At 41.0% G+C, this 261,026-nt stretch overlaps 2 protein-coding genes across 2 annotated transcripts; both read right to left on the bottom strand.

The window, feature by feature from the left end:
- Positions 1-31,276: 31,276 nt before the first annotated feature.
- Positions 31,277-230,639, bottom strand: LOC135699763 (calcitonin gene-related peptide type 1 receptor-like). Its single transcript, XM_065220083.1, has 10 exons — positions 230,441-230,639; positions 141,569-141,763; positions 117,139-117,325; positions 116,898-116,988; positions 89,513-89,604; positions 88,018-88,144; positions 65,567-65,668; positions 50,425-50,543; positions 31,921-32,101; positions 31,277-31,853 (listed from the first exon to the last, which is right to left on the bottom strand). Exons 1-10 carry the CDS (start codon positions 230,493-230,495, stop codon positions 31,584-31,586), a joined length of 1,419 nt encoding a protein of 472 aa, XP_065076155.1. The 5' UTR covers positions 230,496-230,639; the 3' UTR covers positions 31,277-31,583.
- An 8,513-nt stretch (positions 230,640-239,152) lies between these two features.
- On the bottom strand, positions 239,153-240,892 carry LOC135699683 (uncharacterized). The gene has a single exon (XM_065219975.1). The coding sequence runs from the start codon at positions 240,439-240,441 to the stop codon at positions 239,725-239,727; it is 717 nt and encodes a 238-aa protein (XP_065076047.1). The 5' UTR covers positions 240,442-240,892; the 3' UTR covers positions 239,153-239,724.
- Between the last annotated feature and the right edge of the window lie 20,134 nt (positions 240,893-261,026).

Raw genomic sequence — 261,026 nt, 5'->3', positions numbered from 1 at the left:
TATCAGTCAGTCAGTGATTTGAGCTTGTGGTTTTGTTTAAATGTTGTGTTCAACAGTACGAAATACTGATCTACGTGACGAATTTATGTCTGCTTCGCTTGAGACAATTTGTGATGAACTCGCCCTCGGCTTAAAATCACTTAAATCTAGTTACAAACACAAATTGGTGCAATGTGGGATTGAACCTTTGTTGGAACTAGTGTGTATGGCAAACGCAAAGTAGACCTAATTAGAATGGTTATAATTACCTCAGACTGCTCTCCTTAGGTCACTTTTGGAGATTGGAACCTATGACCATAAAAACCTGTTTCGAACCGGTTCGGTCCCGCGTTATCACCTGTCACATCTGCTGTTTACCCACTTGTGTATGGTCCGACAGGTAAGCTGTGATTTGATATTTCATGCCCTAGATAAGCAAGGGCTGAACTGTTAATTTTAACAGGTTCCTAATTGGGTTCATTTCCACATTTGTCTGGCATGGGACTGCATACGGGGCAAACAAACCCTGGACAAAATTCTCAGACCTAGAAAAAGTTTCCTTCAATCAATTTAAAAAGAAAGAGGTTGTATCCAAGAACACTCTAAACAGGCCTGATGGGACAAATTCTAATTAACTAGAGATGAAAAGGCGTTTGTGTCACTTGAGAATTCAAATATGTAAACCGCACAAATACAAGAAATGACCATCATTTAAAGTCCAAGACACGACCGTAGATTTGACGTAGGATTTGTGCTCGGTATCAATATTCGACGACTGTGTTAGGGAGACCACTTTTTGTCATCATGGAAACGCCTCGTTTTCTGATGACAAAATCGCGCATTTTCGTGTGCACGGAATTTTTCGTTTATTCAATAGATAATACAGACAAAATGATTGTATTTGCTAAATTTTTCCATTCGCGATCAATCATATAAATTCGAGCTCATTTAGTCTTTTTTTTTTCTAGCGTCCTGGAGAAACCCTTACCTTAATGCGAAGTGTTTCTGGTTAATTGACAAGGTCATGTGGTATTCAGCCATTGCGGGAATTTGTATGTATGACCACAAACGTTTGGTTGCTGGGTACATTATCAAAGAGCTTTGGGGGTGATGTGGCTGGCAGCAAGGCGACCGAACGTTCAATAAAAACGTAACTCTTAAGCAGCAATAGTTTGTGGTGGTCCTGAAAATAACCGTTTTGTCGTGATGGTTAAGTAATCCTGAGCTATTAGGGTGTTCAACACAGATGAGGCTGGCGAGCTGTATGTTGTTTGGAACGAGGGTGACGCACTTGGCATAGATGGCCCACAGCGACTGACGAAGAGTTACTGAATCCGATCAGCAGCGATGCGGCTTCTTCCTCTTTTTTCGGTGAATGGACGCTCATGTGGGCTGCAGCTCGCTGCTTCGGGCAGCCTTTCGTTGTGTACTGGAGAACAATGTTCAACGCCACGCACCGAATGCGCTGCTCGATTTTGTTTATTGTTTATTCGATTTTGAAATCTGTGTTAGGGAAAGCGCTATTCGCAGGCAATTTTGATCACCATTGCAACAGTTGAACATTTGTGTAAATTTCAATAGTGACCTACTGAAAATTGATAAAGTGTTCATTTTAGCAGATTTGTAGTTACATTTGCAATCGACAAAATCTTTTCACTTTCGTATCGTTGGTTTTTTGATATTGCACTCCCAATATGTTGCCGAAGGACGTAATCCTACGTCAAAACCTAAATGTGAAAGTGGTAGATTCTGGAAACGATGATGACTGGTGAATGCATTTTTTTTTACATATCGAGAGATATTGATATTATTGATAGTGATGTTTAAACAATAACAGTGATTCCAGTTTTCCAAGTTAAACGAACTACTGAGACGGGAATCATTGAAGCAAAAATAGGACCTACGACATAGGTGTCACCGCTAGTGGTGGCAAACAAGGTAAACGGGTCGATTCGATTGTGCGTTGATGTACCTTTTGACTAGGACCTTTTCTAAGAATCAATTCGCTATCTGGTTGGCGAGTCAAGGACCGCCATTGTACGCTACGGTCTACGAGTCTGACCACTATCTCGCTGTAGTCACCGGTAGACTAGTTAGTGGTACCGCCATCTTTCCGAAAAGGTCAACCTTGCATAATCCGCCATTGCCTAAATCGTTCCGGAATCTCAGCGAAGCCATACCGGGTTTAAGCCTAGTACGCAGCTTAAAAGAAAACGGAAAAGTAATTTTTGAGGATTTCTCCCAAAACAAAATTTGACAGCTGGGAGGTGTCTTCTGCTAAATTTTGAGATTATAGCGAGGTTTCGTCAAATTTTAAAATCAACAATTATAAGTGTTAATGTTGTTAATATGCATCCAAAACATCAGTTCTGCAATAAACGCCAACATTACTTAACGGAATAATTGATCAGACTACACGCTATTTCAAAACTACCCAAATTTTGGTAGAATCCACCCAGATCTGTCAAAACTGAACCTACCCAAAAATGGGTAAACTATGTTGGGAGTGACAAGTTGACAAATTAACAACGTCGATCGGATTCATGTCGATGTTGTTCATTTGTCAACTTGTAACTTCCAACACAGTTTACCCATTTTTGAGTAGGTTCAGTTTTGACAGATCTGGGTGGATTCTACCCAAATTTGGGTAGTTTTGAAATAGCGTGTATTATTCCGCAAGGAAAGTGAAAATGCGCCATCCTCATGTCGATCACGTTACTAATGTAATCGATCTTTCCTTTACCGATTTCTTTTGAACTGCGTACTGAGTCAAGAAATGCTAAGGAAAAGTAATTTCTTTAGCATTCCGTGTCCTATCCCGTAGCACGTAAAAACGTCATTATTTTTCAGATGCGTACCAGGCTTAACAAAGGAAATTCGAGACCACATAAGATACCTCCACCGAACAATACACCACAAGCGATCGAAGTCATACCGGAAAAGGAAATGTAAGAGTAGCACACGAAGCATAATTGCAGCAGAAATCCTGGAACAAAACGCTTGCAAATATTCTAGATCAAACTATCTCCACTGAGCCTGCAGCTAACAAAATTCGATCATGGTTCCACAAAAACACAACCGACCGTAATCACTCGAGAACAAAATGAATCCGAAAAACTAATTTAACTAAGCTATCACGCCCAACAGTGTTTCAAGTGGAAATTGTAGCCATACTTGAATGTGTACATGTTTGTCTGAGGATTAAATACAGATGTGCAAATATTTGTGTTTTTTTCTGACAGTCAAGCAGCGCTGAAAGCACTGAGTGCTTACAAATGTACACCAAAGATGGTCTGGGAATGTATTCTCTCTCTTCGGCAACTGTGCCAACGGAGTAAACTTATATTGGGTACCAGGACACTGTGGCATTAAAGGGAATGAAAGGGCAGACGACCTAGGAAAGTTAGGTTCCAATTCACAGTTTTTTGGCCCAGAACCATATTGTTGAATATCATACTGTACGGTGAAAATGGAACTCAGATACTGGGAATAGCAAAGGGTGATGGTCAATTGGATGACTGTCACAAACTGCAATCAGTCGAAAAGATGTATAACTCATAATATAATATATATAACTCTTAGAGCTCAATAAAAGAGCTCTTAGTATATACTATTTACTGGCCTATTAACTGGGCACTGTCCTAGTAGATATCACATGAAGAACATTGGCGGGCTCAGAGTGATATCTGTCGTTTCTGTAATTTAGAACGTGAAACCTCGGCACATCTGCTCTGCAGTTGTGGTGCATTCCACAAGCGTAGATCTAAATTTCTTGGAAGTATTGCTTACAACCTAGTGAAATTTGATCTGCAAATGCTGGAAAGGTAGTTGGTTTTATAAACCATATTATACCGGACTGGGAAAAGATGTGTCCAGGCAATTAGCCGTCCACTCGTTAAATAGTGGTCGGTTTGCATGATACAAACAGCAAATAGGGTTACCACAAAAAAAAAGCTATCACGCGACATGACCGGAGCTAACACAAAACAGAACCGTATCGATTGGCTCTTCGCACAGCACTCTATGGGACTAATATGGGATTCTAGGTAGTGTAGATAAATAATGTTAACTCGGTAATTTTTCGCAAGGAATCATGGAAACAAAGTATTGGTCGAGTTTCGAACGCCTTTGGATACGGTTGTGTTTTAAGTTTGTACTCTGTTTTGTACGTGTATTCGCTTTCAAAGTTGTCGGTTGCATTTGCCGGATTAGCGCTGGCACTCTGCCTCCCGGACGGTTATACGTGTGTGAGTGGTGGTTTTCTCGCTTTCCGAGAACTTATAGAATCGAGAAAGAAAACATTGATCATTGATTGCAAGCAGCAGAAGATTTGACGCTATCTGCGTTGTTTGATTTTTTTCCCGGTGCAGAAATTTGTGGCATCGCGAGTGATAATTTTAATTTTAGTTTATTTACGCGGTAATGATGTTGGTTCACTCGCAACTATTTTTGAAAAAAAATTAAGTGTTTTCGAACGAAAGTGTACCAAAAGTGCTTCTGAACGTGTTTCGCAGTTGGGTGTGGTGAAATTCGTGCATTCCCGGTTGATTGTGGAAATCCGTATCACAAAATTGCCCACCGATTCATTTTTTTTTTGCCGTTCGACGACGACGGGTGTGCTTTCGCGAGAGTGACGTTTATTGGATCCGTTTCTTTGCACAAGTGTGTGTGTGTGTTTTTTTTTGTAACTAGCGTTAGTGTGTCACCGATTTGCATTGACTGCCGGATATTGTGAGTAAGCTGAAGGATGTCTAGCTGAATACGCCCAAGACTGGACGGGCGGTAGCTGGTGGCCGTGAACGGTTGCTGGGGAAAGTACTAGATGCGACCCTCTTCCCAGATGACCATGGCAATACAGGAAGTATTACAACAAAGGTAATTGCTACTAGATATTTCGCAAACAGACAGATAACAGATAGCGGACATGAAGAGTCAGTGGAGGTGCCGGGCAAAGGTGTTTATCCTAGACAAATGGTAAGTTACAAATTCGCTGTTGTCGTTGTCGTAGGCGCCGTCGTAGTCGCTGTCGTAATCGCCGTCGTAGTCGTAGGCAGCACCGTTAATTTATTTAAAATTACCCATCAACCGCTGAAAATATGAATTATCGCGTTTTTCTGTTGTTCATTACATGTCAAGTGAAATTCGAAAACGTAATTTCATTTGAATAGCTTGTTTAACCAGGTCTTAAACAATCATCACGTCGGTCATAGCTTGTTATGATTGCCTGAACCATGCGTAAAGAGAGGATCTTACTGAAGGCCTATGTACTCTTTCGTAGCTTTTAGTTTTAGGATTTCAAAGATCGTCGGTTGCAGTGGCTTGATTACTGAGTACAAAAACGCGGTCCCAGGTCCTTTCATATTAAAAATGTATGGTAAGATCGCTTGTTTATCGTGTATTTTGTAAAACTTTTCGTTGTCGTCGGTGCCGGGTTTGGAAAGCTATAAAAACTTGAGTAACGCTATAATGTGATATGAGGGGCTCGATGGCCTTAAAGCAACCGGATTTGCTTACTGAGCAGAACATCATGTGTCTAATCTCAAGCCCATCCACATTCAAGATTCGTCAATCGTTTTATTTGTTAACATGATTACATGGTAATAACAGCAACTCGATGATTAAAAAGGAGCTCGTCTGCCTAGTGGCAAACGTTTTTGCTTACTGAGCAGAAGACCGTGGGTTCAATCCCAAGCTCCTTCCTGTTATATGATTGTTATTACATCAATTCAGCTTATCGTTTACCAAAACGAACCCTGCTGCAAACCCAACCCTATTACTCAATATTCCAGTGATTCCTCGTGGATGTGCAGAGGTGTTCTCGGCTTCCATCAAGGCGAGTGTCACGTCAACATATTCCTACCCCTTCCTTTCTTGACCTGTGTTCGGGCGCGGCCGGCGCTGGTATTGCCTAGTTTTAGATCACCAGTTTTTACACATTGAGGATGATTGCTAATCCCAAGCATCGTCTATTGGTTCTCTGTGTAATTACAGCTGATTTGGCAATAACAGAGTAGCAACCGTGGGCGGTCAATCATGCTCATGCTCATGCTCAGGATTCATGGAAACAATGTATAACAAGATCAAGCACGAACGGAAGCTTACCCGCATAAACGCGAACCATATCTTGACCTTACCGAAAATGGTTACAAATTGTTTATAATCCCTGCTAAACTTTAACTGAAATGGTTATGGAACTTTACATGAACGTTTGTGTGATAAAGTTTTAATCTTATGTATTATGGTTTTTTGGAAGTGAACCTTACAAATAATGGGTTGTTAAGAACCATTACCATTCAAAATTCTTGTTTTCTCCATACATTTTCTGAAAGAATACTATATAAGAACCTTTTTACTTATGGTTTGAGAATTTTAATGGTAATGGTTATGGTAGTCAGTAAGGTCCATGGATGGTTTTGTATTGTTGGTCAACTTTACGTGGAATATATCGCGAATAGGTTGCCTGTAAATTAATGATGACCAATTCGCGATATATTCCACGTAAAGTTGACCGACAATACAAAACCATCCATGGACCTTACTGACTATCATAACCATTACCATTAAAATTCTCAAACCATAAGTAAAAAGGTTCTTATATAGTATTCTTTCAGAAAATGTATGGAGAAAACAAGAATTTTGAATGGTAATGGTTCTTAACAACCCATTATTTGTAAGGTTCACTTCCAAAAAACCATAATACATAAGGTTAAAACTTTATCACACAAACGTTCATGTAAAGTTCCATAACCATTTCAGTTAAAGTTTAGCAGGGATTATAAACAATTTGTAACCATTTTCGGTAAGGTCAAGGTATGGTTCGCGTTTATGCGGGTAACGTAGGACCGCTAGTGGAAGGAAAATATGTTGAACCTTTAGTTCTTTTAATTGATCGATAATCTATTATCTTGACTCTTTCCGTTTTTGAATAGGTGGCCCTAAAATCACCGGTTTTTTCTTCTGGTGTCCTTTTGATCGTTTGGGACGGCTACCGCGTAGCTGATTTGTTTATTTGTTTATTTGTTTATTTGTTTATTTAATAATTCAACTGACAATTAATGTCTTAATGAATAAAACTTAATCTAAATAGTTATGGTCAACGAAACGAAAACGGTCAAGTAACCGGTGACGAAGCACATTTGCTGATACGTTAAAGTCAAATTCGCAATAAAAATAGTTAAATTGTCGGCTGATTGCACGAATTGGCTCATTCTGCGTATAATTTCTGCCTCGTGGCTCCAAAAACAGAAATTCGCGTTGACGAAGAGGTCTCTCAGGAGCATACATATTTAGCTGGGCCAGCAACGTTGGACAGTCGATGTCACCCGTGAGAAGCTTTCCAGCAAACATAGCTTGAGCAACCGTCCGTCGCACCACTAGCGGTTCGATGCCCAGAAGACGGCAACGCTCCTCGTACGGTGGCAGGTTCGATGAGTCACGCCAGTTCAAGAAACGAAGAGCATATCTCACAAACTTTCGTTGAACAGATTCGATTCTAGCGATCCAAGTGGCTTGGAAAGGGCACCATACAACTGCACTTGATTCTAATATAGACCGCACAAGTGAGCAGTAAAGTGATCTAAGGCATAACGGGTCCCGGAACTCATCGGCAATTTTGAAAATAAAACCCAGTTGGCGATTGGCTCGGGAAATGATGTCGTTATAATGGATTTTGAAGGTGAGCCCGCAGTCCAGAGTAACACCGAGATCCTTTATTTGTTCTACACGGGCAATGCAACGTCCAAAGAGCACATAGTCAAACATAATTGGTTCGTTTTTACGGTGATAGGAGATGACGTTGCATTTTTCGATGCTCAGGCCCATCAAATTTCTCGTGCACCAGTCAGCGAAAATACATAGCATATGCTGGAGATCCCAACAGTCCGAGAGGCTTTTGATAATTTTGTAGATTTTTGCGTCATCTGCGTAGAAAAGACGACATCCAGATGGTAACAACAGAGCGATGTCGTTTAAAAAGATCGAAAACAGCAGAGGTCCCAGGTTGCTGCCTTGCGGGACTCCCGAGTTGTTGGAGAAAACATTTGAATCTGTCGCGCCAATCTTGACTCGTACAGAGCGATTCACTAAGTACGATCTGAACCATTTCACAGCCGTAGACGAGACACCTAGTATCTCCAACTTAGCAAGCAGGATTTCATGATCCACCCTGTCAAAAGCGGCTTTTAAGTCCATGTATGCAGCATCAACTTGCCATCCAGCATCCAAGCTTCGCAGACAGTCAGAGGTAAACTGCACCAGGTTCGTGGAAACCGATCGCTTGGGGTAAAAACCATGTTGGTCCGTATCGATATAATTTTTACAGCACATAAACAGAGCATCATTTACAATAATATCGAAAAGTTTAGAGCAGGCGCACATGGAGGAAATCCCACGATAATTAGCGACATTCCGTTTGTCTCCTTTTTTGTGAATTGGAAACAGATAGGAAAGCTTCCAGCGGGAGGGGAATTCACTTTGCTGTGCCGAGAAATTAAAAAGTCGCGCAAGTGGAAGGCAGAGGTTGACTGCACATCGTTTTAAAACTGACGAGGGAATTCCGTCAGGACCAGCGGCGAATGAGTTCTTCATTTTGCGTGTTGCGGCTATCACCATGTCTTCAGTGATGTGAGATATGTCAAAACTAAAAACATCAAGTGGCATCCCGGAGGTTGCGACCAACACCTGTGTCGGTGAAGCGGAAAAATCGTGGAAGACTTGTTTGAATTGACCAGCAAACAAGCTGCATTTTTCACTTTCGCTGCAGGCCGTATCATCTCCGAGGAACATGGAACAAGGCAGCCCGGATTCTTTCGGTTTTGAATTTACAAACGACCAAAAACCTTTCGGGTTCGACTGAAGGTTCGCTTCCGTGCGTCTCACGTGCCGATTATAGAGGAAGTGGTTGTAGTTTCGATAGCGACGACTTGCGAAATTAAACTGTTGCTTGTAGAACGGTGAGCGAGAGCTGCAGTACCTTCGGAGTGCGGCGGAGCGCTGACGTTTTAGTTTACGTAGGCGTGGGTTCGACCATGGAGGCTCCTGCGGGGGACGTCTTGCTGGGACAGTGCGGAAAATAACTTCTTCCAGCGCAGAGCTGAAACAATCCACAGCATCATTGATGAAAAAATAGTGATTATTAATACCTGTACTTTAAAAAAAAAATTGTTTGTGATATTAAATTCTGAATGATGATATTACCATAGAGGTAACTCTAAGAATAGAAGGTCCCGAAATAACGTGCTCAACTTTTTGGCTCAGCTCTGGTACTCTCTTCGGTCCCAAGCTAATCGATTCACCCCTCGAAACATAGGAAAATCCACTAACCCCTCTTTTATCTGTCAAACTTTCATAGCGAATCAAAACAAACATTGTGTAGTAGTAGAATTTCGGCTAGAATGGGGTACGTTAATCATTTGCTTGGGACCAATAGGCTAGTCAAGTAGTGAGCCAATTTAAAAACGTTAGTTTCGTATTGATTGTTGATATTACTACTTACCTATATCAGTAAGTATAGGCCGATGGTAAGAGAAATAGGTGCTGCCACCAATGTAATTACTGTAATTACTTTACACCATTGCACAGCGGTTGAAATTTTGTAGGTGATCAATGTTGTAGTCAGCCTAACGGAACGACTGCAGTGGAACGTCCGAAAGATGGTGAAGCTACTCAGAGAACGTCTGATGTCCGCGTCCTTCAGGATCCTACCAAGTTTGTGGTAACCATCTCCGTCGCAAATGAAACTTGCCATTTTAAAGACGTAGTCCTACGTCAAAATAATTTCCGAATTTTAACTTGAAAATTGTCGAGGAACAGCGCGGTAAAAGTATGTTGCTCGTGGACAATGCAGAAGTGTGGTTTACAGCTCACTGCAGTCTAAAAAATTGTCGAGAAAATATGTCCAAGAAAAAATTGACTAAGTCCACGTAAACTATAGTCCCTATATTTATAGTCTGGCGGATAGAATTTAGATTCATCAAAAAGCGGAACCAATTCAATATATTGTAGACCACCAATTTAAAAGGTATTATCAAGTTTTATAAACAAAACGTTGATTATTCTTTCCTCGCCAATCGAACGCAAATTACCGGCATCATCGGATAGGGGAAACTTTCTCCAGCCCAAATATGGTGTCAGTTTGCGTAGGTGTGCCTTAAGTCACGAGAAAACGGGTTCCGGAAGTTTTGTTCGCAATAGCTGATGTGCTCTTTTCTGTTGTTGGTATGCTAGCCCCCATTAGCCATTAGTTGGAGTTTAGAACGTGACGACTATACACAAGAATTGATCAAGAATCCGTCCAGTTGTTTATTCCACTCATATTTTATATCTTACATTCTAGTACTTCAGCTACACTTCAAGAGAATGCTTACGCCTAGCTTATCGTACGCTTCTCTTTTTCTCTCTACACATGCTCTGTCATACATTCTTATGTGAGCATGAGTGACCGTCGTAGCTTACGTTCTTATGACCTAGTTGTGGGCTTCTGGTGTGGTGGCATGAGGAAATAAATAAGTTTACTTCTTCTTCTTTCCTTTATTTAACGTCGGTCTCTGTTCCGCAATCTAGTTCCAATCACCGACGGACATCGATTGCCATCCATTGACGGCAATCGAATGTGCAGGAAGGCAGCTTCCACACCTGCGTAGGATATCGCACCCATTCAACACACATATGGGCCGGGACCAACGGCTTTACTTCCCTTCCGAAGGAAGACGTGACCAGAGATTTTTATGCCTCAGAAAAATCCCACCGACCTCGGCTGGGATTGAACCTAGACCCATCGGGGTGTTAGAAAGCAGTCATGCTTACCACTACACCACCGGCGCCGGCCAAAAATAAGTTTACTGGTAAGCACATTGTGTGCTTGGAAGTAGGTTTTGGAAACGATGACCAAACATTGTTGTTTAAAGTTAAGCAGAAAGGAATGTAGGAAATGGAAGTTTAAAGGTACACCACATTGGTCGTGATTTGCTCGATTGGTTCCGCTATTTGACAGCTCAATTGGTTCCCGAGATTCTCTCCGCCAGACTATGAATATAGCAACTATACGTAAACAGTACCACTGAACTGTCACCAGATCGAGGTTATCCCCGACGGTGCAAAACCTTACTGTGTTATGCTGTATGCTGACGAGGGTTCTCCTTCATATGGGAACCAATCAGCGTTCGCTTCGGTATCGGTATCGGTGGTCGTCGGCTGGCCGACGATGATGATGATGACAATGATGCAAACATGCTCCGTCGTGCCCGTACAGTGCGTGCGATGGGAAGGCAAATCAGAGAAGGGATGTTGCAAACCGTTTACCCGCGGTTGACTCAGGCTTGGTAGTAGTAGCAACAATCAATACGAAACTAACGATTTTAAATTGGCTCACCACTTTAGTAGCCTATTGGTCCCAAGCAAACGATTAACGTACCCTATTCTAGTTGAAGTTCTATTACTACACTATGTTTGTTTTGATTCGCTATGAAAGTTAGACAGATAACATCAGGGGTGTGTGCATTCATGCAGAACATGCAGGGGTGAGTGAAATAGCTTGGGACTGCTTGGGACCGTTGTTCTGGTACTGAGTGAGCCAAAAATAATAATGATTTTCTTCGGGACCCAGTGGTCTTAGAGTTACCTCTATAGTAGTAGTGCTACAAACATACATTGCAAAAGGACAGGGAAAGACAGTAATTTCACGTCAAACGGTTATGGCAACAAAAACATGTAGGACTACAATAGCGATTTTTCAGAAAACGTGAATACTCCAGTTGATATCATTTTGGTTGACTTAACGGTTAAAACAGCAAAAATGAGAGCAAAATGTGACACTGTTCCAATCCAACGGAAAACTAATTCTGCTTTAAATGAACTCAATTTAATTACTAATTTTGCATTCATAATGTTTAACTCAATACGGGCCTGGCGAAACTAGTTAGCATCCATGCTTCTCACGCTGAAAGATTTGTGCTCAAATCTCACCCGGGCAAGTCACGAATGACCTGAAATGTGTTTAACAAAACAAATAAACAATAATCGTTAGTTCAACGACAGATGAACTTAAATTAAATTTTAAACAAGACGTTAACAGCAGGACTTTAAGTTAAGTTGCTTTCATTTAAAAAGTCTTGACTGCATAATGAAGGCACAATATGATATCAGACTTCTGTTGCGACAATTGATATCAACATGAGTTTTCATGAGCGCCGTGTAATTGCCATTTTAGCTGTTCAAACTAACGGGGTTCTACGGTACAGCAGAAATTATTTTAGATAATCTGGAAAAATATCTCAATTCCTGTATTTATTTCTTAAATTCTCTGGAGTGAGTCAGCTCTAGGTTTAGGGGGCGCCTCCCCTTCGCCCTACATCCTTATTTACACCAATGGGTAATTACAATTGGCTTCTTTAAGGGTATTGAGGTAAATGCATATTCGAAATCTGCATTAAAAATGGAACCCAAACCCAAAATGTTATCAACTTTGGTACACTGAAACTATTTTAAATAAGTACGATTACATTTGAAAAAATCACCTTATTAGTGCCCCTCGGTGTCACTTTGTATGGGAGAGAACTGTCAGTTTATCAGTTTAGTGTCAAATAGTGAAGTCATTATTTTGCTTTGATTTAAAAATCGAGATGAAAGTGTGTGGGTTCGAAAAAAATATCATTGTGCTCAGAAAACGAAGCTCTTTCAGATGATATATAAAAAGCGATATATTTTTCAAAATTAAAGAACCCAATTGGCACACAAATAAACGTTCCAGCAACTAATAAAGCATGTTTTTAGTAAACATATCTAGATCAACAATTGAAATAGGCGGAACAACCAAAGCAACCAAAAATTTTTTCCAGATCTAAAACTCCTTCGGTATATAAAGCACCATAGCACACTTGCCCCTTGCCTCTAATGTAGGTCATAATTTCAAATAAAGTTTGAACACAGTTACCGATTATAATACATTTACTCAACACCCATTAAACATGGTCATTATCGTATAAAATCCAAAAATTCCGCAAAATCCAAATTCAAAGCACAGTCCAAGTGATAGATGCAGGCTCCAGATCGGTTCCTGGCGTACCCCACCAAACACTGACATCGGTTGATTTGCTTCATCGGGCACTGCTGCCCGTAGGTTCCACATGATTTTCCACAGGGCTTTCCGATCACACGAAAAGTTTCATTGGCAGGACATCTTTGCGCGTATGGAGCTGAATCTAGACGGTTCAAATGAAATCAGTTGCTTCAAAATTAAGTTAAGCAGTTAGCTACCTCTCCTTCGTGGAACCAAGAATTGCAATCCCAGGCTGTACAACCAACTGAATCGATCACAAAGTGCCACATGGAATGCTATAACCATCAGCAGCGTAGAGTACAGGCAAATCCTTTTGTACGATAGCATTTTCCGCTCGGTACTGCCAGGGCAGGTGAGCTACAGCGAGTGATTTAATTTGCAAGCTGAAGTGTTTCTGCTTCATAACAAATTATTTTCCCATTAACAAATTTGGACGGAATGGTGATTTGTGCAATTTGTAGCATGTGCTAAAATTGCTGCGCGCCATTGAAATGTTGCAGCGCATGCGCGCATGTGAAACATTTCATTCAACAACACAGTGCTGCCACCTGACTTCCAATGTGTACAGTTTTTGGTAAGACGCACTGAAAGTAAAAATTGGGTTGATTTGAATGCAGTTATAGCGAATTCGTTTATTATTCAGTTCCAACCTGGATCGGGTATGAAGATTGGGCCTGCTTGTTTTCTGGCAAACGTCAGTTCGATCGTTTGTTTTTAAAACCCAGCTCAGGTTGAGGTTCGCACTGACAAAAAGTTCGGTTTCGCACTGGGTTGGAACTGGTTCCAACCCAAATAATAAACGAATTCGCTATTAGTGACTATTTCTAGATAGAGCTGGAATTAGGGCGTAACAGCTTTTGTAGACAATGACTTCTCTCGACGATTTCTAGGACTTCAAGATACGCCCACGCAAACCAACATAAGCATTAGATAGAGGAAGCCTTCCCATATCGATGGTGACCTTGATTTGTGTGGGCGAGCCTTGTTTTCCTAGAATTCTTCCAAAGAAGTCATTGTTTACAAAAGCTGTTACGCCCTAATTCCAGCTCTATCTAGATTTGTTCTCAAAACTTTCTTCTTACTCGAGCTTTCATCAATATTGCATCGCAAACAAAAAAGTCAGCACAGGTGCAAGATGATCGAACTAGCTAGCGAGAATGGATTTTCCGGATGCGACAATGCAACATTGTATTGGGCTACGTTTGATTCTTCAAAGAGCCCATGGGCACCCACTATGAAAACATTTTTGCACACGTTTCAAAAATAAAAAAATAAAAAACAATAAATATTAAGCTGGTGAAAAGTTCCCTCCCCACCCAGCCAAAGGGTAGGATACACGTTTTTGGATTTTCGCCCGGTGATTGGGAATCAAATTAACGACAGATTAAATTAGACCGTGTCGTGAACATGTTTGTTTTCAATTCCACTGTGTGCCATAACCATTCGTATTTCGGGATAGTATCATATCGAGTGACACAGGCAGGAAAATAAAAAAAAATAGGTCGTTGTTTAATTACTATAGACATAGGAAGGTGTGCAGATGAAATTGAGTTATGTGTCAAATTGTAAATCGGAGCGCCCTGGACTAACGATATTTGCAATCTAGCTTTTGATGAAATGGCTGATTTAATGTAAATTTGATGTAAAGCTAGAGGTGATTTGGAAATTGTTGTCGTTCAATTAAATCAGCAATTGAAATCAATGGTAACATCGTTATACGATTAAATGGATGGAGTATGGTGTATTAAGGGGTTTCCCCGCTAATACTATCGATAAATTTAACCGTTGTACAACACATGTAGGTTTCCGTTACTATTTTGTTGCAAAGCTACCTATCAATGTCAAACCATCGTGTGTTTATCAAGAAACATGTTTTTAAGTAAATAAGCCAACTTTTAATTAGAGTAATCCTCCAAAAAGCGCAGTTAGTAGGGAATTAGAAAATGAACACGCAGGGAATATCTCGTGATCTCAACCACATAGAAGGTTTCTGTCTGTGGACAGTAGGGTTGCAATCTTTGAGGCCACCCTCTAGTTTGATTTATAGCCCCTGTGCAAAAAATGGTAATCACTGATGAGGGCTTCGAGGTCGCGCAAATGGTTTGAAGTTTGTGTCGGAATTACTAAGGAAGAAATTTAAATACAGTACTTTTCCGTTTTTGTCAGCCCTATCTCAAATTTCAGGCTGACAAAAACGGGAAGCTGACTAAATCGGGAAATTTTCCTTTTCAATATTTTAACCATCAAAATAATTTTTAAATCAAGTTTACCCAACAAAAATTGTAAGCTGAATAAGAGCTTCTTCAGGCAAAAATTTGCTTCTTCAGTCGAAAAATGGCTTATTCAGCTTTTACTCAGCTCAATTTGTTTGTCGGGTAACCACTATTTATCCACTACTAATGGCATTACTGATAAATGTTTACTATTCTTACAACAAAGGGTACACCAAACGTCTCGAAAAGTTTGTGTACGGTTTGTTGAGCCGGTACTTACTGTTCGGTTTCCTTAAATTCCGCTTGGTTTTCAGCGCTGCAACCAAGGCTGAACCTCCATATCTCAGTGTCAACGTAAATATACTAGCCAGGAGCCGTCTATTGCTACTGCTTGGTCCCGAGATGTTCGGTATGATTCTGGCTACCGCGTTGATAGCCTTCGCTACCCACGGTCGTCGGCCATCACTCCCAGGCATTTCAACACTCACCATATTACATGACGTGTAAACCAAAACCATTTTAAAATTACTTCGCTTTAAACTATGTTTTAGTTTAATTTTACATTAAAAATCATGCACATAATAAAAACATGATGAAACTCATAAAATTACACGTTTATTCGATTAATTTTCTCTTGCAGTGTAATATCACCACGTGATGTAAAATGTTATCGAAGAACATCGGATTTTCAACGATAAAACCTATAAATTTACATGCTCGTGTAAATTTAAATCAACAAACATTGAGAAAGCTAATATGGCGGACGGATCGGTTATTCGATCAGTTTTTTCTCCGCTCGGTTTGTTTTGTTTTGTGCGATCAGTTTTGGTTATGTGGAACGATTTATCGTGCATACGCGCGTCCACAAATAGAAAATGGATGACATACAAAATATTGATTGAGAGCACTTTTAGTCCGTGCAGAAAATGAAAAATTTGAATATGGAAAAATAGAAAAACATTCGAAAATGCGCTAGTGGTTCCTTTTTTTCTCCTGACTGATCGTTTTGATGCAGCGGTGTAAGTGTACAGTATGTACTGTGCCATAAAGGCGGGTTATTCCACGTGGGTGAATCAGTTCGATTTTATGCAAATTCGTTCAAAAAGCCAAATGCGTGTAATTCTAAATGTCCTGAGCGCATCTAAAGCCATCAATGTAAAATTCAAGTGACGTTTAATTTTACGTGCATGTAAATTTCAAGTCGTGTAAATTAAAAAACCAATTTAATTTTACATGAATATGCATGCTCGTTTTATGTGCATGGAAATTCGTGTAAAATTACAAAATAATTTTAACTGTGTAGTTTATTGCGTGCTCCCCAACGGTAATTTCTGACCGCTGGCTGCAGCGCTTTAAAGTTAACGATCAATACCACCTCGCTTTTGTTGTGGGCTATCTGCAGCTTCGCTCTGTGCATTAGGTTTCCAATCATGTCGACCGCCTCGGTCACCGACATTTCCATCTATTCCAGCGTCTTGCCTGTTACCGAAAAACGACGTCGTCCGCAAAACCAACGATCTCAACTCGTTTGGGTAGCTTCAGCGTTAGACCGCCGTTTTAAAATCACGCTCCAGATGGTTGGACCAAGGATGGAGCCTTGTGGAATTCCCACCGTGATCCTAATCGATCTCTGTCCCATATTTAACTCGTAGATCAGAACCCGGTTCAGGAAGTAGCGTCGGACTCCCAGCTAGAGCTGTTGAACGCTACCGATCTACTTTCCATTTCTTTTTCGACGCCTTCTCGGCTCTCTCGACAACTGTCCGAATTGCATCCACTTTTGCTCTTCCTTTTCGAAATCCGAACTGCCTCTCCGACAATCCTTGCATTTCGTCAGCCGAGTTGTTAGACTGTCTTTTTTTCTAGGGACTACTTTTTTGTCCCTCTCCGGGCTTTTTCCCTGGATTTAGGGTCGTTTAACCTGCTCCAAAAAGGAATTGGGCGGAAATACTTCCCAAAAACTATCCAAGGTGAACAACAAAAGTGTGATAGAGGAAATAGGGAATTGCGTGATTAAATAAAGGGCTAAACGGAGTAGCTTAGTTTAATTTAGTGTATTCATTTTCTTTTTTTAAATTCATGCTTCGTATGAGGAGTTTGTGAGGAGTTCGGGATTAATGCTTCGTTGACGAGGCATCGGACGGCTGGCAGGCATCGGGCATCGCCGTGATCAAAATGGAGGTGACCCGCTGGATACGCAAGCAGCACACTCGATCCGATGGCGTTGACTTGCCTCTTCTTGTGGCGGACACACAGTCTTTCCGGCACTTTCACCAATGGCCTAGATTTGCTTCTTCCGCACCGGACACACTGTCTTCGCGGAACTTTCACCGATGGCCTTGATTTTATTCTTTTGGCGGCGCACCGGACGCACAAACTTTCGTTCACTGGCGGATAAAATTTTGTTACAAAAATGACGTTTCTTGTTGTGGTCAACTGTGATTGCTGGGGGCTGGGGTGGGACGTGCTGTCAAATCAGCCTACTGATCATTCTTGTATGAAATTGGTTCCAAACGTATTCAAACCCTGGGACGGGACCCGACAATCGAGCTTCTTACTCTTCTTAATAATGTTGATGTATGCCCATGGAAACTTTTCGCATGATGCTTGACGGACTCGTCCAGTGATGCCAGGATTACAGAATGTTATTTAAATGTTAATTTTTTTTGTGTTATGTATTTATGTGTTTCATTTCATGACCAAAAGTATAGTTTTTTGTTTTTGTTCACATGCGTGGACAATCCATACCACAACGGCTACACACAAAGAAAAGTCGTTTATAAAAATAAAAAAAACCATTGGTAGATTTAAAAGTTTGCATTGGTTCTTTTTGGTAGAAAGCGGTTAGCTTTCAAAATAAAAGTCAACCAACAGTCAATTCAAAAGTTGTCCGCTCGATACTTTAATAGTTCAAATTTTCAAAATGAATTGTAGAACTGTCAAATGAAATATATATTAGTGTTGAAATTAATGGTGAATTATTTTTGACTTGAAAAAGTGGCATGGTTAAAATTAAATGGGCATTTTGAATTTAAACTAAAATAGTTTCAAAAAATATTTATTTGGCAAAAAAAATATTTTGGTTTTAATTTTAGTGGATAAATATTCAATCTTCTTTATTATTATTTTTACATTGTTATTGTTATCTTCAGGGTGCCTTCCATTCATTTTGACTAAAAAAATGTTTTAAGAAATTATGACATAATAAGATATTATGAAAATATTTTGATTATGTAAACAACAAGAAAAGATTGTTAAGTTTGTGTTTGACACATTGCCACATGAGAGTCGCAATAAGCGATTTTGTAATTTATCTCACCCACTCTTCGCTCTTCACTCTTCGCGAAGAGGCGATCAGAAAAACGCTCATTGTGATTCTGTAAAAGCTAAATTCGCTGGTTTGATGTGTGAAACACAAACTTTACAATCTTTTCTTATTACTTACACATACAAAATATCATCATGATATTCTATTATTCTATAATTTCATAAAACATTTTTTTAGTCAAAATGAATGGAAGGCATCCTGGTTATCTTTGTTGATGTTTACGTTATTGCGTCTTGGAGCTATTCTCGCTTTGAGTAAACCTGCTACAGTAACAGGTACATGGTGATGTCACAGATGCAGGGTTAAGGACAGAAGACAACCTCCAACATTGTCAGCAGTGTCATTGTTTACCGGTGGAGATTTTACGGCAGCGGATAGCGGAAGGAAGGTGTCAAATTAGACCGTTTTCGGTTAGGGTTTCTGTGGAATATTGATTAAATATTGTTATATACCTTTAACATCTACTGTTGTAGTAGTCGTCGAACACTCACTTTCATTCCTAGCCATCTCGTCCACTCGCAGATGACTATTGTTTCGGTTTATCTGAAATTAATAAAATCTCTAATTAAACTCTACTATTGTTCTTAAATTTGATCGCTTACCTGATGCGATTATTATTTTCCATGGAGGAAAATTATTGTCCTTCCCAACTTTTCCTCGCTCTTCGTGACACATCTGACGTCAAGCCAAATTAAGCGGCAAAACGAGGTCCAGTGCTGCCAAAACTTTGCATAGAAAATGTATTTTTGACAGTTGAACAACTTTCATTTAAAAAAAATGCACTTTTAAAATTACAAGTCGAACCTGAAAGAAACACTTTCAAACCAAAAAAATAACTTTTATTTTGAATATTTTCGTTGTTAAAATTACGAAATTTAGGAAACTTTTAATTTGAAATGGCATTATTTTTATTAGAACATTTTTTGTTTTTTGTGTGTATGTGCTACACGATAAAAACCACATACTTAAATATGAGTTTTCCAATACATAACGGACAGAGCGCAGCCCTAATAAACGGGTACCATACACTAACGATATCATAGATAGTACGACCATACCACATAAAGTTGGGATGATATCTGGAAATGGTGGTTAGGCGCTTCTTATGGTTATTGTTTATGCGGGCCATGCTCATAATATGAGTAAACTGCGTGTAAAATCAAATATAAATAAATTTTGACTTTTTATACATTTATTTTACTCATATTTAGATAACTTTTACTAACTGTTGAGGTTTAATCCTGCAAACTCAAAAATAGGTTAACTGACTCTTTAATTCGCGTAAATGATTCGTAGCGTGTTCTGCCTTGTTTACATTCTGCAGAGTTTTCTTGAGCTGCTCCAGCTACGGATCTTGAAGAAGAAAGATCTGTATGTGTCTGCATCGGAGTCCAGGATCCGGAAGCCCATGCAGGTAAGTGTCCATCAGTTCCAACGTCATTTTGTCGTTTCTGGTGCTGATTCTCATATTGCCCTTTTTCTACGTTTGACGTCGAAAAAAAAAAACGAAAATCTGAAATCTTCCTTTTCTTTCGAAACTAAACGTATGAGCATAAGGATATGATGATCAGCATCAGGAACAGCAAAACGATGATAAAGTGCCAACGGTTCCGCCAACAATCAATACGAAACTAACGATTTTAAATTGGCTCACCACTTAAGTAGCCTATTGGTCCCAAGCAAACGATTAACGTACCCTATTCTAGTTGAAATTCTATTACTACACTATGTTTGTTTTGATTCGCTATGAAAGTTTGACAGATAACATCAGGGGTGTGTGGATTCATGCAGAACATGCAGGGGTGAGTGAAATAGCTTGGGACTGCTTGGGACCGTTGTTCTGGTATTGAGTGAGCCAAAAATAATAATGATTTTCTTCGGAACCCAGTGGTCTTAGAGTTACCTCTATGGTTCCGCCACTGAAACTTTTGGACACTTGCCGTAATTTCGTCGCATCAAAAACCGAGAATTCGATTTTTCAGTTCCGTTTTTCCTGTGTAGTCGTCCACTAGTTTGTCGATCCATCATGGATATCCTGGAAAAAATCTCCAATGTCCAGAAGGAAATCGCCAGAACTCAAAGGAATAAAGGTAGGTAACCAAACAGTTTTTGTATTCATTTTGGATGTTTACCGGATGATTTGACTTTCTCCGCAGCCACCGAGTACCATTTGGGATTGCTGAAGGCGAAGTTTGCCAACTACCGGTCGCAACTGCTGGAACCGTCGAAGAAGGGCGAAAAGGATAAAGGGTTCGATGTGCTGAAATCTGGTGATTGCGTTGATCTACTTCAAGATCAAGAAGGGCGGTGGCGTGAGCTTCAATTCAAGGATTTTAGGACGTTTAGGATTTTCAACGCGGATGTGCTGTTCCAGGAGGACTGCACCGAGGATGAGTTGATCGACGGGGTTTCGGGCACCCGGTTCTACTTGCCGTGCATCTACGTGTACAAAAAGATTGACAATATTGTAACTATTTATTAAAGGTTTTTTACGTTTCAGGGCGTCTCAGTGGAGCAAGTTTGCCACACAATCCATCGAACCTTGTCGGATCAGTTCAAGTACGCGTTGGTTTGGGGAACTTCAGCGAAGTATTCTCCGCAGCGAGTCCGAATTCCGCACATCATTTATAAGGAAACCCTTACACTGAACGATATGAAAGGAAAGCGTCGAGGAAAGCAAAGTTCAAATTAATTTTAATATTTATATTATTTATTCTCGCGTCAATCAACAAACCATGCTTCTGCTATCAAACTTTTTTTTGCGTGTTTTTCTTTGATGCCTTGTCTTAATCCTAAACGAAACGAATTTCTTTATAATGCTTGTTTTGAAGGCCGGACAATGAAAAAAATCATTTGGTATAGATTGCAGTTCATGAATTGTACTGGTTTGAAGGTTCATATTTACAGTATCGATCACTTCAAAGCACGCAGTTCATTCCACTTCCGTTTCGCAAATAAAATCTTCAAATATCATCAATATCATTCACGTCAATGTTGATTTCGGCATCACTGCCAGCCAGATTGCTGCGTTCCCTCTGTCTTCATTTTTCTACGATTGCTGCTGTCAAATCGTCCAATCAGCAACTGGCTCGGATTTGACAGAAAATTGGCTCGAAATCGCTACCCGATTGTCGGGTCCCGTCCCAGTTCAAACCCTGTAAGTTTCTTATAGAGATTTTCACGTCCGGTTGTATTGGTGCGATATGTGAGAACGTGTTAGTGAAAATCCGAGGAAAATACATAACAAATCGCTGTCAAACTCATTTTGGAAGATCTAATTTCATACATTTTTTAGGTTAGCCAGAGTAAAATAATAAACAACTTTACACGGCAGTGCACCCGCAAGTGTGCGTGCTTTAAACATCACTAATCTCTATGGCTTGTTTACGTTTGGATCCAGTTATGCGAGGTAGGCGACGATTGTTCGTATTTGACAGCCACTTCTCCCCCTTGGCTGGTGGTAACGCATGATGGAAGTGGAAGATTTATGTAGGGTTGGGTTGAAAAAATCATGAAAAAATCACCAGCATTCACTATGAAATTAGTTTTTCGCCCATAGTGAACTTTGATGAATTTTAGTGATTTTTTCAGCCCATTGTAGGGTAGGGTGGGAATAGGGGAATAGGGATGTTCATAAAGGGAGGTGGATTCTAAAGTTATTCAATTCTGTGTTTTAGATTTCAATTTCAATTTAATAAATCAAACTGAACTAGTAAAAACTCAAATATAACATACAAAATATATAAAAAAAAAAACAAAATGTAACCATTTAGCAGGTTACAGAGTGTATCCAGTAGGCACTGCTACGAGTTGCTCGTTGGTGGCTTCGTCGTTATCTTCCTCTCCGTCTCCGTACGATGTAGATGACTAGATATGATTTCAAATGAATGCTTATTTTGTTTAGCTATTAATCTTCAGTTGCAAAATAAGTTATGATTAGATTAAAGTTAAATTAACTTTACAGAAAAATGTCCATTCAACTATCTGTTGCAATACACCCATCAACCATGTCAAATTTAAAGAAAACCCATTAATGTTCAATAATTGGATCGTATTTAGACGCTTAGTTCTAGATTATTGTCTATAAGTATAACCAAAGATCAAGAAGACCACATACAATAGCGCTGCGTTTGAGTGAAGGTGGAAGCAACGCATAGAAAAAATGAGCAAATACACAAACCTTCCTTCTGAAGATGTAATCTTTGCTATCAAATTCGTTCGAAGCATTTACCTTTGAGCGGCAGATAACGCGATTGTACCTGTCTCATAGCGTTCGTATGGAAGAGTTGCTAGTCTTCTTGATTTGTTGTCTTCGGTATAACGCTTAGTTCTGGATTATTATCTATGAGGGTGTTCTGAGGCATAGGGAAGTAAAGCCGTTGGTTCCCGGTTCATAAGTTGATGGGTCGATAGGTAGGGTCCAGGTGTGGGAGCTGCCTCCCTGACGTTGGTAGCATTGGTGGTGCTCAGCACGGAAAACAAGATCGACGGAAAACAAATCAAGGAAAAAAGTAAAACAGCTACTAAATATAATATCTGATACCGTGAGTACAATATACCTGAATGTTACGTTAATCAGCTGAAGGATTATTCTTGCTGAAGAATTGCATTCTAAGTTGCAGTAAGTCATATTTTATGTGTGTGCACTACTTATATGCAGAGTATGCAATTATTTGAATTTAACAGCAAAAAGTGCCTGCAACAATCGGGCTCTGCGATACATTCAAAAGATTATTTAAATTGCAAATGAACTCTGGAAATATTTCATGAAACGCGATCGAAGTTTTATTAGAAAACATAAATTCTTTAAATATCAAAAGGTGTGTGATTAACAATTGACAAATTACCCTAATTTGATTAAGTTTCTTTAGCGGAATCAGTAGTTAATTATTTTTCAGGCATGCGTTTTGATCTAAAATCTAAAATCTGGAATATTGACTGTTGATTGGATGCTAGTCAACTCCCCTATTCATTTTTTAATAATTCTTAATATTGTGAAAATTTGCTTATCCTCTTACTTCCTCAACCGAAAATTCTCATTGTCTCTGGTGGAGATCTCTGGCAGTGCATACACAGTATATCTACAAAATACTGAATTTCACTAGCCACCTGATGTCAGTATCATTTCACACAGTTAGAATATCAATATCATGCGCCTCAATGTCAGTGCGCAAATGACATTGATATCGTCAAGGGACCACTGATATTCAAATTTCTACCTCACATGTTTCATATGTCCGCCAGCTAATCGAGTACCGATCTTTTGAAAACTCATCAGTAATATTTAAGCAATGCAGCGGTTATACGAAAAAGTTGATTTATTGAGATAAAGGAAAGATTTTCAACTTTTCTTAGTGATATTCACATGGCGCTGACGGCACCGTCGAAAAATTATCTCTTCTAGCAAAGATTGTCAGTTTCTTATGGGAATTTTCCATGGATAGTACAAAGTCCGCCATGTTTCACGTACAGTCTGACGTTTGCTTATAGATTTTCTCATATGAGTCGCCGTCAACGCCAATATCTTACGTCAATTGACATTGTTGACAGCACCCAGCACTGGTCTCTGGTTGATCAAGTTGCACTATACCATGAAGCGGCCATTTTGATAGTTTTGTCCCGTTAAATGGTGCCCTCCAACTAGAATAGGTCTCGTTTCCAATATATTGCAATGCAATTTAACTTCAAAGCACTTGTTGAGTTGGGTTCCTTTAAATTGGCTTCCACGATTTTTCCACCTTCCTCCTCCCCGCGCTGCTTCAGTCCACAAACTGAGCAAATCGCATGATCTGAGAGCATCCGGTGCTGCTCAATGTTCAAACACACAAATGCCACAAATGTAGTGTTAACATACCTACCGTTATACACTCCCGGAAATAAATATAAAGACACATAAAAAAGCATGGCGCCTACCAAATATAAGAATCAGAGGAATTCTAAACCATGTATTTTTGAAAGCCACATTATCATGCTACAATATCACCCATAGAAATAACCAATTGCATCATGTACGCAGGGGAAATAAATGGAAATGTGATTTTCTCCTTCGGAAATAAATATAAAGACACATAAAAAAATGTATGGGAAATTGATCATTTTCGAAACATTACTAAGCATGTCAACAATTCTTGTAGCACCAAAATAACCAAAGAGTTAGTTAAAGTAATAACTAAACTTAATTTCTGAAACGTTTTAAGCAGATCCAATCGCTAGAAGTTATCGAAAATTACAAAAAATCATTGGTTGATCAGCGAAGATTAATTAGGTGATACATACATTTAGGCGTTTTCCGAGTTAGAATGTGTCTTGAGATGTTCAAACAAATTAATATGTTTTTTTTAATTTTTATGTGTCTTTATATTTATTTCCGGGAGTGTATTCATTTTGTTCACCAGTTACACAGATGCGCAAAGTAAAATTAAATGAGTTCCCCACACATTTGTGATCGCTTTGATCATCTCGTATCAGCCTACAAGCGCTGGGTTGCTCGATCGTCGCGTAGCTACCGCGAACGTCGACCCGTTGGAAATCCTTTCAAGATGTGTTGACCTTTCCCTAATTTTCTCTCCCATCCTGGTTTTGGGCCGAAGTTGGTTGGGGGATAGAAATCGTTCTTTGGAAAGAGATGCAAAAATTGCGCGCAATGAAACTAATGGGAGCGTGAGAGAAATTTTCGGTATCACGAATTTTAACTTCGTGATTTCCGGTAGCGAAGATTACAATATCGCGGTTAATCTGAGGATCTTCAAACTTAGTCTCGTTCACTTTGAACTGATCCGTGGAAGAGGCATGAGTGGCCCAAAATAGTTCTCACGCCGTGGTGTTGTCCAAAAAGTGACATGATACCTGTTTAGATTAGTGTAGCTTTATTTAACCAAAATCCTTTCCAATAGTTTTTCGTAGCGTAGAAGTGAGAAGTGTGTGCTATTCTCTCAGGTCGTGTGTTATCGGGTTGTGCTTTGGTGAATAAACAGGTAAAATTGAACATGCAATTTGCTTGGTGTAATTCCGTGCTTACAAGTGCGTGGTGCAATGGTTATTTTCCGAATGTAGATTCGTGGCAGTGTCGATATACGTCCAACACACCACACCGAACCATCCGTGGCCATTTCTGACCCCACCGTCAGCTTCAAAGTTCCCGGAGTACGCCGGAAGAGGGACGCGAACATCAACGACGCACCCTAGGCAAGGCGATCGGCCATTCAACAGCCCAGCAAGTTAGCAACACGTTTTTCCTCCCGTTGGTGACGACCAAAGGGATACCGACGCTCGTACCGCGTCGTGCAAGACCACGAGTCGATGAATCAGACGCACCGGTTCATCCGATGCACGTAGCACGCATCTAGACTTCCGGCGGTCTCCGCTGTCGAACAACGCAGAAGTAGCAGAGTTCACCGCCACCCCGTCCGTTCATTCGTCGAACGCGTGGTGTTCATCACCAGCATCATGAAAAGGTCGTGAGTACATGAGTACAGTACTATATGTTGTGAGTGTCCATGCGCATGTGACTCCAAAACGTAACCATTGCTATGCACGGTTACGAGGTGTACGAGCATAAACCGTACTTGCTCTAATTCGATTTTGCGCCAAATTCTTTCCGGTGCAGAGCAACGAATAAATGAACGTGAATTAGATTCATTAATAAGCACCCAAAGCCAAGCACACACACCCGCACGATAGGAATAGGGATCTATGGAAAGGTAGAATGAGAGTAGATAGGAGACGAGTCTGAAGAACAAATGAGCAACTCTCTAATTGTATACGTATTGGTCCGAGGGAAACGAGACGGTTTACCTGTGATGAGAACCGCCGTGCTAGCCAGACTCGTCGCCGGCCGACAGTTGAATTTGTTGCATGTTTTTGCACTCGAACCATTTCAATCAGCCAACCTTCTTCCCGCCCCAAAATTTGGGAAAATCAGAGCCTTCCCCTGAAAGGTCTCATACGGTCGGGCAACCCTATCCCTGGTAGGTGGTCTCCTTCGGGAGTGGCGCTTAAGCCACTTTTACTTGAAAACGGGAAGACTGCATGGCTGACCGGTTACAAGATTCTACATAAATTCAATAATTCGCATGCCTCTGCCATGGCAGGATGGCCCGATAAACGAACTGTTTTATTTTCACCATCTATAAATCACACAACGTACACTCGAAAAATTTCACACGTTTCATCGAAGTGTTTAAACACTTGATTTTTTAAATGCCCAATCACATTTACTTTAAGTGTATTTCACCTTGGTGCAATGTGTTATACACGTTAATTTCTAGTGTTTCAAACTTTGAAATGTTGAAAATCTTTCACTATCTATTCAAGTGTATTGCACATTGAATCACACTACTGTTCAAAACAGATGGATTTAAATTTTTTTGCATTTCAATGCGATGTGAATTGCTTGCTCAGAAAGGTAAACATCGAAAACAAGAGTTGTGACTTTATCCTATCAACCCGCCTCATATATGAGAACAACCGTGTCACAATGGGGTCGAACGAAGACTCCGACAGCAGCACACCACAACAGTCCATGATCGAATCCCAAATCAGACCCATTAAAAATATATCTGAAAGCTCTGGCCTCTGGCAGTTTTGTTTATATATTTGTCGATTCATTTTTATAGTCGACAAAGTAGAAGTCGATAAAGTAGAATATTGAACTATGATGTGCAAAGCTATGAGGCACATAGAATCCAAGTGTGTCACAATTCAAATCCACAGTGTTCAGGCATGGTTCATAGCATAAGATTCACAAATGAAATGGATGTGTTTCACAATAAGCGCAAAATTAAGTGCGAGACACATGATGATGACGTGTAGAATTTTTTGAGTGTAGGAATGTGTGCAACTTACCTTGTGAAGAGCTGGTCCGAAATAGAGTGGAGAGTTGCCCGTGTATGTTTATGAAGCGTTGCCATAGATACCTCTGTTTACCAGCATTGAACTGCTGCGCTTACAACGGAGGGCTGCACACATGGCTTGCTGACTCGTTAAGCGTCAAGTTAAGACCTGCTTACACTAGCGCTAATATATGCCACACATGTCCCTCTCTCCTCATAAAAAAAAAGAATTTTACCCGGTTTTCCTTTTCAGCCGTGAATGCACCATTGCTCTGACATCATTATCATCATCATGAAGATCAATGGGAGCACTGTTAAGGATGTTAGGAATCTCGTTCAAAAATCGAAATGGATGATTTTTCAATTAATCTCATAGTTGCTCGGAGAAAAACTGACCCGATTGGATTCTGGGGTGCAATGTGGGATGTTTGCCGTATAACAAAATGTTGGTAGACTGTGTACTAGTGAACTGAAGCCGTTGTGTCACGAAAATGAAAAGTGGACGCAGGCCTTGTTTTCTCTGCTGAGATCCCTCTAGTTGGAGCAGCTAGAGTGTGTTTCGTGGTTGATGGGGGTTTACGCTGCTGTGAGGAACGAAAGGCGAGAGTGCTGTTTTTAACACCTGTTGAAGATATAGTGGCAGCATATCTATGGAGCTCTTAGAAATCTTCGTGTTTAACGTGATATCATGGATTTCTTGGTAACATACCGGGTGATATCATTGCTTTATTTTTTCTTAACTTTCATTCCATTGTTATATTAAACATTAAATGTTGTGGACAGGACGGACCAGCAGGGCACCCGATTGACGCGAAATGGATGGGGAGAGTCGAAATGCCAACTCCCTGTCGTTTACATTTCGTGAAAAGAAGGTGGGCTCTTCTCCCCCACTCATTGGGACATCCTCCTGTTGGATGGCCTGTGTTTTGACTGGTTGTATGATCCTGTTGTTGGAAGGAGATTCTCATTTATTCCGTGGATGCAAGTGGGCGATGTTGCGCACGGATTCACCCAAACCGTTTTTGGCCCTTCATACAATGGCAGGTTGAATACAATTAGAAGCTTCGGCATTCTTCAGCTGCTAGATGGACGAAGGCAGTGCAAAGCGGCTGCTTTTCAACTTCGTCAGCTGACCAGCTTCATGGCGGATCTTCTGCGAGGACACCGGTGTGGAGAACATTGAGTTGGCTAGATGGTCGTTCACCAGCATTTTGTCGTTGGATAGCGAACGGACCTTCAAGGCACCCTTGATGGGGGAGGTTGCCTTCCGTTTTTTTTTTAGTGCTACTGTCCATTACGTCGATTTCCTGTGTCAAACGGTCCTGTTGGTGCATCCGTACTGATATGCATTAGATAATGCTGGTAAAATGTAAAGTATGCGTTATTTTTTTGTTTTGTAATAGGGATCGTGGCGTCATTTTCAAGCAATTGAGGCCAATTGATTTTTTTTTTTGCAAAAGCGTCGCTTTGAAACGATTAAGGCTTTTTTATTATTTTATGGCATCGTTTTGAAACGATTGAGGCAGATTTAGCAGTTTATTTATTTGAGTTTTTTTCACGGTGGCATCGTTTTGAAACGATTTGAGCAGATTTTGTGTTTTCTGTAATGGCGTCGTTTTGAAACGATTAAGGCAGGCTTGGTAGTTTTTTTTTTCGCAATGGCGTCGTCTTAAGACGAATAAGGCAGATTTGGCGTCGTTTATAAACGAATCAACCGGATCTAGCAGTTTCCATTATTTTTTTTTGCGGTGCGTGAAGGCTACGGTTATTCTAAACCGATTGATATTAGCGTGGCCTCTTTATGATAGAAAACCAAATGAGCTTATGGAACATTCCATATGGCTTAGTTAAATCTGGCAGGATCGCCAATGTGCAACTTACCTTGTGAAGAGCTGGTCCGAAAGAGAGTGGAGAGTTGCCCGTGTGTGTTTATGAAGCGTTGCCATAGATACCTCTGTTTACCAGCATTGAACTGCTGCGCTTACAACGGAGGGCTGCACACATGGCTTGCTGACTCGTTAAGCGTCAAGTTAAGACCTGCTTACACTAGCGCTAATATATGCCACACAGAATGTTCTACCCGTGCGGGATCACACACACTGTTGCGAGATAGCACTTTCATTTCCAAACAGAAGTGAAAGAGCATTTTTAGATCATAGGCAAAAGAACGTAAGAATTCCATAAGAACCACTTATGAATTTAAGCCACAAGAAATCCGTATGATTTTCATTAATTTGCCTTATGAAAAATAATGTTGACAAAAAAATTATAAAATGGAGCGGACTGGAAACCGAACCATGAACGTTGAGATTACGGGGCCCGTGTGTTGTCCACTCGTCTTTAAACGCTTGGAAAAATGAAATGGTTAAAGGCGTATGAGAGCTATCTAATGTTTGATGAAAATCATTCATAAGTTATACTAATGAAATTCATACACTGAGGCAAATAAACGACTTATTAACGTCACACATGAATTTCATAAGCGTGACCAGGCATGGAAAATCATTTGCATTCATTTCGTGCATTCATTTACATTCATTTGCCCCTACCTTTTTTGATCAACAGAATTCCGCAAAATAGTCTATGGAACTTTAGTAGGTTTTATTACTCGCTACAACTTTTGTTAGCAACTCAAATCCGTATCTCTTATGTATGACGAACCAGAGCGAACAGAAGCCACTACAGTTTTTCAGTGAATGTATTTTACATTCACTGAAAAACAGTAACTACTTCTGCCCGTTCTAATTCGTGATGCATAAGAGATACAGATTTGAGTAATGGGCAAAAGTTGTAGCTAATAACATAACCTACAAAAGCTCTGTACATCATTTTGCGGAATACTGTTGACGAAAAAAGTTAGAGGCAAATGAATGTAAATGATTGCATGAAATGAATGTAAATGATTTTCCATGCCTGAGCGTGACTTATGAATGATTTTCGTTAAACATTAGATAGTTTTTATACAAGATTACAAATCAATGACTTATCTCGATGATGTCTAGAAATTCAAGGCACGCCTACGTAAACCGACATAACCGTCGGGTAGAGGAAGTCTTCCCCGAGTTGGTTTGCGTTGGTGAGACTTGGCTATCTAAAAGTCATCGAAAGTAATCATTGTTTTCAAAATCTGTTATACCCTTATTCAAACTCTATCTAGAATTCTTGGTCGAATTACATATTGCATGACATATTTCTCAATAATGATTTTGAGAAATATGCGATTGAAAACTTACTCATTTTCGTTACAAAGCACATTTTTGATTTCGTAATGTGACCCCCAGTATAGTAAAGAAAGACGTAGTTCTACGTCAAAATGCGCAGGGACAAATCCTAAAAATCATTTAATTTGACCCCTAAAAAATTGTAACTATATTTTAAATAAAACAAAAATTACGCACAACCTTTAAATCTAAAACTAGAAGCCATTCCTGATCAATTGGAATAAAACGCAATATGAACGGAAGTGGAACGGGGACAGCAAGTTGAACAGTTGTCACAAATGGCAGCAAGAGTCTAATGGAAGTAGATTTGGTTCTAACAAGTTTTCTATCCGACAAGCACGCAGCAAAAAGCTCCGAATTTTAACTGTCGCGTAAAATCTCCTCCCGTTTAATATTGAGCTTAATTGCTTACAAGTTTGTATACAAGATTGCTGATTTATGCGATATTGTGCTTAAATTTACATGAAATGTCGTGTGAAATTACACGTGTGTGAAAGCAGAGTAACATATTCGGCCAATTCTAAAGCATAGGTTCTCTTAGGGTTACATGGTGATCTTCTTCATAACTATCGATAGTAATATGCACTTTTTATATTCTTATTTTTTAATTATATTGATTTTTCAGAATTTCTCCACGGAGTTCACATTCATTGGATGGGTTTATCTCTTCAATTTAAATTTGGCACAATTTTCATTCACTACTACAGGTTCAACGATTTCGATAAAATTCACCATTAGCATAAAACCACATCTATCCGATCAACACATCGAAAATATAGGATCTCTTCCTCTCGAATAGGTCTCCCGTTCCACAGATAACACCCACAAAATATTTGGTTTATTTGTTCAGTTTTGTACATTGAATCCCCGCGTCACCGTCTAAACCCCTCCCTCGATGCAATCGCCGATAACCTCGTGACTTCCGGTCGTCTTCGTTCCGCGCCGGAAGCCCAACAGTCATACGACCATATCGCGGCTCTGCGTCGCCGGTTGGCCCCCGTTGTAGCTCTCGCGGAACGGATGGTGCACCAGCTCCGGGAAGCACCGGCTCAGCTGACATTTGATGGCAAAAATCACGTCGTGGTTGGCGAAACAGAACAAACAGGAAACGCACGCACCCTGCAGGCTAATCAGCACCGCCGACACCACCTGATAGTAGCGTTCCAGCTCGCATCCCTTGTCCGGACGGAACGGCAGCAGGATGTGTTGCAGACCAAACAGCGGAATCTGATCGGAGGAAGGGTGTGAAAATGATCATTTATGTCAATACTTATGGGAATAGCACATGGATTACCAAAATCAGTGTCGCTCGAGTGGCTTTCTTCAGACCGAGTGGGGCCGGATTGGGCGAGGTGGAGTTCAGCTTGGTCAGCAGAACTCGGACCACGTTGACGAGGAACACGAGCGAGGTAATGAGTGAGAAGCACACTGGAATCGTCAGCAACCACATCGCGTGACTTTCGTTCATCCAGCAGCTGGTGGGATAAAGGAAAGGAAAAAAAAAATCAGAAACGGATGTGAGTAGTAGGACGTGTGTCAGCTGAGTGTTAATGGTGTATGCTCATTAGGACGACACGATGATGGGTGCGGTGGGCGTCTGCACTACATACGTGTGCTTATGCTTATAATCGGATAAATTTCCATTTCCGTCGAAGAAGCCAGCAGCAGCGGTAGCGAGCGAAGAGAACAATTTCATAATGTTTAATTTTCGCTGTGGAGCGAATGGATTTTTCAAGGGAGAAGGCAGAATACCAATATGCGAAAGGGTTGAAATGGGTGGAGAAGCCAACTTTTAACGATGAGAAGGCGGCAAAACGGAACGTTAATTTTTATATATGTACCTACATACTTTCCACTTTTGCGGTTTATAAGTTAACGTCGTTTAACCTTCTCGAGCTGGTTGTTTAAATATCCCACCTTACCATCGATCCTAAGTGGAACGTGGTACTTATTGGATTACACATCATTAAACCAATCTTATAAGGGTTTGCTGCTGCAGTGTATTAGTTTTCAGACTTCAAATTGAAATTATAATGTAGTTTTACTACAATAGCTTTTATCAAGCTTCACCCACAATGACCAACCGTTTGAAGTCTGTTTACTTTGGGAGCTATTTTCACGTCACTTAAAAGTACTCAAAACTATTGTCAATAACTTTCTTCTTTGGTTTTATTGTGTTCTTTGAGCACTTCCACAGTTGTTAAATGAGAGCTTTCTAAGAATTAGCACAGGGTGAGTGGTAATTCTGGTCAGTAAAGTATATGGTCATACAAATGACTAGCTGGTATGAACTCTTATTTTCAGTGTATTTCCTGTTTTTGTTATACCTAGAATATTTGTCTTGACTTTAGTCCAGTTCAAATCTTTAATCGTTACCTTAATTATCAGCCTCAACTCAAATTTGGGCCGTTCTCATTCGCCGTGCTGGAGCATTTTCAGATGAGAAGTTTTTAGCCATTGATTTTTCATAGCATATTTTCCTATGAGTAGTTTTTTGATGAGTAGTTCTTTTTTTGTTGTTAATTTTTAATAGACCAGTTGAAGGAAAAGCTCAGCCCTTTTGAACTACGCCTATGATATTGAGCAATTGTTAGATACAAGGCGAATGAGAACGACTCAAATTTGAGTTTTGTTCACTCATAATCGCCAAAAGTGCAGGAACTCGGCGATGAGTAAATTTGCCTCATGTTTTCCCAGGTTTTTCCAAGATTTTCCAGGGAAAAATTCCCGAATTTGAGAAAAGTAAAGATTGGATTCACTCAGTCTATTGGTACTACTCCGAGACTGAATAAAATTTTCGTCAATTTTCTGATTCGCGATTATGAGTGAACTAAACTCAAATTTGGGTCGTTCTCATTCGCCGTGTAGAGTTAGTGTGAAATAAAGAATGAGTAGAATCGAGTGAGCGTGAAGCGTGATAGACCGTATCAAGAGCCACATGTGAAAAGGGCATACAAGCGTTTTGTAAAAAAACCTTTCTCCCTTTTTAAACAAACCTTTGTAGGCCATTTTCTTGCCAACCGAGGATCGCCCACGCAAACCAAACAACATCACCGGGAAGGGAAAAGTTTCCCCTATCCGGTGATGTAGATAGTTTGCGTTAGTGTCATATGAGTAGCGAGAAAAGGGCATAAGAAGGTTTGTTTACAAAAACTTCTATGCCCTTTTCACATGTTGTTCTTGGTAGGTAAACGAAATTTCATTGGTTCAAGAATTTTGATAGGTTAATACTCCGAATACGATGCCTCCGAAAAACGTGTAACGGCAAGTTTGCAATGACATAACTTAGCCATTTCTGAATGAATTTCAAAAATTTTGGTGCCTTTAGAATTCCTAGGGTTTGTAGATGATTTTGATTGTAAAAAGATTGAAAATAGAGTCGTCTACTTTTTTAAAAAGCGAAAAGAGTTGTTAAACGTTTTTTTGAAAGGTGTGTTTGTAGGGTTTTGCAAGTGGAGCAAGATCTGTAATTTAGATTAATGGGCACAAATGCTCACAATTAGCCAGAATACAGTCATGGTTCCTAAATATAGATGCTGGAGACAACGGAACGGTCTCCGAAAAATCCGGAACATCCGTAAAAGTGATCAATCCATGAACCTGATCCTAGAGCTCTGCGGTTTTTTTTTTAAACATTAGGAACTGTGATATAAAAAAATATTTGGGGTCGCAACATAAACATGTACATGGATGGCCATGGGACCGTCCTCCGGAAGATCCGGAACATCTGTAAAAGTGGACAATCCATGAAACTGATCATAGAGCTCCGCGTTTTTTTTAACATTAGGATCTGTGATATAAGAATGAATGTGGGTCATGGACCCAGATGGCCATCGGACCGTCCAACGGAAGATCCGGAACATCCGTAAAAGTGGTAAATCCACGATCCTGATCCAAGAGCTACGCGTTTTTTCTTAAACATTAGGAACTGTGATGATAGAAAGAATTAGGGGTTGTGACATAAACATGAACGGAATATCCGCAACATCCGTAAAAGTGGAAAATTCACGAAACTGATCCTAGAGCTCCGTGGTTTTCTTGAAAACGTTAGGAACTGTGATATTAGAATGAATTTGGGATCGTGACATAAACATGGACCCAGATGGCCATCGGACCGTCCTCCGGAAGATCCGAAAAATCCGTAAAAGTGGTCAATGTATGGAACTGATCCTAGAGCTCCACGGTTTTTTCGAATACACTTGGAACTGACATATATAAATTATTTTGCGGTCGTGATATAAACATGTACCTAGAAGGCCATGGGACCGTCCTCCGGAAGGTCTAGAACATCTTTAAAAATGGTCAATCCTCGAAGCAGATCCTAGAGTTCTACGGTTTTTTCGAAAGCATGTGGAACTGCGGTATAAGAAAGAATTTCGGTTATGACATAAACATGGACCTAAATGGCCATGGGGCCATACAGAATATCCGAAGCTTCAAGGATGCTATAATTTTGCTTTGATTAAAGGTTTTCTCAGTCTTATAACACTGCAATGGCTACGATGTAATCTTGAATTTTTTTTTCAAGGGAAAATATTGGTTTATAACACAGAATACCAGTAAAAAGAACAAAACAAGTAGCAAACAAAAACATAAGGTAAGTTTATTTTTGTTTTATTTATTTATTTATTTTTTATTTGATTAAACGAGTTTCTTATATTCATGATACGGATTAGCAAAATGGACAATTTGTACCCTCACAAAGATGAAACCATGCGTTACACTTTGTGCATTTACTCCAATTTTCTCCTTCCATGGACTGACCGAAGATGGATCCACACTTGTCGCATAACAAATCCTCAACCAGCAAGCTCAATTTCCTCTTTTTGGAAAACTTTGCGGTTTTTTAATTTCTTTTATTTCTCTCAGGGCCATTGATGTTTTCAGCATATTTTGATGGGAGTTGGATGTGATAACTGCAGCTTTTTCTTTCCTCATAGAACGGGATTTATTCCTGGACACCATCTTCGGGACTGGCTTCAACTCCGATGGTAATGTTATGAAGGCTTTACCGGTTTCTTGCATTTGGTTTGGCTGAGGTTTAAATCCGGAAGAAATGGGTAGTTCCTTATTTGAATCAACCACTACATTCGAACATGAAATAATTAATTAATTTAGCTTTATTTAGGAGGCTTTCACTTCGAACATGAAGCTAGCTCACTGCTTGGGAGATGATCAACCGAGGTATTTATGCGGTTGAATGACTTTAGCTCCTTCCCAGAGTCATCAAACCCATAAAAGGGAGGCTCATCATCCACAGTTTGAGGAGCATCCGAAACGTTGGATGCAGCAAAATCGTCTTCACCGAAGATAAATTTCTTCAGTGGAACTATTCCTGTTTTCCTGAAGCCATTAATAGCGGTGGAAGGGGTCGCCGATGCCATGAACGCTTTTCCAAAGAGGGAGCTAATCTCATTTACCGTCACGACTTTTCCAGGGTTGGCTTTTAAAAATAACTCCACAGTCTGAGAGAAATGTGACTTCAGAGATGCCATGTAGCTAACATCGAGAGGCTGCATTTTATGAGTGCAGTGTAGTGGGAACGATATAACAGTAACGTTGGCCGATCTGGCCATTTCTACAAAGGCCAAATTTTTCGTGTGCGAGCTATGGCCATCCAGCAATAAGAGGATAGGGCTATCTGGTATTGGTCTGGTATGTTGAATGAAATGTTCGAGCCATTTACAGAAATCTTTACCAGTCATCCAACCACTTGAATTACAACTAAATAGGGTTTCAGGTGGAGCTCCTATTTTGAGCTGCTCCGTCATTCTTACCCTCGGAAAGATCAGCATGGGTGGCACGTAATGTCCCGTTGCACAGGTACAACTAGCTGCTGTTGTTAATTCGCCTCTTTATGCCGATGTAACGCAGCCAATTTGCCGCTTGCCTCAAAGTGCCAGAATCTTACTTTTTTTTCGTTTGAATCTAAAATAAAATAGAAGGCAACAATGTAGATTTAAAATTAAAAAAAGGAAACATCAACTTACCGTAAGAACCGACGTTTCATCCACATTATAGATCCGGGTTGGCGAAAATTTTCCTATTGTGATGGTTTCCTCTAGCATCAAGTAAAACCGCTCAACAGCCACTTTATTGAAACCCTGAGCTCTTGCAACCGATGTAGCTTCCGGAGTTCGCAAAGTTATCTCAGGATGTCGCTTTCGGAATCCAGCCAACCAATCTTGTCCCGCAAGTCCTATGGACTTGTTGAACGGATGAGGAATGTGGTTTTTTTTCCGCAAGATCAAAAGCCAATTGACGAATTTCTTTGGTCGTAAGGCCGTAGAACGATTTGTCCATGTTTAACACATGCAGTACAAGCTCTTTCTTCTGTTGTTCCGTGAAAACGGTGCAGTACCGACCCAACTGACTCACTTTCTCACTACGTTTAAGATTCGGCTTTAGCGTTTGCCGAGGAATGCCATACTCGGATGAAGCTCTTTTAACGGAAAATCTTTCCGAGACAACAGCTTCGACCGCAGCATGAAGATTTGCTGTGGCCAAATTTTTTCTACAGGAAACGCGTTTATAATTTCGGACCATTTTGTAGATTTCAGAATTATTCACCGCACTGTTGTTTTGAAAATTTAACTTTGACAGCTGCTTTTGAGGTTAGGACACTGAGTAGTGATGTGGCGATCTTACCCCGGAGATAGGTGCTCGTTCCACCCCGTTTGGAGAACATTTATTAAAGTGTTTGTTTGGCTAATTAAATTGTTAAATAGTTAAAAATGAATTACACACACACATCAAGTGAAGCGGACTTACCATACTGGTGATTTGTTTGTGGTGCAATAAAACCTAATATAATGACAAATGCTTATTTTCTGATGCTAGTTTCTTATAGCAAATAGAGTATTTTTTTCGGTTTTCACATTTTTACTTATTTTTCAATAACGTGTGTATTTGATATTTATTTTTGAAATGATGTAGGTATCTATGAATTATCTTTGATGGATAAAGGTATGCATTTTTAAGAAAAATACCAATTTGGATGTAAATATCAAGGGTGCTCATCTTGCCCCGTATGGCGAGCTTGCCCCGTCCTACCCTACCTAAGCTCGTTGACGGCATTATTGTAACGAATTATGGAGGAGACGGAAGCAGAAGGAACAGCAGCAGCAGCAGTCGTGGGAGAGCTGCACTATTATTCGTGTAGCCCTGGCCGAGGCTGGAAACCTCGGTCCGGTCACGACAGTTGGTACGATGTATGGTTAATATGAATTACCATGACCTGATGGACGGTAGATAGAATTACCATGACCTGATGGATGGACTGAAGAAATTTTGTAAAATTATTGTCATGACCTGATGGATGATAAAGTATGCAAACAAAATAGTTAGAATTACCATGGATGGAAGATAAGAATTGCCATGACCTGATGGATGGACTGAGGAAATTTTGGAATACTTAGAATTGCCATGACCTGATGGAATTTCCCCCGAGAGGGTAGATGAAGTCCCCCTTACTCAATTAAGGAAAGTTGGAGAGGGGAAGAATGTAGTAGATAGAGCTAGTGTGAAATAAATAGTGAGTAGAATCGATTGAGCGTGAGACGTGATAGATAATAGATGAACCGTATATAAACGGAATATCATTGGTCAAAAATTTTGATAGGTTAAAAGTAGTAATCCTTTGTACAGAGATTCCCGGAAATATTTTCAAACGATTTGGCAACGTGATTTGTTTTGTTTACAAAAGCTGGCAACACTTGCCGCGAAGTAAAATGTTCCAGCTTTGTGCGTGACTTTGTCGTTGCTTACTCTAATGTTAAAATTTAATGTTTGTTCCAGTACCACTTCGAGCACACGCAATTATATTTTGCTAAAAAATTAAGATATAATGCTGAAAAAACAGAAATATTGCGTTCAGTCTTATTGTGCACTTCATACCAAACAGGACAAAAAAGCGCGTTTTCACTTATTAAAAAGGGTGTGTGAATTTAGTTCTGATCATCTTGGTGTCTTCGGTGCACTAATTTCTTATGATACAAGCAATGAGTGCTCCGGAGACACCAAAACGATTTGACGAAATCGTGTACTTTTATCACCCTTTTTGCATTTTTGGGGCTGTCCAGTTACAGATGCAATCAGCAATATAAACCGAACTGAATAATCTATAGAAACTATCCATTCAAAATTTATTATATAATTGTTAATTATGCTTAAAACTCTCGTATCTTAACATACGTATTTTACTGTTATAATTTGTTTTTCTTTTATAAACGTTATGTTTGAATTTATTTCACTCCGATTACAATACTTTTCCACTCAATAGGAAATCCTCTGAATATTTTCTAATTAAAATGTTCGTTTGGCTCACATTTTGACAGTCTCGCTGCTCGAAATGGCCGCTTCCGCGAATCTCTATATATATAGGATTACCACAGGACTGCAACGCCTGTCATCTGCGAACAACTCGAGTGAAGCCAAATTTCTCTGGTGCTCTGATGCTAGCTCCTCCTTTTCCTTATGCTTGGTACATCTTTTTGTCGCATTGCGAAAAAAAAATATAGAGTTTTCTAGATAACGTTACAGGAAATCATGATCCTCGAAAATTGTGCTCGTCAATTCGAAAACAACTAAATCATTTTTCAATTGTGCATGATGGGAAAGTAGGAATGGTTTTGAAGGCATTACATTTGTTGCCACCTTGTCGCATTTAATGTTACATGGTTAGAGCTGAAATATGGTATGGATATGATATTTTCGGCAGTTTCAAGAACTGGATCGCATTGCAAGGGATTGAGGATTACTAGTTTAAAGGTATAAATATTAGGTACCTAAGCTCGTTGACGGCATTCTTGTAAAGAATTTTGGAGGAGACGGAAGCAGAAGAAACAGCAGCAGCAACAGTGGAACCAGCCCCATCCGTGGGAGTGCTGCACCATTGATTCGTGGAGCCGTGGTCAAGGCTGGAAACCTCGGTCCGGTCAAGACATATACCAACTTGACAAGATGAGAAACTCCGAAGCTATTTCAGTTTGAAACTTTGTTTCCATTAATATGAGTGAGGGGGGCGGGAGAGGGTGTAGTTAGCCCCCCTTCCCCTCTCCAACTACGCATATGAGATAGAGTTATTGTATACCAAATCGAAAAGATAAGAAACTATGAAATTATTTTAGTTTGGAATCTGTGACTTCCATTTTCCAGGAAAAGTGACTATAGGCATTTATTTCAAACCATATTTTAACAGTTATAACTTTTTTTTAGGAACATTTTATCACCGTACTTTCTCGGTCAAGGTTGTTAGCCACTTCTTGGACTACATCTACATCTCACATGATTACGACCCCTGCTCGAATGTTATGATCCATTATTTAATGCAAGTTGTGTATCGGGAAGAATTCAATTACTTTTCTTTATTAAAAAAAAAGAAGTTCTTGAAGAAAAAGATTTTTTTTCACACCGGGCCCATGAAACAAGAGTATAGCAACAGTTGTTAAAAATTACATAAGTTGATATAATTATGTAGTAATTTTGTTATTGCTTTAATTCAAACCTCTCGACACTGCTGAATTGCGTCGGTAACAGATCAGTAATTCAGACGACATCAGATCGTCTCCCACCAAGCAGAAAATCGTGGGATGAATCCCAGTCCCGTTTGTAATAAATAATGGCAAGAGGCTCGGTGGCCTTAGAGCAACCATTTTTGCTTACTGACAAGAAGATTGTGATTATACGCACTTGAAACGAAATGGATAGGTACAGTAGGAATGTCAACTTCTTGTCTTGAGCAACTCGTAAATAGAAGATGAACACATGTACAGAAGGGGCTGTTAGATGGCTTGTTTTAGACCGGTTGTACGATTCTGTTGTTGGAAAGAGATTTCCAATTGTCCTGAAAAATGCGCGTCGGCAATTTTGCTAACGGATCTAGCAATCGGTTTTTGGCTCTTCAAACAATAGCTGGTTGAGTTCAATTATAGCTTGATTAAGTTTAACAGTGAGGACAGCCCACATCTTCTGACAGGTGCCTTACTTCAATTAGTGGTAAATAACTGACAGAACCCCAAGCCATCAACACTTCCTCAAAGGCTGTAAATACCGTGTCAATTCATGGTTGACATTGGTTGTTCTCGACAATTCGGTTATCAATCATTATGATTCAGCCACCATTCGAAAGGAATATCTACTTTTAATTGGAAACCCGATTCGCTCTGTGGTTGACCAATCGGACCAGTCATTTGGCTGCCAAATTTTAAGTTTAAGCCACTATTTGAATTAGGTCCATAGTAACATTGTCGACGAAGAGAATCGATCAATGTTACTTAGGACCTAATGCAACGTTCAGCTTGAAATGAGTTCATTATACATCAGTCAATATGCGTTTGATTATCCAACCCATATTGTCAAAATCAGAAGCGATCCTCAAAAGCAAAATAATCAATTTATTTTTGGACAAAATGATTATTTTGAATATTGTCGACCTCAGAGTCTAAAACCTCGATATTATAATCAGTTCAGCATGAGGCAAACCATTTTCCCGGTCATTCCCCACAGGACCGTTTTATGGTCATCCGGTAGCAGAATCGATATCGAGATGCTATGCTCTGCTTTAGAAAAATCACGGATCTGTAGGTCTACTTTCAGGAATTGACAATGTTCCGGTATTTTCGGATATCAACAGGACCGTTATATGACCACTCGGTTGCAGAATCGATATGGTGATGGCATATTTTCTTTGTGCTCATGATTACTGGGAACCAGTTGTTATTCCGTTCCGGTTGGTCAACCACAGGACCTGTGGACCAATCGGGTTTCACAGTGCAAAGATCCCGCGCTGTTTGTTTTACAATATATGTGTAATACCATTACTTGAATAATACCTTATGAAATTTAGGTTAAATAATTATAAATTTCAAAAAGTAACTTGTTTGGATCCCGTACATCTAATAACTTAACCCTTGCCAATCTGAAAAGAATCTCAATCACACCGTTAATCGGAACCACTACCTCAAAAGAGACGAACCAGACAATGGCTGAAAGTCTCTGTAACAATGTCAAAAGAGCCACCACCTCAAACATTGATTTAGTATATATGACCTGAGTGGTTTGGTAGCATCTAAGTACCTAATAAGAAAATAAATATCTATCAGCAATGATAGAAATCTGATACCTACTGTCGTAAAAACCTAAGATCCAATACACCATACCATACCGAATAAAAGTGGCTGGCTTCAGACCAGGGTCGTATTTGGGGGCGAGCAAAGGGGGTTATTGCCCCCAGCCATGGCTAAAGCAAATAATTTTAATCATATCATTCAATCATATAGTTAAGTTCTGAAATTGATCTGCAAATTTATTTGAGCTTGTTGGTCAACAATTGTTGAGTTGAGGTAAAAGATCGTTCATAAAATTGGCATTGATTAATTGAAAATTAAGGTCATTGAAGACATCGACAACTGATAAATGGCTGAGTTCTTTTTGTTTGTTGAACGTCGAAAGTAATGTTCTTATGAAGATTGATTTTGAAGCATTGACGTCAGCTAAATGCTTCATGGATGTTTCCAATTATTTTTACTGATTTGTATTGTCTTTATGTAGCATTGAAATAAAGAGAGTGACTCTAAACTTATTTGAACTCTAAATTGAATACCGTAATTCGAGGCAAATTGATCGCATAAAACGTAAATATGGAAATTCATTCTTACATTAAAAAAAATGACAAACTTCTGGTATTAAAATCAATAGGCTATGATGTTGATGATAAATACTTATTGAATTGAGCTGATGCATGGTCATTATTGGTGTCATTGGTTAATTTTGTTGCCAAGGAATCCAATTTTGGCTGACAAGTTGATTGCAGTAGGCCGCGCTTGAAAGCTGGCGTGTTTTTCTTTTGGTGCGTATTTTTCGTCAGCGAATTAATTTAAATTTTTCGCTTTAAATTTGTTAATTTGTGTGCTAAAATTTTGTTTCAAGTGTTCATAAAGTAATTATTTAGTTATATATCGTGTTTTGCCTGTGTTTGCCTTGAGTGACTCGGTTGACCTTGAATTTAACCTCCAAAATATACGACGCAGCTTTATTGTTCGGTGTCGGTTTTCATTGCCTCCCGGGAGCCCGGTTCTCCGAGTTCGGATGCTACACTTTTGGCGTGTAGTTCTATTGAGAGATCTGTCAGGTTGGTGAATTAGCCCGGGAACGTGTTGATAATATGTCCGTCGCGAGTTTTGGTGGTGATTCGGTGGCCGACGTTGCCGTGAATCAGCCAGTTTTTCGCTTGCAAAAGTGCTCAGCTGCGGGTCTCTCTCCGGTGTCGGAGATTGCTGTTCCTGAGGAAAGCACTAGACGTGAATCTAGACGTAAAGCTTAGAGAAAATCAAAATTACGGAACGCGTGGATTGGAGGATCAAATTAAGATGGTGAGACCAGTTCAAATAGATTTAAAAAAAAAAACAAACTAAATACGTGCCAGGTTTGAAAAGAATATATTCGAACCTGGAAGCGAGTATGTAATACCAATATCCATTTGATAACGGTGATGCAAACATGCGGGGCTTATTGTAAGTGAAAATAACCTCGGAATGGGCCTAACTCTCTAGACATTCTGAAATGGGTTGCTGGATCTACAATAGAGCTATCACTTTCTAACTCCCGGACTAAAGCTGTTTACAATGACCATAAATGCGACATTTTAGAGAGAGTTCTTTCATAATAATACTGCCTGTCAGTGGGGGTTAGAGGGAATACACACACACACATACAAAACAAAAATGACGAAAATAAAAAAACCAAAAAAAAATATGAAGGACGACGGCAAGACGCCAGACAGTGAAAACGGAGGAGCGAACGTGTCCGCAAGGAGCGGGATATTGCAGAGATCAGTGTGCCGAACCTGGGGGCCACTGCGAGTTCCAGCAGCAGCAGTAAGCCCCAAGGTGAGCAGCCAGGCGTTGGGCTAAGCCAGATATTCACACCGATATCCAGCAGTAGCATATCTCAAGAACTGCAGTTTGGGAGAACCAAAATGACGGAGGTCAGGAGGAAGATCGATGAACTTGATGTGTTCATGAAGGATAAAACAACGTACATAAAGAGATCAAGCAACTTGTGACTGGAATCAAATCCGGCATAACAGTGGCAAATCGGGAATTCCAAGAGTGGAGAAAAAGAGCCGAAAATGCCGAAAAGGCTCTCATGGAAGACACGCCAGGAGATGAGAAGGAGCCCAAAAAACGCAAGGACGAGAGGCATCAAGGAGATGGGAGAAAATGGTGGGTGACGTAAAGTCGAGAACCAGAAGGAGAGGAAGAAAAAACAAAAGGAAGATGAAGTTAGGAAGAAGGAAGAGAAAGCGAGGAAGAAGGAAGACAGGAAGAATAAGGAGAAGCCCAGGCCTCGTAGGGAGAAAAGCAAGGGTGACGCTCTGGTTGTTGAGGCGAAGGACAAAACGTCCTACGCAGCACTCCTCCGGAAAGTGAGAGAGGATCTGGAGTTGAAACAACTAGGCGAGAACGTGGTGAAAACCAGGCGAACCCAGAAAGGCGAGATGCTATTCGAGCTGAAAAGGGACCCTACGGTTAAGAGCGCAGCTTTTAAGGAGCTCGTCGAAAAATCTCTTGGCGGGACGGCGAACGTAAGAGCCTTATCCCAGGAGTCAGTGGTCGAGTGCAGGGATCTGGACGAGATCATAACAGAAGACGAGTTGAAAAGTGCGCTGAAGGTGCAATTCAACCTAGGAGACGTACCGATGGCAATTCGGTTGAGGAAGGCGTATGGTGGCACGCAGACAGCGTCGATACGACTTCCTTCGGACGCAGCTAACGAACTGCTGAAGACAGGCCCAATCAAGGTTGGGTGGTCAGTGTGCCCGTTGATAGCTATTCCTCGGGTTTCTAAGAAAATGGAGAGATGCTACTAATGCTGATCTGTGCAGGAAATGCGGAGAGAAGGGAAACGTTGCAAAAGACTGTACAAAGCAACCGAGGTTTATGCTCTGCAAAAAAGGAGGACAGAAACGGCCATGTGACGGGAAGCTTCAGGTGCCCAGCGTTCAAGAAGGCGATGGTGGGCCAGCAATAATGAAGGCAACTCAAATAAATCTCAATCATTGCAACAAAGCACAGCAACTGTTGTGGCAGTCAACAACGGAAACAAAGTGCGACGTTGCAATCATTGCAGAGCCATATCGAGTCCCTCTCGATAATGGTAACTGGGTGGTGGATAGAGCAGGAATGGCGGCCATACAAGTCATGGGCAGGTATCCCATACAACAAGTGGTGGCAAGCTCATATGAAGGTTTCGTGATCGCCAAAATCAATGGAATCTTTGTATGTAGTTGCTATGCACCCCCGAGATGGACAATTGAGCAGTTCCACCAGATGCTAGATGGGCTCACCGGAGAGCTCATTGGACGGAGACCAGTCGTCATCGCAGGAGATTTCAATGCTTGGGCACTGGATTGGGGGAGCAGGTGTATCAACGCAAGAGGGTATAGCCTGCTGGAAGCTCTGGCAAAGTTGAACGTCAGTCTGGCCAACTTAGGAACCATCAGTACCTTCCGTTAAGATGGTAGGGAATCCATTATCGACGTCACTTTCTGCAGTACGTCGCTAATGGCAAATATGAACTGGAGAGTGTGCGAAGAGTACACCCATAGTGACCATCAGGCGATTCGGTACAGTATCGGGAACGGACACCGGTGGAAATGCGGAGGACGAAAGTAAGCGAGCGGAAGTGGAAGACGAAGGCATTCAATAAGGATTTCTTCATCGAAGCTCTAAGGATAGACAGCAGCGTCCTGGGTCTAAGTGCGAACGAGTTCACCGAATCATTAGCAAGGGCATGTGACACAACTATGCCGAGAAAACTGGAGCCAACGAACAGGCGGCGTCCAGCTTACTGGTGGAACGAGGAAATTAGCACCCTCCGTGCTACTTGTCTTCTAGCCAGAAGGCGTGCTCAGAGAGCAAGAACAGAAGCAGACAGAGCTGCACTGAAACGAAAGATAAAGCTGAGCAAATCAAATAGTTTCAAGGAGCTGTGCCGCGACGCCGATGCCAATCCCTGGGGCAACGCATACCGAGTCGCGATGGCGAAGATCAGAGGTCCAACGATGCCGATTGAAATGTGTCCCAACAAGCTGAAAGTCATTGTGGAGGGACTTTTCCCACAGCATGATCCAACGAACTGCCCACCTACACCATATGGTGAGGTAGATGAAGACAACGTTGAACAAGTCTCCAACGAGGAACTCATAGCAGCAGCGAAAGGGTTGAAGGCGAATAAAGCTCCCGACCCGGAAGGAATTCCCAACGTGGAGTTAAAGGCGGCGATCCAGACGTTCCCGGACATGTTCAGGATGGTGCTGCAGAAATGTCTGGACGAGGGTCAGTTCCCTTATAGGTGGAAGGTACAAAAGCTTGTGCTGTTGCCGAAGCCCGGAAAACCGACCGGGGATCCTGCATCGTATAGGCCAATATGCTTGCTGGATACTGTCGGAAAGCTCTTGGAGAGGATCATCCTGTAAAGGCTAACGAAATGCACGGAGAGTGAACACGGATTGTTGGAGAGGCAGTTCGGATTCCGGAAAGGGAGATCGACGGTGGATACAATTCGGATAGTGATTGACAGAGCCGAGAAAGCATTCAAACAGAAGCGGAGAGGAAATCGATCATGCGCCGTGATTACGATTGATGTGAAGAATGCATTCAATTGCTGGGAGGCCATCGTCAAGGCGCTTCATAGAATGAGGGTTCCAGACTACCTCTGCAGGATTCTAAGTAGTTACTTCCAGAACCGGGTCCTGGTCTACGCGACAGACACGGGGCAGAAATCGCTTAGAATCACGGCGGGGGTTCCCCAAGGCTCCATTCTAGGTCCCACGCTGTGGAACGGAATGTATAATGGCGTGCTGACGCTCAAGCTGCCCAAAGGAGTTGAGATCATTGGGTTTGCGGACGATGTCGTCTTGACGGTAACCGGTGAGACGCTGGAAGAAGTGGAAATGCTGGCGGCCGAGGCGATAGATACGATTGGTAACTGGATGCAAGGAGCGAAGCTGCAGATAGCCCACCACAAAACAGAAGTGATGTTGGTCAGTAACTGCAAAGCAATGCAGCGGGCAGAAATTACCGTTGGAGAGCACACCATTGTTTCGAAGCGCGTGCTGAAGTATCTGGGAGTGATGGTCGACGACTGGCTAAACTTTAACAGCCACATCGAATATGCGTGCGAGAAGGCGGCGAAGGCCATCAACGCAATAGCCAGAATCATGCCGAACAATTCTGGTCCAAGCAGCAGCAAGAGGCGTCTTCTGGCTAGTGTGTCCTCATCGATACTAAGGTACGGAGGGCCAACCTGGATTGAAGCGCTGAAAACGAAGCAGAACCAAAGGAAATTCAGCAGTACGTTCCGGCTCATGGTCATGCGAGTCGTGAGTGCGTACAGAACCATTTCGATGTAGGCTGTATGCGTTATCACCAGTATGATCCCAATCAGCATCAGCTTGGAGGAGGACTACGAGTGCTATATGACGAGAGAAACCAGAGGAGTACGAAAAATGGTGAGAACGGAATCGATGGCTAAGTGGCAGTAGGAGTGGGATGCAGCAGAGAACGGTAGATGGACACACAGGCCAATACCGATTCTTTCGACGTGGGTGAACAGGAAGCATGGAGAAGTCAACTTCCACTTGACGCAGTTCCTGTCTGGTCATGGCTGCTTCAGGAAGTACCTGCATCGGTTCGGACACACAACGTCACCCTTCTGTCCGGAGTGTGGGAATGTGGAAGAATCACCAGAGCACGTGGTCTTCGAATGTCCTAGATTTGATGATGTGCGAGAGGATATGCTCGCCCTTAGCACGGAGAATGTCGTCGAAGAAATGTGTCGAGAGGAGGGCACCTTTAATGCCGTCAGCAGAGCAGTAACGCTGATCATGTCAGCGCTGCAGCGAAAATGGCGAGAGGACCAGCTAGAAAGTAGTAATGTGCACAAGTGCGAACTGAAAGCCGAAGCCGGGAGAACTCTCCGTCGGAGTAAGCTGAATCCGCCGCCGGGGATAAGCGAGTAGAGCGTGACGCTGGGAGCTAAATGGCTCACAAATTGGAGAGACGATCAGCGAACTGGAAGCGCCAATTAGCTGAGGTAAAGTGAGGTGCGTAATGCACGGCCCCCTCCGAAGTAATACGACAAGTGGTTCCGGGGGAAAAGGGCAAGGCGTCTAAGGAGGTTTTAGTGCGGTAAGAATCCCACACACCGTGTCACCGTGACTGTGCGCCCAGTCGTCAAACGGTGGCACGATGGCCTTTTTGAAAGTTTCCTACTTGCCCAAAAAAAAAAAAAAAAAAAAAAAACACACACACACACACCCACACCGACACACAGACACACACACACACACACACACACACACACACACACACACACACACACACACACACACACACACACACACACACACACACACACACACACACACACACACACACACACACACACACACACACACACACACACACACACACACACACACACACACACATACACACACACACACACACACACACACACACACACACACACTCACACACACACACACACACACACACACACACACACAAACACCGAGACACACACACACACACACACACACACACACAAACACCGAGACACACACACACACACACACACACACACACACACACACACACACACACACACACACACACATAGCAAAGTGAGGGGGTACGACGCGAACTCTGGCGCGGTAACCATAGCACAGAGATAGAGGAAATGCTTCGTCAACCCGCAGGAGTGCCAACCGGCACATTAGGATCGACGCCAGTAAGATCCTAATTCCGGCATACTGGACGCGGCATGGAATTATGGACACGACACGGCACAATGAATTGGATACCACGCTACAGGGCTGACAGTCGTGCTATTCTGCTCCCTAAGTAAAGAAGGATGACACCTTGAAATGGCGAGTGGGCTAATAGTGCGGCTGCCCCAGTCCCGGTAAAACCTTGGCAGGCCTCCGGAAACGTTCAAAACTCGTCACCATTTGGTGGTTGGTGAGTAGTAGGCTCAGATGTAACATTCCTGACTTACGCCGATCTGGCTCTGAACACGGCCCCCATTAAGGACCGTGTCAACCCTAGCATGGCCTCCCTGCTTGCATAGATAACCATGGGATCACGATAGGCGACCACATACAACGAGTGGAGATAGCGGCCCGGAGGGGGGACCAACAGAATGGAGAAAAGAATAAAAACTAAGAAAACGAGAAAACCCAAAAAAATATGAAAGACGATGGCAAGACGCCAGACAGTGAAAACGGAGGAGCGAACTACTGTTGAACCTGGAGGCCACAGCGAGTTCCAGCAGCAGCAGTAAGCCCCAAGGTGAGCAGCAATAACACCAAGGAGAGCTGGGTCTTATGCTAAACCAGGTGTTCACACAGAAATCCAGCTGCAGCACACCCCAAGAAGGATTGCAGCTTGCGAAGACCAAATTAATGGAGGTCAGAAGGAGGATCAATGAACTCCATGACTTCGTCAAGGATAAGAGCAACGTCCACAAGGCAATAAAGGAAATGGTGACGGGCATCAAATCCGCCATGATTGCTGCCGAACGTGAACAGGATGCGCTGAGGGTGAGATCCGTGACTTCCGAAAGGGCGCTGATCGAGGCCATGGAGAAAGCAGCAGCTGAAATACAGGAGACGCCAACTAAAAAGCTCATCAATCAATTTAGATTTTTCTGCATAATTTTCAATTTTATTTAATTGACGTTGCCTAATATTGTATATAAGTTGTCAATCATACCAATCATAGGGTTGGAACGATTGTTGTCCTTAACTTGAAAGTCACAGTTGTTGTGAACTAAGTGCTTATCAATCTATTTTTTTTTTTTATGTTTTTAAATGTTTCCAATGTTAGAATTTAACGATTTGCATTTTGTATAAAAAATGCCTACATTTAGGCGCGTTTATAATTTTCACCCAATATCTATATTTTGCAATTTGAGAAACGTCCAAAAACAAAACCCTCAATGAAATAACTAATCATACATAACGATAGCATTATCATAGCCTATGATTGTATAATCATGAGTTTGTATATTTTCTCTCATGTTAGAACTAATTTCCATATTTACGTTTTGTGCGATAAATTTGCTCCCGAATAGCGGTATTTAGTTTAGAGTTGCGTTTATTCTCTGCTTCACAAAAACAATACAATTCATAATGAGAGAGAGAAGGATTAGTATTTTCCATTTAATTCCACTACTTTATTTGCTTATCCTTGACAGATACGCGTATTTCGTCTACAATGTGCAGACTTCTTCAGTGTCTTGTACTAATACTCAATTCAGTAAAAATTGAAAAGGGATTGGAAACATCCATGACTCATGCTTACATTTAGCTTCAAAATTGTCAAAACGTCAATGTTTCAAAATCAATCTTCTAAAGAAAAATCCTTTCGATGTTCAGCAAATAAAAAGATTTTTTACCTTAACTCAAAAATTGCTGACCTGAGCATCTGAGCATCTGATTGCTCAGATATATTGGCAGATCGAAACTTTATGGTTGAATGTAAAATCAAATAATTTGCATCAGCAGAAAAAAAAATATGATAAATTAAAAAAAGCACATCAAATATTTGCTCATCCTCCAAGTAAATTGCCCCTTTTGCTCCTCCTCGAATTTGACCCTGCTTCAGACATCGCTGCATTGCTCCGCATCTCATCGCCAGTATCCGCAAATCATAACAGAACATAAATTGATAAGATTTACAACTGCTCCGTCCAGTTCAGTTGGTCTGTCCCTTTTCGATCTGATACTTACTGTTCCGTGTCGAGCGTGTACTTATTCCGCACGGTTGCATAGATTGATATGAGCGCCACCGGAAGAATCCAACCGACGGTGAAAAACCAACGCATTGCTATTGCATCTTTGATGAAAACCTACGACGGGGGAGAGATGCGAAAAGAAAAAGGAAAAAATGTTAGGAATTCGATAGGATATTTCTCCCCGGTTGCCATTATGCCGGGTTCGTTCGTTCACGCAAACATGGGAAAGAGGTAGCTGGCTGTACCTACAGGAAATTGATTGACAATATTTAAACCTCAACATTTACCATTTGACCACATACATATTTGCCATCCTGTGGTTGTGGGTGGTAGGTTGGAGAGATATCGCACATTCTCCGTCTGGAAAGAGGGTGAAGCAGTAAGGCCTCAAAAATGTTGCCTACTTGTTCATAGTTTCTTCATCCGTCACCCACCCACCACCCCACATCCGGGACATGCTAAAGATGCAAAACATTTCGTCCACCACCTACCGGTCGACGACGTCAGCTTCCTTGTCAAACGGCAAACTGATGACGACGCTTCCGACCACAGACCGCCACCGGTCGGTCGATGACTGTCCGCTTTTTTTCCCCCGTTGAGCGAAACTCAATATGAGGAAGTGGCCCTTTTTTTCAATCATCAATATACGAGTGGGTACTGTGCTAACAACAGCAGGAAGGAGAAAGAGAAAGTAGCAACAGTTTCCGCCTGTTAAACTGATCACAGCGCAATGCAATTTTACCAGGGATGATGCACTAGACTGCAGGTGACCATGTACATGCGGACACGGGTTCTCCGTTTGTCAATGCAAACTGAAAGCCAACCTGTCGTCGAGCTACGGGATGAAACCAAATGGCTTGTGTGTGTGAGAGCGAGGCTTATCGTGTCTATTGGAGATGCAGTTGATCATAAAGCTGCATATGTGCGTATTAGACTGGTCTACATTAATATGGGAAAAAATCATGTTTTTCAAGGGCCAACCCCTATATTTGTGCCATTAAATGAAAAAAACTACTCTCTGAAAATTTCAGCTCATTCGGATGTAACACGAGCTGGCGCTTTGATTTAAAATTGATATGGGGATATTGGTTGAAATGCATGGAGAAATCGAGGGGGGCGACTCTATCTACGATGAAGGAAAATTTGTGTTATGCTGTGGTTAGCTGCGCGCACGCTGTGTAGGTAGAAAGAAGATTGATGACGATTATGAAGATTTCCTGCAAAAATATGATGCGTGATGCAAGTAGATGCGAGAAATGAATGAAGATTTTTCGAAGATCGATTCGCTAGTATAAGATTTGTTGAGCATCTAGAAATGAGATTTAGATGTGTCGCCCCCTCGGGAGAAATATCATTCCTTCACTCTTTCGTGCATAGAACTGGTTCAACAAACTCGATTAAGCTCAGAGTTTCAGCACATATAGTTTAAACTAAAAGGAACAAATTTGTTGAATACAGCATCAAGATTCAAGTTAGTATTATGGATATATTATTTGTAACGCTGTGCGGTTTTTGTAAATATTTTATCGATTAAGTTCAACTAAAATTAAAATTAATGTTTTGACGAAGCATTACGTTTTTCGGCAACATATTGGGGGTGCAATTAAAAAAAAAAAACAAAATCAACCGCGTCACGAAAAGTGGTCAGGTTTTGACCACTTATAACTCTGTCAATACCGCATGGATTTTAATTCTAAACAAGACAATCGATTGGGAATTTGTCTACAAATCTGCTAAAATGAACACTTTATCAATTTCCAATAGGTCACTGCAAAAAGCGCTTTCCCTAACACAGATTTCAAAACCGAATTCCATTCGGTCTCGCCGAACAGTGCTTTTTCAATCACCGTGTGTGGTGGTGTCCGGTCGGTTGTCATCATCAGCAGCAGTGTTTTCGGCGCATGGCGTTTAACATTGTTATCGAGTACACAACGAAAGGCTCCCCGCAAGCAGGTAGTTATCAAGGCTGCCGTTAAGAGCCTTCGGTTCATCGAAAGACGAGGAAGAAGCCGCGGATTCAGTTGCTAGTCATCAGCGGCTCACCATCTATGTCAAACGCATCACCCTCCGTGTTGAATGCGCTAATAGCTCAGCATTACTCAACCATCAGGACGAAACGGTTCTTTTCAGGACCGCCATGTATTATTGTTGTTTAAGAGTTAATTTTCATTGAACGTTCGCTTGACTTGCTGCCAGCCATATGCCCCCAAAGCTCTTTGGCAATGAACCCAGCAACGAAACATTTGTGGTAAAATGCGTAACAGTATTGAAGTGGTACAAAAAAAAATCTCGCAATGACTGAATACCACATAACCTTATACATTAACCAGAAACACTTCGAATTAAGGTAAGGTTTTATCCAGTATGCTAGAAAAAGTCAAAAAATCTCGAATGTATATGATTGATCGCGAATATCTAGCGAATGGAAAATGTTAGCAAGAAATTCCTCCAATCAATTTTCGCTTTTTTTTTTGTTATCTATTGAATGAACCAAAAAATTCCGTGCGTTTTATGTACAAAAATGCGTAATTTTGTCATCAGAAAACGAGACGTTTCCATTATAGGAAAAAGTGGTCTCCCTAACACAGTCGCCGAATATTGATACTGAGCACGTAATCCTACGTCAAATCTACGGTCGTGTCTTGGATACAACTTCTTACTTTTTTCATTTAGAATTCATTCAGTAGTGAAATATTTGAGCGTTTCGTGAAGTTCTATGTTGAAGAACGCGTAGTTTATGCTTAGGTGTAAAAAACTTTTGCTATAGTTTTCTATAAAAAGCTCATCTTTGCACATGCTTTCGGATGGCGCTCTGGAACAATGCCATTATATAAGGTCTGGGCCAACAGGCAGCTTGCTGGTGTTAGAAGCAAAAATGTTGTAAACATTGCTGAACAGCTGCGACAGATAGAAATACGTCACTGCCAACAGCTGTTTCGTTTAAAAAGATAACCATTGCAATGAAATACGAACACCACTAAACATTTGCAAATTTCACTAACACCAATAAGCCCTTTGGCCCAGACCTTATATAAACGTCATTGGCCCTGAAATACTTCGCCATTCGTTTAGATTGGCGCAATTTTTAAATAAAGAAATCGATTTAAAAAGGCGACCCTAATTTCAAAAGAAGAATGTCGTTAGAAAATGTCTTCCCTGCGAAAAGTACTCTGACTCGTGCATTTCGCTTTCGAATCGGCTGGTGAACAGAAGTGCGCGAATTAAGTTCTCGTTTAAAATCGTTTGTGCATTTGGCCTTGCCTTAAAAATGTAGCAAAAATATCCATTAAATTTTTTTAGTGGTGCTGGAAAAATATCTTCGATTCGACTGTCGCAAGGCCGGACAAGGGGTTCCGTTTAAGCATCTTTCCCGTCGTCCGTGTGAAACGGATCATCAGACTCGTGCGCCCAAGTGAAGGCCAGCCTATTAAAAGTAGCTTAACGGAGAAGCGTGAAGTTCCTCGGAGCGAAATTTTCCCGACGGTCGCACATTAACCGTTGAAAGGGTTCCCGCTACAAACCCCGTGGACCAATTTGTCCGTGAGCGCGGACCATTTGAGTGCGTAGCCAAGAGTGTCCCACGGTCCGGATTCAACCCAAGGAGAGGGGCGGATTTCATTTCATCCCGGGCGGTCATAGCGGAAGCTTATTACGCGAAGCCGTGCGGTGGTAAGTTGGCCCTCTATTCTCTACGGAGCGGATCTCCCGGGAAGGCACAACTGCGGGCGATGCTCAGCTCTCAACGTAATAAATCGGAAGTCTTCCGTCCAGCCGTCACTCCCTTCGCAACTCTAGTTCGGCCATACTGCGCACGAGTCACCTTCCATCGCTGCTCGCCATACTGCAGCTCTTGTGCGGCGCCATCACACCTCACCGTCATCATCAAGTCGTCGAGTCCCCACCGTCAGCCTTCATGGAGCCGTCGTTCGTTGCATCGAAAAACCTGCGCAGGTATGTTAGAGCATGTTTTTATTCATGGCCATGATTTGCTCATTTCCGTACACTAATCCAGAAGTCCAACCCGAATAAACGAACTCAATAATAGATTTTAATAAAGATTGAATATTAGTTTTAATGCTTTAGAATGTTTTTCCCTGGAATAAAAGACACTCGCTATCTTACGTTCAGTTTTTCCTTCGGTTCTCGCTCAGTTGAGTAAGCATTCCTTCTTTCTCTTTCCGTTTCGTTCATGTTTTGGGTAAGTCAGAGTAATTTTTTCGTTCCGTTAATACTTGCGGTTCTACAGGATGTTACAGTACTCCGGTAACGGTAGAGCCAAAACTTCAAAACTACCAAAGCGGACAAAATCACAAACACTTACAGGCATGTGCACCAACAAAAGTAAACAGGGTTGAATCTCATTTTGACTTATTGTAACGGTTCACGCGTTACGAGGCCAGAATCAGACAACTTTCTCCACTTATGCGCCAAGCAAGCGGTTCTAATCTGCTTGCATGTGGATCAGCAAGTTTTCCCGGCGAGACTCCTCAAGGCGAGTCTTTCTGTTTCTCAAATAATCCCGACAACTCGCTTCGCAATCTACCGTCCCATTCGCAACCTCAAAAGAAACCCACGATGGGAAAGATGTATCGACCGAAAATTAAACAACACGTTGATCAACCTCCGACTTTCTTTCGGTCTGTCGCTTGTGCTATTGAAATCTATTCGATATTACTTGCTTGAACCTCCTGGATTTCATTTTTTTTATTGCTAGTGTTTCTCACCTTCTAGGCCTAATGTTTTTTTCTAGTTTAGCTTGTGCGGTTCCGTTTCTAAACTGCGAACGTTTATTAAAAACTAAATAAAATCTCTGACCTGGTTGATCCTGCGACGGATCGGCGAGTCCTTACTCGGATGTCCTTCTTCGATGGTACTGTTGCATACAGCCAACGGCTGGTCAGTGAGCGAGTCTAGCCACCGACGATGAGTGAGTCGATCGTATTCAGCGGTGTACTAGCTGGGACACTAATGCGAACTGGCAGTGCCACCTACCGGAATCCCGGCCGTGGTGTTGCAATCCTCACTGATTCGTACCGCTGTATCGGCGTTCGATCAAGGCGGTACCAAGTTGAACTATTGGAGAGTGTGTGTCCGTGGAAGCGGCGGCGAATTCGACGGCCAATTAGCCAAGCCACAGTTGGTGGACTGAACCGACACTCGAACGTGGCGGGCAAAAATAGCCGAGCAATCGATGGTGCGTATCCTTGTTGGCGTCAATCGAAATTCGCACCCGGTGTCCTGATGATATACGCGGTCGACTTTTGCACCGAATTCCCTTCGAGCCGAAGAGAGGCTAAATTCGGTAGTTGGCTTCCGAATTCCTCTCGGGAAGGCGTGGATGACCTTCGAATGGCCCTAGAGGGGCGAATGCTGGCACGACGACGAGGACAGGCCTACAAGCCGCCGAACTTCTGATTCGTCCCTAGTGTAGCGTGACAGGTCGCTATTTACTACACCCGGTGGGAACACCTTCACTTGAAGGATGATTGGTGTCCTTCAAGGAGAATTAACAAACGTTCGCATTACAAATATGAAAAAACGTGGCACATAGTTAGGTTGTATTATATAATGCAATATTACCTGCGACTCGAGGGAATAGTACCCGTGCGGCAAAGCACAGCAGCACGGTTTTTTCTAGTCTTTCTATTCAATTAAAAAAACTAATGCACAAGGGCCGTTTAATTTTCTCTTTTTTTTCCACCTTTAACTTTTATATAGTTCCTGATTGGCATTCACTCACTGCTTTAATGCACTAACTGACTTTTTTCTGGTACGTCTGTTCTATTCGCCGATCAGATAAAGAAGAGGTTGATCATCGCCTCATGGTATCTATTCACCCCAAACTTAACCGACGCGGTTTCCCAGGCTTTTGTTCTCTCGGAATGTACATAATCAGTCCGTCCTTGAGCTGGCTATTCGTTATCATTTCTTAGGTAGAGAGATGAGCCAAAAAGGATTACATAACGAGTTGTTTTTTTTTTTAATTTTGTGGTTCAACCTCCCACCACTAGGGGCTCTCAGATCAAACGAAAGTGCAAGAATAACCCTTGCTATTCCCATGCTTCAAATTAAATATTCTGCGGCATGGGCCAAAAAAATAAAGTAAGTTGTACATATTTTTAGCCTGGTATCATTTTGTAACATCGTTACATTATGATTTATTCATCCCTTCATAACGCCCACATTCCTCCTTCCTAGCTCCTGGCTCTTCTTATTCCTTATTGCTCTTTCGCTCCTATCCACTACTCGCTAAACACCCCTAGACCTTCTTCTCTTCGGTGTCGCAAGAGCGTCCGCCCATCACGTAAACAGGAACGTACTCACAGTATATTTCTCCTCTTCATCGTCGATGTTGCCACCGAAAGGTTTACTGCACGGCCTCGCAGCTCCGGTGTACCTCGTCGACGTACGGATGTCACGACGCACCGTGTTGTAGTCGACGTCTGACCGGCGATTCACCGAACGTACACGAACACCCGTCGTTCCGCACTTCCGCTTACGACCGTCGACTTGACGATCGCTGACCGTGCTACTGGCAACTCGCCGAACGTCCCAAACACTTGACGTCTCACGGATCTCCGTTGCTTAGACAACACACCGAACGTAGGATGGTTTACCGTTACACGGACCTCCGTTTCTGGCCGTCGGAAGCTTCCGTCTTCGGCCGCCGTCCTGTCAGAATTCGTCGAATGAATTGCGACCACTTGCGTAGACGACTCAGAAATAGGAACAAAAAAGCGCCCTGAAAGGCCTTCGATTAGTATCAGCAAGGATAATCCTTGTGTGGTGGAACTTATCCTCGAATTGGGACGCTTCTTTCTCGTTCCACTTCTCATATCTTCCAGTTGTCTTCCAAACGGTCCGTGTGGCAGCCGGCTGAACGCTGATGTCAAATCAAGCCGATTTAGAAGCGTGCCTAATCACGCAAAAACACGTTAGCACCATCTTCGCCATCTTTTATTACGTGAATTACCTTCGACTACGTTGCGTTCCTGACGAGGCGTCCGTTTCCCAACCGGTGTGTAAACTTGTCTTCCAGCCGGTTTGTCTTTCGACCGATTCCTAACGTCCGTGTTGCGACCGTCGTATCGCTGATGCCGATCGAACTTGACCAAAGCGTGCTGCCTGAGCGAATTAGTGGAATTAGCGATCCCTCCGCCATCTTGTCATCGTACAAATTACCTTTATTTCTCTCTGGTTTCCTCGACTAAACAAGCCCGATCTGTAACCAATCTTTACGGTCATTTTTCGTCGGTCCGCGGTGTTGGAGATCGATCCTCCGGCTCCGGAATGTGAGGGACTTGTCTCGCCGATTTTCCTACTTCCACCGGGTCTATTTCCACTCGATCTTTGTTGGCACTCGCGGATTTCGGCGAAACTTTTGGCACACGCGATGCGCTCGACGCTGCCACAATGGCGGTTACACTAGCAATAACTTTTTTACTGCCATTTTTTCTTCTCACGACCGCGGCGGTGTCCTCGTATGTGTGCGTGCTTTTTTCCCCTCCTTTCGCGTAGTCTCGAACGGAAAACGGTCTCGCATGTCGGTGTCAAACACGAGCGGTGAGCAAGGCAATTTTCTGTGCGCTTTTGTTTTCAAGCCAAGAAGGGGTTTGGACCACTTGCTATAAATAGCCGTATTACTACACTGAGTGCAGTTATTATCGTATTTTTGCTCAATTATTGTGAAATTCTAAACTGCATCTTACATTAAACGTAACAAGGACTTAGCGTTTTACCTTTAATAAAGCTAGTTGTACCATTAGTAATCGGAAACCGTTCAACAGGTTCTCTGAGATAAGGTCTCATAAATCGGGCTAATTCCAAACACGACCAGTGGTCTCTCCTAATCTAGAGTGGCGCTTAAGCCACTGTGTTTTACGAAAACCTCAACGAAAATTCATGATCGATTACATATTTAATTGTGTGCATTCTGCTCGTATACTGCAGCCAAATACAGGCAACTTATACAACGTATCAACAAGATTACCACCAAAAATAAAAGTTCATATTTTCCACAGGCCAACATCCAGACCCGTGTCTTTTGGTGCGATAACCACTCTCTGAATGTTTCAGCTCTTTTTGACGTTACGCGGGCTGGCACTTTTGGTGGAAATTTTCATAAACAAAATGTTCATATACCTACATTCAAAAGCGAATATATCAATAAAACCAACTCATTAACTGAACTGCAAGTTTTGAAAATCTGAATCAAATCGAGAATAAGGAATCTTTTGACGTAGGATTACGTCTTTCGGCAACATATTGGGGGTGCAATTTCAAAAAAACGAAAATCGACCGCGGGACGAAAATAGGTCAGGTTTTGACCACATATACCTCTGTCAATAGCAGATGAATTTTAATTCTAAACAAACCAAAGAATTGAGAATTTATCTACCAATCTGCTAAATTGAACACTTTATTAATTTTCAATAGGTCACTATTGAAAAATACACAAATGTCCAACTGTTGCAATGGTGATCAAAATTATCACCCATTACCTGCAAACAGCGCATTCCCTAACACAGATTTAAAAATCGAATTCGATCCTGTCTCACTGAATGGTGCTCATTCAATCACCGTGTGTGGTGGTGTCCGGTCGTCAACGTCAGCACCTGCAGCATCAGCAACAGCATTGCTTTCAGCGTGTGGCATTTACATTGTTCTCCAGTACACCACGGGCTGCTCTGCCTGTAAGCTGCAGAGCCCACATGAGCACCCATAGAAGGAGGAAGAAGCCGCTGGATCGAAATCAGTTTCCTCGTGAGTAGCTGTGGGTCATCTATGCCAAGCGTGTCAACCTTGCTCCAAACAATTAACAGCTCCCCAGCCTCACCCTAATAGCTCAGTATTACTCAACCTTCACGACTAAACGGTCCTTTTCAGAACCACCACAAATTTGTTAATGAGTATTTATGTTTTGGATATTGTATATGTCATCAATCGGATGTCAGTTCCCGTAAGCAGCTAACTATCAAAGCTCAACCTGGTCTATAGAAGGTGTGGAATTGTAGGCCTGAATGTATTGGTGCAATTCGTTTTCACTCGGTTTTCATTTCGATTCGCACGATTCGTTTACTCAGTCACCCTTGTAGTGACGTCATAATGTTTGTTTCGATCGGCATAGGAAATTAATATGAATTATATAATTTTTGTATGTTACCAAAATTTTTGAATGGTCTGCCACTAAATGTTGAGATAATTAATTGATTATTGAACATCACACTGTGTATACCATGAAAAAGCAGCCTGTTTGTGAGTTCCATGTAACATACAGCTCGCCAGCCTTATCCGTGTTGAACACCTTAATAGATCAGCATTACTCAACCATCACGACAATCGGTCCTTTTCATGACCATCATAAATTTGGCAAAGAGTATTTTTTTACGTAGGATTACGTCTTTCGGCAACATTTTTGGGGGTGCAATTTCAGATAATAAAATTCGACCGCATTACGAAAAGAGGTCAGGTGTTGATCACATACATATAACTCTGTCAATAGCAGATGGATTTTAATTCTAAACAAGCCAAACGATTGGAAATTTATTTAGCAAATTTCTAAAATAAACACTATTAATTTTCAATAGGTCACTATTAAAAAATAAACAATGTCCAACTTTTGCAATGGTGATGAAAATTATCACCGATTACCTGCAAACAGCGCATTCCCTAAAACAGATTTAAAAATCGAATTCGATTCTATCTCACTAGAAGGTGCTCATTTAATCACCGTGTGTGGTGGTGCCCGGTCGACGGTGTCCGCAGCAGCAGCATCAGTAGCAGCAGTTTCGGCGTCTGGCGTTTACATTGTTCTCCAGTACACCACGAAAGGCAGCCTGAAAGCAGCGAGCATCCATAGAAGGGAAGAAGAAGCCGCGTCGCGATCGATATCAGTTTCCTCGTGAGTAGCTGTGGGTCATCAATGCCTAGCGCGTCAACCTTGCTCCAAACAATTAACAGCTCGCCAGCCTCATCCTTGTTGAACACCCTAATAGCTCAGCATTACTCAACCATCACGACTAAACGGTCCTTTTCAGGACCACCACAAATTTGTTAAAGAGTATGTTTTGGACATTTGTAAAGGTCATTTCTGAATAATTTATTGTATGTTACCGAAATTTATGAATGGTTAGTGGCAGATGTTGAGATAATTAATTGAGATTAATTGATTACTTAATTATCACACTGTATACCATGAAAAGAAGCCTGTTTGTGAGTTTTTGCCTGTTTTCTAGTAAGGAGATATCATAAAAAAAAAAACAAATCACCAGCTGGTATTTCCCGGCGGCTTTACAAAATAATACAATCAAACAAAATCATCATGCAGAGCTAGCTAGGATTTGTTTTACTTTCACAAATCCAGCTAAACATTGAATTTGGTCCTAAGTAACATTGATCGATTCTTTTAGTCGACTTTCTCTTTCTCTTTAATAACTTGAGCATAGAACCGTTTCTTGATGTGTTTGTCGTATAAGATGCTAGATAAAAGCTTCTTTTATCGATCTGTGTGCTGAAAATACCTGGGTATATCTTTACATGGCCGTGGGGATGCAAAGAGAAAGTGGACGAAGAGAATCTGTCAATGTTACTTAGGACCTACTTGAAATAACATACGTCAGGGCTAGATAGATCTCCACAGGATTTACAAAAAAAAACCAAAATCGACCGCATTTCGAAAATTCAGGCATAACATTTGATAACGGCACAAAAGCATTTGTAAACAAATTTTCTAAGGCCCTTTACACGCGAACCAAAGTACGCCCACGCAAACCAATACCACTTTCGGAAAGGTGATAGTTGCCCCTATTCGATGATGTTGTTGGTTTGCGCGGGCATACTTTGGTTTGCGTGTAAAATGCCTTAGAAAGTTTGTTTACAAATGCTTTTGTGCCGTTATCAAATTAATGTAAGGCCTGAATTGGTCAGGTTTCTACCAATAGCAGATGGATTCTAATTCTAAACAAACCAAACGATTGGAAATTTATCTACTTATCTGCTAAAATGAACACTATTAATTTTCAATAGGTCACTATTGAAAAAAATACAAATGCCCGACTGTTGCAATGGTGATCAAAATTATCACCGATTGCCTGAAATCAGCGCATTCCCTAACACAGATTTAAAAATCGAATTCAATCCTGTCTCACTGAATGGTGCTCATTCAATCACCGTGTGTGGTGGTGTCCGGTCGACGGTGTCCACAGCAGCAGCAGCAGCAGCAGCAATGCTTTCGGCGCGTTTTCTCCCGTACGCTACGAAAGGTTGCCTGCAAACAGCGAGCTGCAGAGCCCACATAAGCAACTATAGGAAGAAGAAGACCACCGCTTGGAATCAGAATCAGAATCAGTAGCTCTTCGTGAGTCGCTCTGTGCGGGGGTCGGTCATCTATGCCAAGCGTGTCACCCTCGCTTCAAACAATATACAGCTCGACAGCCTCATCAGTGTTAAACACCCAGCTCAGCATTACTCAACCATCACGACAAAACGGCCCTTCTCAGGACCACCATAAATTTTTTAAAGAGTATTATTTGAACATTTGTCGAGGTATCCCATCTTAGATTCCTACAATCAATTTTCGTATATTTTTCATTTATGGAAAAAGCCAAAAATTCCATGCGTTTTGTGCACGGAAATGCGTAATTACGTCATCATAAAACGAAGCTTTTCCATGATACCGTGATAGCATGCTAGACGGTACCCATCTTTATGCCTTTTGATGCAAATTTGAAGCCCCTCCTATTAAGAAAATTATGCCAAAATCTAATCGTGCCGAATTCTCTTAGCAGGAGGGGCTAAAAATTTGCATCTAAAAGCATAAAGGTACCGTCCGGTATTCAGATTTCATTTTCGAATACCAAAATTGATGGGCAGTTCAATCTATTCAAATTTCTACAATTGTACGAAATCAATTTAATATTTACTATACTTTTGCTATACTACCTTTCGTAATCCTACGTCAAATCTATGGTCGTGTCTTGGATACAACCTCTTACTTTTTTATGATCAATAGAGTGTAGGAGTGTCATTTTTTCATGTATGTCATTCAGAATCCCTATATAAAATTCAAACTAAAAACACCAGCTCATCCAAACTCTTGATTCGGCTCAGAAATGTTCGTAGACGCCAGTTTCAGCGGACTGGGGATCTGCAGCGTAAATACGAAATGGTCGATCTGAATCGGCAGATCGCTTCCAGAATGGTCTCAATCCGGAACGAGAGTTTCGGGCGGCTCGTTCAGAACCTGGACGACCGTTCCAGACCATTCTGGAAGGTTGCCAAGGTGCTGAAGTCTCACCCCAAGCCCATTCCACCACTTAGAGTCAATGACGAACGGCTTATCACCAACGAAGAGAAGGCCAATGCAATTGGGGAGCACATTGCCCAATCGCATTTGCTTGGCTCTACAATCCCAAGTCCACTCGAGAACCAGGTTGTGCAGTGCGTCCAGACGTTAGATACCTCCCCTTGTGCCGTCCCTCCAGAAGAACGGATTACAGAGGAACAAATTTGCTCAGCGCTGAAATATAGCAAAAACATGAAGGCTCCCGGGTTTGACGGAATATTCAACCTAGCGTTGAAAAATCTCAGCCCGAGGGTCCACTCGCTGCTGGCTGCCATCCTCAACAGATGCTTGGAGCTGCACTACTTTCCAAGCATCTGGAAGGTGGCAAAAATCATCCCGATCCGCAAACCTGGGAAAGACCCTTCACTACCGTCAAGCTACAGACCGATTAGCCTGCTCTCAGCGCTGAGCAAGCTGTTCGAAAAATTGATCCTCAGCCGACTAAACAAGTTTGTGGAGGAACATGACATTCTTCTTCCGGAACAGTTCGGGTTCCGCAAGGGGCATTCCACCAATCATCAGCTAGTGCGGGTGATGAATAACATCCGAAGTAACAAAGCTGTATCCAAGTCCACAGCCATGGCCTTGTTAGACGTCGAAAAGGCGTTTGACAATGTCTGGCACGACGGACTTATATACAAGCTTTGTAACTCCAACTTTCCACCATACCTTGTGAAAATCACCCGTAACTATCTCCAGCAAAGGTCGTTCAGGGTGTCGTTGAATAGTTCCCTTTCGGGACAATTTCCGATCCCAGCAGGTGTTCCGCAAGGGAGTCTGCTGGGACCACTGCTTTACAGCATCTACACGTCGGACATCCCTCCTCTAGGAGACGGTTGCGTGTTCTTCCTGTTCGCAGATGACACCGCGATAGCCGTCAAGGGTAGGATGCCTCGTGAAATTACGAACAAGCTCCAACGATGCCTTGACACCTTTACTGATTATGCCACCACGTGGAAAATCAAAATCAACGCCTCGAAAACCCAAGCGATCATGTTCCTTCACAGACAATCACCAAAACTTAAACCGTCTCCCTCCTGTACCGTAATAATGGATGGTACAAGGGTCGAGTGGTCCACTGATGTTACTTATCTCGGGATGTTGTTCGATGAGAAGCTCCTGTTCCGCTCGCACATAGAGAAAACCCTAGTTAAGTGCTCCGCCTTGGTTAGGTGTTTGTATCCGCTCATTTGCCGCAGATCCCGCCTCTCAAGGCAAAACAAACTGACTGTCTACAAACAGATCATAGCCCCCGCGATCTTCTATGCCGCCCCGGTGTGGGAATCGTGCGCTCAGACCCACAGGAACAAAATCCAGGTTGCACAGAATAGAGTGTTGAGGATGATCCTAGATCGTCCATTCGACACAAGAATAGCGGACCTCCATCAAGAGGCAGAAATTCCCAAAGTAGATTCCAAAATTGATGATATGACAACTAAATTTATTCAAAAATGCAATCTTTCTGAACATGCTTTGATAAGCAATTTGTACATAGTAGGTTAAGTGTATATAGTAGAGTAGGTTAGTTTTAAGCTGTAAATAGTAGTATTAAGTAGTTTCTCTTCAAATTCTAAAAACAAAACAAACCAATCCCACCAAGGTGGTCGACCGTGTACTAAGTCTAGGACTAATCCTGTAAAACAAATTTTAAATTTTGCCCATACCTAAAGATGAAGAAAGCAATTAAATCACTTAGTAAAAATTTATATGGTAATCGTCCAAGTTAAACTAAAATAAAGATCATTTAAACAAAAAACACCAGCTCATCCTACAACAAAATGAGCTGAAACTTTCAGAAAATGGTTTTCTCACCTAAAGGCACAAAACCAGAGGTTGGCCCGTGGAAAATTAGAACTTTTATTTTTGTGGGCCAGTCTAGTGCTTATGGATTAGAGTGATGTAAAATTTTGAATTTTCACTTCACAGTGCTCAAAAGTTCAACCAGAGTGATATGGTAAATTGCTAGATAGATACTAACAGAAGATTTTTAAATGACTATGGGAAAAGTAATTTCCATATAAACTAAAAAATGGTTTGTACTAAGTCAGTTTCTTACCAAATGATTCTAAATTTGGAGATGCTATCAGAACCCGATTTAGAATCGTTTCAGTTCTGTAGATCAAAAATTTCAAATTTTGCATCAGTCTAGTATGAACGTAGATTAAAAAGTGGCATCATTGCATGTATTTAGACATTTCCTGCTGAGGCATGGTATCACCTGGACATGTACCTGATTGCACTCCTGCTTGTGGCTAAGGAAATTACGTCTGCCACTCAATGGTTTCCCTTATTTGCGGTGGATCTATTTTCGGAGCACTGCACATCTTGAGCTTTAAGGTGGTGCCTTTTGATTGTAGGCAGGACAAAAACCTACGTGAAAAGTTCTAGAGAATGCAATTCAAGGATGGCCATTCGATAAGGGCAGGCTCATATAGTCCTCATTCGTTCGTCGAAGGTTCTATATGTTGCGAAGGGGACCATCCATAAAAGACGTATCATATGTTTTTCCAACTATAGACCTCCCTCTCCCAACGTAGCGTAGTTCTCGGTCACAACAAATTTAAAAAAATGTGCTGATGGATAACAGTGGAGGACCTCCTATGGCTTCTGAAAGCATATGATTTAGAATGAGTAACATAAGGAAAAACCCTGCTTTTTAAGTGTCCTTATATTAATTTCCATCCGTGTAGTGTGAACACTGCAAAGTTTTTTTAGACTTCATCTGCCATCAACTTTGTTCTCTTTAAATCTTAACGATATCAAGGTTAGCACTGACTATGTTGATGATACTTACAATCACTAACACCAGATGAAGATGGAGTCCCTCGCAGAACATCCAGAAATAGTTTACCAGCATCAGGTAATGCAGCAGGATGTGTAGCGCGATGCACCAGTTCTGAAAATAAACGAAAGCAAAGAACCTCCTTAACTACAAGATAAGCTTTCCCGTCTATCAGGATTTCCAAATGTTTTTTTTTTCTAGGAGAAATTCGCGTTCACTCTTTACCTCGCCGTTAATTGGACCAAAAATAGAGAATATCTAGTTGATCATTTAAATATGTCCTAACCGCAATGATCGATTAGCTTCCAAAACAATCCCTGTTGTGGTTAACGTTTTTGACGCTAGATACTAACGACTTCCATAAAATTGTGTGACGAATATAGCGTGGAACGTAATGGGACCCATTGGAATGTTAACCTAGAAATATAATGCATTAAGTGGGAAATCAACTGTTTCCTCTATCATCGTCCCATCTTCCTCGAATATTCTTAGTTCAGGTAACGACGAAAGTGCAAGTCGACGGCGATAGTGCGTCGTAAGACCACCGAGAAGCACGACCGTCGTTGAAAGACAAGTTGTTTGGAGGAGGAAGTTCATCAGCAGCGCATTTTCGGATTGCACCTGGAGGTGAAATTAAATGCCAGGGGCAAACGAAAAATCCAGAAGACACTCAAAGAACCTGTGGAACTGGCTAGTGGAAGCTTCCATTTACTCGTTTATTAGACAAACGAGTACCGTAAAGCGAGGTGAAGTTGATCAGTAGAGTTATTTAAAAAAAAAAGCTCGTTTATTTGGAAAGCTCAATTGCGTTCATTGTTCATGGTTTGTAACAAAATTCACTCATTTCTATGTGTATCAAACATATGTTTGGAAAAATATTCAGGTTTATCGGTAAACAGTGATCAACTTCTCTCCGTTTAACGGTTCCACTTAATACACCTTCAGGTGATCCTTGGTGATAAAAAAAAAACTTATTTCACTGTACCTCATTGCACATGGCCATTGTATGAGTTGTTTAATTACTGGAACTTTGTCCACTTCAATGAAAGCAGGTGAACTGCTTGCATAACTGATTTCCTTACTTTGTTACCAATTACGTGAAAGCTTTCGAGCAATTACACCGTCTGAAGTTCACTAGCAAAATTATGGTCGTAAAAAGTAAGGTCATTTAAACGGACAATGCAAGAAACTTTAAGATCAAATACAGTTTTGCACATTTCATATTAGTTTTTATTTGCTATTTAACCATACGATACGAAGAAGGAACCAACCTACGTTTCCGAAAAGCACAACCAAAATAAACCTCAACCGTTCGCTGCATGGTAGCTGCAATGCAAGCTCATGACTGTATGAACGAACAGCTCTTCAGCGAAGACCGGACCTCTTTTTTTTTACTTTGTATACTATTATGTAGTGTGCCAGCAGACCAACAAACAATGAGGGCATCCTAAACCAACACGTTTCACGTGCTGAATCTCGGTCGGATGCAACAGCGGCATTGGGCAAATGTGGGACGTTGACACATGGAGTTTGCATGCATATTTTTTTACCTTCGGAGAAAGTCGAGAAATATTTCCCAATCCGAAACATTCCTGTTCCCGAACCGAATCGAAACAACCCCTGTCAGCGCAGCGTGGATTTGATTTAGACCTACCTGCTGCTTTAAACTGACTTTGCTAAGGAAGGCCTCGAAATTCTTCTCGACGAACGGTTTGATGCAGATTCCACACACAATTAAAAAAAAATCGCAGATCTCTCAGGAATTGACTATTTTCCAGGTGAATATGAATTTCTGCAGAGCCACCTCTCACGGGGTCTCCCGTCCCGACTGACACACCACATTTTCCATCGGATCCCTGTCTGCATACCTTTCAAAAAGTGGCTCAATCATAAAATTTGCTAACCAAATTGCCGAGAGTCATGTAAACCATGAATCGACACGCATTTTTCAGCCTTGATACTTAGAAGGAAGTTTCGAGGGCTTGGGGTTGTCAGATAAAAGTGGAAGTTTTGCTAGTGGATTACGGTACATATGATAAAATATGCGCAGATTCATGTACATTTTGCCATAGTGTCGCGAAATAAATAATTTTCTAACATTAATTTTCTGTGGCAAGGAAAAAACACACTCTCATCAGACACAGTAAATCTTGCACTATAAAATGTTTTAAGCTCTTGAGATTTTATGTAGAATTGAAATTTGCATCCGTTCTTCATTCAAACTAATTAGAGTCGTCAGCTAGCCGACGGGTTACAAAATCGCTAAAAGAATGTCTACATCGATCGGCTTTCGCTAAGAGGAAGAGGAGACAATAGGTGAACCAATTTTCTGTCAGCGCCTGTTAGGTCAGGCGAACGTATGGAAACGCGAGAATTTTTACCACAGGGAATCTATTTTCTTGTGTTTTGACAGTCGACTGCGTCGCCCAATAGTTTTTGCACGGTCGTTTCCGCGAGAGAAGAAGAACACGTCACAGACAAAAAGAAGCCAGTTGTCTCCTCTTCCTCTTAGGGCTTTAGCAACCCGACGTTTTTGCTTCACTGAAGAAGGTTCCATTCGCAGCCTGCTTGGTTTACCGCGCACACCAACTATGCCTTAAAAATAAAGTTAATTTTCCGAAACTTTTGGCATTGATTGACACAGTCTTTGGAATTATTTTTCTTTCAACCATTTCTTCTTTCGATCTGAAACCCAAGATTTTGTCCGGAAACACTATTCACTAAAGCTAATAATAAAATCATTTCCGACGAGGGACACACAATAGCTTTCCGACATTTTTCGATTATTAACTTGCTGAAGCACAACTTCCAGTTGACGTCGTATCGATTTTGGAACCTATTGATTGTAAACAAACTCATATGTATGCATGTCAGATTGTTGTTCTGATAATTTCTTTTTACATCAAAAGTGCCGGAAACGAACATCATTTCCATGGACAATAAAAAAGGAAACGAGAAAAATGAACTTTGCACTCCGTTATGCTATCGCAATTTTTGCAGTCACATGCGACGAATGACGAACGTGAATGTTTGTAGATTTAAGGCAGTGGTGTTCAACCGGGGGGGAATTTTGGCCATCCAAGTGGTTGATAAAATATAACATGTTACTTTAAGTTTTTAGTAGGAAATTGTTGACGGTATTTGAGATTCAGCTTCTCTACGATTACGATACTATATTATATTCGCGTAATCAGCCATCTAGTTCTATTGGTCCCAAGCAAATCGATTAACTTACCCCATTCTAGTCGACATTCTAGTACTACACTATGTTTGTTTTGATTCGCTATGAAAGTTTGACAGATAAAATGAGGGGTTATTGGATTTTCCTATGTTTCGAGGGGTGATTCGATTTGCTTGGGACCGAAGATAGTACCAGAGCTGAGCCAAAAAGTTGAGCACGTTTCTTCGGGACCTACTAGTCTTAGAGTTACCTCTATGCTGCTACTGCTGCTACTAATTTTGACGACCGAACACCACCACACAATTGGGAGCGTGTGGTTCTGAGTATGGCGATAAGTGTGTAAAATATTATGCAATTCCATCCTCCCTATTCGCACACGCCCGAGGATCGGAGGCGAATGCCACTTCGACTTGTTTCGTCTACTTACTACTCTCTGACGACTGTGCTGGGGAAGCAGCATATGCATGTAGGTAATTGGTGGATTTGTTAGTTAATTCGACGCTTTTGGACAATGCTGGACATTTACCAGTTTTTCAATAGATTTTTGTTGAAAATCAATATTTGGAAGCATTGTTATCGATGCGTAGCCATATTTCTGATCGATTGGTGTTAAAATTATTGAAATTGGACCAGGGGCAGCTGAGTTATTAACGTTCAAAATCTTTCTTAATTTGTTACATGTTCCATTTTCGGTTTTCACAAAGTGTACCCCCATATAGAAATCAAAGACGTAGTCCTACGTCAAAAAGTATAGAGAAGAGAAAAAAAATTGGGTTCTCAGAAGGAGATTCCCAATCTTGGCTGTGGTATTTTGCTTTATCTTGCTTTAAAGAAAAGGTGTAGAAAACTGCCAAAAGGGCCAACAAACAAGCAACACACAGCCCGAAGGTCCTCCAGCTCCGCGCAGTTCACGAGGATGTGCTCCACGGTGGCTGGCACTCCGCAGGTTTCGCAGGTCCTCCGGAACGGTGTTCCTCCGAAGTTGTGGGAGACTCAGCTGTGCCCGGTGCGCAGCCTTGACACCACCCGTTGTTCTCTTAGGTTTGGTCGATCCTTCCAGGTTCCGGTGGTCGCCTTGATCTTCCATAGGTGGTGTGTCCTGTTGTTCCTCCACTCGGTGTCCCAGGCTCTCCGATCCATTCGGCTTGATCCACTTTTTGACATCTTAGAGCGGTACATTGCCGGTGGACCTGGGTCCAGTGTGGCCTGAGCGGGCGAGGTGGTCGGCTGTTACGTTCCCTTGGATTCCGCAGTGACCGGGTATCCACATAAATACTTTGTTGGGCGGTGCGTGCTTTACCGTTCCTTGGATCCACGGATGCTTCGGTGTTTCTGTTGTTAGGGCCAATATCACGCTGTGTGAGTCAGTTACGACTAATATCGACCGGTAACTTAACCGCGTAGAGAATGGCCTCTGCCTCAGCTGAGAACACCGAGCATTGGGTCGGAAGCGATCTGCTCACAAGCAAACCATCTCCGAAGACCCCCATTCCCACTCCGCTCCTGGAGAGAGAGCCGTCGGTGTATCTAACTTCATAACCTTTGTAGTTCGCCCCGAGAGTTTCGACAACTGTCCGGCGTAAAGCCAGCGAGTTGTCTCCTACCCTGACAACTCGCTGGTTTTACGCCGGACAGTTGTCGAACCTCTCGGGCGCACTACCAGATTCCACGGCCGTGTTTCATATGAAAACCGAAAAAGTTTCAGAACACTTTTGAAGATGGCATGCTGTGCACTTTGCCAACCACAGCCTAAACACTAACTGAAGTGTTCAGGCGCGAGTTGCTCATTGACTTTTTATTTCAAATTTAATAGACGTTTTCACATAGCGTGGTACTTTGACGACAGTATATGAAGATATGTATTGTAACGCCTGTTAGTCTAAGTTGTCTTGTATTTAATTATCTAACCTTTTCGCTGGAGGGAAAACGGTGGTGAGCAATTTTTGAAAAGAGGGGCATGGTACGAAAAAGGTTGAAAACCACTGATTGAAGGAGTACGTAGGTAGAATAATAAAAATATGTTTATTTCTTTAACTGCCGTCGAGTAAAAAGCGGCGAAGCAAACATTATTGCGTTAGAGTATCGTTTCATGGCATATTGAGTATTGATAATGATGTAAATATTTGTATTTTCTGATGTGCCATGATGTTGCAAAAAAAAAACAGTTAACATTAAACATCACAGCATATTAAAGAACTGATACTTCAACATCAACTTATTTTCATTTCTCAGTTGATTGTCACAATTTAGTAACAGAAAACCTCTCGTGTAGCAAAAATGCTCCAACTATGTAAAGAAGCCGTGTGAAGTGCAATTCTATAAAAAGGAAAGCTTAACTCATCACCTAGACAGAAAAAAAAGTGACAAAAACAACTGCCGGTGAATGCAAGACTGTTTCATTCGACTCAGCAACCCTGTTTTATGGCGTTGGTTCAGTGCAGGGCAACAATCCCAGACTCCTTTGTCCTTTCGCGCACCTAGACCTGGTGCCTACCTACCTACCTATTTTGCAGAAAATTCTTCTGAATAATGTAGCAAACATTTACATTCCGTCGGAATCTGCGGCATTTTTGTTTTAGAAAAACAATCCTGTTTGCTCTTTGATCCGACTTCTCAGACTTTGGCCCGGAAATTCAATCCCATAAAAGCGGACAATAACATTATTTCCGTTGAATCCACTACCCATAGAAGTCGATAAGCCTTTCCGGGTGCTACCTTTCTGATGAGAAACGTGCAGACAGCAGAAAAAACATAACGTTTTGCATTCTTCTGGGCAAAAGTCAGGCCGGAATCCGTACGGGTAAGGGTACCAAAAATATGAACATATTTATTTATTCACCAGTTCGGGGCACCGAGAATGAGCAATCAGAAGAGGGTTGCTCATTCGCTACTCGGCGGCGGTGTGGATTTAGGGCGGTTTTACGTTGCAGAATGAGGCCAATTCCGGACGAGAGTTGGGTTCCTTCAAGCATTCACATTAAGACAGCCCTTCTTCTGTGGGCCGAAAAAATGTTCTAGAAGGATTTGTGTTCTTTAGAATTCAGTGAATAATTAAAAACGTTGGATTTGGAAATGTGTAATCGTAGCCAGAAGAAAGCATCGGGTATCTGTTCGTGTTTTAGTATTTCAGAAAGTGCGTCTTCAAGCACTTCCTTCCTGCCTCAAGCTAATGTCATCGAGAATTGTGTTTTTGAGTGATGTAACAGAGCTGGAGCAGCGTCATGTCTTTTTTTCATTTTCACTGCCTTAAAAGAGTCGCAATGTGTAGTGTAATCATATGAGAAAATTTTTAGTAGGAAAGTTCCTTCTCGCATCACACGAAGCATTAGGGCAAAAGTTAAATGAGTTTTTCAATTAGTTGGTCTATGCATCCGAAAAAGTAGCGCAAAACTGCTTTTACGGCCCGGGTAAAACTCGCTATAAAAGACAAATACTACACATGACATAGAGCACATACTGTAGAGGGGTAAGAAGCAAAGGGCACGGATTCTCCAACGACAACGATGTGAAAAGGAAATGCTTGTTCGACACCCAAGTAGGATTTCCCCCTCGTGGGTTTCTAAAAAAGCATCAAGTGTCGCTACTCCGGAACATTGTGTGAATCCCAAATGGCTACTTAGTTTGAGTTGGTTTGTTTCGCCCAAGAAACTAACAGTCAAGAGTAACTTTGGTTGAGTTTGATGACTGGGAAGTACTTCTGCTTCAATTGTAGTTTATGATGAATTCTCCGTTGGAAAGTTTTCCACTTGCACTTTAATTTGAACTATGAAACAATAATGCTTTTCCCGTCCAAGAGATACGTATCCTTTACGTGAAAAAGCTCGTGGTAAGCCGCGCTGCAAAGTTGACGTGTTTTGTAAGGCTGACTAAAAGTAAAATGGTACGCCCCTCGCGCGCCGTTAGCACGCCTCTAGTGTTGGGAATTGAAATTTTTGACAGTGGTTTGTTTACACTTCTATAGAGAACAACTGGTGCAAGGTTGATCAAAGTAGTCGATCGCGTTCAGAAATAACGTCAAATGGAACGCGAAAGAAGAAAAGTAAGAGGTTGTATCCAAGACACGACCATAGATTTGACGTACACAGCAAAAGTATAGTAAATATTAAATTGATTTCTGAACTCGTTGAAATTTGGAAGCAATTTGATAGTTCTGTTTGTGAGGTGGTACATATTACGCATTTTCGTGCACAAAACGCACGGAATTTTGTTTTATTCAATAGATAATAAAAAAAAAAATATTGATTGGAGGAATTTCTTGCTCAAATTTTTCCAATCGCGATCAATCATATAAATTCGAGATTTGTTTTGCTTTTTGTAGCGTTCTGGAGAAAACCTTATGAAGTGTCTGGTTAATTGACACAGTTATGTGGTATTCAGTCATTGCGAGAATTTGTATGTACCACTTCAATACTGTTACACATTTGACACAGCTTATGGGATTTTCATTAATGGGGGCGTTTTTCTTGAACCGATTGTTGCCATCTTGGATTACAAAATGGCGTCTGGCATTGATTTACAGTTTCTACACGTCATCCCCTATCCAGAAATACCCATATTGTAGAGTATTTGACAGTTTTTTTGAACTGGTAGCCCGCATTTTGGATTCCAAAATGCCGTCTGGCATAGATTCCGGACTCTACACGTCGTACCCCTAAAATGGCGTCCGAAATCGAGTCTCTCTACACGTTATTCCTATTCCTTTTCGTTTCCTCGTATTGCACAGCAACATCTTATATGGACAAGCTTTCCAGAAATAACATATTAGGGAGTTTATGTGCACACTAGCGCCGCGTAGTGAGAGAGTTCTTGAATAATATGACCACCATCCGAAAACACTTGGTTGCCTGAACAACTTTGCTCAAGACAGTAACTTTCTATATGGCCAGGATTTTGAGATACAGCTTATATAGGAAGCTCATGTGCACACTAGCGCTGCGTAGTGAGAGAGTTCTGAACTAATATGGCCACCATCCAAAAGGACTTGGTCACTTGAACAACTTTGCTGAAGACAGTAGCTTTCTATATGGCCAGGATCACGAAAAATTCTATGTTGGACCTAAGATCCATATATTTTAACGCCCGTCATAAGTAACATAAAAGTGAAGCGCCTCTAGCGGCGTAGTCCCCAATTAAACCTGAATCCAATGACACATGCTTGTTGGTCTATCTCATTACAACAACTTTGTCGAAGACAGTATTGCTCTTTATATTGTAACAAATGAGATAATCCACCACAGCCCCTATTAGTGAGAATCCCATAAGCTGTGGGACTATTCGCGGAAAACCCGGCAATAAGGATCCGGTAATAAAGGATACCGGCAATAAGGAATCCGGCAATAAGGATTCCTAACTGTATTTTTTTGGAACGAGAGTGACGCGCGGCATAGATGACCCACAGATTGCACCAATACATTTAGGCCTACAATTCCACACATTCTATAGACCAGGTTGAGCCTTGATAGCTAGCTGCTTGCGGGAACTGACATCCGATTGAAATGTCCAAAACATACTCTTTACCAAATTTATGGTGGCCCAGAAAATGACCGTTTTGTCGTGATGGTTGAGTAATGCTGCGCGAATGAGGCTGGCGAGCTGTATGTTGTTTGGAGCAAGGGTGACGCGCTTGGCATAGATGACCCGTAGCGACTCACGAAGAGCTACTGAATCCGATCAGCAGCGATGCGGCTTCTTCCTCCTTTTCTATGAATGCTCGTGTGGGCTCTGCAGCTCAGTGCTTGCAGGCTGCCTTTCGTTGTGTACTGGAGAACAATGTTCAACGCCACACGCCGAAAGCACTGCTGCTGCTGATACTGCTGCTGTTGACAGCGACGACCGGACACCACCACAGACGGTGATTAGTGAGCACCGTTCAGTGAGACAGGAGCGAATTCGATTTTTAAATCTGTGTTAGGGAATGCGCTGCTTGCAGGCAAATGGTAATAATTTTGATCACCATTGCAACAGTTGGACATTTGTGTATTTTTCAATAGTCACCTAATGTTCATTTTAGCAGATTGGTAGATAAATTTTCAATCGTTTGGCTTGTTTAGAATTAAAATCCATCTGCTATTGACAGAGTTATATGCGATCAACACCTGACCTCTTTTCGTAGCGCGGTCGATTTGGTTTTTTGAAATTGCACCCCAATATGTTGCCGAAAGACTTAATCCTACGTCAAAAGATATTGTGCACAAACACCTGGAAAATCCGGAGTGGCTAAAGTGTTGAAGATGCCGTAAACAACAGTTTGTCGAGTGCTCAAAACCTATAAGGAAAACCTGAGTGTGGAAAGGAATCAGCGAACCTACGAAAAAACTGGAACCAGGGATCGTCAGCGTGATGTGCGTTAAAGCCAACCCCGGTCTTTCGATCCGAGAAGTTATGGTAAACAAACGTCTTTTATGGGAGCACTACCGTTTGTACTCCATTTCACCCTATTACTTAGTTCACATGAGGGATGGAACATTTTTGTCTGATTCTGATTCATGTTTTCATCTGACTGGTTTTGATCATTTTACACCCTTTCACTTCTTTCACCAATTTCTCAATTGACCAATCTGAGGTTGAGGTCTTTTGGAATAAACTGAACCCCTTTAACCAAGGGGCAAGACAGCTGTACTCAGAGTAAATACATTTGCTGCGAGTAAATTTGAGTTACTCGTATTTACTCATATTTTTCATCATAAGAAGTTTTGGAAACAACCACCGTCTGACTGAATGTTTTCTTTAAATATTTTCAATTAAGAGAAAATATAGCATTTGGCGTCAGTTTATCAACTTTGCTATATGCATGATGTCCATTTAACGGCAATATTAAGTTTTCATTATTAATAGATCGAAGTTACATTGATTTTGTCCAGGCCCGGGGCCTCTTTTGCTTTCTAGGGATTGATGATCGGCGAAGTTTTTCGAGGTGTGATGGTGTGATTTCAAGACCAAAGAAGTTGGAATTTGACCTAATATTATGAGAAGATTATTTTAGCTCATGAAAATTAATACTCAACCTCTCAAAATCGATCTGAGAGGCTTCTTGTTCTGTGGAATTAGTTTCTGGCATAAGGGAAACTGAACATTACTAATTATTTATAATTGAGGTGTACAGTGACCAGCAAAATTAAATTTACAAGCTTCCATAATCGAAGATCGATTAATCTCCGGAAAAAATTTCGCTAGAAAAAGTCAGAGTAATGGTCAACTGTCACTAGAAACTTCCGATGTTTCCCCTGATACTCTTAGAAAAAGACAGTTGAAAATTGTGATCAGAAACGGGATAAATTTTCATCGCCTGGTATTGTTGTGATGATGATCCACATTTAGCACAAATGGAACATAGACGAATGCGGTCTTTTATGTAGCTGTTCATTCCAAGTCACAATAGATTAGTTTTGGCCAACTTCATAGTTGATTCTATTCCGACACTTACATTAGCGATCATCGGTGGGATGTTGGAATTCCTTCATCTCTTTTTTGTAATGCTGCTTAGAATTGTTCAGAATCCTCCATTTGGGATGACAGTAGTCCTTTCTGAGATTGTCTGGAATCTCCATGGAATTGTACTGAATCCTTTCTGGGATTGTTTGGGATCCTCTCTGAGCTGTCATGAATGCCCCTCAATTTTTACTGAAATCTTCTTTTTTACTATGCAAAATCCCTGTTGGGTTTGCCCGAAGTCCCCTCTGATATTGTCCGGAAGCTGTACTGAAAGTGTATTAAAGCTTTTCTGATAATAGTCTGGAATCACTCCTAGGCTAGTTCAGAGTCCCTCCGTCGTAAATCCCCTTTTCGATTGACTGGAATCCTTCCAGAGATTGTTCGAAGGCTTCTAGGGATTGTCCAGAATCCCTCTGGGACTGTCCTGACTCCTTCTTGTGATTGTTCATCAGAATCCGTATTATGAGGTTGCTAATGTTTCGCAGCGTGCTATACGGAAGTGCAATTGCCTTTCCATTGCCGAAATATGTTCTCGGTTAAGCTTTAGTTTGAAAGGGCGCCGCTTAAAATATTGAAATACGTATTACAAATTTACAAATGCAGCTACGCCCCTTTGAAAAGTTGCCACTGAATTATTTTTGCTTGACAGCATGGATTTCAACAAAACAACCATACATTGGATTTGCGTAGCGAAAAACATGTTATTGTTTTGTGGATAGGTAGATGTCAAAGGCTTCAAATCCGTCCACTAGGGATCACTGTAATAGCCACACATGTTTGTTCCAATTCTAAATGGGCCATGCTTTAGGAAAAAATGAATCATTGGCATCCCTACGTACCTTTTCAATTCCTATAGTATTGTTGACTGAGCCAGAGCCAAACTTGCTGAGTGAATAATGCCACTTACCTTTGCCATGTGATGATTATGACGAATTTATTTTCCCTGGATTGGGATAGGGTCTGCTTGTTTTCTAGCAAACGTCAGGTGGATCGCTTGTTTTTGTAACTTGGCTCGGGTTAAGTTTCGGACTGACGACAAAAAATTCAAGTTCGTACGGGTTGGAACTGAATCAAAAACCAATTAGCTATTAATTATTTTTTTCCTTGGTTTGTATCCCGTCGATCTTTTTTCCGTACTGAGTTCCAATTATCCCATACCTGGACCCTACCTATCGACCCATCAACTCATGGACCGGGGACCAACGGCTTTGCTTCCCTTCCGAAGGAAGGCGAGATCAGAGATTTTATCAAAAAAATCCCGACGACGCCGACTGGGATTGAACCCAGGCCCTTTGAGATGCAATCACGCTTACCACTACACCACCGGCGCTGCTAATTCGCTATTAGCTTGTCAAAACATTGTCACTGAATACGCCCTCCTAATGAGCACTTAGGATCAATCACCAGCCGTGTGCTTCGAAACCGTCTTCCAGTGGCACTGGTATTCAAGTCAAGTCATCGCTCGAAGCGTCAGTCATGAAGCAGGTTATAAACGTTGTATTCAAGTTGACATTTCGTATCTTCATTGCAATTCTGCGGTTGCTTGGATTGTTCCCCTACTGGTATCAGGATTCCAAAAAACAATTCGTCCTATCCATCTTCCTATTTGGCTACTCTGTGATCTTCTTATTGACCTACGCAGTTCTAATTGGACGCTTCTATATAGACCTTTTTCGGTATTTGCATGTGTTATATCCACATTACAATTTCTTTTTGCTGGGTGCCTCCTTCTGCACTGCATACATTGGACCGATTGTAACAATCTCGACAGTGCTCGTATCTGCGACCAGTATTCAAGGCCTACTGAACAGTTGTGTGAGATTGTGGTACACTCTCCGAACAAAATGCACGGAAAATTACGATCGGAAGCTTCTATTAAGTTTGCTCTTCAAAATGGTTGCCGTGGACGGAGTTAGCTTCATTGGTGGTGGCAGTATTCGTATAATCCAGGGATTTCAAGAACAGCAAATGGCTTGGCTGATCGATGGGGTCTACAATTCATTAATTTACTCTGTACAAGCCTCCATGACAAATATGTTCATAGCTGCTGCCTACTTGGGTGCGCATTATTATCGATTAATCAACCGTAGATTTCTACTCGTACACCAGAGGTTGAAAGATTTCGAACACAATGACCACTACTGGAGGTTGAATCCGAAAAAGAAGCATCTGGTTTACGTCAATCTTTTGACCGAGCTACACAATTTGGTGTTTTGGCATGGCAAAGCTAGCGAAATGGTTTTGAACTTTATGAAATTACACGACGTTCCACTGGTGGCCATGGTTGTGAAAGGGTTTACAATCATCATAACCGGTGTATTCATAGCGTACGTTGCTACGGTTACTGAGCTTCGCAAAAACCAACTTCCGTCCTATTCAACGTATGGACCGGTTATGTATTTGGCCATATTTTACTTTTTTCAGTTTAGTTACCTGACGTCGAGTGCGGCGATTTTTACAAAACGGGTATGGAATTTTTCTACGAAATTAATGCAAATGGATTGATGATCGATTTTTATATAATTACAGGGTGAGAAAACTGGCCGCATGGTGGAAGATATGGCGAGTGAAAGATTTTATGTGGAGTTTGATGAAAAAGTAGGCCGTAAAATCTACATCCTGAGGAGTTAAATGGCTTGAAATTTCATGATATTTTCAGGCTGTAGCATTTAGTTTGGAGTTATTGCACCGGAGTAGTAAAATCATCAACAGTGGATTATATGTCATTGACTTTTCGTTGATGTACGCTGTGAGTAAAGGTTTTCATTGAGTTGCAATCAAAATGATCTGAAATATGGTTTACTGGTTTTAGGTGGTAACGACCATTACGTATTATTTAATTGTTTCCGTCCAATTGCAGATAAAAGAAAATAATCCTACGTAAGAAAAATAAATAAATTATAATTATGGAACTTTGTGTGAGTGTCAAGAATTGCATGTTGTTGTGATTGTAGTAGTGAATGATTTATCATAGCCACAATGCTGTATGTTAGATAATGGGTGTTGTTCTGGCAACACGGACCGTTCCGCCTCGCGATCGGCCGATGAGGCGAGAAGAGGTTTGGCCGATGAAACGTGAAGTAGAAGTGACGGGTAAGAAAGAGAAAAAAGATAGTTAGAAGCTGATCTGACCGATGTCATGCAGAGGAGAAGTAAACAAATTGAAAATAAAGGTTGAAGTTTAGTTTCTTTGTCGATTGAGATTTAGAGCGTGTTTTGTCGGAAAAGGTGAAATTCCGGTGAGTTTTTTTTTTTAGGAAGTGAACATAATTAAACGACTGCAGTTTAATACACCAGGTTGGTTCAACATACAAAGATTGAAACACGTTTAGAACGAAATAAATAAATATCAGTTTTTACGACACAGAGAGGAGCCTAGTCGATGATAGACGGATCGGCAGACAGGTAAAACATGCAGAAAACGTTGAAAATAAATAAAATTAATGCGCTTAATTGTGTCAGGCATAGTATTGGAAGCGAGATTGGAAAGACAAGAAAAAATTTAGAGGAGGAAAACAAAATAAAATTGTGAGTAATACTAACACTAAAACTCATGAAAAAAACTGTACTATATGCAAAGACTTTCTCATAAAAATTGCAGTTTGATCTACCTGTAAGAAAAGGTTGATTCAAGAACGGTTTGTTTTATTCGATTCGAACAGGTGCTACGATCAAACTTTGGTCAAAATCAAAATATATTTTTTTCAAGTTCAATTAGTATAAAATACAGAAAAAATATGCAACTAAGCTTCCGTTCACCGTATCCAAATTGTCAGGCCTTTCGTTTAACTCCTGCTATCAGATTCTGTACAGCCATCTCGTCTAGTTTGTTCGCCGCAGAACGCCAGTTTGTCTTAAACTGCTTCTCGCTTCTAACAGTTGTTGGATCTTCTTCAGGTTCCGCTTGACGATGGCCCAATATTTTTCGATTGGGCGGAGCTCTATCGTGTTTAGAGGTTTGTTGTCCTTGGGCACCTCCTGCACGTTGTTGGCGGCATACCACTCCATGGCCTTTTTCCCGTAATTGCAGGATGCCAAATCTAGCTTAAACAGCACGGAACAATCGTGTTGCTTCAGGAAAGGCAGCAGACGTTTTTTTCAGACACTCGTTCAGGTAAATTTCCTGGTTGACGGTTCCGGTTGCAATGAAAATGTCGCTTTTCAAGCCACAATTATTAACAGTCTGCCAAACCATATATTTATTAGCGAACTTCGACAGCCTCTTGCTTGGACGCCATTTTGATAGTTGAAAAGCAAATATCAAACTCAAAATAGAGGCATCTTTCTGCATGCACACTTCATGTTAGACAGCATTTTCAACCAACTCTGAAAGTCGCAAACTTTGCGTATGAAGTAACACAAAAAAAAAATTTGGATGTAACAACTCAAGGCGGGAGTAGCCGTCATGAATGCTGACGATGGTACAGCAACAACCGAAAACCACCCCACTGCTTTCTCTCTAAGATGACTAAGTTGGTCATGACGATAGGACCAACTCAATACCAACTATAGATACTATTCATGGTATAGAAGAATTGCCCTATAACACACCATCGACTGGAAATGCTTTCGTTAACGTGGGGCTTTAGGTAGTGATGAAACGTCGCTAGAACTATTCCACAGCCGCAGACAGCATATGAGCAAGTCAAACGGGCACTTTTTTGCCTGAAGATTTGAAGACATACTTCAAATCTCTTCGTACATCGTACACTTGCGTTTAACTTGTACTGCCGCATTATGACCCTTCGCTCATTTTCTATTCAATTTGCATACTACCGTACTCTAACGGAACTATCTACCTACCCTCTTCTAAGACCATTCTCTAGCTAATAAATTTTCACACTAAAGCTAGCATTTCCAACCAACTCTGAAAATCACAAACTTCGCATATGAAGTAACATAAAATCACTTTGCATGTAGAGATTACTACTAATCCTATTTCTAAAAACGTTTTTAGTCAAGTTAAAATCAAATTCGTCACAAACAACATTGAACACGCAAAGACACGAATCGAAAGGGTCGTTGAAGCCGTTGTTTGTTCTGTGGTATGGGATGGGACTGCTATTAAAGCTGAGCTCCGAAACCGTCGGGGAGGAATGTTTAGCGGAATCTGTGCGAGAAGTCCAGGACAAGTCAAAAGATCCTCCAATGACATCGCTGACAAATAACCGATTCAACGTTACTCGCCGAAACGTCTGACCGAGCTTGCATCGGTCGGAAAAAGGAGAAAGATTGATCGGTTCGTTCCAGGGATGTTGTCTCAGTGCAAAACGTAAGAACCGCTTCTGTACCAGTTTTATCATAAAAACATGAGCTACAAAATAAGGGGACCAAATCGGAGCTGCGTACTTCAGAATGCTACAAACCAACGAGCAGTAGAGCGTTTTTAAAGCGTGGATGTCGGGGAACTCAGAAGCGTCGCGACGGATGAGTCCCAGCACATTGGCAGTCGTAATGCTCACGTGTTCGTTGAATCTGAGCACCAAGTCGATGGTAACTCCGAGATCGCAGATGAAAGACACACGTTCCAATGATGCTGTTTCCATATGGGGTAATTGCAGCGGCCGAAGGTAATAATTTACACACCAGCAGTATCAATATCTTCTTGTTTGGCAGTACATTCCAGAAGAGAAGCTATGCCACGATACATTTTTAGGTCATCACCGAATGAAAGCTTGAACGAGGAAAGTAGCAAACACAGATCTTTGATAAAAATGTTGAATAAAGACTGTACTCGAAAAAAAAAATGCAACAGCCAGAAATGATCACCACAAATTCATTTTAAGTCGGATATTTTTGAAACACTCCGGGATTAAATAAACACATATTAGCTATGTTTTTGCAACATTAATTTATCCAACCTCCTCTCCTAGGCTAAATGCTCGCACCTTGGACTTAATGGTACCCATCAAATCCTATTCAACACTTGCGCCATCTTTCTTACACACTTTCATCCACCTTTTCTTCAAATCCTTATCGTTTTTGAAGACCTTCCCTTTTTTCCGGAGCTTGCCTTTCATAATCACCCAGAATTTTTCTATTGGGCGAAATTCTGGCGAGTTTGGCGGATTTGCCTACTTCGGCACAAAAACAACATCGTTGGCTCATCACCGGTTTTGCGTAATGGCACGATGCCAGATCCGGCCAAAATAGAGTGTCACCTTCGTGGGACCGTGGGAAGGACAGCAGGCGCTTCTGGAGGCATTCTTCTTTATATTTTTGGCCGTTGATGGTGCCGGTCGTTATGTACGGCTTGCTGAATTTGCTGCACCAACAGATCGCCTGCCGCACTAAGTACTTCTTGGGAAATTTGTCGACTTGCCGACAAAAACTCCAGGTCGGGAATCTGCTTGGCGTTCGCTTTAATGTACGTCTCGTCGTCCATTACGATGCATTTCGGCTGCACCAACCACTCGCGGTACAGCTTCCTGGTGCGGGATTTGGCCACCGTATTCTGTTTATCGGCCTTCCTTACCTTGAAGACATGAAATCCGGCCCGCTCATTGTCTGCTGGACGAACCAGACGGAAGAATTGACCTTCTTGGCCACGTCCCGAATCGAAAGGTTCGGATTGCGCTTGAAGTAATCCCTCACCTTCCTTGCCGTTCACGGGGTCGGTCGTCTTCGCTTTTTTTCCGCTGCCAGCTCGCCGCTGGGTCGTCTGGATCTCCTTGGACGATTTTACCACACGGGACACGGTCGAATTGTCGATTCCAAACTGTTTCGCGATCCACCTGTGCGACTGGGAATGGATGCTCCACGACCGCTCCCATGATTTTTTGTCGAAGCTCTTCTTGCTTGGAAGCCATCTCGATAACCACTTGACAGATTGTTAAGAGATTTTGCACATGTAAACATTACACTCTAAAATAGTTTTACTCAAAATTTCATCCATTTTTACGCATGCAATAAAAAGAAAAACGCAAAAGAAAGTATTGCATTTTTTTCGAGTAGAATTGGTGGTTCCAGAACGCTTCCTTGGGGTACACCAGACATGATGTTGATAGTGCCGGATCGAGCCGAGTTGACCGTAACATATGCGGTACGATCACACAAGTACGAATATATCCACTCTGTAATTCAACTTGCCACCTCTCTTCTACTTCGCGGGACACTGCGGTGACGTAACACTTGAGGTTCGTTGTTGTAGAACGATGCTCGATAAAGCCAAGCTGATCATCAAATCAAGAGACACATATGAAAAGGGCATACATGCTTTTTTGTAAACAAACATTTGTAGGCCCTTTTCTCGCCAACCGGGGGTCGCCCACGCAAATCAACAGCATCATCGGGAAGGAGACCCATTGAGCTGGCATCTACAGACAGCGTAACTGGCTCACAAACATCATAAAATGTCAGCACTGGAGGACACATCATCAGCCTCTTTATTTCCATAAAAGCACGTTCCTGTTCACATTCCCAACACCAGGCAACATCTTTGGCTAGGAGTTGTCGTAGTGGAGATGTAATTTCCCATAGGTTTGGGACAAACTTTACTTTTACCACTTCCACTTTTTCTTCAGCCGACATGACTTTTGACTGCATTGTTGTTAACTCATGATTACGGCACAAATCAATCACTTTTTGTAGCGTCAAGTCATCGTTCAACAGTTGTGGTACCTGTGGTAGATAGTGGTATAATTCACCCCGATGATGATTCTGTCCTTCACTAACGAGTCGTGCAACACGCTAAAGGAACACTTCTTGGCCTGCTAACGCACTCGCGTAACAAAACAATCAAATGGTTCTTCATCGTTCTGAACCAATTTGTTGAAGTTGTAGCGTTCGTAGGTTATACACGATTTTGGAGTGAAATACTCCTCAAACTTAGCCCGTAGCACTGCCAAATCATTTTCTTCTTCTGGTCTCAATCCAAACGTATCGAAAATCCGGATGCAGTCATCGCCAATTGCGCTCATCAATGTAGCCGCTTGTACAGCCGCTGGTTTATCTGACAACTGTGTTGCTGTGGAAAACCAATCGAATTGCCGGATCCATCCCTTCCACTGAACCGCCATATTGTCACCCAAGACTAGCGATTTGGGAGGTTTCAGTCCCGCTGCCGCCATTTTCCTCCAGCAAATTCACCTTTTTTTTTTTCGGAAATTCACTTTAGTATCTCGTGCGTGTGGTCCTGCATATTTCACTTTACTGACTGCTCCTGTGTGGTATCTTTTCTGTTTTTTTTCTTCGTATTCTTGCTAAAACTGATCAAATTATTCTGGGACGCGGATACCCTACTTCCACAGACAAACAGACATAACACTCGTAAGTTGTTCATCGAACAAGCATTTAACGGTCAATTTAAAAGTATCGTAGTTGGTACTACCGCCACCTGTGGCGCGCATAGTCAATTCCCTTGCGTTTGACATATACACACTACCGCCATCTGTTCAGCGTACTACCCACCACAGTGTATTCAACAGATGGCGGTAATGTTTTAGCGACGATGTTTTACAGTGAGAAATATTCAATGTGTTATGTCTGTTTATCTGTGCTACTTCTGACACCATGTAAGATACGCGAGAATAATGACGTTTATTCATCAAAGTATATCATATAGAAGGTATGCTCACATAAGGTGTGCATAGGTAGTAGTGTTTGCAGAATAATCATATATGTCACATCGGGACGCTACGTATCATGTCGTATACTGTGTACAGACGCGTTGCCTTCGCGGTCTTCCAGACAATCACCAAGGTTCGGGAGAATGATATCATGTCATTAAGACATGCTTTGCAAAATCGGAGACAAAAAGCATTGTTTCAATTGAGTTCGTAGTTTTAAAGGAATATAGTACTTACATCAGCATTAAATTAAATAAAACTATTAGAGATTCGGCTATGCAGTCTGGCGAGTTCAGACCGTAATTTTTTAACTGACCAACGTTTTGGCTGATTGTTGCATCCTTCCTCGGGGGAAATTAATTCAATCGTTATTAAATTTCCCCTGAGGAAGGCTGCCAAAAACAGTCGAAACGCTGGGCAGTCAAACTATTTGACCAACTGCAAACAAAGGTACAAAGGCGATGAATTTGGAGGATCTTGCCGTTCCTTTCATCGCACCTGCCGTCCGATACAGTATTCTAGCTTTATCTGTCTGGATTTCAACTCTAAAAGCGCAAGCCCTCAATGCAGAAAATTGTTCCAACGGTCTGATGTTTAGGGAGTTTATGGATCAACCAAAAAACTTGACACGTCAGCCAGCAATGCGTACCGGTTTTTGAATGCCACTCTCTACAAATCATACGTATTGCGTGTTCAAACGGGTCTGAGAAGTAATCCACGTGGTTTTGGCGCTTTGTTAACTCCAAACGGAAAAGTGCAGTGATCCCAACGAATGTCTATCTGAACGAATCGACTACAGCGTCAGCTACAGAGTCATGCCAGTTGTTCGCCAAGCATTTTGCATCCGTATTCGAGACGAATCCCACCTCAAACTTGGAAATCGATGAAGCCACCTGTGATACTCCCGCTGGTTTGGTTGAGATTGGGCTATTTGCTGTAAATCCAGAAATGGTCTCATTGGCTGCAAATAAGCTGAAGCGTTCGTTTGTCCCTGGTCCTGACGGTTTACCTGCAGTTATAATATCACAACCGTTAAGTGATATCTTCAATCGCTCACTTCAGCAAGCAAGATTCCTTCGCATTTGGAAGCAATCGTTTATGACACCCATTTTCAAACGTGGTTGTTGTTAACTATAGGGGAATCACGAGTCTCTCAGCTGTCTCGAAATTGTTTGAGATTATAGCGGGTGGAGATATTCCCGATGCCACAAAAAGTGACATAGCCACTGATCAATACGGATTCATGCCCGGACGATCGGTTACCACCAATTTGTTGAATTTTACGTCGAAGTGCATAACGAGTATGGAGGAAAAAGCGCAAGTCGATGTAATTTATACCGACCTGAAGGCGGCGTTCGATAAAATTGATCATAACATACTGCTACACAAGTTATCTCATCTTGAAGTTTCTATGCAATTGGTTTTTTGGTTGGAATCCTACCTTACAGAGCATGTACTTCGAGTGAAGATTGAGGATTGGGTATCTTCGCTGTTTTCAAACTAGTCTGGAGTTCCACAAAGTAGTAATCTCGGACCGTTGCTGTTTATACTGTTCTTCAACGATGCTGCCTTGGTTCTGGGCTAAGGATTCAAACGAGTCAAATTGAGTCAAAAGGATTTAAAGCTGTACATTGTGCTTCTGCAAAATTCGATGACTTTGTTTGCCGATTGGTGCCAGAGAAACAAACTGACTATTAGCGTGGAAAAATGTCAGATAATCACGTTTCACCACATGGTCATTATTACCAGAGTTACCAGTGAAATGACTTTTGATTTACACCGTTCAGCGATCATTGCGAAGGATTTTCCGGACCCACATTGTTGGAAGTCATGGTAATGTGCACTTGTCCGTTCACTTTTGGACAATGCGTCCGTCGTTTGGCATCCTCACCATGTCACGTGATGTCTAAGGATCGAACGGGTTCAGAAACGGTTCATTCGTCCGGCACTGAGAAACTTGCCGTGGAGTGATCCTGACAACTTGCCGCCGTATCCTGATAGATGCCGACTGTTGGGCTTAGACACACTGGATCAACGACGGAAAGTACAGCAATCGTTGCTTATTGCTAAGCTGTTGAATGGTGAAACTGATGCCCCCGAATTGCTTGCAGTGTTGAACTATCGTGTGCCGAGCAGATCTCTTCACCGAACCATGTTTGGGAACAACGAACCAATCTCAGCGTTTATTCGTGCGTTTACGGCTGTCGAAGAGCTTTTCGAGTTCAATGAACCAACTGGACGTTTAGCATTCGGATTAGGTATTAAATTAGCTTTAACTTTATTCACTAAGACTAACTTGTCAGATGAATTATTTTAAATACAAATACAAATACAAAAACTACGGTTTTAACTCGCCAGACAGCATAGCCAAAACTTCAATCAATCAATTACAAACAGTCGGAAAATTATCTACCGACAAACGGTTGTTAACATAATCAAGCACAACAGTTATTATAAATTCATGGTTGCCAAACTCATATATTGACGCCTTGATTGACATATTTCAGCTCATTCGGCACAGTGTAGGCACAGCTTTCGGCACACCAAAAGCACTCGACGCAGATTAAGGTGGCAGAATTGAATACCCCGTGAATATTAAAGATTCAGAGAAAAATTGGCATTTGGCATCAGATTATCAGCTTTAATAGAATACTGTGGCTGTCAGTTGCTTCGAATTATTTTCCCTGAAACGGCACTAAATTATCGTCCTGGTTATCGTTGCATGTACGAAGGCATTTCTTATGATCGCACTTAATTGTATCGCTCCACATTATTGTTGACGAAAAACTCATACTAATGCCAACGGATCCTGAAGAATCAATTCACTTAGGAGGCAACCAGCCTACATTCCCTTCCCTTAAAGTCAATCCGCTATTGGTATCCCATCTACAACATCAACTTGGCGATTCCACCTTCATGGCCATCAGCATTCACATCAGCAACAAAAAATATGAGACGATAACAGTAGCAACAGCTTTTCAACACACACAACTCAGCACATTATCGCCATCAGCAACAGGACCAACACAAATATGAACAGGCACCTTAGAATACAAGAAGAACAGCAGTTTACTGGTCCGTGCGAAATTCACTTCATGTATTATACGAATAAGGCGTAAAATTGACATTTTTCCAGATGACAGGCAATATGAATGTTTCGTAAAATTTACGAAAAATGTGTTTTATCTACGAAACCCATTTTTACGACACGAGCGTAAGAGAATTAACGAATACATATTTTCAGTGTGGCAAGGAATGTTTTGTATTTTGTATGTCGCACTTACCCCACCCTTGTTGGTCACATCCGGATCTTCGACGACGAACTTGTACCAGACGATCCAAAAGAAGCAGCTCAGCGCCAACGAGATGAACAAGTTGATGTGAATGCGTATGCGAGTACATTTCAGAGTCCTGTGGGAAATACACGGAGCAGAAGAAAGTGTAAGAAGTCGAACCGCAGAAAGTTATTCTATTTCATTGCACCATTATCATGGCAATATGGCATGTAAGGGGTGATTGGAGGGAAAAACTCGTTGGCTAGCAACACATCCGAACAAAGTGTTGATGATCGTGGCAGATGGCGTAAAATGACAACGGCAAATAGCATGCTATGAGTGGAATACTTCAAAATCACTCATTGAGTTAGTTTTGCGTCGCTATCCACTGAGAAAAAAACGACGTAATAAATGAGCAAAATGAAGCGTCATATGTGACAGATGACGTTTTTTTTGTTCACCACCTGCTGATGGGATGCGAAATCTTGTACACAACCATTGCTCACACTGGAAGTGAACTTTTGCAAAGAGAAAGTTTGTTAATGTTGTATCCCATGTGGGGATGCTTTGCATGAGCATTCAGAATATGTGTTTACATCGATTCTCGAAGGAAGGAGCACAGTAGCGATCCAAATATTGATAATAACGTGTTTTCAAATCTTCTGAATGTGAATCGAAACATCCATGTGGAAACATCTTTCTTACATAGACGGTATAACGGTACGATAAATTTTCATCGTAATTCGAAATTCAACCTCGACAAATTTGGTGGAGGTACCGTTGGGATTTGTAGCCGTAACTGCATGACTGCCACTAGGTAGATACCACTTCGACCCCCCAACAGGCGATATTCGGGCAGAAGCAATCGAAGCAAGCATTGAAAATTTATGACCGCCTTCTCCGCCTGCTTTGATCCTGGTTTTATGTATACAACATATATTTATATATGCGTAATGCAGGATCTTTCCAAATCTTCGGGGTACTCTAAACCAGCATCTGAAGATGAGCAACAGTTTTTGCCCTGAACGACGCTTTGGGGGCCCATTTACCTTCCCCATGCAAATGCGCCCTGGTTTAACCGTCGCGTCGTAGCGGTTGTAACGTCGGCAGTGATGTAATAAAAGCACATTTAGGGTTCATGTTTAAATGGTCGTTTTTAGTGGGTAGCTAATTTATTGATTGCCGCTAAACGGACCAAAGGATTAATCTGATTATTGTAATCCACCGTAATCATTAGTCAAGGGTAGGCGGTGAAAAAGAATACAACGTTCCCATTTATCCCGGTCGTCGCATTTATAATTGGAAACGACATCCCATTCAAAAGGTTTCCAGGTATCAAATAAAGTAATAACCTCCCCCAATGTTGTTCGACTAATGATCTCAGACAGAAAATCTAGAAAAAAAATACTTTTTCCCGCTTATCAATCCCAAGTCTAATAAGCATGTAACTCACCGTAACGAGATTGAAGTTTTAAAAACGACATTTTTCCACCCACAAACTTACCTAAAGCTAAAGAAGACACACAGCGATACGATGAGCGTTACGAGCGAGATGGTGTAGCCACCGATGTACAGGTCGTTCACCAACCGGCGGAACTGTTTCGTTGGTATTTGGTTTGATAAGGGCGAAATAAAGCAAAATGGAAAACGAATTAGCTATGGAAAGTGACATGATTTAGTGGTGGAAAACATAATGTACCTATATGTATATGAAGCCAAACGCGTACAAAAGCTGCCTCGTCAGAATGAGGGATAAGTGTGTTTGCGGTGTGTCGTGGATCATTTAGAATTTATAATGTAACTGCCATAGAACATTCCCATGGCAACGGTTGGGTGGAGTGACGTTTGAAATTTATAGTTACACATAGTATGAAGTTGAACGAGCGTCACCTAGAGTAGTTATGTTTTACTACATATGTCATGCTGAACAGAGTTTTTTTTTTTAATTTATTTGTATGGTGGATGATCACAAACCCCTGCTCTCCAGTGGTCGTTTTTTCTTGGTAGAGGGGCCTCAATACTATAAGTGTGCTAAATTTTAACGATTTTGGTTACGATCTGAATTTGCGGGACCACTTTAAAGTGCTTAAGAGAAAAAGTATGGGAAACTAATTGTTTTGCAATAAATTATTATAAAACTACTTAACCGGGAAGCGGAGGCCTCCGTAGTGAAGGCCTCCGCGGTGCCGAAGCACCAGCGATGAAAACTAATTCTCTTCGATAGAGGGTGCGTTTTCCTTAATTGGAAGAACGCAGATTTTCGATCCACTCGGTTTGATTGATCCTATAGTGTTCCAAGCTAAAATATTCCTACAAAGGCTATGGAAGGAAAAATGCGACTGGGACGACTGTTACCTTAGGATCTGCAGAGTTTCTGGTTGGAATATCAACGTAATCTAATGGCTTTGGACACACTCACTGTTCGGACCGAATAAAAGAAACCGTTCTTGAATCAACCTTCTCTTGCAGGTAAATCACATTGCAATTTTTATGAGAAAGTCATTGAAATTAGTACAGTGTTTTCATGAATTTTAGTGTTCGTATTACTCACAATTTTAGTTTGTTTTCCACCTCTAAACTTTCCAATCTCGCTTCCAATACTATGCCTGACACAATTAACGCGCATTAATTTGATTTATTTTCAACGTTTTCTGCATGTTGTACCTATCTGCCAATCTATCTTGTCGATTCGTCTATCATCGACTAACCTCCTCTTTGTGTCGTAAAAAACTGTAATTTATTTTTTTCGTTCTAAACGTGTTTCAATCTTTGTATGTTGAACTAACCTGGTGTATTAAACTGCAGTCGTTTAATTATTTTAAATTCCAAAAAAATGCACCAAAATTTTACCCTTTTCCAACAAAACACACTCTAAATCTCAATTGACAAAGAAATTGAACTTCAGCCATTATTTTCAATTTGTTTACTTCTCCTCTGCACGACTTCCGTCAGATCAGCTTCTAACTATCTCATCTCTCTTTCTCACACCCGTTACTTATACTTCGGCCGATCGCGAGGTGGAACGGTCCGTGTTGCCAGAACACTCACTGTACCTCGATGGGTTTCCTTCACTCAAGACCTAGCCACTTTAGAAGTACATGGTTTCTGCGATGCCTCGCAAGTAGCCTATGGAGCATGCTTGTTTTTCCGCTGCGTTGCCACTGACGGATCGATTACTTTTCTGCCAAGTCGAAAGTTGTATCACTCGAAGACTATGGAAAACGAAAGAAAAAGACTCAATCTATACCACGGTTCTTGGTTATGTGCTGGATTTCCGACACCCGGTTGGCGACGTAATTTGCCAGCGAGATGGTGGAGATGCTAACCAATACTTTGCGATTGACGAATCGGTCCAAAAGTACGGTTGTAACGGAATCTGGATGCTGCTGCAGAAGTTCTTCAATATCATCGTGGACTGTGGACTCGATATTCAGGAACAATGACCAAATTTTGGGAACTGGAATCCTGCAACAACAGAAACACGCTATCTGTAGAGGAATCTATGTGCGAAGAAATCTTCGAGCAAACTTCCACACGGGATCAGGATGGTAGATTTGTAGTTACCCTCCCAAAAAAGGAAGCTGTGATTCAGCAGCTTGGAGATTCAAGAACCAGCACTCTAAAACGTTTCTATGGGCTTAAGCGTCGGTTCACGTCGAATAGCACATTGAAGGATCTATATTGTGATTTCACCGACGACTATTTGTCTATGGTTCATATGAAGAAAGTTTCTGTAGCTCATAAGGTTTTCGGCAATGGTGGGGCCAACTTCTTTTGATACTTTTACCAACTGTTTTTTTTTTCAAAGGCTGCTCGGTCTCCAACACCGTAGGTGTTTTACGAAGTGTGCCCTTCATGAGAGCCCAAAACTTCTCAATCGGGCGAGTTCCGTAAGTTGACGTCTTTGGTACAGAGGCATCAGTCTAACAGTGGCATGAAGTCAAATCCGGCCAAAACAGCGTCTCGCCTCCTTGAGACCGCAGAAAGTGTAGAAGGCGCTTCTGGAAGCACTCGTCCCGATAGATTTTCCCGTTGATAGTACCCGTTGTGATGTACGGCTGGCTCATCTTGCCGCACCCACAGGTGGCCTGCCAAACCACACACTTAATCTAGCTCGGTAAAATCTCCAACAGCCGATTACTTCGGCAGTAAATTTTGCTGATATCTCTGCAAAATATCTGTTTGTTAGCTGATATCTCAGCAAAATGTTATTTGTTAGCTGAGTCTCGGCAATTGTTTTACTGAATCTCAGCAAAATAAATTGCAGAACAACTCGGCTGTTGGAATCTCGGCGAAAAAATTTAAGTATGCAAGAACTTTTAGTGAATTTGTCCACCTTCTTTTTACTTAACTCCTCAGGAACGGCCAACCGTTATGTGGCAACGTAAAACTCCTGCTCCGGCAACTGCTCTGTGTCTCGTCGTCCATCACGGCGCACCTCCGTTTCATCAGCTACTCCCGATATAGCTTTCTGGTGCGAGTTGTGGCCACCGTGTTTTGTTTGTCCGGGTCGGTGCCTTCCGGACCCTGTATACGTGGATGCCGGCACGTTTCCTCGTTTTCTGGACAAACCAAATGGAAACATCCGCCTACTTCACCGCATCACGGATCAAAAGATTAGGCCGACGCTTAAACAGACTCAACACCTTCACCGGGTCAGCTGTCTTCAGTTTTCTGGCGCTGGGTCGTCTGGGTCTCCTAGAATGACTTCACCACCGGGGAAATCGTCGGATTCCCAGGTGTTTCCCGATCCATCTGTCGGACGCAGTCGGATTTTCCACGACGGAGCACCAGGCTTGCAATTGCTCATTACAGCTAAAATGCTAGTTTTTGAATCATACACACACTTTAGTTTCTTTTCTTGCATCTTGTAAATAAGAATTATCATTAAAATATCTCATAGCATCATAAATCCGAAAAATAGCATTTTAGCTGTAATGAGCATTTGCAAGCTTGTGGAGCACAAGATTTTTTGGCGGATCTGCTCTTGCTCCGGTGCCATCTCGATAACCACTTGACAGATTGTGATGAAATTCTGCCAGCGTAAACATTACACTCTAAGCTAGTTTCAGTCAAAATTTCATCGATTTTTACCCACACGCTAAAAAGTTACAAACTAATCAATGTGTCTCACTTTTTTCGAATACAGTCTTTATTTTAAGTCCATTAAACTTTTCAGAACATTGAAGTTAAATGAACATTTTTGAAATTTAATAAAAATAAAAAAATTTCTTAAATTAAAAGAAGCTGCCCAAACTTTTATGAGCTTCCCAGATTTATAAGCTTTTCCCTCAATTTCTTCAATTTTCTCTGAATTTATTCTCTACGATGCTTCTTGAAGGCCTTTGAAGTCTATGAATTTGAATGCTTTTAAAAGTTTGGGGAACCTAATTGTAGTTAAGAGAATTTTGTTTAATCTGCAAAACTTCATTAATTATTCAGTTTAATGAACTTGAAATCGATTAGGAAATTCGGTGAAAATTCGGGAATGTTTGAAGAACTTTAAAAAATTCCGCAGAAAATCAACGAAACTGTGACTTTAAATTTTTACCTAGGGATGAGTACTTAAGGGGCTTAGGTTTTTGTTAAGTCTTTAGTGGGAATGACACTGATGAAGACTGCACATTGTAGTCGAAATACGTATCGGTCATGGATATCAACATTATTTAAGTGGAATTAAATGGAAGATAATCTTTTTTGCTGTTTTATTTAAGCATTCCGCTAAGAACCCAATTTCATTACTTCAACGAAACTGTTAGAAGTCCAGAGAGCTTTACAGACGGGGTGAAATTAATAGGAATTCAACGCTCTTTGACATGAGAATTGCATACGTAGCACTCCGGAGAACATCGCAAAACTTCATAGTGCAGCTATTATTGTTTAAGTTCAAGGACCTTTATAGAAATTCTTCCAAATTTGTAGCAATTTATGGAATTTAATTATAACTCAGGTAGTATTTAAGACGTTCAGCATACTTTTTAAAACTTGGGTTTGACTTATGAACTTACTGGAAGCTTTGGGATCATTGTTTCGAAACTCATAGGAAAGGTTCAGGGTCATTTCTGAACGTTGGAGAAGGACATAGATGCTCTACGATCCTGGATGAATGGAGAGAATGTGTAAAAGTAATAATTATGAATCTTGGAAGCAGATGAAGAATCCTCGTAGAAGTTGAGAACATTTTCGATTAAGGTTACTGATATTCGCTTCATTTCTCTTATATTCGTTCATCGTATGCGACGGTATCTCAGCAAAACTCTTGAATTATGTGGATGCCCACATAAAAACAAATCGTAAAGAATGCTCGGTGTGTGGCGAGATGGACCGTGAGCGGTCTTAGCCGTCCAAAATAAGGACAACACAAAGAAAAAAAAAAGAATGCTCGGTGAGTGAGGAGTGTGAGTGCCGATGCACCACTCAAACCTTCGGGCTGCGTGCTCTTCTTCTCTTCGTCGTTCGCATCGCAAGCGGTGGAGAGCGTTCTTCGTATGCTTTAAGGTGTTTTCAGATCTGAGCGATATTTCACACGCGGAGCGAGATTTTGCGAAGTTAAGAGAGGGAGAAGAGTACCAGTTGTCTCTCTCATTTCAACGCAAATTTTGCTCCGCTCCGCTAATGTACGCTTAGATCTGAATACATCTTTAGTCTTCATGGCGATGCGAATGGTTTTTCGCATCAACGCGATGCTCATGCTTTGATCCTCACGAAGAGTATTTGAATATGCTCTAATGATGTCGCACGAAGCGTATTGGCGCTGACAACGTCTCTCCGTCGGCAAGCTATTTTTTTCTCTAACGGTGTTTCTCATTAATGTTTGTGTAAATGAAACAAAAAAATCTTCCTTTTTGCATTAGCTCACGTAAACTCTCTTTTAAAATCAAGACGCTCGTCATCATAAGCAAACAAAAGCCATGAACGATAATAGCAATGATGCTCTTCATGAAGTCAAGAAAAAAATAAGAGGTTGTATCCAATATACGACCGTAGATTTGACGTAGGATTACGTGCTCGGTATCAATATTCGGCGACTGTGTTAGGGAAACCAATTTTTCTCATCACGAAAACGCCTAGTTTTCTGATGACAAAACGCATGGAATTTTCAGTTTATTCAATAGATAATAAAAAAGAGCAAAAATTGATTGGAGGAATTTCTTGCTAAAATTTTCCAATCGCGAGATATTCGTGATCAATCATATAAAATTTATGTTTTTTTCTAATGTCCTGGAGACAATCTTACCTTCGTTCGAAGTGTTTCTGGTATTCGGTCATTGAGAGAATTTTTATGTAGGGGAAATGGCTCCAATGTTGACCTATGGATCTAAGGTTGGGCCTATCGCTAAAAATCAGCTATTTATAAATTTTATCTACAGGGTGCGTGACGAATTTTTGCAGTAAATTTCAAATAGTAATTTCTCATGCTTGTGCATCATGATTTAGATATATTTGGCAGCACTGGATAGCTTATACTGTTAGGTGTAAGATTTAAACAAACAATGTTGAGTAAACGTAAAGATGTCGAAACAAGAGAGCAATCTGTCAGCCGTTGTGTCTTTGTTGCGCGCCGGAGTATGCATGAAAGAAATAATTCGATCGGTAAATGTGTCTGAAAGAACAGTGTATAATATTAAAAAAGGCTTGGGAAAGTGATAAGACGGAGCACTTACTCATACTGCTAATAAAGCACAGAAATGGCTTACGGAAAATATTTCGTAAATTTGGGAGGAAGAAATTTGGCCCCCAAGCAGTCCCGATATCAATCCGTTGGATTATTTTGTAAAGGGCGTCGTCCAACGGGATACCAATAGAACCCCTCACACCACACTTAAGTCGCTAAAAGCTAAAATCAAGGCAGTGATGACATCTATGGATCGAAACATTTTAAAACGTGCATATTGCAGTTTCCGGAAGCGTCTAACTACAGTCGTCGAAAGGGAAGGCAATTTTTTTTTTAATAAATTTACTTACAACTTCCATATGTTGCGAAAGAAAATAAATCGCACAAAATTCATTGCTAGAATAACTAACTGGTGTATTTGGGTGATGTGGTGGGCAGCAAGGCGTGCGAACTTACAATGACAATTATCTCTTAAACAATAATAATTTATGGTGTTCCTCCAGAGCCGTTTTGTCGTGATGGTTGAGTAATGCTGAGCTATTAGGGTGTTCAACACAGATGTGGCTGGTGAGCTGTATGATATTTGGAACGAGGGTGATGCGCTTGGCATAGATGGCCCACAGTGACTCACGAAGAGCTACTGAATGCGATCAGTAGTAACGGTGTGCCTTTCGTTGTGTACTGGAAAACAATGTTCAACGCCACGCGCCGAAAGCACTGCTGCTGCTGCTGATGACGACCGACCGGACCCCACCACACACGGTGATTGAATAAGCATCGTTCGGCGAGACCGGATGAAAGTCGATTTTTAAATCAGTGTTAGGGAAAGCGCTTTTTGCAGGCAATCGGTGCAACAGTTGTAATTAGTGTTATTTTCAATAGTGACCAATTGAAAATTGATAAAGTGTTCATTTTAGCAGATTTGTAGAAAAATTCCCAATCGATTGGCTTGTTTAGAATTAAAATCCATTCGCTATTGACAGAGTTATAATTTGTCAAAACCTGACCACTTTTCGTAGCGCGGTTGGTCGATTTTGGTTTTATTAAATTGCACCCGCAATATGTTGCCGAAAGACGTAATTATACGTCTTAAAACAAAAGTAGTCTCCTTAAAGTACCACTGATCGTACTAGTTAACATGAAAGACGATCGGTTTTTCTAGAAAATTCGCACAAGAGCCTAAGTAGCAAAAAAAATTAAAATATGATGCAAAAATTTACTTTCAAGATTCTACAACATGAACAATTTCTTGATCTTTCAGGCTCTTGATAAATGTTTCAATAACTTGTTTGAGAGTTAGAGTTGGAGGAATTCGTATTCCACTTGTTGGAACTAAAAAACCGCCGTGGATTTAAATTATAATCAAATGCAAGCTTTTGATCCCGCATATTTGGTATATTCTGAACTTTTAGACGCTTGATTGGTAGACCACAGTATTAATGTGTGTGAATTAACCACTTTATTCGAGCACTTAAAATGACGTTTACTACCACTCGAACTTTGAAATAAAACATTATTTTGAGATTTTTTCTTCTAGAACCTCGAGAAAAGTAGCCAACATTTGTGCGTTTCATAAAAAAAATAGAAATTATTTGGTCCAGTTTTGTGAAATCGCTGGTAGAAAGTCACGCCAAAACTGCTTGACAAAGTGGTCAATTAGTGAGTTGTTTCTCGCGTACTCTTTCACAAGCACAGACGTAGGAGTTTGACACAGATTATTGAAGGATTACTTTTCTTTTACCATTTCATTTTTATCTCGGGCTCTCATCTGACGATATACTTAATATAAGAAGTATGAAATGCATCTCAGCAAATCAAGTGAGTTTGTTGGATTTCTCAAAGTAGGTTGCCTTCAGCATAAGTTTGTCAATTGCTGATTTAGAATTTATGCAAAATTTAATCTGATATGCAAATTGCAAGTATTTAATCAATTTATGAAATATGCAATCATCGGGTTGGCATATAAATTGCAATGCTTCAAGTGTTTCCGTCTTCAGAACACTGAAGGAGTTCGCAGTTGACAGGTGAATTCTACCGAAGAAATTACACTTGATTTCATGCAAATTCATGGAAGAGAGCATCGGTATGCATTATTCATGATTCTGAATAACTATCTTCCGCGAAGCATATCAAATGACTTTGTAATATGCTTCGGTACATCCTAAGCTCCTCAAACAAGCAATGAGAAATGCATTATGATGTGGAATATTATTCTGCGTAGCCCATCGAAAGACCACAGACAAACAGACGTAACGCTTTGCATAAGGAATATTAAATAGGATCTCAGTAACGACATCTTTCGAGCTCCTCGCGGAAGCTACGTCGCTAATAGTACGTTCAGACTAAGGTTTCTGTGTTGCAATTAATTGACAACCGTTATAACATGTTATAACTGCTCAGTCTGGCCAACGCTTAGGTCGCAAACATTGTTGCTTGCAAGGTAAACTGAATATATAGCGGTGAGCAGCTTGCGGAAATCATAGTATTTAAATCATTCGTTAAATACATGAAAGATGATCCAAAATGCAAAGTTACGTCTGTTTGTCTGTGGAAAGACCATCATTCTTTGGTTATCAAACATCGATACTGTTCCCATTATGCACTTGTTCGATCCCACTATGTAGAATGTAAAACATTATAAAGCAATTTTCCCACACCGTGGCAAGACTATATATGTACAGACCGAGAAAACTATCTTATCCCCTCGGCACTCCAGATTCTCAGCTTCACAAAGATTCATTACTCAAGCTGTCAATTAAATTTATCGCTGTTTTTCTATCACTGCTCCTTCGATGAGTATGACCAAGTTTGTACGAAAATTTGAAAACAAAAAGTTATCTCAACACTCACCGGCCAGCAGCTATGCGCTTACTGGGGTGTAAAATTGATTGCTTGTCGATCCATCGTCCGGAAGCATAAATTAACTGTCAATTGCAGTAGCTTCATTGGGGATAGTTTTGGTTCTAAAAAGTGATCTTATCTTTCATGATGAATTTATGTTTTGTCGTTATCCTAGCTTTGGTCTTAAACCTGCAGAAAATCATGCTGAACGAAGCATAAAATTATATACAAACCCAGTGAGCCTACAAACTTGCTGGTTACATTTATTTATCAGAAATGTACATATTTTGTCAATACCATTTTCCATACGACTTCCAACGTGACAACTAAGTCCCGCTGTACCACTTTTCCCGATTGCATCAATATTGAAATCATAGCAATCCCCTTCCACTGAAAACCACGTTGCTAGGGGTGATCATTTTCAATCATTATTGGCGGCTGAAATGATTCCGGAGAATGTGCTTCGATTCTTCTCCCGAATGCATTTCACAGCCGAGTTGTTAATTATCACCGACCAGGGTTAATGACGCTGATGTTAACGCCATTAACAACCCTGCTATCGACTAACAAATAATGATCGGCCCCATGTATGCCGCCCAAGGAAATAAATCAATATTCATGAGAATGATTCCCAAATCGGTTCCATCACATTATTTATTCGAAAGAGAGTGAAAAAGCCGCCTGAAAAGGGTTTGTCAATTTCCGTGATGAAGGTGCCACTTCAGATGCGGCAAAACACAAAGCCAACCATGACGGTACGGAGGCATTCGGTCAATTGGGTAAGCCAGCCAGGCACACTTGATCAAAAATTTATGATTCTCGAAATTAAGTGGGACGCGTGGTATATAGTTTAATTGAATGTAAGTGGAAAGCACCACCACACGACACATCGTGAACACTCATGGAAGTCAATTCAATTCTCACTTGTTTCCGCACCGCTGTGACAGACACGCTTTGGTACACGCTATTTCAAAAGTACGCAAACTTGGGTAGAAACCAAACATTGAACCTTAATTACTGTTGAAAAATTAACGACATCATTTCTCGACTTGTCACTCCCAAATTAGTTGATCCAATTTTGGGTAGGTTCAGTTTTAACCGATCTGGATAGATTGCACCCAAGTTTAGGTAGTTTTGAAATAGCGTGTATTTAGTGAACAGCAGGTGCTAAGAATGAGGTGATGAAAACCTCATCGGATGCGTGTCGCGGTGTTTCTTGCCAGTCAGGCGTTCATAATTATAGTCAATGTCAATCATTACTTGTCTAGAACGGGTTTGGGCTATCTACTTCTGATACCAGTAGGAAAAGGTGGGGTAATACGCGCCACGCGGTAATATGACCATCAGCTCATGTGTTTTTCAAAACTAATTTAAAGGTGTCGAACCTCTTAACGGAATCCCTTTAGAGCACCCGCACCAATGCGTTGCTAAAGCTCTTGTTTAATCAACTTGTTCTGACTTGTTGAAACCAGTATGTGCACTCTGGTGGCCACGGAAGGGTCCTCCGGAACATCCGTAAAGATGGTCAATAATTGTAACTGCCCGAAAGATCTCTGAGCTTCCCTTAAGTTCTGTAGACTTCCTTTAAGTTTTTAAACTTCCGGCAATTTTACTGAAAAAAAATTATTGAATTACTTTGAAGTTTTTTGATTTCCCTTAAGGTTCCCACAGTTCATGAAGTTTTGAAAACTTCATTGAAGCTCACGGCACTTCGTCAAAAAACTCTCATTCTAAATGAACTTCTTTGGACATCCCTGAGGGTTTGAATCGTTCCTGAAGTTCAATAATTTTTCTATTGTTTTGGAAATTTTAATGATGTTCATCAAATTTCCTGAAGACCCCGCATTAGTTATGAAGTATCACAAATAATGTGCAATTCTTGAAATATCACACAATTCCTTTGAATTCCTTGAAAGATCCTTCAGTTTTTCTTACATACGTTAATGAAACTGATATGAAAATGTCTGATCATCTGCGAAGTTCCGAGAACTTCCTAAAATATAATGAAACTACCCAAAAAATCTATATACTGAAGGTATCTAGACGTCCTTGAAGATTTCTGAAATTTTTCAAAGATCTCGTGATTTCTTTGAACATAATCTGATCGTCGGTGAATTTCCTGCAACTTTTTTGCAGGTCTTTAAACTGTACTGAAAACCATGGAACTCCCTTAAAATTGTTGTGACTGGACCGAGGTTTCCATCCTCGGTCACGGTTCTACGAATCTGCCGCTCAGCTGGTGGTTCGATCACGCTCACTGTTTTCTAGTCATTTATTTTCCACACTAAATCTATCTACTACATTCTTCCCCTCTCCTACTCTCCTTTATTGAAGGTTGGGGTCATTTTATCAACCCTCTCTGGGAAATTTCACCAACAATCGTGATAGCAATGACCGGTGTGTAAACTAGTTGCTAACTAAAATAACAACGACTAAAGTTGTCAAACTGGTGCGGATGCTCTTAAGAAGAGCTTTTTGAGTACACTCAAAAAGCTCTTATTAACACACGTGTTAATTTATTTCTTTTTAATTCCGTTATAATTGCTTATCTTTTGGCAGATACGCGTATTTCGTCTACTATTTGCAGACTTCATCAGTGCCAAGTACTCAACACACTCACAAAGCTCTTAATAATTTAAAGGTTTTTCACCCAGAATTATTACCTTGAAATCTCACTTATATTTGAGTTCCGTTCACTTAAATTCTCAAAAACGTAGGTCACTCATGGACTGAGTAAAATTTTACTAACGTTTGAGTGATATTTACTCAAACTGCCCATAGAGGCATAATAGCAACCAGTGGAAACTAACGATTTAAAATTGGCCCACATAGCGGCGCCGGTTGTTTAGTGGTAAGCGTGATAACCTCTCACTCCAGCAGGCTTGGGTTCAATCCCAGTCGGCGCCGCTGGGATGTTCTGAGGCATAACATCTCTAATCACGCCTTCCTTCGGAAGGGGAGTAAAGCCGTTGGTCCCCGGTTCATGAGTTGATGGGTCGATAGGTAGAGTCCAGGTGTGGGAGCTGCCTCCCTGGTGTCGGTAGCATTGGTGCTCAGCATGGAAAACAAGATCGACAGAAAACAAAGCCAAGGAAAACAAATTGGCCAACACTGGACTAGCCTATTGATCCCCAGCAAATCGATTAACGTACCCCATTCTAGTAACAATTCTAGTACTACACTATGTTTGTTATGATTCTTTATGAAAGTTTGTCAGATAAAATGAGGGGTTCGTGGATTTTCCTATGTTTCGAGGGGTGCATCGATTAGATTGGGAGCGAAGAGTGCACCAGAGGTGAGCCAAAAAGTTGAGCACGTTTCTTCAGGACCTTCTGGTCTTAGAGTTACCTCTATGATAATAGTCTCATATGGATTTTTGTCAGAAATGAATTGTCCATTAGAATCTATTGTAAGCGGCATTTTACATGCTGTTTTTCCAGATGGGACAAATATGAGTTAGATTCAGTGGCCACGCATATAAATAGCATGGAAATCCATTGCAAAGGGGGCCAGGAATTAAATCAAGAAGAACAACATTAATAACCCTCTGGGATTGTATCCAATTGAGTTGACGTCTTTGGTGAAGTTGGTTTAATTAGGACTACAATTTGTAAGCTAAAATAGTTCATATTTTGGCGGCACAGATGAGGCAGCGGTACAAACTTTTTCATTTCGCAAGATATAGGTTTACTATCTTTGGCAAAGTTGTAGAATGTAGAAATTTATGAAAAAATTATCACGACAAAAAAGTTGTACATCTTCAAACAACTGAGATATGCGAAGTTTTATTAAATTTGCCTGGCTGTAGCCCTTTGTAATCCAAGAAACTTCAATGAAGACGTTAACTCAATTGGATGCAATTCCAGAGCGTTATTATTATTTTTCTAGCTAGATTTAATTCCTGGCTCACTGTGGCATTGGTCATTCAAAAGTACAAGAATAAATGCCGTTGGTCTTCTTATTTACTATATTATTAGCATATTACACCCAGGTCCCCTAGTTCAATCTAGGAAAGCATGTGGGAACACCAGAGTAGTGCCATGCCTTTTGCATTCTCATCTTCGGACGTTGTGGTGATAATTAATCATTTTGGGACCTTTTCAGGTGTAAAATTGGTTACCACCCCCACACCTTCTGTCATCATGTTGGACGCCACCACGATGGATTCAAGGGCTTCATCGATCGAACAAACCTTTAAGGCAATCCATTGTCATGGCACTGGCTATGAAATTGTGCCGAGTTTACAAACTGAGAATCGATTGCGATGGTGTGAGGATTTTCTTCATACGAAAACACCCTCGTGGACGGGCTCGATTTCACCAGTAGTATCGAAAAATTACTCATTGAACTTCCATTAAAATCTCAAAAGTTCCTGAAGTTTTTTAAATATTAAAGAATTTCTCGAATTCCTCCTTTACATTTCCTAATTTTTCAAGTAGTTCTCGGAACTTCTCTAGCGTTCAAAAATTTTTCCAAATACTCATGGAACTTCCCTGAAGACCCCACATATTTACAGAAATTTTCAGATATTTTCAGAATATTCCTGAAATTCTCGGTATATTCCATAATTCTTCGGAATTTCTTGAAAGTTCCTGCAATTAATAAATAGACCTGCTCTGATGATCTCTGATCTTCCTTAAAGTACTATTTAGGAACATATCTGAAAATAATGGTATTGCTTAAAAATCGTTAAACTTCACTAAAGTTCTCTGATCTTCTTTGAAGATGTCGGAACTTTTTTAAAGTTTTCGAAAGGAGGAAAGGAAAGGAAAGGAAAGGAATTTCTTATAGTTTCTCAAAGTTATGCTGACATTCATGGTGCTTTCCTGAATTCATCGAAACCAATGAACAAGTTTTTCAAACTTGCCCGAAAGTCTGAACGTCCCTGAAGTTATTGTGACAGTCTTAAGATCTCTGAGCTACCCTGATAATATCTATGCCTATCTTCCCTGAGGTTCTTGGAATTTCTCTAAAGTTTCTGAACTTCTCTGAAGTTTTCTTGACTTCACTGAAGCAATTTGGATAAGTTCCAATAGCTCCTTAAAAGTTTCTCCAGTTTCCCTAATGCTGATGGAATCACCTTAAAGTTCTCGAAGCTTGCCTGAAGTGACCGAAATTTTTCAGAAGTTCCCTTACTATCAAAACGTGTGTTCATGAAACGTCCTCAAAATTCTCGGTATTTCCATTCAGTCCTCAGAACTTCTTCCAAATTCCTACAATTTATGTTGACCGCCCTGAAGTTTTCACTACTCTTCTGATAATGTTCCAGGAATTTCCCTGAAATTAATAAAACTGCTCTCAAGACCTTCAATCTTCGCGACGTTTTGTAGTACAGTGATTATTTTTTTTTACGTAGGACTACGTCTGTGATTTCTTTATGGGGGTACACTTTGTGAAAACCGAAAATGGAACATGTAACAAATTAATGAAATGTTTTGAACGTTAATAACTCAGCTGCCCCTGGACCAATTTCAATAATTTTACTACCAATCGATCAGAAATATTTCTACGCATCTGTTAAATTTAAGACTTTATCATTTTTTTAAATGTCACTATTGAAAATTGTATGAATGTTCAATTGTTGCTATGATAATAAAATTTATCACCGATTGCTTGTGAAAATCGATTTCCCCTACACAGATTTCAAAGTTGATTTCCATCTGGTCTCACCAAACGGTATTTATTCAATCACCGCGTGTTGAGTAGTGGTGTTCTCCAGAACACAACGCAAGCAGCGAGCGAAGGAGGAAGAAGCCGCACCGCTATTGATCGGAATCAGTAACTGTTCGTGAGTTGCTGTGGGCCATCTACCTATGTCAAGCGCGCCATACTAAAGAGTATAAACAGAGAGAACCCCGCTCGAATTCCTATTTCTACACAAAACACAAGCTCCTGCTGCAGTTAACAAATAAGATTTATTATATAAGACCACGTAGTCCTACGTCATCATTGCGTACAACCCCATAGGACTGTCCATTGTAGTCTTTCTGTGAATTTTCTAAAAAAATTCTTGTTTCTATGCAATGTTCTCTCTAGACTGTCATCAATTTTAAAAACTTCTTGATGGTTCACGCTATTTTCTTGAATGTAGTGGTACTGCCCTATAGTACTTAAAATTCACCTGTATGAAATTTTAAGATCCTCCCGAGGGTTCTGATGTTAATGGAACTAACATAAAGTTTGTACAGTTATTTTGCTTAACGATGTGTTCCGGGAATCATGCAAACCCTTTGTGGAATAGTTCTATCATTAGGATTATCATTCGGGTATGATTCTTTTTTATTAGGGTGGTTCTTGGAACATCTGTAAAGTTCTTGCAATTATTATTAAGTTAATCTAACACATCTGAAGTTTTCAGAATTTTCCTGAAGTTTTTGGACCTTCCCTCAAGTTTTCATGATTTTCCGTGCACTGCCGTGAATTATTAGAACTTTCCCGAAGCTCTCTAAAGTTTCCAAAAGATCTTGAAACTGAAGTTTTAAAGTTTCTTGTTGGTCTTCTAAAATTCTTGGAATTTTCATGAACTTAATGTTCGTGAAGTTATCTTCATCTAAGTTCACGAAAATTTCGTAAAGAACATAGAACTGAACTGAATGTCTCGGAACCATCTTTAATCTTCCCCACAGTTCAGGGCTTTCCTGTAGTTCGTTGAACTTTCCTGACGTTGTTGACACTTCTCGGAACGCTTCGGATATTCTCTCAAGTTTTTGGAACATCATTGAATAACCTTAAAGTTTCAAAGAGGTGTTCAGGGTATCATCCAAATCCTTTGTGGAATAGTTTTGTCCTTCGGGTTATCGTTTGGGTATGGTATTTTTTTTTTTAATTAGGGTGGTTCTCGGAACATCTACAAAGTTCTTGTAATTATTATTAAGTTAATCGAACGTATCTGAAGTTCTCAGAATTTTCCTGAAGTTTTTGGAACTTCTCTCAAGTTTTCACAATTTTCCGGATGTTCATGGCGCTACACTGCCATGACATTATTAGAACTTTACCGAAGCTTTCTGAAGTTTCCAAAAGATCTATGAACTGAAGTGTCTTCATCTAAGATCACGAAAATTTCGTAAAGATCATAGAACTGAACTAAATTTCTCGGAAACAACCCTTGAAAATCTTAATATTTCCCAAAGTTCAGGGCTTTCCTGTAGTTTTTTGAATTTTTCTGAGAGCTACGGATATTCACTCAAGTTCTTGGAACATCACTGACGGATGAATTCGAAATTAATCTAAAGAGCTCGAATCTTTCTCTGAATCATTTGTTATTATCCTGAAACTATTGGAACTGTCCTGAAGTGTTCTGAATTGTGCCACGAAAACAAAATGCATAAAAACCGACCTACGAATCATTATACATTCACACACTTAAATTTTTTCGCCGAGATTCCAACAGCTGAGCAGTTCTGCAATTTATTTTGCTGAGATTCAGTAAAACAATTGCCGAGACTCAGCTAACAAATAACTTTTTGCTGAGATATCAGCTAACAAACAGATATTTTGCAGAGATATCAGCAAAAGTAAATGCCGAGGTAATCGGCTGTTGGAGATTTTACCGAGCTAAATTAAGTGTGCACATACTGAAATATATTTAAATGATTGAATTGGCAAACACACTTTTGAATATAAAAACCAATAAATGATCCATAAAATATTGGAAAACGTTCAATAAAAAGCATCCAAATGATCCATGTAACATCGGAGAAAATCCTTAAAAAAGTGCGAATGATCCATGAAAAATATCAATATGATCCACATTTTATGTAAAATTTAGCAACACAATTGTAAAAATGTACCGCTAACTTTCTAAAGAATGAGCAGTGAAATTGTACAAATTACCCATAAACATATTGCAATTGATCCATAACACATTCAGCAGTGAACTTTAAACTAAAGAAAGTGATCCATAGAAAATCAAGTTTGCGCACTTAAACATATAGCCATGTTCGGATTAATGAAAGGAACTTCCTCAGAGCAGTCTTGTTTTGGATAGCTTGAAGCTGAAATAGGTTTTATTAAACTAATATAAAGTCTAAACCAATCTTAATGCTTATAATAAAACCTGTGTCAGCTTCAAGCTGTCCAAAGCGAGACTGCTCTGAGGAAGTTGCTTTTATTAATCCGAACTGAACTGAAGAACAACATCGGATATAAACTCAAAATGTCAGAGGGATCAACACCACCGTTGAGTGAAGAACAGAACAGCGATCGAAACTTTACGCTTTGTGTAGATGATATGATCCAGTGTGATGTCTGCGATTTCTGGACCTATTATAGTTGTAGTGGTAAGACAACAGCTGTAAAGGAGATTCCGGAGACGTGCTCGAAGTGCACAAATATGCTGAAGGTGTCGAAAGGAGCCAAGAAGTCTGTCCCAAAGAAACCACCTATCAAAAAGAAAAGTGCGAGGAGTGATGCCGGATCCGAATCTGAAAAAGGAAGTACCAAGCCTGGAGGAATCCCTAGACCAGTTGCAGCAGGTGAAAAACGCAAAGGAGAAAACGCTGGAGGAAGAGAAATTCCTCCATGAAAAGTGATAGGAGGCTGAACGGGAGATTTTTCAAGCCGAGAGTTATCTTCCGTCACTCTTTCAACAAAGATTCGGCTAGATTTAGGATTTAGGGATTCAATTATTAATTTAGTTGAGCACGCAAACGATGTAGCGTTTAGGAACAAATTGTAGGTTACCAGATTTTAGGATCTTAGGGTTATTAAATTCAATATGTTCACGAACTCCACCTCTAACTAACCTACTTCGGTAGCTAGTTCACTACAAATCACTACAATTTAATTAAACGATAGGTATGGTAATAGATTTTGGTAACTAACTTAATTTAGCTGTAAAACGTGTTCTAGATGGTTTGGAATTGTACCTTCTTTTCCTCAACTCAAAACCGAGATATAAAGTACCTAAAAATAAGTACTTCGTCATCACAACAGTTTTGGATGAAAATTTGATCTCATTGATGAGTACTTTTAAATTAATCCTGAAGTACAACCAGAACTCTTGCTTTTTGTGAATTGTACTCAACCAGTATTTTTGAGAAGGTTCTTATTTTTGAGTACATTGTATGTAAATTTTGAGTTGTTTTGTCTTCCGTGCTATGAGAGTATCCAAAATCAGATGTTGCGATTGCACTTAGTTTTTGATGAAAATCGTAGCCTGCGCCATGTTTATTTTATTCTGTCTTTGTCGTCTGTTAGAAGCAACTGTTTTGTGAATTTTCCAAGCACTGGATGGGCTCAAGATTCTTGAGGTGATGACTATTGGACCAACCTTGGAACCAACGGACTATTTGATGTGGTAAGTTTGTGTCATCCATGAGAACTTGAAGGCATTGAAACTGAAAGGAACGTTCATTCATTTTAGGCATGATCTATACGGGCCATGAGATTGAGATGTGCAGTTTCAGGGATAGAAGTTTTCCGCTGCGGAAGACCATCCTGAGAGCCAAAAACGGATATCCGCACATGGGGACCAGTAGATGGAAATCAACACGATTCCAACATCCTTTGGGTTGTCTCATCAGTTTGCCGAAAGAAAGGTACTATTCTTATCAGACAATCTGTCGGTGTTGGCCAGCAACATAATTTCACTATCCGTTATGTTTAAAAATGATGTTTTTATACACACTCTGTAAATGTCATCAATTAAAAACTTTTCAGAATCTGAAACATCAAAAAGACGAACGAGCAAGCCAACGAGGCCATGGAAACGAACAGCCAGCATTTAAAGTTCACTTGCGGGTTGGACTGATATCAGAGCTAACAGATTCAGCTGTGATTGGACGTCGTTGCAATACGGCAGTATTCAATAGTAAACATATTGAAGAACAATATTGTTTAATTAGTTGAAAATTGTTAAACTATTTCATATGAATAAAAAACAAATAAATATTTGAAGAATCAAATTTCCAGTATAATTTATTAAAATGAAAACCCGGTTTTGAGTAGATTTTACCAAACATTCACTCTTAATGAAACAGTTGAATTTGACTCAAAACGAAGTCTTAATAAAATACTTAAAATTGAATACTTTGCAAAGAACTCAATTTTGAGTGGTTGCACTTAGCTGTCAAGATGAGTACAAATGACTTAGTTTTGAGTTGTTTCGTCTTTCCGTGTATGTTTTTCATGTTTTGGACCCTTTTTTTAAATTTGATGAATAAACTTTGAAAAATTGCTTCATTACTGTGTAGCTACTCAGGTTTACTGTTCTGGCCGTGTTTTTTTTTTGTCAGGCGAGTGGAACGATAGGCGAGCATCTAGAATAAGCTTCTTAAAGAAGTTTCTAAATGAAGCTTGCATAGGAAGCTTCTTAAAAATATTATTATAGAATTTTCTTATTTTTCAAGGTTTATTGATAAAAAAATAGTGTCACTTTCTTTGGTTTAAGATGCATTGCTGAATGTTTTATGGATCAATTGCAATATGTTTATGGGTAATTCGTACAATTTAAATGCTCATTCTTTTGAACTTTGGCGGTACATTTTTACAATTGTGTTGCTAAATTTCACATAAAATATTGATAATATTGATATTTTTTATGGATCATCACACTTTTTTAGGGATTTTCTCCGATGTTTTATGGATCATTTTGATGTTTTTAATGGAACGTTTTTCTATATTTTATGGATTGTTTTATCAATTCTAAAGGTGCACACTTGTGGCTGAAGATTGAATCATGCTGAATGACAAAAATTAACTTTTTAGGGACCACCGATTATGGAAGACAATCTTTGCTTTGGAATGAAAATGATTCGTATCGTGCACAACCCCCAAGGCATTTGATTTTTAGTCTAAAAAAAAGCCAACTTTTCATATATAAATATCTCAACATATCCAGCGGAATTTTGAGATATCTACTAGGATATCTAATATAATCTAATCTAACACCAACACAGCCAGTTTATGAAAGCATCCTGGAAAATGATAAATATACCACCATCATTTTGTTTGTCTATTTGGTATATGCTGCAGAGATGCGCAAAATATATCAAAACGGCCAGGCCTAATGTGCAGCATTTAAGGGGCAAAATGATTCAGAAACATCGGGCCTGTTTAAGTCAAAGATTTAAACACAATGCTTCAGAATCCAATATATGGATGAAACGTGAACATCTCGTACCGTACGTTCCGTTGTATTGTTATTTATAAATGATTGGTCGTTGGGAGCATCTCGTCTAAAAATGTTAAGGGATGCGCCATCTTCCTTTAGTGGTCCGGACATGAGCACTAACTCTTGTCCTAGCCCTATATGGCCTATGGTTATAGCGCCATTGCTCGCTTTCTGAAAAGAGATGAAGGAAATGAAAAAAGGGAAAAGAAGCTAGTTTTGTGGGCATCTTTAAGAGGAAGTTCACCGAACCGAAAATTAAATTTCTTATTCGGTTCGTTTTAATTTTTCCAAAAATTCCGGGAAAAAACATAAAAATCCAAGAAAATCAGTTCCTTCATCTGATTCCTGAGAAAATTCACATGCAAAAACAAGTTTCCCGTCTCATCATTAAAAAAAAATTAGACGCTCTGCAAAACCGAAAGGTCGCTGTTTCGTGTTATTTTTTTGAGTCCAGCTTTATGCCATGATGACTAGAAAATGTGATATCTTTAGATTTCTGTTATCTCTCTCCAATACCTTTACAAAAATCAATTATATTTTCGGTGCCGTGAACTTCCCCTTAACTGGATATCTGTGTGTGATTCCAAGACAGCGTACAAGGGGTTCACTATAATAACCTGCAAGCCACCGGCCATCCATTCGCCGCCTATTTCTTAGAGCAAGAAAAGGTTGTTCCATTAAACTGTATCATTATCTCCGACGTTCTTGAGCATTCCACAGCTTTCTTCCACAGTTTCCAGAGGCAGTTTATGGCATTCCTGAAATCTCGGCTCTCACATTTGATTAAAATTATATGCTTTTCTGATGGTGCTGGTTCGCAATATAAAAACCGATTCAACGTCATCAACTTCGTCCCAGCCCTGCGTTTGAGTTAGGAGAGGGGGTCTTCCAAACTCCAACTGTAGGCAAGTATAATCAGCAAGCAACAACTGCTCTGTCTGAAAAATTCTTGGTTTCCAGAGTGCCATTGTATATGTCTGCTCCTCGACAATTGTGGTCTGAAGATAACATTAACAGTATACCAGCCCCACCATACCAGAAGCCGAGACGCTCCACAGAAAATTCACCGGAAGAAGCATTCAGATCCTCTGATCTAGTCCTGCCGAAGATTGACGACTTACACTATTATGATGAATCAACTTCTGTTTGTTTACTGGGACGCACTGCCGTTGGCATCATGGAAGCCCCCGAGCCCCCCGCCACAGTCGAGCCATTTCCGCCAGCGACCTGCAGCCGTCCCGGCCCTGTGTGTGGGCCTGGTGAAGGGGTCTTCCAACCACTCGTTTACGGCAAGTATGAACTCGTCCATGTGAATTCAACTGTTGATCCGCCACTTCGTTTCAGTTCATCTTCGCTTATGGCCACCACTTCGAGCCTTTCTACGTCAGGTGATCTTTCGCTGCCTGATAGTTCACCGTTCTCTCGTGCGGATCCTGGACAAGTTATCATTGACACGGCTCGCACCGAACCCTCTAGCGGTTTACGTGTCTACTATCAGAACACCAGGGGGCTCATGACTAAATTGGACGATGTTTATCTGGCTGCGCTTGACGGGGAATATGACGTTTATGTATTCACGGAAACTTGGCTCGATGGGAGGATCAATTCAGTGCAACTGTTTGGTGACTCTTTTACTGTCTACAGATTAGACCGTAATTCATCCAACAGCATTCGTACTCGCGGTGGTGGTGTGCTCATCGCTGTTTCCAACGAATTCGCCTCCTGCGTAATCTCCAACGAACTATTTACTACAATTGAAGCGGTTTGGGTTAAGGTCAGCCTCACTTCGCGGGACATCCTCATTGGAGCGGTGTATATTCCCCCTGAACGTCGACATGACTGCACCACAATGCAGCTTCATCTGGATGCTACAGAATTTGCATCGTCCATGGCTGATATAACGGATGTGCTTCTTCTGCTTGGTGATTTTAATCAGCCTGGGCTTAGCTGGTCACCCTCAGGCCAGGGTTATGCGTTTCCAGATCCGATTGCATCTTCAACTACTCCTGCCAGCCGCTTGCTTGAGGACGGCACGGCTTTTCATGGACTGAGCCAGATAAACCTTGTTCCCAATTTCCAGTCTCGTTTTCTTGACTTGGTTTTTGTTAGCGAAAGTGCACTTCTGGACTGTGTCGTCGTTGAAGCGCCTGATGTCATCGTTCCTCTTGACAATTTCCACCCTGCTTTGGATATATCTATCGCGAACGGATCTCAAATTCGTTTTGATGAAACCATGACTGCCACTCGGCTCAATTTCCGGAAGACCGATTTCCGTTTGCTGAGACGTTCCTTGTCCCGGATCAACTGGAATGTGTTGAATGACCTTGATATCGATACAGCAGCCGCTCGATATAATAGCCTTTTGCGCGACTGTGTTTGTGCTTCAGTACCGAAGTGCCAACCTCCAAGAAAACCGCCTTGGTCTAACGCTACTCTCCGCAACCTGAAACGAGTGCGATCTAGAGCTCTCCGTGCTCTCACTCATCGACGATGTACCCTTACCAAGCGAAATTTTTCAATTGCCAGCAATGATTATCGCCACTACAACAAGCTTCTTTACAAGAGGTATGTAATTCGTACTCAACATAATCTGCAATGCCACCCCAAGGGATTCTGGTCGTTTGTGAATACTAAGAGGAAGGAAACTGGACTGCCGTCAAAAATGTTTCTCGGCAATGACGTAGCATTGACAACTGAGGACAAATGCAGCCTATTTGCTAGGCACTTCTTAAGCGTCTTCTCGAATGACTCCCCATCGCAAGCAGAAATTGAGCGAGCCGTCCGTGATGTGCCAACCGACGTCGTAAACATGGATGTTTTTGCTGTAGATATACAAATGGTTCTCTCTGTGATGAGTAAAACCAAATCATTATTTTCACCAGGTCCGAGTGTTATTCCATCTGCTGTCCTAAAAAAAATGCTCCGATATCTTAGCTGCTCCGTTGTCCTTGCTTTTCAACCTGTCACTTCGTCAACAGAAATTTCCCGCACTATGGAAACGCTCTACTATGTTCCCTGTTTTCAAGAAAGGAGACAAACGCAATGTGGAAAACTACCGTGGGATTACCTCGCTTGGGGTTAAATCTAAGGTGGTTGAGTCGCTGATAAATGAGAGATTGTTTGCTTCCTGCAAGCATTACATAAGTACATGTCAACATGGTTTCTTTCCTGGCCACTCCGGGGAAACGAATCTCGTCAGCTTTACGTCATTCTGTATGGAAAATGTATGCAAGAAACTTCAAGTGGATGCCATCTACACTGATCTTAAAGCTGCGTTTGATATAGTTGTGCACGACGTTCTGCTAGCACAGCTTGAAAAAAATGGATGTTCTGTTTCCTTCTGAACCTGGCTTAGATCGTACCTCGTGCAACGTGAAGTTACTGTATGCATTGGAAACTACTCATCGTACTGTTTCTCGAACAGATCAGGAGTTCCACAGGGTAGCACTTTGGGACCACTGCTCTTCTCTTTATTTGTGAACGATGTAACGTTTATTCTACTACGTGGAGGTAAATTGTTTTTTGCCGATGACTTGAAGATTTATCTAGTCGTTCGAGGCTATGCCGACTGTTTAGAACTACAAAACCTTCTTAAAATCTTTAATGATTGGTGTGAACGTAATTTTATGGTCCTGTGCGTCTCAAAGTGCTGCGTTATTAGTTTCCGTCGAACTAGGACTGCTATTTTGTTTGATTATAACGTTGCTGGAACTGCAGTTCAACGTGTCGATCACGTTAAAGACCTCGGTGTCATGTTGGATGAAAAGCTCACATACACTCGCCACTTCTCAACCACGATCGACAAAGCTAATCGACAGCTTGGATTCATGTTCAAGATATCTAAGGAATTTCGTGATCCTCTGTGTTTTAAAGCCCTTTACTGTTCATTGGTACGCTCACTACTGGAATTCGCGAGTGTAGTCTGGAATCCCTACCAAGCTGTATGGAGTGGACGATTCGAAGCTGTTCAACGCAAATTCGTCAGAAACGCACTGCGCTATCTTCCATGGAGTGACCCGCTGAATTTACCACCGTATGCTGACCACTGTCGTTTACTGGGTTTGGATACTCTTGCTAAGCGACGAAACATATCGCAGGTCGTCTTCGTTGCTAAAGTTTTACTCGCAGAATATGATGTTCCTGAGTTACTGGCCAAAATTAATCTGTATGCTCCTGCCCAAACACTCCGTCCGAGAACCTTGCTACATGAAGTAGTACATGCAACCAACTATGCTGCAAACAGTTCCTTTGTCGCCATGATTCATCAATTCAACGAAGCCTCTGACCTATTTGACTTTGACATCAATGCCTCGATGTTTCGTCATCGTTTGCTGTTGACCAATTTTTAATTTTTAATGAGTGACTACATTTAGATTTAAGTGTTTCATTGAGACTATCAAGTCAGATGGACTATAATAATAATAAATAAATAAAAACTTGCTCTACCATCGAGAAGACTTCGGAGTTCCGGCTGAGTGGCATTACTTTGCCACGGAACACGGAAAAGGCCCTAGTGACGGTTTAGGAGGTACCTTGAAATGATTGCCAACGAGAGCCAGTCGACAGGGTACAACGATACAAACGCCAAAAGAGTTATACGAATGGGCACTGTCAAATTGTAATTTGAATGTACAATTTGTGACATCGGAGCAATGCAAAACGAATAAGCAGGATTTAGAAGCCCGATTCGCTCTAGCACGACCCATTCCTGGAATTCGCGGAATGCATTGTGCCACCCCTACCGGCGAAGATACTGTTCTTATGAAAACGATTTCTTGTTCTTGTTTCAAAAAAGCGTTCAAATTCACTACCCAAATCTAAGGCAAAACGGAAGAAGTAATTACTCATGCTACTCAATGTATTAGATGATATTTGTTCAATAAATGATAGCAATAAGTAGGATAAAAACACGGCTGCTTTAATTTAGAATCAAATTAGTTTTTGAATATTTCGAAAGCTTATTTACAATAATCAGTAAATAAAGAAACACAAAACGAATGGATCTGCCTTAAATACCATGTAATACGGAATACATTTCCGAACGCAAAAAAAAATAAAGTGTTGAAAATAAGAAAAATTATCAATCTAAATTTAAGTTTGCAACGCTGGCAACACTGTCGAAACAAATCTGGTTTAATATTATCTGAGCATTTGATTGTATAAAATGAAAGAAGGATTAGATCCTCATCTAACTTACAGGTTTCATCGTTTCTATCAACTTTCAGGATTGTCCAACGTTTCATATTGAAGGGTTGTACAGTAATGGAACTTTTTTAAAACATTAAATCTTTAAAAATCCATAACTCCCAAACGAAAAAAAGTTGTTTTTGGTGGTTAGATGATTCTTATTTAAAAATGTCTGCCGAAATTCAGCACCAAAATGCTATCAAAATAAGAAAAAAGTGGGGACATTTTGAAATATTTGCATTTTAAGTTTTAAATTGCAAAAATCGACAAGTTGACAACACTGCATAAAAATTCTGAGTACGCCATTTAATTTTACGTTAAAAATCCTTTAAAATAAGTGCCCAATCCTGTCTGTAGCATAGTCCAGAGCTATGTTCAAAAGAAAAATGGTGTTTCTTGAAGATCGGAAAAAAGTGGGGGCAGTCTCCAGAACCGGGGGGTAAGTCGTTGAATTTTTGATTGTTGGCCTAAAATAAGTCATTCCACCAAGTTTGGTTCAAATCGGAGAGGGTCGATGCAACTGACTCGGTCACTTGAGATGGAATGACCCATATATAAATTGAAATTGTTCGCAAACTAATATAAAATATGGAATGACATGGTTTCCAAATCGCAGAGTTTTCGTTTTGTAAGCAGCAGAAACAGAAAAGCAGCAACGCCTCAAGCGATAGATGTACCGCTGGCCGTCTTCGGCCTGCTTCTTTTTCAGCTCGAAAACATAAATACACCGGAACTGCTGCTGGTTTCCGAATCTTCAGCATTCAGCTGCTCCGAAATATCAAAGGTAACCAAAATCGTAAACGCACCATTTAGGTTAGTAAGTCGAGTATTAGTACAAGACACTGAAGAAGCACATTGTAGACGAAATACGCGTATCTGTCAAGGAAAAGCAAATAAAGTAGTGGAATTAAATGGAAAATCCTTCTCTCTCTCATTATACAGGTATTCCGCTAAGACGCCCACATTCATCAGGTAAACGCACCATTACACTTCGCAACCCGTAAATTTTACTCTTGAACCACGCACTAGAAAACAGAAATCTCATGACGGAACCGAAAATAGCGAAAACCCCGAATCACAGCTCACACGACCGGAATTCCGTTAAAAATACTCATGGAAATAGCCTTCAATTTTTATACTCACACACTTTCTAGATACATCTTATCAAGCGTCTTCAACCAAAAATCCTAAAAAACACGACGAAAAACCATAGACGAAAAAATGACAACTGACAAATTTTCGCGTCCGTTTAGAGGCAGAGCACACTTCGATCTCATATTCAGCGGCATTTTGAGATATTGAATTAAATCTAGATAGAGCAGGAATTAGGGCGTAACAGCTTTTGTAAACAATGACTTCTATCGCTGATTTCTAGGAATTCAAGACACGTACACGCAGACCAACATAACCATCGGATAGGGGAAGTCTTTCCCTACCCGATGAGGATGTTGGTTTGCGTGGGCGAGCCTTAAATTTCTAGGAATCATCAAGAGAAGTCATTGTCTACAAAAGCTGTTAGGCCCTAATTCCAGCTCTATATAGACCTACATTGACCATTGCTTTGACTATCCTACCCGGGCATTTTGTTCGTAGAACTGTCCCACTCACTTTTCTAGTAATTTTCCTACTAAATAAATGTCTTAAGAAAATTACATTATTTTTCAAATAGCTACTGCTAATTACAAGGAATTGTATTCGATAAAGTGTACCGCTTTCAAATAAAACATGGGTATGTATGAAAGTATTTCATAGCAAAATTATTGAAAATTTCCAATACCATAATACCATCACCTGCTTTCAGTTTACCGGAAGACGATGATCAAGTAAATATAGAACATCACCCGGGAATAATTAAGTTGCTTTGCTCGTAGCCTTGTATTAGCGCCTGGAAAGATGTTATATTACACATCTTGGAAAAAAAAACAATTTCCTAGCAAACAAAATATCTCATACTAATCCGGTGTAACAACAAGGAAGAATGTTTAAACTGGAGAAATTCCACAGAACAATTAAACACATCTTCCGGCACCGGAACCAACAATATGAATAAGCTTCAAACGTCACTGATAGTCCAACGTTGCACAGGCCAGCTTCATTTGGCATCCGTTTCAGCCCACGGTGGCATGGACTTACCTTCATATCCTCCAGGTCAACGCAGTTGGTGTAGTTGGACCACTCCCGGTTCGAATCCGGATGGATAAACCACGATCCATTGGGATGGCAGCTGTTGTTGGCGCACGAGAACGGGTATGAAGGGGAAAAATCAGCAATCGAATGTCAGATGCATTTTAAACACTTATGTCGACGAGTAATTTCACTATCGCCGTTGTGATAAGGCTTGTTAATGTGTAAATTTTCAATTGGTTTTACTTACATCCGGTAGGCCAAGCGGTTGGCATCGAACCCGCGGACAAAGTTGGGACAATAGTTTTGGGCGACCGTACCGGCTGGTTGGGAATCCCAACAGGTCCACCCATCGAAGCGACGGGGGCAGAACAGTTGCGTCTGTTGCTCTTGTAGCTGATGTTGGGCATTCGGACTGATGCTTTTCAGTTCTGCGGCTGCAAAAATAGATAAATAAGCAGGGAAAAAATTCTGTTGAATGCAAATGAGATCAGGGACACTACACTTCAGTCGGTTCGGTTTGGTGCTGTTGTTGGCAGTCGTCGTCCACGTTGGTTAATGATGTTCCGACAAACATATGTGTTGATTGGGATTCAATGGAATCTCGTGGGTACATTGTCATCTAGGTATCCATTCATGATGAGCAATATGATCTAGTATACAATGTCATCAGGGCAATACTATTTCTAGATAGAGCTGGAATTATGGCCTAACAGCTTCTCTCGATGATTTCTAGCAATTCAAGGCTCGCCCAAGCAAACCAACATCCTCATCGGGTAGGGAAAGACTTCCCCTATCCGATGGCTAGGTTGGTCTGCGTGGACGTGCCTTGAATTCCTAGAAATCATCGATAGAAGTCATTGTTTACAAAAGCTGTTACGCCCTAATTCCAGCTCTATCTAGATTTACATTATTTGACAAATCTCAGATAATCATGACAGCAGTTGGTCATTTTTCAAACAACAGTAGGTCTCTTGATGTTATTGGTTCACGCAAGGGCTACTTCGATCCCATGCATTTCAACATTGCATTTGGTGCATCTGTGCTATTTTCAGAGTTGAACATTGAAAAATATTGCTTACCTTTCGTTACATGATTTCAATTAAATGATATATGTACATAGTATATACTTATTCAATGGTTACGGTTGTCACACTAATTCCCACCGAAACAAGTTTCAATTCTAAGAGTTAAATTAAAATAAACTTAGCATTTGCACTGTTAATTCATTTCCCGCTGCATGTCAGTTGACACAGCGGTTGTCTGACTTTCTGAAACTCTGTTTTACCACGCCATTTACGATTTATCTATATGTTCTAGAGATGAGCAGAGTTGTCTGTGCAGTAAATTGAATTTCCTCTCGACGCTCGTAACTTTGAAAAACGCTCGAAGAATTCCTAATTTCCACCAACGAGTCAATCTTGATTAAGTACCGTACCTACCTAGATGCTCGAATTCAATCAGCACAACTATAGTCGCGCTTCGGGAAAATAAAAGGACCAACCTTTCACTCTCGACATGCAGTTCCATCCACAGCGTGAAATGGAAAGAAAATAACATTCCTTCAACGATATGTGAACTCCCATACGTGTAAGTACCTACACAGATGTAGACATACCTACTCTAGCAAACTTACAATTGAATCAAAACTGAACCTTCCCCGTCCCTCGTCGGAAAAGTCAAAGTCAAACAGAACAGTTCCATTTCCACCCCCCTCCATCCTCTGGGAGCCAAGGAAAACTTATCCGTTTCAACTTGTTCTGATTAAATCAGCAAGAAGCGTTCACTCCCAGTAGGACACGGATGCTGCGCTGCAGAGCTGATCGTCTTCTATCCTGACCTGTCTTAATATGCTCAAGCATGATGCAAGGCAAACTCAGAAATATTCCTCTTTTTTTCAAGCCGTACGATAGATGAGACGCAATGTTAGTGTCAGTCTGCGTCATTCAAGAACAGATGAGGTGTTTGAAAGTTTCAGTCATAAAACTTGGAAACCACGAAACGACCTCTTGGTTGACCGACTGGCCTTCAACTGGAAAGAAACCGCAGACGTACACGTCCCATTTCACCCCCAGTTTTCCCGAAGGAGTAGCAGAATGCTTGACTGGTTGAGAGTTAACAACTGCAAAAATTAGTTTTCCATAGTTGAAATGCCATGCAGCAGCATGTATCGAGGGAGGGGGATGATTCTGGCTCTAATATGATCAACGATATGACATACATTCGTGTGTTGTTGCCATGAAGCACGGTGAACATCCCCGAAAGAAAGAAAGAGTACCTAAATCGTTATGAACTTCTGTGAACAACGATCCAGTTTAGCTAGAAAACGTTATTACCGATAAAGACATAGTTTTACCTAAACGCTTTTGTTAAACCATGCGATTCTTCGTGGAACCATGAAAGTCAAAAGGAGAAGACGATAAGTAGTCGTTCAGGAAAATGGCTAGGGGACCATGCATAAATTACGGTGCATTTTAGGGAAGGAGGGAGAGACCCAAATTGTGACCGACCACGCATTGCGTCGAGTTTAGAAAAATACGGGGGACAAAAATAGGTTACGTCATTTAAGTATGCTCCTCTGCTGCACTTTATCTATTATTTTTCGCTCTTGTAGCATCATCTGTAGTGGGTACAAAACTTGCGAAACTTTGACGTACAAGAAACTTCTGCACTTTGAACCTAATTAGAAACCAAGTTGTATGCTACAAAGAAAATCCGGCAGAATCGTTAGTTCAACAAACGAACTAATGGACGAATTGATTTAATGGCAACGACTTTGCTAAGCTGTCTTGCCCCTTGGTTGCAAGAAAAGAGAAGTGAACAGTGAGATAGGGGAAAAGTTGGCTTCGGCAATACCTTAACCTATTATCGTCAGGGGGTAAACAACGTCCTAGAGAGCTCAATTTTGGCATGTGGATACATTGTGTTTCAGAGCAACTATTCTCCAAATTAGAGTGCTCTAGGACTTTGTTTACCCCCTGACGATAATAGGTTAAGGTATTGCCGAAGCCAACTTTTCCCCTATTATATGTAGCAACTCCTGTTTAAGCGCTGTTATATCATCAGGCATGGTGAGCAGCAAATCTCAATGATCAATTTCCATTTTTTTCGCGGAATTTTGGAAATTTTCCCGATTATGCGATGTACATTTAAATCAATCATAAAACCGAACACGATTGACCTTAATGGATCACTATGGACAGTGATCCATTAAGGTCAATCGTGTTCGGTTTTATGATTGTTTTAAATGTACATCGCATAGTCGGGAAAATTTCCAAAATTCCGCAAAAAAATGGGAAATTGCTGAGATTTGCTGCTCACCATGCCTGACGATATAAAGCCGCTTATACAGCAGTTGCTACATATAATAGCTCACTGTTCACTTCTCTTTTCTAGCAACCAAGGGGAAAGACAGCTTAGCAAATTCGTTGCCATTAAATCAATTCCTCCATTTAGGGTCATTAATAAGACAGCAGAATTTTTCCTGGATCTTGAATTTGTTTCTGTGGCCGGAGTTTTCAATAATTTTTGAATTATTGTTTTAAAAATGGTTTTGATACACCCTTTTATTGTCAACAGGACTTAACTGTCAAAAATTGATAATAACACAAAAAGTTCAGATACACTCATAGTGAAACGTCATTTGCGAAAAAAAAACAAAGCAATCATTTTCAATCAGCAGATACGTCAAGTTGTTTCTAAGTCGATACAAAATGTATTTTTACAGGATTCCAAGGGGTTAGTCACTCAGCACAGTGTGCCCAGTGTGTATTTTACACAGTGCCACCTGGGTACTTTCATTGGCACCCATGGTTAGAAATTTTAATGATATTTAAAGTTACTGGCAACACTGTACAATATCTACGCCTGCTCTGTGCATTTGTCAACATGTTAATCATTGCTGTTGACCCAATCCAATTTTTGGATTCATAACTTCAACCGTGCATTTCCGGCGAAGTTCTGCCATGGATTCCTCATATTTTCAAAACATTAGCTTAAAACCGGTCAAAAGTCAACGCGGTATGCTTGCGGGATTACAGTTGCCAAGTACAACTGCAAGCTGGGAGTAGTACTGGGGTTCTTCCGGATGGTGCTGGAGCCGTTACCGGAAGACTTCGAGATCGGAGAACCTCCACTCAAGACGATCAAGGAGCGGAAGGCTTTGGTGTATCAGAACAGTTTGATCGAAGTTGGGAAGGGGGTGGCATCGTTCCGGAAGCTGATTGAAAATATGACCATGAAGGGACTGCTACGTGCTACTGGTCATAATGCCGATTTGAAATGTGATTAATGAGTTGGTGAGTGGGAGAGCGAGACCCTGAAAGAGGAAGTGAAGGTAACGTTGAAGACGTTGGTAGGTCGATTTGGGGCGCGGAGATTCGTGACGGAGCTGAAATCACAGCCGAAGGAGGTTCAGTAGAATTGTAAGATGTTGATTGGTCAGCTGTTGAGCTTGAATGTGAGCTCCTGAAATCGACACCGGTGAGTTGGTTGAAGGATAGGTTTAGCTCTCGGACACGACCCTGGTAACCCAGCGCTTGAAATAGAATAATTATAGGCTTGGCGGAGAAGAAGTCCCGGTGAAGTGTAAAATGACCGATGTTTTCCATGGTGCCCAGCGATTGGAGCAGTTCGGTAAGCAGTTCAACATCGCGATGTTTGCAATAATCCTCGTAGAACTGATCCGAACGCAGTTTTTCGCTTCTATGAGGTACACATTGATTATAGAATCCGAGCCGCACAGAAGGTCGCAAGGGGATCGGTGTCCATACAAAGGCCACCATCTGGCGGTAGTAGTTTTATCAGTGGTAGTTTACCATGTTTGATTCCGAAACGCTGCACCACTTCGTTGATCAGCCAATGGACATTCAGTTCTATGATTCATTCCTCATCGTAACTGACATCGATGATCACTCGGACCATGTTCGGAGGTAGAATCTTCACCGGTGTTTGCTTTCCTACCATCGACAGCGCCCCAGCTTTTACAGGTGTTCTCTGGCCGGCACTGCTTTTCGCCAGAGACATCATTCTTCTCTCCATTTGTTCGATCGTTGGACCGTGTGTACATATTAAACCAAACCTCCACCAGGGAAGTCTGATTCCGGTTGAAACTCACACTAGACTGAGTCGTTGGCTTTCAGGAGAAACTCATCCCGGAAGCGTTCATCAGAACCTGAAGAGCATCTGGACCAGTTTCCTCTGATGATGCAACTTACTTCTGTAACCTGTAGTTCAACCGAGTCCTCACCATACTCAAATCCAGTAGAAGTTATTGTCCTGTCGGAAATTGAAAGTGCCTTTCCCGGAGAACGTTCTCGCTCGAAGTTTCGATTCGGTGGCCGAGGCCGTTGCTTATTAGGTTCAGTGTAGTCCTTTTCCGAGAGGATTTAGAGCAACTAAACGAGTCGTGATGGCGAAGATCAGAGATACAACGATGCCCGGTGAAATGTGCTAAGAGAAGCTGAAAGTCATCGTGAAAGGACTTTTCGCGAAGCACGACCCAACGACCTAGTCACCTACACCGTACGGAGAAGAAGAGGGAGATAACGTCGAAGTCACCAACGAGGAACTCGCAGCAGTGGCGAGAGGATTGAAGGTGACGAAAGCTCCCTGTCCGGATGGAATCCCCAACGTAGCGTTGAAAGCGGCGATCCAGTCATCCCCGGTCATGTTCAGGATGGTGCTGCAGAAATGCCTGGACGAGGCTCACTTCCCTGACAGGTGGAAGATACATGGACACATAGGAAAACCACCGGGGCCAGCATCGTACAGGCCTATATGCCTGGGGCATGAAGTAGTTCGCCTCCTCGTGGTGTGCCCTGCAAACGTTAATTATCGAACCCAAGGGAGAGATATTGCGGCTAAACGAACTACAGCAGAGTAAGGACACTGGAGCCCCATCCAGGTCATCCCAGGAGGTCGATAAGCCCTGCCCAAACCCTCGTTGTGCAAAGGCAGGAGTGACACAGAGTTCTTAGAGTGTATACGACTCTGACCAAGTCGCAGCACACGCAGCTGGTAAGCGGTCACATCTGTCCTGTCCTGCCGTGGACAATTGGCTGGCTATCACGTCTCCTCTAGAACTCCGGCGAACAATTAACAGTGAACTATAAGAGGAAGGCCCTGCACAGCTGCTCACTGTGCAGTAACGAGTGTCACGTCTGTGACACACCACTAGTGTGATGCGCCATAGCGCAATCGGCCCACTCCCATGATGTAATGCTTTCGGACGGTTCCAGGGAAGGCAAGGGCCAAGAGCACAGGGTAAGGTTTAGTGGGTCGGGAGCGCTACTTCTCCCATCCCCACACCCTGTGTTATCTTCTCAGGTGTCTGGGAGCAGATTCCCCCCTGTATAGAAAAAGGCCTATATGCCTGCTGGATTCACTCGGAAAACTCTTGGAGAGGATCATCCTAAACAGGCTGACGAAATCAACGGAGAGTGAGCACGGATTGTCGGAGAGGCAATTCGGATTCCGGAAAGGGAGATCGACGGTGGAAGCAATTCGGACAGTGGTCGAGAGAGCTGAGAAGGCGTCCAAACAGAAGCGGAGAGAGATCGATATTGCGCCGTGATAACGATCGACGTCAGGAATGCGTTCAACAGCGCCAGCTGGGAGGCCATCGCCGAAGCGCTGCATAGAATGAGAGTCCCTGATTACCTGTGCAGGATCCTGAGGAGTTATTTCCAGAACCGGATTCTGGTACGAGGCAGATATCGGCCAGAGATCGATTAGGATCACAGCGGGAGTTCCACAAGGCTCCATCCTTGGTCCAACGCTCTGCAACGGGATGTAAAACAGCGTGCTAACGCTGAAACTGCCCAAAGGAGCTGAGATCGTTGGCTTTGTGGACGACGTCGTCTTGACGGTAACAGGTGAGACGGTGGAAGTGTTGGCTACCGAGGCGATCGACATGATTGGCAACTGGATGCAAGGAGCGAAGCTGTAGATAGGCCACCACAAAACGGAAGTGCTACTGGTCAGTAACTGTAAAGCGGTACAGCGGGCAGAAATCACCGTCGGGGAGCACGCCATAGCCTCGAAGCGTATGTTGAAATACCTAGGAGTGAAGATCGATGACCGGCTAAACTTCAACTTCAGCCACGTCGAATATGCCTGTGAGAAGGTTTCGAAGGCCATCAACGTGATAGCTAGAATCATGCCGAACAACGCTGGTCCCAGCAGTAGCAAGAGGCGTCTTCTGGCCAGCGTGTCATCATCGATACTGAGATATGGAGGTCCAGCCTGGATTCCAGCGCTGGAAACGAAGCAGAACCAAAAGAAACTGAGCAGTACGTTCCGGCTCATGGCCATGCGAGTCGTGAGTACGTACAGAACCATCTCGTCGGAAGCAGTATGCGTTATCGCCGGTATGATCCCAATCGGCATCACCCTGGCGGAGGACAGCGAGTGCTACAGGCGGAGAGAAGCCGGAAGAGTACGGAAAGTTGTGAGAGTGGAGTCATTGGCTAAGTGGCAACAGGACTGGAACACGACGGAGAACGGTAGATGAACACATAGACTAATACCGATTCTTTCGACCTGGGTGAACAGAAAACACGGAGAAGTCAATTTCCACCTAGCGCAGTTCCTGTCTGGCCACGGCTGCTTCAGGAAATACCTGCATCGGTTCGGACACGCAGCGTCACCCCTCTGTCCGGAGTGTGGCAACGTCGATGAAACGCCGAAGCATGTGGTCTTCGACTGCCCGTCCTTAACGTGGAGAATGTCGTCGATGAAATGTGTCGAGAGGAGGGCAATTGGAATGCCGTCAGCAGGACAGTCATGCAGATTATGTAGGAGCTGCAGCGTGAATGGAGAAAAGAGCAGTGATCAAGCAACGCCAGCTAGCGCTGATAGTAGGACAAGTGCATGAGCACAGCCACCGTCCGAAGTAGTCGCTTCACAGTGGTCCCGGGGGATCCAGGCAGAGAGTAAGGAATGGGTTTTAGTGGAGCTGCACTAGGCAACTAGTGGATACCACACCGTGCCAACTTCACTACGGGCCAGGCTTCTTGAAGCTTTCCTAAACCTTACTATAAAAAAAAAAAACACACACACACGCTCCCAGAAATTGTAAGTAGATTTTGGTAAAACTTAACTAATGAAAGAGTATGTGACCGTGTTTGAACTTGCTGATCAGTGTCTCCTATTTGTCCGGAGCTGACCTTGACAGCTCCGTCTTTCAAGCTCGAGCTAGTCGCCGCAAAAGAGACTGGTCAATAGCCCACCCCGTCTCAGACCCGTGCCTTTAGACCAGGGACCTGGGGCATTGTAGTAATAGAGTGAGAGCACTCAGAGGCTAACAAATATTGACAAAAAACAAATCATTAACTGATTACTAATCAACATAAATCGTAGATCTGTGACACGATAGTAGGTTGACCTGTCCAAACCTATCAATGCGTCATATTTTCACTTTCAAAGACACATGACACAACGATATATTTCGCCACTGTCAATCTTCTTTCGATTCCGGCTGAGGGAGTAGTGATTAATACAATTAGTTTGACTCTACAATCATCCCGTAGTAGACATGACTATCGATCGGAATTTGTTTTGGACTGTACTGTTTAACTTGTTTCGATTATCTGGCCACCTACCGTTCATTTGTGATACTCACAGGAAAATATTTCTACCATCCAAGTGGCTTCTGCTTTGGACAATCACCTTACTAACCTTAGCTATTTGCATTCCACCTTGCGCCTATTACATTTTTTTAACGGAAGAGTTAAATTTTGTAAAGCTCGACGATACACTAGAAATCACGCAAGCAGCACTCACCTACTACAGCGTAACGTCATGCTACCTTTCAATTTGACTGCAGCTGAAGCAATTTGCAGTCAATCTAAACCAATTCTACTTTTTATACTCCGAACTAATCAACGAAAAAACCAGTTTGGATTATAAACTACTTAGAAAATTTCGACGAAAAATACTTTTGGCCGACACTTGTCTTTACCTGCTGTCAAACGGCCTTATGCTAACATTTGCAGTAGTCAATACACCGTTGGTATGGGCACTATATACGGCGGGCGAAATACTGATGATCATTAGCAATTGTTTGTTCGAAAGTTTTGTCATCTTGGGATCAATGCTGTACAGAAACGTGAACCATCGAGTCGCCCATGCCGTTGGGTTGCTGAGTGATTTTGATAAAAACGTAACCTACTGGGATAGACGCAAAGCTAAAAAGTCGCAGGTATGCCGGAATGTGACTCAGGAAGTGAATCATCTCTGCTATCTACACCGACTAACTAGCAAAACTTTAGAACAAATCACGGAGATATTTCAGCTTCCAGTGCTTTTAAAAATGCTGTTCGATTTTTTGATTGTCATCATTGTGGTTAGTTTATATAAGCTCATCAATTTGGAAAATTAAATAACCAAAAACATTCTTTGTAGATCTTCTACACCTTCACGTCTTTCGTACTTGACCTGCGGAATGGCCACGATATCAACTACGGCGCAAACATTGGTTCAGTGATTTTCGTGTCCAGTGTGACATACCGGTTCTACTACACAGCTTCTTTCTGTGAACAATTGAACAGGAGGGTAAGCTTTCATCCCAATTATCATCACAAAAATAAGGTTCTTTTTTTCTAGGCCGAGCGAACGGGCGTTTTACTAAACGAGTTCCTTGAATCCGAAGTTGATGAAGAAGTTGATCTCAGTGTAAGACACGTTGGATGACAAAAGAAAACGATTTCAGCAAGCACTTCTTGTTTCAGATTGAACTATTTTCGCTAGAATTGTTGCATCATCATTTCAAGATTGAAATTTTTGGATTCTTCACCATTGATATGTCGCTCATCTACAATGTATGACACTAGCTGATTAGCTTATTGACTGATGCTACCTGACGTTTATCAACATCTATTTTGCAGGCAGTTGCCACTATGGCGGGATACCTCATCATATTGGTGCAAGTGGAGTTAACGGAATAGGCTGTTTCTATGCACCACCAACGTAGAGTGCGCTAGGCGATTATGAGAGGAAACGTCAACCAAACCGTTTGTTAACATCAAAATTACAATTTTTACATCTCAAATTAACGTATATTGTTATGCGTATCTTGCATATTTCCATCGGTAGGGGTCTTATTTTATTATTTTTCACATATTTGAACGGTTTTACAGCTCAAATAGCACCACATTAAAAATCCGGAAAATCATAACCGCTGGGGTCGTTTTATAAATTTTCACTTTTCTTAACAAAAATATGTGGAAGCACCAGCCGGATCACTCCAAAATCGATACAGAATACAAAATATTCCATGTGCATGATGATTACAAGCACCTGCGATGGATAAATTAATCAGAAAAGGTAAAAACATTTTCCTCGAAAACTTAAGCCCTCATCACTCTTTTGGTGGTTCCCTTATTCACCACCAGAGGCTGAAACGATCGCTTAATTTCTAATGGTTATTTATGAACCAGGGCGGATATTGAATAAATGCTAAAAATTAGAAAATCAGTTCTTTTATTATTCATAATTAGGTTCCAAACATGTTCACCCAACTTTCGGAGCTATACTTACGCCACAGACAAACAGACATAGCACTCGAAAGATGTTCATCGAACAACCATTTTACGGTCAATTTAAAAGTATCCTTGTTGGTAGTACCGGCACCTGTGACACGCATAGTCAATTACCTTGCGTTTGACATTTACACACTACCGCCATCTGTTCAGCGTATTACCCACCACAGTGTACTCAACAGATGGTGGTGATGTTTTAGCGACGATGTTTTACAGTGAGAGATATTTAATGTGTTATGTCTGTTTGTCTGTGCATAGGCTGTGTGCCATTTGGTGAATTTTCACTTAAATTTGACTGTTCGAAAATAAATTGTGATGTTCGAAAATCCCTCTGTTGTTGATCGTCTGATTTTCGAGAAAGTGTTTGTCAAAATGTACTCCTGGTCTGTCAGAAATAAGTCTGGTACAATAGCAGGTTTATTTGAAAATTTTCCATGCGTCAAATTTAAGTGTAGATTCACCAAATGGAACACAGCCTTAGTAGTCGTGTGCATTCTGAATCACTTTGTTCTACTCGGCCAGAAAATAGTACCGAAAACTAAGTTCTTTTCACTCATCTCAGCACTAAATATAGTGCAGCAAACCAAAAGTAGGTGGAGCGCGTCAAAGTAGTTTATATTTACAGTCAAATTTCGCTCGTTGGGCTATCTTTAAGTGGGCTACGTTTTAGGTTGGCTCCTATTAGTTGGGCTGTAGCCCACCACGACATTTCTGACATTGCAGATTTATGTTCGAGGGGCTCATGGATGAACAATTTGAATAGTTACTTACCTTACCAATCAGGCTAAGTCCTATTTGTCCTCTGCTGTCCGAAGAAGTCGTCTCCACTCTACTCGATCCATGACCACAGTTCGCCAGCCTCGTAGTCTGCGAAGGGTCCGCAGGTCACCTTCTACTTGGTCGATCCACCTTGCCCGCTGCGCACCTCTTCTTCTTGTTCCTGTTGGGTCGCTTTCTAGAACCATTTTCACTGGGTCGTCGTGCGGCATTCTTACGACGTGCCCAGCCCACCGTAGTCGCCCAATTTTTGCAATGTAGACGATGGATGGTTCTCCCAGCAGCTGGTGCAATTCGTGGTTCATTCACCTCCTCCACGTTCCATCATCCATCTGCACTTCACCGTAGATGGTGTTGCGACCTTCCGTTTGAAAACACAAAGAGCGCGTTGGTCCTCCACGAGCATAGTCCGTGTCTCGTGGCCGTAAAGGACCACCGGTCTAATCAGCGTCTTCTAGACAGTCAACTTCGTGCGGCGGCGAATTTTATTCGACCGGAGCGTCCTCCGGAGTCCAAAGTAGGCACGATTCCCTGCCATAATGCGTCTTTGAATTTCTCTGCTGGTATCATTTTCGGCGGTCACCAGTGAGCCCAAATACACGAACTCATCGACCACCTCGATTTCGTCACCGTCAATCTGAACTCGGGGTGGGAGGCTAACATTGTCTTCCCTAGAACCTCTTCCTTTCATGTATTTTGTCTTTGATGCGTTGATGGCAAGTCCAATCCGTCTAGCTTCAGCCTTCAGTCTGATGTACGTTCCCGCCATCATGTTAAAGTTCCGTGCCATAATGTCAATGTCACACCTTCTAACGCGATGTTGAACAGCAGACACGAAAGTCCATCACCCTGCCGTAACCCCCTTCGAGATTCAAAGGGACATCAGGACATCGATCCATCGTGGCCTTGACCAATCGCGTCAGTTTATCCGGAAGTCCGTACTCGTGAATAATCTGCCATAGCTGATCTCGATCGATTGTGTGGTATGCGGATTTGAAATCGATAAACAATTTGGATAGTTGCTAAACGATTTTGATGATAATAGACAATCGGTGTATCCGCAAGTAATTTTCAGCTTTGACAGCTCAGCCCAACTAATGAAAGCCTTTCACTAAGTGGGCTATGGGTTTAGCCCAACGAGCGAAAGTTGACTGTACTGCAATCCGTTTGGAATTTCTCGCTTTATACCCAAAAGTAAGTTAGGATGTGTTCCATTTGGTGAATTTTCACTTAAATTTGACAGATGGGAATTTTTCAAATAAACCTGCTATTGTACCAGGCTTATATATGACAGACAAGGAATCAATTTTGACAAACACCTTTTCGAAAATCGGAAGATCAACAACGAAGGGATTTTCGAACAATATAATTTATGTTTTGAAGTGTCAAATTTAAGTGAAAATTCACCAAATGGAACACAGCCTTAGTTGAACCAACAATCAATACGAAAATAACGATTTTGAATTGGCTCACTACTTGACTAGCCTATTGGTCCCAAGAAAACGATTAACGTACCCCATTCTAGTCGAAATTCTAGTACTACACAATGTTTGTTTTGATTCTCTATGAAAGTTTGACAGATAAAATGAGGGGTTAGTGGATTTTCCTATGTTTCGAGGGGTGAATCGATAAGCTTGGGACCGAAGAGAGTACCAGAGCTGAGCCAAAAAGTTGAGCACGTTATTTCGAGACCTTCTAGTCTTAGAGTTACCTCTATGGTTGCACCCAACAGCAAGGTTGCAAGGCAGAATTATGAAATAATTAGATGCTATGATCATATTTTGTGTTGGTAAGATACAAGAAGAGGTTGCAAAGAATATGTTTGACACTTTAAACCTAGTTGGAGATGCTTAACGTCAAATATCAGACTGGTTATTTTATAGAATAGAGAAGGAGATGAAAGTATAGAGTTGATAGATCCGTTAGAGTACAGCAGTGTGAAAATTGTATATAGAAAGTAGATAGCGAGCAAAGGTCAATTTTGAGGGATGCACGAATCAGGTTGATCATCTCCTTTACCAAACTCCCCTGTTGGAGTGGAATAGTAAGGGATATCTCCCCCCGCAACCACGGCAAAAGAGATGATCGCCGATTTGCTCACGTACCTTCGATGTGCGGAAACAGTTATATCGATTGTTTCACACTCAAGTCGTCATATGACGTCAGCATCATGTGTTCCATTTGGGAATTTTTCACTTAAATTTGACGCTTCGAAAATCCCTCCGTTGTTGATTGGCTGATTTTCGAGAAAGTATCTGACCAAGTTGATTCCTTGTCTGTCAGAAATAAGTCTGCTGTAATAGCAGTTTTATTTGAAAATTTTCCATCTGTCAAATTTAAGTGAAATTCACCAAATGGAACACAGCCTGATATTGAATCCCTAGGAATCGGGCAAGAGGTTGTCGACCAGCAAGTAGAAGAGATTGCGGTTGGTCAACCACCGGAGAGAGTGTACAAAAACGAGCAGCAGGCACGCCTTAAGGGAAAGCCTGTTCCCAAGTTTTACGCTAAATCAGCTGTTGAAACTGTAAGAGCTACGGACATCTTGAAAAGTTGTGTCGAAAGACGAAGCGTCTGGAAGGAAGAGAATCAGAAAAACTTGTGCGGGCTGTGGAGGAATTGCCAAGGTTTGAAAAAGAACCAAGGGGGAATCAACTCTGCACACTGTGCCGAAACACAGTATGACACTCTGTTCGGCACGTTAAGGCACACGCTGATACGTATGACACGAACAATATTATATAACACGGCAACGCTGTTGATTGGTGAAGTTTTTCTAATCGATTTACCCGTTGCTAAGGTTTGTTTACTCCAAAAAAATATCCGTCAATACTGTTGTTGCTTCCAGGGCTGGCAAATGTCATTTTCAATGAAAAATCTCATGCGATATTTACAGAGATACTTCTGTCACTATCATTAGATGAGAAAACGATGATAGAGATTTTCGTCAAAATCTCATCGAATTTTTTGTCATGACAGAACGTGACAGTGTTGTAATCATCGCAATTACTAGTTCATTTTATGTTATTAAAGTTACTTGTACCGAGGAAATCTTAATAATATATTCTCTCTACCGATTACATACGGTTGTTTGCTTAAATTCATCTAAATCAGTTAGAAATGTTGATGTAAAAACCGCATAAGACTTATTTTCATGAGTACTTGATCATTGAAAAATGACAAGAAAGCTAATGATGGGTAGTTTCGTCTTGTGATAGTGAGAGGGCCTGTTTTCTCATCGTCACATGACGGCCGTGATATTTACCAGCTCTGGTTTCATCTTAGTTAATCCTAGAATTATAAAAGTTTATTTTTAAAATGGAAGAGACATGGGATGAGGTAAGTATTGTCAAATGTTCTGCTCGATTGAAAAACTATTAAATATAATATACAAACTCAACTTTTTGGCGTACTTTTGGAAACAGTTGGAGCTGGAGTACGGCCAAATAAATCTACACATTAAGCATATTAAGAACACAAACATTAAAGTCTGAATAAGACAGAGCTCTACACCGGGGGAACGGGGAGGGCCCCCATCAGGGCAGAGATGTCCCAACAGCCGAAAGGAATTTAAAAAAGTATGCTATTAGGTAGCCCGTGGAGTTCCCGCAGGTTCTGATACTGAGGGCATACGCATAGAATGTGCTCGATTGAGGCTGGGGTTCTACAACCGATGCAAGTCCTGTGGAACGGCGTTCCACCGAAATTGTGCGAGATCTTGCTGTGATCGGTCCTCAAACGCGACGCTATCTTCTGATCCCACTGGTTCAACGGTTCTGTCCACTTCCTCGTCGTCCCTTTGATCCGTATGATGAAGCAGGAGCGGTTTTGGGCCCACTCTGCGTCCCAAGCTTCCCAAGCTTCATGTAACGGTACTTCGTAGGTATATCGAGGGGCAGATGGTCCTGCTCCAGCCAGAAAGTCAGCTTCAAAGTTGCCTGGTATTCCGCAGTGCCCCGGAACCCAGCAGAATACCGTGTCTGGTGGTGTGGACTTCATCGTCTCCTGAACCCAGGGATGAGCTGAGGCCTCGAATTTCAGGGCTTGTTTGACTCTGTGCGAATCCATGAGGACCAGGATCGGTCGGTCCGAGGGCGTTGTAGCAGCGATAAAGATGGCAGCAGCTTCAGCAGACAAGAGAGAACATTCCGGCGGTAAGCTGCAGCTGGTTGGTGTGATGTTTCCGGCAAGACCGATATCGACTCCGGCCGTCGCAAATGAAGTTTAAAGGAGATATTAATATCATAAACTATAATAATTATAATCTACATCTGTTCCTTTACTATGCCCCGAACACAAAAACCCTAGAGGCATCATGGTTTTGGGCAACTTTTACACCATTGCTTAAACTGGAGAACTAACTTATAGAGTCGCCGAAAAAAAATATATTTTTGTCAAGCAACGCCCTAGTCTATTGGCAAACATTATTTATAGAAGATAAATCTTAAACACAGCTTCTAATGTTATTGTTTCTTGTTCAGAAGTATATTTCAATAGCAACAACACCATCATCATCTGCATTATCAACATGATCGATAATAACCTAACCCTTTTTTGAAATTAGGGAGCAAATTTAGGAAAAAATAACATTCGTTTCCGTTTTTCAATGAACCATCCATGAGAGCTTGAAGTTGTAAGCAAACAATTTCAAAAGTCATAGCTGCAGGGTTGCCAAACTCATGAGGTACTGAGACCCACAGCTTGATTGCCACAATGCGGCACGTTCGGCGCAACACTGGGTACAGCTGTCGGCACAGATAAAGTGCTAGGCACAGATTGAGATGTGCAGAGTTGAGTACCCGTTGAAAAGAACCGATGTTGGGGAGGAAACAAATCAAACGTTATACCATAGAGGTAACTCTAAGACAAGTAGGTCCCGAAGAAACGTGCTCAACTTTTTGGCTCACCTCTGGTACTATCTTCGGTCCCAAGCTTGTCGAATCACCCCTCGAAACATAGGAAAAACCAATAACCCCTCATTTTATCTGTCAAACTTTCATAGCGAATCAAAACAAACATTGCGTAGTACTAGAATTTCTACTAGAATAGGGTACGTTAATCGTTTGCTTGGGACCAATAGGCTACTAAAGTGGTGAGCCAATTTAAAATCGTTAGTTTCGTATTGATTGTTGGTTATACCGTGTGTGATTGGAGGAGTTACCTTGGAGATGTTGATTGACTCTGGGGCAGATGCCAATTTAATTAGCGGAGAAATGTGGATGAAACTGAGAAATAATCAAGGTTTTTTCGTGATTGAAGGGGATCGAATTTTGCGTGCGTATGGACGTCAAGACTTGTCATTCTCGGATCATTTGTGGCGAACATTTCTGTTGAAGGACAGAGCGTTCGAGCGGAGTTCTTTGTTGTCGAGTGAGGACAATGGTGTCAGCTGGGCGGTAAGACTGTTTTGCCGACTGTTTTAAGACTGGGTGTGCTACAGGTCGGATTGCATACAAACAGAGTTGAGGTATGTCCATTCTCAAAGGTGAATGGCATAGAAGCACGTATTCAAATCAATCCCCAGCCAGTTCCGGTATACCAGCCGATGCGTCGGATTCCTGTACCGTTGGAAGAAGCAGTTGATATAAAGTTGAATGAGATGCTGAGACGTGATATCATCGAGATAAAGGCAGCATACCATAGTTTGATTGACTCTTAACATGACTTGTCGTTGTTCGTTTTTGTTTTCTCATTAAAGGGTGATACGGTCAAAATTTGGTCAAGGGAAAACGCGTGTAAATCGGTGAAATCGTTTATTTAAAAAATCAAATTAAATTTCTTTTTCAAGTTCAATTAGTATAAAATTCAGGAAAAATATTCAGTTAGGCTTCCGCTTTTCCAAATCCGAATTGCCGGGCCTTACGCTTTACCCCTGCCATCAGATTTTGTACAGCCACCTTGTCCACCTTCTTCGCCGCAGAAAGCCAGTTTGCCTTGAACTGCTGCTCGCCCTTAGAAGTTTTTTTGGTCTTCTTTAGGTTCCGCTTGACAATAGCCCAGTATTTCTCAATTGGGCGGAGCTCTGGCGTGTTGGGAGGGTTCTTGTCCTTGGGAACCACCTGCACGTTGTTGGCGGCGTACCACTCCATGGCCTTTTTACCGTAATGGCAAGATGCCAAATCCGGCCAAAACAGTACGGAACAACCGTGTTTCTTCAGGAAAGGCAGCAGACGTTTATTCAAACACTCTTTCACGTAAATTTCTTGGTTGACAGTCCCGGAAGCTATGAAAATGCTGCTTTTCAAGCCACAGGTACAGATGGCTTGCCAAACCAGATATTTCTTTGCGAACTTTGACAGTTTCATGTGCTTGAAAACATCTGCTACCTTTCCCCTTCCTTTTGCCGTATAAAACTCCTGTCCCGAAAGCTGCTTGTAGTCGGCTTTGACGTAGGTTTCGTCGTCCATTACCACGCAGTCAAACTTCGTCAGCATCGTCGTGTACAGCCTCCGGGATCGCGCTTTGGCCGTCGTATTTTGTTTATCATCGCGATTTGGAGTCACTACCTTCTTGTAAGTCGATAGTCCGGCTCGTTTTTTGGCTCGATGCACGGTTGTAGACGATACACCCAGCTTATTTGCGGCATCTCGGAGAGAGAGGTTAGGGTTTCGCTTGAAACTACCGGCAACTCTCTTTGTCGTCTCAGCGGCTTCCGGTTTTCGATTTCCCCCCGATCCAGACTTCCTGGCTGTCGACAAAAGTTCCCCAAACACTTTAATTACATTTGTAACGGTTGATTTGGCAACTTTTAGCGATTTTGCCAACTTTGCGTGCGAGTAGCTCGGATTTTCGCGATGCGCGAGCAAAATTTTGATACGCTGCTCTTCTTGCTTGGACGGCATTTTGACAACTGAAGAGTGAATTCCAAAATCAAAATAGGAGCAACATTCTACACACACACACCTTCAAAATGAGGGGTGTTCAGGTTTTTTAAATGCAAAATTGAAAGAAATACGTCAAGTTGATATTGACCAAATTTTGACCGTATCACCCTTTACAGGTTCTGTCTCGATTGAAAACTCGTGGTATTGAGCTGAACTGGGAGAAATGCCAATTGAGGGTTTCTGAGTTGGACTTTTTAGGACATAAAATTTCACAAGGTCCACTATGATTCCAATCATGCCCGCAAATACTAAGATCCAAGCAATAGTATCGTTTCGAGAACCAAAATGTGGACTTGCGAACTATCTGAATAAGTTTGTACCAATGTTGGCTACGATTGATGAACCACTTCGTAGGCTACTACACAAGGAGGTAAAATTTTAATGGACTGAAGAACAGTCGACGTCATTCAATGCTATTAAGGAGGCTATGAGTAGAATTGAGAATTTGGGTTTCTACTAAGCTGAGGACCGTACAGCTGTAATCGCGGATGCCAGTCCTTATGGGCTGGGTGCCATCCTTATTCAATTCGATAAAGTAAGCAGATATCGTGTTATAAGCTTCGCTTCAAAATCATTAACCGAAACTGAGCGCCGCTATTGCCAGACGAAGAAAGAAGCACTGGCGGTATTGTGTGGCGCAGAAGGCTTCCAGTACTGGGAAAAGCATTCGACATCTTCACGGACTGCAAAGCATTAAGTTTTCTTTTCAAAGAGCACGTTTAGATGTGGGTGTTACGCCTGCAGGCATTTGACTACAGGGTGGTATTTTTTATCTGGAAAAGACAATGTGGCTGATACATTGTCACGTCTGCCGAGACCATTTGATCCATCAGAAGAAATTTTTGTGGTTATGCATGGAGTCAATTCTAGATAGGGCTGGAATTAGGGAGTAACAGCTTTTGTAAACAATGACTTCTCTCGATGATTTCTACAAAATCAAGGCTCGCTTACGCAAATCCCGATGGTTATATTGGATTGCGTGAGCGTGTCTTGAATACCTAGAAATATTCGAGAGAAGTCATTGTTTACAAAAGCTGTTACGCCCTAATTCCAGCTCTATCTAGAATTATTCTGCAAGGCGTTCTTGTCCGGGGAGACCGAATCGTGGTTCCAGACTCTCTTAGAAACAAAGCGCTACTAACAGCCCACGAAGGCCATCCGGACATTACAATGATGAAGTACCAAGGTCTTACGTTTGGTGGCCAAAAATGGATGCACATGTGGTATGGAGGTATGTGAAATGAAGACGACTACCACCAGTGAAGTAATAAGGGAACTTTCGATTATGTTCAGTCGTTATGGAATTCCATTTACCTTAAAAGCAGGCAATGCACCGTAGCTTAGTGGACTGTGTCGAATTGAAGGAGTTCCATGAAGCGAAAGGGATTATTCGCTTGAACACAATTCCGTATTTGCCACAATCAAATGGGGAGGTAGAGCGCCAGAATCGCTCGATACTCAAATGTCTTCGTATAGCTCAAGAGCTTGGCCAAGACTGGAGAAATGAACTATACCGGTATCTGCTGACCTACCACTCTTCTAAACATCCGACGACAGGGAAATTATGTTTGGCCGGCGTATCAAAAGCAAACTACCTACCATCTCATCTTTTCAAAAAGATCCAGGAGTAAGAGAAAGAGATGCATTGGTTAAATAAAATGGAAAACAGTACGCAGATAAGAGGCGTGGTGCCAGATAAAATTCTATTAAGAAGGGTGATCAGGTTCTGGCCAAAAGGATGCGCAAATCCAACAAACTTGATACGGATTTTAGTAACGAAGAATTCGTCCTGTGACGAAGAATCAGATTGTTCTTCAGATCCATTAAGAGAAGTACATACGTTACCAGATCATCCTGATCAATCATCGTCTAGTTTATCCAAGCAAACCAGACAGATACCAATGAAGTATCGTGACTAAGTGCCACACTAGAATTTATAAATCCATTCGTAAATGTATAAGATCAATGTACAAGAGGGACGCTAATACATTTTAGATATCGTGGGAGGTTTCCATAACGTCTGACAAATACCACAGATCCCTTGATCGCTTCCAGCAGCTTTTCAAAATTCGCCTTGTTTTTGTCGTTTTCATCCCGAACCAACCGTCCTTCTCGATCTGCTTCAAGAAATCGATCATCTTCTTGCTGGTCAGGAAAAAGATGGACTTTTCCCAGAGCACCGTAATCGTATCGGTTAGCTCGTATTCCAGTAGTCAGGTCTGCAGCGAGGTGGATTTGCTGTAGAAGGTTTCCTCGTCTTCGCCGACCACCGTCAGAATGCAATCCACCTTCTGCCGGAAATCATCATGGGAAAACTGTGGTTCCTTCAAGGGGTAAGTCACTTAGCACATTGTGTTGAAATTAGATTCGGCACAGCTTGGTCACATCCATCGGCACACATTGGGCACAATCTCGTAGGCATTGGATTGTTGTAAATAAAATGGGAGCACTGATGAACAACTGTCATTGAAGTTGTTCACAACATTACGAGCTGTTTGACTGTATATTCAGGAACATCCTCTAATTGATTATATCAGAGGAACTCAGACCAGCAGTTCACTTACAGACCTTAATACGAAATGTAGGTTCTAGAGTGGGCTCAAGAGAAAGAGGCAGTTAACCAGACCCCATTAGTACCCTTAATTCAAATAATGCTGCAGCTCACACACAACAAACTACAGAACTTTATTCATCATCCTCTATAATAGTCGATCTCCAACTATGTAACCCACAGGTTCCAACTCTTTCCCGCCGCAAGGCTAGGTTTCTGATCTACCTTTGAGGGCATTATAAAACACTAAAACACAGGACTTTTACTATCCTATAGACATAAAACACCAAAATTTTGTACACCCGCCACTTCACGCTTCACCCTCAATCCGATTTATCCTTGGAATTTCAAACCAAAACATTCAAGGTGTCAGAAATTCCGGGTTGCACGGATGGGTATTTTACAAACAATCGCAGCTTGCTCTATGACCGGCACAATCGGCACACTGACAAAAAAGATGGCCCAAGATTGATGTGCGAAGTGACCTACCTCTTGGGTTCCTTCCAGTTGGCGTAAAGGCGCTTTATTCGTCGGTAGAACGATATTCGACATTTTCGGGACCGTTCAATTATCACATCCAACGGTTTCCGATGCAGGGACACTTCCGATTGTTTTCTGGCTTTTTTTTGTGTCCTGTTAGACTACTGAGACCGCTCCCGGTCCATCTCGTCAGCATTCCTCCTTGATTGTCGCTAGTCCGTTGTTATTCTTGCGATTGTAAACCAAAACATTCAAGCTGTCTGAAATACCGTTTTGCCAAATATGCCATAATATTCGTATTTTGCAAAAAACATCCAGCACAATCGGCACACTTGCGACACACTGAGAAATATGTTGACCAAAGATTGGTGTGCGGAGTGACCTGCTCATTGGTGGTTTCTGATAGATGTCGTTTCAAACAAAAGCAGTGACACCTGATGGAAAAATAAAGCAGAAGCTTGCCAAAATGGTTGATTTATAGGTTCAAGCTGATACAGTCAACTCTCCCTAACTGAATATTGAAGGGACCATCGAGTTTGAGAGAATATCGAACTATGGAGGTAAATTTAATAAACTTCTAAGGACAAAGTGGTCGAAGTAGCCTGGATCGAGTAGCAGGGAGAATATCGAGGTAAAGAATACCGTATGCGTGATAACACCATTGAGCAATGTCAAAATTAAAAATATTCTCAAAAAATTCGTTTTCGAGTTTTTTTTTATTTATTCAAAAGGGGGAGTCTCAGAGTCTTGAACTATGTTAATCATCGATCGAGTTTCCACTTGCTGCAATAAGGGCCTCCACACGCTTCCGGAATGCACGGCAGATTCTAATAATGTAGTCTGAGGCTTGCTGTACTCGGGTGGCGTTTAGAACAGGCCTTGGCCTTACTGACGCGCCATATTGAGTAATCCAGCGGATTAAGATCGGGGCTGGATGGCGGCCACATATCCTTCGCCCAGAACGGAAGATGTTCCTGCAACCACTTCTGAGTGCGGTTCGAGGTGTGGCACGAAGCCCCATCTTGTTGAAATACAACATTTGTCTTCGGACCGTACTGTTCTTTGATCCACGGAAGAACATACCTACTTACTTAAAATCCCGATGTAGACCTCCGTGTTAACCTTGTCGCCTTCTGAAATGAACACCGGTTCCATTTTTTTGCCATCCGAAGCCACCAATCCAAACACCATAACGCTAGCAGGATGCTTGGTCAGATACACGTTCTTGTGCTCGTCGGCCACGTCTTTTACCGGTAGAGAACTAATATACCCGTCGGTTCTGGAATTTGATACGGGATCGACGGTAAACATGCTCTCGTCGGTGAAGAGGATTACCGATTTTTTTCGCTTAATGAAGTTCAAGATTTTCTTGCATCGTTCGACTCGTAGCTCCCGGATGCGGTTGATAATCATGTGAGTTTTTTTTAGTGCCCTCGACTTCACCCCGCCATCTTCCTTTACGATCTTCACTGATCCCGTGTTCCTTTGCCATTTTCCTTATTGAACGCACTGGATTCACACGAATCTTCCTTTTGATAGCAGCGATAACCCTCGGAACCTGAGCTGACCTCGGACGACCTGTGGCCACCTTCGCGGATAGTTGTCCTTTCTTTTCTCGGTCTAAAACCCTTTTGACGTTTCACCGGGACACTTGAAATGTCTTTTTGCGACATTTGCGCTTGGGACAAATCACGAATACGCTGCCACTTCGTCATGGTGCAACTGTCAAACTTAGTAAATCATTTTCTTTTATACACAGCCTACTACGGTATGAGCTATAGGTTACGTGCATGCAAAGAAAACCAAGGCATTGTATGCACAGGTGAAACGGGAACCTTATTAGTACGATGGTGCAAACATTATCACGCATACGGTAAAGATAGCATTTTGCATGCAACATTAGTTTTGCTATAGGTTGCTGCAATATACTGTAAGTTACTGTTTGATAGTAATATAATGGTTTTTGCTGCTGTTCACACACGATGACATCTACTTAAGTGAAAATGAATACATGTAAATGGCAAATAAATAACGAGAAAGATAATTAGTATTGAATTACAAAAAATAGATGACAAAACAAATTTTAAATTCAAAATAATACTTGTCAATTCTTAAATTATATTTTCATACAAGTGTGCTGAAACTGTGTTATTCAAGTGATATTAAAAGCTACAGCTACCCATCATCACTCATGATCAACGCTCTCACAATTAAAGATTTTATCAAAGAACAATCCCGACGCTCGATAAATCCCATCAGATTGACTCTGGCACAATCCCGTTTAAGATATGTCAAATGGTAATATATATGTTGACCTTTTATTTATTTGTCGCAAGAAGCAATAGAAACCGATTGTACACAATTACCCATCAATTGCTCTCTGTTTGTTAAAGATGAATTCAATGGCACAAAATTAATGATGGTGTCAGTTGGCTTCTGAGCGAACCAATTATATTTTCTTGGAAATCCGATCATTAAACGTAAACGAACTCAAAAGTAATCCATCGTTGATCTGTTGCTGATGCCTCACTTTGTGACATTATGCGTAATTAACCATGCGTAATAATTTGTCAACTATTGTGATGTGAATCTGAATCAGGATCTCCCGTTAATTGGTCGCTAACTGGCGTCAACTCGGTTGGCAAGATAACCTTAATTTTTGATGACCATTTGAATTCCTTATCTATCAAAATGCAACACGTGTAAAATGCCAAGCTGTTGATGTGTGTGAACACAATCGTAAAGCATTGGCCAGGTTGTAGTGAAGCGTTCCACTGGAGTGAGAGGCAGATGCATTCAGCCTACACAATAATAGTCATTCATATTTGAACACATTCAAATCTCACATTCAATTGCCTGTTGTACTTCCCAAGACTCGAAAGCAATGTCTAATCCGTATACTCCAATAACTCCGGAGCAACACATTATGCAAATTAAGATGCCTTCACTTGCTGCCCTTAGTCTCTGCCTTAAGGTAGAATCCAACGCCAATTAAATTCATTTGAAGAGCTGTCATTCCTGGATGGGTCCAACAGTTATAATTACGCAATTCACGGAAGATTCTCAAATGTTTCACAATGTCAATGTATACAAACAGTCATCATCTGTTTACAAACTTAGTCCATGTACCGAATGCCATTCGATAATTGGGATGGTTTAAAGCTGTCAAACTGTGATCAAGGCTGGCTTGATCCATCATTGCTTCTTTATTGATGGGTTGTCACCGTTGTCACTTAATTAGCCAAACACCCAACTGACTGTAATAACAATGGCTTATTTTCTTTGGAAGCAATAAGCCTTCTCAGAACTGCCACTGATTGGGAAATAATGCCTGCCAATGGAATGACATTTGCAATACTTGTAGGTGTAAATGGAAGGGAAATAATCGGATTTCCGTCACATAAATTATCTTGATGGGATGTAAATTTCGAAAAAAAAAGAGCCTACCTTGCTCAACAGGAAACTTCTCGCCGCTGCCGCTGCTGTTGACGACGTTTCTCATACACGTGTTGTACAGATGTCGTAGTAGCGTTTCCGGGTCGGAATATTTCAGCCGGTCATACTGCGCGCTATCTTGGGAGGCTACGACGACGGCGGGGTGCTCGTCCATCGCCATGGGAGACGGATTCCTGCCTTGGTTCTCTGAAATTGGATCAACAATAAGAGGGCGAATAAGTGGAATGGATTTTTAAAACCTTGAATCTTGACTGGAAATTTGACCTCTTTCAATATGTTAAAATGATAAACTTGCAAGAGCAATTTCTTCGCTTCTTCGCCAGATTGCTCGATAATTCAGATGCTGCTCGGAATGCTTCAGAAGAAAAGCTATTATCGTGGATAATAAATACGATCCGAATAGAAGGCAAAGTTTTGCCGCACATGTTGCACGCGGTTATGAGAAAACCGGTAAGCATCATAAATATAATTCTTTACACTATCTGAATGCGAGAGTACGAAGAAAACGAACCTTTGTCATAATAAATTTATTATGCGAAGTGATGCTAACACGGTCCGGTTGCGTTTTTACCGTAGAAATTTGATTTCGAATGGTATACACACAACTGTTCCTAATTATATCAAGAATCCATCGAGTAAATCTCTTTAAGGGCACGATTGACGGAACCTTTTTCCATAAAACTTGCTTTACATTTTAACGGGCCCAAATCCTGCGATCAACTTATTGTACAAAGTTAAAAATGAATTTACATGTTTGCTGCAGAGATTCAAGCATCGCAGTTAATCGCATCAGATCCATATGACTTCTACATGGCGAGATTAGTATCAGTGAAAACGCGAAGTGGTTTCCTTGTTCTTAAGAGTGTAAATTTTTTAGAAATTTTAAATGTGATCGAGTAGGCTAGATTTTCATCGAGCAAGAGTCTACTGAATTTCATCAATGCTTGCTTCGTTTACATCTCACACCGTTTGTCACACATAGGGTTTTTGATCTAATTTCCGTCCTATTAAGCACAACCCGCGCTTTACCTCTCTTTTCTTAACGTGTTTAAACAAAAAATGTAATATTGCTGTCAAAGATGGCTTCTAAATTTATTCGCCTTTTTATACGCCCCATTGGATTTGATAAAGAGTCACAAATTGTTGAGATATTGTTTAAAATCTAATACTGCTTTTTGATTCTAAATTCGTCCTACGAGTTTCATTTATGTCCAAACGTATTGAAACGCTATTGGATTTTCTTCGTCCTACGGATAAACGTAGGAAAAGGGGATTCGCTAGAAGCACTTCTTTTGTTTTGAGAGCAATGAGCGTAAATATTGATACAATGCACTCTAATAGGATTTATGTTGTAGCTAATGAATTAACGCATCGGAACAAACCTATTATTTGCCAGTGGTGGCGGCGGGGGACATCCCTTACCATCCCTCTCCAAAGGGGGAGTTTGGTAAAGAGAGATGAGAAAACCAATTTGTACTTTCCTTAAAAGTTGTCCTAGCTCGCTATTCTACTATCTATATGCAATTTTCACACTGCCGTACTCTAACGGAACTATCAACTCTATACTTTCATCTACTCCATCTATCGTATAAAAATTACCACTACAGTCTGTTATTTGAAATTAGCATCTTCAACTATGTAAATCATTCCACTGCGTCCTAGCAAGAAGTACGGTCGACTTAGGAGTCCGCATCGTGCTCTCTTGCCGTGCGGATCTATTTGCTTTTTGCTGAAGGAAGTGTTACTACTACCTAAAGCTACAACAAATTTAAACAGCACTTTTCAGTGCTCAACCTGTAAAAATTTTCTACCTTGTTCAACTCTTATTCCTCTTCGATCCTTGTTTGGACCCTACCCGAGGTAATCCTTCTTGGATATCGATTTGGAAAATTCCTCTTCGATCCTTCAGATTCTTATAGTAATCTGCTTGGAAGTCGATTTGGATAAAAATTTACTGCCGCTATGGCGCCAAAACGCAAAAGAAAGGGGCAAACTCTTGACCCCCCTTCTGATGAAATTAATTTGAGTAATCAATTTGATTTGCTCACGGATGATGAGAATGATCCATCATCCAAGAAAAATTCTAGTAAACTTTCCCGGCTTAATGCCAAGAAGGAAAAGATTCCCCCTATTGTGATAACCACTACCGATTTCCATGCTCTTCGCATGGAACTTTTGAATTTCGTGAAAGTTAAGTTTTCACTACAAATTGGACGTCGGGGTGAATGCCGTGTATTGGCTGAAACCTTGGACGGATTTAAATGTCTTCTCAAGTATCTTACTGAGAAGAAGCACAAATTTTTTACTTACGACACCAAAACTGAACGTGTGTTCAAGGTTGTCATGAAAGGACTGCCCAGTGGTGAATCCCTGGATCAGATCAAAGATGAACTGGCAAAATTACTTGGAGTTGTGCCACTCCAAGTAATCAAAATGAAAATGAAATCCCGTCCTGGCGATTCGCGCAACGGGATTTCTAATGATTTTTATTTAGTTCACTTCAAGTCTAGTGAACTAAACAACCTTAAGGCCTTAGAAAAAGCTAGCCTTATGCTCCATGTCCGAGTGAAGTGGGAACACTTCAGGAAGACTGGAGGAAATTTCCAAAACCTCACCCAGTGCCGTAAGTGCCAGGGATGGGGTCACGGAACTAAAAATTGCTACATGCCAGCTAAATGCATGAATTGTGGTGATTCCTCTCACGCAAAGGACGACTGTCCTGTGAAGGAAGATCCTAAGAAATTTAAATGTTCAAATTGTGGTGAAAACCACAAATCCAATTTTTGGGAATGTAAGACTCGCAAAGCGATCCTACAATCTCGTTCTAACCGTCAGGTAGGAAACGCTCCACGTTTCCGACCAGGTACAAATTCCTCTGCTGTTAACAACGGTCAGCGAGGAACAAATTCTACATTCGTACCCGTAGGTACAAATATCTCCCCTGCTTCAAATGTTTCATCTGTACCTATTCCCCTCGCTGCTAACAATGTTCAGCGAGTTAATGGAGCTACCTATGCTGCTATTGCAGCGGGTAGAAATCAATATACTAACCAACGTTCTAACGGAAATTTTGACAATTTTGACTTAGGAAGCATTACTGCCCCCAAAATGGAATTTTTACAGAATTCATTAATTGACATGATTTCTGATATGCTTAAATCTAACTCCATGTTTGATGCTATTCAAACTGGAGTAAAATTTGCAAATAATATTGTCATGACTTTAAAATTCAGTAATGGATTTTAAAGCATTAAATATTGTAAATTGGAATGCTCGATCTCTTAAAGATAATGAAGACGAGCTATTTAACTTTTTAAGAGTTCATAACGTGCATATTGCCGTTATAACTGAAACGTTCCTTAAACCTGCCCATAAGGTTAAGAAGGACGCAAATTACTTGATTTATAGGAATGATCGTCTTGATGGACCCTGTGGTGGCGTTGCCATCATTATTCATAGACGAATCAAACATAAAATTCTTTCTTCATTTGAAACCAAAGTTTTTGAAACTTTGGGAGTTTCTGTTGAAACAAAATTTGGACAACTTACGTTTATAGCTGCCTATTTGCCATTCCAATGCGTAGGCCAGCAAAAGAATTTTCTCAAGGGTGACCTCCAGAAACTTACCCGTCATAGGTCTAAATTCTTCATTATTGGTGATTTTAATACAAAACACCGCTCATGGAATAATGCTCAAAGCAATTCCAATGGTAATATTCTGTTTGATGATTGTTCTGCAGGTTATTACACTATTCAATATCCAAACAGCCCAACATGCTTTTCTTCTGCAAGAAATCCCTCCACTATTGATTTGGTCTTAACTGATTCATGTCAACTTTGTAGCCAATTGGTTACCCATGCTGACTTCGGTTCTGATCACCTTCCAGTAACTTTTGAAATATCCCAAGAAATAATTTGTAATCCCAACAGCTCTACTTTCAATTACCATAGAGCTGATTGGGAGCAGTATCGAACATTTATGGAATATAACTTCGATCCAAACATTCCTTTGCAAACCAAAGATGAAATTAATTATGCTCTTGAATCTCTGACTACTTCTATAGTTGAAGCAAGAGCTGCCTCAGTACCAAAATGCGAGGTTAAATTCGATTCAATTATAATAGACGATGATCTTCAGCTCTTGATCCGTCTTAAAAATGTCCGTAGGAGACAATATCAAAGAACACGCGATCCTGCCATGAAAGTTATCTGGCGGGATTTGCAAAAACAAATTAAAAAGCGATTCTCTGCCCTGAGGAACAAAACTTTTGAAAATAATATTTCTAAATTAGACCCGAGTTCCAAACCCTTTTGGAAACTCACAAAAATTTTGAAAAAACCTCAAAAGCCTATTCCAGCGCTTAAAGAAGGTGGTAAAATTTTGATCACAAATTTGGAAAAAGCTCAGAAACTTGCTAAGCAATTCGAGAGTTCCCATAATTTCAGTTTGGGTCTTACTAGTCCTATTGAGAATCAGGTTGCTCGGGATTTTCGGAATATTTTCTCTCGGGAAAATATTTTTGATGATTCCTGGGGGACTGATTTGGACGAAGTAAGGTCTATAACTAAAAAATTTCAAAATATGAAAGCTCCAGGTGATGATGGAATTTTCTATATCCTCATCAAAAAACTCCCAGAGAGTACCTTGTCTTTCCTGGTAAAATTATTTAACAGATGTTTCCATTTGGCATACTTTCCTGATAAATGGAAAAATGCAAAAGTTGTTCCAATTTTGAAGCCGGATAAAAATCCAGCTGAAGCTTCTAGCTACCGCCCAATAAGTTTGCTTTCTTCAATAAGTAAACTTTTTGAAAAGATAATTTTGAATAGAATGATGCTTCACATCAATACGAACTCAATTTTTGCAGATGAGCAATTTGGATTTCGCCATGGGCATTCAACTACTCATCAACTCTTAAGAGTTAACAATTTAATTCGTTCAAACAAAGCTGAAGGCCACTCAACTGGAGTTGCTCTTCTAGACATAGAAAAAGCATTCGACAGTGTTTGGCATGAAGGTTTGATTGCTAAATTGAAAAAGTTTAATTTTCCACTTTATATTATGAAATTAGTTCAAAATTATTTAACTGACAGAACTCTTCAAGTAAATTATCAAAATTCCAAATCTAATCGACTACCTGTTAGGGCAGGAGTTCCTCAGGGTAGCATTCTTGGGCCTATATTGTATAACATTTTCACTTCGGACCTCCCTGATTTGCCTCAGGGTTGCCACAAATCTTTGTTCGCTGATGACACAGGCATTTCAGCTAAAGGAAGAAGTCTTCGTGTTATTTGCAGCAGACTGCAGAAAAGTTTAGATATTTTCTCTTCTTATTTACAAAAATGGAAGATTTCTCCCAACGCTTCCAAAACTCAACTTATAATATTTCCACATAAGCCTAGAGCTTCGTTTTTGAAACCTAGTAGTAGTCACATAGTCACTATGAACGGAGTTCCAATTTCCTGGTCAAACCAAGTGAAATATCTTGGATTAATACTTGACCAAAAATTAACTTTTAAAGATCACATTGAGGGCATTCAAGCTAAATGTAACAAATATATAAAATGTTTGTATCCTCTTATAAACAGGAAATCCAAACTTTGCCTAACGAATAAACTTCTAATATTTAAACAAGTTTTTAGACCAGCCATGCTTTACGCTGTGCCAATATGGTCTTGTTGTTGCACTACCAGGAAAAAAGCACTTCAAAGGATTCAGAACAAAATTCTGAAAATGATTTTGAAGTTGCCTCCCTGGTACAGTACAACCGAAGTACATAGAATTTCGAATGTTGAGACTTTAGCACAAATGTCCAACAAAATAATTAATAATTTCAGGCAAAAATCGTTGCAATCCTCAATTGCAACGATTAATTCCCTTTATACTTAGATAAGATTTAGTTTTAGTTTTTAGTTTTAAGATATCAATTGTTATACTGACATGCAGGTTAAAAAACCTGTTTAAAATACTGTATTGCCAAGACATGAACAATGTAAAAACACTTAGATATATATCATAACAATTAAGGCTGGTACGTTACTGCAGTAACTGGAGCACCTAGGTTAAAATGAAATGTAATTTATTTTGAATTTGGAACAAATAAAGAGTTAAAAAAAAAAAAAAAAAAAAACGGTCGACTTAGTTCGCGCTCCGCTATTTTGGAAGTTTTCTCGCTATTCGCTTGATTTAAATTGTCAGTTTTTTCTCGCTTAGAGTTCCCAGCTAAATAATTAACTAAAAGTGAGTTTTTTTTTCTGAGAAGAAAGTGTGTTTTCGGCATCATCGGAAGGAAAATTGTTTTTACGATTGCCAATTCGCCAACCATTTTGCGCACCATCGGTGCGTGGTAACGCATACCTGCACACGGATCATCGTCATCGAGTGTCAGCATCTGCCTCCGCATTTACACCGCTCATCTATCATCGTGTGTTCAGCTGAGTGCCGACCCTCACATAAGCACACACCAACGAAGACCGCCCGCACACGCTGATCGAAGATCATCCACGCTGCGCGTCGCTCCGCTGCTGCCGTTTAAACGCTCGGTGGTAGTAGTATAGGATTATCAGATAAGTTTTTGTTCTTGTTTCTCTCTTTCGCCCACAGTTAAATTTTAAGTTTGTGTTCTGTGTTTGTAGTTTTTTTTTTTGTGTATTGTGTCCGAGTGATTATCGTTTCAGTGGTAGAGCGTTTTTCGCTCCCACTAGTACGGCAAAATGGACATTTTGTCGCAAGACGAAATGGACGTTTTGTCGGAAGATGACACCACTTTGCCACGCGATGGCAAGAAGGGTCGAAAACGTACGTCATCTCAGAAGAAAGATGATGTCATCCCTGGTTCATCGTCTCAGTCTGGCAAAGGACAGGCTCAGATAAACCCCCGATCGCGAGCCTATCCAGATGACTCGACTGGCCCATGGGTTGTCTACTTTCAGCCCAGAAACAAACCTTTGAATATAATGCAAATTACTAATGATCTGACGAAGCGATACTCGGCCGTGACTGAAATCACGAAGGTTAGGCACAATAAACTTCGTGTCTCCGTCTCTAACCTGAAGCAGGCTAACGAGATTGCTGCCTCCCAGCTCTTCACGCTCGAGTACAGAGTTTACATCCCAGCTCGTGATGTGGAGATCGAAGGTGTGGTCACCGAAGCGAGTCTGACCCCCGAGATCTTGGAGAAGCAGGCGGTTGGCCGTTTCAAGAACCGTTTGCTTCCTCCGGTGAAGATACTGGATGTCCAAAAACTGGGCTCAGTATCTGTCAGCGAGGGTAAAAAGAGTTTTACCCCCACAGACTCGTTCCGTGTGACCTTTTCTGGTTCAGCCCTTCCTCACTACATCGAGCTGGGAAAACTTCGACTACCTGTGCGTTTGTTCGTTCCCCGGGTCATGAACTGCCAAAACTGTAAGCAGTTGGGACATACGGCCTCCCACTGTGGCAGCAAGGCACGCTGTTCCAAATGCGGAGAGAAGCATGGGGATGACACCTGTGCAGCTACCGCACCAAAATGCGTGTACTGTAAGGGAACTCCTCATGGTATCTCGTCATGCCCGGTGTACAAACAACGCGGGGAGAAATTACAACGCTCACTTAAGGAACGTTCCCGGCAGTCTTTTGCAGAAATGCTTAAGACGGCCACGCCATCGACCAACGACAAAAATCCCTTTTCTCTTTTGTCAGATGACGAGACTGACTCTGACTTGGCTGAGGAGGGAACTTCTTTCTGTTTTTCAGCACGGAAACGAAAACGCATCCGTTCGCGGAAAGTTGAGAATGAAGAACCCCAAATCAGCTTGCCCAAATCAAGGAGTGGTGGAAAAAAGGAAGTTTCTACTCCTCCTGGATTCAGAAGAACTGACTATACCCAGGATTTTCCATCTCTCCCGGGGACATCCAAAACCCCTGATGTCCCATTTTTAAGAACAGAAGCCCCTTCTTCATCTGGGTTGTTCTCATTTGATAAAATTGTGGACGATATTCTCAAGTACCTGAATATTTCTGATCCTCTCAAAAGCATTGTTCTGGCAATGCTTCCTACTGTGAAGACCCTCTTGAAGCAATTGACATTGAAGTGGCCCCTCATTGCAGCAATCATTTCCTTCGATGGATAATTTTCCAAACGAGGTCGGGGATTTGATCACTATTCTACAGTGGAATTGTCGAAGTCTTATTCCTAAATTAGACTCTTTTAAGTTTTTAGTTCACAATAATGATTGTGATGCATTTGTTCTTTGTGAAACTTGGCTCTCTTCAGATATAGATCTTCCTTTTTATGATTTTAACATTATTCGACTGGATCGTGAGGATTCGCGTGGAGGAGGGGTACTTTTGGGGATCAAAAAGTGCCATTCTTTCTATAGAGTGAATCTTCCACAATTTACAGGTATTGAAGTTGTCGCATGTCAGGCTATTATTAAACGTAAGAGCCTTTGTATTGCTTCTGTTTATATTCCTCCTAGAGCCGTTGTTAATCGAAAACAACTTTCAGATATATGTTCAGTACTTCCTGCTCCACGGTTGATTATGGGAGATTTTAATTCCCACGGTACAGGCTGGGGGGAACTGTATGATGACAACCGTTCTACTTTTATATATGACCTCTGTGATAACTTCAATATGACAATTCTTAACAATGGAGAAGTAACACGTTTGGCTGGACCATCCTCGAATGGAAGTAAATTAGACCTCACACTTTGCTCTAACTCATTATCGTTGGATTGCACGTGGAATGTGATCCAGGATCCCCACGGTAGTGATCACTTGCCGATCAAAATTTCGATTGCCAGTGGGTTCAATCCGTCGGAATCCGTTAACGTCGCGTACGACCTCACCCGTAATATCGATTGGACAACGTTCAAGACCGCGATAGAGGAAGCCGTGTCGTCGGTAGAAGGGCTTCCACCGTTGGAGGAATATAACTTCCTCTCCAATCTGATCTTGGACAGCGCGCTTCGAGCTCAAACTCGGCCGGTTCCAGGAACGTCTTTGCGTAGGAAACCTCCTTCCCCTTGGTGGGACCACCAATGCACTGAGGTTTATCGTAAAAAGTCCGACGCGTTTAAGCTTTTCCGGAAACGTGGAACACCCGTGTATTTCGAAGCGTACTCGGCTCTTGAACGCGAACTCAAGAGCCTCATCAAAGCCAAGAAACGCGGATACTGGCGGCAATTCGTGGACGGATTATCGCGCGAAACGTCGATGAATACGCTTTGGAACGCGGCGCGAAGGATGCGTAACCGGTCTTCGAACAACGAGAGCGAGGAGTACTCAGATCGTTGGATTCTCAAGTTCGCGCGAAAAGTATGTCCTGATTCCGTGCCGGCACAGATGATTCCTCGCGAAACGACGAATTCTGTAGACGAGATCAGCCAGCCTTTTTCAATGCTGGAACTCTCACTCGCGCTCCTTTCGTGTGGCAATTCGGCTCCGGGGGCTGATAGAATCAAGTTCAACTTGTTGAAGAACCTCCCAGACGTCGCTAAGAGGCGCATGTTGAACTTGTTTTGTCAGTTCCTGGAGCTCAATATTGTTCCGGATGATTGGAGGCAAGTGAGAGTTATAGCCATTAAAAAGCCTGGAAAACTCGCTTCAGATCATAACTCGTATCGTCCCATCGCGATGTTATCGTGCATTCGAAAATTGTTGGAGAAAATGATCCTTTTTCGCTTGGACAAATGGGTTGAGACGAACCACCTACTCTCAGATACTCAATTTGGATTCCGTAGGGGCAAGGGAACGAACGACTGTCTCGCGTTGCTTTCCACAGAAATTCAGTTGGCGTTTGCTAAAAAAGAGCAAATGGCTTCTGTATTCTTGGATATCAAGGGGGCTTTTGATTCAGTATCCGTTGAAGTCCTTTCAGACAAACTCCACGCTTGTGGCCTTTCTCCATTAATAAATAACTTTTTGTACAATTTGCTGTCAGAGAAACATATGAGCTTTTCTCATGGAAACTCTACAGCTTCTCGATTTAGTTACATGGGTCTCCCCCAGGGCTCATGTTTAAGCCCCCTTTTGTATAATTTCTACGTCAGAGAAATTGACAATTGTCTAAGTGACAACTGCACGTTGAGACAACTTGCAGATGACGGCGTAGTGTCTATGACAGGGCCCAAAGGGGTCGACCTGCAAGGACCCTTACAGGATACCTTAGACAATTTGTCTACTTGGGCTATTCAGCTAGGTATCGAATTCTCCACGGAGAAAACTGAGTTGGTCGTTTTTTTCTAGGAAGCATAGCCCAGCACAACCAAAGCTTCAACTTTTGGGTAAACCGATCACTCATTCTATGTCCTTCAAATATCTTGGGGTCTGGTTCGATTCAAAATGCACCTGGAGATCCCACATTGAGTATCTGAGACGAAAATGCCAACAAAGGATCAATTTTCTCCGAACAATTACCGGAACGTGGTGGGGAGCTCATCCGCAAGATCTTCTAACGTTGTACCGGACAACGATTTTATCGGTTTTAGAGTACGGTAGTTTTTGCTTCCAGTCGGCGGCTAAAACTCACATCATCAAACTGGAACGTATCCAGTATCGTTGTCTTCGTATCGCGTTAGGATGCATGCACTCGACTCATACGATGAGTCTAGAAGTGTTGGCGGGCATGTTGCCACTATCGGATCGGTTCTCGGAATTGTCCCTCAGGCTCCTCACCCGTTGCGAAGTTATGAACCCACTGGTAATCGAAAACTTTGAAAAGCTTCTTGAGCTGAACCCTCAAACTCGTTTTATGTCATTGTACTACGTGTACATAACACAGGATGTCAGCCCTTCACAGCATAATCCTCATCGTGTATGCTTCTCCGACTTCGGCAATTCAGTTAGTTTTGATTTATCTATGACGCGGGAGATTCGCGGAATCCCAGAGCATCATCGTTCCATGATTGCTCCGTCAATTTTCGCTGCAAAGTTTGGCCAAGTTGATTCCGCAAGATCGTTCTTCACAGATGGATCACTAATAGAGGCGTCCGCTGGTTTTGGTATTTATAACGAATTTCATAGCGCCTCTCGAATGCTTCAAGCTCCTTGTTCCGTATATGTTGCTGAGCTGGCGGCAATACATTATACGCTAGAAACGATCGCCTCACTTGCACCAGATCATTATTTTATTTTTACGGATAGTCTCAGTTCTGTCGAGGCTATTCGCTCTATGAGGCCGGTAAAGCACTCCTCGTATTTTCTCATGAAAATACGAGAGCTTTTAAGTGCTTTATCTTTAAGATCTTTTGTCATCACCTTTGCATGGGTCCCATCTCATTGCTCGATTCCGGGCAATGAGATGGCTGACTCACTTGCTAAGGTGGGCGCTATGGAAGGCGATATTTACGATCGACAAATCGCCTACGATGAATTTTTCTTCATTTATCGTCAACAGTCACTCGTCAGCTGGCAGAATAAGTGGAGTGAAGGGAGTTTGGGACGATGGCTATATTCGATCATCCCTAAGGTGTCGAAGAGTTCTTGGTTCAAGGGGTTGGATGTGGGTCGAGACTTCATTCGTGTGATGTCTCGCCTCATGTCCAATCACTATTCGTTAAGCGCTCACTTGTTCCGTGTTGGGCTGAAGGACAGCAATCTCTGTGAATGTGGACAAGGTTACCAGGACGCAGATCACATTATTTGGTCATGTGCTGAGCACCGTGGAGTCAGATCCGAGTTGTACGATTCCCTTCGGGCTCGAGGTAGACAACCTAATGTTCCAGTTCGGGATATTTTGGCTAGACGCGATCTGGAGTTTATGAAACTCATATATGTTTACTTTAAGAATATTAACATTAGATTGTAAGTTTTATTAACCATGTGTTTAGTTTGTATTTTGTACGTGTGGGTTTTTTTTATGTTTGTTTTCAAGATGAATAGAAATTCGTTCATGTTTTAGGATTAATTAAATATTTGTATCGTATTTCAAACCTCCCTCTCCCTTTTCCCATCCAAAAAAATTGTAAATCCCCACTAACCTCGAGACAACCGCGAGTATCCGGTCCAGCTCCTTTAACTTTAAATATAAGAAATCAATAATGTATAACAAAAATGATAACTCGGCTCTGTAAAGTTTATTCGATTGAGCCTGTACAAATAAAGTAATTAATAAAAAAAAAAAACTATGTAAATCGTTGACTTCACGCAGAAGTAATACTAAACCTATTATTGATTAGTGCACGGTGAAATCGTTGATATTATAGTTTTTTTTTCTGATCGATAGAACGGAAATGGGCGACTACGACGAAGTAGTGCTCTACCTTATGCCATTTCCATAAATCTCAGTCGACACTAAATCTCATCAACTCACTTTATCTAGGCACTGCACCATTTGGTTACTAGCCAAAACAGGTAACGTGTAGGCTGACCAAGCGTACCATATGACAGTACCGTTTTTTTAGTTATTAGAATGTCCCAATAAATCCAATAAAAAGGGGATGAAATAAGGCAAACATGAAGAAGAGCTCCATTGGTTCTATTAGCTTTATGTTTCATGTTGCATTTTTTGTTCGATCATGCGGTCAATCCTGAATATGAAAAAAAAAAATCTATTCCATTATCCGATTTGTTTGGCATTCCCGTGGATATCTACAGGCGGTTTTACGTTTTTACGTTATTCCCATTGACACTCTCTCTGTGTGCCCCAAAAGTACATTTTTCTACTAAAAGAGTAGGAGTGAGAGTGTTTGTTCCGGTGAAGCACTCATGAGATGAAACCACCCATGCTGCCACTAGACACACAAAGTAAGTCACACTTATAAATTAAGTATTGGATGAGGCTCATGAAATAACTAATTTTACACGCGACGAAATCCATCTTTCACATAAAGGATGAGACGTAAACAAACATGCCATGTAATATTAAGTGCTCCGAGAGTGAAAAGTTCGTTACTCGACGAAAAGTACGTTTGATTGAGCTAAATTTCGCGTCTGTATGTTATGCACAGTGTGCCGAAATTAGATTCGGCACAGCTTGGGCACATCCATAGAAACACCTTCGGCACAATCTCGTAGGCATTGGATTGTTGTAAATAAAATGGGAGCACTGCTGTAAAACTGTCATTTAAGTTGTTCACAACATTACGTGCAGTTTGACTGACTGAGGAACTCAGATCATTAGTTCACCTATGGATCTGAATACGAAATGTAGGTTCTAAAGCAGGCGCGAGAGAAAGAGGCAATTAATTAGATCCCATTAATAATCTTAATTCAATTAATGCTGCAACTCAAAAAAAAAACTACAGAAGACTATTCATCATCTGCTATAGTCGGTCTCAAACAATGCTCCCCACCGGTTCCAACTCATTCCGGCCGCTGATAGCTCGTTGTTGCTTTTCACATCACGAAAGGCTAGGTTTCTGGTCTGTCTTTGAGGGTATTCTAAAACCCTAAGACACAGGACTTTTATTATCCTATGATCACAAAACACCAAAAGTTCGCACACCCGTCACTTCCCGCGTCATCCTAAATCCGATTAATCCTTGCGATTTCAAACCAAAACATTCAAGGTGTCAGAAATACCGGGTTGCCGGGATGGATATTTTACATCATTCTCTTCGTCATTTTATTTGAACACTTGAATCATAATTAGTAATCGAATAATTTCAGAGATCTTATGGTCCAATAAGGATAAAAATATGGGCGCTCTATGAAGACCTTACGAGCAAAGTCATATGGTATGAATCAACTCCAGAGGCCTTATGAGCAGCGAATCCAAACACATAAAGCAACCAACGATACAAACTCTTTCTGCAACATAGCTCGATCGGAGCGGTAGAAGGATAATGACATATTGCTTGCCTGCTTTGTTGCAATATAGGGGAAATGGCTCCAATGTCCATCGCTAAAAATCTGCTATTTTTCAATTTTATCTAGATGAACGCGTCATTGGGACGGTACTAATGGATATTTTTGGTCGCTATTGAAAATTAAATCGTGTAACGTGCCAATGCGGTGTTACCATAGAGGTAGCTCTAAGACTAGTAGGTCCCGAAGAACCGTGCTCCACTTTTTGGCTCAGCTCTGGTATTATCTTCGGTCCCAAGCTAATCGATTCACCCCTTGAAACATAGGAAAATCCACTAACCCCTCATTTTATCTGTCAAACTTTCATAGCGAATCAAAACAAACATTGTGTAGTACTAGAATTTCGACTAGAATGGGGTACGTTAATCAATTTGCTTGGGACCAATCAAGTCAAGTAGTGAGCCAATTTAAAATCGATAGTTTCGTATTGATTGTTGGTGTTACTCCCAGTATTGATGAGACCCCCGTCACCAAGCCTCAGGGTCGGCACACGCTCGTGACAATTCCGTGAACCAAGAAAACACTTAAAGTTCACTCAAGACAAACTGCTTTTGTTAATTTCACTTTCTTCTCACTTCACGGACGGTCTTCACCTGCCACTGCCGTCGTCGTCGTTCATCTCCTTTCTCTGGTACCGCGTCACCTTCTTGGGCCAGGGGTGGACGCCTCTACCTGTCCCGTACGCCCCTCGAGTATGTTGACGGACTCGAGGCTTCAACGAACCACAAGGGTAAGTTGTCTTGCCTGGATTGATGGCGCACACTGTAGCTGTGTCACGATCTACGAACGTTACGGTAAAGCCGCGATGTCCTGGCTGTCCAATTGTACTTGGCAACTTCCTCTACAACTCCTTTAAACTTTAAACTTAGCTCATTTCACTTTGGCTTTAGTTTTCACAATCAAACTATTAATTTTTAGCTCTGGCTTTCGCTATGTGTCCGTAGTCTCTAATGATCACCAGGCTTATGATTATGCCTCTTGGTGAACGATGACCCCGAACCGTGACCGTTGAACCGTCGACGTGCCACGAATTCTCCACGCAATGGTCCCCATTACGCCACCCCTATGGACGTCCATTCATGACTGCACACAGCGTGCTCTGGTGGTGGCTAGTGGCATTGTTCTACAATTTATAGGGAAGTGTCTCCTACTGGCTGCCATGCTTGGCATGCACAGTTGTACACTAATGTACACACCAACTGCTCATTTGTTAATAACTTTTCACTCAGTTGTTGAAAGTTAGTTTTCTTTAAAGTAATTGATAGATTAGGATCATAGTTTACTGTAAACATGCAAAGAGTAGGTAAATCTTATCATTTGAATCAACACCAATGAATTTTTACACTTAAAGTCCGAGATGTTTAGCAGGCATTGCTCACTTCATTTTTCCAACGCAAAATCAAAAACAGTGTATTACTAGAATTGAAATCAGCATTTTTTTTTAAATATCTATAAAAAGCTTAAACTCTATTCTATCGACTACTTCAACCAGAACTATATTTTGTAAACTCTGTGCAAAGTTATTTGCAAATGAGCAGACGTTTTACGAACATTTAAACTTTTTCTTGGAATTTAATAACTAAACATACGAATACTACACGCGATTAATCTCACCAATCATCACAATTGTTACAATCGATTGCTGAATTTATGTATAGGCCCAAATTAGGGGCATTTAGCCGACATCACATCCATTTCCCCTACATGGTTGAGGACATAGCTTAATCGGAATCGGGAAAAGAAATAACAAAAAACTGAAAGGGACAGCGCAAAGGTGACGTAGGACTACTTGGCCTTATATAATAAATGTTATTAGTTAACTGCAACAGGAGGTTGTGTTTTGTGTAGGAATAGAAATTTGAGTGGGGTTCTCTCTGTTTATACTCTTTAGTATGACTATGATTGCCCTAAAAAGTACCGTTTGATATTGAATATTGGTTGGGCAGTTGGGGGTAGCCTTGAAAATTAGCTGCTTGGCGGGGAGCCTTTCGTTGTGTACTGGAGAACACCACCTCTCAACACGCGGCGATTGAATAAACACCGTTCGATGAGACCGGATGGAATTTAACTTTGAAATCTGTGTTAGGGATAGCGCTTTTTGCGGGCAATCGGTGATAATTTTAGTTGTCATAGCAACACTTGCACATTCGTGAAATTTTCAATGGTGATATTTTGAAACATGATAAGGTCTTAATTTTAGAAGATTGCATAAATAGAAAAAAAAAATCCTATCAATTGGCGTATCCATCATCTCTGGATCAAAATCAGACCACTTTAATGCCGCGATTGACGTTGGTTTTTGAAATTGCACCCCTAATGTACATGGCATGATTTTAACAGTTAAGTATGTATTGACATTCGATTAATGACCTTGACAAATGTCAATAAAATACTCTTTAACAAATTTATGGTTGTCCTGAAAAGGACCGTTTTTTCGTGATGGTTGAGTAATGCTTAGCATTCGGGGTGTTAAGCACAGATGAGGCTGGTGAGCTGTATGTTGTTTGGAATGAGGGTGACGCGCTTGGCATAGATGGTCCACAGCGAATCACGAAGATCTACTGATTCCGATCAATAGCGGTGCAGCTTCATTCTTCTTCTGCTCATGCGGGCTACAGCCACAGAGTTAGGATATAAATATGATTCGCCTCAATGTCAGTCCGCAAATGACTTTGACATCGTGAAGGGACCAATGGTATTCAAAGTTCTGCCGCAAATGTTTCTTATATACGCCAGCTAATCGAGTACTGATCTTAAGAAAACTCCTCAGTAATACTAAAACAATGCAACGGCTATACAAAAAAAAAAACAAATATTGAAATAAAAGTAAGATTTATAAATTTTTCCTAGTTATATTCAAATGACTAATAATATCAAAGCCGTACGCCAGATATTTTGCTTATAACGAATATCAGTGTCGGAAGTGAAATTCAGTGCTAGACCAATATCTTACGTCAATTAACACACTAAATCTTCACTAAAATGACAAGATTTGATCGTTTAAACAAGGCTGACCTTACCTTACTAATCAAGCTGCCTTGTTGTCCTCTGCTGACCGAAGAAGTCGTCTCCACTCTACTCGATCCATGGCCACAGTTCGCCAGCCTCGTATTCTGCGAAGGGTCCGCAGGTCACCTTCTACTTGGTCGATCCACCTTGCCCACTGCGCGCCTCTTCTTCTTGTTCCTGTTGGGTCGCTTTCTAGAACCATTTTCACTGGGTCGTCGTGCGGCATTCTTACGACGTGCCCAGCCCACCGTAATCGCCCAATTTTTGCAATGTGGACGATGGATGGTTCTCCCAGCAGCTGGTGCAATTCGTGGTTCATTCGCCTCCTCCACGTTCCGTCATCCATCCGCACTCCACCGTAGATGGTACGCAACACCTTCAGTCAACTTCGTGCGGCGGCGAAGTCCTCCGGAGTCCAAAGTAGGCACGATTCCCTGCCATAATGCGTCTTTTAATTTCTCTGCTGGTATCATTTTCGGCGGTCACCAGTGAGCCCAAATACACGAACTCATCCACCACTTCGATTTCGTCCCCGTCAATCTGAACTCGGGGTGGGAGGCTAACATTGTCTTCCCTATCCAATCCGTCTAGCTTCAGCCTTCAGTCTGATGTACGTTTCCGCCATCATCTCAAAGTTCCGTGCCATAATGTCAATGTCATCAGCGAAGCCAAGGAACTGGATGGACTTCCTGAATACCATGCCACTCCTGTCTATCCCAGCTCTTCTGATCACACCTTCTAACGCGATGTTGAACAGCAGACACGAAAGTCCATCACCTTGCCGTAACCGCCGTCGAGATTCAAAGGGACTCGAGAGTGTCCCCGATACTCGAACAACGCACATCACTCGAACCATCGTCGCCTTGACCAATCGCGTCAGTTTTTCCGGAAATCCGTACTCGTGAATAATCTGCCATAGCTGATCTCGATCGATTGTGTCGTTTGCGGATTTGAAATCGATGAACAAATGATGTGTGGGCACTAGAGTGATGCAAATTTTGAAATTTTCGCTCCAAAATACTTAAACGATTCCAAATCGGATCCTGATTAACCTCTCAAAATTTGAACCCATTTGGTGAGAAACTGAGATGGCACAAACCATTTGAAGTTTGTATGGGAATTACTATAGTAAAACCAAGATTTTTGTTCATGTCTATCTAATAATTCACCATATCGGTCTGCTTCAAAAACTTTCAACTTTACTTGTAGGAAATTTTCCCAGCTACAACTTTGCTCAAGACCACATTTTGATTAAATGCAAGGATCGAAAGTTATCAATGGTTCAATGCGCTGATGTCTTATGATCATGCTCAATCAACTGCTCAGCAGGCAACATTGGTGTTTCTGGGCCGTTGAATAGGACACAAAAATCATGGCTACTATGTCACACTGCAAAAAAAAAGTGTTGCCTACAGAGCAGCTGCTTGATCATGTCATAAGTTTACCAATCTCTTAAATAATTAATAACTTTTTCCTGTCTCGTTTTACATAGAAACAATTTTCAGTAAAGTTGTAGCTAAGAAAATTTTCTATAAGAATGGCTATCGAACTGTTTCGCAGCTCAATATGGAAAAAGACTAGAAGGCAATGAACAAAAAGTTGAGATTTCCCATAGTAATTTACAAATAAACTTCAAATGGCTTGTGCGAAGTCTGTTTCTAACCAAATGAGTTGTAACTTTGGGAGGCTAATCAGGACCCGATTTGAAACCATTTAAGCACTGTGGAGCGAAAAAGTCAAATTTTGCATTAGTCTAGTGGGCACGTTGTATTCGCGGCATTTCTGCAGAACCTGCCGAAACGGTTGAACATGTTTTGAAACTATTTTTCAATTCAATGGACTGTAAAATGAAGGTCAAAGTTTTACCGAACGTTCAGCTGTTCTGATTTTAGTAAAAATTTACCGAACACGAAAACAAAATCTTAGTGTGCCGCACTGGCTGCAGCTCGCTGCTTGCAGGCAGCCTTTCGTTGTGTACTGGAGAACAATGTTCAACGTCACGCACCGCAAGCACTGCTGCTGCTGCTAATGCCGACGACCGGACACCACCACACACGGTGATTGGACTGAATCCGATCAGTGGTTGACGGCAGCTTTGATATATAGCTGCTTGAGGGGAACCTTTTGTTGTGTACTGGAGAACACCACCACTCACCACGCGGTGATTGAATAAACACCGTTTGGTAAGACCGGATGCAATTCAACTTAGAAATCTGTGTTAGGGAAATCGCTTTTCGCAGGCAATCGGTGATAAATTTGATTATGATAGCAACAGTTGCACATTCATGCAATTTTCAATATTGACATGTGATAAAGTCTTAAATTTCAAAGATGCGTAGAAATATTTCGGATCGATTGGTGATAAAATTAATGAATTTGGTCCAGGGGCAGCTGAGTTATTAACGTTCAAAATCTTTCATAATTTTGTTACATGTTCCATTTTTGGTTTTCATAAAGTGTAGAAATCACAGTCGTAGTCCTACGTCAAAAAAGTGAAAAATTTCGAACGATGGCTCGGAACAGCTTATCAACCATTCTACACAAATGGTTTTCCGAAAAGTTGTCGTTTCGAGAATTGTCAAAAAGCGTGAAGTGCAGTAAATCTACAGTGTTCAAGATTGTTAAGAAGTTTGGAGAAACGTGTTCTCTTGAAGATTTACCGAAATCTGGGCGCAAAAAGGGGGCATCGGACCAGAAAAAGGAGCTGGCAGTAGTACGCCTTTTGAAATAGCATAAACTGTGTTTCGTTCTATAAATTGCCAACAAGTTGGACATTAGCGTCGGAACTGTGCATAATATCAGAAAACGTAACAATATCAGAACCTACAAGAAGCAAAGAGTACCCAACAGGACGAAAGCTTCTTCAAAAAAACGGCCACGGAACTTGTATGACGTTCTCCTTCAAAAGCTGAACTGGTGCATTTTTATGGACGACGAGACGTACGTCAAATTGGATCCCAGTACACTTCCCGGGCCGCAAATTTTCAACGCTGAGCAGAGGACAGATGTGCCTGATGATGTGCGATACATCCGAACCAAAAAAATTGAAAAAAAAAATGTTTGGGTGTGGCAAGCCATTTGCTCCTGTGGCTTGAAGAGTTCTTCGTATTTCACAACGGGCACAATCAATGATGAAAATTATAGAAAAGAATGCGTCAAAAACGGCTTCTACCCAACTACCGAAAGCATACGGATCCACCTTTGTTTTGGCCGGATCTGGTATCTGCTCACTATGCTTCTGCTACGTGCTCGGAGATGCTCAAGAAGGAAAAAGTCGATTTTGTCGAAAAATTCCAAAATCCCCAAAACTGCCCGGAACTGCGTCCTTTCGAAAGATACTGGGCAATAATTAAACGGCATCTTAAGAAAGATGGAAGAGAAGCAAGCTCTGTTCACTGCTTCAAGAAAATTTGGTCTGCAGAACAACTAAGAAGAAGTTAAGAAGAAAGTTGTGCAGAATCTAATGGGCGGTTTCAAGCGTTCTTCAGAAATGAGAGGTAAACATTCAAACTCACGTGAAATCGGTCTTATGTATGTTGATTTTCATTGGTATAAAGTAAACTTATCAATTTGTTCGAAAATAAATATTTTCCTTTGAGAAACAGATATCTACTTTCATTAATGAACAGTCCTTAGGATAATTTATGAGTTGTCTACATAGTACTAATACACGGAAATTAAGTATGAAAATATTATAAAGGACAAAATGGAACAAACTCGCCAAATCTGGCCAAGTGAACCCTACAAGCTGGTCTGCTGTGTTAGAGGGGAAGTCGCAATTGTAGACGGTTCGCTTCACGGGGTAATCCGATTTGTGGTAGAGCTTGCACGGAATGTCCCGAATGTAGTCTTGAAACACCTCTTCACCATCCGACACAATCCGCACACTGTGGAACTCGATTCAGGAAATTCAAGTAACCGTCCGTCACCAATATTGTTACAAGTACTGTTAAAAATCAACGCAAAATCCAAAAAAAATCCTCACAATTTTTTCTAAGTGTAACTACACACAAAAAGAGATGGGATAGTTATAGTTGGGACACTCTGGGTATGGTGAACATCCTGACCATTCTATTTGAACACTTGAATCATTTGGTACTTTAAGGGAGATTTCCGGTTCAATTGACCTAAACATTGGATTTTTTTTTCCAGGGAACTGGTAAGAGTTAGAGACCTGAGTTTTCTGTCAAATCTTTATTCATTCTTGCTCTACAACTGGGATTTTTTTCAAGTCCAAAAATCCAAAATGGCGTCCAATATGGCGGCTGCCCGGCGGGTACTTCCCAAAACTGCGAGCAGCCTAGAGGTCGCAAATCGTCACCTAGAAAGAAAATCGGCTCCGTTTCTTGAAGAGTATAGTTCAGAGAATGAAATGAACTAGAATCTTTGAAAAATCTCGAAATTTGACAAAATGGCGGGCATTTGAAAAAAAGTCATGTACCTAGTTACCGCCATTTTGTCAAATTTTGAGATGTTTCAAAGATTCTAGTTCATTCCATTCTCTGAACTATACTCTTCAAGAAACTGAATAAAGATTTGACAAAAAACTCAGGTCTCCAACTCTTACCAGTTCCCTGGAAAAACAATCCAAAGTTTAGGTCAATTGAACCGGAAATCCCCCTTAATTAGTAATCGAAAAATTTCAAAGATCTTATGGTTCAATTAGGATAATTTATGAGTTATCTATGAAGACCTTTCAAGGAAAGTCATATTGGTATGAATCAACTCCAGATGCCTTATTAGCAGCGAATCCAAACACATAAAGCAACCAACGATACAGACAAAACGCTTGCTACGACTACCACGACAAACTCTTTCTGCAACATAGCTCGATCGGAGAGGTAGAAGGATAATGACATATTGCTTGCCTACTTTGTTGGAATATACATGGTTGAGGACATAGCTTGATCAGAATCGGGAAAAGACATAACAAAAAAAAATCCCATAACACACGTGTATCATATTTGGCTTTACTTCGTGAAGCAGCTTGCCAACAATTTGGTCGTTTCCTTCTACCACCCCGAGCGAGCTGTGTTGCAGGAGAAAGAAGATTATATCATTATTGTTTTCCATTTCTGACAAAGCGTTATCATTGATCGCTTGGAGATATTTTTTAATCCTTGCTTATGAGTTGCTTGCGGGACGATCGTCAACTTTAAATCCAAATTATTCGCCTCTAATCCTTGTAATCGGATTTCAGCCTCTCCGAACCTAATTACCAGAATCTCACGTCATCAAATACCGTTTAACCTCAATTTACCCAAAGGTTCCACCCAATACGATGAATAAGAGGTCTATCATCTTTCCTCACTAGATATGTACCTTCCGCTTTAGAAGTACGTCAAACCAAGTTAGGCTGTGAACCATTTGCCGAGTTAAATTTAACTCGTGGTTATAAGTGACATTTCGAAAGTTATTTTCTATGTTCGAAAATCCCCGTGCTGTCGATCGACCGGTTTTCGAGCCACAGTTGTCAAAATTTAACTTCTTGTCTGTCAGAAGTAACCACGCTCGGATAGCAGGGTTAATCGATAACTTTCCATCTGTCAAATTTTAACCAAAAGTTAAAATAATTCGCCAAATGGTTCAGAGCCTTAGTCTAAGCCGTCTAGTAAAACTTTTTCATCCTGCTTAGTTTCGAATGGAGATACTCACCGACGTTCGTCGTCTTTTAGATACGTGTCAGCAGAAATTGCCATGGAGATAATCCCCTTTTCAGTGTAAATCTTATCCCGTTGAAGTGCGATGCTCTTAACAACGACTATTTACCCCGTTGAGAAGGATGCGTTATCCTTTCGAATCAGAGACCGCGACAACCTTCCTACTTGTACCCATCTTCGTTTCAAGTGGTCATCGACCAGGACTACCACGGCGGATGATGATGGTGTTTCCCTCGACGAGCAAATATTTGGTTTTGCTAAATATAACGTTGAGCTTGTTGTTTCGTTTCGAATTCGCGCGTCGCACGGTTGATTGATTCCAAGGTGCAAAGGAAAACGAGGGAAAGGTTTTGTTTTGTTTTTGTTTAACCCAATCCACGGAGGCTGTACGGTTGGGTAGGATGCTGAGTGGTATAGATGCCTGCGGATATTTATGTTCGTTGTTTGCCTTTACTCGTGCAAGTGACTTCTGTTGAAACGTGTCCCCTTGAATCAGTTACGAATCGTCAGGCGCGCGAATGTATGGATTTATTTTCAAAGACAGTAGGTACAAACAATGGATACATCCAAAAATAACTATATCAGACATGTGGATAAGGACTCCGGAACAAAGCAAAGCTGATTTCGCTGTAATTTTTCGACAGATGAAATTTTGCTGAAGACGCCATGTTTTAAATACAATTCGAACTGAAAGATGTGTTTACCAATGGCCACAACTAAGAAATCTGCAGAGTAATTCCGTGCCAAACCATTTCGGTGAACCAAAGCGTATCGATTACCGATTTTTATCAAATCATCCGCAGATTAACTGGAACCAATCTTAATTTGACCATCATGGCTCGTGACTACAACGCCAACACACAAAACAGCAATAATGACGACTACCGGATCAGAATTTGTAGAAGCACATTGATTTCCTCCCATCAGCATGCAATAAGAACGCCATAAAGTGGAATGAAGTAGGATGCATGGAATTGGTGAACGTGCTGTGGCTGGCGGCAATCTTTCCCATCACAGCGGAGATATTTGGATCCAATCTTGGAAATGGATTTTTTTTTTATTGCGATTTCCGGCCCTTTGGGGGATTGTCTCTAGGTCATCCGGGTTTGTTTTCTATTCAACGTGCCCTAAACTGTTTTAAAGTAGGCACGTGCGGGGATTTAAATATCACTTTTGCCGGGACGAGCCATTTGTTCAACCTAATCTAGGAACCGGAAGCGCCATTCAGTTATGAAAAATGAACTAACTAGGTCCCTAGTGAACTAGTGAAAGCGAGGGTTTATCTCTCCAACAAGCACCACCATCACGGTCGTATGGAACATGGAAGAAGACTTTATGTCGCGCTTCATGCAGTGCATCCTTTGGAATCTTTCGAGAAATATGAGCTCATTTCGAAGGCGACGTGTGCTTTCTCACTAAACTGACTGACATAGCACAAACACTGTGGGGGAAGATACAAAAGCTTATGGCGAGCAATTTTCGTTGAATCCGGGACACTAGTTTCACGAGAAGTTTTCAAATGCTCGTGCTATGGTAGTGTTGATAATAGAGTCCGATTTTTGTTTATCACGCAAATTAATTGGATTATCGGTGAAAAAAATAAATCCCATTTTAATACTAATTTTGTCAAAGTGAACTGCACAGGTTCCGTCAAAAAAAAAAAAATCAATGCTTTATTAATCTAATCCAATGCAGCAAGAAGGCATACGTCTCTTAAACGATTTCGTTCGAAAGTGTTACCGTTTTGGTTCCTGTACCCTATTGATTCCCTTCGAGCGAGAAAAATCAGGAGATAGCAAAAGCGAGGAATAGGGTATATGTGTATTAGGGTGACCCAAAATAGTATTTTGTCAGGAAACCTGGAGGCCACATGATAGCGTACGTTGCCAGAAACAAACTTTTGTATGACGACAACTCTGGGAAATGTTGCTTCGAGTTGCTAATTTAAGTTTTATTAAAAAAAAGTCGCTTTTTCTTAGTTTATTTAAAAAAAAAAATATTTGTAATTCTTTCAAATCTAGTGAAACCTAACCCATTCAAATTTTAAACAATTTCTTTACGGTCCAAACTATAAAAAAAAAAATTGTCACGGGTTGTTTTGTGTCTAATTTTGCTGTTACAATATTCTTAATTCTCTAAAACTATGATTTTTTTGATACTTAATGGCATTTAATCATTGAAAGTGAGGTTCAAACATAATGCTAGTATCAATCTAATAGAATAGAAAGAAATTTGATCACAAACAACTTTGCTAAAAACAGTTTGGAACCTATCTTGAAACCTCGCTGAGATATTTACAATTTACTGAAGGAATAGGAAAATACATTTTTGCAAGTTTATATAATCCTTCATATAAAGGGCGAACACGAAATTATTGCGACACCGAAAATGTCATGCCAATTTTCTTATAATGTTTAGAATCAAACCAAAGTTTTAGGGTAGTTTTATACATATATTTACTTCAAAAATCAAAAGAAAAGTTAATCGATGGAGCCTTGAGTGTAAAATTGAACGCATTTTCGCTTGATGCCCTCCATCAAAGTCTTTACAGTGTCATCCGATAGCAGTTTCTCAGTTTTTTTTTTCATTTTCTTAACATGTCCTTCTCGTCTTTGACTGTCTTCTTGCTCTTCCGAAGTTCCCGCTTCATTATTGCCCAGTACTGCTCCACCGGGCGCAGCTCCGGACAGTTTGGCGGATTCATGTCCTTTGGAACAAAATGAACAGAATTGGCCTCATACCACTCCAGGACACTTTTAGAATAGTGGCATGATGCCAAATCTGACCAAAATAGCGGAGCTTCGTCGTGCTGCTGCAAGAACGGCAAAAGGCGCTTCTCGAGGCACTCAGATTTGTAGATCTCGCCATTTACTGTGCCCTTTGTCTCGAAAGGCTCACTCCTCAGTCCACAAGAGCAGATGGCCTGCCAAATGAGATATTTGGAGGCGAACTTCGACATTTTCTTCTTCTTAAATTTGTCGTCCACATCAAACTTGCTCTTGCCGGTGAAAAACTCCAACCCCGGAATTTGCTTAAAATCGGCTTTTATATACGTTTCGTCGTCCATCACACAGCAGCCATATTTTGTCAGCATCTTCTCGTAGAGCTTCCGTGTCCGAGTTTTAGCCGTCGATTGTTGCCGCTCATCGCGGTTTGGGAAGTTCTGTACCTTGTATGTATGTAGTCCAGCTCTCTTCTTTGCATTCTGGACGTAGCTCTGCGACATGCCGATCTTTTTAGCCAAATCACGGCTTGAGACGTTGGGATTTGCTTTAATCATCCGCTTCACCTTTCCCTCCGTCTTTTTGTTCTCCGGTCCCGGTTTTCTTCCAGCTCCTTTGCCGTGGTCCAACGTCAACCGCTCCTGGAACCACTTCAACACTCTGGAGACGGTTTAATGGTGAATGTTCAACATTTTTCCCAACTGCCGGTGCGACAGGTCAAGAAATTCCAGGTGTTTGGAAAGAATTTGTTTTCTCAACTCGCGTTGGTTCACCTCCATTTTCGTTGAATCGAAAAACACGACTTCGAGTTTGACAGCATGTACACAATACACATCAATGAGAAAGTGTGCAAAATTTGGTTGATTTTTACCCAATGGTAAAAAAGTTATGCCCTGTTGAATGTGTCGCAATAATTTCGTGTTCGCCCTTTATTTACAGCTAGCATCAACATAATAATCCTAATTATTATTTATAGCTGATACATAATTGATTACAGAAGTTTTAAAGCTATTATTTTGAAGTTTTCTGTTCTTAGCAACGGCCAATATTACTTGATGTTTTTCAACAACGGTAGTTGGACCGTGCTCATTCAAATCGCCTGCCAATCCAAGTGCACGTTCTGCCGGGTCATTAATTAATCATATTGTCGAGCAGTTTTGGGACGACCTTCTACCAGCGATTTTACGGAAATTAAACAATCAATTCCAGATTTTTCAAGCATTTTACAAATAAGACTCTATTTTCTCGAGGTTGTAGATGGAAAAATATTAAAATATTGTTCCACGTTAAAGTTCGAGTCGTAGGAAACGTCATTTTAAACTGCTCGAATGATGTGATCCACACAGCGACACACAAGTTGTCGCATTTTACTTTGAATTTCATGAATTCAAGTGTATTGGTCCAATTTGAAGGATCTTCTTCAAGCAACAAATTAGGGTTGACATTTGAAATCTTGAAAAATTGGAGGAACCTGCTGCTCACAAAATCTGATAATCTCCATTTAGGATTTAATATTGAAATTTTTCACTCTTGTTATGTTTTTGCCGTCATTTTGTTTTGAGAAGTTTTTGAGCATTTTCCTCTTCACTTTGAAGTTGACCGTATTGTCGTGACCGGACCGAGGTTTCCAGCCTCGGTCACGGCTACACGAATCTCGGCTGCTACGGCCGCTCCGCTTCCATTACTGCTGCTGCTACTATTGTTGCTACTGCTGCTGCTGTTGTTACTGCTGCTGCTGCTGTTGTTGTTACTGCTGCTGCTGCTGCTATCCGTCGCTTCCAAAGTTCGTTACAAGAATGTCTTCAACAAGTTTAGGTAGCTCATATTTATACCTTCCGTTTTTTTCCTCATTTATCCAGCACTGCTTGCTGTGTCAGGATTTCCTTTCACATCTGTCATGCTTCACGCTAATTTAGCTCAACTCAAATGGAGTGTTGCATTTCTTGACACAACTCTCAAGTATTTTATTTATTTATTTTATTAATATTTTTATTCCGCATCAACCTTATCTACCACATTCTTCCCCTCCTGTACTCTAGAGTACACATTCAAACTTATTTTGTTTTTGCTAACCCACACAACCAAAACAGTATTGAATCATATATATATATTTTTTTTTCAATTATTGCTATAGAATTCATCATTTCTACATTTACTACAATAATGACATCAGTTTCAACTTTTATATTATCTTCAGTATTATCAGTCATAAGCATCAGGATCTAAATTGACACATGCTTCATTATTACCATCATCATTATTATCAATACTATCATCAATTTCCAGAACGCCATAAACTTCAACAAAAAAAGGATTACTACATAGAGATCAAGTTCAAAATAACCGTGTTCATTAACATTTACAATCTTTCAAGTTTGCAATAATTAACATCTTCCACATTGCCTGCAAATGCAACTTAATCGTCAACTTATTACTTCATTATCATTACTTACTTATTACTTATTACTTCATTATCATTATTACTATGATATAAAAAATGACATGTCGTAAACATATGAGTGATTACCATCAACTTCAGTTTCATCATCATCTTCAAACCTATAATTAACTGTACCATTGATGTCATCTACAACACAAAAATCAGCGTCAACATATCCATGAATTTCAGCATTCACATAAATTTAATCATTTTTAACTTTGCATCTACTTCAAGTTCATAATAGATTTCAACAGTATCTTTAATATCACCATTACATGTAATATAAAAGTCACCTTGTATATCCCGTTAGCTTCAACATTATTATCACCTTCCATTATGCCATCAATCTCAACATCATCATACAGTTCAATTTGCCCAAATCATTATCATTGCCAATCGTTTTCAACATTGACTCCAACTACAACCTAAAATCACATCATTCGTCGTCTCTAGGCATGACATAAATTTAATAGAATGATGTTTAATCGAATCTTTCAGATTTACAAAGTTTCAGAGAATCGCCAGCAAAATACTTCAAATATGTCAGTTAACCCTGCTTTTATTTTTTTTTTAATATACAGCACACTGGAACTTTGACAGCTGTAGTAGAACTCTGTGATAGAGGATGGAAATTTTTCATAAGATTCGCAATATTAATATTCACTTCAATACTACTTCTTTTGCATTAACCATCCATCGTCAACTACAATTAAATTTTTCCAAATACAACTTCTTTACTACCGACAATTTAAATATTGCCAACATCTTTTAAATCTTCATCAAATTCAATTCTGCCATGCATTTCAATATTTTTAAGCTTCAACAATACCATAATTTTAAATATTATCATAATGTTTAATATATCCGTCTATTTTAACATTCATTTCAATTTTCACATCCTCATCCATTTAAACATAGCGATCAATTTCCATAAAGTCATGATTTTCAACACCACTATACACCAGACTGGCTCCTCATAGGTTTATTTTTCCTACTTCAGGGGCTGTTCATAAACTTCTTCATCACTATCATCTTCAATATTACTGACAAATCCAGCATAATCATCAACTTAGATATTGCAATAATTTTCATCATTACTACCAAGTTAAAATAACAATCAATTTTTATAATGTCATCCACGTCATCAGTCTCTGTTTCAATATTGCTAAGAATTTATAATTTTTAAATCAATATCAGTTTCATGTTCGCATCATCTTCAACTCAGTAAATAATTCATCGTTACCTTCAACACCAACCTAACCATACACTTTAACATCATCATCAACTTCAATTAAGCCATAATCTTCAACATCATCATCAACGCTAATATTGAAATTGGTGTTGACATCGTCGATACATTACGATCGACTGCAATAATGTCGACAATTTAAACATAAATGTAATCAGCTTTACCGCTGACACCGTCGTCCTTAATCAGACTACATCATCATCTAAAATCACTTTGGACATCAACAGTATCACGAAAATTAAGAAAAAAAATCACGGCAGAAATATCAACCTCAATATTAATACTACCATTCACATAACCATAACTAATAAATTCAATTCTGCAGAAGTTATCAACATTATCATCGATGTCAATAATACCATGAGCTTCATCCTTTACTATGCCATTAACTTTAACATCACTTGTCAACTTCAACATTGCCGATTGGTTCAGCATTATAACCAAAACCAATATTACCACAATTTTCAACATTATTGCTAACACATCTTTGCCACAATTTAAAGACTACCGTTAACATCAACCATTTCAGCCTTAATTTTGATTTCAATAATATCATAAACTCACATCAATTTCATGAAATTTACCAACGCCAACGACTTCAAAATAATGCCATCAATTTTATCTGAGTTTTACACCTTTTCTAAGAATTCACTGAAACTCCCTTATTTTTTTTAAATCACATGTCCTTAGAATTCTCATGCCACTTTAAAAAAATTGCTCTGGAATCACTCACTTGACTAGGAGTTCGAGTCAAATCTGTCTTAGAGTTCATTTCAAAACTCTCAAGTACATTTTTACCAAAATACCGTGGTATTTTCCTCTACCGTCCTTCTGACGGGGGAGCTTTTTTCTGTATCTCCCGGCCTACTCCACTGGCCGTTCTGCCAGGGAGCCTACCGGAGACATTTCTCCTCTATCGTCCTTCTGACGGGGAGCTTCTTCTTTTTTTTTATCTTCCGGCCTACTCCACTGGCCATTCTACCAGGGAGCCTACCGGAGACATTTCTCCTCTTGCGTCCTTCTGACGGGGAGCTTCTTTTTTTTTTTATCTCCCGGCCTACTCCACTGCCCTTCCGTCAGGGAGACTACCGGGAAATTTTTTTGTTGTTTTTATTTGTTTCCAGCCTCCAGCGTCAATTAGCCTACGGAAACAATTTTTACTGCTCCGCCCTTCCGTCGGAGAGTAATTCTTTCCATTACACTATACTTACTTACTGATCTACCGACTGCGCCATTGTCGTGACCGGACCGAGGTTTCCAGCCTCGGTCACGGCTACACGAATCTCGGCTGCTACGGCCGCTCCGCTTCCATTACTGCTGCTGCTACTATTGTTGCTACTGCTGCTGCTGTTGTTACTGCTGCTGCTGCTATTGTTGTTACTGCTGCTGCTGCTGCTGCTGCTGCTGCTGCTGCTGCTGCTGCTGCTGCTGCTATCCGTCGCTTCTAAAGTTCGTTACAAGAATGTCTTCAACAAGTTTAGGTAGCTCATATTTATACCTTCCGTTTTTTTCCTCATTTATCCAGCACTGCTTGCTGTGTCAGGATTTCCTTTCACATCTGTCATGCTTCACGCTAATTTAGCTCAACTCAAATGGAGTGTTGCATTTCTTGACACAACTCTCAAGTATTTTATTTATTTATTTTATTAATATTTTTATTCCGCATCAACCTTATCTACCACACGTATCATCAAAAATTGCCAAGCAAATATTAATTTCTGACAAGTACCACAAGTGACTTGTAATTTTTTTTTGTATGTTGACTGGCTGATTTCCTCATCCAATTCCAACTGCTCCACGGTTTGATACACAATTTCGATCTAGGTTCTCGACGACAGCGTTATTCAGTAATTTTATACTTCTGCTACGGCATTGGTTTTCGGATCTTTGGTCAGATAATTCGCGCTTCACGATTGAGGTAGTGTTTCTTTCTGCCACTTTGCCAATTTTCTTAGGTGTCGTTTCATCACAATGTTTGAAATTTTCTATACTTGCTAAACATGCCGGGATTTGATCGGTGTTCTAACTGACATCTGTTGCCTCCAAAACTCTGCACGAACATTATCGTTCTTCAAATGCTGTTCGATTTGGGCGTTGCGTTCCAGAGCGTTGGGCAAAGGATGGAGCCTTGTGGCACACCCGCCGTGATCCGGATTGATTTCTCTCCCATGACCGTCTCGTTGAGTATAAATTGCGGCTTACCTGCCAGTCTATAGCTGGCCCGATCAAGGGGTAAGTCACTCTGCCACATTGTGTTAACACTCACAAAAACACACTTCAACACACTTAAAACACACACAAACACCATTACGTTACATGATAAGCAAATTTTTAATCAATTCTGGAACCACTGCAAATACTGTTTACATTCGATTGTTATTGAGAAAAAAACGAGCAAAAAACCGCCGTACCATCCTGCCGGGAAAGAAAAACATTCTGGATCTGGATTGAAATCCAAAGAAAAGGAAATCCGAAACCGGTTGATATCCACGAAAGCAGCAGCATCAGGAGAAACAGATGCTAAAAAGGTAAATATTTCGCATGAAAATCAAGACAAACGCAACGGAACAGTGTCTCATTGTGTATCATAGGTTCTCACTAACAGCAACCCAATTACGGCCCCACCAATTAATTGCAAATTGTACCCATTGCTTGGTCCTTGTTTTCGGGTGGCACGTGCCTATCCGTCTTCCTCCGTCACTCTGAAATCCGGTGCACCGAGCTGCGGTCGTATTAGTTCCAAATAACCTTAACCTTTCCGTCGGTTTTGCTTTTTCATTAAACAAATAACAGCAAAGGAGTCGCAGAAGACTGTCATTTTCAGCGTTACACGGTAAGAAAAAAGTACCCAAAATTGAGTTCCTTTCACTCATCACGTGGCTTCCGTGGGGCTAGGTAAAATTAAGTTAAAGAAGAAAACTCAATTTTGAGTAATCCTGATCGTTGACCAAGTTGACAAAAAAATAATAAAACGGAGCAGACTGGACCCGAACCATGGACGTTGAGATTACGGGGCCCGTGTGTTGACCACTCGTCTATCAACGCTTGTAAAACTGAAATGGTTAAAGGCACATAAGAGCAACCTCAATGAAAATAAACTTATATTTGAGTTCATTTATTATTACTCAACAGTTGAGTAAATTTTAACCAACGCTGCTTTTCTGATTCACTCAACGGCGGACCTCAAATGATAGAACCCAACGTTGAGTTTTTTTAAACTTAATTTTGAGTATTTTTTTCTTGCCGTGTATGTTTTGGTTGAGGATATGGTTGCCAGAAAGTATATTTTTTCGGTTGAAGTTTTGACTGGTCGGTCATCACGATGAAACACTCAGAAACACCTTTCGATACTCAAAAAAAAAAAAGAAACACAGTAAGCACAGACACAATGTGGCAGAGTGACTTACCCCCTGGGCCCGATTTACCCCGGCGGGGTGGCTTCGAGCAGAGTACTTCCCCCAAAGACGTTCGGATTTTGGGCATTAACGATAGAAAAAGGGAAAAAAATATGAAATTTAAGACGTCTATTGATAATCTAACCTTCCCTTTCTCCTCGCTGATTCTCGGTGACACACGGTGGAGCCCTTCGACGACGGCGGCGGCGGCGGTCTGTGCCGAGCGTTTTCTCCTTGAACACTTCTAGCTGCCTAGCAGCGGTCCTTAGCGTTTAGCGGGGGCGGGGATGAGCGAGACTCCTTTATCGGAACCCCCCCCCGGCGACGATGGCGACGAATCACCGCATTGCACTACCCAAGCGAACGCTCCTTCGGTTCGGCTTGCTTCGTCCCTCCTTGGCTCTTAACTGCGGTGGCGAGACTGGCTCTACTGGCTGAGCCACTGCAGTGAGGACGGTGGGTGTTCGGGATCCTTAGTGCTTAGCTGGGAAGCGAAAGAATCCTTTACGCTTAGCTTCCCTTGGCAGCGATCCAACACCCTTCACTTATGCAGCTCACGAACCACGGCACTTTTCGAGGAAACGACGTCACTTCCACGCGACGATGCTGGGAATTATCCCTCCAGCGGACACACGCCACGAAAACGGCAATTCAACCAACAATCAATACGAAACTAACGATTGTTAATTGGCTCACTACTTGACTAGCCTATTAGTCCCAAGCAAACGATTAACGTACCCCATTCTAGTCGAAATTCTACTACTACGCAATGTTTGTTTTGATTCGCTATGAAAGTTTGACATATAAAATGAGGGGTTAGTGGATTTTCCTATGTTTCGAGGAGTGAATCGATTAGCTTGGGACCGAAGAGCTAAGCCAAAAAGTTGAGCACGTTATTTCGGGACCTTCTAGTCTTAGAGTTACCTCTATGATTCAACTGTCGTTTCCACTTAAACGGACAATACGACAACTGCCATCGTTCTCCTGCAACCGCGCTCGAATGTTATGCTGATAATGTTTTTCGTCTTCTTTTGCAGAGGAGAAACGGGACCTATCTTTATTATAGACGCGAGACAATTCAAAACGATAATTTTTACGCTACATTCTAATCCTAAAAACAAGCCTACACGAATAAAATCTGCTATGAAAACAACAAATTAAAATATTGACAAATAAAGCAGTGGTGAGTATGTTGCCGAGCATGCGACCAAAACAAAAACAAATCATAACAGACAAGGCACACGCTCATGGCAAACACGTTAAACGGGTGGGTTATTAATTGTCACCCTAGGCGAGGGTTACAAGAGTAGAACCAGGTTCTGGAAGTAACTCCTTATAATGCTACACAGGTAATCAGAAACCCTCATTCCATGCAGTGCTTCGGCGATGGCATCCCAGCTGGCACTGTTGAATGCGTTCTTCACGTCGATCGTTATCACGGCGCAATATCAATCTCCTCTCCGCTTCTGTTTGGACGCTTTCTCGGCACTCTCGACCACTGTCCGAATTGCATCCACCGTTGATCTCCCTTTCCGGAATCCGAACTGCCTCACCGACAATCCGTGCTCACTTTCCGGGCATTTCGTTAGCCTGTTGTGGATGATCTTCTCCGATAGCTTTCCGACTGTATCCAGCAAGCATATAGGCCTATACGATGCTGGATCCCCCAGCTGTTTCCCGGGCTTCGGCAGCAGCACTAGCTTCTGTCCCTTCCATTGGTTCGGGAAGTGACTTTCATCCAGACACTTCTGCAGCACTATCCTGAACATGTCCGGGAACGCCTGGATCGCCGCCTTCAACGCCGCCTTCCATCCGGACTTGTCTGGGCACATTTCAACGGGTGTCGTTGGACAGTCTAATCTTTGCAATCGCGACTCGGTATGCGTCACCCCAGGGGTTGGCATCAGCGTCTCAGCATTATTTGTTGGGCATTATTAAAGAGATCTTAATCTGCGGAGTGGCCAGCAAACCGTGAAAACCGTGAAAAAACGGAAATTAAAAAAAAACAGTAAAACCGAGAAAAGCCCGGGAATTTGACGAAAGAACCGAGAAAAATAAATAAACCTTGCTAATTTCCACGCCAGAATGTTGTAACAGATGGGGTACTCCCTGCCCAGCACTAATGAGACCCCCCTCTACACTACCTCAGGGTCGGCATGCGCGCTTGAATATCACGGCCAAGGAATATCTAACACACACAACACTTGTTTAACTATAGGCACCTTTATTGTTCCCACTTTCGTCCCACTTTCTTATTCGCTATCTCCTACCTCGTTTCTTCTAATTCTTCAGCGCGGGCCCGCTGTTGGTCCTTCCACAGCCACTCCTTCACCTTCCTCAGCTTCCTTCTGGGCACTTTTCACAGGCCAGTCGGTTCCTTTCCTCGACTTGGTTCGCAAACCGGTCGCGTACTTCGGTACTTTCCGCGACGGTTCTTCAATCTCTCTCTCTCTCTCTCTTCACTATACTCGTGGCGTGGCGATGGGCCGTTGGTTAGTATTCCCGGATACCTTCGTATCGGAAGATGCTCCGTGTCTAACCGCGCCGTATGCCGAATGACGGACACTACGGGGTCTGACCACGCCGTGGATGAATTGCCAGCGGTAAACTACGGGGTCCTGGATGGTTCTGCACCTCACTCTCCTTCTTCACTTTTTTTTACGTCCTCGCGGTTTTTTACTGGTTTTCGAACTTGCTTGAACTAGCTTTACGAAGTATCGCTGTTGAGTATCGCCAATCAAATAATTCTCAACGATGGCGGCTGACCTATCCTCTCTCCTCCTCGCTGAGCCATCGTCCTTCCGCCCTATTTCGCCTCATCATGGCCCCATTATGCCACCTCCTAATGGCCTCCAAATCCAGTAAACAGTGCCATCTGGTGGTAGGTAGAGGATCTTCCTGTCGTTTAGTGGTGTGGCTGTGTACTGTCCAGTGGGTCAGGCGCTGGAAGCCGAAGCCCCGAGCCACCCCTGGATACAAGCCATTACACGTTTTGCCCCACCCTCAACCGTTTTTACGTGGATTCCCGGGCACTGCGGTGTTCCTGGAAACGAGGCAGCGGACAGGCTGGCGGGATCTGGTCCATCCGGACCCCGCTTCACCAGGAACGTACCACTCCTAGACGTCAGGCGTTGGATTGCGAATATCATCATGGAAGCCTGGCAGGAGGAATGGTTTCAGTCAAGCACCACCCTCCTGAGAAAGATCAAAGAAACCGTACGACCTTGGCAAGACAGCCACAAGTACAAAGACCAGCGGATTATTTCAAGACTCCGGACCGGCCATGCGAGGATTTCCCACAATTTTGGTGGGACACCCTTCCACAAGGTTTGTCCAATCTGCAGCATCCCTGCCTCGGTGGAACACGTGCTGTGTGTCTGCCCAGAGTTTCAGAGGCTACGCGAACAACACCGACTCCCAGAGAGCATCAGGGAGCTACTTGGCAACGACCCCTCGACGCTGGCTGCGCTGATTGCTTTCTTGAAGGACGCCCACCTATACAACCAAATCTAGCCCTCTCGTCGTGGGCTGCGCTGTCCGTGTTCTTTCACCTTCCTATTTTCCTGCCGTCGGGGTATCTCTGCCGGACTGGGGCACTGTCTCTTACGGTGGAGCTCTACCTTGTTCGCGCATCCATTCCTCACCACAGTCCCGATGTAACTCCCACTTTACATTAAGTTTTTTAAAATGTTGTCTGTCCCTTTTGGTGGGTAATCAGAGCCAGTTGTACGTTATGTAATGATAGACTGAAACGCTTTCTTTCGAGGCAGGCCCTAAGCCTGACCCTCGATTATCAAATGTGATGAACTAGCCTACGGCTAAAAATCACAAAAATAAAGAAAAAAAAAAAAAATGTCCAGTGGGTGATTTTGTGGGCGATGGGTGGTGTTGGTAGCTTGTATTCAAACCTTTCCTTGGCATATTGTTATACATAAAATACGAAACACTAATCGCGACAATCTCACTAATCTCAGACAGACAGACACACCACTGGTTACAATGTCAGAACAAACCAATCAAACATAGCACTTTTTGCAGCATAATTTCCATCAGTTTCCCGTCTTCTTTTTTGAATTTAATCACTCACTCATAATCGCTAGAACTATTGTCTGTGACAGTATATGATCAAGTCAAACGCGCACTATTTTTCATGTGAACTTGAGGACATACCTCAAATCCCCTCATCCATCAATGTATGAGTTAGGTAAAGGAGTGCGCGTTTGATCAGTATTGTTGCGTGAATGGCTCTTTGCTCAATTTCAACTGCTGTTCAATTTTCACACTGCCGTACTCTAGCCAAGCTATCAATCTATCGCAAACGTAACGTAAGAAGTAACAACATGCTTTGATTGAATGTAGAAATTTCATTTGAATTTTATTTGAAAGAATTTGATTGAAATCATTCTGAAAATTCTATTCCTTTGAAATTTAATTTTTTTTTTTTTCAAATTTCTCTTTTAATTTAGTCGAAACTCTTAGCAGAAATTTTTTTAAATCTTCTTCAAAAACTCTTTGGAGTATTTTAAGGAGTTCCCATCGAATTTAGAGCCATTATTTTTAATCAATTCTATTCGAATTCTTTTATGAATCTTCCCCAGAGCAGTCTTTAAATTACATTTCTTGTAGAAGTCTCATTAAAACTCCAGTGGAATCCTTTAAAATTCATCTGTCATTATCCTCACAATTTAAGTACGATTCTTTTCACGTATGAATTTTCCTTGAAGTTTTCGTCACAACTCGCTTTTCAATCTTCTAAAAAGACCTAAAAAAATCTCCACAGAAAACTCTGCAAATTAATCTAACAATTTCCCAGGACTTCACTTTAAAATATTTTTGGAATTCTGCTCAGAACTTCTCCTTCCAAAATTATGTAGAAATACTCCTGCGTAGATTTTTGAAATCAACATAATTTCAATTAAATTTTAAATTCCAGGGTGTTTCTGATGATTCTCAGGAATCGAGCTTAAGTAAGTGAAACAAATTGATGTTTCAAAGTAACTCGAAAGAATAATGATTTGTGTTGAATAAATTTAGTGGTTAATTACACTTTTAGTTTTAGAAAATGGTTCCTGTAGTTTTGCTTCTGAAGATAATTTTCCCACAAATATCTTTAAAAATGTGTTCAGTTTATTTCCTGTTGTATATTCACAACTGGAAAATGTTTAAGATATAAACCAGGAATTTCAAAATGAAAATTCACTGGCCACTCTGATTCTGTCAAATCAAACATTCAGGGAACTTCGTTGTGGCAGTGCTCTTCAATTAGGCTCGGTAAACTTTGTCAATGGTCTGAGAGACTCCAGGTCTAATAATTCCAGGACTGGTTCTAGTGAATATTAAAGAACATCCGGAGTTTCATACCAGGAGGGATTTGGTTAACAATTCCATCACAATATGTCAACACAATTGTTAGTGAGAGACCAAATGAGTAGCGCTGAGCTCAAATTTAAGTCCTTTATAATATTCCCACAGACGTGAGTTTTAGTCACCCCAGTAGGTTGTATCTTGTGACCCAGTTTCAGCGAATATTGCTTCCACGTTATTCCAGCTGGAGAAGATATGATTACCAAAACGAATCATCGGGTACAAGCTGAGCAGAGGAACTAAATGAGTTTTGTGTGGAATGGTCCACGAAGAGGACTTTAAATGCATTATATTTTACTATGTTTATTATTTTATGATCCAAAGTGGTCAACTGTGCAATATTTGCGTTAAAGAAGTCCTAACATATAATCAAATAATAATCACTGTTGAAATGAAGGGACAGTAATCATATATCAATAGTTTCTTTCTTTATTAAGACTGAATACCCTTGGGTATTTTCTCTTGAAAATTTGAGTAAAAGTAGTTTAGAGTGTATTGTTTACACTGTATTTTTATCGCTGTCAGTTTTTCGAAAGTTGGAAAAATGGCGTCACCCGCCAAGCAACGTCGTGAATTGATTTTGCGCAAGCACCTGCAAAATCCTAAACTCTCTCATCGGGACGTTGGAAAACAATTCGGAATCGTGCAGTCAACGGTGAGTCGTGTGATTAAACGTTACTACGAAACTCTGAGCATTGAACGGATAAAGAAATGCGGTAAGAATGGATGTTCTATTAGTGATCAGGATCACAAGCGTGCCGTGAAAGCGTTTAAGCGGAATCCTAATGCTTCGGTCAAGGATGTGGCCAAAGAGTTGAATCTGCCCAAGTCTTTCGTTCAGAGAGCCAAGAACCGAGAAGGACTGCAAACGTACAAAGTGCAGAAGGCTCCAAATCGTGACGTACGGCAAAATACGGTAGGAAAGTCACGTGCCCGGAAACTGTACACCCATGGATGATGATACTTACGTCAAGGCGGACTTCCGGCAACTTCCGGGGCTACTGTTCTTCACCCGCCCAGCACAAGTTTGATGTTCCGGTGGAAATAAGGAAGCAGAAACTTTCAAAGTTTTCCAAGAAATACATGATTTGCCACGCAATCTGCTCATGTGGTAAACGGGTGAGATCTACCTCAAGGAGTGTCTACAGAAGCGCCTGCTTCCTCTGTTGAAGCAATACTAGGGCCTTACAATCTTCTGGCCGGATCTAGCTTCGTGCCACTATTCAATTGTACCCAAGGACATGAACCCCCCCCCAAACGCACCGGAACTAAGGCCCATCGAAAAATACTAGGCTATTATGAAGCAGGCACTACGGAAGCATCCTAAGGAGGTCAAATATGAGGAACGCATGAAGAAAAAGTGGGTTTCCGAACAGAAGAAGCTGCAGCCAGATGTACAGAGCCTAATGAGTGGAGTTAAGCTTAAGGTGCGAGCGTACGGTTATGGTATTGAAGTTTAATGAAATGAATATGCAGAAAGCTTACTAATGGGTTATATGTTATTGTTTGAAAGCTTGAAAAGGATCGGTCAACAAAGAAATTTTCTACAGCGTTTTATCCATGATGCAATTTGATGTCAATCTACTCTAACCCGTGTTTTGATGGATAGCACAAATTGAGTGGCTCTAAGTGTGTCAATGCTTCATTAAATGGAGATGGTATTTCGCATGGAATTTCATTATATAATAAAAGCCAAATTAATCAAATTGTTTTTCTTCAAGCTGTGCCCTCTTCAACAACCATTCCACACAATATTAGCTTCCACAGTTGACCCCAAAGAAAGGAACAATAAGTGTAAGAAAATGTACAAAACCATGGACTCGTCTCACCATCAAATTCCGGCCGTATTTATTCTCTCCCTCGCTGGCCTTAGCCGACACTGCAGACGGGGGAAATCGGACTGGAAATTGAGCTTGTTTCAACCGTTTTTCACCGCCCACCCACCGTCCCTGCCAGTGGCATCTATTTCAAAGGCAACGAATCGTAAAGAACGACGATGATATCTTTTGTCTCTTGACTCGCACCTTGTTGTCGGAACAGTGCATTTCCGAGCATGCTAAATTATATGGCAGTTAAATTATGGCACAGTAGCTTCCATATCACTGATGATTTTTTTTTTTGTTCTCTCACACAATCTGGAAGAATCCAGCATGTCAAGTGGCAAAGTGCTTTCAAAAGTTTCTCACAACCAGCACTAATGCATCGTTTCGATTTGACTGACAACGAACCATAGCAGACAGTAATCCCTCCATTAGTTTATGGTTGACACTAGTTACAAACAAATAAGCAGGATAATTGGTTGCAGGATAGCCGAGAAACAGCGGTGGGTGCTTACCGCATAAATGGATGGATTACTGTACCTGCTCTTTTCAATCGGAAAAGTAGAGCAGCTTTCAACGAACCGGTTGGAAACTTGAACGGGATGTTGATCAATAATGACATTAATATTTTACTATAAAAATCAGATTTAGCTACTAGGAGCTGGCACATGTGACAACGTTCTGCCAAACGGCAGTCAGCTCAGTATTTTTTCCGCACAAGATTGCAATCGGAAGCGAATGATAAAAGCAATCGATAAATGGAAGGAAATTTCAAATTAGCACGCATTATGCTTCCGATTCGCTTCAGTGGATGCAACAGAAGCCCGGGAAGAGTTGAAAGTTTATGGCAATAAATTTTCTTTGGCGGAACGGATGGTGTTTGTTTTTCTCAAGGTAGAAGGAACCTGAAAAGGCAAACCATCGTGCCAAACATAAAGATTTGTTCAGGCCATTGAAGAATTCCAAAATGTTTATTTGAAATAAGGGTACACCCAAAACGTCGGCTGACCGTTTCGTAAATAATCGAAAAAGGTGAACAACAATCAATCAGAGTGGTTGTTGGATCATAATGAGTTTTTGAAGGTCAAATTTACTATGAATGTTGTGCAAAATGAATCCTTCGTGTGACGTTGTGATACATTTTTGTTTTCTATTTTATATTTCATGAAATTTGACACGAATTCACGTTTCCATTGACATGAAAAATCATTTGCGTAGCTAACGGGGCTCCCCTCCAGAATTATCTAGCCCACCACAGGAATTTTTGATATTTTTTTATACACCGGTATTTTGTCAAGTAGTTTCGGGCTCACTTTTAATTTCTATTGATTTTTTGAATGTCTACTTTACTTAATGTTCTTCACTAGAAGAAACAATGTCCATAAATCATATTATATCGATATTAAATCGATAAATCATGGCGCACTTAGTAATGGAACAAACTCTTTTGCTTATTACAGCGCTCCTACTGGACCTTTTCGGAAGCTGTTGGCGTCTACTTGTTTTGGAGACCGTCACCATGCAAGAGGAGCGTGGAAAGAAAAAATCGTGCACAGTCCATCTCTTCTAGGTCCTCAAAACGTACAGGGAAACCTTGACGACGAATCGAAAGCCTCACAGCAAACGCCGGACTGGAACTGCCAACCGTCTGCTCCATGAAAAGGTCGTGAGGTCCATCAGAAGCAACCCAGGTATGTCCGATCGCGATTTGAAGGCTTACAGCCAAATCGATCACTTAAGCAGAATACCAGAGCCAGAAACCGTACACGAAAGCTGCATGATAACCTGCTGACCAAATCCGGTGGGTGGATACTTATGGATGATGAAACCTATGGAAAGGCCGACTTCGGACAAATGTTTTCGTCACTGAGCAAATGACCTCGGAGGTTTGCAAAACCAGAAGCGAATTCTGCCCTTCATCCAGTCACATGATGGGTCCGGTAACATTCTGGCCGGATCTTGCGAGTTGTCACTACAGCCGGGAAGTACAACAATGGTACAACGACAACGGAGTCCAGTTTGGTTTAGGCCCATTGAAAACTACTGGGCAATTATGAAGAGGAAACTGAAGGTAAAAGGTGCAGTCATCAAAACGGTAGCTCAGATGAAAAATTGATGGGTAAAATCGCCAAAACAGTGGACGAAACCGTTGTGCTCCGCTTGATGGGTCGTAGGAAAAATTCGAGAATTCCTTCGAAACCGCGACGAATAATTTGATTCGTATTTTTCGACGTAGGACTGCGCCTGTGATTTCTATATGGGGGTACACTTTGTGAAAACCTAAAATGGAACATGTAACAAAATTATGAAAGATTTTGAACGTTAATATCTCAGCTGCCCCTGACACAATTTCTATAATTTTATTATCAATCTATCAGGTAAATTTCTACGCATCTCATCTGATAAATTTAAGACTTTATCATTTTTCAAAATGCCGCTATTGAAAATTGCACGAATGTGCAACTGTTGCTATGATAATTAAGCTTATAACCGATTGCCTGCGAAAAGCGATTTCCCTAACACAGATTTCAAAGTTGAATTCCATCCGGTCTCACCAAATGGTGTTTATTCAATCACCGCGTGTTGAGTGGTGGTGTTCTCCAGTACATAATGAAAGGCTGCCTGCAAGCAGCGAGCTGCAGATGACATGAGCATCCATAGAAAGAGGAAGAAGCTACACCGCTATTGATCGGTTTCAGTAGCAGGGCTGTTACAACAGGCGCGGATTTCGCGAATTTCGCGGATTTCGCGATTTTCGCGGATTTGTCGCGGATTTGAACTTTCAGTCGCGAAAATCGCGGAAACATTAAATGATGTCGCGAAAATCGCGAAGGGACTGATGTGCTGTCACAAAAATTGTAGAATACATTGTAACCTTTCCGTCCCGGATGTCATCAATTTTTTTGTTCATTTGGCTCTCAATTTTTTACCGGTTCAATGAAATAATCTCAATTCCATTAGTCACACTGGATTTACACGGATATTCCCTGAGGTCTGTCCAATGTGAGACATTTTCATATTATTTTTTTATTTCCAATATGAACGTAGCATTTTTCGTTGTCAAATCATAAACGAATGGTATAAATGCGAGTAATTGCCATGTGTACCGGATATTCTAGGTTCTTCAAATCGTCCTGGAGTTTAGTTGATTTGTTCTACTATATCAACCAAGACTGCAATAATGTCTGTAGTATCGAAATATGTCCAAACAGATTCAAAGTGTCTATGTAGATCGTGCCCGACCTATTGCTATTATTTTTTTCTACTAGATCACCCAAGACTAATTCAATATCTTTAGTATCGAAATATGTCCAAACAAATTTGCAATGTCTATGTGGATCATGCCAACCTATTTCCGTGTATGCCAAATGCTCTAAGATTTCCAAATCGATATTTCGATACTATCTTTGTTGATGTAGTAAAACAAATCATCAAACTACAGGACGATTTAGAGAACCTAGATCGTCTGGTATACGTGGAAATAATTAAACAGTATCCATATTGACACCATGAATCTGTTTGGACATATTTCAATACTACAGACTTTATCCCAGTCATGGTTGATTTAGTAGAATAAATCATCTGAACTCCAGAACGATTTGGAGAACTTAATATACATGGCAATAGTTCATACATGATCCACATAGACACTGTACATCTGTCTGGAAATATTTCGATACTAAAGACATTGTCCCAATTTCGGTTGATCTAGTAGATCAAATTATCTGAACTCCAGGACGATTTGAAGAACCTTGAACATCTGGATTACTTGGAAATAGATCCACATAGACACTTTGAATCTTGTTGGAAATTGTTCGATACTACAGACATTATTGCAGTCTTGGTAGACCTAGTAGAACAAATCAACTGATGTCCTGGACGTTTTGGAAAACCTATAGTTTCCGGTATACATAGTAATAAGTCGTGCATGATCTACAAAGTCACATATATACTTATACACATATTGGACAGACCCCAAGGAATATCCGTGTAAATACAGAACCGCGACGTGACCAACAAGTGTGACTTATGAAACTCTGGTAATTTCTCGAATATGTGCAGGGTGTTTAGTTTGAATTGGTAAAAAATTGAGAAAACTAGAGCCAAATTAACATTTAGGACAGCAAAATACGTCAGAGACGCAAAGGTTAGTTTTCAAGAAAATTTGTATTTCAATTGAAAATGCATTATTATTTTTTTATATAATGTTTCATCAAATCTAGGGCGCTATTATTCAATAGAATCTCAAAATGTAAGGGTGTTTTATTATGTTCACTAATTACACAGAATTTATACTATACATAAATAACTGAAGATGATACATTGATATTTTTTATTTATTTTTTCAAAGGTTACAAACGATACTCCTTTAGCTCAGTCGGTGAAGGCGCAGCTACAAAGCAAGTCCATGTTGGAGACGACTGAGTTCGTTTCCCGTCCGGACTATTAATTTTTCGGGTTGGAAAATTTATCTACTTCCTTGAGCATAGGATGGTACAGGCATAGAAAGCTCTCAATTGTGAAAGTACTTCAAAGAACACTAAGTTGAGAGCAGGCAAAAAGCTAATATGTTATAAGCAATAAACTTGAAATTCCATGTAGTAGTATACAAATGGTATTTCTAGGTAATGAAAACAGTTGTTTTTTTTTTTTTTGTCGCGGATTAGTATTTGAAGTTGCGGATTTCTTTTGAGAAATCGCGGATTTCGCGGATCAAATTTAGAAAATCTTGTAACAGCCCTGCGTCATACTAAAGAGAATAAACAGAGAGAACCTCGCTAAAATTCCTTTTCCTACACAAAACACAAGCTCCTGCTGCAGTTAACAAATAAGATTTATTTTATAATACCACGTAGCCCTACGTCACCATTGCGTACAACCTCATAAGGCTGTTCCTTGTAGTTTTTCTTAAAATATAAGGAATAGCGTGTACTTGAGTGAAAAGCGTTTTCAAATCCGAAATAGACACATATGATGTTGTTCCATTACTAAGTGGGCCATGCTTTAGCATAATAAGACGCCTTCAGGTGCTACAAATCGGCCAAGTGTTCAGGGATTTATCTTTAACCTCAGGGAACTTCGTAAAGCTTTAAGGACTTCTGAGTAGTTAAGGGGACATCGTAGAAATTAACGAAATTTAGTAGAAATGCTGGGAACTTCATAGAGCTTCAGAAAAATTCGTAGAAACTACTAAAGCTCTATTTAAGTTTTGGGATCTTCGTAGCAGTTAAACATTATTTTATTTCAGGGAACCTCATTATTGATTGGGATCTTCATATAACTTCAGGATACTTTTTGAAGCCTCGTAAGCTTGGAATAGTCCAGGGAATTACGTCAAGAAATTCCAAATATGAAGTTCAGCGAGCTTTGTAGAAGTTTTAGGAATTTCGTAGCATTTTGAGAAGCTGCACAAAACTGCACAGAGAATTTCGAAGAAGACATAAAAATAGTTCAGCAAACTTCTAAGATCTTCAGGGACTCTCGCTTCAGTTTAGCGATTTTCGTTGCAGTTTGTCAAAAAGCTCAATCAACTTCTTGGAAGTTTTGGGAACTTCGTTAAATTTCAAGGAACTTTCCAGATGTTCAAGAATATTTGCTTTTTTGGGGGTCTTTCCAGAAGTAATCGTAGAATTAACAGCGATGGAAATGTAATTTGGAATAAATTTAGGGAACTTTGTAGAGGTTGAGGAAATTTTATAGATGTTGAGGGAACGTTGCATAGGTTAGGTTACAGAATATTCATTCAGACATCCTTGATAAACAGCAGGTAATATTCAAAAGATCTCCAGATAGGCAAGGATATTAGTAAAGATCTTTGGATATTTTTGTGAAACTTCTGGTTGATCAAGCTCTGCAGTTCTCCAACTGCTAGAAAATAAAAATGAAGTCTCTCTTATATTTTTGATCCGAAAGTATTCAAAAGTACTCCAACTTATAGAAACGGATGGAATCTTGAATGATGAATCTAGATTGTATGGACATGTTTGTAGATTTTCTATAGGAAGACTAGTTATTTGGCTATTTTATCAAGAATTAACACTCCAGGATAGTGTGGATAGTTTATTTAGCACATTGAAGAAAAAAAACCTTTTATTTGTTTTCCGTACTGAGTACTCATGAACCGGGGACCAACGGCTTTACTATGTAATCAGAGATTTTAAGCCTCAGAAAATACCGGTAGCACCGACTGGGATTGAACCCTGGCCTTTTGAGTGAGCGGCAATCACGCTTACCACTACACCACCGATGCCACTGCATTGAACATTGATAAAATAGAAAAATAAAACAATGAAACAGCTCTTATCCGTTTACAGAACGAGTAAATAATAAATTGACACGGAATGGATTCAAGAAAAATTTAACTCCATTTCAAATAAAAAAATCAAGTAACCCAATAAGCTTTTGTAGAAAGATATTTAAATGGTATCTAGTTTCAAACAGGGGCACAATCACAGAAAATTTGGAGTTCATTCCTTTCGATTAAAATTAAAGTTAAATTTGAGACTTTAATCTTGATTTTATTTTTATAACTCCGTGATGTGGAAAGTTAGTAAGTTCGAGATATCGAAAAAAAAATATCTAGATAAATGCTTTATAATTTTCTTTTTTCATAAAACATTAGAATCTGGACATTTGACGTCCGGTAGGTATGTTAACAATCAGATGAAATTTAAATTAATGTCTGATTTTTCATGATTGTTCTATAACTGAGATTCATGAATTTTGGAAGATTTAAATCTTAATTTTGTTGTTATTCTTATCTCGAAGTATTTTTCTCTCGAAAAATGTTGTATGTCTCAGAATCTAGGTAAGATTGCAAAGATCTTTAAGTACGATTTGATTTTGAAGTCCGACTCAAAGCTGGTCCATGAGCTCAAAACTTTGGGTTATTTGAATTTTTTCTATATTGAAAAAAAAATTGTCGAGACGAGTAGGCTGTGCGCGCGTATGGACGTCGTGACGTTTGTTTACTCTGTCGTGTTTGAAAATTTGGAAAAATTGGAAATCAATAATTTATGTGTGATAGTTTCCATCGTAATTGGAGCATATTTTTCGCGATTCGAAGTTCCAGTGATTACCTGTGATTGACTGTGAATGAAATGGCGTCGTTCGGTGTGGTATTTATACTTGGGTGCTGATCCGGTCAACAACTACCATAGATGGATACATGGATTCGATTGCCCGGTTCTGGATCGCCACCAAAACCGAACTTCAAGATGTTGGCCAATCTCAGCGAGTGCAGGAACTCTACGTCTTTACAAAATTCCCCAGCTCGTTGTTGGAACCGCTGTCAAGCCACTAAACCCTCAACGTACCATCGTTCGGTGCGATCATGTTGCCGAGGAAGAAATGCATTCAAGTGTTTCAAGTGCCAGAAGCTTGCAGCTGACAAACGTCAAATGGAAATCGGGAATTTGGTTAACATTGACGGAAGAAGCTAACAAAGATAAGTTTAGTTCTTTTCGAGGGATCTATCATTTGATGTTCTGTTTATAGCCATGAGTGCGAATGCGTGTGTGTTTGCGTGTTAATGTACCATCACTACAATCAGCATAAGTTTACCAAAACGATCCCTGCTGCAAACCTTTTCCACATCCAACATCCCAGTGATTTCTCGTGAAAGCGCACAGGACTTCTCGGTTTCCTTCACAGCGAGTATCACGTCAATACATTCCTTCCCATTCCCTATTTGACTAGCATTCGGACACGGCCGGTGCTGGTATTGCTAAATATTAGATCCCCAGTTTTTATACTCTGAGGATGAATGTTAATCCCTTACATCATCTGTTGGTACTCTGTGTCATTGCAGCTGATCTGGCAAGCTAATTTGATTGCAGATGACGAAAATGAATCCATTTTGATTCCGATTATGGGGGAAAATTAAACACTTCATACTTAGTTTGTCAAATGTGCAGAAATGGGATTAAATCATATAAAAAATCAAAATAGTTGCTATTTAGATTTGCTATTAACTACCATGACTGATGATTTTTGCGTATCAGAGTCACCTTCTTCTCTTTGGAAAAATGAAGTGTTCCACACTGCTATTGAATACTCCATAATGATACTTGAAAAAACCGCAATGGTGCATAATAATTTGTCAGCCCCCTATTTTGATTTCAGTAAGGCAGACTATGGAGCTATCAAAAATAAGTTGAACAGTATAGATTGGCAACTTGTTATCCGTAGTCATGATGTAGAACATGTAGTTGATGTATTCTATCAGGTTATTTATTCTATTCTAGAATGATGCAAATGAAATGCATATCAAGAGCACAATAGAAAGATTGAAACTAACATTCAGTCAGACCCAAAATCCTTTTTAAACTATGTTAAAGAAAGGCAAAAATCCAAGAGCTTTCCCTCAAAAATGTAAGTAGACAGTATATTGGGCAATGCTCCTAGTCAGATTAGTAACTTATTTGCTGACTTCTTTCAGGACGTTTATACAATTCACGATGATAATGAGTGAGATTATCAATATTTTTCGTATCTCCCCAAGCCAATGAAGAATATCGCAGTTGATAATTTAAATCTCAATGAAATTATACGTGGTCTTGAAAACCTTGGATGCTTCAATAGGTGCTATCCAAATTAGGCGTCAATCGAAGACAACATATCATGATATGATGTCTTTGCTTCAATACTAGGCTACTAAAATGGATCGAGTCGTACTTATCACGGCGGACGGAAATCAGTCCACCATAGTTAATGTAACATCTGGTGTGCCACAAGGTACACATCTTGGTCCATTACTGATTATCAACGATATAGAACATATTTTGAAAATTTCTTCATGTTTCTATGTATGCTGATGACATGAAACTTTTCATGGAGATATCTAAAGCACCTAATCTACAAATATTTCAACATGAAATTGACGTTTTTTACGCATGGTGTAAGAAAAATTTGTTAGAACTAAATGTTAACAAATGCAATTCTATATCGTTCACAAGAAATCACGCTGTAATACACAACACCAGAAAACAATCCAAAGATACTATCAAGTCAGAGACTTAGGTGTTATCGTCGACTCCAAGTTAACCTTTGCTGATCACTACAATAACATCATCGACAAAGCACGTTGCTCGGGTTCATTAAAAGATTTAGGTTGCATTTCAATGATCCCTACGCAATCAAAAAACACTTTACGTAGCATATGTGAGGCCTCTTCTCGAATATTGTAGCATAGTTTGGGCTCCATATCATGATACACATGTAAACCGCATTGAATCAGTTCAGAAGCAATTCTTGTTGTTTGCTCTAAGAAAGTTGCGTTGAACGAGTTTAGATGAGCTCAAAAAGCGAAGAGAGCTCGCAATGATTGCTTTTATAAACGATGTGATTTCGCAAAGAGTAAACAGTCCAGAGATTTTGGAAAATAGAAATTTCTTTAGCATCAACAATCAAAGAACAGACTATTTCAAAAATAGCCCATCGAATAGTATGATGTCTTGCTATAATACATACTGTGCATCTATTTACATAACAATGCATAAAAGTACGCTTAAAAAAAAAACTTTCTTAACGAGGTTAGCTAGGCATCAATAATAAAATATAAATGTTATGCAAGTACTTGAAGTAAAATTGTAAAACGGTCTACACTAATTGACGACAAATCAATAAATAACAGAGCAGCAACCGTTGGTGGTCAATCATGCTCATGCTCATGAAAAAAAATTGGTCGATTTTTTTTCAGGCATATTTATTAGTATTTTTTATATTCATGTACTATAACTTATATGATAAATATAACAGTCTATGAAGGATCTGTAATGTTATCTTTGTCTTAAAATGTTGCTAATTCATCAAATTTTGCGATCTTTTATTTGTGTTATAAATTCTAAGAATTTATACTTAAAATCTGTATCAGAGATATCTATTTTTTAAGTTACAAAATCTTGAAAACATATGCGTTTAAGATCACAAAAATATTTATAATTTATCTTTTAGAATTTGAAGAATTGTTCATTTATTGTTATTTTTAATATCTGTTTTGAACTCTTTCCTATATCTTAAATGGATGTATTCTTTGTGTACATTGTCAAATTTCAAAGCCAGAATATTTGAAAATTATAAATTAAAAGACCTAAAATTAAGTGTTAGTACCAATTTATGTCTGAGATGTAATTGATGATTAAATATTTATGATTTTAAAAAAAATCTAGTTACAAAATTTATGGGATTACCTAACCCTGATAATTATCTAACATGAGAATTTTCATAAGATCCTTAAAACCCTTATCTGATCCGGACAATATGCATTTTTTTTATTGGGTATCAAGCTGGAGCTACGTGACAGCTTAGTTTTCAAGACTTGACCCATTTGAATAAATTTTGCTTCTATCTTTGACAATACAGCAGAAGGACTAGCCTATGTTGGTCGCTTGAACACTGGATTCCGTATGTATTGTTTCAAGATAGTTATAGAAAAAATGCTGTGACGTGTGCTTATTGGGAGCGTATTGAGAGAATAATATAGTAATCGAGTACAACAAACTCAGGAGAATACAATACCTCCAACAGTTTAAAAGCTATTAATTGTCACATACCTCTACTTTTAATTTTTTCCTAAACTATTCCTCTCCTTGTTAATCTGCTTAATGCTATTGGTATGTCTGCGTTTTCTTTGTAAAGTTCAAGACTAAATAAGAAGATTTATTCTACAACTTTAAAGGTTAATTGCCTCCCTAAGCGGACCCCCGGATCCTAATTCTTTTGTTAATCTACTTAATGTCATTTGACTTTCTGAAGTTTCTTATTTAAGTTCATTTGATGATTATGATATTTCATTAGTCTAATTTACTAAATTATTAAAAGCTCTAATTCACCTAATCAATCATAACCCATGCTTTATGAATTACCTGCACTTGTGCTTGTAATCTAAAATTAAACGTGTTTCAAGTACTTTTGATTTAAGCCTTTACCTATTTATTATATCTTAGTTCGACTTAAGTAACACGTTCAAGTGACTAAAATGCTTCATTGTGAAGTTAGTTTCCTAGCTGATTTTTAAATTGTATAGGGTATATGTTCTAATTACGCTCTCACGTTTCCACTATGTCGCACAGCAAAAATATATATGGGTATGTCACAATAGAAGCACACCACAGTGGAAATCCCGAGACATAGTTCAAACACTTATCCCAAATCAAAATGAAGTACATATAAGATTAGTTACAATACCATGTACAAAAATGATGTTTAACATTGTTTCCTGAGTAATACTTCAATGAAAACAACAATGAAAGCTTGTCACGCAAATAGAAGGGACACCGTTGGGCACTTTCTGAAATATTTCAATAGTATAATTTCCTTGCAAACCCAAATAAATCTATCTGCGTAAAAATAAATAAAATAAGAGTGATTTGCGGCAAAACCCGCCAGTATCGCACCCAACGTCAGTGCCTATACGTAAGCGTACTACGACGCGGCTCTCAATTAAAGGAGTAACAAGTGTGATACTATCACTGCTAGACTAGATCTTTGGTTCTCTCATGCAGTGGTTTATCAGAGAGGAGAAGCTTAGTAATCCCCATTGCCTGCCCATGACGCCATTCTATCGCGGCATGAGCCAGCAACGCCGACCATAAACCTACCGTCTCCAACACTTCACTATAAAGCATGAAATTAAGCCCGTCCACCAACAGCAAGGTGCGAAAACTAGCCAAGGGGAGGGATGATCCTTAAAACCCTTATCTGATCCGGACAATATGTAATTTCATTACAAAAAGCTTTAACAAACGATTATTGCTTGTTCAAAATCAGTATGCTTAAAAGGCTACCCGAAGCGTTGATATGAAATAAATACAATTAAATTTTATGTCACACAAATGTAAGCTTCGACTACGACGGAATTGGAATCTAAAATCAGTGGTAAATTTTTAACAATATCTAAACAATTTGTGACTCATTATGGAAAAGGTAAATAAATTTAGAAGTCATCTTGGATAAACGCATTAAATTTTTACGTTCAAACACATTCGAATAAGAGAGGTAAAGTCCGGCTTGTGCTTAGCATGACGAAAATTAGACCTTAACCTTAATGCTTCTTAAGCTCAAGTGGCTCTTATTTGTCTCCTTATTTGGAAGGTTAGCAAGTGAAAAACACTGCCCAAAAATGTCTTCCTCTCCTTCTGCAATGGAAATAATTATACGTCTCTTGGAGCTTATGCCTGCTATCAATTTAATGTTATTTTAAGAAGATTCGCACCACTGTTATTAATTGAGAGATTTCCTTGTTTACACAACGCTTTTGTCACGGGTTGGTAGTTCTGATGCCAAGAGTAAATTTATTCCTAGGTGTTACGTGCTATCGATTGATGGAAATTGTCTTTTGTCCAACTCCCACCATCCAGCAAGGCATAAATGGGTCCAAATTTACCCAAAAATTAATATCTCAATAGCACGCTGAATTCCCGCCATGAACAATGACTTTTCCGAAGGGAATCGAATGCACGTGGTCCCATACACCCCTCCCTGCGCTTTGGTCAGATAGCGTATAGGGCGTCGTTGTGCCAATTTGGTCGTGGCACATTTCGAGTATGAGAGAGTGATTGCAGTTTGCTCAAAAGTGCCTGAGTAAAATGCATGTACTTTCGAGGATTACCCGTAGTTGTTACAGTGAAGATATACACCCATATTCTCGTTTATGTCTGGACGTGTTTGTCATACAGAAACATTTTTATTTGATTTTGTGTGGTGGATGAGTTTCGGGCGTGGACGGGCATATGGGTGATAGTATTGAGTTTACATTAGGATAACGTTGAAAAATTGAGAAATGTATTGCTTCAGTTTGAAAAGCACTTCAGTTTGCAACCGATGAACCATTCCGACGGCCCACATTACCGTGCAGGCGCCGTGTATTGGCAGGGTCCAATATTGGACAGTTTGATGTTTATAAAGTACCATCAGTTAAAACTGTATTTTGAGCTTTATCTCTACGTTCTTAGGTGTTTCTTAGAAGATTATCATGTTGGTGTACGCTGATTCAAGAGTAAATGGTATTAACATTGAGCTATACATAGTTGGGCGTTGTTGAACTTGTGGTATTTGCACAACATTTCATGTGAGTACCAAAGTAACCAAAATATCTTTTAATGTAAGCTCAGAGTGAGACAATGTCACTGATATATGGTTAGTTGGGTATTCAGATGACTATTACTTTAAAAAAAAAACTAATTCTGGTTGTATCTCTTTTTCGTTTGCATGTAACACTGTTTGATATTACTAACCGCACCGAGCCTTCATTCCGGTTGGTGAGCGAACCTGAAGAAGAAGAAGATGACAATGAGCCCCTTCTTTGACGAGTGTATTGTTGATGAACCTGGTCTACGATTCAAGGATGGATTCTGTGATGATGAGTATCCCAAAAAGGTAAAATAAGTAGCACGATCTTCATCGAAATGTAAGTATTATTGACAATAATCATAACTATCAATTCGTATATACATTGAAATACATATATAAAAGGGAAGGGACGGTCCAACAGGGCACCCGATTGAAGCGATTTGGATGGGAAGAGTGGGAATGCCAGCTCCCTGATGATAAAATTTCGTGAATAAAGGGTGGGCTCTTCTCCCCACTCATTGGGGCATCTTCCTGTTTGGGGGCTTGTCTTTTTGACCATCAAGTTGCTGGAAGGAGATTCTTTATTGTTCCGTAGATGCGTATGGGCGACTTTGCCTATCGATCTACCCAATCCGTTTTTGGCTTTCATACAGCGACATGTTGAGGACAATCAGAGGTTGTTAAGCTTGATCAAGACAAACAGAGAAGAGAGCCTTCTGCTGTCGGACTTAGTTTCCGTGCTACAATGTGCAGTTTTTTTTTCACAGCTCTATTTTTCGTAAAAGATAAGCCCTTTCTGCATGGTTTTAGGACAGTTCATGAGACATTAGGGGAATACGAGGTGCACTATTTAGTGGAGTATGGGGTAAAAGTGGAACCTCGGTAAATTTATTTTAATTCATAAAAATGTTAAACGATGCGATTTTTTGAATGACCCCAAAAGCTGCCTGCAATAATAAGATTTTTTCCGAAATTTTGAGGTTAATTGGGGTTAAATTAGCTTTAATTTGACTAATATCTTTTCACATGACAATTTCCCTACAACATTGATATAACATTTGCTAATTGAGCCCAATTTTGTATATACGAGGGAGTTTTGAGGTTGACCACTTGGGGGAATTTGGGATTAAATCGATGGCCATGAACATCAAATTATTTAAAGTGATAAATAGTGTGATTTTCTGAGTAAACAAGTAGATTGACGGAAATGTTGTATCTTCATAAATGTGTATCTGCAGTATCTACAATTATCGATTTGATAATGGTAAAGTAGTTATTCGAGGCTTATTGTATGTGAAAGTTGTCTGGTCCTGGGCGTTAATTTCCAGACATTCAGAGCTAATAGCTTCTAATCCCCTAAGCAAGACCATGCTGTAGGTAGCTGGATCGGGTCTAGTAAGTTTTCGGATTGAAAAATTTATCGACTTCCCTGAGCATATAGTATGATTGTACTTGCCACACAATTATACTAATGCAAAATGCAAAAATGGCACAGGCATCGAAAGCTCCCAATTAATATATAAGTGTGGAAGTGCATCTAGGACACTAAGTTGAGAGCACGCAATAAGATAAAATGCGATAAGCAATAAGCTTGAAATGCGAAGACCAAGAACGACGAAGATGCTTCTCTAAATCCCGGACTAAAGTTATTTTTGATTACCCCCAGTATGGCATTTGCAAGCGGATTTCTTCCATAATAACATTGCTAGACAGTGCGAGTTGGCTTGAAGACAGACACAATTATACGGACGATTAAAGCCAAAGTTTTCACCTGGCTCACAGGCCTATCCCCTATCGATTGAGAAAAGATTTAAGTTATGAAGAAAATAGTGGAGGATTAGTAATGTCCATTTAATTACACTAACTTAATCGCTTATCCTTGGCAGAAACGCGTACTTCGCCTACAATGTGCACATTTCTTTTCCCGAAAATAATCTCAACTCTATAAATCTGGTTGCAGAAATTGTGACACATTTACCGAATATTTTAGCTTGCTATTGATTAGACGTAATTAATTTAAAAAAAAACTCAACAATGAAGCGATGATTTAAGCATTTAAGTGCATTAATAAATAAAATAAAAATCCTCACAAATTATATTGATCTCTTCATTTGCACAACATTTTTAATCAATTGGTATTTCTGACAGCATGCTTTGCAAACAATAAACATAAATATTTGATTACATTTTTTATCAAATGTGGCAATTTTCTAGGTACTTTCACAAGTTAATGTACAATAATTATTGGTTTAACCATCAAGATTTTACTGTAATAATGAATATTGCAATATTCGGCTAATCGGTGGTTGAAATGCGTCATCCGCAGGGAAAAAAAAGATTTTTTTTAAAGCAGGAAAATCATCACCATTTAAACACTACCGCCATCTGTTGAGTGCACAGTGCACAGTGGTTGAAATCGGCATTTTCGTGCGCTTAATTAATAGCTCCTTTATCATGAAATTAAGAGGTATGGTGTCTTCAGAAAAGTGTTTCAATATGTTACTGCGCTTCTTTTTATGTTTTTAGTTAAAAGATTAATCCCCCTAAAAGTGAGATCGAAAATTTATTTTTTCAATTATTCAAGATACAGTGTTGGAGTCTTCGACAAAGTTGTAGAAAATTTCTTTTTAAAGAACTATGCTGAAGACGCTTAATTAATATCTTTTTTACTTTTCAAGATATGTGAAGTTTATTGACGACGGTCCCTCAAAAATGGTTTTCTCATCATAACTTTTTGATCTACATTTTTACGGCTTTGTCATGTTCTAGTAAGTTGTAGATAATAATAAAATACACAATATTGTAGAACACCGCATTGCAGTATCTTCTGTAGAAAAAAAAAGTTTTTGAAATTTTTGTAGATTTGTAGACCATAATGTATGGACTTGTAACTTAGCAGGGGGCAAAATGGGGCAATATACCCATGGTGCATCTGAAACTTTAATAAATTCACTTCAAAATGATAGCAAACATCTGTGAATGTAAGCTTTTGGAAGGTATGTTTCGTGTTAAAACTTTTTCTTCGTTATAGTAAAAAAATACGGCAGGCTAATTGGGTTCAATTTAATTTAATTAAAGTAAACTGATAATAAAAGTTTTTCAACATGTCTATTTCATGAATCGCTGTCGTCCTCGCTTTTGGTTTCGTTGTTGTTCTCGTTGTCATTCTCACTATCGTAAGAAAAACTTTTCAAAAGGCTTTTCGCGTCATCCGATAGTGATTTTTCGATTTTCTTCGGCCATCCTCGAATACTTGTGATCAATGGATCTGAAGACACTAGTAGCATGTTCAGAAGGTCACGATTCGTAGCTTGTCTTGAATGCTTTCGAGTGTTGAATTCTCGGTATCTGTTGAATGGGTTAAAATATTTCAATAAAATAATTACATTATGAAGCTTATATTTACCTACCTTTTCCAATCTTTATTTCTTGCCTCTTGCGCTTCTTCTGAGAGTTGTCCGATTGGTACCATAAAATGGTCAATTATGGAAGACCCATGTTTTAGAACCTTATGGACACTTGCTGGTAGATAGTACCAAGGATATAATTTCACCAACAAGCGTGCTGTCTCAACACAATAGTTGTCAAATGATATTGAATCGATTTCGCAACCTGATCCTATAGATTGGAGAATTGAACCACATCGCTGGATTGCTGTGAGATTTAGTTTAGTAATGTCTGCTACTTGTACAGCGTTCGCAAAAATTTTTCGAGCTAAATTTCCATTATTCGATGTTCAAGATCCACCAGATCGTGGTTGATCCACATTCATACCCAATTCTACCTTCAAACGCTGTTGGATTTTCTTTTTCTGTTCAAGCATTTTCTGTTTATCTTCTCCGCGGGACTGCCATTTCTTCGTTTCAAGTCGATATGCAACATGCATAAAATACTCGAAAAATCTAATCCATGCGTGCAGAGGACATAGTCCATACTGAAATGCAGTCTCATTCACTTTACGCTGTCGAACTTTGTCTATATCATTCATTTCTGTAGGCTTTGCTAGGCAGACAAAACATCTTTGGGACGATTTTGTCCCAGTGAGTGCAGAACAAATCTTCCCGTCCACCATAGTTAACAACATACTGTACCTAACCCGTATGTCTCGTCCATATTTCGTAAACTCCGTTGGCAACAGTTTCTCAATTTGCTCTTCAATATATTCTTTCTCCCGAATGGCAAGCTCAGCAGTTTCGGCCATTATCTGTATCCTTATTGGCCAGCACAGCCGAGTTGATGATGCCCGAGGATTACGAAAGTATGTCTTCCCATTCGTTTCGGCAACTATGGGAACTAGTCATGTAATGAACATGCTTGCATCGCTTTTTGAACCGTCATCATCCTCGAATTTTTGATTATACTCAGCATTTCCGGTACTTCCGTCCATTCCCCACTTGATCGTCAAATTGATGTTTAGAAGCTCCTAATCTGTGAAGTTATCCAAAGTTTCTTCGTTTGCATCGACGATTCGCTCCGACATATGGTCAAGAAGCTGTTGTAGTTTTACTTCCACACATGTGTCGCTGACTATAACACAGAAAAAAAAAACTTAATTTTAAACTATATTTAGTATAAATATAACTAACTTTTATACATTTATATATATTAAATATATTAAATAACTAACTTTTAAACATTTAAATATATCTAACTTTTAAACATTAAAAGATGCTTGCAAGTTACAGAAATATTTACAAGATTTTTTCATACCGTGTATATAGTTTTCATCTGGATAACAGCTTTTTTTCGCTTCTAGAATGTGGTGGTACGGCGGATATATATTCGCATTTCGTTGTTTGGCCTCGGTCTGAATTCTAACGTACTGCGATTTGGACAACTTTGCATCAACAAATAATGCCAAAGCTTCAGCATCGTTATACTCGAACAATGGATTGTTCGATGATCTTTTCCATGATTTAGCAATTTTGCTTGCCCGCGACGGGGTAGTCTGCGCAGCCTCTTTAAGAATATCAGCAGCATGTTTCTGACCTGACTCGCGTAGCTTCATATGCGTTGCAAATACAAGCTCTTCTGCTTGATGGTTCTCACGAATGGATGCTGTTTTCTTTCTTTTAGTCGAGTCACTACACATTTCGAATGGCATTGGCTTACGCCCAGCCGGGACGCTCGATGATGACGAAGGAAGCATATTGAGGATGTTTGCTGGAAGTTTGAAAGGTATTTTGAAATTCTCAAAATGGTGGAGCAGCACCCTGTCAGCTGTGCGATTATGTTTTATCCAAAGCCTTTGAAAAATATCACAAATAGTTTTGGTATACTTTTCAACCTCCACAGCAACTTCCGGCATAATATCTGAATCAATCGAATATGCTTTCAGAACCTCTTTGAATACGCTGCGATTTTTTTTATCGCCGAACTCCTTCCTGCTGCTCTCCATGTTGAAAATAGATGATGTTTATCGATTTCAACTGGAATATAAGAATGATTTAAAAAATAGTTCTTGGCATAAATTCCAAAACATAGACAGTCAAATTTCAAATTGAGATATTTTACATACCGATGGAGGCCATTTATACAGTTGAAAACTGGGCACTGCTACCGTGATTCGTGTACACAATAGAGCTTTCAAACCACTCAATGTCCAACAAATAATTAAGATTTAACAATTTTATTTTACTTCACTTGTCGATGGTTGCTAAGGGACTCAGAAAAATGATTGAAGTCTTGGGTCATGGCTTACTTGATTTCAACAGTAGCATTATAATGTATACAAGATATCTCTAACACTAGGTGCGACAATTCTGATGCAATAGCATGCACATTTAGGCACGGCTATCACTATTTTGTTTAAATCATAGTTTTCCAACAATCGCTCACATTCACAGATGTTTGCTATCATTTTGAAGTGAATTTATTAAAGTTTCAGATGCACCATGGGTATATTGCCCCATTTTGCCCCCTGCTAAGTTACAAGTTCATAAATTATGGTCTAAAAATCTACAAAAACTTCAATAACTTTTTTTCTACAGAAGATACTGCAATGCGGTGTTCTACAATATTGTGTATTTTATTATTATCTATAACTTACTAGAACATGACAAAGCCGTAAAAATGTAGATCAAAAAGTTATGATGAGAAAACCATTTTTGAGGGACCGTCGTCAATAAACTTCACATATCTTGAAAAGTAAAAAAGATATTAATTAAGCGTCTTCAGCATAGTTCTTTAAAAAGAAATTTTCTACAACTTTGTCGAAGACTCCAACACTGTATCTTGAATAGTTGAAAAAATAAATTTTCGATCTCACTTTTAGGGGGATTAATCTTTTAACTAAAAACATCAAAAGAAGCGCAGTAACATATTGAAACACTTCTTTGAAGGCACCATACCTCTTAATTTCATGATAAAGGAGCTATTAATTAAGCGCACGAAAATGCCGATTTCAACCACTGTGCAGTGGCGGGCAGTACGCTCAACAAATGGCGGTAGTCTGTAGACGTCAAACAATAGAGCTATTATACTATAGAGGAAGAATAGCGCTGCCGTCGCTGTTGAAACATCTTTTCCTTACATCTAATAGGGACACAACTGTCAAAGCGAGAAAAAACTATGCAGTTTGACAGTTCTGTACCCGGTATTATTGAACATCGGAACAAAGGGAAGACCAGCGCTATTCTTCCTCTATAGTATATTAGTTCTATTTGTCAAACTCAAGGGAATTGAATACCACAGGTACTACCAACTAAGATACATATAAATTGACCGTTAAATGCATGTTCGATCAACAACTTGCGAGTATTAGGTCTGTTTGTCTGTAGTGTGACTGTGTGTTGGGTTTTAGTTAGTAGTAAATAGATTAATGTGTTGACTTTATCAGCTATGATTTTAAATTATGTACCTGTGTTTATAAGCACTGGGTTTCGTTCGCAATGCAGTTTGTGCTATTATGTTATTTTCATACATTTTCATCCAATCAATTAAAGGCTGATTAGCAGAATATCGCAAATAATTATCGGTTCATACATTCGTCATGCTCCCCATGCTCGAATATATAAACCACTCGCTGAACAGCTTCGTGGTCATCAACAACATACCATATAATTTTCGAACAACTTCCCACCCACATCTCATTTGTGCATTAATCAACAAGTAGTCACTCATACATAAACATCGAGCCTCCAATCAATTTCCACAACAATTTCCTGCTCCGAGCGATAGATCGAATATCCACACCACCATTGTCGGCGGAGCACCGACAACACTAATGACATTGTTTTCCGCTTGCCCCTTTGAGTGGCGAAGGAAGGAAAATAATTTATGCCATTAAAAATAGTAATCAACTAATCATAATTAATTTCGCTCCTCGGGGCGACATCCTTTACAACATAAAAAAAAAAAACAAAACAAAAAAGGGGCGAATGTCCACGGGTAACACGATGACAAATCAACTCCGTAAATCCCCGGATCTCCTCGTGGCTGTTGTATAGCAACCCGGCACAAACCAGCTTAATTAGAAATCCATGCTTGGGTCTTTGGTGAGGAAAATTCAATCACCGATAATTATTTCCTTCTTTTCCTTCGATCTCTTATCCCCGTGAAGAAGCAGTCAGTGTCCACTATTATAGATGTTTTCAGTTCGTTAAACAGACACGCCTGCAAGTGAAAAAAGAACGAACGGAAAATCAAATTTCCCCCCATTTTCTCATTCAATCGACGTGCTTCGAAGAATTTGTTTGAAGTTTCAGTTTTAGAATTCTCTCAGTCTGCTGATCGGACACACTTCCACGAATCTTGGGTGTCTCTCAGAAGCCATGCTGATTCGAGCTTTGACGTGACGGTAATGTTTTTTTTTTTTGCCAACCCAGATTGAATTTGAAATTACACTCCATAAGGGGATTTCCTTATGTTTATTCAAGCGATTCTGTCATTCTCCGCCGCGTTAATCCATGTGTACACACGAACTCTCCGTCCATGACAATATAAGTAGGAGATACAACTGCGACCGAGCAGCAGGACTCAATTAACAGAGGCCAGTAATAGTTTGTTAATGGCTTCGCTATCCTAATTTGAGAGTAGCAGCCCTTTCTTTGTGATGGAGAGTAACCGCGCAAACCAAAGCATGCTTTATCCACCTAACGTCGTAATCAAGTATCAAAGTAGGCAGCTGCACTCTTTTGATAGGTATTTTGTGACCTGACTAGAATTAGATCTCTTTTTTTCAGTAACTGAATATGATTATCAATCTGAGAATGTTATAACTCCTCAATGTTGAGATGAAATCCCACCAATTTCAAGGAAGGTCTGACAAAACATTTTCACGCAAATTGGACTACTGTTATCGAACTTATTTGCGATACCAGTCGGCGACGGGGTCGACGACAACAACGGACGTGATGTAACGTCGCGATTCCCCTTGGGGCCAACGAAAAATACAACGAGTGGGTGGTTTATCCGCTCACAGGATCCATTCTGCCAAAAGTTCATCTATGGGAAGCCGTGTGGGAAATTGGCGTGCTGCTAATTTATATCGGCTGGTTCGCGGTCCATTGGACAACCAGATTGGAAGCATATCATGAAACGGTGGCAGTTCGCTACTGGAAGGATTCCATAAAGCTATAAACTTTTTGGTCAGAGGTTTAGGATCCTTTCGGCACCTAACGATGTTTATATATGCTGTGCTTGGTTTAGCTGCATCCAAATTTGTGACCCGTTAGATGAAATGTCGTGATAAACATGCCACGTGCGAGCATTTTGAGCGTTTTGTGGGTTGGAGCGATAAATTGGAACGTTCCACGAAATGGGATCCAAGCAAGCCAAGCTATCCAGTTTAGAACAATGTAAACAATTTATTTTTCGGAAAAAGTGTTAGGGTCACTAAAGTAACAGTGTCATAGGCTTTTGATTAGCTTGTAAATTTTGAGTTAAAGATGATGTAGATTTGACGAATTTATACAAAGTATTTACGATTTCCATCAAATTAGAAAATATTGCGTTAGGAAGAATGTATTGCCAATTCAGAGGGAAATTAGTATTTTGCATCAGATTATTTCCCATCCACAGCTTCAATAACGTGCTGCGGTTGTCAATTGCCACGCTAATATTTCCCTGTTGTACCTACTGTATTAAACAAAATCGCCTCTACACGGCAACTGCTGAATATTGATAGAACCTTAATTATTCATCATGCTTATAAAACTTAATATCAATAGATAACATCATTGAGCACAATGGAGTGACCAAAATATGATATTAGCTCAAATTCAGCATGCGACAGTTTTGTTCTAATAATTTATTTATAAACTAAATTATCCATGGTCTTAGCCCTGTTGACGCCACGCTTGTCTTTGCGCCGAACCAATTGGTATAGTTTATCAGACTCGATAGTAAAAAAAACATACTTTTTCAAATGAGACAAAAATACCTAAGCATTACGCGAACGTAACTCGCATATTTGACTTTTAAATTCTAGCATTCCGGAACAAATGAATACTTCTCTCACACAGCTTTCGAATGTGGCGAGGGGAGAAGGACAATAAAACATACATTTTAAGTCCTGATTCATCTACCATCTGATATTAAATAGATCTGCTGTGGGCCCCGGTAATCTAGCCGTATTTAATCTGAACACTTTTACATTTGAACCCCGCTAATCTGCATGCCGTGAAAACTTAACATTGCTCAAACGTCATGCAGCATATGGAATGGAGTAAAGTTAAGTGGAACATTGTGAAACGGAACGCATAATCAAAACAAAATAGCAAATAAGACTACCACAAACACGTTTTTCTGATGCTCATAAGGTTACCAGAAGTTCAAATTAAAAATGAACCCCGTTAATATGGATGAAGTATCGTTCAAATTAGCGGGGGTCCACGGTATCTCATACTCTGATAACTATTGCACGGGCAACTATTGCATGCGTGAATTTTGAGAAAACTCGTGTAGAACTATTATTAATTAGTTTGACGATGGGAGTGAAAATAACTTAAAAATAAGTTCATGTGATCGATTGGTACACGCGGATAGAAATCTCCTTATACCTTTTGGCAAATTTCTATTGCTGATTATTCATAAAATGTATAAGTCAACTAATAAGCAGACGCCTTGCAAAAAGTTAATGAAGATGATGTGTCAAATGAAATGTATAAGCGGTCACACATACCTTTTATCCATTCTTATAGGACCTATGTGGTTTGTCTTATGGAATGTATAAGGCTGATGTTTTGGCAAAAATGTGTAAGTGAAACACATGAATAAAATAATTGATTTTCATGTAATGGTGTTCCCAACAAACAATTTTAGCTGCAGATCAGCTTACACAGGCAAACATTAGCTGCATAAGGCAATTGTTGGCTGTATAAGCTAGTCTGCAGCTAAAATTGTTGGTTGAGTTGTTAGTTAACGTAGGGACAGATCTATGAAAGTTCGATACAAACAAAATCAAACCCGTTAAATCGGTCTAGCCGAGAAAAGTGTATGAGTGTCTCAATTGGATTACAAATTTTAAATGTTTCATTTATATCTCCGGAACGTAATGTCCGATTGTAATTTATAATAACATTTTAAAAAGTTCTTTGAGAGCAATATATTATCTTGCAAAATTCAATCTATTTCTGTCAATTCGGTTGAGCCATCTCCGAGAAAAAGGAGTTAGTAACTCAATTCGATTGTAACATTTAACTGTTTTGTTCATATCTCCGGAACCAAATGTCCGATCGAAATAAAATACAATAGAGTTCTATCAGAGTTTTTTTTTTTCCTTTGGTTTGTTTTTTCCGTCGATCTTGTTTTCCGTGCTGAGGGCATCTTTAGCGGCGATCCAATTGGTTGGTTTGGTCTAAAATTTTGGGACAGACCCAGACCGAGCCATTGCACTGGTGGTCTATATTTTGTTTTAGACTAGTTCTAAAATGTAATTTTTTTAAACCAGTATAGTTCTCGATCTATTTTCAACTGAATTTGGATCACGGCAAGCACTGTTCCAAACTAGTTTGACAGCTGTCGCACTCGAGATGTTGTGTTGCTTTGTTTCGTTGTTGGGGTTTTTTTCTGCAAAACAAACCGATTTAGTTCCTCGAATTTCTAAGAAACGTGGGCGGAACAATCGACTGCTGTTGACATTGGTGTAGTTCCAGCTAGACTAGAGCTAGAGCGATACATCGCGCTATCGGTGCTGCTGTTGCTGCCGGCCCTGTCGTCGCAGCTGCGAAAGGATCACAAGGGAAACATCCGGACGCTTCTGTTCTGCAGGATTTTTAATGTTGTTTTTGAAGGGTATATATATACCGCTTGAGAAACCAACATTCGATCCGAGGCTCAGAGGGCCGAGTTTTTTATACCAATCGACTCAGCTCAATGACATCGGAAAATGTATGTGTGTGTTCATGTGTGTAACTAAAAGAATACGCTCATGCTTCTCAGCAACCGTTGCACCGAATTGGACACAACTAACGCCAAATGAAAGGTTTGAACGCTATTGAATAATTTTGGATTCCGTCAACCGGTTCTGAAGATTGCAAACCTATCATGCGACGCATCAAATCACATGCGAATTCAAAAACAAAATCATTGGTAATCAAATAAAGTACCCAGGACCACCTTGGCCACTTCCGGGCATGTTCTGGAAACTCCCAGGGAAGTGGCCAGTTTCTGACTTGGTCCAAAAGTCATCATGTGACACATAGCAAATCACATTACATTTCAAAACCAAGATCAATGGAAGTCAAATAATGTGCCCAGGACCACCTTTCTTACTTCTATAGGCATCTTTCAGGAACCCCTAGGGAAGTGACTAGTTTCTGATATGGTTCAAACCCTGTTATTTGACACATAAAATCTCGCAGAAATTGAAAAACAAGATCATTTTAAGTCAAATATAGTGCTTAGATCCACAATGGCCACATTCTGGTAAGTTCCGGGTACCCCCCAGGGAATTGTCCAGTTTCTGACTTGGGCCAAAACCCAACACGCAACAACATACCAGACAAATTTCAATAAATACAGGTTTCTATTATTATTTCACTGGGAAGCACGAGGAGCAGGAGGACGAGCAGTTCAAGGCTTTTTGTTAAAGCCGTACATCAATCCCGGAGACAGCCATCGGAGGTCAATTTCACGGTAATTGCCTGATAAAACCGTGTACGAATGCGCACGAGATTAAAAAATGGCTGACCACGAAATCAGGGTGTGAGTTGGTTTTGATTCGGGTTTTGACGTTTGAAATAGAACGGCCAAAAATATACCAACCGGTGCGTACGCACACAATTTGATCTATTTTGGCTTGATCTTTTTAATTTTAGCTGGTTCGAATGTGACATAAATTTGCCTCAGAACATCCCGGCGGCGCTGACTGGGATTGAACCCAGGCCTGCTGGGGTGAGAGGTAATCACGCTTACCACTACACCACCGGCGCCGTTCTATCAGAGTTAGATACTAATAAAATTAAACTGGTTGCAGTTAAATCGGTTTAGCTATCTCAGAGAAAAGTGAATGAGTTTCTCAATTTGATTACAAAATTTCACTTTAAGAAATCTCTAATTTCAGAAAATTGTTTCATCTTCAAAATTTCAAACGTTTTCAAATTCTCAGGGATTTTAAATATTCTGAGGGTCTGGCCATAAACTCATCCTGTCCTTATATTAACAATCATCCAAATATGTTCTATTAAATCTTGACACGCAAAATGAACATCAAATCAAGGGGGGGGGGGGTTTCTTAGTGTAGCGCTGCTGTGCCGGTAATACCGAGTGTGCCAGTCATTGAACTGAATTTGTTTGGTTGTTAATAATGGTATGTTTGGCAACCCGGTTAATTTGCCAGCTCAATTTAAGGCTCATGCTTTTTTTTTTGATTTTGAACAAGCAGTGAAATTCTAAAGAATCCGAACCAAGACGATAATACTTTTGGCGAGATTGACCGTGAGTGGTCTAAGCGGTTCGTCAAGAAACACCAGTGATAAAAAAAACAAGTCGACGATACACTCCAGCTGGACAAGATGATACCGGACAAACTGACCCAAGCGGAGGATCCCATCGAGAAGGCGGTCGAGTTCTTTCAACCGCTTGACAAAGACAACATTGAAACGGATCTGTATTTACAGACGCTGGGACAAACTGCTGCTGATGTTACCTGCCATCGCCATCGCTAATGCTCTTCCGCGAAGAGAATTTTTTTTCGCCCCTTCCTAGCTCGAAACCTGGCTACGTCCTTGGGTGAGACAGGTTTACTCTGAGTTGCTTTTTTGCAGCGAGTAACTCGTGAGAAACTAAATGTACCTCAATATTTAATCGACATTCATCGATTTTTTCTCTCCTTACTCCGTTTACTCCCTTTAAGAATATGCTTCTCATATTAGACATCAGTTTTGTTTGTAAACAAAGTAAGCCTAAATGTATCCTCAGGCTTTCGAATAGCTTGAGTATTATAGAAGAACCTGTGCCGGTGCCTGGTTACTACCAGCAAGAACTTACAGTTCCAGCCAGCTTTCAGCAGTTGTTCTTCCACCTCAGCAGCCAGTCCTAGTTGACACTTCAAAAGGATCATCGCTGATCAAACAAGCTCTCCAAACAGCTATTCTTCTAAACATCTGGAATTTCACTTATAATGCAGCTATCCCATCAGCACGAATGATCCAGTAGTCGTAACAGCAGTCCTATTGAAAATGGTAATAACTAGTTCCGATCCTCTTCTCGTTAGCACCATGCAAGTTAGCTACAGCGTGAAGATTCCCACAACAAACATAGCGTGGTGAGCAATATTCCAACCGCGGCCCCTCCAATAAAATCCACCGCTACAGTTTCCGATTAAGAAAACATTTTCCCGGTGGGGCAACAACCGATTAACACCCAATTCCAGCTCTGACGGCAATGCTACCCACCATTACCCCCGCGGAATGTTCAGCTAGGGACAACCACCTTGATGTGATGTTTCCGGTGAGTGCGATCCTCGTCCGCACCTCGGTCCGCACTTCAAACCCATCAACGATCAACCGGACGAAATCGAAGTAAAACCGAAGACGAAGAACAAATCAAGCTGATCAAGCTTATCTTCGTCGACTTTCTCTTTGCATACCCACGGCCATGTTGAGACCAAGTACAGGGTCGTCATGAGACGTGATCAAGTTCACAAGATCGCTACCAATCACTCGATATCGTCAGCGCTGTTCATAAAACAGATGGAGACGAACAAAAAATTCTACACCTGGGCCGCTATGGACTTAGCCAATGAGAAACCGAAGAACAAACGTATGTAGTGATGTTCTACTTTAAAGGAGACTGCCTTCGATGGCCGCAGCAAAATCACGGTGGGGTATCGCAGAAACGGGACCGTATCACGATCATCACTAGAAGCAAAAGGAAGGCACAGTAGAAGCAAAAGAGGAAGGATGGATGTCCACCGTCAGTAGAACGGCACAGTGGTAATTCAGAGCTCGGTTCGCAGTTTCATCCGGTGGCAGTTTGCCAAGCCATGGGAACAGGATTGCTTCGACAAGTAGGTATTGTAGTACGTGCGGGTACGTAATTTGCCGGATTTTCCACCATATCCATCATATCAAGCCGGACAAGCATTCGCCCTTGGTAAGTGTAAGGCTGCTAGGCAGCAATAGATTGCGTTCACGTGCACAGTTGATAAGAGTTGAACGAAGGTTTTTAAGCAGGGATGATGCAGGATAATCAAATCAATCAATTTAATAGCGAATTCGTTTACTATCGGAGTTGGAACCAGTTCCAACCCAGTGCGAAACCGAACTTTTTGTCAGTGCAAACCTCAACCTGAGCTGGGTTTAAAAAACAAACGAGCAAACTGACGTTTGTCAGAAAACAAGCAGACCCAATCTTGATACCCGATCCAGGTTGGAACTGAATAATAAACGAATTCGCTATAAGTGTCATCGAGTTTCACTGAATTGGCGTTGACGGCGACTCTGTAGCTCTTTACTCCTATGAGAAAATCCATAAGCAAACGTCAGACTGTGCGTGAAACATGGCGGACTTCGTACTATCCTTTCACTCCATCGAAAATTCCCATAAGAAACTGTCTACATTTGCTGGAAGAGCAAATTTTTCGACAGTGCCGTCAACGCCAATTAGTGAGTACTGTAAACATGTTTATTTTTATTATTGTTTTGATTGACAGCAGCTTTTCGGCTTCGCATGAAGGTGCACCTTCATATGTTGCTGTGATGCAAAAAGTGAGAAAACAAATGACAGTGATCTTTCTCACTGAGCAATGTGAGTTACTCGAGGTGCATCAAAAGCAATTCAGGAGTTGTCTTGTCCCTAGATTCCTACTAAAGACTTATCAAAAACCTAACCCCCTTATTTACCAATCCCCTAGGTAAAAATGTCAAGATCACAGGAATATAAATGAAAGTACAACGTGTAAATCGGAACCTACCTAACTAATAATAACCAAAGATTTATGTAAAGTAAATGAAAAAAATCTATTCAAATCTGTGTAATAAAGTAATGAATTTGGGTTGTTAGCGGAATGCTTAAATATTGATCTTGATGTGATGTGATCTTGACATTTTTAGCTACACGGTAACAGCAATACCCAATAATGAAATGGGTAAAATTTTACTCATTTAATGGGTAGTCCCAGTTTCCCTCGAAAATGCTTACTTTGTAGTCATTATTGGGTATTTTGCGATTACCGTGTAGGGAATGAGTATTTTAGGGGGTTAGGTTTTTGATAAGCCTTTAATGGGAATGACACTGATGAAGACTGCACATTGTAGTCGAAATACGTATCTGTCATGGATACCAAAATTAATTAAGTGGAATTAAAGGAAGATAACCTTTTTTTGCTGAGATTATTGGTTTCTCTAGAAGGATCACATCTGCTTGGAAGTCATGCCTGTTGTCGTATACGGGAGCTGTCAAACGCAGATTCCATTGGAGAGAAGAAGGTATTCTGAAGTTCAATGAATGATTAGAGCAATAAACTTTCTTGGAGGAGCAATATTTAAATACCAAAAACGCAGCTGCGATTGCCTTGGTTTTGGCTCTTGGTGACCGGAATTTGTCTCGAGTGGAATGATTTTATGCTTCAGGCATTAGAATGTACGCTGACTGTGTTTCGGGAAATCTAACTCGGTACATGGGTAATTCATGGCGGGACTATGCAAAAAATAACGGTTTCCAAAAGTTGGATTTTGTTAACAACAATCAAATGTTGACACATACAGTTGCGCAGGGGCAGAGATAATGCAGTGTTGCTAGTTACTTTAAAAATCATATAAAATCTAAGCATTGGTGCCAAACAGTACCAGTGAATGATCCCAAGTGTGCCCAAATCGGTTTTTGGCACACTGTGCGAAGTGACCGAACCCTTGATGGGAATTACTTTGCGATGCTTGTTGAAATTCGATTGAGAAACTGAAGGATTGCGATCTGAACGGGAACCGATATAGCCATCCATTGACGGCAATCGAATGTGCATGAAGGCAGTTTCCACACCTGCGTAGGATATCGCACCCATTCAAAACACATGGGCCGGGACCAACTTTACTTCCCTTCCGAAGGAAGACGTGACCAGAGATTTTTAAGCTTCAGAAAAATCCCACCGACCTCGGCTGGGATTAAACCTAGACCCATTGGGGTGAGAAAGCAGTCACCACTACACCACTTAGTTGTGTTGATCCTTCGCCTTCAAAACAAAACATTTGAACTGTCAAGCATGCCGTTATTCACAAGCAAACGAAGTTGGTTCGATGACTGGCACTCTCGGCACTGCCAGCCAGTCTTCACGGTACAGCCTAGCACCGATGTGCAAGCTGGCTTTTGAACTTACATAAGCATTCACTCTGTTTTCACGCGTGCACTCCATCAGATCAACGTGAGTACAATGTTTAAGTTCGATCATCGTTTGTTTCAGCGTTTAAACATCGTTCGAACTCAAGTGCAGTAACCAAGCGTTGTCAGTCGAAATAATGAATGATGTTAAAAATAATTATAAAAGGTCAGGCTTGAACCGAGATCTCAAGAATGTCTATGCCCAATCTATCATTTCGACCTAGTGCCTTTCGAATAATTTACATTTAACTTAGTAAATTTCAAAATTCTGAGTCATTTAAGAACATTTTCGGACTTCAAAAAATTATCGCAATAATTTAATTATTCTGGTAATTACAAAACCTAAGAAGCAACCAAAAGCTTAAAAATTTCGGGTTTCTCCAGTTTTCTGCCAGTTCAGAAATTTAAAATTGAATCAATTGCTGAAATCAATCATGCCGGTATTCCGGGATAAATATCACCCGGGAAAAACCGTGAATTCTGTGGCCACACTGCACTAGATTAAATCCTCTGGGAAAATATTTAAATGATATTTGCGACCGTATTCCGATAAGAACTCCAAGGGAATTCAGAAGAAAATAAGGTTGAATAATTCAAGGATTGAAGTCTCCTATGAAAATAAATGTTAGCAAATTCATTCAAGAATTTGGAATTTAATAAAGGAGAATTGTAAAATGAATGCCAAGAATTCTTTGGTGAGAATCTTCAGAGTGTTCTGCAGAAAAATTAGTCGTGGAGAAAATTTCAGGGAAAAGCCAGAATTAATCCCAAAATTAAAGAACTAAGTAGGCCTTTGTTTTCGTTGTCAGGGATTTCGAGTTCACCGCGTGCTTTTTGCTTACTACCAAATAAAAAAAAATCTTATCCGCTAGTGTGCATGTGAGGATGTGAAGATTCGTCGTGATTAAGTAGCCAATTGGTGAATATTTTAAATAATTGTGAAAATTCTGAGGCAAAATTTGTATTCAAATGGCTGTCGCGTTAGTCGGTTTGTGCCGAGGGGGACGACACATCTAAATCTCAAATTTAGATGCTCAATAAATCTCACACTAGCTAATCAATCTTCGAAAAATCTTCTTTCAATTCTCGATGCATCGCGCATCATCTTTTTGCAGGAAATCTTCAAAATCGTGATAAATCTTCTTTCTATCTACTCAGCGTACGCGCAGCTAGCCACAGCAAAACACAATATATCCTGCAGCGTAGATAGAGTCGTCCCCCTCGGTTTGTGCCTAGATCAGTTGTTCTTTTTTCATGTTTCCGCTCTAGCAAGAAGAGTTCTACCGTGTCTTATGGTTAGCCTTTTGGTAATGCGGCGGTCTGCCTTCTGGACAATAAAAACCTGCGATAGATACCAATAATAATAATATACGGATTATAAGTGATCAAACGTATCACAATTTTTGAAAGAGTCCGAGAAATTTCCTCCATGCAGTATTAAAGAAACCAAATACACACATATTTATGATGTTTACCCCCTCATGAAATTCAGACATTTTGAAGGAAGGGAGTGACAAAAGTAAAAATTGTGATTTGTTCTGGCCTAATATGGATTTGAACCGATTGGACTAAAGGTTTAAACTTCCCAGTAAAATTAAACGAGCATTATGGAAACAATGACAAAGGTCTAAACTAACGGTTTTTTTTTTTTAATAATGTCCACTGTTGCCTCACTGTATTGAAGTTAGCTGATTGTCAAACCGCATCGAACTTAATTCTAGTTGCACACACAAACTCACTAACATCATTACCTTTGTACATAGTGTTGGTGGCACTGTATCGATTTTACCCCCATTAGTATTAACTTGGCCCAAATATTGCCAAAACATATCATGCTACGCGTACATTACTAATGATGCATGCAAAATATGTCGAGCGGTATATGGAGGATATTCAATTACGGAGAGTTGTTTACCATTCACCTGTGATAAGTGCTGGAATGGTGACAGATGCTATGTATCAATATCAGCTTCAATGTGTTCACGTTAATTGAGGTCAGAGTTAAAAAAAGATAAGTTCACTCCATCCTCTATTAATCCGACATTTTTTTCCAATCTGGCACCTTTTAAATCCAACTCACAATAATCCAACGTTGTCGAATTGGAATATACAACAACATGATTAAGGATAATTTGTCAGAGCGAAAACTGCTTAAAGGCTTCAGTAAAATATAATTCAGGATATTATTAGGTATCATCGTGTTATGTTTCAGATGGCAAAAAGATGACAATAATTCAGCACCGACATTTTGAAAAGGCAAATCTGTCTTTGTATTTAATAAGTTGGCTTCAATCACGGATTTCTCACACATGCAAACAAATAACAAAAATCAACATTGATTGAGGAATTAACCGCATAAATTGGCAATTGGAGGTTTCGGGTTGGAAAATTTCTCGACTTCCCTGGGCATAGAGTATGATTGTACTTGCCACACAATTATACTAATTCAAAAATGGTACAGACATCGAAAGCTCTCAATTAATAACTATGGAAATGCATCTGGAACCAAGGGGCACCCAACGCTGCACATCTCAATCTATGCCAAGTATTTTATCAGTGCCAAAAGCTGTGCCCAGCGGTGTGCCGAATGTGCCGAAGTGTGGCAATCAAGTTGTCGGTCTCAGTACTCCATGAGTTTGGCAAACGTGCAATTATGACTTTTGAGATTATTTGTTTACCTTGTCAAGTTCTCACGGATGCGTGTTATTTGATGCTTGTTTTACTTATAAACAGGTCAGGCACAGTGTTTACCCTCGTATAAGCTATGCAACATGCACACAAATATCTCGTTCACTATTTGTATGCATACGAGGGTAATCACTGTGCCTGACCTGTTTATAAGTAAAACAAGCATCAAATAACACGCATGTGAGCCTTGTTTTTTGTAGAACATTTATTCCTCGTCTTGGTTCAACGATGCCAAACAAATGAGCAGATTGACAAGCGCTAGATCGTCGGTCACTGCTGGAACTGTTAGCCAGTATACGCGGATCGTTGCCAACCTCGAAGTTCTGCCCCTCCACGAGAAGAAGAAGGGTGACTGGTGGCAGACAACTGTCCACCAATGAGAAGAAAGTTCTGTACCGGGTGTCATTCTGGTAGACGTTCACCGAATCCTGTATCATAAGTATTCAACCGGCAAGTGAAAGATGTGCCTCTACATTATCATCATGCTACTCATGCAATCAGGAAGGATTCGACCTAAAATTCCCACCGGCGATAGTAGAAGCAGCAATATATCTTCCGTAGCTTCCTAATGCCAGCAGTCGCTGTTGGGTACAGAATTCATCTAACTGAGCTATACAATTTTTGGTGAGATAGTGTACTGTAGAGGTCCATCTCCAGGGCACGTCAATTGTGCAATATTTTATTATGATTTGGAACAACCTCGCTGGAAAATAAAAAAATATTAAACTGAAAAAGAAAACTTCCCCCTTACTTTGAAGTAAACACAGTAGTAAACCTTAGCAACGATTGGTAAAATGCCAACACAACGCAGTGATACTGTTTTATATTCTATTCTGTGTCAAACTTGTGCCCTAACGTGCCGATCAGTGTGCTACGATGTGCTTCGGCACACTGTGCAGAGTTGATTACCCCTTGATCGGGAACAGTTGAGAGCACGCAATATTCTAAAATGCGATAAGCATTAAGCTTGAAATGCAAAGAAGAAGAAGAAAAAGAAGTGGGTTTAAACGTGATGGTAGGAGCAAATAGGACTACGCTTCTTGTAATCCAAAGTCGATTGCGCTTTTCAAAGTAAAATTTGTTTTCACTTCTCTTAATCCATCTCCGATTTTTGGTTTATTAAGTAAAATTTGACTTCGATTCTCGTAATCCAAAATCAATTGCACTTATCCAAATAAATTTGACTTCGTTTCAGGGCCTTCTTTACCAACCTTGGGGTGTCTTGGTCTATTTTTTATTGACGCTCATTTAAACTGAATAAATTAAATCTGTTTATGACTCCTCATACTTGCGAACTTGTTAATTGAAGTGCTGATATCAATTTAAAACTGGTGTAGAGCATCTGGTGGTCTAATCAGTAACCATTTAAGTCTGGTGTAGAGCATCTGTCAATTTATTTTGCACTCATATTGATCTATCTTGAGCACTTGGTGGCCATCATAAAAATAAATATTCTGGTAGCAATTTGGGTTTTATCACAGCCTTTTTGTCCATGATTTACATGCTTTACAAACTTGAAAAAACTTACAATACTGCCTGTGTTTACCCCATATGTCAATAATTAGTTTGTACAACTCATCTTCTTCTGGTTTCCAGTGCTGGCTTACTAAAACAAAGAGGTGACTATCTAGTCATAGTGCATTGTAAAAACAAAACACTTAGTGCAAAAATTAACCGAACGTAAACATGAAATAAAACAGTTCAATGCTTATCACAATCTTCACCAACTTGAGTTGTTTGTGAATCAAGAGCCACAAAACACGGATTTCCAATATATTAACGTGGATCCCCGTTAATTTGAACGACTTTACTCTTCCCCGCTCTATTCCATGTGTTACATGACGTTTGAGCAATTTTTAATTTTGCAGGTGCAGGTGCAGGTGCAGATTAACTTCTAATTAAAAAAATGTTCAGATTAAAAATTGGCAGATTACCAGGGGTTCACAGGAATTAAAAAGAAACCTTAAAAGTTGGTGCTTTGTAAACCGATCAAGTTTATCGACGACCTTAGAGATGCAGGAAATATGCCCATTATTCCGAGGAGGGCGACACAGCTAAATCTCAAGTTTAGATGCTCAACAAATCTCACACTAGCGAATCAATCTTCGAAAAATCTTCTTTCATTTGGCGCATCTACTTGCATCGTGCATCATCTTTTTGCAGGAAATCTTCAGAATCGTCATCAATCTTCTTTCTGTCTACTCAGCGTGCGTGCAGCTAGCCACAGCAAAACACAATCTTTTCTGCATCGTAGATAGAGTCGTCCCCCTAGCATTATTCTAGATTTTTTTGATGTCAATGAAGTTATCCAGTACCATACCATCTAGCATGTACTAATTTCTTGTAAAGGAAGCCATCCAGTACCATTCTATCCAGTATGCATCATATATCAACTATTGCATACTTCACGGTTTAAGTCGAGTAATTGTGCTAAATAAACATTCAAATCAAGGTGTTTAAGGTTCAATTTACTTTGATGCTTTTTGAAAAATTTCAAAAGCAGTTTTTTCCGACGCGATATTTTAGATTGCAAAAAGCTCGCACTATTCGATTCCTTTTGATTTTTTTACACAAAATGACGCGAGCTTTTTGCAATCTAAAAAAATGCGTCGAAAAAAACTGCTCTTGAAATTTTAAAAAATGCAACAAAGTAAATTGAACCTTAACAAATTGTGAAGTTTCTTGCGATCATGTGTTTTTGTGTATTGGATTTTTTGAATCTGAGAGTGGAACAGTTAGAGATGATCGGAACGGGGATCGTGAGCCAACATCTGGAGGTTCATCGACAATGATGCACTTCTTCCCGAGGCTAGAGCAAGGGGAAACTGATTTTATTATTATCAGGATCAAGGAGCTGGAACTCCATTTGCGAAAACAATTGATCTTAAGAATCACGAAGAGGCGGGCTAGTTACAGATCATTCGGGTGAGATCCTTTCTTTTTATTTCATTTGTTTGCATTACAATTCTATTAGTATTCATAAAAACTTTACCAAATTATGTCCCAGGGTTTAAATTGAGGACCTCGGCTAGCTTGGTGGCTGCCGCTTTTACTTACTGAGTAGAAGATCGTGGGTTTAATCCCAAGCTCCTCAAAAATATAACAATTCCAAGGTCGCATCGCCTGCTTAAGCGAATTTTGACCCAATTCCGTATATGGGGGCGTCGGGGAGGATCGCAGTAGGCCGCCCTTGAAAGCTGACGTGTTTTTCTTTTGCTGCGTATTTTTCGTAAGTGAATTAAACGCAATTTGTTAATTTTTGTGCTGAAATTTTGTTGCAAGTGTTTATAAAGTTTGATAACTATTATATTAGTTATCATATCGTGTTTTGCCTGGAGTGGTTCGGTTGAACATGAATCTAACCTCCAAAATAAACAACGCAGATTCAGTTCCATTGTTCGGTGTCGGGAGCCCGGTTCTCCTCCAATATCCTTCCTTTCCCCATAACAGAGAATATGGGGCTGGCCGGCAATGGCTATTGTCATGCTTTTCCTGTTCTGAATTCTGAATGGAAAGCTATTCACTCCCAAATAGTTTTCCTTAAGAAATTAGAATAAGTACGTTAAAGTAGATACATGACAGTTCCCAGAATACAATCTACGAATTACTCCGTTGCAAACGCAACGCAACGAATTTTTTTTAGCTTTTAGAACGACTTAAACTTATTAGAATTTCTGGATATAAAAAAAACTAATAGGGATACGGGATGTGGTGGGCGTTGGCCAGATTTGGATTTTTCAGATATAATCCTAAATAGGACCTAGATTGGTAGGCTGTGCGTGTGATCAAACCTGTCGTTTGTTTTTTTTTCGTTATCTATAATCGGTTGCTGATCTGGCCAAAACCAGGCCAAGGAGACAATTTCTAGTTCATCAGTGAGTTCACTAAGAAGAAGCTCTGCGAGAACTACATCTCATTGTATCTAGTTCTACGTCCCTGTTATTTCCCGCTGAGAAGCTGTTCCGAAGACAAGTAGAACCTTCCGTTCCATCATTCATCCCATAATTAGTTCCATCATTCGTTGAGTCGCAGTGTTGAACCTGACTATTGGCCACGAAAAGGCTTACCAATGCACATCAAAAATCGACAACATACATCCGAACATTTGTTTATCTCAAATCGACGGAAGACATTCCGCGCAACTACCATAAGCCTGGTTCATGTTGATCTTCGTCAAGCTTCGTCTGCGGTTTGGACTTCTGCATCAACACATGTCAAGCAGCCTTTAGGTTCAATTGGCTAAACTTGGTGAGTGAGTTCATTAAATTTTGGAAATTTTTATCTTTTCAAACCAGTAACGTTGGGAGATCACCTTTTTGTGGTGCGTTACTGGTATAAGATCTTTTATTTATTTGTTTATTCATGTCGTCAAGCCAGTGTAGACTACATAGGGTTAACTACCCCATTCCCGGCCTATTAAGCACAACTCGTACTTAGTCTTTCGTAATCTAGCGTAGTTTAGCACCAAACGGAATGTTATTATAACTTATGGCTTCTAAATTTATTTACCTTTCCGTACGTATCATAAGATTTCATAAAGAGAAACAAAATTTGCCTTATGCAGCTAATTTTTGCCTGTATAAGCTAAGCTGCAGCTAAAATTGTTTGTTGAGAACACTGCTTCTTGACGCCAAACTCCGCCTACGGATTCTAAATTCGGCCTAACGCATAAAAACGCATTCAAACGCCATTGAATTCCCTTCGGCCTATCGGATGAAGATAAAAATTGATTCGGTCGGAGCGCTTCTTTTGTTTTTGAGAAAAATGGGTGTAAACATTCATATTACGCGCTCTCATTGATTTCGTTCGGTAGCTTTTGAACTAAAGCAGCGTACCAAACGCATAATTGACTTTTTAACTCTGAAACAATGAATTTATGTGATATTTTCTGATCGATAGGCCCAAAATGGGCGATTAGGCTGAAGTAGTTGTCTACCCTACAATGATTATTACAATGTTTACTTACATACTATGGGGCTGTCCATAAACTACGTAGACAGTTTCGGGGGGGGGGGGGGGGGTGACAATTATCCAAGGCCCATACAAATTTAAAAAAATTTGTATGGACAATTGTCTACGCAGGGGGAGGGGGGGGTCAATAATCCCAAAAAACTGTCTACGTAGTTTATGAACAGGCCCTATGCAATAATTCTATTCTGAATTCTGGAATACTGAATACTTATAGGGGGTTATAGTTAAAACCACTAGCCCTTATTTACTGCAGAGACAGATGTCACTGCAAACAGAGAGAATAAACAGAAGATACTGTGTGGGCCCGATAACCCCCAGTGTAGCATGAGCTTAACTAGGGCGAAGCAGCCCTGCAAGAGCCACCATCACTCTTGGCTTTTCCGCATGAGATGTTCCAGCTTTGTTCGGCTTAGAGGCGCGATGACGATGGTCGATCATATGACTGCAATCTTGTCATAACTGTAGCCATATCCGCCAGCACCCTCTCGATACGCTCCATCCGTTCGTTCGATGTTTCTCCTCTGGATTTTGCCTTCTGGCGATCTTTAGGATCCGACGTATTATTAGCTGATTGTTCGTGAGCTGTTAGTGGAGTACTTTGTTAATACGGGACTCGGCTTCCTCGCTGGCATCATCTTCGCTACCATCTTCCTCGTCGTCATCCTCTTTGCTGTAGTCATCTTTGTCGCTGCTGTCTTCCTCTCTGCCATCCTCGTTATCGCTACGGCTGCCCACAATAGAACTATGCTCATCTGACTCTTGATGTCATACCGCTGAATGGGTATCAGCGCCGGTCTCGTCGGAGCGGACTTCAACGAAATGAGCAAGCTCTCGGTTGCCACCGTCTTCCTCGGGATTGTCTCCTGTCCTGGTGTGCTTTCTTGCCCATCTCGCCGTGGAACTTCAGCGCTTTAATAAGCTTTATTTTAGAATTTGTCACTGTACCTGTAAATAATAGTTACATGTACGCTCAGATTAGTGTATCGCAATATTGCCTTTTCATCGTGGAATCGCTGATTCCTATTATGATGTTAAAATTGAATCTTATTCATATTCAGAGCCGGTTTTAGAGGAGGGTGGCTTACCCCCCCCCCCTCCCGGAATACCACATTTTTTGTTGATGTAAAGTCATAAAAACTAAACAAAAACGGGTTCCCACATTCCCAGTATAAATGCGGCCCTGTTCTACTTGTTGATTTTTTCGGATCAATAAGTTATAACCCTTTTTTTAACTGCCACAACGTGACGCAAGATACGAACACTTTCTGTCTGCGACTTGCGGACGTCCCGTTCCGCCTGTTCATTCATTTTTTTGGACTTCAACAGTGTCTTTGCGGACGTCCCGTTCCGCTTATTCATTTCAGTCTCTTCCTTGAGCTAATAACGCGTTCCGGTAGTTACCACAATTAAAGGGTCATGACGCATGGTACTCATTAACCAACTGCAATCTGCGGACGTCCCGTTCTGCTCATCTTCAACGTTTCTGAGTACTAGGAATTTATCGCAGCGGTTGTCCCAACTCACTTTCCATTTTTGTATTCCTGAGGCCCCAGGTGCCGCGTGGAACACATAACCTCAATGGGAGTATCTTTTTCTCTATTTTTTACTTCTTTTTGTGACTGGGTGATTTCTTTATATTCACTATAAAAAAAAACTACTTAGGTCCTTACTTTCTGTTGTAAATGTGAACGCGAATGTGAAACTCTATTATTAACTCCCAGGAAACACCCAGCGCCGGAGCTCTGCGGAACACGTTTTATCTCCTGGACGCTGATGAAGGAAAAGTCAAGAGCGATGGTGGCTCTGATGGTTCATACGTACTCTGTGTAGAGTTCACACGCACACTCTCTTCAAGCTATTTGCAGGGCTGCTTTGCCCTAGTTAAGCTCATGTTACACTGGGGTGTTTCGGGTCCACACAGATACCATGATAATCTCTGCGCAACCCATCGAAGTAGGCCGTGCTACTAAATAGATTTGTTTTTGTTGTATTTTATTTGAAATAATTAATAATCTGATGCGGGATTGTAAAAATTGTAAATGGATTGCGGGACGGTGACCAAAAAGAGTCCCGCTCCATTCAATTGCTGGCGAATAGTGCAGTTCTGGTAGAGAGCAATTTGTTCCAGCCGGTGCTAAGTTATATTTAAAAAAAATCATTTACCAGATGCTCATTAAATAAGCGTCATTCAACTTCTGCTTGAATGAAAGTATGAATACAATTCAAGCTGAACACCCTAATAAAAATTGCATGGTTAATTTGCTTAACGACGTGTTCTGGGTATCATCCAAACCATTTGTGGAATAGTTCAATGATTTGGGTTATCGTTCGTTTATGGTTATTTTTTATTAGGGCATTGCATTAGGTTCTAAGTAACATTGATCGATTCTCTTCGTCGACTTTATCTTTCGTTAATAACTTCAAGCTGAACATTTCATTAGGTCCTAAGTAACATTGACAGATTCTCTTCGTCGACTTTCTCTTTGCATCCCCACGGCCATGTAATGACATTCCCATGTATTTTCAGCATACAAATCGATAAAAGAAGCTTTTATCTAGCATCTAATACGACAAACACCACAAGGAACGGTTATGGGCTCGAGTTATTAACGAAAGAGAAAGTCGACGAAGAGAATCGATCAATGTTACTTAGGACCTAATGCAATGTTCAGCTTGAATTGTTTATTAGCATCGGGGCTTATCATGCGTGGAAAAAGCTCCGAAATGCTTGCGTTTTTGAAAAGGGTTATTGTTTCTGTGGTAGAGCTGTCACATTCTAACTCCCGATTTCAAGCTTCTTGCAGACACAAGACATGATTGCAGGGAAATTTTATTCATAATGCCGCTGCCAGACAGTGGGAATTTGATTGAAAATGCATGTTTTTCCTCAGTTCGGGACATTTTTTGATATAGTAATTTGATTTATTGTGGTATAGTGCCTTAGTTTAGTGAATGTCGTATTACTCCATCACTTTTGAGAAGTGATGAAGAATTCGGTTTTACATACATATATACATAACCACTACACAACCCTGAAACTTTCCTTAATGTACACGCTTATTCTGGTCAACTCAAAATTTAGTCGAATGTACTCATCTCAGCGGCAAGTGTGACTACTCAAAATTGAGTAGCCTTACACACTTAATCTAGCTCGGTAAAATCTCCAACAGCCGATTACTTCGGCATTTGCTTTTGCTGATATCTCTGCAAAATATCTGTTTGTTAGCTGATATCTCTGCAAAATGTTATTTGTTAGCTGAGTCTCGGCAATTGTTTTACTGAATCTCAGCAAAATAAATTGCAGAATCACTCGGCTGTTGGAATCTCGGCGAAAAAAATTAAGTGTGTATGTTGACTCACTTATCCACTCGCCGGTATTTTCAGTTGCGGGGAGGGTTTTGAGTAACATTTTCTATGAGGTTTCCTCCGACATGACTGGCATTTTTTCCAAGTCCAGGATTTTGGAAGAATACAGTCCACTTATTTCAGTGTATACACATACAATGTTGTATTTGCGTTACCTGTTAAATGAAAAACCTTGTCAGTTGAATTATTAGTAAAATAAATCTTGTACCGAGCAGATGCGTTCAATTTTAGTTCTTTTCAACCATCGAGAAATCGCTAGTCCGAACCACGCCAAAAACTTTCCCCCAAACATTTTGGTCCTATCGGGATCCGGATTTGGAGAAATTGGATTTACATCAAAATCTTTGACGGCGCCATTATTGGCGACGGCGTGCATGCAAGAATGTGTTGCGTGATTACGTGGAAAAGTGGTTTGAGCTACCACAACTGCGAAAGATCGTCAAACGGTCTTTAAGTGGATTATCTGGTCTGGCGTTCCGCCACCGGATAAGCAGCGGCACAGTTTGCCGAAGTTTAAGTTGGATTGCGGCACGTACAGGGCGTGCTGGCAAAAGCAAGCGAAGCGCGAAGCTTCCAGATTAAAAGTGTGGTTAAGTGCAAAGCTCCGCACCCATTCAGGGCGGTTGCAAAGAAGAGCGAAAGCGCGAAGCTTTCGAACGACTGAAAAAAGAAGAAGCGCGAAGCTTTTAGTACAAGAAAGTGGTTATGTGAAAAAGCGCCGTAATCAGCCATTGCGGCAGCGAAGAACAACGAAAGCACAAGGCTTGCGAAAACAAAAGTGAGAAGAGAAAAAAGTGAAACTTTTTGTGAACAAAATGCGAAAGAAGATTAATGGGTGAACATAAAAGAAAATCATATAGGAAAATTAGTGATACTCCCAGAGTAACGAGAAGTGTATCGAGAAAAAACCTGTTGGCGGCTTTGACGGGATCAAGAGTTCAGGAGGAATCCACTGATACGGATGAAGAAACTGCTCAGTGCTCGAAGTCGCCGCTGGAGTTCAGTGTTGCCCAACAGAAAGAATTAGACCGGGTGAAGAAAGTGCGTCAGAAAATGGAGCAAACATTGGAAAACCTGAGCGAACGTCTGGATCTCATCATGGAGAAAATGCATCGCATTAAAAAGGCGATAAACAAGGATGAAGCGAACAACATACACTACCTGACTCTCCAGCAGCAAACAATCCAGAAGTCCTACGAGGAATTCGATTCCGTTTACAACGAAGCAGTCGGTCTCGTCGCCTGGGATAGAAAAGGTGAATGGAAAACCATTTACCTTGATTTCGAAACACGCCATGCCGACTTATATGTGAAAGTGCAGACAAAGATAGCTGACTTGAAGCGCGATGATTCAAGTCGAGCTTTGGTACAAAACGCCAATGTGTCGGAATCCCTTCCGAGAACACAGGTGATACACAACGTCCCTCACTTACAAGTGCCATTGCCTACATTTGATGGAAAGTTGGAAAACTGGCACTCATTTAAATGTATGTTTCAAACCGTGATGGGTCGGTATCCAAATGAGTCGCCAGCGATCAAATTGTACCACCTAAAAAACTCACTGATTGGCAACGCAGCAGACAACATTGATCAAGAGGTAATTGATAACAACGACTATGAGTCGGCATGGCGATTGTTGGAAGATGCATATGAGGATGAGCGATTGATCATCGATACTCACATCGATGCGTTGCTAGATCTGCCTAAGTTGACCAGAGAAAACGGCGATGAGATGCGAAAGTTGGTGGAGACATGCACAAAGCATGTAGATGCTTTGAAAACCCGGGAGCTCCCGGTGGAAGGTCTGCCGGAGATGATTCTTATCAACCTGATCAGCAAGCGGATGGACAGAGAAAGTAGACGGTTGTGGGAGTCGTCATTGAATCGCGGCGAACTCCCACTCCGAGGATCTGATTGATTTCCTTAAAGAACGAAGCCGTGTCCTTCAGAAGTTGACGAACTACACCCACATCAATCACCCGCAGGTAGCAGCAAAATTCGGACAGCAGCAGGCAGCGATAAAGCCCAAACAAACGAAAATGTTCGTTCAAACAAACAAGGAGTCGTGCCCGTGCTGTTCCAATCCCCACTCTATATATAAGTGCACTGATTTCAAAAAGCTACCTGGTGCCGAGCGCTTCGACAAGGTCAAGAAGGCAGGTCTATGTTTTAACTGTCTGCGCCCAGGACATCGTACAGTGGATTGCACATCGGACCAGCATTGTAAAATCTGTGCTAAGCATCACCACAGCTTCCTCCACAATGAGCGCTCAGAAGATTCCAGGTAGCAAGCTGAGATCAACCAACCGAAGAATTCAGTGGAAGCTGAAAAGAAAGAAGAACCACCAGCTGCACCTGAGCAGCGCACAGTCAGCTGCTGCACACAAACGCAACCAATATCGAAGCAAATATTTCTGTCAACAGCGAAGATCGTGGTGTTCGGTTCCGGTAATGCAACTACGACATGTAGAGCGTTGCTGGACTGCTGCTCTGAGTCCAACATCATCACGGAGAGGTTGGCGAAGAAACTCAACATGCAGTTGTTAGTAATGAATCCGCCGATTACGATCTGCGGACTGAACGGAATGAAGACAACGGCCAACAAGGTTGTCCATACGAAGGTGTCGTCTCGAGATGGCGAGTTTTCTGCTGTTCTTGATTTTATAGTGACGCCATCAATCACCGAGCTACCGACAGGTAAGGTAGAAATCAAAAACTGGCCACTCCCTGCTGGCATCGAGCTAGCAGACCCAGCGTTTGATGTTCCGGATGTCGTCGATGTGATTATCGGCGTTGAAATATTCTACGACATTATTATGAAGGGACGTGTGAAGATAGGAAGTGACTTCCCGACACTGGCTGAAACTGTGTTCGGGTGAGTCGTCAGCGGTTCTGCGGAGACCAAGCAATCGGCTGTCCAAAGACGAGTCTGTCAGCTAGCAACCACGTATGAAGATGTCAACCGTACTCTTTCCAGATTCTGGGAACTGAAGGCAGGGTATCACACCAGCAAGATGACCGCAGCAGAGCGTGCTGTAGAACAACATTTCGATGAATCGCACAGCCGAAACAATGAGGGGCGGTACGTTGTTTGATTGCCATTCAAAAAATCTCAAGGGTCAACTGGGCGACTCTTATGAGAATGCGAAGCACCGACTTGGAAGGCTGATGGTCAGTCTTACCAAAAACCCATCCAAGCGAGAAGCCTACACGCAATTCATGACAGAATATGCGACTCTGGGCCATATGCAAGATGTAAGCCACAACCCGGAGGAAGGCTACTTCTTACCGCACCACGCAGTCTACAAGGCAACCAGCTCGACTACAAAAGTTCGAGTGGTTTTTGATGCCTCGGCGGCGTCAACGACAGGCATATCTCTCAACGACACTCAGCTGGTAGGACCAACAGTGCAAAGCGACTTGGTCACTATCATGCTACGTTCTGTACGCATCAGGTAGTGCTAACAGCGGATGTACCTAAGATGTACCGGCAGGTACTAGTACACCCGGACGATCGAAAGTATCAGAGAATTGTGACGCGAACGAAATGGCTACCTTTGAATTAACAACGGTCACATACGGCTGTTCGAGTGCCCCTTACCTTGCCACAAGGGCGATGACACAGCTAGCTATGGACGAAGCAGAAAACTTTTCAATAACAGCTGGCGTTGTCAAGGAGGATAGCTACATAGATGATTTTCTCACTGGAGGCAAAACAGCTGCAGCCGTCGTGGAAATCTACAAACAGTTAAAGGCCATGCTGAGCCAAGTTTGCTTCGGTGTGCATAAATTTTGCTCCAATAGCGCTGAAGTTCTTCAGTCCATCCCAGCCGAGTTGCAGGAAAAGCAGGTAGACTTCGAGATGTCTGATATCAACGACACTATCAAGACTTTGGGGCTAATATGGAATCCTAATTACGACTACTTCGCTTTCAACGTACCACACCTGGAGCTGAATGGAGGCAGAATCACGAAAAAGATGGTTCTATCGGAAATTAGCAAGCTTTTCGACCCACTGGGTTTCCTAGGACCGGTGGTGACCACCGCAAAACTGATAATGCAAGAGCTATGGCGTTTGAAGCTGGGTTGGGACGATGAGTTGCCCGACGAGCAGATGCAGATGTGGTTAATGTTCCGTAAACAACTGGTTGCAGTACGGAATATCAAGAAGAAGAGATGCGTCATTCCAGGCGATGCTACGAAGATCGAGCTACTTGGTTATGCATCCAAACGGGCATATGGTGCTGTCCTGTACGCTCGGAGCGAGCTCAGCGATGGTACAATAAACATTCAACTAGTGTGCAGTAAATCCCGAGTAGCCCCACTGAAGCCGACGACCATACCTAGGCTTGAACTGTGCGGTGCACTAGTACTGGGCCAACTGGTTCAGAAGGCCATTAAATCTTTGAAGGTGAAGTTCGACAGCGTCAAGTTGTACTCCGACTCGATGATTTGTTTGAGTTGGCTGAAGAAGTCCCCAGCGGTCTTGAACGAGTTCGTGTGCAACCGAGTAGCCACCATGGGGCTATGTCAAGTCCGAGAATAATCCCTCTGATGTGCTTTCGCGAGGATTATTTCCAGAGCAGCTGATCGAGATTGAACTTTGGTGGAGAGCCGCACCAGAGCAGCGACAACGTTGTGAAGCAGAAGATCAATTAGTTCCTGTGTTGGCAGATGAAGAACTTCCGGAGCTTCGGAGTACAAAAACCATTGTTGCTGTAACCGTGGAAAAATCATGCAGTAACTGGAAACGGGTTAGCAACTTCAACCGTCTGCAACGTGCTTGGGCGTATGTGTGGCGGTTTGTTGAAATAACCCACACGAAGAAGAGAAATCCTGTCAGCAATCCGTTATCAGCCAGCGAATTGTCTAGGGCGACTCAAACCATCTTCAAGGTCATTCAACAGGAGGAGTTTAAGGAGCAGCTCAAGCAGTTGCAGTCCGGGGACAACAAGCGGAACAATCTGTCCAGCTTGGCGCCTTTCGTGGACGGCGAAGGCTTCATCAGAGTCGGTGGTCGACTAAAATATTCAAACATTCCCTACAAAGGCAAGCACCAATTACTGTTTCCAGAAAGGCATCCAGTGGTCAAGTTGCTAGTACGCCACCTACATGAGAAGAACCTGCACGTAGGACAGAACGCATTGATTTCGATAATTCGTCAGCAGTATTGGCCGATTAAAGTGAAGACAACCGTCAAACGGATTACCGGTCGATGTTTCAGGTGCTTCAAGCACAAACCACCACAGTTGAATCAGTTTATGGGCGAGTTGCCAAGTTGCCGAGTCACACCTGCACCAGTGTTTGCTTCGACTGGTGTAGATTTTGCTGGACCATTCATAATCAGGGAAAGTGGTAAAAAACCGAAGTTTCTGAAAGCATACGTTGTTGTATTTGTGTGTATGGCAGTGAAGGCAGTACATTTGGAGCTATGCACAGATCTGCGCTCAGAGACTTTCTTGGCAGCATTGCAAAGATTCACCAGTCGACGTGGCATTCCTTCAAACATTCATTCGGACAATGCCACAACATTTATCGGGGCTTCCAATGAACTTGCTGAACTACGAGAACTATTCCAAAGTTAGTTGCACAAGGATAGGCTGACCGAGTTCTGTGCCACAAAGGGTATTACCTGGCATTTCATCCCGCCGCGAAGTCCTCACTTCGGCGGAGTTTGGGAGGCCGGAGTAAAGGCAATGAAGTACCTACTCAAACGCGTTGTGGGAGAAACGAGGTTAACATTCGAAGAAATGACGACGTTCCTGGCCGAAGCGGAAGTGATTATGAATTCTCGTCCTAAGTGCCCCTTATCAGACGATCCCAACGATTTCCAGGCTTTGACCCCTTCGCATTTCCTGATTGGACGCACAGGTCAAGCAATTCCCGAACCGTCGTACGACCAATTGAAGATTGGCAGGCTGTCAAGGTGGCAACATGTGCAGTACATGAGAGAACATTTTTGGAAGCGATGGTCTGCTGACTACCTGCACACGCTGCAGACACGGCAGAAATGGAAGGGCGATGTTCTGGACATCAAAATAGGTGCTTTGGTGCTACTGCGAGAGGAGAACGTTCCACCACAGCAGTGGAAATTGGGCCGCATCACTGCTACACATCCAGGTGAGGACAAGGTGGTGAGAGTGGTCACCGTCAGGACGGCGAGTAGCGAGTTTATACGGGCAGTGACTAAGATCTGTCTGTTTCCGGATGTTGACTCTAACGATCCAACGGGGGGTGTATGATTGCTCAGTAAGAAGAATACAGTCCACTTATTTCAGTGTATACACATACAATGTTGTATTTGCTTTACCTGTTAAATGAAAAACCTTGTCAGTTGAATTATTAGTAAAATAAATCTTGTACCGAGCAGATGCATTCAATTTTAGTTCTTTTCAACCATCGAGAAATCGATAGTCAGAACCACGCCAAAAACTTTCCCCCAAACAAGTGTTAAAGTGACTACAATAAAAAAAAAGTCACAGTATTCTATATGCGCCATACTACGAACACGCTGTACTATAAACTACATAATGATGATACATGATAATTTTATGTTAGGGTTTTTATCCGAATTTGAGAACAAAGAGGTGCTTAAAACCCGTATGATCGTTATACCCGTGCCTCCCCTACTTAGCTGACATATGAGCCAACATTTTGTTCAATATTGAAAGTTCCATCTTCTGATAAGGAAAACAACTTACTGTTGCGTTATAATAAAATGTAACCTTCACTCTCTTATCTGCTTCAGAGACCTAATTTAAAACTGTTGATGAAACTACTAAAAAAAATATCGTATTTTTTGGTAATCATTTTATCCCACAACATTCATGGCGTCTTTGTGGACTTTACTGGGGTGTTACTCCAAAATATATAACGGCTGGTTAAGGATCCCACACTTGAATTTTCATAATTTATTACATTCAAAAAAAAATACTTGAACCAACATTTTACATATTTATTGATCACTAGCTGAGTGTGCCCGGTCTTGCTCGGGATTCAATATTAACTTGAGTTTATGCGCCGATTTAAAAAAAAAAACATGCTATATTGTACGTAGTCCGCCCCCCCCCCCCTATTATCTAAGGGGCTACCCCCTATGATTATCTCCTTATACCCCCACACTCGCCCTCACATGCCTAATTTGGTTCCATTTGCTTGATTAGTTCTCGAGTTATGCAGACATTTCTGTTTCATTTGTATGGGAGCCCCCCCTTACAGAAGGGGGAACGGGTCTCGAACCATCATAAGAACCTTCCACGGCCCCAAAAACCCCTGTATACAAATTTTCACGCCAATCGGTTCAGTAGTTTCCGAGTCTATAAGGGTCAGACAGACAGACAGACAGACAGACAGAAATTCATTTTTATATATATAGATAGATAGATAGATTTTTGTATGACTTTGCAAATATTTAAAGATTTTAAAGGAAATATGCTAAAATATGATGCATTCTACAGATATGCATGAATAACTAAAAAATGATCAACATTCGACGGCAAAGCTGTTTGTCATAAAAATTTACCCTCTTTTTGCTATATTAAATCAACTACAGGTCTTATTTTGGTATCCACTTTTGGTGATTCAATGTCATTTTGCTCCTAAAAAATCTTGATATGTGAGAATAGAAAAAAATCACAGAAAAATTTAGCATCTAGCAGGCCATGACAATTATTTTTCATATGGTAGGGACCGCATGGAATGTGTAAAAGATATAAAATGGTTGAGTTGTACTAAATTTTGAAGTATTAGAAATATTTCTTCAGTTATGGTTATGAAAAATCGACTTTTTTGAAAAATTTCAATCTAAATTACGTTTCTCAGTGTTGCCGACTTACAAAATTTTGTTGGTTGAGGACCCAGGTTTTCAGATAGAGTGTTATTTTGGGCCACCCTAATACATTTCAAATTTAGAATAAAATAAACGTCTATCTCAAAACAAGTATCATTACTAAATAGTGCTATCGATGCGACAGTTGCCCATTGTCTCCCTGTACAAAACTGAGTTAATATAACACTGTGAGTGTGCTAGCAGCACATTACTATTAAAGCAATTTATTCTATCTAACTCAATCACGTAAATAACATTATTTGTCCATCATCATCAAATAAATTTGGAACACTACCCCTTCGGCAGCGAAATTCACCCAGGTCGTTGTCGCAACACAACCAACTATCTTTTTAACCAAACATGGTCAGAAAACGGTTTACGCATCGAGTACAAACCTATCGTTCTTCATCCACAAGCAGCGTCTGCATTAGAGCAGTATTGCCTTGAAACCAAATAACATTTGATTACAATAAACAATACACTCACTGAGATGGAAACAGGTCGTTTTTCTCCATCGTTATCTTTTCATCCAATTAAGCTTTTGACTAGAATAACATAACCCGACAGGTTACCTCGCTGGTCCTTCGATTACGATTACCATCCAATACATTAACGAATCAATTTTCGAATCCGTTCGAATTTGTTCTTCAGAAATTTATGAAAATCATATTCCATCCGTACTCAATTTGTTCCATCCGTAACTCAATTTATGGCGGCTAAATTTATTTACCGTCCGCAAATAATCCGCTTTGGTTCCTTTGTAGCTCCTCCTTGTTCTCGGTCATCCTACAGGGCCTCAACAACAACCACCACCACCATAAACAGATAAATCACAAAGTTACACACCGGGCGTAACATTTCAGAATCCACCCGGTAACATTTTACTTTCGCACCAAGACTGGCCATGCTTCTTCCCTGGCTAGCCTCCATCAATCACCCCCCTTGATCTTATTAACATTTCAATCTACCAATCAGACCACAAACATATTGCCCTTCTCGTCCGTTAGAACGCATCCATCACGTGCTTGCACTTCCAGTATTCCATAGATGGACACCGTTTAATTGACACGCTTCTTCTCCAAAACGAACCGTATCTAATATCAATTTATCAAACTAGAACAAACCAAACAAGTTGCGACTAGATCATCTCAACCAGTTGATTCTAAACTGAGATATAAGGTGAACCGAGAGGAACTTTGAAACTTTCAAACCGATCCGGCCGACAGATAACGTAAGACTGACTGGCTGACTGGCTGGCTGGCGGTGTTAACCTTGAGATATACAGAATTCAATGTTACGCTCAGAGCCGCAGCATCCCGCAGCATGCGACCGAGGACGATGCGATGGACCATTCCCCAACAGGGAGGACCCATCCGATCCACATGGCGGTGGAGAAAGCGCGCCAAACACCAACGGCATGCAACTGGTGTAGCTTGGAGAGCAGTCAGAGCAAAAGATGCTGCGAAGCTGGTCTCATCGCTCTCCGGGACTCTCCTGCTGGAGAAGTGCCTCTTTGGAAGCCGGGTGAATTGCTCAGAGAAAGACCGAATCCGCTCTGTTTATGCTGCTTCGTCGTCCATGTGGACTGAACAGCTGGGAGTTCAACTACATAGCGAGTACAATGAAAGAAGTAACAACTTGAACTCCGTGGAAGTGGCTGTTTGTTGCACCTTTGGAAACGTTCGTTATATAGGGGTAGTTATCATGTACTTTCTATACCTAATTAAGTTAGACCAGATATTCGGTGCTGCACATCAGGCTGGGCATCTTTATTTGCTCTTTATTAGGACGGATTTATAGTTGCATATTGGCATAAAGTCGTTTGGCATAATGTCGTTTGGCATAAAGTTGTTTGACATAATGGTTGTTTGGCATAGAAATTAATATAATAACTTGAAAAATCATAAAGGTTTCCTTCATAAACATATTCAGTCATCGTTTCACAACTCGATATTCTTTATAAAGGGTGTCCACAGTTAAATTGCATCACTTAGAAGTACTCGCCAAAAATAAGTATCTCAACCGATTGTCATGAAATTCTCAGTGAATGTAATACCACAGAAGGAAATTCTTCAAACATATCATCAAGCGTAATGTTCATGCACACTAGGACCCTCTATAATGCACATTGATTTGCAACCGGAGCATCTCTCGTTCATGAAATTTTTCCACTAGTTGCTTTTCCCTCGATCTGTCAACATACCAGCTGTGTTGAATAAAAACAAAACAAAGACAAGTCAGTTATGTCGATTTGATTGAATTTTTCAGAAAAACATATCCGTAAGAGATACGGGAAATGGCTCTAATGTTGGCCTATGTATCTAAGATTGAACTCATCGCTAAAAATCTGCTATTTATCATTTTATCTAGATGAACGCGTCATTGGGACGTTACTAATGGCTATTTTTGGTCGCTATTGAAAATTTAGTCAATTGCTTAATTTATGTATGGGCCCGAATTAGGGGCATTTAGGTCAATGTTACATCCATTTACCATATTACAGAATCTCAGAGTCCGGAAAATTGTGAAAATAGGAGAGATATTCTGCAAACTTCATAAATTTTTTTTTTTAAATTCAGGTCCGTCCGATTAATTTCTGAAAAATTGTATGAACTCAAAGATGCTCAAAGCACACAGTCCAGAAAACTTAAACGAGGTTAAACAAGTTCCATTAGCGTCAGAAAGAAAAGAAAAAAAAATCATGTCAATTAACGTTCCATTAGCATCTGAAAAATTCTGTTCTGAGATTTCATGGAAACACCAAGAATTTAAAGAAAGTTCTGAACAATTCGGTAGCTCGAGAACAATATGCACAGTTAAAGATCTGTTATGGTAAGTTCCGGTAGCTTTAGGGCTTCAGTAAAATTTCGAGAACTTCAGTGAACATCGATGAGCATCAGGGCAGTTCCATTAACTTCGAAGATGCCAAAACTTCAGTTGAGTTTAAAGATCTTAAAGGATGCTACGTAACTTTAGCTAGTTCTGAGCACTCAGTGCAGGTCCAAGATTAGGAAAACTATGGAAACATCAGGGGAGTTCCTAAAACTTCTGGTAAATTTCGAGTACTTTAGATCAGTTCCATTAAATTCAGATAAAAGAGATTCTTCATGAAGTACCAAAAATTAAAGTTAGTCTTGAGAACATCTGGAAAGTTTAGAGTGCTTAAAAAAATGTCCGAAACATCAAATCAGTTTCAAGAAATCCAAGAAACTGTAGAGATCTGACAAGAAGTTTAATTCATTTCAGGGCTAGTACCATAGAGGTAACTCTAAGACTAGAAGCTCCCGAAATAACGTGCTCAACTTTTTGGCTCAGCCCTGGTACTCTCTTCAGTCTCAAGATAATCGATTCACCCCTCGAAACATAGGAAAAACCACTAACCCCTCATTTTATCTGTCAAACTTTCATAGCGAATCAAAACAAACATTGCGTAGTACTAGAATTTCGACTAGAATGGGGTAAATTAATCGTTTGCTTGGGACCAATAGGCTAGTCAAGTAGTGAGCCAATTTAAAATCGTTAGTTTCGTATTGATTGTTGCTAGTACTCTAGGCACTTTAGATAAATCCAGAGAACTTTAGGAAAGTCAAGAAACCTTCAAAAAATTTAAGAGAACATTTGGAAAATTGTAAAATCTTTGATCTATTTATCTTCTTTAAGATGTTTCAGGAATTTTAAAGACGTCCAGAGATCTACTGATAATTTTAGAAAACTATAGACATATTTTAAGCCTTTACAGATGTTCAGAGATTTTCATAGAAGTGTAAAGATTTTTAAGACAGTTCCATTAATTTCAGGACAGTACCAAGAACTTCCGGAGAATTGTAGAAACTTTAGGGTAGCTTCGAGAACACCTTGGAAGATCAGAGAACCACAGGGCAGTTCCAGAGAACTTGAAGAAAGTCAAGAACTCTTGATTGTTAGAAAGAACCGGAACAGCAAAGTTTAAAAGTAGAATGGATTTTATTTAACGACTAGCTTGAGTGGAGTCTTGAACAGGAATGAAAAGTTTTTCACCGTTGTTTATTTAAGAAAACTTAGGTTGCTAGGGGTGACGTTCGGTCTCCAAGGAGGTGATCAGCACACTGCGTTACCGATTTACTCCAACACCCCCCCTGAATCGGTCAGTCCTAGGAGGGTCCTCAGTTCGCGGAAACGTCCAGGTTCCAGGGGCTTGGTGAACGTGTCCGCTATTTGGTTTGCTGTATCAATTGCTTCGATTTGAAGTCTTCCTTGTGCCACATGGTCGCGCAAAAAATGGTGCTTTACATCGATGTGCTTGACACGCTTGCTTTCGGTGTTTGTGGCCATTGCAATGCACCCACGGTTGTCTTCGTACACCTTGAATGCCGTGTCCGGTCGAACTTGCTTCAGGTCTTCAAGGATTCCGTGCAGCCACAGCCCTTCGGAGGCCGCGGCACTTAAAGCTGCATACTCGGCTTCACACGACGACAGTGCAACGGTTTGTTGCTTGCGGCTTGCCCAAGACACGGTGTTCCCAAAGACCTTAAAGACGAAGCCACTAACGGATTTCCTATCCTCAACATCCGATGCCCAGTCAGCGTCTGCGTACCCGAAAAGTGCCTCGGCGTCGTCGTTTTGCTTGTACTGGAGCTTCAAGTTCTTCGTTCCCTTCACGTAACGGACCACTCTCTTCAGGGCTTGCCAGTGGGCCTCATCAGGTTGAACTTGGAAGCGCCCTAGGTATCCAACAGCGTAGCATATGTCCGGTCGAACACACAGCATCGTATACATCAGGCTGCCCAGCAATTGACGGTATGGATGCGACACAGGATTCGCAGCTTGTGGTGGCACGAAACAGCCTTTCTCCATTGGGGTTTTGACTTGGTTACAGTCTTGCATGCCGAACTTCGTCAGCACACGGTCCACAGCAGCTTCTTGCGCCAGGTACATGCATCCGGTGGCGCGGTCGTATCGGATCTTCATTCCAAGGAAATGATTAACCACGCCGCAATCCGTCATCTGGAGCTTCTTGGAAAGAGCACGCTTGATCTCCTTCACCAGGTCCAGTCGATCGCCAGCAATGAGCAAATCGTCCACGTAGATGATTATGTATACCCCCCCTCGATCGTCGATCCTGGTATATAGACAGTAATCATGCCGGGAACGGGTAAAGCCGAAATCCAGTAGAAGGTCGTTTAGCTTGTTGTTCCAACAGCGGGGGCTTTGCTTGAGTCCGTACAGCGATCGATCCAGCTTGCAAACGAAGTTCGGCGGTGCTGCAACTCCTTCGGGTATGGCCATGTAGACGTCTTCTTCAAGCTCACCGTAGAGGAATGCGGTCTTCACATCGAGTTGGTGAACGTGCATCCTTCGGTGGGTTGCTACAGCAAGAACGGTTCGTATCGTGGCTAAGTTTGCTACGGGGGAATATGTTTCGTTGTAGTCGACTCCGGGCTTCTGTTGGAATCCCTTCGCCACCAAGCGCGCCTTGTAACGGATCGGTTCGCCATGCTCGTCCGGCTTGATTCGGAAGACCCATTTCGATTTGAGCGGAACCACACCAGCAGGGCATCTCACCAATCGCCAAGCATGGTTGTCCGCTAGCGACTGCAGTTCCTCACGGACCGCTTGCTGCCAAAGAGCTTCGTCGGCTCGTCCAGCGATCTCCTTGTACGCCTCCGGGATATCGAAGATCGAACGCTCGGCCTCATCTCGTCCAACGGAACCGTCAAATAGTACATCGGAAACGTTATGGGGAACATCTGCAGAATGGGATTGCGCGGCAGTGAAAATTTTTCCAACCAGAAATTCTTTCAACTTACCGGGGAGTCTGCGCTCCCGTTCGCTGCGCCTCGGGGTTTCCATTTCGAGGTTTGAACCACGGTCTAGTTGCGAAGGGAGCGCTCCGGTTTCTTCAACACCGTCGTCTTCAACCTCGCCTTCTTCATCATCAGTCAGGATCAGTCTTGTAAACAGTCGACATTTTCGATAGCGTTCACTAAGGGCCGTTATGTCAAAGTTATGATTCATTCAATACTATGAACGCGACCATGATTTCGTTTACCCGTCTACAGCTGTCATGCGCAAAAAAAGTTTTTGCTTCCAACACGAGAATGAATCGAATGTTTTTGTTTCGTCTCTTTCCTTCGAACGTATACAAAAGAGCAATGAAAGAAAACTGGAGAAGTAGACCATCATTTTCTCTCTCCCTATCGCTGTCAGTACTGTCGATTGAGTTGCGTTCATTTGAATTTGTTTACAATACTTTGAATGTCGTTTGATAGAAGTTTCATAGCCAAAGTGTTATTAAAAAACTGAATTCTCGCGTCACTTTTCATAACGTCCAATCTACATTGATCGATTCTCTTCATCGACTCTCTCTTTCGTAAATAACTCGGCTGCAGGCATATTTCGGGCTGATTTTGCTACATATTATTTTAAAAGAAAGTATTATCAAGCATGTTGGACGATGAGAATAGCTTAGAATGTTTTTGGAAGCGAGTTATTAACGAAAGAGAAAGTCGATGAAGAGAATCGATCAATGTAGATAGGACCTTATGAAAAGTGACGCAAGAATTTAATCGATTTGTCACGTTGGAAAAGTGGTAACAGGTATGTTTTGTTGATTTAGTCCATCACAACGCATTGCAGTTATGTTTTGTTTCTACTTCTAGGAAAATAATGTGGATTTAAAATCACTTGCCGATTCGCACGCGTAATGTTTTTTGACATCGGTTCTGGGGAGTGAAACGACAACAATAAGGTCAACAACGACGAGCAGCAGCCGCGGGGGGAGGAAAATAATATCGCCGACAGTACGGTCAAACAACAGAACAAAACAGCTGGAGCGATCGTCAACAACACCCTTTAGAGCCTGATCCAGGCGTCCACAGTAGGAGCGTACGCGACGGCCCTCTGCCAGAAGGAAGATCACCAGCTGGAATTTAAAAAATGAACTGGAAATGAAGAAGAGAATCACCTTCCCGACATCAATCTGGCATTTTCGCTGAAAGACGACGGTGTTAAACGGTAGAGTATCGAGGCCCGACGACGAAAGTGAAGATTGCCAACAAAGGCTACGCAAGTTGCTCGAGGCACAGCTGACCACCGCTTTACGATTGACGATGACGTCTACCTGGGAATAATCGTTTCGCACTTTACCGGGAAGTACGGTAGTGGTGAGTGTGTTTGTTATAATGTCAAGTGTTTTGATAGATTGTAATTATATTTCCTTTTACGTAGAACATCGGAAGCTGTACTTTCCGATAGCGTTCCGCTTCGAAAGGAGTCTCTGGCTGTACACCGACACCATTCAGGCCATTCCTAGCCGAACTACCAAAGTACGGTCTAATGCCGTTCAATTTGCGCAAATTTAAGGAGGAAGCCAAGGCCAAGATGGGAATGCATAACCAACAAAATGGTCGAGCCGTTCCAAGTAGTATGTGAAACACAACGAAATTGAGCGAAATGACCTACTTCGAAGGCGAACATAGATCTGGTGCTAACGGACACCAAGAAGTCGGATGTGACTAAGGAAGCTGCTGCCGCTGTCGTCACCACCACCCCACCCCCATAAACACCACCAAGGATATTAGTGATGCTGCTGCTGCTCCTACTGTATCTGCCGATGGATCTCCCCCAGCAGCACTCAAGGACAAGAGAAGAAGAAGAAGGTCTTTGTCGCTGGTGAGGCCAGCAAGGAAAATGCTGCTAAGGCAAAATAGAGGTTGTACTGTAAGGTGTTCCGTTATTTCCACGGCAGTGTTCAGAAACGTTTGTGTTCATTGTTTTTAACACATGCATAGGTACCAATGTTTGGATTTTTTCGTGTCTCCTCACCTGCACTCGTTCGGAATATGGTTGAACCGGCAGTTTTTAAATAAAAGCATAGTTGATAAAACCTGAAATATCTATTTGTTTTAGCCAAGATATAATACTGCTATCCCCCCGTTTACGCGGTGGGTGGTACCGCCCACCCCCCACTTTCTCGGCGGTCCTTAAATCAATTGAGCCGATTTTCTGTATACAACTAGATTATGGCGGACATTAATCAGAAAAAGCGGTGAGTGAGCAGTACCACCCACCGCGTAAACGGGGGAATAGCAGTAGACTGCAAATTGGTTGAGTTTATTTGTATTTTTTTTTCTCTGCGTGTACGGTAGCACATTTCTACTCGAACAATCCATAATGTCCTAAGCAAGATTGATTTGTTCTTTTCGTCTATTTTCCCTTGCATTAATAACTAAGGCTCAGTTAGTGAGCAATAAAATATCCTCTTGTCATGTTTCTCGTGTCAAATGCAAGATAATAGCTTGTTATATTGAACTGTGTGGGAAATATCAATGGAAATAAAAGAAAAGGTATTCAAATATGACGAAATGCTCAGAATCAATCTTAAAGCTCTTCGTCAAGCCAATTGTACAAGTTAGGAACTATTTTCTCAAACAGTTCCTTGTTGAGCTTAACCAATAGGATATTTTCAAGGTTTGCTTCAGCGATTTTTGTTCGCTTGTCCGAAAGAACCAGTGCAAGAGCACTGAACGCGCGTTCCACGGACACCTGGTTTGAAGGTACCGTCAACAGCAGAGTTGCAACTTCGTATAGCTCGGGATGACTGAATTTTCGTGAAACCCAATATTTCCATACATCAAATGAGTAGAGTTGATGAGGCTCGAGATCAAGTGCTTTTAGCTGTCTCAGAAACGTGTCTGATGTTTGAATTCTTCTTGAGCCCGACTCAGGAAGCATTCCTCCAAACATCTGTGTCAAAAAGGCATCCAGCTCACTGTGCTGATCTTGATCTGATCCTGTTGCAGAGGTTGATGGTGACTGAGTTGGTTGGTCTACGCTGTGTGGTTTCATTCGCTTGATTCGCTCCCATGTTGCAATGATGAATTTCTGAACAATAGGATAAGAAAATACAGAACAAATGGAGGTTCAACATTCATTGAGTGACAAAAGCAATGGACTTACTCGAACTTCCTCTTTTTCTTCAGATGTGAACAGTGTAGAATTCAGGTAATTAAATCGTGGATCGATGAGAAGCGCGGACTTGAAAATCATATTGTCCTTCAACTGTTTGAGACGTTGGGTCAGTGAAGCCGTCAATGGTTCTACAAATCGGTTAGATTGAATTTTACTGACATCCATCACGGTTCTTATCCATGTCAAGTAAAAATCGTTCAGGGAAGTATGGTTGGATTGCATGTTCTTGGTTGCCAAGAAAACTGGTCTGAAAGCTGCAACATATTCCTTAATGAATGTCCACTGTTCTGTAAGATCTGAAATTTAAAATGGTAAGTGATAAATCTATGTACAACTTTTTATCAGTTTTTAACGTGTTTCACTAACCCAGCTCAGGATACTGCGATCCTAAGTCTCTGAAGAAATCTTCATGCTTTTCGAAATGCTCCAACATCGTGAAGATTCCTCCCCACCTGGTCCTAGCATAAAGGGGTGGGAGCGATTGGTTGTGCAGATCGAACACCGGTTTATAAGCTATCTTGCGGCAATTTTTTGTGACTGTAGTACATTGACGGATGTCAGCATCACATGCCTTGATAACATCGGTGACTGCTAGCTGCATTGTGTGCACAGCACACCTCACAAGCGTTATACGATTGAAAAATTCTTCTTCAATCGCTTCGGTCCAGTCTAGTCCAGGTAGCTCTTGTGATGGGTCATCTTCGTCGTCTTCAGTGGAGAGGATCATAACCTGCAAATATGACTGCAACTGCTTTACAGCTGCAATCATATTTGCACCGTTGTCGCATGTGATAGAAAATATCTGCTCAAGTGAAATGCCGTATCCTGCGAGTATTTCTTCGATTTTCGACCTTAGAAATTTGGCAGTGTGCCTCTCATTAAGTTCAATCATCCCTGAAGAAGAAATGAAATTATTTTGAGTATAAATCTATGATTTACATGTACGGCGAATCACGGGATATCCCATTCCATGCATTAAACTTTTTACGAAAAAGCTGTACTTGGAATAGTGTCTCCCTAATTATAAAGATGCAATCCGCCCTGTTTCAACTTGATAAGATGCTGTCACTTACCGACGGTCAGAATCACTACCTGCTGCTGCTCTGGGTCAAAAAATTGGATGTTGACACCCAGGATGTGTCGTCCATGTCGAGAAGCACTGTCGATTTTTAGACATATAAGCTTTCCGTTCACCAGACTTCTAATCGCGGATCGGATCTTTGTGGCAGCAACTGTTAGATGTCTGAGAACGTTAGGGCGATTCATGCACATATTTAGTGCTTCACCAATGGGTTTCAAGAGCAGTTGAAACCCTTCCCATTCGACACAGTGCAGGGGAACGTGATGGACGGTCACCAGTTTCAATATTGCTTCGACAAATGTTTGCCTGTCGATGGCAATCATTTTTTTTGATGCCTTCTTTCTCTTGGATGGTACTTCCGCCTCATCTTTAAGTAGTCCACGTGATTTGGCCAGAATGGTGTGTTCTGTACGAAGATGTCGGATAAAATTTCCGGCATCAAATTTTTCAGCTTTCTGTCGGTATTTGCAACTGTTGGCAGCATCGATGGCACACAATACAAATCCGTCTTCCGTGGAAATGCAGCCTTCCGCTAGGATCTCTCTGTATTTCTTTTTTTCGATCGATGATGCTGATACGTCCATTGCGATTGAAAAGTTTAGGATCTGTTTTAAAATCTTAACTTGAAACAGTAAAAATTGGTCGACAACAACACTAAGAACTTTTTCACGACTGTAGAATAGCAAAACAACGATAACCATAGAAAACGTAGACGTGTTCTTTTCTTACAACGTTGAACGAAGACGATGTGTGGTACTAAGAGTTGAGGAAGACGGAAAATAATCGACTTTTTCGTCCTCGCGGTTTCTTATGCAGCAACAGACGTGACGTCACATCTGCTGCTTCATAAGAACACCGTGAGAATGAAAGAGTCGACTAGTTTCCTTCCTCCTCACCTGTAGATAACCCACATTGGAACGAAGACGCTATAGAGTGAATTAGAAAGAGATAATGAAACTGCAAAATAAATGAACACGTGGACAGCTACGGTGAACGCAGTCGGTGTTTACAAAAAATGATGAATATCAAATGAATAAGATAGAGAAGTGTCGTGATGTCAAAATACATTTTTTGGCAAGCCTGTCGAACGAACATGCTTGTTACGAATGGCTTGACAAAAAGAGCATGATAATAGAGAATAAAGCGTCGGTGAACGTGACCGTTTACAAGACTGGTCAGGATGTCGTCATGTTGAGCCACCAGCGGCTCATCGGGTTGAACGGACTGTTCAGGGGTTTGCACGTCTTCCTCATCTTGATCCTCGAACTCGTACGGAGCAACAACCAAAGGAGTTTCGTCACGGATCTGGGTGGCAAACGGAAAACTGTTTTCATCGAACTTGACATCTCTGGCTAGGAATAACTGCTTCTTCTCTTTGTTCCACAGGCGGTAGGCGTTCGGCGCATAGCCGATCATCACAGCAGGCTTGCTTTTCGGATCCAGTTTCTTCCTCTGTGCCGTGGACACCCAAGCAAATGCTTTACAGCCGAACACACGTAGTTTACTAACGTCCGGCTTGTGACCAGTCCACATTTCCGCAGGAGTCTTCCAATCAGATACCGCGGTGGTTGGACTTCTGTTCGTCAGGTATACCGCCGCTAGAACCGCTTCATTCCACAGATTCTTCGGAGTTTGGGCTTCAATCAGCATCGCACGCACCTTTTCGACGATTGTCCGATTGAACCGTTCGGACACTCCATTCTGCTGTGGTGTGTACGCTGCGGTTGGCTCGACTTGGATCCCCTTGGAAACGTACCAATCACGCTGGTCATTGGAGCAATACTCGCGCCCTTGGTCGACAGTCAGCTTCGAAATCGAATGTCCCAGAGCGGCACTCGCCATGGCCTCGTACTCTCGAAACTTCTGGAACACCTCGGACTTCTTCTTGATGGGATATACTACTGCAAAGTGCGTGTAATCATCAATAAAGGTGACGAAGTACCGAGAATCATCCCAAGCCGCTGGTGTAATTGGACCGCACACATCGGAGTGCACTCGTTCTAGAGGTCTTGTAGCACGGACTCTAGTACCCGTGAATGGTTCTCGGCACTGCTTTCCGAGAACACAAACATCACAAAAATCCAATTTATCTGGTTTCTCGGGAATACCTGTTACCATGCCATGCTTCGCGAGTGTCTGCAAACTCTTGCTCCCCAAATGAGCCAGTCGACGATGCCACAGGCTACCAGTCACAGCTCCACACATGTTGGCCGCCACCGTATCGACACGGAGATCGAGCTCGTAAAAATCGCCCCGCATGGGACATCTCGCAATCAGGTCACGACCTTGCTTCATGATCGCTTCCTTTTTCGTGAATGTGACATCAAGATCCGCTTTTGCCATCTTCTTCACAGATAGCAAGTTCGCTCGAAGATCTGGTACGAAGAGGACGTTCTCCAAGCTGATATAGTTACCTTCCTTGTTGACGCCGTTGATCGTGCCACTGTGCCGGGAAATCAGGGATTGATCATCCTTCGCCACGTTTATGACGACAGGGTGCTTCAGCTTCGTGAGGTCGGCGAAACAGTGCTTCACATTCACAAGGTGGTCCGAGGCTCCGGAATCCAGCTTAAAGGAAACTGCTCCCTCGTCCTTTGTTTGGGAGCATATCCCGGTCATAAAAGCCACCGCCTTACCTCCAGCAGCAGCGTTAGCTTCAGCGCGCCCATCTGTCTTCAACTTCACACGACAGTCCTTGGCCTTGTGCCCCTTCTTCTGGCAACGGTTACACTTTCCGGTGAACTTACCAGGCTTCTGCTTCGATCCTTGGAATGCTGCAGGTTTCTCTTGGCAGGAATCCGCTGCCCGGTCGGTTTTCTTGAGCTCCTCGGCAAGAAGGCGCTCGCGAACAACATCCAGTTTTAGGTTTTCCTCACCTAGATTTTCCAGTGCCGTAACCAACGGATCGAACGACTCGGGAAGGGTAGCAAACAGCTGGGACACAATATCGTTCTCTTCAAGCTTCGCTCCGGCCAGCTTCAGTTGTCGGATCAGCTCTTCGAAGGTTTTCAGGTGATCTTTCACAGACGAACCTTCCATCATTCGTAGCTTCGCAAGTTGCTTCCTGACGAATGTCTGCGACGAGACGGACTTCTTGGCGTAGGCGGATTCATGGCTCATCCACATCTCCTTGGACGTCTCCTTGTCCCGCACCAAATGCAGCAAATCGTCATGAACAAATGACGTCAGCAGGAACGCCGCCTTACCGTCATCTTCCTGGAACTTCGTGAGCTCGGCCGCTTCCATCGGAGGATCCTTCTTGATGATATCCAACAGCTTCACGGACTTCAGATACTTCTCCACTCGAAATTGCCAATTGTCGAAACCGGTGCCCGAGAACTGCGGGATCCCGTGGACCAAATCCTTGCGTGAGTCGCCCATAACCTCTTGATTGTTAGAAAGAACCGGAACAGCAAAGTTTAAAAGTAGAATGGATTTTATTTAACGACTAGCTTGAGTGGAGTCTTGAACAGGAATGAAAAGTTTTTCACCGTTGTTTATTTAAGAAAACTTAGGTTGCTAGGGGTGACGTTCGGTCTCCAAGGAGGTGATCAGCACACTGCGTTACCGATTTACTCCAACAAGAACCCTTCAAAAAAGTCAAGGGAACGTTTGGAAAATTGTAAAATCTTTAATTTCTTGGTCTTATTTATGATGTTCCAGAAAATTCACATTCGTCTGGAGATCTACCAATAATTTTAGGAAACTATAGACAAATTTTCATAACTTTACATATGTCCAAAAATTTTCTGGGAAGTGTACAGATTTTTAAGACAGTTCCATTAAGCTCAGGGCACTACCAAAAACTTCCGGAGAATTGTAGGAACTTCAACTATATTTTCATAATCCATATTTTCATAATTTTACAGATGTCCAGAGATTATCAGGGAAGTGTAAAGATTTTAGGACAGTTCCATTAGGCTCAGGGCAGTACCAAGAACTTCCGGAGGATCGTAGGAACTTTAGGGTAGCTTCAAGAACACCAAGGAAGATCAGAGTACCTCAGGGCAGTTCATTTAACTTCAAGGAAATTGCAAAAAATTTACAAAAGTTCGAAGAAACTCGAGGAATTTCCGGAGCAATATTCTGAGATCTTCAGTGAAGTTTACATGTTTACAGATTGTTAAGCAGTTCCATTATGGGTAGGAATATTTAGAGTATTTCGAGGTAGATCAGATAACTTCAGAGCAGTTACATTAGTTCATTGCAGGAACTTTCAAGAAGTTGCAAGAAATGAGAAACATTCCTAGAATTTCTATGAGCACCAGAAAAATTGTTGGCACGTTAGGGAACTTCCGAGAACTTCTTGGACATTTAAGGAAGGAAGTAGCCCCGTAACGTGAGTAGATCATCTTTTCGTGGTACGTTACGGGATGTAAGATCTACCACTGATTCCTGGTCCTGACTACTTCAAACTAGGGGAACAGGATTTTTTCAGTAATCAATAAACTTATTTACATAATTACTTTTTATGCCTTGTTGATAGTGACAAGACTCGGCTTTGTCCACCGAGGAAAAAATGAGCTAGTTAGTCTTCATCTATGTGATTCCTAATCTTCAATTCGTTGTTCCCTAAAGGGTGTACCACATCAAATTGCATCACAGAAAAAAACGCTCTAAAAAATTACCCATTGGGTATTTTCTCTTCAAAATTTGGGTAGAAGTAGTTGAGAGTGTATTGTTCACACTGTATTTTTATCGCCGTCAGTGTTTCGCAAGTTGGAAAAAATGGCGTCACCCGCCAAGCAACGTCGTGAATTGATTTTGCGCAAAGAAAATCCTCAACTCTCGCATCGGGACATCGGAAAACAACTCGGGATCGTGCAGTCAACGGTGAGTCGTCTGATTAAACGCTGCTACGAAATTCTGAGCATCGAACGGAAGGAGAAATGCGGTCAGAATGGATGTTCTATTAGTGATCAGGATCACAAGTGTATCGTGAAAACGTTTAAGCGGAATCCCAATGCTTCGGTCAGGGATGTGGCCAAAAAGTTGAATCTGTCCAAGTCTTTCGTTCAGAAAGCCAAGGACCGGGAGGGACTGCATACGTACAAAGTGCAGAAGGCTCCAAATCGTTTTGAAAGGCAAAATACGGTGGGAAAGTCACGGGCCCGGAAACTGTACACCCAGATGCAGACGAAGCCACATTGTCTCATCATGGATGAGAGACTTACGTCAAGTCGGACTTCCGGCCAGGCTTGCTGAAACTCCTCAAACTTACTGGAGGTTTTAAAACACTCCTGGCCTGCGAGTTTAGCCAGCCCTCACCTCGAGTGAGTGGCGGCAGGAATATGGAAGAAGTAAACAAAAACTTCTCGAGAGAGAGGGAGAGTGAACTTCAGCGAGAGGATGATTTGACGTTATGTGCGCTTTTCGAGACTTCGGATGACTTTTTTGTTCGACGCAAGAAGCTCAAAGTTCACCCAGAGTGAGAGTAAGAGCGTGTGATAGAAAACATGAACATTAAGGGCAGCAAACCTCACTCTCATTTTATCCCCCTTCGCTCACAAGCTCTGAAGCTCAGTGGAATGATTTGGCAGTAGGCATTCTACTCCTCAGAAAAATGCTACACTCGGCTAATTTCAAACTCACGAGTGAGGCTCCATCAAGCCTGCTTCCGGCAGCTTCCGGGGCTACTGTTCTTCACCGCCCAGCAAAAGTTTGATGTTCTGGAGGAAGTAAGGAAGCAGAAACTTTCAAAGTTTGCTAAGAAATACATGATTTGGCAAGCGATCTGCTCATGTGGTAAACGGAGTCTACCGGGACTGTAAACGGGGAGATCTATACCAAGGAGTGTCTACAGAAGTGTCTGCCCAACAAACAATTGAGAGCTCTTATAAAACACCTGAGTTGATCAAACGTTGAATAATAGCTTCCAGAGTTGAACAAGAATGTAGTTGTATTGCCATTTGATTAAAAGTTTTAAAAGCTATTGGAGCACTCTTAAATGATTGTTTACGTTCGGTTTAACTATATGCTTTATAAGACCTACGATAACTTTTATAGCACCTTAGTTAAACTGATTCACAAGAGCTATACAGAACGTGGAATAAACGCATCAAAACAAACCATTGGGAGCTCTTATACAACACCTGAGTTGATCAAACGTTGAATAATAGCTTCCAGAGTTGAACAAGAATGTAGTTGTATTGCCTTTTTGGTTAAACGCTTCAAAAGCTGCTTGGAGCACTCTTAAATGATTGTTTACGTTAGGTTTACCTATTTGCTTTATAAGACCTACGATAACTTTTATAGCACCTTAGTTAAACCGATTCACAAGAGCTATACAGAACGTGGAATAAACGCATCAAAACAAACCATTGGGAGCTCCTATACAACACCTGAGTTGATCAAACGTTGAATAATAGCTTCCAGAGTTGAACAAGAATGTAGTTGTATTGCCTTTTTGGTTAAACGCTTCAAAAGCTGCTTGGAGCACTCTTAAATGATTGTTTACGTTAGGTTTACCTATATGCTGTATAAGACCTACGATAACTTTTATAGCACCTTAGTTAAACTGATTCACAAGAGCTATATAGAACGTGGAATAAACGCATCAAAACAAACCATTGGGAGCTCTTATACAACACCTGAGTTGATCAAACGTTGAATAATAGCTTCCAGAGTTGAACAAGAATGTAGTTGTATTGCCTTTTTGGTTAAATGCTTCAAAAGCTGCTTGGAGCACTCTTAAATGATTGTTTACGTTAGGTTTACCTATATGCTTTATAAGACCTACGATAACTTTTATAGCACCTTAGTTAAACCGATTCACAAGAGCTATACAGAACGTGGAATAAACGCATCAAAACAAACCATTGGGAGCTCCTATACAACACCTGAGTTGATCAAACGTTGAATAATAGCTTCCAGAGTTGAACAAGAATGTAGTTGTATTGCCTTTTTGGTTAAACGCTTCAAAAGCTGCTTGGAGCACTCTTAAATGATTGTTTACGTTAGGTTTACCTATTTGCTTTATAAGACCTACGATAACTTTTATAGCACCTTAGTTAAACTGATTCACAAGAGCTATATAGAACGTGGAATAAACGCATCAAAACAAACCATTGGGAGCTCCTATACAACACCTGAGTTGATCAAACGTTGAATAATAGCTTCCAGAGTTGAACAAGAATGTAGTTGTATTGCCTTTTTGGTTAAACGCTTCAAAAGCTGCTTGGAGCACTCTTAAATGATTGTTTACGTTCGGTTTACCTATTTGCTTTATAAGACCTACGATAACTTTTATAGCACCTTAGTTAAACCGATTCACAAGAGCTATACAGAACGTGGAATAAACGCATCAAAACAAACCATTGGGAGCTCCTATACAACACCTGAGTTGATCAAACGTTGAATAATAGCTTCCAGAGTTGAACAAGAATGTAGTTGTATTGCCTTTTTGGTTAAACGCTTCAAAAGCTGCTTGGAGCACTCTTAAATGATTGTTTACGTTAGGTTTACCTATATGCTTTATAAGACCTACGATAACTTTTATAGCACCTTAGTTAAACTGATTCACAAGAGCTATATAGAACGTGGAATAAACGCATCAAAACAAACCATTGGGAGCTCTTATACAACACCTGAGTTGATCAAACGTTGAATAATAGCTTCCAGAGTTGAACAAGAATGTAGTTGTATTGCCTTTTTGGTTAAATGCTTCAAAAGCTGCTTGGAGCACTCTTAAATGATTGTTTACGTTAGGTTTACCTATATGCTTTATAAGACCTACGATAACTTTTATAGCACCTTAGTTAAACCGATTCACAAGAGCTATACAGAACGTGGAATAAACGCATCAAAACAAACCATTGGGAGCTCCTATACAACACCTGAGTTGATCAAACGTTGAATAATAGCTTCCAGAGTTGAACAAGAATGTAGTTGTATTGCCTTTTTGGTTAAACGCTTCAAAAGCTGCTTGGAGCACTCTTAAATGATTGTTTACGTTCGGTTTAACTATATGCTTTATAAGACCTACGATAACTTTTATAGCACCTTAGTTAAACTGATTCACAAGAGCTATACAGAACGTGGAATAAACGCATCAAAACAAACCATTGGGAGCTCTTATACAACACCTGAGTTGATCAAACGTTGAATAATAGCTTCCAGAGTTGAACAAGAATGTAGTTGTATTGCCTTTTTGGTTAAACGCTTCAAAAGCTGCTTGGAGCACTCTTAAATGATTGTTTACGTTAGGTTTACCTATTTGCTTTATAAGACCTACGATAACTTTTATAGCACCTTAGTTAAACCGATTCACAAGAGCTATACAGAACGTGGAATAAACGCATCAAAACAAACCATTGGGAGCTCCTATACAACACCTGAGTTGATCAAACGTTGAATAATAGCTTCCAGAGTTGAACAAGAATGTAGTTGTATTGCCTTTTTGGTTAAACGCTTCAAAAGCTGCTTGGAGCACTCTTAAATGATTGTTTACGTTAGGTTTACCTATATGCTTTATAAGACCTACGATAACTTTTATAGCACCTTAGTTAAACTGATTCACAAGAGCTATATAGAACGTGGAATAAACGCATCAAAACAAACCATTGGGAGCTCTTATACAACACCTGAGTTGATCAAACGTTGAATAATAGCTTCCAGAGTTGAACAAGAATGTAGTTGTATTGCCTTTTTGGTTAAATGCTTCAAAAGCTGCTTGGAGCACTCTTAAATGATTGTTTACGTTAGGTTTACCTATATGCTTTATAAGACCTACGATAACTTTTATAGCACCTTAGTTAAACCGATTCACAAGAGCTATACAGAACGTGGAATAAACGCATCAAAACAAACCATTGGGAGCTCCTATACAACACCTGAGTTGATCAAACGTTGAATAATAGCTTCCAGAGTTGAACAAGAATGTAGTTGTATTGCCTTTTTGGTTAAACGCTTCAAAAGCTGCTTGGAGCACTCTTAAATGATTGTTTACGTTAGGTTTACCTATTTGCTTTATAAGACCTACGATAACTTTTATAGCACCTTAGTTAAACTGATTCACAAGAGCTATATAGAACGTGGAATAAACGCATCAAAACAAACCATTGGGAGCTCTTATACAACACCTGAGTTGATCAAACGTTGAATAATAGCTTCCAGAGTTGAACAAGAATGTAGTTGTATTGCCTTTTTGGTTAAACGCTTCAAAAGCTGCTTGGAGCACTCTTAAATGATTGTTTACGTTAGGTTTACCTATTTGCTTTATAAGACCTACGATAACTTTTATAGCACCTTAGTTAAACCGATTCACAAGAGCTATACAGAACGTGGAATAAACGCATCAAAACAAACCATTGGGAGCTCCTATACAACACCTGAGTTGATCAAACGTTGAATAATAGCTTCCAGAGTTGAACAAGAATGTAGTTGTATTGCCTTTTTGGTTAAACGCTTCAAAAGCTGCTTGGAGCACTCTTAAATGATTGTTTACGTTAGGTTTACCTATATGCTTTATAAGACCTACGATAACGTTTATAGCACCTTAGTTAAACTGATTCACAAGAGCTATATAGAACGTGGAATAAACGCATCAAAACAAACCATTGGGAGCTCCTATACAACACCTGAGTTGATCAAACGTTGAATAATAGCTTCCAGAGTTGAACAAGAATGTAGTTGTATTGCCTTTTTGGTTAAACGCTTCAAAAGCTGCTTGGAGCACTCTTAAATGATTGTTTACGTTAGGTTTACCTATTTGCTTTATAAGACCTACGATAACTTTTATAGCACCTTAGTTAAACTGATTCACAAGAGCTATATAGAACGTGGAATAAACGCATCAAAACAAACCATTGGGAGCTCTTATACAACACCTGAGTTGATCAAACGTTGAATAATAGCTTCCAGAGTTGTACAAGAATGTAGTTGTATTGCCTTTTTGGTTAAACGCTTCAAAAGCTGCTTGGAGCACTCTTAAATGATTGTTTACGTTAGGTTTACCTATATGCTTTATAAGACCTACGATAACTTTTATAGCACCTTAGTTAAACCGATTCACAAGAGCTATACAGAACGTGGAATAAACGCATCAAAACAAACCATTGGGAGCTCCTATACAACACCTGAGTTGATCAAACGTTGAATAATAGCTTCCAGAGTTGAACAAGAATGTAGTTGTATTGCCTTTTTGGTTAAACGCTTCAAAAGCTGCTTGGAGCACTCTTAAATGATTGTTTACGTTAGGTTTACCTATTTGCTTTATAAGACCTACGATAACTTTTATAGCACCTTAGTTAAACCGATTCACAAGAGCTATACAGAACGTGGAATAAACGCATCAAAACAAACCATTGGGAGCTCTTATACAACACCTGAGTTGATCAAACGTTGAATAATAGCTTCCAGAGTTGAACAAGAATGTAGTTGTATTGCCTTTTTGGTTAAACGCTTCAAAAGCTGCTTGGAGCACTCTTAAATGATTGTTTACGTTAGGTTTACCTATATGCTTTATAAGACCTACGATAACGTTTATAGCACCTTAGTTAAACTGATTCACAAGAGCTATATAGAACGTGGAATAAACGCATCAAAACAAACCATTGGGAGCTCCTATACAACACCTGAGTTGATCAAACGTTGAATAATAGCTTCCAGAGTTGAACAAGAATGTAGTTGTATTGCCTTTTTGGTTAAACGCTTCAAAAGCTGCTTGGAGCACTCTTAAATGATTGTTTACGTTAGGTTTACCTATTTGCTTTATAAGACCTACGATAACTTTTATAGCACCTTAGTTAAACTGATTCACAAGAGCTATATAGAACGTGGAATAAACGCATCAAAACAAACCATTGGGAGCTCTTATACAACACCTGAGTTGATCAAACGTTGAATAATAGCTTCCAGAGTTGAACAAGAATGTAGTTGTATTGCCTTTTTGGTTAAACGCTTCAAAAGCTGCTTGGAGCACTCTTAAATGATTGTTTACGTTAGGTTTACCTATTTGCTTTATAAGACCTACGATAACTTTTATAGCACCTTAGTTAAACCGATTCACAAGAGCTATACAGAACGTGGAATAAACGCATCAAAACAAACCATTGGGAGCTCCTATACAACACCTGAGTTGATCAAACGTTGAATAATAGCTTCCAGAGTTGAACAAGAATGTAGTTGTATTGCCTTTTTGGTTAAACGCTTCAAAAGCTGCTTGGAGCACTCTTAAATGATTGTTTACGTTAGGTTTACCTATTTGCTTTATAAGACCTACGATAACTTTTATAGCACCTTAGTTAAACTGATTCACAAGAGCTATATAGAACGTGGAATAAACGCATCAAAACAAACCATTGGGAGCTCTTATACAACACCTGAGTTGATCAAACGTTGAATAATAGCTTCCAGAGTTGTACAAGAATGTAGTTGTATTGCCTTTTTGGTTAAACGCTTCAAAAGCTGCTTGGAGCACTCTTAAATGATTGTTTACGTTCGACCAACCACCAACCACAATTTTGTTGCTAAAAATAGCACAAGTGATAGGCACGTTTATATGACCATAAGGCAATGATTATTCGACTGCAAGAGAAGTCACTCAAGATGAGCTTCATATACTTCTCTCATATGATCAAAATATGTATTCAAGAATAGAGCAGATGGAAACAGAAGCGGCTGGCAATCCGGGATCATGAGTTCGAATCTTGCTTGGAGAAACCCTCGGTGGAGTAGGTGTTATTAATAAATGCAAACATTAATTTAAGACATATATCATATTATCAACGAAAACATATCTAGATAAATTCTCTCAACTAATTATTAGAGAGATTAATTGAAAGAATATCAATCAAAGATTAAAAAGATGCTAGTTACTACTTCCTCCATGATCACAGAATGTGAATTATGGCATAATTACATAGTTTTTCAATGTGCACAAATAAATTAAATTAATAAAAACTGTACAAGCAATTATTTTGGCGTACCACGACAATTGTTAAATTAATTTTAATCTGTGAATATTGTGAGTACTTACACAATGGTTATTAAGGAGTCATTAAAAAGTGCTATAAACGCTTTTCACCGCTTGCTGTACAATGATTATTTAGGAGTCATAAAAGAGTGCAACAAACGCCTCTCAGGTTTACTCTCTACTAAATTTCAAAGCAGCTGTCAAGAAGTGTCTACAAACGTTGTATAAGAGCTTTCACCAAAATAATAAAGCTTGATTTTAAATATGTATCTATAAACGTTGTATAAAAGTTGCTTCTATCCGGTTGTTAAGGAGTCATTGAAAAGTGCTGTAAACGCTTTTAACCGCTTGCTGTACAATGATTATTTAGGAGTCATAAAAGAGTGCAACAAACGCCTCTCAGGTTTACTCTCTACTAAATTTCAAAGCAGCTGTCAAGAAGTGTCTACAAACGTTGTATAAGAGCTTTCACCAAAATAATAAAGCTTGAGTTTAAATATGTATCTATAAACGTTGTATAAAAGTTGCTTCTACTCCTATACCGCGTAGACATATAATGCTGTAGTTGAACAGGTTCTCCAAACCAGTGTAAACAAGAGTTTTACAGAAGTTGTAATAAACAAATTGTACAGTTATTATTCAGCATGCAGTTGAATAAAATCACAATGGAAGCGTTTCTTCAACAAGAAATTGATTTTGGGCAAACGTTTTACTGAATACGTTAGACAACACCTTTGTGTTGCAGTTGTATAGGTTCTCCAAACGAGTGTAAACAAGGGTTTTATGAAAGTTGTGGTGAACACATTGTGCAATTATTATTCAACATGCAGCTGAACAAAATCAAAACGAAAGCGTTTCTTCAACTGGAAATTGTTACTTGGGTGCTTCCTCTGTTGAAGCAACACGACGGTCCTACGAGCTTCTGGCCGGATCTAGCTTCGTGTCACTATTCAAATGTTTTCCTGGAGTGGAACGAAGCCAACGGGGTAACTTTCGTACCCAAGGACATGAACCCCCCCCCCCCTGCACCCCCCTGGCCTATTATGAAGCAAGCACTACGGAAGCATCCCAAGGAGGTGTAAGTTGCGGCTTACTTGCCAGCCTATAGCTGGCCCGATTTACCCCGGCGGCTACGAGCAGAGTACTTCCCCCAAAGACGTTCGGATTTGGATGGATTGTTAAGAAAAGAGAAAGAAAAAATGCAATTTTAAACGTCTATTATAATCTGACCTTTCCCTATTTCTCCTCGTTTTCCTCGGTGTCACTCGGTGGGGCCCTTCGACGGTAGCGGCGGCGGTTGCGGCTTGTTCACGTCGGCTCCAGACATGGTCTGTGCCGAGCGTCTCCTACTTCACTTTAGCTGCGTAGCAGCGGTCCTTGGCGTTTAGCGGGGGGGATGAGCAAGGCTCCTTAATCGGAACCCCCTCGCCAACGATGGTGACGAATCACCGGACCAACTACTCGCCGTAGATGGTCCCGGTAGTCACCGCAGTGCACTACCCAGGCGAACGCTCCTTCGGTTCGACCTGCTTCGTCCCTCCTTGGCTCTTAACTGCGGTGGCGAGACTGGCTCTACTGGCTGAGCCACCGCAGTGAGGACGGTAGGTGTTCGGGGTTTAGCCGGGAAGCGGAAAAATCCTCGAAATTTAGCTTCCCTTGGCGGCGATCCGACACCCTTCACTTCAGCTCACGAACCACGGCACTTTTCGGGGAAACGACGTCACTTCCACGCGACGGTGCTGGGAATTATCCCTCCAGCTGACACACGCCACGAAAACGGCACTCCAACTCTCGTTTTTACTTAAACGGACCGGGCAAAAACCACGTCGACTTCCAACCGTGGCTCGTAACTTTCTCTTTTTCCCTAGCTGACAATCACGGACAATACAACAACCGCCATCGTTCTCCTGCAACCGCGCTCGAATGTTGTGCTGCTTATGTTTTTCGCCTTCTTTTGCAGCGGGAGGAGAAACGGAACCTTACTTCATTCTACACGCGAGACAATTTTAAACGATAATTTTTACACTATATTCTAATCCTAAAAACATGTCTACACGAATAAAATCTACTATGAAAATAACAAATTAAAATATTTACAAATAAAGCAGTGGTGAGTATGTTGCCGAGCGTGCGACCAAAACAAAAACAAATCATAACAGACAAGGCACACGCTCATGACAAACACGTTAAAAGGGTGGGTTATTAATTGTCACCCTAGACGAGGGTTACAGAGGTTAAATCTAAGGAAGACATAAAGAAAAAGTAGGTTTCCGTACAGAAGAAGCTGCAGCCAGGTGTTGTACAGAACCTAATGAGTGGAGTTGAGCATAAGGTGCGAGCGTACGGTTATGGTATTGAAGTTGAATGAAATAAATATGCCAAAGCTTACTAATGGGTTATACTTAATTGTCTGAAAGTTGGAAAAGGATCGGTCAACTAGGTAATTTTCTATAGCGTTTTTTCCATGACACAATTTTATGTGGGACACCCTTTAGTTTGAAGTGGTTAAGACTAGGGTTCTGATGCATGGTCATTATCGGTGTCATTGCTTATTTTTGTTGCTAAGGAATCCAATTTTGACTGACAAAAGGGCGTGGACACTCAGAAGAATATAAAGTGCGGGACCTTTCAATTAGAGTCGGATCCTTGAGGTAAATTCAAGAATGACAACTGTAAAAAACGAATACTTCATAATTTCTCAATAGTGATGGAGTAATACCAACAATCAATACGAAACTATCGATTTTAAATTGGCTCATTACTTGACTAGCCTATTGGTCCCAAGCAAATCGATTAACGTACCCCATTCTAGTTGAAATTCTAGTACTACACTATGTTTGTTTTGATTCTCTATGAAAGTTTGACAGATAAAATGAGGGGTTCGTGGATTTTCCTATGTTTCGAGGGGTGCATCGATTAGCTAGGGACCGAAGATAGTACCAGAGTTGAGCCAAAAAGTCTTCGGGACCTACTAGTCTTAGAGTTACCTCTATGGTAATACCAACAATCAATACGAAACTAACGATTTTAAATTGGCTCACTACTTGACTAGCCTTTTGGTCCCAAGCAAATGATTAACGTACCCCATTCTAGTCGAAATTCTAGTACTACGCAATGTTTATTTTGATTCGATATGAAAGTTTGACAGGTAAAGTGAGGGGTTATTGGTTTTTGCTATGTTTTGAGGGGTGAATCGATTAGCTTGGGACCGAAGAGAGTACCAGAGCTGAGCCAAAAAGTTGAGCACGTTATTTCGGGACCTTCTAGTCTTAGAGTTACCTCTATGGTAATACGACATGCACTAAACTAAGGACACGTGATATATTACAATAGATCGAATTACTGGTCGTAGTGGTGTTAGATCCCGAACAGAGGGGGAAAAACATCAGAAAGTATAGAGATTTCAAAGGAAGTTCCATGAACTTGAATGTAGTATCGATAACTTCAAGTTACGTGAACTTTTGATGTAAAAATCCGTTTGGGGCAGTTCCAATTACTTCAAGTAACCACAAATATCTTCAAAATTTGCAGAAGTTAATAGATCTTGAGGATTTAGTCATTTTTTTTCGGCTTTTAAGTTTTCAAGAAAAATTGTAGATTACAGTTTAACCATCGTCAACGTTTCGGTACAGGGGGTTGAAATCCTCATCAGGTCTAGTGTTCGGACCAGTTCTCGAAATAAATTTCCACAGCAGTATGGTTTGTTGCACAGCTTGAAACTAAATTTAATTCATGTTAGTTTGTATAATTGTATATAATCTATTTAATAACTCACATTTATGGTTTCTTTGTTCTTTTCAGGTTACGTTGACGGGAGCCTTTCCTGAACTTTGAATTGCATCAACAATCTAAATAAAAGCGACGATTTTAATCACTGTCCCAAAAAAATGATTGTTTTACTTACAATATAAGTGCACTTATTGATTTATATTGAACTGCACTGAAGTTAAATTAACTCAAATGAAATTGCAAAAAATAACAAGGTTCTTTACTACACTTCGATATCTCCGTTACTGTTTTTGTTTACGTTATCCATGTACCTATTCCCAAGCTCACACACACTCTCAGCCGATTCCTTTCCGCACGGTCCTTCACTGACGTTTAGGATCAACGTCTCTTACGCTTCGCAGGTAGGGTATGGCGCAAGGTGTATTGATAGTGCTCGGCGGTGCGCACATACCCCTTCCCCGTAATTCTGGTGAGGGTCCCTCCTTAGAACCAGATTTACGATCCTGGACTTCCAGCACCGCCAACTTCGTTACAGGACGCCTGTACTCTCCTTTCGCCGTCTTCACCGACGCTTGCCTGATTCTGCCGTCTGCTCCAGGGTATACATCAACTACCACGCCGCGTATCCAAGTCTTGCGTGTGGCTTCATCAGCGATGTAGACCAAGTCTCCACGACTGACTGGTTGCGCCTCCGATTGCCACTTCGATCGCTTGTTAATCGTGGGCAGATATTCCGCCACCCATCTCTTCCACAGCTGATCTGCCAAAGCTTGCGATCGTTTGAAACTGTCCCGCAAAGCTTCAGCTTCGTTCGTGCTGGGAACCAGCTCCACTTTACCGGTCATCCCGATACCCTTCTCGAAGTGATTCGGCGTAAGGGCTTCGGTTGCATCCGATCCAAGGCCACTGTACGTTAAAGGGTGGGAATTGATCAGGTCTTCTGCCTCCGCCAACGTAGTCCAATACTTCGTCCGTCAATCGTCTTCCGTCGTTGAACACCACCAAAGCTGCTTTCACTGAACGGACCAACCGCTCCCAAATTCCGCCCTGTCCGTCTGTCATCGCCTCCTCGCAATCTCCCTCTATCGCCCTAACTATCTCCTTGCTCGCACCTTGGAAGTTCGTGCCATTATCAGAGAAGAATTCCACCGGCTTGCCCCTTCGGCACACAAATCTGAGACTAGATGAGACTCACCCTATGTGGCTCAACCAAGACTCCCGGATATCTAGCTCAGTAGCATGAGACCCCTGAACTGTGTCACAGGGCCGGCATGCTACTTGGTAATTTGGAGGGGTACGCGGAACAAACTGTGCAGAAACTGTGGGATTTCTTACGTGATTGTGAAATTAATTGGAAGCTAAAGTGTGGGTGGAAAAAGTCTAAAAGTTTATTAAAATGGAACTATGGTGCGGATGGTTTTATTGGGCTATTATGGGGTGTGTTCTGTGGGTTTCTGCTTCCTTGGTACGTACCGGTGGTGTTTGCTGGATGATGGCGGTGATTATGTTGGGCAGCTGTTGTTTGACCGCGATGGCGATCCGTGGCTTAATCACTCCGTCGACAATGGCGGATCGGTGTCTTACACTGGTCTGGAAGATGGCGCCTGGTGACTGGAGCTGTGGTCACTACAATGGCGGGTTTGAGGCTTGGGTTTGCGCGTTGCGATGGCGGTTCGCAACCAGGGAATATAGCAATCCCTGTGCAGCTACTGAAGTAGCCTTTTCGGTGTCAACGGCGTCTCCCTTCGTTGGCGAACATCAGCTGACCGTGACAAGGCCACCTTGGTTGAGCCAAGAAGGGTCTTCCTCCTTAACACTTAGGACTACCGAGTCCGAGGATGCTCTCCTTTGTGGCAATTATTAAGCCGGAGAGTTGAAGGTCCTTGACATTTAGACCAAGACAGTCGATACTGACTTGGTCGAAAAGTGCCGATCATGAGGATCTCCGTGGAATACCAAACAAAAGGTCCTAAAGGACAAATGGTTGTTTTAAACCAAGCCAAAATCATTTTTGGTCAAATTCAGTTACCTGAATGAACACCAGGAACATAAAAAGGTCGTTCTCGCACTTTGGTTCACTTTTTCATTCCACTCACGTCTTCTAGGCACAAACGCCGGTTTACTTCTGGGCAATGGTTGACCATCCCGTAGAGATGAACTAGCCTAAGGCTAAAAATCTCTTAAATAAAGAATTAAAAAAAAAAAAAAAAAGTTTGACCATCCCAGCTATCAAAAGCCCTCCTTTTCCCATCCAGTTTTCAATTCGTTCCTTATTATTTCCTCCATTTTCCTTCCTTGTAGCTTATAACCACCCATCCATATCATCTCCTTCGCCTATTGAGTTTTTCTACCACAGTTGATTATAATACCCTTTCGATCCTGTCACATCCAATTAAGCTTATAAACAAATATCATTTTCAAACTACCTACTAAGACAAATTTATACATTTTTCAATAACAGCAATTTTACCTACAATCCTACTAATCCTACTAACCCAACACTGACACTAAACAAACACTACAGTTTCCGAAAACATCAAGCACACATTAAAACCTAGGACATTGTAACTAAACGGTTACAAATCTTCGAATCGCCATCAAGCATGCTTGCGTCGTCAGGCCATGAGCGACCTCCAGATGGATTGCTCTTGTAGATAGACATGTGAATAGGCATATCCACCGCTTTTCCGACCTACGACCAACCGTGACTGTTAGCGGTCCGCAATAGTCCACTCCAGTGAAACTGAATGGTTGCCAACCAGGGGTGACACGAGCCAACGGAAGCGGAGCCATTCTCGGGATCTTCGGCTGGCACTTCTTTACTCTGCACCACACACATGCCTTCGTCACTGCCTTCAATTCTGTCCGGAGATTTGGGATCCTGAAACGCTGTCGGAGTTCGTTGACCACAGTTTCCCCATTTGCGTGGGCCGCTTGTTGGTGATGATATTCCAGCAACTTCGTTGTGATTGGGTGCTTCTTAGGCAAGATTACCGGGAATCGGAGTTCAAATGGAAGGAATGAACCCTGTGCGGTTCTGCCTTCCATCCGGAGAACATCTTGCTCGTCTAAAAACGGGCTGACGTCGTACAAATTGCTATTCTTCTCCAACGGATGCCACTCGCTATACGGAAGGTCACGGTTCTTCACAAGAATCTTTATTTCATCTTCGTAGGCCTCTGCCTGCGCCGACCGCCAAAGGTAGGCTTCAGCACGTTGAAACTCCTTTCGCTTCAGTGGAACCAACACAGTTAGTATAGACCTCTTCACCAACCGTTGAACCCTTGGTGGTGCTGAAATCGCCAAGTAACGGCACCGGTGGTGTAGTGGTAAGCGTGATTACCTCTCACCCCAGCAGGCCTGGGTTCAATCCCAGTCGGCGCCGCCGGGATGTTCTGAGGCATAACATCTCTGATTACGCCTTCCTTCGGATGGGAAGTAAAGCCGTTGGTCCCCGGTTCATGAGTTGATGGGTCGATAGGTAGGGTCCAGGTGTGGGAGCTGCCTTCCTGGCACGTCGGTAGCATTGGTGCTCAGCACGGAAAACAAGATCGACGGAAAAAAAAAACAAACCAAAAGGAAGGAAATCGCCAAGCCTTCCCGTTTCCTGATACAGTTGGATTTGAACCTGTAGATGCAGGCTACTGTTCGGACGAGAACCTTCCAACGAGAGAAACGCGTGGCATCGATTACGGTCTCGACTATCGAAATATCATGGAACAAATGGCATATTCGGGCTTCCTCTGGGGTATTCGATTTTACGGTGTCTTACTGCGACCATTCCTCTTCTGGCTGGTACAAAAATCGTGGGCCCTGGAACCATGGACCGTTCGAATCTAGACTGCTGCCCTTTTTCCACTTCGTTAAGTCGTCCGCAATGTTACTCGCCGTTGAAATCCATCGCCACTCACTATGCTTCGTGAGGCTCAGAATCTCGCCAATCCGGAAAGCGACGAATGGTTTGTATTTGCGTTGCTCCGACTGAATCCAAGAAATCACCGTTCTGGAATCGGACCAAATGAACCGCTTCTTCACCACCAATGAATGAGCCTCGATCACCGAATTCATCAACCTGGATCCTATGACTGTCGCTTGCAGCTCATGACGAGGTATTGACAGCATTTTTAACGGAGCGACCTTCAATCTCGCCATCACCAGTGAACACAATGGGCCTTCATCTGTTAACACACGGAAATATGCAGCAGCACCATATGCATCTTTGCTGGCATCAACGAGGACATGGAGCTGTAGAGTGCTGTAGTCGACTGAACTGAACCTTCGAAAATAGTGGCGTGGAATCTTCACATTTTCAATCTCTGGAAGCCGACTGATCCATCGGTTCCACTTATCACAGCATTCGTCATCAATAGGTTGATCCTAGTCGCAGCCACTACGCCATAAATCTTGAATTAGTATTTTTACGTGGATAGTGAACGTTTCTAGCATCCCAAGCGGATGGAAAAGGCTCATGACACAGCTCATTATCACCCTTTTTGTCGGCCTTTGCTCTCCTGACAGATACGTCATCAGTTCATCCCGTAGCTTCACTAGAAACGTGTATTGATCCCCTAGCGGGCACCAAGCTATTCCCAACCGTCTCTCCAGACATCGGAATCTCTTGACCGCCATCGCTACCACAACGCATCGCAGAAAAACGTACCACTTTTTGTTTCGCAGATTTGTTTGCACTACCCCTTCTGTTCTGTGCCTGAGTGCTTCACCTTGTGTGTGAATGAGTCAGTCTTGTAATGGATATTGAAGCGAATGGTTGTGTTGTAGTGTGTGAGTCCATGGCTGGTTCGGCTGGTGTGCTCCAACGATTCACGACAGCATCCAAATTTACCATACCAGCACTGACCAGTACATGTACATAATTTTATCAAGTGTGGGATCTTAAAAAAGTTTAGTAAACTCAGAATCGTATCATTATTTTTCTTAGCCTTAGTTCTCCCAAATTCGTCGATGTCTAAAAATATTGAAAATTTGTGTGGGTTCCAATTCCAATTCCAAAGGAATTTTGAGGAGATTTTAGAATAAATTCTAGGCATAACACCAAAACGTAAAATTCCAAGAATGCTGTGGATAGAACTCTACGAGGAATCTGACTAGAATTCGAAGTTAAACGTAAAAAGAGTTCCAACGTAGTTGTGAGAATCCAGGTGAATTTTAAGGGTACAGAGTTGATTTTTTTTTGTTCTTAGGAAATTTCATGACGATTGTGAAAAGGATTCCTGTTCCATTTCTTATTGATATTCCAAATAAGTTCTGAGTAGAGTTTCTAGAGAGTTACCACTAACTTTTTTTGGCAATATTTAGAAGATACTGAGAAGCAAATGGCAGCTTCAGTGAATTCTTGGAAGAATCATTAAAAATTTAAAGTAAGTCGTAGGTTGAATTCCATTATTTTTGTTAGAAGTGTTCTCCATAGTATTTATGATCTATTATAAAGAAAATATCAATTCTTAAATTTCTTGTAGAGGAATTCCGAAAAGAACTCTGTGCAGAACATTGCAAAAAAATTCTGCGAAGATTTCTATGCGAATTTCCTTCTTATACAAATTTTACTGTCTTTGGCTTATTCAACTTAGTGATCTGCTAGAAAAATGTGATTTATAGCTAACGTTGACGTTTCTTATCTATATA

This window comes from Ochlerotatus camptorhynchus, unplaced genomic scaffold, assembly GCF_037179485.1.
Source record: "Ochlerotatus camptorhynchus isolate MF236.1 unplaced genomic scaffold, CSIRO-AGI_Acam_v1.1 ptg000114l, whole genome shotgun sequence".
In the NCBI taxonomy this organism is placed as follows: Eukaryota; Metazoa; Arthropoda; class Insecta; order Diptera; family Culicidae; genus Ochlerotatus; species Ochlerotatus camptorhynchus.
Note: the sequence above shows the minus strand (reverse complement) of the source record. Positions and strands in the feature narration are given on the sequence as shown.

Bases quoted from the DNA above. Each gene is read 5' to 3' on its own strand.
- LOC135699763 (XM_065220083.1), bottom strand. From the start codon at position 230,495: ATGACCGAGAACAAGGAGGAGCTACAAAGGAACCAAAGCGGATTATTT. The intron at 117,326-141,568 runs GTAGGCTCTTTT...CTATTTTTGCAG, and splicing joins GAAGTTTCCTGTTGAGCAAG to CCGCAGAACTGAAAAGCATC. The intron at 89,605-116,897 runs GTAAGTCCATGC...CCAACGAAACAG, and splicing joins TTGACCTGGAGGATATGAAG to TTCCGCCGGTTGGTGAACGA.
- LOC135699683 (XM_065219975.1), bottom strand. From the start codon at position 240,441: ATGGTTATCGTTGTTTTGCTATTCTACAGTCGTGAAAAAGTTCTTAGT.